Source organism: Nipponia nippon, unplaced genomic scaffold (assembly GCF_047370975.1).
Source record: "Nipponia nippon isolate SJK-2023a ecotype South Korea unplaced genomic scaffold, ASM4737097v1 scaffold_9, whole genome shotgun sequence".
Taxonomy (NCBI): Eukaryota; Metazoa; Chordata; class Aves; order Pelecaniformes; family Threskiornithidae; genus Nipponia; species Nipponia nippon.
In genome coordinates, this window is record NW_028262413.1 from 49,153,654 (window position 1) to 49,365,379 (window position 211,726).

General features: G+C 67.3%; 22 protein-coding genes, 2 long non-coding RNA genes and 1 pseudogene across 44 annotated transcripts; 11 read left to right on the plus strand and 14 right to left on the minus strand.

Moving 5' to 3' along the window:
* Positions 1–246: 246 nt before the first annotated feature.
* On the minus strand, positions 247–13,342 carry LOC148050340 (uncharacterized). The gene is made up of 4 exons (XR_015701477.1): positions 12,819–13,342; positions 8,919–9,103; positions 991–1,230; positions 247–488 (listed from the first exon to the last, which is right to left on the minus strand). It is a non-coding gene; the product is annotated as an uncharacterized LOC148050340 (long non-coding RNA).
* ANKRD34C (ankyrin repeat domain 34C) lies at positions 12,415–18,313 on the plus strand. 3 transcript variants are annotated; one of them, XM_087744602.1, is made up of 3 exons: positions 12,415–12,690; positions 13,595–13,732; positions 14,592–18,313. In XM_087744602.1, exon 3 carries the CDS (start codon positions 14,640–14,642, stop codon positions 16,233–16,235), a length of 1,596 nt encoding a protein of 531 aa, XP_087600728.1. In that variant the 5' UTR covers positions 12,415–12,690; positions 13,595–13,732; positions 14,592–14,639; the 3' UTR covers positions 16,236–18,313. The 3 variants fall into 3 exon arrangements, with proteins under 3 accessions (XP_087600728.1, XP_087600731.1, XP_087600729.1); XM_087744605.1 differs by lacking the exon at positions 13,595–13,732; XM_087744603.1 differs by lacking the exons at positions 12,415–12,690; positions 13,595–13,732 and adding an exon at positions 14,158–14,235.
* Positions 18,314–18,475: 162 nt separating this feature from the next.
* Positions 18,476–21,146, plus strand: TMED3 (transmembrane p24 trafficking protein 3). Its single transcript, XM_009470196.2, has 3 exons — positions 18,476–18,653; positions 19,120–19,368; positions 19,931–21,146. The coding sequence occupies exons 1-3, from the start codon at positions 18,489–18,491 to the stop codon at positions 20,165–20,167; spliced, it is 651 nt and encodes a 216-aa protein (XP_009468471.2). The 5' UTR covers positions 18,476–18,488; the 3' UTR covers positions 20,168–21,146.
* A 1,475-nt stretch (positions 21,147–22,621) lies between these two features.
* On the minus strand, positions 22,622–24,791 carry LOC104017188 (putative gonadotropin-releasing hormone II receptor). The gene is made up of 4 exons (XM_087744486.1): positions 24,752–24,791; positions 23,826–24,187; positions 23,256–23,460; positions 22,622–23,067 (listed from the first exon to the last, which is right to left on the minus strand). Exons 1-4 carry the CDS (start codon positions 24,789–24,791, stop codon positions 22,622–22,624), a joined length of 1,053 nt encoding a protein of 350 aa, XP_087600612.1.
* Positions 24,792–26,451: 1,660 nt separating this feature from the next.
* On the minus strand, positions 26,452–27,856 carry LOC104017187 (uncharacterized). Its single transcript, XM_009470194.2, has 2 exons — positions 26,945–27,856; positions 26,452–26,586 (listed from the first exon to the last, which is right to left on the minus strand). The coding sequence occupies exons 1-2, from the start codon at positions 27,854–27,856 to the stop codon at positions 26,524–26,526; spliced, it is 975 nt and encodes a 324-aa protein (XP_009468469.2). The 3' UTR covers positions 26,452–26,523.
* A 3,558-nt stretch (positions 27,857–31,414) lies between these two features.
* LOC148050341 (mesoderm posterior protein 1-like) lies at positions 31,415–32,225 on the plus strand. Its single transcript, XM_087744364.1, has 2 exons — positions 31,415–32,162; positions 32,212–32,225. The coding sequence occupies exons 1-2, from the start codon at positions 31,415–31,417 to the stop codon at positions 32,223–32,225; spliced, it is 762 nt and encodes a 253-aa protein (XP_087600490.1).
* Positions 32,226–32,249: 24 nt separating this feature from the next.
* LOC148050342 (uncharacterized) lies at positions 32,250–32,899 on the plus strand. The gene is made up of 2 exons (XR_015701478.1): positions 32,250–32,392; positions 32,680–32,899. It is a non-coding gene; the product is annotated as an uncharacterized LOC148050342 (long non-coding RNA).
* A 710-nt stretch (positions 32,900–33,609) lies between these two features.
* Positions 33,610–42,940, minus strand: ANPEP (alanyl aminopeptidase, membrane). Of its 2 annotated transcripts, none has more exons than XM_087743827.1 (21): positions 42,750–42,940; positions 38,965–39,975; positions 38,562–38,707; positions 38,339–38,475; positions 38,129–38,255; positions 37,858–38,012; positions 37,671–37,784; positions 37,375–37,518; positions 37,197–37,262; positions 36,982–37,047; positions 36,615–36,787; positions 36,449–36,525; positions 36,171–36,304; positions 36,005–36,060; positions 35,737–35,884; positions 35,481–35,572; positions 35,201–35,311; positions 34,942–35,109; positions 34,727–34,867; positions 34,455–34,536; positions 33,610–34,195 (listed from the first exon to the last, which is right to left on the minus strand). In XM_087743827.1, exons 2-21 carry the CDS (start codon positions 39,657–39,659, stop codon positions 34,037–34,039), a joined length of 2,991 nt encoding a protein of 996 aa, XP_087599953.1. In that variant the 5' UTR covers positions 39,660–39,975; positions 42,750–42,940; the 3' UTR covers positions 33,610–34,036. The 2 variants fall into 2 exon arrangements, with proteins under 2 accessions (XP_087599953.1, XP_087599954.1); XM_087743828.1 differs by lacking the exon at positions 42,750–42,940 and adding an exon at positions 41,935–42,000.
* Positions 42,941–44,932: 1,992 nt separating this feature from the next.
* Positions 44,933–53,700, minus strand: AP3S2 (adaptor related protein complex 3 subunit sigma 2). Its single transcript, XM_087744928.1, has 6 exons — positions 53,537–53,700; positions 53,113–53,204; positions 52,892–53,003; positions 51,147–51,218; positions 46,400–46,507; positions 44,933–45,832 (listed from the first exon to the last, which is right to left on the minus strand). Exons 1-6 carry the CDS (start codon positions 53,603–53,605, stop codon positions 45,704–45,706), a joined length of 582 nt encoding a protein of 193 aa, XP_087601054.1. The 5' UTR covers positions 53,606–53,700; the 3' UTR covers positions 44,933–45,703.
* A 4,816-nt stretch (positions 53,701–58,516) lies between these two features.
* Positions 58,517–92,812, plus strand: ZNF710 (zinc finger protein 710). Of its 2 annotated transcripts, none has more exons than XM_087744326.1 (5): positions 58,517–58,579; positions 85,989–87,444; positions 88,579–88,770; positions 89,252–89,426; positions 90,567–92,812. In XM_087744326.1, exons 2-5 carry the CDS (start codon positions 86,017–86,019, stop codon positions 90,737–90,739), a joined length of 1,968 nt encoding a protein of 655 aa, XP_087600452.1. In that variant the 5' UTR covers positions 58,517–58,579; positions 85,989–86,016; the 3' UTR covers positions 90,740–92,812. The 2 variants fall into 2 exon arrangements, with proteins under 2 accessions (XP_087600452.1, XP_087600451.1); XM_087744325.1 differs by lacking the exon at positions 58,517–58,579 and adding an exon at positions 76,781–76,885.
* Positions 92,813–93,021: 209 nt separating this feature from the next.
* Positions 93,022–97,655, minus strand: IDH2 (isocitrate dehydrogenase (NADP(+)) 2). Its single transcript, XM_087744327.1, has 11 exons — positions 97,497–97,655; positions 96,100–96,191; positions 95,567–95,732; positions 94,969–95,129; positions 94,736–94,879; positions 94,474–94,610; positions 94,182–94,333; positions 93,954–94,066; positions 93,765–93,862; positions 93,512–93,604; positions 93,022–93,224 (listed from the first exon to the last, which is right to left on the minus strand). The coding sequence occupies exons 1-11, from the start codon at positions 97,585–97,587 to the stop codon at positions 93,137–93,139; spliced, it is 1,335 nt and encodes a 444-aa protein (XP_087600453.1). The 5' UTR covers positions 97,588–97,655; the 3' UTR covers positions 93,022–93,136.
* A 6,481-nt stretch (positions 97,656–104,136) lies between these two features.
* Positions 104,137–113,706, plus strand: SEMA4B (semaphorin 4B). 3 transcript variants are annotated; one of them, XM_087743919.1, is made up of 15 exons: positions 104,137–104,247; positions 105,703–105,871; positions 108,506–108,666; positions 109,029–109,091; positions 109,202–109,300; positions 109,446–109,557; positions 109,712–109,828; positions 109,909–110,066; positions 110,552–110,733; positions 110,897–111,047; positions 111,189–111,399; positions 111,486–111,601; positions 111,726–111,889; positions 111,974–112,068; positions 112,236–113,706. In XM_087743919.1, the coding sequence occupies exons 2-15, from the start codon at positions 105,769–105,771 to the stop codon at positions 113,009–113,011; spliced, it is 2,508 nt and encodes an 835-aa protein (XP_087600045.1). In that variant the 5' UTR covers positions 104,137–104,247; positions 105,703–105,768; the 3' UTR covers positions 113,012–113,706. The 3 variants fall into 3 exon arrangements, with proteins under 3 accessions (XP_087600045.1, XP_087600046.1, XP_087600047.1); XM_087743920.1 differs by lacking the exon at positions 104,137–104,247 and adding an exon at positions 105,445–105,541; XM_087743921.1 differs by lacking the exon at positions 104,137–104,247 and adding an exon at positions 105,506–105,526.
* A 1,605-nt stretch (positions 113,707–115,311) lies between these two features.
* CIB1 (calcium and integrin binding 1) lies at positions 115,312–118,675 on the minus strand. Its single transcript, XM_087744801.1, has 7 exons — positions 118,571–118,675; positions 118,180–118,214; positions 117,493–117,595; positions 116,985–117,138; positions 116,582–116,700; positions 116,411–116,499; positions 115,312–116,161 (listed from the first exon to the last, which is right to left on the minus strand). Exons 1-7 carry the CDS (start codon positions 118,619–118,621, stop codon positions 116,140–116,142), a joined length of 573 nt encoding a protein of 190 aa, XP_087600927.1. The 5' UTR covers positions 118,622–118,675; the 3' UTR covers positions 115,312–116,139.
* Positions 118,676–118,717: 42 nt separating this feature from the next.
* GDPGP1 (GDP-D-glucose phosphorylase 1) lies at positions 118,718–119,960 on the plus strand. The gene has a single exon (XM_087744800.1). It carries the CDS (start codon positions 118,718–118,720, stop codon positions 119,819–119,821), a length of 1,104 nt encoding a protein of 367 aa, XP_087600926.1. The 3' UTR covers positions 119,822–119,960.
* Positions 119,961–120,478: 518 nt separating this feature from the next.
* On the plus strand, positions 120,479–133,100 carry TTLL13 (tubulin tyrosine ligase like 13). 2 transcript variants are annotated; one of them, XM_087744786.1, is made up of 14 exons: positions 120,479–122,091; positions 122,629–122,759; positions 124,442–124,598; positions 124,886–125,029; positions 126,141–126,226; positions 126,368–126,593; positions 127,129–127,313; positions 128,187–128,375; positions 128,848–129,028; positions 129,358–129,555; positions 131,188–131,557; positions 132,074–132,700; positions 132,782–132,892; positions 132,962–133,100. In XM_087744786.1, the coding sequence occupies exons 1-13, from the start codon at positions 122,071–122,073 to the stop codon at positions 132,865–132,867; spliced, it is 2,601 nt and encodes an 866-aa protein (XP_087600912.1). In that variant the 5' UTR covers positions 120,479–122,070; the 3' UTR covers positions 132,868–132,892; positions 132,962–133,100. The 2 variants fall into 2 exon arrangements, with proteins under 2 accessions (XP_087600912.1, XP_087600911.1); XM_087744785.1 differs by lacking the exon at positions 124,886–125,029 and having other exon boundaries at positions 131,188–132,700.
* On the plus strand, positions 132,883–134,981 carry HDDC3 (HD domain containing 3). The gene is made up of 4 exons (XM_087744802.1): positions 132,883–133,381; positions 134,045–134,100; positions 134,228–134,468; positions 134,715–134,981. Exons 1-4 carry the CDS (start codon positions 133,270–133,272, stop codon positions 134,843–134,845), a joined length of 540 nt encoding a protein of 179 aa, XP_087600928.1. The 5' UTR covers positions 132,883–133,269; the 3' UTR covers positions 134,846–134,981.
* VPS33B (VPS33B late endosome and lysosome associated) lies at positions 134,964–142,455 on the plus strand. Of its 8 annotated transcripts, none has more exons than XM_087744790.1 (23): positions 134,967–135,201; positions 135,370–135,450; positions 135,576–135,634; positions 135,842–135,891; positions 136,189–136,256; positions 136,488–136,533; positions 136,888–136,982; positions 137,402–137,506; positions 137,919–138,015; positions 138,237–138,314; positions 138,566–138,639; positions 139,067–139,153; positions 139,239–139,329; positions 139,577–139,651; positions 139,985–140,049; positions 140,142–140,196; positions 140,281–140,327; positions 140,622–140,754; positions 141,056–141,129; positions 141,572–141,673; positions 141,818–141,893; positions 141,966–142,082; positions 142,311–142,455. In XM_087744790.1, the coding sequence occupies exons 1-23, from the start codon at positions 134,980–134,982 to the stop codon at positions 142,388–142,390; spliced, it is 1,977 nt and encodes a 658-aa protein (XP_087600916.1). In that variant the 5' UTR covers positions 134,967–134,979; the 3' UTR covers positions 142,391–142,455. The 8 variants fall into 8 exon arrangements, 7 of the variants coding, with proteins under 7 accessions (XP_087600914.1, XP_087600916.1, XP_087600918.1 ...); XM_087744789.1 differs by having other exon boundaries at positions 134,968–135,201; positions 135,573–135,634; XM_087744794.1 differs by having other exon boundaries at positions 135,036–135,201; positions 135,573–135,634; positions 137,248–137,506.
* Positions 142,456–142,552: 97 nt separating this feature from the next.
* PRC1 (protein regulator of cytokinesis 1) lies at positions 142,553–150,165 on the plus strand. Of its 3 annotated transcripts, none has more exons than XM_087744795.1 (14): positions 142,553–142,939; positions 143,078–143,210; positions 143,625–143,747; positions 144,114–144,347; positions 144,430–144,600; positions 144,845–144,994; positions 145,261–145,408; positions 145,557–145,693; positions 145,985–146,080; positions 146,243–146,389; positions 146,808–146,918; positions 147,214–147,324; positions 147,781–147,966; positions 148,973–150,165. In XM_087744795.1, the coding sequence occupies exons 1-14, from the start codon at positions 142,929–142,931 to the stop codon at positions 149,048–149,050; spliced, it is 1,836 nt and encodes a 611-aa protein (XP_087600921.1). In that variant the 5' UTR covers positions 142,553–142,928; the 3' UTR covers positions 149,051–150,165. The 3 variants fall into 3 exon arrangements, with proteins under 3 accessions (XP_087600921.1, XP_087600923.1, XP_087600922.1); XM_087744797.1 differs by having other exon boundaries at positions 147,781–147,889; XM_087744796.1 differs by having other exon boundaries at positions 146,808–146,909.
* A 143-nt stretch (positions 150,166–150,308) lies between these two features.
* RCCD1 (RCC1 domain containing 1) lies at positions 150,309–157,797 on the minus strand. 2 transcript variants are annotated; one of them, XM_087744798.1, is made up of 7 exons: positions 157,624–157,797; positions 156,279–156,609; positions 151,745–151,866; positions 151,425–151,529; positions 151,175–151,290; positions 150,941–150,970; positions 150,309–150,686 (listed from the first exon to the last, which is right to left on the minus strand). In XM_087744798.1, exons 1-7 carry the CDS (start codon positions 157,778–157,780, stop codon positions 150,411–150,413), a joined length of 1,137 nt encoding a protein of 378 aa, XP_087600924.1. In that variant the 5' UTR covers positions 157,781–157,797; the 3' UTR covers positions 150,309–150,410. The 2 variants fall into 2 exon arrangements, with proteins under 2 accessions (XP_087600924.1, XP_087600925.1); XM_087744799.1 differs by having other exon boundaries at positions 151,138–151,290.
* Positions 157,798–157,873: 76 nt separating this feature from the next.
* Positions 157,874–164,984, minus strand: UNC45A (unc-45 myosin chaperone A). The gene is made up of 20 exons (XM_087744787.1): positions 164,930–164,984; positions 164,587–164,745; positions 163,802–163,838; positions 163,526–163,701; positions 163,333–163,425; positions 162,908–163,075; positions 162,601–162,769; positions 162,166–162,336; positions 161,864–162,035; positions 161,344–161,644; positions 161,100–161,194; positions 160,881–161,022; positions 160,565–160,705; positions 160,284–160,411; positions 159,988–160,054; positions 159,699–159,812; positions 159,079–159,194; positions 158,865–158,982; positions 158,604–158,759; positions 157,874–158,367 (listed from the first exon to the last, which is right to left on the minus strand). Exons 1-20 carry the CDS (start codon positions 164,939–164,941, stop codon positions 158,107–158,109), a joined length of 2,796 nt encoding a protein of 931 aa, XP_087600913.1. The 5' UTR covers positions 164,942–164,984; the 3' UTR covers positions 157,874–158,106.
* Positions 164,985–165,307: 323 nt separating this feature from the next.
* On the minus strand, positions 165,308–166,226 carry LOC148050344 (uncharacterized; annotated as a pseudogene).
* Positions 166,227–167,985: 1,759 nt separating this feature from the next.
* Positions 167,986–177,438, minus strand: MAN2A2 (mannosidase alpha class 2A member 2). 3 transcript variants are annotated; one of them, XM_087743708.1, is made up of 24 exons: positions 177,352–177,438; positions 176,675–176,829; positions 176,229–176,483; positions 175,933–176,077; positions 175,655–175,826; positions 175,167–175,294; positions 174,840–175,013; positions 174,306–174,492; positions 174,041–174,218; positions 173,652–173,854; positions 173,105–173,287; positions 172,797–172,911; positions 172,523–172,590; positions 172,179–172,344; positions 171,628–171,864; positions 171,398–171,520; positions 171,195–171,309; positions 170,966–171,099; positions 170,710–170,851; positions 170,288–170,421; positions 169,876–169,953; positions 169,348–169,536; positions 169,125–169,235; positions 167,986–168,689 (listed from the first exon to the last, which is right to left on the minus strand). In XM_087743708.1, exons 2-24 carry the CDS (start codon positions 176,804–176,806, stop codon positions 168,537–168,539), a joined length of 3,522 nt encoding a protein of 1,173 aa, XP_087599834.1. In that variant the 5' UTR covers positions 176,807–176,829; positions 177,352–177,438; the 3' UTR covers positions 167,986–168,536. The 3 variants fall into 3 exon arrangements, with proteins under 3 accessions (XP_087599834.1, XP_087599835.1, XP_087599836.1); XM_087743709.1 differs by lacking the exon at positions 177,352–177,438 and adding an exon at positions 177,076–177,196; XM_087743710.1 differs by lacking the exon at positions 169,876–169,953.
* Positions 177,439–177,748: 310 nt separating this feature from the next.
* On the minus strand, positions 177,749–184,425 carry FES (FES proto-oncogene, tyrosine kinase). The gene is made up of 19 exons (XM_087743840.1): positions 184,318–184,425; positions 183,276–183,527; positions 182,990–183,163; positions 182,820–182,916; positions 182,184–182,367; positions 181,729–181,866; positions 181,499–181,618; positions 181,294–181,416; positions 181,038–181,224; positions 180,863–180,940; positions 180,396–180,605; positions 179,943–180,065; positions 179,653–179,706; positions 179,394–179,512; positions 179,086–179,180; positions 178,856–178,979; positions 178,563–178,720; positions 178,223–178,345; positions 177,749–178,077 (listed from the first exon to the last, which is right to left on the minus strand). Exons 2-19 carry the CDS (start codon positions 183,498–183,500, stop codon positions 177,935–177,937), a joined length of 2,475 nt encoding a protein of 824 aa, XP_087599966.1. The 5' UTR covers positions 183,501–183,527; positions 184,318–184,425; the 3' UTR covers positions 177,749–177,934.
* A 2,600-nt stretch (positions 184,426–187,025) lies between these two features.
* Positions 187,026–203,711, minus strand: FURIN (furin, paired basic amino acid cleaving enzyme). 2 transcript variants are annotated; one of them, XM_087743625.1, is made up of 16 exons: positions 203,373–203,710; positions 200,781–201,165; positions 195,280–195,378; positions 194,427–194,522; positions 193,999–194,127; positions 193,662–193,738; positions 193,219–193,307; positions 192,804–192,976; positions 191,597–191,809; positions 191,175–191,275; positions 190,937–191,040; positions 190,641–190,758; positions 189,459–189,638; positions 189,231–189,355; positions 189,030–189,146; positions 187,026–188,945 (listed from the first exon to the last, which is right to left on the minus strand). In XM_087743625.1, the coding sequence occupies exons 2-16, from the start codon at positions 200,958–200,960 to the stop codon at positions 188,377–188,379; spliced, it is 2,370 nt and encodes a 789-aa protein (XP_087599751.1). In that variant the 5' UTR covers positions 200,961–201,165; positions 203,373–203,710; the 3' UTR covers positions 187,026–188,376. The 2 variants fall into 2 exon arrangements, with proteins under 2 accessions (XP_087599751.1, XP_087599752.1); XM_087743626.1 differs by lacking the exon at positions 193,999–194,127 and having other exon boundaries at positions 203,373–203,711.
* On the minus strand, positions 201,192–202,985 carry LOC148050345 (uncharacterized). Its single transcript, XM_087744379.1, has one exon. The coding sequence runs from the start codon at positions 202,983–202,985 to the stop codon at positions 201,729–201,731; it is 1,257 nt and encodes a 418-aa protein (XP_087600505.1). The 3' UTR covers positions 201,192–201,728.
* Positions 203,712–211,726: the final 8,015 nt, after the last annotated feature.

A 211,726-nucleotide genomic window follows, 5' to 3' on the forward strand; every position in this document is an offset into this window, starting at 1 on the left:
AGAGCCGCCCCCACAGGCACCGCGCAGAGGTAATTGCAGGTTATTACAAAGCTCTGTTGTTAAATACGGATCACTTCTCTTCCGACAAGCATTCTGTGTAATGCAAACTCAAATCATCTCCCTCCTCCACCAAGCACCTCTCCTCACCCGCCAGGAGCCGTGGCAAGTCACGGCGGTGGCAGAGGACGCGATGTGCATCGTGTCACAGCCATGGCAGAGGACGCGATGTGTGCTGGACACGTCACGGATGTGGCCGCCTCAAACCACAGAGCTATTTTCCAGACTCAGTACGTTTGTCCACGGGATCAGTTTGTGGGGCATCCTCAGGCAGGTGAAGGTTGCGCCTCTCCCACTGTGTATTTTCAGGAGGTAATTCTGCCCGCAGTCTTTACAAAGCTCTCCCTGCTGTATCGCCCCAGCTAAGTGACTACATCGGTATTTTATTGCCTTCTTGCAGAATCCCTGCTGCTTTCCATCTGACATTTACCCTGTGAAGTGCAGAGGTGAGGTGCTGCAGCAGCACCATCCCTTTCCCCAGCATCCACCCTCAGGTGCCCCTCGTGTCCCTGGCCGCAAGACATTTCATTACAGCTGCCCCAATAATTCTTTCATTTACATGATTTTTAGAAAAACTGGAAGTTAACCAAACGAACTGTGGCTCTGCCCCTGTTCCACACAGCACAGGCCGAAGCAATTGTCACTGTAATTACACACTCACAGTGATGAGGGAGGAAGGTCGGAGTCCTGGAAAGCCAAGGCCAAGGATGAGTCCGTATGTCCCATCCCCCTCGCTGGGTGCTCCCCCAGGCCCCCACCCACCTGGCCGGGACGTAGTGCCACGGCTGTCTTCTGCTCCCATGGACAGTCATTTTGAGGCAACAAGAGAAAATTTCATCCCAGATGGCCTCAACTTTGGCAGAGTCAGAAACCAGCTGCCCAGATCCCGGGGTTTGTCTCCAAAACAGCACGCTTTTGTGCTGACGGACTTACCGTGTGCGGTGGGTTGACCTTGGGTGGCTGCCAGATGCCCACCCAGCCACTCGCCCTCAGGTGCCTCCACCCTCGGGTGGGGTTCAGACACTCGGGTGGGAGAGATGCGCCATCTGCCCGGTCCCTTCGGCAGAGCAGCACCCCCGGCACCCAGTGCACGCGATGTTCAGAGCCCCCCGGAGCTGTCTGTCCCCAGCCCGGCGGCACACGGCGTCCAGAGAGCAGCGACGAGGACACGAGCTTGAAGAAAGAGAAACAGAAAGAAGAAATCCTTAGTAGTGATGCTTGTATGGTGTACGGCACAGAAGGACCCCAAAACCCTCCGAAATCATTAACTCTGCTCTGCAAGACCCCTCCAGCCCCAGCATGGCTGCTCTCCTTCGGCGGGGGTAACGGAGAGGCCCCGACCCGACAAGTGAGAGAGCTGAGGCAGGAGCACAGGACTGCTGGCTGCTCACCCTCCAGCACCGCTTCCCTGCCCATAAACGACCGCATTAACCCCCTTCCCCCTAACGGCCATCTGCCGCCCGTCTCCAGACAGTCATGGAAGTGAATGTTTCATCAGGCAGAACTGGTACGAGGGCAAAACAAAATTACTTTCTATACAAACGAGCTTAAATCAAGGTGATTTTTAGATGAAACTCTGTCTGCCATGATGGGTCTCAGCGCTACATGCATAAGGCAGGACTGCCAGAATGCCAGGGCCAGTGTTTACCCAACCCACCTGGAGAACAAAAAATGTCTGGAATGGGAATTCGGCAGAGGACACTGATGAAGTGTGGATGCCAGCTCACGGCCTCGGTCCCCGCAGACCAGAAAGCATGAGCATGGCGAATCGGACATGCATGCTCCATGCCATCCCCGGAGCAGGGCAGCCCCGCCATGCTGCCGGCTGCCACTCCGAGAAATAGGAAACTGGTCCAGGGGGAAAATCCTTCTGTATTTTGTGGTTCTGTAATAGTAAGTTAAAACAGGCTGGTTTAGCTCTGTAACCCATTGCTCCAGTGCAATAAGGTTTCTCCTTCAGGAGCACGGAAGCCCCAGTGCTGCCACGCAGAGGAGCGTCGGGAGCCACTGATGCCGGAGCCCATCTCCGGGCTCTCTCCCCAGCACAGCTAAGGCGCAGCCACCCCGGCGCTTGCGGGACCGTGCCATGCCTCACACACACATCGCCAAAAGTCACCCAGCAGCTCCTGTTTGCCAGGTCTCAAGGTGGCAAATGGGGCTGGGAGGGTGAGCTGCATCGTGTGTGCTTCCCACGGCAGGGCAGAGGGCGTGCAGGGAAGAGCCCCCCTTTGGCGTCACCAGGGGGTCTCCGGGAGCGCCCGTTCGCGGTGCAGGGGCCACCGACACTCGTAGCGCGGGTGGGCACCTGCAGACGCCGAGGCAGCGCCTGCCAGCTCGGGTCCCGCTGGTGCTCCCCGGGGAGAGCCGCGGTCCCCAGGCAGCCCTGCGCAGACTCCCAGCGCAGCGGCGGGGTCTCCTCGTTCCTTCTTAGACAGCGTTCCTGGGCGTCGCGGTATTTCACCCTTCGGTCTGAAGCTCCGCGCCTCTGCCAGTCCCAGGGACGAGGTGCTGACATTTTTGTTGTTCCACGCACTGTTAGGTTTGGAGATCCTTACGGTGCTAGAAGTGAAACGCAACCCAAAGAGCCTTGTAATGACTTCTCAAGACAAAATGAGTTTCTAAAATTAAACCAGCAAAATGAGAGAATGGAATATTTTTGCATTGATTTCTTTGCCATGAATATTTATAAAACTTAGTTTAACAATATTAAATAAAATTAAGAGCACTGGGTGAGAACTACTGCCTGCATCTCCGTCCCCATCACACCGCAAAGCACACGTGAAAAAACGCCTTAACGACGACCGCTCCTGAGACTGCGCACGCCCTGCGAGGATCGGAGCTGCAGCATTGATTCGAGGAGCTCGCAGCAGGGAACCCCCAGTCTAGAAACAGGTAACATCCCCAGAAAGACCCACAAAACCCCACGGAGTTTGTTGCCCACCGGGATGGCTCGCTCCCCAGAGAGGCCCTGGCACCCTGGGCACCCCAGCGCCTCGTCAGCCCCGGCGTGACCGCCCATCAACGCGCAGCCGCCTCGGGAAGTGACCGGCGGGCCCGTGCCCCTGCCTAACGCAGGCAGGGCGGGCAGCGAGGGACGGCGCATGGGGTCTGAGCTCCTGACACCGCTGCAGACGTGCCGCGTCGCAGACGTGGGGTGCCAGCGTCACCAGCCCCATCCCTTCCCCTGCTTGCGTTTGCACTCCCAGCTTCGCCTCTGCCCTTTCAACCCCTGTGCTCAGGCCAAGCGGCTTCGCTCTCCCATCCCAGATGCTGCCTGCACTCATCTTCATTGGCAAATAATCACTACAAATTGAATTGCCACTCAGCTCCTCCTACGCCTGCCTATTAACTCCTGGAGTTAGCAGGTTCGAACGCACCCGTGTGAAACTGCTCTCCATCACAAGCTTCAGCCCGTTTCCAAGCTCCGGCCCCAGGCTTGCCCCCGTGCTCCCAAACCCTGCTGCAGGGACCTGCCGGCTGCCCGGCCCCGGCAGACCCTGGCGGGGTTACAGCTTCGGGGAGCGGACGGCATTGCCGTGACAGCCCACGGCTTCGGAAGGACGCAGGACACCGTTCACCACAGGGGGATGGAGCAGCGCCGCTTCTCCCAGCTGCAACACGACTGTCCTCACCTTCCACCACCACCTCTCTCCTCCCGGCGTCCGTGGTTTTCCAGCCTGGCACTGAGCGCATTTCCCTGCCTTTCAGTCCAAAGGGCTTCTCTGCAGATCCTCTGGAGTTACAGCTGGCATGAAAAAGAAAACACCAACGTGGAGGTGCGAGAATGTAGAGATTACAAAGGAAAAAGGATGAAAAAGTGCAGGGAGAGGGATACATTGCCAAGGCAACCTCTCTGGCTGCGGGGATGAGAGATGGGGAGTGAGGCGAGGGGGGCAGAGGGAGCGGGGCCCTGGGGCCGCTGGCGCCCCGGGAAGCTGGGCCAGGCCCTGCACCGCTGGCACGGTCTCACCAGAGGAACCGCGGTTCCCCAGCACGCCGCTCCGTAAGGAGAGGAGAGGGTTTGCAAATGCTTTTCCAGCCGCTTTCAAAATACATTGCCACCCCACCTGTGGCCCACATGAGAGAGGAGAGAAGAGGGAAAAGGAAAGTTTGTCTGGAGGGGACCTTCACCTCGGGAGCCTGGGGCTCCGGTGATGGAGACAGCGGGGCCGGAAAGCCCAGGGCGAGGACAGGATGGAGACGAGCTGCCCCCAGCCCCTCTGCCCTCCGGGGCAGCTCCCAGCCCCGCTATGGGCGAGGGAGGAGGATTCCCAGCACAGCAGTGTCCCTGAGCCCATCAGCCCGTGTCCCGCCTGGTCCCCAGCCCGGCTCCCTGGAGCCAAATGGTCAGGACTCAAGAGATGAAAATCGCAGTTATCTGAGGGCCAGCACATTGAGTTAATTGTGCAAAATGTCAACCAGTAATTAGAAAATGAGAAGCACTCACTGTTCAGTGACACATAGCAGTGGCATTTCTATTTTCAGACCTTAACACAACTTATTAGAGTCAAAGTCTAATTAATGCACCACACTGTTGAGCAGAGGATGGAGAGTGACCCAGATCTCACCCATCTCCAAACGCTCCTCGCTTACAGGAAGGTTTTAAACTTTGTTCACACTTCAGACACGGATCAGGAGACGACGGGCACTGAAGTCCCCAGAGCAGGGCAAAGCGCTGGCGTTGTACAGGGGCTCGCTCCCAGGCTCGTTTGTGCTTCAATTACAAGTGGAAAATGAAGTAATGCCAGAGTCATCCTGCTGGGGAGGAGCTGGCAAAGCCAGGCCCAGGGATGCGCTGGCAAAGGGGAGCAAGTGGATTTCCACGTGTGGTCTCCCTCTCTGCAGCAGGGAGTGATGCCATGAAGCAGCTGGCCCCCGGCCAGGCTGTCCTCATGGCACATGGAGGCCACCAATGCCCCCGAGGTGCCCAAGTCTTGGCACGATCCCTTGCAGAGGATGCTGCACCCAGTTTCCCAGCCCTGGTCCCACTGAGCATCGCTCCCGCTGCAGTGTGGAGCTGAGCCGCCGACGGGATGGGCACAGCTAGGACAGCAGCAAAGCCCCGGTTCTCCTGTGTCCCCCCAGTGCAAATCACTGGGGGTGACAAATGCCCCCCCGACCTGCCCCAACCCTGGGGTGAACCCAGGCTGGCTTCGGCATAGCTGGAGATCCCCATCTCTGACACTCGGAGTCAAGCACCTGAACCCCCCCGAGGCCCCTTGGGCTGGCCCCAAAAATCACTGCCCCCAAGGGCGGCTGGTGGGATTTCGGCTGCTTCTGTGTTCGCCTGATGCTGGAGCTGTGAAAGCCTCCAGGCTCTGCACGGCTGGGCAGCGAATGCTGGCGCCCAGACGGGTCTAAGCCGCAGCCCCTGCCTGGGCTACACGGCTGAGAACCGGGGCGGCTCCAGGCACGGGGAGGGGGACAACAAGGCACAGCCACCCGCAAGGTCCACGGTGGCCGATGCAGCTGCAGAGCTGCCGATCCAACACGGGACGGCGGCAGGGAGGGCAGCCTCGAATCCAAGTTGAACAACACAGCAGTAACCGTGCACAGCAAATCCTTTACGCTTGTTCACCTACAAGACCCCATAGCATGCAAACGCCCATCACCGTGCCTTCGCCAGGAGCCAGAACTGGGAGAGCCTGGGTGCTGCGGGGACAGGCAGGGGGTCGGTGCAGGAGCAGCCCAGGGCTCTGCGCCGCCAGGGTCCCGCACCAGGGTGGGAGACATGTCCCAAGCCCCACAGCTCCCTCCTCCCTGGAGCAGCCCTGGCACGGAGAGCAGCTCCCAGCAGCGTGGTGAGCCCTGCTCCCCCGGTGAACCCCTGCTACCCCAAGCACCACATCCCAGGACCTCTCCCTGACAGCTCCGAAGTTCTCCAGCACTATTTTTACCCCGCGGTTGCTATAGAGACATCAGACCCACTCACCGTGATGCAGCCTCTTTCGGAAGCGCTGCATCACCAGCTGCCTCCAACAACGCACGGGGCTGGAGGCCACTGTTTTGGGCAGAGCCCCACCGTAGCTGGAGATAGCCCAGCCCTGCAGGACAGCCTGGCCTGGGAAGACGGAGGGGCCCGGCAGAGAGAGGGAGATGTGGCCGGGGGCAGGAGGACGGCAGCATTTCAGAGCCCCAGGAGCCCACCCCTGCAGCCCCTGACCCTGCCCTGCTGCTCTCTGTCCCCTGGGCAGGAGAGGCTCAGACCTGGGCTGCTTTTAAAAGCAAGAAGGGAAACGTTGAGGTTGTCTGACACAGCAAGGGTTTGGGAGGTCACAGAGCTGGAGACGAGAGGGCACCCGCACAGGATTCACCCCTTCTACCAGCAATACCCGCAGCCCTGCAGCACCCACAACATCCAGACCAGAAACAGAGAGGTAGCAGCTTTCTGAAGACACAAGCAGGGCTTGGTTATGGCCATGCTGGAGCAGGAGCGGGGCTGTGGGCCCCCGACACCCTCTCCAGCCCTGAAGAGCCCTGCCGGCTCCCCCTGCCCTGCCGAGGGGTGATGCCGCAGGACGCGGGAGCGAACGGCCGCCTGCTCCATCGCTCCTGGTGCTCCCAGGTCGAGGGCGAGCTGCTGCCTCCCCCAGCCTGGGCGAGATGCAGCAATGTCCCAGCAATGTCCCAGTGCCAGGGTTGAACTTCCCAGCACTTCCCTGGCACCACAGCCAGCCCGACCCTCTGGCCAAAGCCAGGCACAGGAGGGGACGTGGAGCAGCTGTACACAGCACTGCGTGGCCACACAAGGCGTCAGGGGCAGGGCTGTCGCTAGCAGAGGCCACCACAGATATCAGCTAATTGATCTCCATTACACCATGGGAAGCTGGTACTTGTTTGCTTAATTTTTCCAGCAGGAAAAATTAGGGTCAAAATTAAAGCAGATGCAAACCTGCACCAGGCTTTGGCCCTGCAGGGAAAATGTCCAGATGCCGCGGGAACGGCCGGTCCCCTCGCCCGTGAAAACCCCCGCGAGGAGCACAGCTGGGACCTGCTGGCCCCCAGGGGCTGCACCTCCCCAGGGAGCGCGGGCAGGGCTGAGGGCCTGACCCTGAACTTCACAGACCCATCATCAGTCCTAATTAGTAACAGACACCCGCAGCATCCTCCTGGAGCAGCAGAGCGGGGGACAAGCCCCCCGTGGGCCCGAAGCACAGACTGCTGCCAGTTATGAGCATGCCGAAGGGCTGGGACCCCCGGCTGCCCCGTGCTGGGCGTGCGGACCCCCCGTGCCCAGGGCAGCCCCGTGCCCCGCTGTGCCTGGTGGGTCAGGAGACACGGGCTGTGCCCCAGGCAGGGCGCAGGGTGGCACAGCGCTCGGGGCAGAGCTCGTGGTCCCCCCTGAAACACCAGCACTGAAAGCTCCCCCATCACCTGAGTTCATCCCTCCAGGGAGGCGTGTTTATAAAAAGAGGCTGTGCGTGGATGAGCTGGCAGAAATAGCTGCACGCAGCCCTCTCTGTGCAGTGCGAGAGATGATCACCAGCTGTTCTGCAAAACACCCAAAATAGAACCAGCGCCGCGCGGCCTCCGGGGAGATGGCCCCCACTCAGGTAAGGCAGGCAGAGCAGCGAGGCTGCGCTCGCGTCCCACCTGCGTCTGTGCCCCCGCTGCTCCCAGGGGAGTCTCAAGGCGGCCAGGGAGCCGGTGCGTCGGGAGAAGCACCTTCCCCAGGAGACAGACCAGGCTCCGACAAGCAGCGGGCTGATTTGCCACAGCTCCTCCTGGGGCTTTAGAAGCACGCAGAGCCACGATTGCCCCTTGCCATCCTGCCCCAAGCCTGCACCCACAGCCACAGCCTCCTGAGGCATCGCTACAGCCGCTGCCTGAATGTCCCTGGGGACCGCAGCTGCACCACGCGCAAACCAGACAGGCCCACGACGGTCCCAGCCAGCAGCTGAGCACAGCTCCCTCCTCCTTTGCGCTGGGCCAGGCTCTAATTATAACTTCAGAAAGCTGTAATGAAGGGATGAGAGCTGCCCGACAGCGTGTCTGTGGCAAGATATTGTTGGTGTGGCCCAATAAAGCATTTGACATCTCTGCTGTTCCCTTTGGTGTCACAGTCATGTCACCTCTGCCTCTCCCTGCCGAGGAGGAAGGCACCGTGGGGGAGAAGGAGCCCCTCTGCCGCGGTTCTGGGTACTGGTATCCCCCCTGCTGCGGCCCCGTGCACGCCGGCAGCACCGCCGGGTCGGTGCCCAGCCCTCCGCAGCCTGCCAGGGCTGTTCGGGCAGACCCAAGCAGGGCCCAGAGCACGCGTTGGATGGCACCCCAGGCACCTGCAAAACCACCTGCCCCGAGCTGGCTGGGTCTGGGCACCACCCGGGCACTGCTGCAGCACTGAGGATCGCGGCCAGGGCTCAGAGCCCTTGCACTGGAGCTGCAGCTTCTCCTCCCGCAGCAATCCCTGCCGGCCCCGTTGCCATGGCATCCTCAGGGATGGCACAGATGCTGGTGAGGAAGATGAGGAGGATGAAGGTAGGTGGACACATTGGCTCTGCATAGCCAGGACGGGGCTGGGGCAGATCTGGGGCCCCCTTGCAGCCAGCGGGGGCCATTCCCCTCCTGGGAGGTTCCAGCTCTCCGGGATAACTGGAAGCAGCGGCTCCTGCAGAGCCCTTTGCTCCCTGCCCTCGCCCGCAGTGGGAAGCCACACGAGGTGCTGAGCCGGCCTTGACAGCACAGGCATGGCCCTGCCCTGCCCGGGGCTCCGCCGCCGCCCCTCCGTCCAGCACGCCGGCTGGGGCGCTTTGCACTGGGTTACAAACAGCAAGTGAGCCGAGGGCTGCCGCCCCGGGTCGCCCCTGCCTCCGCCCCCTCACTCTCCTGCCTGATCATTTTTTGGAGGTCTCGGACCATACCGTTTGCACCTGTGCTGGCGGAGACTGAAGAGTGAGCCACACCGATGCTGGTCCTGCAGCAGAGGTGACGCAGAGATGCTCGGTCCAGGATAGCGGTGGTTAAAGCTGAGATGACACAGGTGACACTTTCCAGGCGTCTCTACACATCCCCTGGGTTCAGCCAAGCCCCTTCACATTCACTGCTCCTAGTAAACCAAGGAAGGAGCAGGGATGTTCAGCCCAAAGCTCCTATTTAACCCATCACCCAATTAAACAAAACCTCCCATTTTAGGTACATCTCATTCACAGCAACTGGACCTCACAGTCGGAGCCTGGCGAGCTGGCACGGGGCACGCAGTGCCCAGAGTCCCGGCACCTGGGCGGGAGCAGGACTGGGACCGGGGGCTGGCGGGTCAGGCAGGAGAGCTGCCTGCACCCCCCTGCCCCAGACCCCGTGAATCATCAGGGAGCGAAGCGCAGCCCGAGGAGCAGCGCAGACGTTACTCAGCAAATCGTTATGAATAACTAATAGCTCTGAAGAAACGCAACCTGCGATCATGTGCGAATAGGAAGGGGGCCCATCTCCATTAATCACTCATTATGAATTATTCAACAAAAGAGGAAGCAGAAGGCAAACACAGCAACGATTTGTGTAGAAAGCGGGTGGGTTATCGTCAGCGCTCAGCCCCCTCCCCAGCCGCCCCCAGGCCGCGGTCCCAGCAGCGCAGCCCTGGCAGGGCTCTCCCCAGACAGGGCAAGGGCAGCCCGCATCCAGCCCTGCCTGTGGAGCGAACCATGGGCAGCCCTGCCTGCGGGCAGCCCTGCCTGCGGGCAGCCCTACGTGGCAGCTCCTCTTTGGACAGGCAGGCGATGGGGAGCCAGCGTGGCCATGCTCGTCCCTCCCTCCCTGCTGGGAGTGGAGCTGGGGCATCTCCCACCCCACGGACACCTGGAAGCTGGTGAGGTCAGGCTGGTGGAGCAGGAAAGCAAACTCAGGTCTGAACACCTGCAAGGAACGGTTATCCCTGCTTTCCAGCCAGGACCAGCCCGGCAGCACCGCAGCCAGCTCGGCAGCGCGTGGGAGAGCCCGGCGCGGCAGCAGGGAGCCGGCCCGGGCTCCGGCACAGGGCCGATAACTAACGGGAACTGCAAAGTCAGCAGAAGAAGAAGGGTCCCTTGCAAGTGGGGGGGTGTCGGCTGCCCATCACTTGTTGCCAACGCTCTCCTAATTGAGAGGGGAGCTACCAGGAGGGGTCACGAGAGCCTGGGGAAGGTTGCATGTGACTCACGGTGTCTCGGTAGCCCTCTGCTTCCCGCCACGGCCGTCTCCCTCCATGCAGCAGGACACACTGCGCGCTGGGAACAAGCACCCCCCTCATTTTGAAACAGCCCCACCAAACCTTTCGGCGAAGCTGCTGGCAGATCTCCTGGCCTCCAGGACGCGGCCAGCCCCGGCGCTGCAGGGAGGACCCACGGCTGGGAGATGTGGCCCCTCCAGCCCAGGCCCCTGAGCATGGCCACCCACCCGAGGAGCTGGTTGCCACCTGCCTGGGGTCATTTTGTCATCTCGGATGCTGCAGCTTCTGTCCCCAATGACCCAACAGCAAGTCCCAAAGCAAAGGCAGGGCAGAGCAGACAGACTGCTTTTTGGTCCTTTCATGCCCCAGGACCTTCCCTCTTCCCCCTCAGCTCCCTCCCTCGCGGTGGCTGTCCCTCGGCTGTCCCTTGCCCGTCCCTCGGCCGCCCAGGCCCCGGGGCAGGCGCGTGAATCCCCCCTGAACCGGGCAGAAGCACAGCGGCTCCGTGCTGGGCTGCCGCGGCAGCTTTCTCTGGGGCTGGCGAATAAACCCCCACTCCCGGGCAGTCTGTGCTCATCCTGCCAAGGCAACTCCCCGGCTTCTAAATCTGTTTGGGGTTTTTTGGGGTTTTTTGTTGTTTTTTTTTAAGTAGAACTTTTCCACAAATAATCTGGTGTGCACGCATGCATCTGAAAATTAATGGACAAACACATGCATCTTCAGAGTTTATATGGCCAATTTAGCAGGCTACTGAGAAGTCTCTGCCTTACTGGACTTAGCAAAGAAGCTGCCATAAGGTCCGCCTAAATGCTTGCTAATGTTATAAGACCTACTTCATTTCTCTGCTAGCTCTGATTGTTATTATCACCTTTTACCAAAGAAGACTGCAATTTTCGATTATATTTAGTAATCACAAGACAAATTTCCCCTAATGTTAATCTAATCTAAGAGAGTGCTATGATAAATACCGTTACAGGCAGCAGTAGCCTGCTAAATTACAGAGCCATGGGTAACGTTGTGTTTGTTGTGCGTTTAGGACCGTGTCCCCCCCTTCCACCCCATGACCTGTTTCTGCTGCGACTGCTCCTGAAGAGCCAATCTTCTCAGCAGCCACGGAGTAAAACGGGCTGGAGTCTGCAGAAAAGCGGTTTTCTGCCCGGATGAGAGATTCGGGGACCAAAGCGGTCTGTGCAGGGGCAACAGAAGAGCGCTGGTCCTGGTAGCTTCCCAAGGACGCCGAGGGGGGCTTTGTGCCCCGGAGAGCAGCGGGCAGGGACGCTGCCTTGCCCCACGCAGCACAGAGCACGCTGATACCCGAGACAGGCGCTCAGCCCACGGGGGCACCGGCATCGGAGGGGACCTCAGGGGGTCTCCAGTCCGACCCCCTGCTCCCAGCGGGGTCAGACCAGTTTGCTCACGACTGGGTCCCACTGGATCTGGAAACCCTCCCCAGACGGAGAGAGCACAGCCTCTCTGGGGAGCCCGCACTGGGGCTGAGTCGTCCTCGCAGTGGCACCCGGGCACCACGACACCCCCAGGGCACAGGGCACCGCAGCACTGGCAGCACACACGTACCGGCACACGTGCCTGGGCACACGCGGGCACCAGGGAACACACGTGGCACAGCTCCACACCCCGCACGTGGGTGTGCAGACCCACGGGGACATGGGCACCCCCATGCAGATGCCCCCCTGCACGTGGACACGGCCTTGTACACGGGCACACGTGCAAATACAGGCGTGCAAGGACACACGGACATGGAGACACACACACAGGGGGATGCAGCCCCACAGAGGACACACACCCCCGGCACACCCCACAGACAGGCGCCCGGCACAGCCCCCCGCGCACACGCGGAGGCAGCTCTGCTCCTGTCACCCGCACGCAGGGGGACCCACACCTGGCACGCTGGCACGGGGACACCACACCTCCGAGGTGTGCACGCACACCCCCCCCGCACCCAGCGCCTGCACCCCCAAACTCACCCCCACGGACACCCCGCCCCCCCCCCGCACACAGACACCCACGCGCGGGTGGGCACGGGGTCTCCCACGCCTCCCCCTCCCGCACACATCCACACGCCCCCGCGGCGGGCAGGGACACGGACCCGCACCCCCCCGCACACGGACTCCCCCGCCCCGCCGCTCCCCGCACCCACCCGGGGGCGGACGCGCCGCCCCCCCGCGCAGCCCCGGCGCGGTGCGGTGCGGGCCGGGCAGCGCCGGCGGCGAGGCAGCCGCCCGGAGCGCACACGCGGGACCATGCGGGCAGAGGCGCCGGGGTAGCCCGGCACCGGGCACCGATACCGGCGCCGGAGCGGGACCCGGGACGCTCCCGCCCCCGGGGGCGGGGGGACGCCGACGCCAGGGCCCCCCCGTTCCCCCCCCCCCGGTGTCTCCGAGCGCCGGCCCCTGCGACCCCCGGCGGGCAGCGGGAAGGGACGAGGCTGGGACCCTCCGGCGGCACCGGGGACCGCGGCCGGCGGGGAGACGGAGGTGAGAGCCCTCGGGGGAGCAACTTTCCCAGGAGCCTGCCGGCTCCCCGAGGGAAGGGGCCGTGGGCGGCCCACGGACGCGGCTCCGGGGCGGGGGGCTGGGGGCGATGCCCCGGTGCGAGCACTTACGGCAGGTCCCGGGCCGCAGGATCCCGCGGGGCGCGGAGGGCTGGTGGGAAGGGGCGAGCAGCTTGTGCGCACCACGGGGGAGGCTCTCGGCGAGACCCGATGGGCCCCGGCTGCCGAGAGCTCCGGGCGAAGCGGGCAGGCTCCGGCGGGCCCCCGGCAGGCGGGGGTGCTGGGCACGGCCTGGGGAGCGGAGACCGCTGCTCACAGCCGGGCAGGCGGCAAAGGGCACTGGGAGCGGGGGGCAAGCAGGTGGCACGGCCCCTGGCCACCTCTGCTTCTGTGCCTCTGTGATGTTTCCATGGTGCTGGGCGTCTGCTGGTCCCTCCAGCACGGCTCTGAGTTGCTACCTCTGCGTTGTCCATGGAGCCCAGCAGGTCTCAGAGCTGCAGGGGACGGGTGGTGTTCCCCAAGGACACAGGCAGCAGGGCCACGGGGCACTCGGGCTGCGTATCCTGGCTGTGGGGCGATGCGCAGGAGCCTTACCTGGCTGAATTTCCCATAGCCAGCCCGTGCCAGGGAAGCACTTGCCAGCAGAGACGATGCCTGTCGATCCTCCTGAGCCAGTCCTGCTGCAGAGGCTGCTGTGAGTGGAAGCTGCTCTTACAGCCCTCTCCTGCACAAGTGGCTCACGCCACCATTAAGCAGCACGGGGTTACAGCCAGCCTGACCGCAGCTGCTTCACGTTTCCCTCGGCAGTGAGGGGGCAAAGAGCAGGGCTCCAGCCCGAGAAGCCGCGGGAGATGCTCACGCTGTCTCCGGTGGGCTCTGCGTTACAGCCCCAGAGATCTAGAAGACACGGTGGAAACCATCACAGCATCAGGACCGTTCTGATTTCTCCGGCACTTGGGGAAACGAGCTGCATCCAGGCAAATGTCAGCACAGCTACTGGGGAAGCAGAGCTGGAGAAGAGCAAGGCAAGATGAACCGAGACATATTGCCGGGGAGCAGCACGAGCAGAGCTGCTTCGCGAGGGGAGGCGTGCCGTAAGCTGAGGGCGACCACCGCACAGGCGGGGGCCAAGGCCTCATCAGCAGGGCAGGGACAGGTCGGGGACAGGTCCCATCACCAGCGATCATCAGGCCAAGGCAAGGTGCAAGTCAGGTCCCAGCTCAGCAAGGGAAGTCCAGCGAACAAGTCTGGTCTGGCAGGGGTGGATGGAGCCTCAGGCACCTCCGCAGCTCAAACTAGGACTGGGGGTCTGGGCCAGCGTTTAAATAGAGGCCCCAGCCCCGGGGCGGAGGGTGGGTGGGGGTCTCAGGTGAGGCTGGTCAGGGCAATTAAGGGCAATCAGTGCCCTCAGGGCCCTGGCAGCCAAGACCTCTGTCCAGAACAGAGGAAGGCCAGAGGCTCCATGGCCGATAGAGAAAAATACAGTACATCCTAAAGATGAGATGATTGAGGGGGGCAGTGCCACAAAGTAAACGCATGGCGCGGCTGTGAGAAGGCAGGGCTGAGGCGTCCCCCAAAGCTCGGCTCTTTCTCCCTGGAGATCCCTGAGGAGAGCAAGCCTTTCCTCCCGCGGCCGCTCCCCTGCCTGGCACCCCGGGCACCCCGCGGGCAGCAGGAGGCCCTGTGTGCGGGGGGCTGGGGTGCCGCACCCGGGCGGGGGGGGGCCTCTGGGGGGCCCCTAGTGCCACGGGGGGGGGACGTGGTCAGAGGGGCAGTGGGACGCGGAGCGGTGCCGAGAGCGTGGCACCCGCAGGAAGGCAGGGCAGAGGTGGGAGCCAGGGCTGGGGAGCAAGCCTCACCTCTGCTTCACGGTTCCTTCCACAGCTGCTGGCCGACGCTGTCCTTGCCCACCAGTGAGCAGCGGCCGGTGCCATGGATGAGGTGACGGAGCTGGAGGTGGGGGGGAACTCCCTCCTGAAGGCAGTGTGGCTCGGCCGGCTCCGACTGACCCGGCTGCTGCTGGAAGGGGGGGCTTACATCAACGAGAGCAACGAGAAAGGGGAGACCGCCCTGATGGTGGCCTGCATCACCAAGCACGTCGACCAGCAGAGCATTAACAAGGCCAAGATGGTGAAGTACCTGCTGGACAACAGAGCTGACCCCAACATCCAAGACAAGTCTGGGAAAACAGCCCTCATGCACGCCTGCATCCGCGGCGCCGGGGGGGACGTGGTGTCCCTGCTGCTGGAGAACGGGGCAGACCCCAGCCTGGAGGACCACTCGGGAGCGTCAGCTCTGGTCCACGCCATCAACGCCGATGACAAGGATGTGCTGCAGCACCTCCTGAACGCCTGCAAAGCCAAAGGGAAGGAGGTGATTATTATCACCATGGACAAATCGGCCTCTGGCACCAAGACCGCCAAGCAGTACCTGAACGTTCCCCCCTCGCTGGAGTTCAAGGAGAGGGCCCCCCCCGAGGTGTGCATGGCACCCTCCAGCGCCCACCTGAAAACTCCCGTCTCGACACCTTCCCCTGCTGAGAAGGAGAGCAGCATCCTCAGCCCTCACCCGTCGCACCCCGGGGACACCCCTTCTGCCAGGGCTGCTGACGAGCCCCCCTCCCCGGGCCGGCGAGCCAGTGCGGCCAGGAGGGCCCGCCTGCCCCAGTTGAAGCGGCTGCGGTCAGAGCCATGGGGTCTGGTCGCACCCTCGGTGCTGGCGGCCTCCGCACACCGCGACGACACGTGGGTCTGCGCGGACAACGAGGTGATCATGGGCATTGGCGACCTCTCGCTCTCCAAAAAGGCTACCCTCGCTCGGAGCGGCAGCAGCAAGAGCAAGGACCCCTCTCTCTTCCCCCCAGTAGACGAGCAGGCTCTGAGGATGCCGCCGGCCCCTGGGCCACTGGCAAGGAAAGCAGCCTACGAGAAGAGCCAGGCCGCCCACCAGCGCCTGCCCCGAAGGAGCACGGTCCCCGAAGAGCCGGAGAGCGTCGGCTCCGCTGCCGCCGGCTCAGCCGCGGCGATGGATGCACTGCACTGGCGGAGGCTGGGCGCCGAGCACTACGACTGCGACCCCCAGCTCTTGGGCATCCCCAGCCCGACCGAGGCAGGGAAGGTGCCGTCGGAGAGGAGGAAGCTCAGCGGGTCCCACCTGGCTTTGCTGGTCGGCTCACGGGAGTCCCTGGAGAGCATCGCCGGCACGTCACCTGGCCCCGTCCGGCGCCGACCCCCTGGTTTGCTGGAGAGGCGAGGGTCCGGGACCCTGCTGCTGGACCACATCTCCCACACAAGGCCGGGATATCTGCCCCCCCTGAACGTGAACCCCAACCCCCTCATCCCCGACATCGGCTCCAACAGCAAAACCTCCTCCCCGCTTGCTGCTGGCTTGAAGTCCCTGGTACCCATCGCTCCCAGCTCGCCCAGACGGGGAGACTTGAGGGCCAAAAGGAAGCTTCTCCGGAGACACTCCATGCAAGCGGAGCAGATGCGGCAGCTCTCCGATTTTGAGGAAATAGTGGCCCAATAGCCGCGTCACCATTTCTTTCCCAAGAAGGCTACCAAATCAGTGCTCTCCCTGCAGAAACGTGACAGTTCCCGCACCAAGCGGTCACCCAGCTCTGGGGAAACGCCGGCGGCTGCGGGGGTCAGACCTGTGCTCAGAGGGTGAATCAGGAGGCTCCTGCTCCGCTTGCCAGAGCTGTAGGAGAGCCCGGGCATCCCGCCCAAACGGCCAAAGTGTCTCCCCTGTACTCTTCATTCCCTTCTGGACTTTTCCCCAGGAGCGACTGCCTGAGGGATCCGATCCTAGACCACTTGAGATCATCAGGCTTCGCATGAAGGCTCCTGCCTGCAGTTCACTTATTCCTCACTCTTTATAATCCGTTTTTCTTCCACCCCGCTCGTTCTGACACAGAAACCCCTCTGGAGCCCCGCGCCAGGGAGCCGTGGGGCTGATGTCCTCGTGAAGTGCCTGCCAGGAAGGGAAGGAGCTTGGTGCTGCGCGAGGCTGGGAGAGCAGAAATACCCGTCCCGAGCACCTGAATGTATTGGTACCCTCGCTGTGCTGCAGAGGAACGTCCAAGCATGTGGTGGTCCAAGCACTTTGAAACTCCAGAAGCCGAGCTAACCCCGTTAACTGCTGCAACCCGGTGCCTTCAGTGGGCCTGGATTGGGACCGGGTTTGTCCCTGTCTCTGAAGCGACCGAGGTTCAGGGGCATTTCCCACCACGCCGAGTAACTCCAAGCACTGAATCCCTGGGCGAGGAGCGCTCCCAGCTCGTCTGCGTGGGAAGCTTCTGCCAACGATGGGGGAGCGAGGGTGCCCAGCTGCCAGGGATGGCACGCAGAGAGCATCAGGGGTTCGTCCCGGCCGGGGAGAGCTGCGGGCACAGCGCCGCAGCCAGGACCCTCTCGCCTGCTGACCCCGCTGCAACAACAGCCCTTTGGGGCCGAGGCAGAGCGGAGCGAGGGCGGGCGGCTGCGCGCAGGCAGGAGGAGAGGGCAGCCGCAGGATGGGTCTGCACAGCATCGGTGTCTGCACGGCACCATCCTGATGCAGCGTGAGTCCGAGCCAGAAAACACATCTGCATGGCTGGAGGTGGGGATGTGACTGCGATTCCTTCCCGGCGCACAGGGACCCGGGCACCCAGCCCTGCGGACGGGGCCGCGCAGCACCCAGCCACGGGACTGGGCCTGCACCAGCAGCATACGGCAGCTTTGCAGCGTCAGGGCAGCGAGACCGTGCACCGCCGGCCCCCTCCCCCCGCGTGGCCCCAGCCGGCGAGCGCTCCGGCTCTGCCGCCTGCCCCGCACCGCGTGCCGCTCGTCCGAGGCCCAGCGAGAACGGCTCCCGTGGGCGCGTTCAATGAGGTCTCGCGCGTCCTGGCGCCCGCTGCGCAGCCAGCGTCGCTTTGACAAGCGAGCGGAAGCAGTCTCACCCTGCCGGGGCTGGTGTCGGGTTCTGCCCTTGCCTCCATCAGCCCAGCACACGCTTCCATCCGTCCGTCTGTCCGTCCTTCCGAAGCGGCTGGCGAGGAGCCGCTTCCTCGCCCAGGGCATTAGCCATCTTTCCCCAGGCTGTTGCAAAACTTTGCACGGTTCCTGCACAAAGCAGCATCGCGGCTCGGTTTTAGCTGCCCAGGAACGTTCTCTGAAAGTGCATTCTAGATTTAAACATGCTATTTAGAGAAAGGTGGGGTTATATTTTTACAGCCTTAAAGTTTATACTCCCTGTAGGTCAAGTGTCTTATAGACTGAATTTCAGGCATATTTTCCCTATAACAGTGATGTTTGTCTTATATTTTAGTGTGGAATTTTAAATCCCGTAGTTCCCCTTTTCTGTTCATTTCTAAATATTCCAATATTTTGCATTTGTCTTTTTTTTGACGCCTTTAGCCAGCGGTCGGGGACGGGTGCCTGCAGAGCGCGGGTCACCCCTGGGCCGCTTCCCGCGTTCCCTGCGTTGGACCGGGGGATGCGAGCAGCGCTCTCCTACGGGAATATCTCACTGCCGTTATGGGCGCGGGCGCGTACCGGTGATGTCACGTAACGGCACGGACTTCTTGTATTATCGCTCCGTTAATAAAGAGCTCGGCCTCGGCCCGAGAGCCGCCGCCGGGTCCGCGGCTCCGGGCTGCTCGGCCGCGGCTGCCCGGGGGCGCGGCGGGGGGCGGGGAGGCTCCGCAGCGCCCGGGGCCGCCCCCGGCGGAAGCGCGGCCGGTGCCGGTGCGGGCGGGCGCCACGTCAGGGGGGGCGGGGCCGGGGCTCCGGAGGGGCCGGGATGCGGGCCGGGATGCGGGCCGGGATGCGGGCGCTGGCGCTGGCCCTGCTGCTGGGCGCGCTGTCCGCCGGCGGCACCGAGCTGACCTTCGAGCTGCCCGACAGCGCCAAGCAGTGCTTCCACCAGGAGCTGGAGCGCGGCCTCAAGTTCACGCTGGACTATCAGGTACTGCCCTGCCCGCACCCCTGCCCGCACCCCCTGCCCATGCTCCCCCACCCGTGCCTTGCCCGCGCCCCTGCCGTGCCCCGCGGGGCCCCCGGCAGGGCTGCGCCTCTCCCCCCGCGCTGCCCCGGCAGACGTCCCCAGCCCTGGCCCCCTGCCCCGCAGTGTCCGCCTCAGAGCCAGCGCTGGCATGTGCCCACAGGAGCCCCGGACCCAGCCGTCCCCCTGTCCGGGCACCCCACCCGAGCCCCGGGCACCCCACCCGAGCCGCAGGCACCATGGGGCACGGCCTCCCCCGGGGCTCCCCCAGCCCGGGCCCCCGTCCCAGGGCGGGCAGCCGTGGCACGGTGCCTGCTCTCCGAGGGCAGGGCTGTGCACGCAGGCATGGGGCCGAGCAGAGCTGCTCCCGCCGGGGCGGGAGGCTCTCGCCATGTGGTTCGGCAGGTGCTGCCCGCGTCTCCTCGCGCAGGTGATCACCGGGGGACACTACGACGTGGACTGCTACGTGGAGGACCCCAACGGCAGGACGATCTACAAGGAGACCAAGAAGCAGTACGACAGCTTCCCGCACCGCGCTGAAGTCAAGGGTGTCTACACCTTCTGCTTCAGCAATGAGTTCTCCACCTTCTCCCACAAAACCGTCTACTTCGACTTCCAGGTGGGCGACGAGCCACCGATCCTGCCCGACATGAGCAACCGCGTCACCGCCCTGACGCAGGTGAGTCGCTGCACGCTGCCGCAGGAGGGAGGTCCTGCCGCAGCTCCCGCTTGTGGCCAAACGGCCCCACGGGACGGCGGTTGGGGGCTTGTCCACCTTCCCCTCCACCAAATGCAGAAGTGCCAACCGCCAGCCAACCGCCCTGCCACGTGCAGGCCACATCCCCCTCCCAGCAGCGCGGGCAGAGAGGGATGGGGAGGGCTGCTCTGCGTCTGAACCTGCCCTGACCTGAGCACCCGGTTTCCATCCCGCGCAAGGGAAGTGCAGCAAACCTCTTCTGTCCCTTGGCGTGAGCCCGCAGGGATGGCTGTGCCCTGGGCTGGGACCCAGACCCTGCCCTTGGCCCCCAGCGCCTCGGCGGGTCTCTCAGTTGTGCCCCAGTGCTCGCAGCAGGCTCCCTCCAGCAGCCCGTCTCCAGCATTGCCCCTTTGAGCAGAGCCGCTCTTGGGTCGCTGCTGTCCTGCTCGCGGGTGTCCCAGCACAGTCCTCCACTCCCTCGGCCGGGAGCACCGGGCCCGAGCTGTGCTGCGTCAGCAGCAACGGAGCACGCTTGTCTCCCCAGATGGAGTCCGCCTGCGTCACCATCCACGAGGCTCTGAACACGGTGATCGACTCCCAGACTCACTACCGCCTGCGGGAAGCACAGGACCGGAGCAGAGCCGAAGACCTCAACGGCCGGGTCTCATACTGGTCGGTCGGGGAAACCGTCATCCTCTTTGTGGTCAGCATTGGGCAAGTGATGCTGCTCAAAAGCTTCTTCACCGAGAAGAGACCCAGCAGCGGCGGGGCCGGCACCTAGAGCCGCAGCCGTTCTGTGCCCAGACTGCGGCGGGGAGCGGGCAGGCAGCGTTCTCCCGGGTCACACTTTACCTCTGTTTCTCACAAGGTGCTGCCGTGGGGAGGTGGCTGGGGGGGGAGCAGGGGATGATGTGACGCTGCTGAGCCAGGTGGCAAGTGGTCACCCAAGCATGGGCATCCCCCGGCCAATCCCCCCAGCATCACCTCCCGCTTTGCCTTCGCCTGCCCTGCGGCCCCGTCCCCTCACCCGGCCGGTCTCTCCCCACTCACCGTCTCCACCGGGGAAGCGGGTGGGCACGCTGAGGTTTGGCCTCAACACTCTGGCCCCTTGTCTGACGCCCGGTGCACCTTCAGAGCCTGATGTGACTGCAAGGTGCAGCCCGGCATCCAGCAAGGCCGCGCACTGCCCAGAGGAGAGCTGCCCTGATGCCTGCAGGCAGAGGGGTGAGCGCAGCTCCCCTCTGTGCCCCAGGCAGGCAGGGTGCTCCCCGCAGCAGGGCCACAGCCGCAGCAGCCTCCCAGGAGCCGCTGGCTCAAAAACGGAGGCGAGGTTTCAGCAGGGGCTTTTTGCTTGGTGATTTCCTTTGCTTTGCAAGCCCCGTCCTCAGAGCGACGCATTTCCCAGGCCCTTCTCTGCTGCGGGAGCAAGCGGCATGCCCTGTACAAGGTGGTGTTTTCATACTTGCACGAGTCCACGGCTGGGCTGTGCCCGGTAGACAGCGGGAGCGGGCACCGCTCTGCCCCACCCGTGCCGAGGAAGCCCCATCCCTGCCCCAGCAGCAGCGAGGACACCCCGCGTCCCTGGGACTGTGGCCCCGTTCCCTGTAGCCCCACGAAGCAGAGACCCCGCAAGAGCCCTGGGGAGACCAGCGTGCCGGCCGCTGCCAGCCCTCGAGCAGGCGCGGGATGGCTCCTCCGGAGCCGGAGCAGCACCACTGGCGTTTTACTTTGCCACTTTGTAATAAACCCCTGTGACCGTGGTTCACGCTGCCGTTATTGGGCACTGCTCCTGGGATGGACAGCCAGGTACGGCTACGGCCATGGCCGAGCTGGCTGCCCCTGCCTGCGACAGGCCCTGCCTGTTCCTGCCTCGCCGAGCACTCGACCCCCCAGTGCTCTGCAGGCAGGCTCGGCACCCGCCAGGGTGATGCCAGTCTGCCCCCGGCCCTCGGCAGACCCCTGTCCAGGAGGAGATGTTTTGGTGCAGCCAGTTGCCGCAGCCCTCACCTCCTGCCTGCCCACAGCCCTGCCACGCACCGGCTGGGCGTGCTCCCGGCACAGGACCAGATGCCAGAGCCAGGGAGACCCCAGCAGCAGGAGCAGCGCTCCCGGCCGTCCCCCCGCTGACACGGCCAGCTCACGCACGGGGGCTCGCTGTCAGCAGGGGCTTCCCCGGGGCTACGGGCAAATCCCCAGGTCTGGGTCCTGCCTGGCAGCGGGGACCGAAGGGGGCGAGGGAGCCCAGCGACCCACTGCAGCAGTGGGGAGCCCCAGGCAGACCCTGCCTGGAGTCAGCCTCTTGCTTCAGTCCTGGCTCCAGCAAACCCCAGCTCTGCCAGTAACCCTGCCCTGAGGCCAGGGGGATGCCGGGCAGGTTCCCATGAGCCATCCCTCACCCCCGGCACGGCTCCCGGTGTCACAAGGAGGGCTCAGACCTGCTGCTCCGGGGCGCAGGGGGAGGTGAGGGGCCCGGGCACCCACAGCCCCTGCTCGAGGCCCGGGGCTGCAGCCCCCTCCCCGCCTCCCCAGCCTCTCCTGCCCCGCCGTCCGCGCCAGCTCCTGTGGCAGCACTGGCCTTGGGGCAGTTGCTGCGCAGCCGGGAGCAGCTGGGCCCCTGCACCTCGCAACGACCTTCGTCAGGAGCTGAGAGCTCCCGTTTCTAGCGGAGCTGCCAGCGGGTGCAAGGCTGCACGGTGCCCTGGGACTGCTGCCAGCTCAGCTCCACCAGCAGGGACCAGCCCCGCGCCCCACCGGGGCCAGGAGCCCGGCGGGGACCAACAGCCCCGGCAGCCGCTGCAGAGGCCAGCACCCAGCCCTGGCCGATGCGGGGGATGCCCTCGGAGCTGGGCCTCCCTGGGGGTCCCGGGACCACCCCACGGCAGGGACAGGAGCAGCCAGGACCGACTCCCACCCAGCCCGTCCCCAGCAGCGCTGGCTCTGGGGACACAGGCAGCACAGGAGGTGGCCGCAGGACACTTTATTGCTGTGCTGGGCTCTGCTCCAGCAGCTGTGCAGGGCTTGGCAGGCGCAGAGGGGAGAGGGGACCGGGGGGCACCCACACCAGCCCTGCAGCCCGCAGAGGCATTTTGGGGCGTGGGAAAAGAGCGGCAGCAACTCCATCCCCACCAGGTCTGTCCTGCCACCTCGCTGTCCTGCCACCGGTCCCCTCCTGCCCGCAGCCTCGGTGCCTGCTGAGCACCCCGGGGTGTCCCCGTGGGCGCAGGGCTGTGCCCGGTCACAGGGAGCTGCTCTGGCAGGAGCCGGCCCCAGCGGGCAGCCCCGGCTGGGCGGGCACCCGCCACCCCGGGACGCCCCGCTTGGGCGGCAGGGAGGAGGCCGAGCAGCGGAAGGAGCCGGTGGCCGGGGAGGGCGGCTGGGGCTCGGGGCCGTACCCGCAGGGGCAGCCCCAGCCCCTCTGGAAGGGGATGGTGAAGAGCCCGTAGGTGATGGGGTCCAGGCATGCATTGAAGAGGCCAAAGATGAAGAGGATGTGGGTGAGGGCCGGCGAGACCCTCTTCTCCATGGCCCGTGGGCAGAACCAGTACCACAGCCCCAGCAGGTAGTAGGGGGTCCAGCAGAGGATGAAGGAGGACACGATGACCAGGCTCATCTTCAGCATGCGCAGCCGTGCCCGTGGGATGTTGTTCCTGGAGCACCGCAGCGACACGTCCTGCGAGGAGACTGGGGGGGCACGGCCTGTGAGTGGGGGACGCTTAGCAGCCCAGCTGGGGCAGGGACCCTGTGCCCTGAGGGAGGGCTGGGGGTCCCCGCACAGCCCCAGCCAGGGCTCCCCCCTGCTTCCTCCATCCCAGGGTCCCTGCAAACCCCCCTGGCACGGGGACATGGCAGCCCAGTGCCCGGGCACTCACAGAGGCTGGAGCCCATGCGCCGGGAGATCTCCAGGAGGATGCGTGCGTAGCAGCAGACCATGATCAGCAGCGGCAGCAGGAAGAGGCAGGCAAAGCCGAGCATGTTGTAGAGGGTCTCGTGCCAGGGCTGGGGGAAGCTGCCCCGCGTGGTGCACTGGGTGAAGTTGTGCGGCGGGCGGAGGGTGACCGTGCGGAAGAGGAACAGCTGGAGGCAGAGCAGCAGTGGGATGGCAGCCCCCTCCCCGGCAGGACACCAGGGCCCCGAGCCTGGGACCACTGGAGCCACAGGGTCAGACCCTGCCCGCCTGTGGGAGTGGGACCCGGGGCACACAGCAGGAAGGGGGGCAGAGCTGGGTGGAGGGGGCACGCTGCCACAGCCCTGTCTTTGCTGCCCAGCTCGGCTGCCTCTGCTCCAGGCCCTCTCCATCCCCATCCCACAGGACTCACGGCAGCACCAGCCCTGGGACCAACCCCAGCCGGCGTAGCTGGGCACCCGGGGAGCCGGCACGGGGGCCGGGCGGGCATCTGCCATGGGGTACGGGGCCGGAGAGGAGCCCTGGGGACAGGTACCTGGGGCACCGAGAGTCCCGCACTGAGGAGCCAGGCGACGTAGAGCATGATGCGGTTCCTCCTCCGGGCACGGGCGATGGCCAGCGGGCGCAGGATGGCGGCCTGCCGGTCCAGGCTGATGACAACGGTGACGAAGGCAGAGGCGTACATGGCCAGCAGCCGGAGGTACATGAGGAGGCGGCAGGCCAGGTCGCCCGCCCGCCACTGCAGCGTGATGTTCCAGACGGCATCCAGCGGCATCACCGCCACCGTCACCAGCAGGTCGGCGGCGGCCAGGTGCAACAGCAGCAGGCGGATGTGGGAACGTTGTCCGCCCCGCCGGCCCCCCGCCACCCGCAGCACCGCCAGGTTACAGCCAGCAGAGAGGGCGAAGAGGGCGAAGGTGACGGCCACGCGGGCCTGGGCGGCGGGGGAGAAGGTGGGCAGCCGCAGGGGCTCCTCGCCTCCCTCAGCCTGGGGGCTCCAGGCACAGCCCCGCTCCGGGGGGAGCAGGCTGCTGGGGGGCTCCGCGCTGGCATTCCCCACTGCAGGCTCTGGGTGCGGATGGCCCCTTCCTGCCGCAACAGGCAGAGAGGCAGCAGCAGCCCACCCAGAGGGGGCCCGGCTCCCTGCCCGGGGCCACAGTGCCTGCACCACAACCCCAGCTCACTGCATTCCCATCTTCAGCTGCTCTGCATCCCCGCTGCCCCTCCAGAGCCCCCAGCAGCCCCCAGAGCCCCGCCACTCCCCGTAGTGCTACAGGGGGTCCCTGGCACCAAGCAAGGCAGAGGGAGACAGTCTCAGCTGAGCCCACCCCACCGCCTACCCCAGGCCGTTCCTGCTGCCCATCCATCCCCTCCCCGGAGCATCCCTCCTGGTCCTGCACGGGGACGGGGACCCTCCCAGCCCAGTGCCAGAGCCCCCGGGGGACACCCCCCCCTCACCTCCAGCCAGGGTGTCCTGTCCAGCACCGCCCAGCCGGGCCATGTCAGGGCCGCTGCTCACACGCTGCCGGGTCTCTGCGCTGAGGGCTCCTGCATCCGCGCCGTGCCCGGTGGCAGCGAGCCGGCGGGGCCAGGGAGAGAGGGGGAGTGGGGCAGGTACCGCCGGTGCCTACAGCCACCTCCGCGCCTGCTGCTGGGCCACACTCAGCAGGCGGCCGGCGGGATGCCCTTGGTAGCTCAGGTTGCTCCTTGACGTAGCCAGCCCGCTTGGAACAGCTTGGTCCGTCACCCCACGCCACCCACCCACCCACACGGACACGTAAGCGTGCACAGTGCTCACACACACTCACTCTCCAATGCACATCCCTGTTGATGCACATGCATGCACGCACACCTGCACATACAGCTCTGCTCTGAGATCTGAATCCCTCTACCCCCCACCCGCAGGCAGGCAGCTCTGCCCCCTCTGCCCGTCCCCGCTGCGCCAGCTCATCCCAAATCCCATCCTAACGGCGCAGGGCTGGCGTGGCCCCTGCTTGGCACCTCGGGCGGCTGCCTGCCCCAGGAAACCCCCCTGGCAGCGGGGCCAGGGAGCTGGGCAAGGAGCTGGGCAGAGGGAAATGCTGCCAGGGCTGGGTGTCGGGGTGCACAAAGGCTCCTCGCTTTGGGGTGCATCATTTGGGGGGTCCCAGAGACCCACAGGTCCCTTCTCCCAGCCCTGCCTCTGCCAGCTGCTTCCCCAGGCCGTGGCTGTCCCCATGGCCAGAGCGTGTCCCCAAGTCCCTTGAGCCCTGGCCGGGGGGAGCCACAGCCTGGGGGAGGGCAGGGGGGCTGCTTTGCATCTCAAAGGCTTCGCCCCCCTGGCAGAAGGAATTAACATTATTAGCAAGTCATTTCACAGATAAGTGGGGCTCATTAGCCCTGCAGACCCCCTGCCCCAGCGCCCCCGGAGTGGGTGGAGAAGGGCCCCCGGCGCATTAGCACCCGGCTGTCAGGCCCCACTGGGTCCCTGTAATGGGCTCTCCAGACCCCGGCCCCGCACCCCGCAGGGAGCCGCCGAGGGGGCTGGGGGCAGAGGGGCCCGTCTGCAGCCCCCCACACTCCCCCGGCCCCACACCCGAGCCTTTCCCCTGTTGCTGGACCCCAAATACCCACATTTAACCCTGCGCTGCGGGGGCACGCGGTGCTCAGCTCCCACCGAGCCCCGGGACCGGATCCGGGGGGTGCTGGTGACCCCCACCCCTCCCCGGCCGGGGGACAGACCCCAGGACAGGAGGTGTCTCTCCCAATAGCTCCCTGCAATCACTTTCCCAGATGCTGTCCAGCTGCCCTGCAGCTGTGTGCCGCGGTCCCCAGCCCCTGCAGCCCAGCAAGGCGGCGCTGGACCCGTGCCGGAGCCCCTGCCCACGCCCGGCGGGATGCCCACGGCCTGCCCTGCTGCAGAGCGGGGCTTCACCAGCTCAGCCATCCTCTCCCGGCCCCAGACCCACTCCCAGAGCTGACGCGGTGGCCTGGGCACGCCGCACCCCATCCCATGCCCAGCTCCTGCTGTGGGAACATCCACGCGGTGACACCCGCAGGGGCACAAGGGTTTATTTATGTACAGTCGCGGCCGCCCAGCGCGTCCAGGCTCACACAAGAGGCAGCTCGTTCCCCCCACCTCCCAGCTGTCCAGGGGGACACGCGTCCCCCGAGCTGCAGGCATCAGGATGGTGCGTCGTGGGGCTGCGTGGCACTGGGTGCTCCGGCACCGGGGAGCTGGGGGCTCGTCCGGGTCAGTCCTGGGGCTGTGGTGGGAGCAGAGCCTCCAAGAGAGAGAGCAGGTCTGCGGAGAGGTCCTGGGGGAGCAGAAGGTGGGTGAGACAGTGCCCGGCCAGGGCAGGGCTGGGGTCCCTGGGGGTGCAGGAACGGGGGCTGACAGAGCCCACCCGCCAGGAGGGCTCCCGGCCAGGGACAAGCAGGACCATGGCCTCAGGTCTGTCCCAGCTGATGGGACCCCAACAAACACGAGGGAGGGTGGCACCGGGGAGAGGAGCAGGCTGAGGGACCCACATGCACCCGCTGCAGGGAGGAGGGGGGACACCTCTCCCTTCCCGACCCCAGACAAGGCTGTTGGTACCCCAAAACCAGTCCCCGCACTGCCCCAAGCACTCCAGGGCCACCTGGGCTCACCCCGACCCCTGCCAGCGCACCTACCTCGGTGACTGTCCCTGCATCCACGAACTCCGGCAGCATCAGCCCCGCGTCCAGGAGGGGGTCACCAGGGAGGCCCGGGGGGGACCCTGCCCCTGCGCAGTGAGGAGGGGACAGCCACGAGGAGACGTTGGAGGCGACAGCCCCGTGCAGCTCCTCGGGGGTCCCCGTCGCAGGGATGTAGGGGGACGACCCCCAGGCCCCCGACCCCATGTCGGGAACCCCAAGCACCTCTGGGGGGGTTCCCGCAGCAGGGCCACAGGGGGGTGACCCCCAGGACCCCGTCCCCATGTCCGGAGCCCCGTGCAGCTCCAGGGGGGTCCCTGCCATGGGAGGTGACCCCCAGCCCACAGTGCCGGGGGGCGAAGCATCCCGCAGGGCCGGGGCCGGTGGGTACGGCTGGGGGTGCGGGGTCTGGCAGCACCCCAGGCCCTGGGGGCAGAGGGGGCAGTGGCGGGGGGCCGCCCCCCGCCGCCGGGCCAGCGCCTCCTCGCTGAGCCCCAGCAGGGCCGAGAGGTGGGCGATGTAGCGGATGGCGAGGCGCAGGGTCTCGATCTTGGTCAGGCTCTGCCCCGCGGGCGCCAGCGCGGGCGGCAGGTAGTGCCGCAGCCGCAGCAGTGCCTGCGCCAGCCGCCGCATCCGCAGCTTCTCCCGCTCGCTGGCGCTCTGCCGCGGGCCCCCCGGCCCCGGGCCCCGGATCCCCTTCCTGCCCCCGGGGCCGCCCCGCAGGCGGGGGGCAGCAGGACGGCGGCAGGGTGCCCGGGCAGCAGCGGGGGACGAGAGGCCGCAGGAGTCGGGTGAGGGTGCGGGTGAGCTGCTGCTGTAGCCCTCGGGGTCCGGGGGTCCGCGGCAACCCCAGTCCTGCAGCAGGGCCGTGGCGGGGAGCGGGAGGCCGGGGGCTGCCGAGCGGGCCATGGCTGCGGGGCCGTGTGCCGGTGTCCCCCGGCCGTCCCGGCTTTATCCCGGGCCAGAGGTGTGAAGTGGCACCTTCGTGGCCGGCATCAGCAGCACTTCAAAGGCCAGGGGGGGCCGAGGGCAGCCGGCTTTGAACAGGCAGGTGACGAATTTTACCCCAGCGGTGTGAGGCTGCTCTGTGCTGCCCACCCCCCCATCCCTCACCCCCCCGTCCCGAGGAGGGGGCTCGGGCCCCACGCGGGGGCTGCAGTGAGGCTGGCAGCGGGGCCTGCAGCGGGGTCCGCAGCGGGGACTGCTGTGGGGGTCTGCAGTGGGCTCTGCAGTGGGGGTCTGCAGCGAGGGTCTGCAGTGGGGGTCCGCAGTGGGGGTCTGCAGCGGGGGTCTGCAGCGGGGTCCGCAGTGGGGACTGCTGTGGGGGTCTGCAGTGGGCTCTGCAGCAGGTGTCTGCAGCGGGGGTCTGCAGTGGGGGTCCGCAGCGGGGGTCCGCAGTGGGGGTCTGCAGCGGGGTCCGCAGCGGGGGTCCGCAGCGGGGGTCTGCAGCGGGGTCTGCAGCGGGGGTCCGCAGCGGGGGTCCGCAGCGGGGCGCGAGCTGCAGCGGTGCCAGCCCTGGGTGCCCAGGTCCCCCCCCGCAGCGCGGCCCCAGCCGCGCATCCCCGTGGCTCTGCGGGACGCCGACCCCCGCGCCCCGGCCCGCCCTGCCCCGGCCGCTCGCCCGCCGCCCCCGCTAACGGCGGCTCACACGCAGCCCCCGAGGGGCCCGGCCGCCGGTGAGTCCCGGTGGGTGCCAGAGGGTCCCGGTGGGTGCCGGTGGGTCCCGGTGGGCGCCGGTGGGTGCCGGAGGGGCGGGCGGGGCGGGGCGGGGCTGGGAGGGGCCCCCCCGCCGCGTTCCCAGGCCCCGCAGGTGTCGGGGCCGGCGGGTGCGAAGGTTTCCAGGGAAACCGGGCCCCGCCGCGGGACGGAAAAGCCATCAGGGAGCGCGCGGGGGGCGGGCACCGGCCCCGGCCCCGCCACCGGCCCCGCCACCGGCCCCGCCACCGGCCCCGGCCCCGCCGTGCCTCGGGGTACGCGGCCCCCGCACGGCAGCGCGCAGCCCGGGGCTCGGCGGGGACCCCCACACCGGGTGTGCACAGCCCCGGGGGCGCGGCGGGGGGCGCGGGACCCCCACACCGGGTGTGCACAGCCCCGGGGGCGCGGCGGGGGGCGCGGGACCCCCGTACCGAGTGTGCACAGCCCTGGGGGTACAGCAGTGGGCACAGGAGCCCCATACTGGGTGTGCACGGGCTCCCCCAATATCGGGTATCAGCCACAGAGCTGGGCAGGGGGCACAGGGCCAGCTGTGGGGCATGGTGCTGGACACGGGGACAGCTGCGGGGCACAGGGCTGGGCACGGGGCCAGCTGTGGGGCACGGAGCCAGGCACGGGGCCAGCCGTGGGGCCCAGGGCCAGCTGTGGGGCATTGAGCTGGGCCAGGGCTAGCTGTGGGGCACGGAGCCAGGCATGGGGCCAGCCGTGGGGCCCAGGGCCAGCTGTGGGGCATGGCGCTGGGCACGGGGCCAGCTGCGGGGCATGGAGCCGGGCACGGGGCACAGCGCCAGCAGCGGGGTGCAGGGCCAGCCCTTCCCCAGCGAAGTGCTGGCGACACGATGGGTGAGCCAGCACCTCGTTGCTCACGGGCTCGTGTTTCCCAGCAGTCACATGAAGTTTGTTCAGTTTTCCTTGGCAATGCCGTGACACTGAGGTGACGTGAGAAATCCTGCTTATCGCTCACCTCTGCCCAAGCGCTCCAAGGTCCGAGGGTGCCGGTGCCAACCCGGACCTGCAGCGCCTCTCTGGGTGCGCAGTCGTCTGACGCCATCCCAGAGCCTGTCTCCGGGGCTGGGGGCTGCAGCGGGGGTCCGGCGGCGGCCTGGCCCCGGGAGCGTGGCAGGGTGCTCTGCAGGGTGCTCTGCACCCGACGGCGCAGCCTGGGGCACGGCCCCTTCCCCACGTGCCCCTCGGTGCTGCCCTGGCCCCGCTCCCCCCCATTCCCAGGCCCCCTCCTGGGTCTCATTAGCTGATGAGCTCCCGGGTAATGAGTTCTGCGGCCCCGCTGAGCTGCCGCTTCCCACCTCTCTCTCTGTTTAGACAAGTGCTGGAGCGCGGCTGGGCTGTGACAGCACTGGCCATGGGGTCAGAGCCCCCCCAGGGGAGAACCCGCAGCCCCTCACTCCTCGGGGGAGATGGAGTCGCCCCACATCCCTCCTGTCCACATTGATGGAGGGTGGGCACGGGGCCATGGGGTGGATGTGGCCAAGGGCACTGAGAGCGCTGCAGGGCCTCCTGACGGTGCCACTGGCCAACACTGGCCAAAGCCCTCCCCAGGCAGTGGGTGCCTGGCTCGGACCCATGCCCCGAGGAGCAGCCAGCCCTCCCGCTGCGGGGGTCCCGATGGGGACTGCTGGGGGCCCTCCCCAGGACCCCTTGCCGCCCACCTCGGACCCACTGTCCCTGCTCCGGCCCCTCTGGGGGGCAAGACGCCTGCATGGCTCCCGGCCCTGGCTGTGCACTCTTGTACCCCCAGCTGGGACGGGGACGGTGCCCGGAGGCTGTGCCCAGCCCAGGGGAGAGCGCCACAAAAGCATCCCGGCAAACGGCCCTGTGCACCCAGGAGCAGTGCCCACTCTGAGCTGGGCGAGCAGCTGCCTCCCCCTGCTCCTGCTTCCCCCAGCCCATGTGCACAGACAGGGTCCCCTGCCCTGGAGCCTCCTAAAGGGCTCAGCACCCCAGTACGGTGCTGCCCACTGCCTCCGGGACCCCGACCCCTGGCCTGGGGTTTGCACCAGCTGGGCAAGCAGCGCAGGGAGCCTCAGCTCCGTGCAGGTGGGCACAGCCCAATGGGTCCCCACAAACACACAGGCTGTGCTTCCAGCTTCTCCAGAGCATGCCAGGAGCTCAGAGAGCCGGGGCCGCATCCCACAGGGTTGGGGAGACCGAGGCAGCATGGCCGGGTGAAGGGACATCACCTGGGCAGGGAGCACCCTGGCTGCACCACCAGTGCACCAGCCTGGCTGCCACATCCCCGCATCCCCCTGCCCCTCCAGGCGGGTGGTTGGAGCTGGGAGCACAGTCAGGACCCCCGGCCTGGGGCTGGGAGCTGTGCAGAGGGCAGGGGAGGTGTGGGGACACTGCTGGGTGTCGGGGCTGGCTGCTCAGGGTCCCGGCACTGGAAGGTCAAGTCCCTGCTGCACCCCACGGTGCAGCCGGCCTGGCAGAGCTGCCGTGCAGGGTGGTGCGGGCTCTGGCAGGGCTGGTCGGCACGTTAGCATCTCTCATGGCCGTGTGAATTGGTCCCTGCACACTTCCCAGCACCGGGCAGTGCCAATTAAGGGCCGGAGGAGTCAGAACTGACACCTCTGCAAATGGGCTCGGCATTCCCAGGCTCCCAGCCGGCCCCAGCCTGGCTCTGTAGGTTTTGACACCTCCAGGCGGTCACAAAGGTGTTGCCTCGCACCCCAGCCCCGCATAAAGCCAGGGCTGCCTGAGCACCCCCAGATGCAGGCGGCAGAGCAGACCCCTGCCATGGCCGGACCCCCAGCCCCACTCCTGCCCCGGGGCCTCCAGCCCCCAGCGGGCCATGCCCTGCTCCGGGACCCGGCTGGGGCCCTCGCCAACGCCACCTCCCTGACCCCTTCTGCGAAGCCGCCCAGTGCGTCCCCGTGTCCCCCACGGGGCTGGCGGCTGGGGGTCAGGGGGCGGCAGGGCGGCAGGGGTGAGCCAGGGCGGTGCGGGGGGCCGGGGGGCCCGCGGCAGAGTGCCAGCGAGCGGGAGAAGCTGCGGATGCGGCGGCTGGCGCAGGCACTGCTGCGGCTGCGGCACTACCTGCCGCCCGCGCTGGCGCCCGCGGGGCAGAGCCTGACCAAGATCGAGACCCTGCGCCTCGCCATCCGCTACATCGCCCACCTCTCGGCCCTGCTGGGGCTCAGCGAGGAGGCGCTGGCCCGGCGGCGGGGGGCGGCCCCCCGCCACTGCCCCCTCTGCCCCCAGGGCCTGGGGTGCTGCCAGACCCCGCACCCCCAGCCGTACCCACCGGCCCCGGCCCTGCGGGATGCTTCGCCCCCCGGCACTGTGGGCTGGGGGTCACCTCCCATGGCAGGGACCCCCCTGGAGCTGCACGGGGCTCCGGACATGGGGACGGGGTCCTGGGGGTCACCCCCCTGTGGCCCTGCTGCGGGAACCCCCCCAGAGGTGCTTGGGGTTCCCGACATGGGGTCGGGGGCCTGGGGGTCGTCCCCCTACATCCCTGCGACGGGGACCCCCGAGGAGCTGTGCAGGACCCCTGGCTCTGTCTCAGGGTCCTGGTCATCACCGCCATGCAGCCTCGGAGCAGTGACCCCGCTGGAGCCCCCCCGGAGATGTGCGATGGCCACAGGCACTGGGATGGCTTCCTCCTGCTGCTTGGAGCCTGCAGCCCCCCGCCAGCCTCCCGGGGCAGGACTGACGGACAAAGGGCCCCCTGGGACCCCCGCGCGCGGCTCCCAGCTGCCTGCGCACTGCCAGGTATGCACAGCCCCCTCCCCAGCCCAGCCCCTGCTCCTGCACCCACCGCCCTCACGGGCCACGGGGTGGGGGAGAGCCCGAGGTCGGGCGGGAAGGGGACAGGGGGTCCTCGTGGGGTGCGAGCAGGGCTGCACCAGCAAAGCCACCTGCATGCCGTGGCCAGGGGGTCCACACGAGCTGGGGGGCACAGCGTGATGCGTGCTGAGCCGGAGAGCCAGCCCGGGTGCGGGGTGGGGGGCACAGTACCGCCCCACGGCCGCTCACCTGACACAGCTCTTTCTGCACAGCTCTGCAGCCCACCGGCCCCGGACGGGCTTGTCTCCCTGGCCCCCCGTGCAGCCCCCGTCCTGCCCAGCTGCACCCCAGCATGGCACTGGGGGTGGTGGAGCTGATCCTGTACCCCCGGCCGGAGAGGCAGCGCAGGGGATGGCAGCGTGGCCATGCCACAGAGCCGTGTGGGATGGACACCGTGACTGGTTCCTCATTAAAGCTGCCTGCATCGCTGCACCCCGACTCGTTACTGCGGGACCCCGCTTGCTGTGTCCCGGGCCTGGGGCACCCCCGAGGCTGGCACCCACACACAGCCAGGTGCTGCCTCTGGGCTGGGGGCTCGGTGCCCCCTCCCAGCCCACCCCGCAGCTCGGAGACGTCTCCAGAGCTGGGATGATGGAGGGACACACCACCCGGGGCACCCCAGCCCTGCTGACCGCTGGAAGGGCAGCTCCCACCCGCCCGTCGCGTCCTGACCCATCCCTGTGCTCAAACCATCTAGCTCTGTCTGGAGCTACCATACTGGGTAGCCCACGGTAGCCGTTCCCGAGGGGCCGGCTGCCAGCACGCCCTCCCGCCAGGGCAGCCCAGGGAAGCCGCGGCTGCCTCCTGCCCAGACCCCGCAGCGCCTGCCCTGGAGGGGGACCGTGCGGAGGCCCCCCAGCCCCAGAGGCAGCGGGCACAGCAGCCCCCTGGGCTGGGGCCCAGCAGGAGAGCTCACACACAGCCGTCAGACGGAGGGGCCGGGGGGCTGGCGTCGGCAAAGCCCCCAGAGCCACTTAGCACCAGGCTCCTAACGGCCCGGGGGGCTCTGCGTCCCCAGCCCCTGCCCCCTGCCCGCCACGGGGTCCCAGGCGCTTCCTGCCCGGGCCCCGGCGCAGCCCCCCATGCCGGCCCCAAGGAGCTGGCCCGCGCCCCGTTCCCCCCAGCATCCAGGGCCACCGGCGAAAGCTGACGTGCAAGCCTTTATTTACACCCCCCAGGTCTTGCACGAGCCTGGGGAGCCCCGCGCCGCCCCGGGCAGCCGAGGGCAGCAGGGCCCCCCCGCCAGCCCAAAGCCCCCCGTCCCCCCTGTGCTGCCCATCATACAGGCACCAGGCCCTGCCTGCAGGCAGCGGACCCTGCCCCTCACGAGCAGCGGTGAAGAACCCAGCCGGGCTGCCCAGCGAGACATGGGGGGCACCGGGAGGGAGCGTTTGGGGCCGGGGGCCGGAGAGGATGGAGTGAGCGGAGCTGGGGAGTGGGTGAGGGGCCCGCCCAGCCGCGGGGCGGTGGGCTCTGGGAGCTTCGGGCTTGGCCACCCCAGCCCATCCCGCACCAGCTGGCCCCACGGCCGGGCCAGGAGGAGGGTGAGCGGCAGCCAGGGCCGCGCGGTTAGCTGGCGGCGGTCTCGCCCTGGAACCAGGCTAGCACCGTCTTCTTGTTCTCCTTCACCCATTCGATGTTGGCACGGGTCCGCTCCAGTGCCTGCTCCAGCGCCCGCGTCCCCGACCCGAAGCCGATGTCCTGGTTGTCTGCCTTGAACTGCATCAGCTGCAGGGGAGAAGAGGGGCTGGAACAGGCGCGGAGCACCCCGACAGCCCCCAGCAGCACCCCAGCATCCCGGGACAGGGACAGCAGCTGCCCAGAGCCCTGGGCACATGAGGGACAGGGGCAGGAGCCCCATCTCCCCAGGGCTGCTGGCAAAGGGCAGGTTGCAAGGCGCCAGCAGTGCAGAGCCATGCCCCTGCTCCTGCCGGGGCTGGGGTCCCTGGTGCCCGGTCCCATGGACCCTGCCAGGGTCCAGCCTCACCTGCTCAAGTTCAAATTCCGTGGAAAACCTCTGGGTCACTGATAAAATCAGCCGGGAGAAGGAGAAGGAGCCGCCCCCATACCTGGGAGAGCAGAGGGACAGCTGAGCTGGGGGTCCCGGGCAGAGCAGCACCAGGAGCCGGGGCTGCCCTGACCCCACACAGCTGAGGGAAGGGACGGTACCACCCCCCCGAGGGGCACAGGTGGACGGGGGATGCTGCCTGCCCCAGCCGGCCCCCCACAGCCCCCCACAGCCCCCTGTGCGGTGCTCACTGGCCGAAGATTGTCCTCCAGTTGCCGCGGATGAAGTCCCAGGCCAGGGGCTGCCCCACCACGTTGCTGGCGATGCTGTTGATGGTGGCGGTGGCGTCCTGCTTTCGGATCTTGTTGGGGTCCAGGGTGTACTGCAGGTACCTGCGGGGGGACGCTGCTGGGTCAGGGGCCGGCAGGGGCAGTGCCGCGGCGCCCGCCAGGGACCCCGCACCCACCGGTTAAGGATCCAAGGGTGGGGGCTGCAGGAGAGGGCCGTGCGGAGCTTGTCAGCCTCGGACACGACGGTGGCCTCTTTGAACCGCTCCCAGATGAAGTCCCAGGCCTCCTCCCCGCCCGTGGCGACGATGCTGCAGTAGATGGCGGAGCGCAGGTTCGGGGGGATGCTGCGGGAGAGAAGAGCCATCTCAGCCAGGAGCCCCTTGTCATGCCCAGCCTGGCCGCCCACCCTGGCATCGGGGCACCCCGGGGACTCACGGGTTCTGGATGACGTTTTCCTTCCACTGGCGGAAGTATTTGGTGGCCAGCTCCTGGCACTCAGGGATGCCGTAGGAGCAGGCTGTGCTGATGGCATTGATCTCGTTGTACCTGGGGAGAGAGGGGCCACGTGGGGCTGGGGACGAGCACACGGCAGCCAGGCACCAGCCGGCTGGTGCCGGGCCACAGGCGGGGCTGAGCCCTCACCCTGGGGTGACCGTCCCCATGCGGTCGGGGAGACCCCAGGGGTCCAGCCTGGCCCCGGGGCCACTGCACTCACTGGTTCATCAGGCCACTGGGGATGGTGCCCCAGTTATTGGTGATGTTCTTGTAGTGGTTGAAGAGGGGCGTCACCTGTTTCTGTATGTATTTCTGGGGGGCAGGAGGATGGTCAGTGCCCAGCAGCACCGGCAGCAGCCCCCCGCCCAGCTCTGGGTGCAGACCCAGCCCCTCGCCCCCGATCCCCTGGCACGGGGCTCTGCCGAGCGGCGGGACCCGCTGCGGGGCCGGGGCTGGGGAGCGGTGGCACTGCTCACCGTCATCACCCCGAAGACCTCACTGCGATCAAACATCAGCTGGAAGTAATGGAGGTTGTTGAGCGCCGCCTCCCAGGGCATGTACGCCGTCTCCTTGCTCAGGAACCGCGTGGTGCGCAAGGCCACGGTCACATTGATGTACTTGGCCCTGCGAGGGGTGAGGGCGGCGTCAGGTCCCCGGCCCCGCAGCCGCTGCCCGCTCCCAGGGCGCTGACCCCGCTGGTCCCCCTCGCCCCGGCGGGCGCCTGGGGCAGCCGGCACGGCTCACCTGGCCAGGTTAAAGGCGTCATCGATGATCTGGGCACGGTTGATCACGGGGATGGCCTGGGAGAGGGCAGAGTCAGCATCTCAGGGCAGCCCTGAGTGGGGTGCGTGGGGTGCATGGGGCGGGCCCACCCGCAGCCCACACCCTGGCCCTGGCCGGCCCCGTGTACCTGGTGGTTGGTGGAGAGCTGGGTGAGGAGCTGCTCCCAGTTCTCCGGGTTGTAGTTGACGCGGAAGTACCCGCTGACGTTCAGGTTCAGCAGGAGCCAGCCGGGGCTGCTCACCTTGAAGTTGTTGTTGGTTTCTGGGAGGGGGAGAGGAGGGTCTGCCGGAGCCACCCCCCACCCGCGAGGGGGGCCAGGCTCAGCCCCCCGCACCCGTGCCTCCCTGGGGGACCCCAACCTCCACCAGGGCAGGGGAGGTGGCAGCGAGGCCGTGCGTGCCGTACCTGAGCTTGTGGTCAGCCAGTACCTGTCCCCAGAAGCCTTGTCCGTCATCCAGGTGATGGGGACGATCCAGGTGTAGCTGTGCCAGGGACAGGCAGGTGGTGGGACCATCCCTCGCCCCCCCGGCCCCCCGGCCCCTCCCCGCCGACAGCCCCCCACCCCGCTCACTTGAAGACGGAGGGTCTCTCCACCACAGAGCTGCGGTTCAGCAGGAAGTGGTTCTGGGTGACGGTGCCGTCCAGGGTGTTGACGGTCACCACAGGGAAGCCCATCTGCAGCGTCCATCTGTCCATGATGTTGCTGATGGAGCTGGGCAGCGAGACATTGCTCTCCACGACAGCCTGCAGGGAGGGCAGCACCGTGGGTCACCGGTGCCAGGGGGTCCCGGTGGGGCACAGGGCTCGGCCAGCGCCGCCCCTCTTGCCTAGCACGCAGCAGCTGTGTGGCTGGGACCCCGTCCTGCCAGCAGCCTCCCGGAGCCGGGGCAGCGGCGGGCAAGGGGCTGGGTCAGGGGGAGCAGCCAGCCCCCTCCTACCTCTTGCAAATGAGCCCAGAGGTCCGTGTAGACGGTGTTTCCATAGGCAAAGGTGTGGAGGTAGGACTGCGGGAGAGCACCAGGAGAGACGGGTGGGCAGAGGCAGGGGCAGGTCCGGGGTGCAGGACACCCACAGAGCACCCGGGGAGGCCCCTGCCACGGGCCACCCACCCCGCACCAGGGCTCGGTGCTTCCCAGCACCAGCAGAACCTCACCTGCAGCCCCTTCTTGAACACGTCCTCACTGATGAAGTCAGAGAGCATCCGCAGCACCGACGCTCCCTGCGGAGATGGCGGATGAGAGACTCCGGGTGCGTGAGGCACCCCACAGCCCACCCCGCCACCCCGGGACCCCCGCGTCCAGTCCCCGTGCGCCTGGGGCTTGCGCACCCACCTTGCTGTAGGCGATGCTGTCAAAGACCTCGCTGATCTGGGCTGGGGTGTTGATCTCGTCCTCGCGGAAGGTAAGCGGGTGGGAGGTGGTCAGGGCATCCGTCGCCATCACCGTATACACCTCATTCAGCACCATCAGGTCTTTCTGCGGGGGTGAGTGCCAGCACCTGCCTCAGCCCCACTTGCACCCTCCTGGCAGCGGGGGCAGCCCCTGGGGGTGCAGGGGTGGCGGGGGTGCCTGTACTCCCTGCCCGGACCCCCTGCCCACACCCCCTGCCTGCTGGCCCCAGCACTCACGATGTCCCAGGAGGGTTCTGCCGAGTCGGCGCCCAGGTACTCCACGTAGGAGGCGAAGCCCTCGTTCAGCCACAGGTCATTCCACCACCGCAGCGTCACCAGGTTCCCGAACCACTGCAGGGGGGCACAGTGCCCCGTCAGCTGGGCCCAGCCAGCCGGCGGGGCGGGCGGGGGGCCCGGCGGGTACCTGATGGGCCAGCTCGTGGGCGATGACGGTCACCACCCGCTCCTTGTTGCCAATGGAGGAGTAGGCATTGTCGAAGAGCAGAGAGTTCTCCCGGTAGGTCACCAGCCCCCAGTTCTCCATCGCGCCCGCGTTGAAGTCGGGGAGGCCGACCTGGTCTGGGGGATGAAGGGGACTCGTTGGCATGCCGCTGCCAGGGTGCCAGACTGCCTGCCCCCCCCCCCCCCACGGCCGGCAGCTCCTCCCGGGGACGCATCTGCCCTGCGGCACCCACCAGACTTGGGCAGCGGGTACGCCGTGTTGTAGTGCCTCTCGAAGAAGTTGAGGATGGGGCCGGTCACCTGGAGCGCGTAGTTGCCCTGGCCCTCGGCGATGGCCTTGGGGCGGCCCCAGATGCGGATCTGGAGGGGAGAGATGTGGGGCTCAGCCGCTGCCCGGGCTCAGAGCCCCGGGCGGGCAGGGGGGGCCCCCAGCCCCAGCCTACCAGCACGTTCTCTGAGTCGTTTTGCACATAGTCGAACTGGCTGACGATGAAGGCCAGCAGGTAGGTGGACATTTTGGGGGTGGTCTCAAACACGGTGACATTCCAGCTCTTCCCATCAATCTTCTGCTCCTGGGTGCCTGCGGGGAGTGGAGGGAGGAGGGTCACCCTGCTGCCCTGCCGGGCCTCCGGACCCCCCCGCCGGGGCCCCCCCCACCCCACTCACTCTCGACGGGCATGTTGGAAATGGCCCTGTGGTCGGAGGGGTGGATCAGCGTCACCGTGAAGTTGGCTTTCATGGCCGGCTCATCGAAGCAGGGGAAGGCTTTCCGTGCGTCCGCTGCCTGCATCTGCGTGGTGGCCACCACCTTCCTGCAAGTGAGTCCCGTCAGCGCCCGGGGGTCTCTGCAGGGGCCGGCACCCCCCCGGGTCCCTCCACTCACTCCGCGCCCTGCCTGCTCCCCAGTCCCCTCCTCGCTGGGGTGGCGTGCGGACAGAGGGGGGCACAGAGGCTCCCCCACACCCATCCCACCGTCCCAGTGGGAGAGGAGCCCCAAACCTGGCCCGTGCCCTCCACCATCCCCAGGCCAGCCCCGCGTCCCCCCCTTGGCCCCCTGCCCTCCACCTACTTGGCACCCAACTCATCCACATATTCGCTGCGGTAGAAGCCGGCCAGGTCGTCAGCCAGCTCCCCTGTGAAGATGCTGAAGAGCCGGTAGCGCTGGCCCTTCCTCAGCGGACGATTCAGCTGCACCACCAGGTACTGAGTGGTGGTCTCCAGCCAGGTGTCGGAGATGGCGGGCTGCTCCATGACACCATTCTCCGCCTCCAGCGAGACATGGAAGGACCCCTGCATGGTGTAGTTCAGCTTGTTGCTGTGGATGATGATGAGGTCGGTGTCTTGCATGCAAACGAAGACCACGCTGCTGTTGCCCTTGAAGAGGTACATGTTGTTGACATCGGGCGTCAGGAAGGGCTGCAGGGTCACCTCGTAGTAATCCGGCATCAGCGTCGTTGGCAGCCTCCACTGGTTCCAGGGTTTGCTGGGGTCGGCGGTGGAGGTGGCGGTGGTGGTGGGGGTGGTCGTGGTCGTGGCGGGGGTGGTCGTGGTCGTGGTCGTGGCATTAGGGGCAGCCGTGGCGGTGGGGGTGGCCGTGGTGGTGGGGGCGGCCGTGGTGGTGGTGTCGTCGGTGCCAGAACCTGTATGCTTGTTCTTCTCCTGGGCGTACACCACCGAGAGCGCGATGATGGTGGCCATGGCCCCCACGGCCAGCACAATGGCCACGATGCCCACGGTCCTGCTGATGAAGAAGCCCGCCGCCATGGTGGGGCTGCAGGAGCGGTGTTCGTGAAGCTGCCTGGCTGGCACGGCTTTTAGCCTCTCGCTCCCACGAGGTTTATTAGTCCAAGTTAATGGGTGAAGTATTAAATGACCATAAGGCTCGGGGCGGCGACGGCCCCCGGGGATGAGCTTTCCACCCGCCCGCCTCCCGGCCTTGCAGGAGCACTAACACCCAGTGCCGCTGCAGCAGGGGGTAAAACCAGCAGCTCGGGACTGCACCATCAGGGATGGGCAGCGTGGGAGCGGGCACGGGCTGCGGGCCAGACTCCTGGGGTACCTCCCGAGCGCCTGCCTGGCCCTGCAAAAGGAGGGACACAGCAGGTGGTCACAGCCGGCGGCCACGTCCCCGCCTTGCCGCAAGTACCTGAGTCCGGCCTCTGGCTCAGTGTCGCCCTGTTTGCCCTCGAGTGACAGGGCCTGCGCCGCCGCCGGCGGGTCCCGGCCGCCCCTCTGCCTGCCAGGGACCCGCTGCAGGGGCTGAGGGCACGGCGGGCGGGGGCCGGCGCCCGCAGCCTGGCAGGGGCACACCTCGCCGGGCTGCCCACGCACCAGGGGAATAGCGGGAGGGCGCGGGGTGCAGCCTCGGGGGGCCACGGTGGCACAGGTGGAGACGGGACCGTGCCGGGGAGGAACCCGCCCTGCCCACTGCCCTCTCAAAGTCCAGGGTTGTATCGCCCAGCTCACACCTGGAGGTCAAACTCCGGGCCTCATGAACCCAGCCCAAGTAGCCACGTGCCAGCTGCCGCCAGCCACAGGGCACCCAGCAGCCTGCACGAGCCACAGGCCGCACTCGGGCAAGATGGGGGTCTCAACCGGCACAGCGTGCGACTGGGAGATGGCGAGTCCTGCGGGCACAGCCTCGCCTGCGCCCCACGGCGCAGAGCCCCCAGCCGGGGCCTGGCTGGAGCCGAGCAAACACACCAGGGCTCGGCGTGCGGGCGTACGGGACGGGGGCTTCTCCGTGAGAGCTTTGCCCTGGCAGGGGAGAGCAGCCCGAGCCCCCCAGGCCATGCGGGTCAGCCCCGGGAGCTCTGCCAGAGGCTTCCCCGGGCTGGGGCGGCAGAGCAGGTGCGGCAGAAAGCCACGGAGCGAAGTCCCCGTGCTGGTCAGGGTGGGGCGGGGAGGCACCGCGTCTTGTCCTGGGAATAGAAACTCCTTTTCCCAAGATCTGATCTCCCCATGCGGTGACGTGGGCAGGTCCTGCCGGGAGCTGCAGCTCTGGGGCAAGGGGTGAATGCGGAAAGGGGCTGAGCGGTGTCCTCAGGGAACCGTGCCCTGTCCCCAACAGCACCCAGCTGCAGCGTCACCGCGCCTGGTGGAGCAGCCCCGGGATGCTGCGGCGTCCCTGGGCATCCCGGCCCTGAGGAGCCCGGCCGTCCCCACGGCCTGGCCGTCCCCACTGCGTGCGGGCCTGCAGCACAGGCACGCTCTGTCCCGGCCCCTGCCCTCGCTCTGGCCAAAGGCACAGGGTCTGGGGAACAGCATACGCCAAATCACGGCTGGGACCGAGGCCACAGCCAGCCGGGAGGGCACCGGGCACCCCGCACGCCCTCCGTCCCGCACCGACGGGCACGCTGCCCCTGCCCGGGGCTGGCCCTTCCCGCAGAGACCCCCTCGGGTGCGGGGCGCGGGCACTCACCCCGCTCGCCCCCGCACTGGCCCCCTCACGCGCGTCTCCCCGTTAACACCAGCCAGCGCCGCAGCCCCCCGCCGCTGCCTGCACCCCCGCACGTGCCCCGGCTCCCCCAGCCCCAGCGCGCGCGGGCTCCTGCTCCCCCGCCGCAAAGCCTCCTCCTCCGTGGAGCCCTCGCAGACGGCGCACACGCGTGTCCCACGTCGCACCCACATCCCACGTCCCACACGCGTGTCCCACATCCCACATGTGCGTCCCACGTCCCACGCACATCCCACGTCCCACGCGCGCGTCCCACGTCCCACCCGCAGCCACCCGGGGCCCAGACGTTGGGCATCACCCCCGTCGCGCACAGCTCCCCCGCGGCCGTGGCCCCGCGCACCCCGTGGCCTCCCACGCACCCCCATCCCACCGCCCTCCGCAACCTCATGCACCCCACGGGCCCCCCACGAGCGGGCTCTGTAACCCCCACGCACACGAACCCCGCGGCCCCGCCCCGGCCCTGCCCGCACCCACGCAGCCCCTGCCCCGCCCGGCCCCGGCCAACGCCGCCCAGGACGGGGACCCCCAGCACCCCTGGCTCTGCCCCCCGGGGCCTGGGCAGCGGCACCGCCCCCCACTCACCGTCCTGCGCTCAGCCGCGGGGAGCGAGGGGCAGCGGGGCTCCCGCCCGCCCCAGCCCCAGCCCCAGCCCCAGCCCCAGCCCCAGCCCCATCCAGGCGCCTGCCTGCGCCCTGCCTGCGCCCTGCCTGCGCCCGGCTCCCGGGCGTCCCGGCTCCGCTAGCGCAGCCGCCAGCAGCAGGAAAGTTTCCTCCTAAAGCTCCCGGGGAAGAAACCCGAGCCTCCTCGCCCCCTTAACCCCTGGGCTGCTGGGCGGCCCGGGGCCGGCGGGGCACGGCCCGGGCGGGGCGCGGGGCAGCGGCGGGCAGCGGGCGCGGAGCCCAGCCCGGGGGACCCCGGCCGCCGCAGGGGCCCCGGCGCAGCCGGCGCAGAGACGGGGCGAGGGGGCTCTGCGGGGGGAAGGCGCCTCCAGCCCCGGGCAGAGCGGGACCCCCGGGGCCGGGGGACCCCCGCGGCTGCGGGACCCCCCGCCGCCCCAGCTGGGAGGCGTCAGCCGGGGGGGGGTGCGCCGGAGGCCGCCCGCACGCAGCCCGGGGACCCTGCTGCCCGGGATGAACCGCACCCACCCACCCGGCCCCGACACCCCTGAGCCCCCCGGGATCCTGCTGGGGGTCCCCTCCCTCGCACCAGCCTGGGCCAGCAGGCTCATCCCGGGGGTGGCCGGAAAGGGGACAAACCATCGCCCAGCAGCGACCGAGCCGGGCTGCGCCCCCTCCCCGCAGCACCCGCAGCACCCAGGCACACCGGGAATGGTGTCCCCGCTTCGGGGGTGCCCCTCGCTCAGCCCCCCAGCCCAGCACCCTGTAGCCCAGACCCACCTGGCACCCCCTGCCCTGGCAGCGGTGGGTTCGGAGATGTCCCGATCCTCGTGGGCAACCTGTGGGGCTGCGGTCGGGGCACAGACGGGTTTGCCGGGTGTCTCAGCACCCCGAGACAGCCGGTCCCCAGGGTCTCCCCACTTGGGAAGTGACTCAGCACAGCCTGGGCACAGGGCCGGGGCGCTGGCTCGGCCGGTGCTTGGCAGGGTGAGAATAAACACTTGTCTACTGCACGGCAGGTACCTGCGGAGGGGCTGGGCAGGTGCCAGGCCGGCTCCCCTCTGCCTCGCTGCCCGGGAGAGGAGCCTGGAGTCAGGGGACACGCTCCGGCAAGCAAACCCCGGCTGAGCTCTGCAAAATCCAGCACCCGTCGGCACCAAAGCACAGCCTGGCTGGGGATGGGCGATGGGGACGGCAGCCAGGAGCCGGGAGGCAGCCCCAAGGCCCAGCCCCGAATCCCATCTCTGGACCACACAGGCAGCTCGGACAGGAGAGCACTGAGCCCCCGGGCAGCCCCTGCCCTCCACGTCCCTCACACGCTGCGTCCCCCCAGCTCGCCTGGGGTGCGGAGGGGTCTGGTGGCCTGGCCATGGCCCCCTGGGGCACACGGAGCCATTGCCAGAGCCAGCTGCCTGACAGCCCTGCCCTGGGCAGGAATGCTGCTGGTCCGCAGCAGGAGCCTTCAGGTCTCATCTTCAGCGTGGCCTCCTCCCTCTGCTCTGCCGGGTCACTCGGGGCTCCTGTCCCTGGGCAGGACCCCGGGGGTCCCTGGGCAACTGGCACGCCAGCCCCCAGGAGCCAGGGCTTGCAGGGCTGCCTCTGCCCCGGCCGGGTTGGGGCTGCTCCCGCACCAGCCCTCGGCCGCGGGCCTCGGCTGCAGCCCTCCTGGGGGGAAATGGGCGTCCAGGGGTTTGGCCTGGCTTATCCCCCCCTCCCTGCCCTCTTCCGCACCGGTGAGGGGAAGGGGAGCAGCCAGGAGCAGCAGAGGGACTCACCCTGCCCCAGCGCCGTCCTCGGCCTCCCGCAGACCCGTGGGGCCGAGGCGCCGGCAGGATGTGGGAAGGGGCAGCGAGGCCAGAGCCATTACCGGTGGTGGCTGTGCACAAACATCTCGCCGCAGAGGAAGCACATGTGGCTGGACACATCCTGCACCACGAAGCGCCACGCCACGGCGCGGGGCTGGACGCAGGCACGGCCCGTCGCAGCCGGGGCTGCCCGCCCCAGCCCGACCCCCCGGGCACCCCCGTGTCCCAGGCCCGGAGCAGAGCGGGACGCAGGCACTGCACTGAGTTCCTTGCCGCAGGTCAAGCCGGAGTTTTCCCCTCCGCCCATCCAAGTGCCTGCCGGACCCCGCGTCCCAGCCCCAGGACACAGCCCGGAGCACCGCTCACCTGCTTTCTCCACCGCGCTGCTCTGCCAGCCCAGAGGAGGAGGAAGAGGAGGGCTAGCAGAGAAGAGGAAGAAGCAGGTTGCCCGGCTCCTTGACCTCCACGAGCCACTAGCGGTGGCTCATGGCCAGCTGGGGAAGGGTTAAGCTGCAGGGAAGGGAGACGAAGGAAAATTCCTTCCACGCAGAGTCACGGTTTCCCTGCCAGGGGAAGTGGAAGCAGAGTCCGCGGGAGCGCAGCTGGCCCAGCCGCCGGAGGGAAGCAGAGGAAGGGGCCCCCGAGCCAGCCCGGAGGCTGGTGGCCAGATGGAGCCACGGCGCAGCCAGGGGCACGGGGCACCCGGCTTGAGGAGCCCCGCTGCTCTGGGACCTCGCTGCCGGGCCCGTCCCCTGCAGCCACGCTCACTCCGACCCCCAGGACCAGCCCCGCTCCCCGCAGGCCTCAGGGGGACACCGGCCCCAGCCCCGCAGCCTCCACATGCCCGCCGAGCCGCCCTGTCTGAGAGAGGACCGGGGATGCTCTGTGGCAGAGAGAATGCAGGAAAGCTGGCAGGAGGGCAGCGGGCACTGGCAGGCTGCAGACCCTGCCTCCAAAGGCCCAGAGCAGGGGACGCCGCTGTCACAGCCCACGCAGGGCCATCGCACTCCCCAGCCTGCTCTGGAGAGCAGGGCAGGGTGCAGCCAGGGACCCCGCCCCGGAGCACAGGCTGCAGCAACGCCAACCCCCCCCCCGGAGGGCCCCGGCCCCACTGCCTCCCCCCGGGGCCGCGCCAGCAGCACCCACGGCAGACACAGACAGGTTCACAGGGTGGTTTATTAGGACACAGGGACATGCTGCAGGAGGCCCCAGCCTGGCCTGGCCCCGACCCTGCGAGCTGGCTGCTCTTCTCCCCCGCAGCTTTCGGCACGGCGCCGGCAGAGGCAGTGGGCAGCTCCTTTCCCTCTCGCTGCTGGCGTCTCCCGGTCCGGCAGGTACCAACCACGCTGGCCCCAGCTCCAGAGCTCGCAGCAGCTCTGATGAGCAACCCCGACCAGGCTGGTACCAACCCCAGCCTGGGGTGCCAGATCCAGCAAGCAGGACCAGGGCGGGCATGGGGATGCCAGGCAGGGGACAGCCCAGCCCAGGGAGGATGGAGGAGACGACAACCTACGGCTCCTCCGGGAGCCATCAGCTACAGGTGCGTTTTTACAACAGGGAATTCCAAGAAGTGCTGGGAGAGGCAGGACCCAGCTCTTCCCCCCACAGGGAGCAAAGAGGCTGTGCACCCACGGGGAGGGAGGAGGGAGGGGAAGAAAGGCCACCCTTCTTGTTGGGAGAGCAGAACCGAGCCCAGGCCCGAGGTGACAGACAGGCGGACAGCACCACCCCACTCTCACTGAGCCCCATCACCGCTCCCTACGCTCTGCTGGCCAGCCCGGGCACCCCGGCAGCACACCGCGCCCACCGTGTGCCGCACGGGCAGAGACCCAGAAGGGGCAGGGGGAGCCCAGCGGAGCCCAGCTCCTCTCCCCAGCCAGTCCAGACCACGGCCCGCACGCGTGGGCAGCCCTCCCCGCCGCGGGACGCTCACATGAACTGCGACAGGTTGGGCACTTTGATGTTGATGTCTCCGATGTTGATGTTGCGAGGGATCTCTGGCAGGTTGATGTTCTTCACAGCCGAGACCGCGCGGGAAGGAGCAGCCGAGAGGCCTCCCTGCCGACGGGAAGGACCAGTGACCGCCGGCCTCTTGTCCCCGCAGCCCCCCTGCGAGGGGCTCCAGGCTGCTCCCGGCTCAGCCCCGTGCGTTGCCGCAGGAGCATCCCCGAACCGAGCCCTGCCCCATGCTGCCCTGCCTCCCCCGAGCCCCAGGGCCCAGGGGAGGTTTAGGTTGGACACCAGGAAAGGGTGGCGGAGCACTGGAACAGGCTCCCCAGGGAGGTGGTCAGGGCACCAAGCCTGACAATATTCAAGAAGCATTTGGACAACGCCCTCAGACATACGGCGTGAGTTTTGGGGTTGTCCTATGCAGGGACAGGAGTTGGACTTGATGATCCTTGTGGGTCCCTTCCAACTCGGGACATTCTGTGATTCACACATAGGCTCTGAAGCAGCAGGGAGCACGGCTGGGGAGGGATGCCCCCAGCCCTCTCCCCGAGGACTCAGGCAGGCAGAGACCGGGGACACTGGGGATACCCCTAGGCACCAGCTCCGGACCCCCCAGGCTGACCCCCTGGAGTACATCAGCCTCCCGCGGGGGAGAGCCGCAGCATCGCCACTCACCTCCGCCTTCTCCAGCTTGCTCTGGGCCTCCACCTGCGCCACGATCTCGTTCATGTTGGTCTCCAGCACCATGCCGCCTATCACCACCTCCTGCAAGATGTGGTGAACCTGCGAGGGAAGGGAAGGCTGTGAACCCAGCCCAGCTTACGGACTGGCCGGGAGTGGCGGCGACCACAGTGCCTGCAGGCTGGTGTGGAAGTGCGTCAGGGGCTAGCATTTCCCCAAGAGATGCAAATCCAGCCCCGTCCTCCCCTCGGCCTGCACAGCTCCGGCAGCCGGCTGCCCGGAGAGCAAGAGGTCAGCAGCCATGGTCCGCAGCACAGAGAGAGCCCAGCAGCCCCACGTATGCTTGTACCTCTGCTCCGGAGGCCTCCTACCACTGAGGCCGGAGGAAACGTCGCCCACCGGACCACCGGGCACCCGGCAGCCCCCAGAGAGGCCAGGTCGGACGCGGCTCGCTGGCACACCCTGCCATCTCAGACACCTCCTCTGAAGTTTGATCCCTCCCGGGCCGGGACCGGCTCACACCCGGGAACAGCTCCCTGCTTAAACGCGTGCTGGAGAGGAGCCCGCAGGGCAGCAGAGACCCCAGGGCCTCCCAGAGCCACCGGGCAGGACGCTTCTTCCCAGGACCAGTTTCTTCTACCCAGAAAGCCAGGCCAGAGCCCAACTTTGCTTCCTCTGAAGACGGGACTGTGACACACGCACAGAAAAAGCACAAAACTGCTAAAAGAGTCTGCTCCCTTCCCCAGGGTCTGCCCGGGTCCGAGGATGAAATGGAGCAGCCTCAAGGCAGTGAGCTGCTCCCTCCTGCCAGCCCCCGCCGGGGAGGGCCGGCGTACCCCGATACCCCGATACCCCGCAGCCACAGCAGGAGAAAGGGCCCATCGTGGTTTAAACCACAAAGGGCCCTGGGGCGGCTGCCGGGCCACGCCGGGCGCTGCGATGCACCTTCCGCTCCGCTGCCCCGCGCAGCCCAGCCCTCCCTGCTAAGTCAGCAGCTCCCAGCAACCACCCAGCACAGATAATGAATTTATGGGTCTCTGGTTACCTCAGGGAAATAGGCTTTTACTGGAAGATGGTTAAGTTATTATATCATTTTATGGCTTCATGAGGGCAGGCAGCAGTGGTGAGCACTGTGTGGCACATACTGCCAGGGCAATGCTGCGAAAAGTAAAGCAAGCTAGAGAACCTGCTAGCAGGGCGAAACCCAGGTTTGTGCAAACGGCGAGCCTGATGCCCCGCAGGGCTCCCCGCGGGTCCCGTCCTGCTCCGACAGCACCAGGAGCAGCAAGGTGTGCGGGATCAGCGCTGCCACGGGCGATACAGCACCTGCCCGGGACACCCGCAGCACGGGAACCGCTGTCCCTCAGCCCGGCCCGGCCCTGGCAAACACCGCGCCGCAGGGTGCTAGCAGCTCCCCGCGACGGGAGAGCATCTGGGCTGCAGGATACGTTGTTCCTTCAAGATCTGGCTTCAGCCCAAGTTGGACCAAAACCAACAGGGCAGAAATCCCAAGCAAGCTTTGTTTTCCAAACAGCCACAGCACTTCCTGAACAAACCGTGTCCTCTCCGGGACCTCGCAGCTGCTTAGCAAAACTCACGTTCTCCTCCAAGGTACGAAGCACAGCCCGGGGCTGGGCACAGCCTCCTCTCAGCCTCCCCACAGCTTCGTGGCTCCACCCTCCCCTTGCAAAAGAGGGATCCCTGCAGCTCTGAGGTTGCTACTTCCAAGGCTGACAGCCTAAAAGCACTGGTGCCCGAGAACCACAGACCCAACAGCCCCATCCAGCTGCCCGCTACAAGAGAGGGACCCGAAACCCGCAGCAGCTCTCATTCCACGGACCCTGTGCTGCCCACGGAGTGTAAGGTGTGTCTTAAGGCAATAACAGAAAATCACAGGAGCCGGACAAGGCTGCACCCAAACCCCAGCCAGAGCCTGCGGGGTTGGGGATGTTCACAGCCAAAGTCTCTGCTCGACAAATCAGCGCTTTCCCGTTGACGTTGGCCTCATTTCTCCTGTTCCAGTTGGGAGCTCACGAACTCTGCAATGCATCTGCCAGAGCGGAGGGTAGCACCGTGCCCCGCACGGCTCCTGGCAAACCGAGGTCCCGGGGGCAGGGCTCCGCGGGAGCGCTGGGGCACCATTGCAGCCACAGAAAGCCCTGCCCGGGCATCCGAGGGGCAAGACCCAGGGACCAGCAGGACACCCCCGCGTATTCCCAGCACCCCTCGCACCGCCCGTCTGTAACCAAGCTCCTGGAAGCATGGGCACTCAGCACAAACACATCTGAGAAACAAATACATGCCAAATATAGAAACAGAGATGAGGGACAACTGATAGTGGCCAAGGACTGAAGCCAAGGCTGGGAAGCAGTGGGACGGGAAGTAACCAAGCCTGACTGGTAGGAGAGCCGCGGGTGACCGAGCCCAGGGCCTCTCCTATCAGAAACCCCCTGCCCAACTCCCCTCTCCTTTGAACCCTTCGCGTGGCAGGAGAGTTCAGAGGAAGGGCAATCCCTGCTACTGCTGGCAGAACAGGTAAGCAAGAGGGTAATCTCTTCTGCCTGCGGGCTGTGGATTGAGCGTAAAGCTGCTGGGTCTTGGTCACACCACAAAATAAGTATTGGGCTCCGTACTGGGGCCAGTCCTGTTTAACATCTTTATCGATGATCTGGGCGAGGGGATGGAGGGCACCCTCAGTCAGTTTGCAGGCGACACCAAGCTGGGTGGGAGCGTTGATCTGCTGGGGGGCAGGGAGGCTCTGCAGAGGGCCCTGGCCAGGCTGGGGCGATGGGCCCAGGCACTGGGTGAGGGTCAGCAAGGCTCAGGGCCGGGTCCTGCACTGGGGGCACAGCAACCCCAGGCACCGCTGCAGGCGTGGGGAGGAGCGGCTGGGAGCTGCCCGGCGGGAAAGGGCCTCGGGGGGGGTGGTTGACAGCCGCTGAACATGAGCCAGCAGTGTGCCCAGGTGGCCCAGAGGGCCAACGGCACCCTGGCTTGTATCAGGAATAGTGTGGCCAGCAGGAGCAGGGCAGGGATCGTCCCCCTGTGCTGGGCACTGGTGAGGCCGCCCCTCGAATGCTGTGCTCAGCGCTGGGCCCCTCACCCCAAGGCGGCCATGGAGGGGCTGGAGCGTGGCCAGAGCAGGGCAGCGAGGCTGGGGCAGGGGCTGGAGCCCAAGGCTGGGGAGGAGCGGCTGGGGGAGCTGGGGGGGCTCAGCCTGGAGAAGAGGAGGCTGAGGGGAGCCCTCATCGCTCTCTGCAACTGCCTGAAAGGAGGCTGGAGCCGGGGGGGTCGGTCTCTTCTCCCCAGGAACAAGCGATGGGACGAGGGGGAACGGCCTCAAGCTGCGCCAGGGCAGGTTTGGGTTGGGTATTAGGGGAAATGTCTCCACCAAAAGGGCTGTCAGGCCCTGGCCCAGGCTGCCCGGGGCAGGGGCTGAGTCCCCATCCCTGGGGGTATTTAAAAGCTGGGGAGATGTGGTGCTTAGGGACATGGTTTAACGTGCTGAGTTAACAGTTGGACTCAATAATCTTAAGGGTCTTTTCCAACCCAAATGATTCCATGATTCTAAGTAACTGAGAGCGCTTCCTCCCCTAGATGTGGCCAGAGGTGATCTGGGTGGCTGCCATCACCTCTCCCGCAGGTACTCCTCCTTCCTTCCTTCTGAATTCCTCTTCTTTTGTTTGCTTTGATAAGAACACTTTTGCTGACGAGATAATCAACGTTGTAACATTTCTAAAATTTTACAGCCGGGCAAATTATGAAATCAGTCTTACTTCACCAGTTGCTAGTACATTCAGCTGATCCAGATCACCTTCCAAGAAGATTTGCTAACTCTGCCGAAGTTCATAAGTTGGAATCACCAACGGAAAGGGAACATTTTACAGCCTCATTGATTTTTTTTTCCACTCCTCTTTTTTCTTGGCGTGTTTTCTCTTCAACAAAACAAGAAACCCCTTATCAACAGCAACACAAGTCCAGCACAAGTCAGCTAAGTCCCTCCTTTCTCTAAACGTAGTCCCAGCTATTTTCAGCTCCATCTATGAGATAATCAAAGAGCACAGGTTTCCACCCAGAAACTCTGTCCAGCTAAAGAGAAAGCATTAAAGGCTGTGGCTCAAACAAACACTTTGTATTCCAAACACTCCCATTGTTCCTTATCTTTTTGTTCCTGCAGCTCTAGTCAAATGTTAACAAGACTCCCAATGGGTCCCACAGTACAGCAGAGGAGGCAAAACGCCCCTGCACAACGCCAGAGCCTGCCCAGCTCCATCGGCGCCAGCCCCTGCAGAAGACCAAGAGCGAAGCCTCAGCGTGGATCCCCGTCACTTGACCGCACGGTTACCCTGCGGCGGTGGCAATCACCAGCCTGCGCTCCCCCACTGCTGCACCGGGCAGAGAGCACAGCCCCGCCGCAGCAATGCAGCCGGCAGTGGGGCGAGCACCGGGAGCCGAAAGCCAGCTTAGCCACAGAGGACTCAGAGCAGAGCCCAGTAACTCGGATCTCTTGGAGGACACGATGTGAGCGGCTTAAGAAGACCCCACGCTGACAACTTCCCCACCCAGGATTTCAATCTCTCCCCAAAAAGTGATCCCTAACGTAGCAACAGCCTCTCCTGAAAGGCTCCAGGGCTCAAGGCTGGGCTGGCTCCTGCCTCTGGGGAGCGCAGGGCTCTGGGGCAGCCAGGCGCTGGGCAGAACGACGGCACTGGCCCGGAGCAGCACAGAGCCTACAACCCACCTTGTCCATGTGGAAGATGAGGTCCAGCTCACAGACGTTCTCAAAGCACTTGTCCAGCGTCTCCACAAACACCTGAGGTGGCAGGAAGGGAAGGTCAGTACAGGAGACCACCGCAGGACGCTTCCCGCACACAGCCCCAGGGCCTGCAGGCAAAAAAGCCGCAACCCCGACCAGAAACTCCTTGCGCCCCAGGGTGTCACCCTGAGCAGGGACAAAACCCTCTCAACAACCCCATTGCCCTTTGATGGTAGGAAAGTGCCTGTTCCCAGAGCAACCACGGGTGGGTCCGGCCCGGGGGCTGACCGGGACACCCCCCCCCCCCCCCCCCCAGCACCGTGGCAGCAGCCGGAGGCAGGGTGGGGTCGGGGGACTGCCACGTGGGCACCGGTGCCAGACCTCGCTATGCCACAGAAACCCGGTCGAGGAGCCCAGACCTGCCTAGGAGAGAGCTTGTCTTGGCAAGGGGCCCGCGGCTGGAACGAGAACCTGGCCCTGCTGGGCCGGTATGGCGGGTCCAGCCCCAGCAGCACCGAGGGCTCCTCCGCCAGCCCCGGCAGCGGTGTGTAACCACTCGCTGTCACCTTAAGCCGCTGCTGGTGCTGCCCACATGCCTGGAACCTCTCGTTGCAGGGATCTGATCAAGCCCCAGCTCAAGGGGCCTGGCACAAAGTCAAGGGCACCAAAACGCAGGACTCTGCCATTCTGGGGAGAATCCCAGGAGTTGAGGTCCTGATCCACTGCAGTGCTGCGACAGCGGCTGGTCACCGTGTCCGGGCAGGGCTGCAGCCCACCCGAACAGCCTGGAAGGGGCCGAGTTATGGGAACTGTGTGATCACAGGGCGGGTGACCCGAGGAGGGAAGGCGGCCTCCTGCCAGCTCCCGTGCCAACACTCTCACGCCTGCCATTAGCTGGATTTAGCAAAGGTCCCTTTACAAGTCCACAGTGTTTGAACACAGTTTTTAAACTGCACTTGTAGTTTTGGGCCCCTCACCCCACGAAGGCCACGGAGGGGCCGGAGCGTGGCCAGAGCAGGGCAGCGAGGCTGGGGCAGGGGCTGGAGCCCAAGGCCGGGGAGGAGCGGCTGGGGGAGCTGGGGGGGCTCAGCCTGGAGAAGAGGAGGCTGAGGGGAGCCCTCATCGCTCTCTGCCACTGCCTGAAAGGAGGCTGGAGCCGGGGGGGTCGGTCTCTTCTCCCCAGGAACAAGCGATGGGACGAGAGGGAACGGCCTCAAGCTGCGCCAGGGCAGGTTTGGGTTGGGTATTAGGAAAATGTCTCCACCGAAAGGGCTGTCAGGCCCTGGCCCAGGCTGCCCGGGGCAGGGGCCGAGTCCCCATCCCTGGGGGTATTTAAAAGCCGGGGAGATGTGGTGCTTGGGGACATGGTTTAGTGGTGGGCTTGGCAGTGCTGGGGTAACGGTTTGACTCGATGATTTTAAAGGGCTTTTCCTACCTAAAGGATTCCATGATTCTATTTTTTAAAGAAATTAATTCGGACTCACTTCCCCCCCCTGCTTCCACGCAGAGGAGCGTGCAGCAACCCCAACCCCCTGCAGCCCCCAAACAGCTTCTCAGTCGCTTCCAGAAGGGCCGGCACAGAGATGCCACAGACACCAAGCGCACCCAAAAGGCACCGGGGCCGGGCCGCCCGGCAAGGACCGTGCGTCGGGGGAAGGCACCGGCCGGCTGCCCGGGGCTGAGCAGAGCGGCCGTGCTCAGGCAGCGAACCTGAGGGCAGAGAGACCGACCTGGATGAGGTCCAGGATGCCCAGCTCGCTCTCCGAGGAGTCGACGCAGAAGACGAAGTAGAGCGTGGCGTAGTGGCGGTAGATCAGCTTGTAGTCCGAGCCGCCAAAGAGGCTGCGGAGACAGGAGGAGAGGCGAAGGGCTTCGGGGGGCCGCGCACAGGGCAGCCCCGGCGCTCCCCCAGCCGAGGGGAGCAGGAGGGCAGCAGGAGGGCCGCGGTTACCTGCCGCACTCCAGGAAATTGCAGATGTGGTCGTCCCGCTTCAGCACCAGGTGGAAAATCTCTCGGATGATCTGCTGCTGGGCCTCCTCCGCCTGCAAGGAGGCAAGGGCGAGCACCCATGGGCGCACGGCCTGGCGCACCCGCCTCCCCCGCGGCGAGGGGAGGGAGGCCCGAGCCGGCAGCTCCGGGTGACCGGCAGCTCCCCGGCCCCCCGCCAGCCCTGGCGCCGCGGGGGCAGCCGGCCGCGGGGCATCCCGGGGACCGGGCCGGGGGGGAGCCGGGCCGGGGCGCCGGGCCGGGGCGGGCAGGGCTCCCCAGCCCCGCAGCGATCGCGCCTGCCACCCGGGAGCCCCCCCGCCGAGCCCCCCCGGCCCCGCTCCGGGCTCACGGAGCCACCAGCCCGCCGGCGGCCCCGGCCCCGCACCAGGTGCTGGTAGAAGCGGACGAGCCGCGGCTTGCCGTGGTTGTTGAACACCAGGATGGCGTTGATCATCCCGGCGGCGGGGCGGGCCGGGCCGGGCCGGGCGCAGAAGCGGGGCCGCAGCGGCCGCAGCCTCCCCGCAGGAAACCCCTCGCCCGCCCCGGAAGCGCGGCGGCGGCGGCGGGGCGGTGCTCGGGACCGGGCCCCGGGGGGGGGGAGGTCGGGCGGCCCCGAGCCGCCGGGCCCGGCCTGGGCCCAACACGCAGCGCCGGGGCTCGGGGACCGGCCGGGGCTCGGGGACCGGGCCTGGGCGGGGGCTCAGAGCCCCCTCTCCGGCAGTGCCCGGGCGGAGGCGCAGCCGGGGGCTCCCCGGGACCGGGCTGCTGGAGACAGCGACAGCGGAGGGGGGGCAGCGACAGCCACCGGGGCAGAGCGGGGAGGGGGCAGCCGTTCCTCGCGGCCCGCGGCGGGGCGGGGCGGGGCAGGTCTGGAGCCGAGCCGGGCCGAGCCGCGCCGCCGCTGCCCGCCGCGGAACGCGCTGCCCGGGCCCGCACCGGCCCCGCCGCGCCGCCAGGGGTCGCACCAGCCCCGGAGCCACGGGAGCCGCGCGGTGCCGCGCCGCGGCGAGGCGAGCGGGGGGGGGCGTGGCCGCTCGGCGGCAGACCACGCCCTCTCTTAAAGCGCCAGCGCCCCTGCCCTGCCCAGAGGTCACCGGCGGGGGCTGAGGTGCTGGGAGAGGCCGGGGTCTGCTCCGGCCGCCCGCACCGCAGCCCCGCTGCCCGCTGCCCTCCTGCCCTGCTGCCTCCTGCCCACTGCCTGCTGCCCACTACCCCGCTGCCTGCTGCCCTGCTTCCCCACTGCCTGCTGCCTCCTGCCTGCTGCCCTCCTGCCTCCTGCCCGCTGCCTGCTGCCCACTACCCTGCTGCCTACTGCCCTGCTGCCCGCTGCCCGCTGCCCCCTGCCTGCTGCCTGCAGCCCCTGCCCCATCCCGAGCAGGAGCTGTCGGAGCGGAGAGGCCCCCCGGGCCACCGCGTGGGGACAGCCGGGCCGGGCCACCGAGCTCCTCGCAGGAGGCCGCTCAGCTGCCAGCCATTCCCGGTGCTCCCGCAGCCTGATGGCTCGCCCAAGCTCCCCAGGCCCCGGCCAGCCCCGCCGTCTGCGGTGCCCGGGGTGGTCCGGGGGGCTGTTCGGGGCCGCGGCTGCTCCCGCGGGCTCTCCTCCCGCCGGGCGAGCCCCCCGCTGCAGCATCGCCCGTCGGGGTTGCTCGGGGCGCTTACGGGGCTGCCCTCGCGCCGCCGCACGGAGCCGTTCGGTCCAGCCGCGGCGGCGGAGGAGGTGACACCGGAGAGCCCCCGGGAACGCTGCCGCTGCGTGGGCACCACCCGCGCACACGCCGTCGCCAGACCCCCGAATAACTCGAGCCGCTTAAGAGTTACTTTGAAGAGGAAAGGGAGAAGGCATCGCGTACCATTGCAGTTGCACCAGCTGCTTTTTAAGGACCAGGAAATCAAAAAGCAAGCCGCGAAGGGCGCGCGATCCCAGGTGGACGTAAAGAAATGGCAGAAGCAGGTGGGCTACAATCCAAAGACCACGGCGTGACTGAGTCACGAGCAGCAAGGGACGCCAAGGGCAACGAGGAAAGGATCCGGTGTGCTGTAGAGAAGTACTGGAAGGGAGGGGGAGACAGGGGGAAATAAAGATCCGTAACTTAATGGGGAAAGGGGGTGAAATAATCAAGGATACAGAGAAACCGGCTTTGCCCCAGCCTTCGTATGGAAAGGTCGGTTGTGAGCGGGGACGTAACGACATTAACAAAGGGAGGAGAGCGGCGGGGAGGAGAGCCAAGGAAGGGACGTGGAGGGGCACCCGGTCTGGAGAAGGGTGGCCCCAGCACCCGCTCTTAGAAGCTGGCAGGGAATCGTCCCTGAGGCCGTGCTGCCGTCCCACCCTGGCGCCCGCTCCCGGGGCGACGCCGATCACGGCACCAGCCCGTCACTGCACGTGCCCCGGGGGACGGGACGGCCATAAGGGATGGGACGGCGATAAGAAATGGGCCGTTAGGATGACACCAACGCAGCGGGGGCCCTTCCTCTGATGGCGGAGCGGTAAATGCCGCGTGCCTCGATCCCACCGAGGCTCTCAGCACGGCTCCTGCGAGGCCCTCGTCAGCAAACTAACGAACCGCGCCCCGCAGAGGAGCACCGGGGGATGGCTCAGCTGCGCCCCAGAAGCAGTGGGCGACAGGACGCGCCGATGGGCAGCGGCCGTGCCAGAGGAGGGCACTTCCACCGGCGATGGCTTCAGGTAGCCCACATTTCCCTGAGCATGGGGTCACCAAAATGGCGGGTGGCAGCAAGCTGGGAGGGACCTGAAGTGCTGGGCAGGACGAGCTCTGGGCTGAAAACCGTCTTGACAACCTAAAGATGTCGTCCAAAACCGACAAGCTGAGATCCCACGGAGAGAAGTGCGAGGAGCTGCTCCGCGGGAGGACTGAGAGATGCGAAGGGGCGAGCAGCTGCCGCAGAGCCGGGCTGCAGAGGCCCACGGTCCCCGGCTCCGGGAGCAGCCGCGGGGGCTGCTGCAGGAGAACGTGCCGCCTGGCGCCCCAAGCGTGGCCGTCGCTGGTCTGCTGGGCACGGGGCAGCCCCGGCCGCTGCCGGTGCCCAGTCTGGGACCCTGCGCTTCATCGGGGCCGGGAGCGACTGGGGGGATCCAGGAGGGAGCGAGGAGAATGACAAGAAGCCCCAGAACTCGGCCCGTAAGGACAGGAGAGGGGAAGCGCTTCAGGTGTCCACAAAAGCCGGCCGAGAGGAAACGTGGCGGCGGCCTGCTGCTGCGCGCGGGATGGCGGAGGTTGAGAAATCAAGAAATCGGCTCAGATGGCAGCAAGGAGACCTCATATTCCCAGCAGTTCTGGTCACGGATCCCACCCTGCCGGTGGCAGAACCTCCCTCGCTGGAGGCTGAAGGCTGCGTCCAGGCCCTGCTCCAGCGGCGGCCCCCAGAGGCGGCGACCCCGGGCCGCGGCCGGGCTGCGGGTGCCTCCAGGGATGGAGACCCCGGCACCCCGGGCCGGCAGCGGCCGCAGCGCCCGGTGGGGACGTCCCGCCGCCACGGCCTCCGGGAACCGCGGGAGGCACCGGCCTCCCCGGCCTCCGCTCAGGGACAGCGATTGGCTGGGCTTCGCCTCCACCACCTCTGATTGGCTGAGACCTCCGCAGTCCTCAACTGCGAGAGGCTGTGGGTGCTCCTGGCTCGGCATGCTGATTGGCTGAGGCGGCTGCAGCCTCGTGTCTCCACATCCTGATTGGCTGAAGTGGCTGCGGCCTCATGTCTCCACATCCTGATTGGCTGAGGCGGCTGCAGCCTCGCTCGTCCCGATTGGCCGAGGCTGCGGCAGGGCTGCTCCCCGGCTGGTGGGTTGGCTGGGGGCTGCTCCCCACCTCTGCCGCCCCGGCTCCCTCCGGCCATGGCCGCCCCACGCCAACGCCCCACGCCAACACCCCACGCCAACGCCCGGCGCTCCCGGCACACGCCGGGGCGCTGGGCAGGCTCTGGGCGCACGCCACGGCCGGGGCGCCTGCGGGGATTTCAGAGAGCGAATCTTCCTCCGCTGCGTTTCTGATCCTTTCATATTTGCAAATATTGGCGCAGGCAAACTCGGTCCTGGGCAGAGCTCCGGGGCGAGGCGGGATGGCGACGACGAGGAGGAAACGTCGGTGTCGGTGCCCGGTCGCGCCGGCCGGGGCCGGGCGCTGGGCATGCTCTGGCCTGGGCCGCGGCAGTATCGTGGCGGGGCCGCTCGGCCGGCCCTCCGACGCGCGCAGGGGGTGTAGGAAGCCACAAGCGCGGGCGCCGGCAGCGTAAAGGGATTGGCGGGATCAATTTTCACCCCAGAATACAAAACCCCCTGAAAACGAGAAGTGCGTCTGCCAGACAAAGGACTGCGTTTTTAGACAAACTCTTTGCTGTGATTAGCCTGTCCAGCTCCACCTGCTTCCATGGAGATGAGAATCTCCCAACGCACCAGCCGAATCCTGGCTGCCTTCTTCCACGAGGAGGAGACCCTCATCCTCCTCGCGGTGGGAGCCAGAGCTCCCGGCCCCCGTCCGCAGCTGTAAGACGCTTTGCCCTTACCACGCCGTGTCACGGTCCCCGGCCCCCGCCTCGGGGACCCACCGCCTTCTGCCACCGCAGCCCCATCCCGCCGTCCCTCTCCTCCGCCGCTGCCTGTGGTCTCCCTTGGGGGGGTCAACAGCACCCCCCCCACACCCCCCCAAGACCTTCAGATTTCTGGCTCATCCCAAATTCTGCTCGTCCCTTTCATTTTTGGGGAGCGGGGGGGGGCCCTTGCCATCCGCTGGGATCACACGACCCCTGCAAGGTTTCGGGGGCGCAGATGATCTATCCCACCACCGCGGAGGAGAGCGATGCCCAACAGCCAAGCGGGAAAACGGGGTCCCTACGGACACGGCTCCTCCGGGCCGCGCGTAACCCCCCCCCCGAGCCCCCCAAACTAAGCGGTACTCCTCCCCAGGGTGAAATAACGCCCGGGGTCGGGGGTCTCGGTTGAGCACCGTGGAGGAGATGCTGCGTGGGGACGGGGCGGGCGCGGGGTCGGGCTGGCCGCGACCGGTGGTCGCGGCCAGCCCGACCCCGCGCCCGCCCCGTCCCCACGCAGCGTGGGGGAGCCCCCACCAACCCCCCCATCCCTGTTACCATCAAACCAACCGCGCCCCGCAGCTTTGTTCCCCGCAAACCGGTACCGAGGGCGGACCCGGCTCCGGGGGCTGAGCGGGTTTGGGGGGGGGGGGGGGGGGGCGTGGGGGGATCTGGGTGCTCGGAAAACTTGGGTGGGGGGGGACGCGGGGGCACGGCGGGGAGATAAAGGGCGGCCGCCGGCGGCCGAGTTAGGAGGAGCTGTTTTGCATCCCTTCACGTCAGCCCTGCCTCATTCCCTCCTTCTTCCTTCCTGCGCACCCAGCGCCGGGCCCGGAGCCGCCGCCGCCGCCGCCGCCGCCCCGCGGAGCCTCCGCGGGAGCGCACGGTGAGTCCCCGCCGCCGGCCTCCCCCCCTCCCTCCCCCCTTCCCTCTACCGGAGGAGGCCCGCCGGTATGTCGCCGACATGTCGCCGTCTTTTTCACTTCCACCTTCCTTCCCCCCCCCCCCCCCCCCCGCCCGCGACCGAGACGGGAGCGATGGCGGCGGGAGGGACCGGGGGGGGCCGGTGGCGGCGGGGCCCGCTCCGCACGTGGGTCCGCCGCCCCCCGCCGATAAGTTTCCCTGTCGCCTCTCGCAAACTTTCTCCGATGAAGTTGCGGGGAGGGCGGCGCGGCCCCCGGCCGCGGGGTCGGTACCTGTTGAGGGAGGGAGCGCGGCGGCCCCGGAGGATGCATCAGCCCCCGGCCGGGCTCCGCGGCGCCGGAGCGGCTGGGAGGGGGGAGCCCGGGGGGGGCCCCGGGGAGCGGCTGGGAGGGGGAGCCCACGCAGGTAACACGCGCGGGTGGGGATGCCCGGGGGGGCGGAGGGCGGGTTGGGGGTCGGGGCGGTGGCCGAGCGGCGCCCCGGGGTGCCCCGACCCGCCGCATCCTCGCCCCGGGCCGGCGGGGTCCCGGCGCTGCCGGGGACCGGGAGCGGGGAGCGGGGTGAAGCCGGGGCCGCGCCCGGAGTTCGGGGCCAGTTTGCGGGTGGTGGGGCCCGGCCCGGCGGCGGCTGGCCCCGGCGTGCCCCCCGTGCCCCGGCCCCCGGGGGGAAGCGCCACGGGGGGCTGAAGTGAAACGGGGGGCACGGGGGCTCTGCGGGGCCCGTCCCGCAGGGGCAGCTCCCGCTCCCGCCCTCCGTCACGGAGGCGCCCCGCGATTTCCCGGTGCCGGGACCCCCCGGTGGCTCCGTGGTCTGGGGGCTCCGCGCCGCCGGCGGGCCGGGGGCTGCTTTGTCTTCGGCTTCCCCGCCAGGGCCAGCGGCTCCTCGGGACGCCCTGCTTCCGCAGCCCTTCCATAGCTCCCTGGTCATCAACAGGATGCGGTGGTTAAATTAGTTATAATTAATTAATTAGTCAATCATTAGGAGTTGCTTTGTAAGCAGCCTGTGTGGGCAGAGGAAGGGGAGCGATGGGAGCGGAAGGCGGCATCCCGGAGCCTGACCTCCCGCCGGTCCGGACCCGGCAGCACCGCGAACTCCGCCAGGCTCCCGCGCCCCCGGCCTCGGCTCGGTGGCTTCTCGCGTCGCCGGGCTGAGCAGCCTGGCGAAGCCGGGCCGTCGGCAGTGCCAGCAAACGGGGCTTCAGTCCGATCCGTGCAGGTCGGCCGCAGCCTTTGTCCGAAGGCGTCCCGGGTCGGAGGGGGACCCCGGCCCCCAGCTGTCCTGAGGAGCCGCAGCAGGGGCACTGTCTCAGCATCCCCTTTGGGGGTAACCGACCCCGGCGGTGGGGCGGGGGGCCGCGGCCGTGGCAGCACACGCCGCTTCAGCAGCAGGACGGCAGGGCTGTGAGCGGTCCCCCTGCTCCCACCCGGCGTGGCCGCTTCCCACCCGTGGGAGCCTGGCACCTCCGCACCGAGAGCCACCAAGGCAGAGCCCAGTTAAGGACCCGGCGGGCCGGGCCCCTCTTCTGCCAGTAGGCTGCCATTAATGCCCTCCTTGAATAGCGATCGCATTACATCCCTGCAAAATGGCAAATTAGATCACAGTAACTTCAGCTCTGCTACACACCCAGAAACGTCCCCAGCCTAAACTTGGGAGGTGACTCGGAGGATGGGACGCGGATACCTGCGGTGGAGGGAGCGGGAGCCTCTTCCACGGTGCCCAGGTAGCCTGTCTCCTCTTCCCTTTCACGTTGGCAGGGTTTGGTTTAATCTCTGAGAAAGTGTCTTGAGTTGGTTTTACTGGACCACAATGCGAGAAAGGTTTCTCATTTATAAACTAGTTTAGGGGACACGGTGTAGAGAGGGATGAGGGCAAACGTCGTCCTGCTCTACTGTACAGCTGGAAATGCTAAGGAATAGGCAAAACGGTGGGTTTGTACCGCAAAGAACGTGCCAGCACAAAATCCTGTGAGCGAAGTGTTGCCTACACCCCTTACGTTTATTTACGTTTATTCTTTGTTGAGAAGTAGGCTCCAATTCAGCATCTGCTGGAGCACGGTCTCCCCGATACCAGCGGAGCGGGCCGTGTCCGTGGGTGCCCTGCCGGGACCGGACCGGGGGCGAGGGCAGAGCTGTGAGCGCCGTCCCCGAGGCGCTGGCAGCGGGGGGTTCCTGCCGGTTTTCTTGCCGTGGCTCCCCCTTCCCTCCGCTGCCTGCCGCGGGCTTTGGTTTCCCTTGCCCCGGTACGTCTCCTCCTGCGAAGCGGCGAGCGCTGGCAGGCAGGAGCACAGCTCCTGGCCCCTGCCTGCAGAAGCCGCCCTGCCCGGCGTGGGCGCACCCGCACGGAGGGCAGCGCATGGGACGTCCCAGGTACCTGCTCGGGGCGTGCTTGCCGTGGAGGTGGCGCGGGTTGGACTGGCAGAACGTTACTGGGCGGCCGAGATGTGCCAGGAGCGCCGCGGTCCCGTCCTTTGTGCCTGCCTGCGGCCGGGAGCCCTCGGGATGAGTCGCGGTCCCTGCTGAGGTCCCCGAGCCTTCCCGCAGGGCTTGACCTTGGGGACAGAGGGCTGTGATCCGGCGATGAGTGTTTTCCCTTTGTCCCGCTGTCCCACGTTTTCCTTCTCCAGCCCCGTGCCCAGCTCTCCTCCTCCCTCGGTCCTCAGGAACAGCACCACGTCGCGGTGGCATTTGTGTTGGGAGACGGACCCAGCTCAGCCCGCCCGCTTCCAGGAAGGCTTTTTCCCTAAAAACCCAATTTCTGTCAAAAGCATGGTGCAGTGGAAAGCATGGAGTCGGTCAGGAACGGTGCTCTTGCTGGCGTGAGCTGGGGGGGGGTCCCCAGGTGACAACCTGGCAGGCCGCCGCTCTTCCTTGCCCGGGTTTCGACGGGGGAGCGGGGCTGGGAGAACAAGCACGTAACGCAGTTTCTGTCCCAAACTTTAAATTAAGGGGCAGGGGAAACATGATTTTGAATTTTCCTGATGGCGGTCATTACTCTCAACTGTCTGTCCATCATTTGGGTGACACTGAGGTATTTCTAACAGAAATAAATAGAAACAACGTGTAAGGACCCTGCCTAAAAGTCCCTTTGTAATGCACGTGGCTTCCGCGATGCCCTCATGCTATCGCCGTCCTCCCGTTTCTCTGAACGTTCGTACAATGTTCCCCGCAAAGTATCACAGGCCTCTTAGTAAAGGAGAAGTGACCGGGGGCGGGAGGGCTTCTTGTTTTTTCGATGCCAGGTCTCCTGGATCGCTGTGAACATTCTCAAGTGGGAAGAAAAGCCTCATCTCCCACCCTTCCTTCCTTCCTTCCTTCCTTCCTTCCTTCCTTCTCAGGCCACCTCTGATTTCACAGCAGGGAAACCAAGGGAGACAGGCAGGGTCCGGACTGCTCTTTTGTGTAGGGCGAGGAAAAACTTGTAGAAAGTTCACGTGAGACTTCGTAGGACTTGCTCCTGAGATAAAAAAGAGAGAAGTGGGCGATGGGGGAGCACCAGAGGCCGTGCAGGGCAGGCTGCTCCCTTAGAAGAAGGTGCGTCCTGCAGCCCTGGCGTCGGCCCAGGAGCCTCCAGGGGCATCAAATTTGTACAGATTTAAAAAAAAAGATAATGCTTCCTTTTTCGTTGGAAACAGATAATGTCCTCCCCAAAAGCTGGGGGGCTGAAAATGTGACGCTGGGTTTGTGCAGGTCTGTGGGAGAGAGATGGGGGATCGGGAGCCTGGGGGTCTCGCGCTCACAGGCGGCGAGCTGGAGGGACCGGTGGGCGTCCTGACCCGCTCGCCGGTCACCGGAGGAGTCCTGAGCGGGCAGGGTCCGGCCGACGCGGAGCGCGGGCTGCCTCAACGCACGGGACCTGTGCGATTTGTGGTGCGGTAGTGGATGAAGGAGGACGGGGCCATCGCTTGCTCAGGCTGCCAAGGGCGCAGGGGGGTCCCAGAGCCGCGGCTGGCAGGGAGCTGCTCGGCGAGGGGCGGCCGGCTGCCAGCACGGCACGGGGCGGTGGGGAGCAGAAGCGCTGGGGTTTCGCACCCGGCTCAGCAACGCACAGCTCACGGGGGAAGGGATGAGTGGGAAATCAGTGGAATCCTGGTTTACCCCCAAAAGTGATACTTGCTTTCCAGGAGTGGCTCAGAGGAGGGAAAGGGCAGCGTGGTGTGGGGTGCGGTGACGTTTTGTGTGGGTAGCTGAGCAGTAACCTGCAAAGGAGGAAAATTTGTAACTGTTCTTCACCTTACAAGGTTAAAAATGACCTGAATCAACCACAAATCGGACCTGAGCATTGCTGCCGGCAGCTCAGGTGAAGAGCTTTGGGATGCAGCTGCGACTGGAAGTGCTGATGGATGGGATGTACTGGGGGTCTAACACATGAGCTATGGAAAATGCTGGTGAGGACAGACGTGCAAGAAGACAAATTTTGGTGGAGAACATTTAATAACGGGAATCCTTACGGCTTTGGGACAGCAGCAGTTGCAGGTGGGTGGATGGTGGAGCAGGAGCAATGACCGGAGCAGGTTTGGTCTGCGCTGCCTGACCAGGAGCCCTGCCTAAGGTCGGAGCTGCTGAAGAGGAGCTGTGGGTGCTGGCACGAGGCCGGGCTTTCGGCGCTCAGAGGTGGCCCCGACGGGCTGAGGACCCCCCAGCCAAGGCTGGAGGGGCCAGGCAGAGAGCAGGTGGGGGCAGCACCAAAACCCACCCTCAGAGCAGGGGGCTGGAGAGGACTGGCAACGGGTTATCGGTGCCAAGCGCACGGCACAGCTCTGGCCCGAAAATGGCCTGAAAATGGCCTAAAAACGGCACTGCTCCACAGTTGGCACTGCTCCACAGTTCCCACTGCTGCGTGTGTGTGCGCGTGTGTGCGCACCTCGGAAGGGCCCACGGGCCGGGGTCTCGGTGCCGCGGTGCTGCCGCGGCACCTGGTGGATCCGCACCCGGCCGGGCGCTGGGCTTGGAGACTTCAGCACTGCGGCGAGAAAAGCAACTTCCAGTGCAGGGGTGTTTTAAATGGCTGCTGTGAGGCAGAGCAACTGAAATGAGCCAATTTAGTTAAAATCAAACCTCTGTTCCTCGCCCGTTTCCCCTTGCTCTTCGGCACATTCTGCGGGCCCCTGCGCCCTGACAAACGGCACGCGGCCCTCTTGCATGCAAAACCACGAGCATCTCCAGCGCGGGCTCCGAATGACAGACACAAAGAGGTTTTGACTAAGAGGGAAATATCAGTCAGGCCTTTAAAGGCTTTATCTCGGCATGTCAGTTTGGGGAAGAATGTGTTTTAACTAGGAAGCAGCACGTGGACGCGTTCATTGTTTTACTTCCACATCTTGTGTATGTGAGACCGTATTTCTGCATCGGCGTTGCAGACCCAGATGCACTTTGCTGGGCGGTGTGGGAGTCGCTGCAGTTAAAAAGGGGAATTTTGTGGGGATTGCAGGCTGAGGCCACAACCAGTTGGTGCAGAAATGAAATCTTTGCTGCTGGCTGTCCATCTGAAGCCTTTAACACCCTTCCCTACGAGGTGTTGCTGCTTCCCACTGACGCTCCCGGAGCTGGCGCCGCGGCAGGGCTGGGTTCGTTCCCTGGGTACGGCCAGGACCGGCCGGTGGCGGAGCTGGGCTTTGCTCCTGGCAGGCAGAAGCCACACAGGGCTGGAGCCCGAGTCCTGCCCGTGGTCATGGGTGAGCCAGCGAGGGAGAGGAGGGGGAGGAAGGACGGGCAGAGCTGCAGGAGGAAGAGCGCTCGCTGGCTGCCTCTAAATTTATCTTTCCTGTTTCTTGGTAGCAGCATTGTCTCGTGTCCGTGCTCCATGGTGCCGGGCCACTTCTCCCCTCTCTGCCCTTTCTCCTGACATCTCGTCGCTCGTCTGTTTTATCCTGGGTTTAACAAGCTCTCTGTCCTTTCCCTGCTTTTTCTTTCGATTTTTTAATTCTTTAAGTGCTCCCTGGTTGGTTTTCCCTTCCTTCACCCTCGGTCCGTTCTCGCACCCCTGCATTGAGGCCACTCTCCCGGGGCCCTTTCGGCGGGGCAGCCCTGCCTCCTGCTGCCGGGGGGGTTAGCTGCCGGGGCCGGGGCGTCTCAGTGCCTGTGGGCTCAGCGCTGCCAGGACTGGAAATAAAGGCGTGAGCTGGAGGACGGCGTTGGGATGTTTTCCCTTGGGGAGGCCTTTGGTTAACACTTAATGCGCTGCTCTCCCTCCCAGCGAGGCGATGGGTGCAGCCCTGTGACCTGCCGCCGCCTCAGCACTTTCTCTCTCCCCTTGCTGAGTTTCACGCCCTCGCCCCAGTGCCCCCGCTGCCCCCCAGTGCCCCCGCTGCCCCCCAATGCCGCTGCCCCCCAATGCCGCTGCCCCCCAGGGCCGACCACGGCTCCGGTTTTGATGCTCAGGACAGCCTGAGCGTCGATTTTGGCTGTAACGTGCCCCGCGGAGCGGAGCCGGCAGAGGAGGCAGGCGGGCGCCTGGCCGCGGGCAGCCCGGCTGTGCTCGCCCGGGACCCTGCTGGGGAGGTGCTGAGCGTGGCTGGGGAGACCAGCGATGTCCAGGGCTGGCCCGGCCAGCAGCTGCTTTGGCGCAGGGTCAGTTGCTGTGGTAAGGATGGGTGTTTGGGAGCTGGCTCCCCTTCCCAGCCAGGACACGTGCCCGCGGGGATGCGAGACTGTCCTTCCTCGCGGAGGACTCGCTCTCGAGTACCGACCCTTCAGCCATCGGAAACAAGGGCACTGTAAAACCTGAACTTCAATATCTCCCTACTCTGTGCCAATGGCAGTCTTTTTGGGGGGGGGGGGGGGGGGGTGCCTGAGAGTTACCATTCTCCGGCACTGATCGACCTGCCCCGCTCCCGTTGCCCCGTGGCTTTGCTGCAGAGGTGTCGGTATGTGCTCTCCGTGGCTGTTTGGCGCTCTCCGCGCGCGAGGCTCACCCTTCGGCCCTCGCTCGCTCTCCCCCGCGGCTGCTGCGGGCAGACCAGCTCGCTGCCGGCTGCTGCCGCTGTTCAGAGGAGCTGCAGACCCCGGGTTTGTAGGCACAGGTGCCCGCCAGAGAAAAACGACTTTCTAGAAGACAGAACTGTAGGCAGAACTGAAAGAGCCTTTTCTGTCACTGGGGCCAAGCCCCTTTGCTGGATTTCTTCTCGTCCTTCCCCGTTTTACGCCTTGGCCGTTCAGCAGCCGCTCGTGAAGCCCGTCAGGGTAATGGCAGAACTCGTCTGCAGAGAGCAAGCCTTGATTTATGGGGGCTTGAGTGGTTTGGTTTCATTTTATGATTATCAACAAGGGACACATATAAGCAAATTATTTCAACAGCTGAATATTCTGTATATTTATAGGACTTTCTTGCTGTAAGAAGAAAGAGTGCAAAATACAGCAATTATGCAGATGGTGATGAAAATGGGGACTGGGGTGGTTCAAGCAGACCCGAGCGGGAGCCGGCTCTTGGTGCTGCCAAAGCAAAGGCGAAATGCCTATAGACAAAGCCAGCCGTGTAGATACATTATGAAATATTTATTAAGATGAGTAAAAAGTACAAACATCCCCCCCCTCCTCAGTGTTTGTCCGCTGCATTTTCCCTTCTGGCAGCCGGTGAGCTCTTCCCGAGCGCATCCCGCCGGGCGGGTGTTTCCTTCCCTCCGGTGCCCGCAGCAGCTCCCTGCCCGGGTTTGCCCGACGTCCGCTCCGGTTGCGGGAGCGGGACGGCTGTGAGCTGCCGGACCCCGGGCATCGCGCGGGGCGAGCTCCAGGCGTGCGAGGCTGTGCCCGTGGCCGACGGTCCGGCCGGTGTGACACGCTCCGGACGGCGGTGCCAAGCTCTCCTTTGAACTCTGCTTAAAAAAATAAATAAATATGCAGTCTTGTGTAAAATCTCTGCCTCCACTCGGCATTAGGAGTGCTGGATGAACTCTCACAACATGATAACATATGCAAAAACGTAAGTGCAATAAGCAGAAATTTCTTTTTAACTTGGCCATGTCAACCCTACAGAAGAACACAACGTTCCTCCAGACCAGCAAGAGCCTTTGCTTCCCCCGCGAGAAAAGCAGCTGTGGTCCTCTGGCTGCCGTGGTTTTAAGACATCTGCCATGCAGAAAGGGCAATGCTTTTACGGTTTGCAGGCAGCCGGTGACAAGCACGTAAATCCCATCGCATGGGCTACGTGCACCGTCCTCGGCGAGAACGTGCAGACAACTGCACCCAGCACCCGTGTACCCGACCGCTGGAGGCGTCTCCTGGAGCTCCGGGAGAGCAGAGATGTCATGGGGACCGCTCTTCCCTCCGCTCGCAGATGCTCCCATCTGATGCGTTTCAGGACTCAGATTTCAAAATCTGAGTTTCTGCTCCCCTGAAGTCACCAGAAGCGTGGGGGACGGCAGGCGTGGAGTCCTTTACGCAGGGAGCCGTCTGCAGAGATCGCCCCGACAGGTTCCCCGCTGATGTGTCTGAAGTGGAATAAAAAGTAGCTCAGCTCAAAAAAAAACCAAAATCCCCAAACTTCACTCTCTCGTAGACTCTCAAATAGTCTGAAATTACATACGCAGCCTTTATTTTCTGAAGCACCCATCCTGTAGCTGCCGTACATTCATTATCCTTCGTCCGGGCAGAAGCAGTGCCGCCTTGAAGAGGTGTTTTCCATATCAGTCACTCTGGCTTCGCTGGCTCGGATTTTACCTGTCACTGTTTCCGACTTTTCATCTGTGTCAGCTTCGGCTCCGTGCCGGAGGATTTTTTCCTTTAATGACAAAGTTTGGTGTTTTGAAACAGGCTCTTTGTGCTCCCACGGCGCCGCTGCTTGGGGCTGGGGGATTCGGGACAAACCGCCGTCCCTGGCCCCCGGCAGGGCGTGCGGAGGGTGGGTCGTGGACGGGGCCGGTGTGCGTGCACGGGTGCTCGGAAACCGGTTTGCTGAGCTTTGAGAAACCAGAAGCGATGCAGGGCGTTAGCCGTATTCCCGACTGAACCCCTAACGCGCGCAGGCGCAGTCAGAGGCAGAAGCAGCCTCGCTGCGGCCGGGGACGCGGGTGGAGTCCTCGTGCAGCCGGATTGCCGGGGCGAGGTTTTGGCTACCGAAGCCCTCGGTGCTGGCAGCCAGTGGGCAGCTGCACCGTGACTGTTGTTTGTCACCGCATGCTCGCGGTCCCCATGGGTGGCCGTGTGGCAGCGGGTCCTGCCGGCGGGGACGGAGCTGGGCACCCCAGGGCTGGGGAAGGATCTCAGCCCGAGTCCCACGGCCGCCTGTCTCCAACTCCTGTTCACCTCTCGCCCTGAGTTTCCAGTTTGGGTGTCACTGGAGACCCTCTGCGGTGAGGGTCCCCGGAGCCACAGCTGCCAGGGTGGCTGTGTGTGTGTGCCCCCGGCTCCCCTCCCACCCCCCAGGGTTTGCACCCTGCGGAGCAATCCAGAGGAGGACTGGGCGGTCCAGAGAGGCGCCCCGGGGACAGGGCAGGGGAGCAGCACCCACAGCCTGCACGCAGCCCCAGCAATGGCCATGGGTCTCCCTGGCTGCTAGAGAGCGGCCGGAATGGGGGAGGAGAGCGGGCACGGCTGGTTTTGGTTCATCCCCTAAAACCTGGGGGAGACGAGGCACCCGTGGCTGGAGGGGCGGACGCTCCCGCCGCACCGGAGCAGGGCAGGCTGCCTGTGCCCCGCTGCCCGCGCCCTCGCTGCCCACGCCGAGGCCTCTCCCGAGGTGGTGCGGGGCAGAGCAGGGAATGCCCTGGAGCTGGGCAGAGCAGCCCACGTCCCCTGGGCTGCGTGGCCATTCCCTGTCCCACAAATCCGACTGCGTTGCGTGTGCCCCAGCAGCAGATGCCCCCCAGATGCCTGCGGGCTGGCCAGTACTGCCGGGGAATACCCTATTTTCCGTATCAGCCTTAGCACGATCGCTTCCTTGGGTCAGTCCTGAGCTGAGATTTCATAAAGTGCCACCGGCGGGGACCCTGTGCCTGGTGCCTCCCGCTCCACCCGGCCTGAACCCCGCTTTCCAAACGCTCATCTTTCTGAACTGCTCCTCAGAAAAGGATCTGAAACGTTTTTCACCTTGCGGACCTGAAAGTCACGTGGCGTTTGCAGCTGAGCAGTCAGTTTTGCTCACAGCACGTCCCGTAACGCTGTTATCAGAGAAATCAGAAGTGGGATGTTCCCGGGGTCCTGGGTCCCCAGCTCCAGCCCCTGCCCACCCGCTGCGGGAAAGCTGCGATCCTCCCGCCTCTTTTCACCCGTGGGCTACAGAAAAGCGCACTCGAGGTGTTTGCTATTTAATGGTTCTACCCCCACTGGTGTCACCTGTGAGTTCTGCAGGGGAGATTGCGTGTGGTGGTGTTCTCAGGGACATCCCGCTGGCTGCTGGCTGCGGCAGAGGGGTTGGGAGCAGTTTTCTGCGAAGCAGAACAGCCCGACCGTCTGAAGGCCATGGAGGAGACGCAGTGAAGTGTCCCCTCACCCAGCAGCTCCCTGAACCCTCCTCGGAGCAGCCTCCGTGCCGGCAACAGGAGTTGGCTCCGCTTTTCAATAACAGTGGGCTTCAGAAGCTCTGACAAGTTTTACACGTGAAAGGTTATCCGGTCGAGTATTAATTAACACGCTCAAATTAGACCCTCTCGGCTATGATTGTCATACTGCCCGGCCCAGCAGAGGTGCCGGTGGACGCGGTGAGCATCGCGGTGCGAAGCAGCCCCGGCTCCCCGCGTGCGTGGTGCAGCCGCCGGCGCCGCTGCCCCGTCCGGTGTCCATCCATGTGCTGCACAGTGGTGCGGCTCTGGCGGCGGAGCTTGGCCGATGCCCGGCCGCGGAGGAGGCTCCAGCCCCGGCAGGGCGCTGGGACCCCTTGCCTCCAGCACCGGGAGCGGCTGTTTGAGAAGCAGAGGAGTCTGGCGTGCCCGTACCGGCTGTTGTGCTGAGGTTCCTGTCCGTGCTCGCCCCGGGGCCGTCGGTCGCCCTCTCCCCCTTTTCCATGCCGCAGTGAGAGGGGTAACGTCTGCCTGGCCGCGGGGGCTCGGGAAGCGTTTCCCGGCCATGGCTCAGCACATGAGAAAATTGAACTTAGCAAAACCACGTGCAGTCCGGACCGTTCGCCTTCCTCCTTCAGCTCTGGTTGGAAATTTCTGGCTGCCGTGAATGGATCCGGGCAGCCCCGGGGCCCCCGTTTCCCCACTCTCACGGCAGCACAGAGCCCGGGGTGGGACGGGGGTGGCCGGGCCCAAGAGCTGCCGTCCTGCGGGCAGCACTGCCCGTGTGGGCAAGCTCCGCGCACGGGGAATATAAAAAATGCATTAAAATTGTTTCCAAAGATAAGGGCAGCAACAACGCCAAAAGTGAGGCTGTCCGACTGCTGCAGGGTCTCCCCTCCTGCTCCCCTTGGGGTGGCACGCACCTCACGTTTATAACATTTTGGTTGTTTTTCCCTTTTACAACCAGCCAGCTGGGTTACACATCCCAGAGTGCTTCAGCTCCTGCTTGTGCATCAGTTCCTTCGACCTCCAGCCACTTTTATTGCTCTGCTTTGAGCTCCCTGCAGTTTATGATTAACCGCTGGCACCGGGGGACGCCGAGCAGGAGCGATGCTGAGCGGCTGCTGTCCAGGCTCTGGCGCAGGAGCGTCGTCCGCTGCCCGCTGCGGGCTCTCGCCTGCGGCCCGGCTCTGCTTTGCCGTCAGCCGGCCTCGCAATTCTGGGTCTCGCCGGCTGCCCGCCGGAGCCCGGGGTGCTGCTGCCCCTTGCTCCGTCCCCCTCTGTCCCCGGGGTCCCCGCTGTCCTGGTGGGCTCCATCTTCAGTGTTGTCTTCTCGCTGCGTCTTCACTCTCCTTTTGTCCTGTGTCACCATGCCTCTCTCCTTGCTGCGCTTGTCGGTCTGTCTTCACGCGTGAGGGTCTGTTCACCCCCCCACCCCTGCTGACGATGCTGAACAGAACGGGACGGTGCTGGGGTTTGCAGACCCGCGGTAAAGCCCGCTCAGGCCTCTCCTGGCAGGGGCGACTGCTCTTGCTTTCGACTGCTGAGGGGTTTGGGGTTTGCAGGGCGAGGGGGGCTGCACCGGGCCCCCGCCACCCTTCGCCTCCCCGCGGAGCCGGCGCCCGCAGCGCCTGGCCCGGAATCAGGCCCCGGTTTTGCGCCTGGCACAAACATCCCTCATCGTCCTTCGCGAGGTTTGGGGTTTGACCTAAATCTCTGGCGCCAGTTGCCTTTCACGGCCACACTTGTTTCTGCAGATTTGTTTTCTCCGGGTATTTGCTCCGTGGTTTTTCCTAGGGACGGCGCAGTGGCTTTTCATCTGGGAGACCTGACGGCGAGGACAGGCCTTCCCAGAGCCGCTCTGTGCGGAACGGCATCTACTTTTCTTACATATCTGCATGTGTGATTACTGGGAGAGGTATTTTTAAAAGTAGCTCAGCGTCTCTTTCAGGGAGTTAGCAAAGAGCAGATTTATTTTCTGCTATGCTGAGAATTAACTCCCCTTTCTTCCTCTTCCCTCTGCCCCCGCTGGAAAGAGAGAGAATGCAGAAAAGAAGAAAGGATTTACATTGTGGTGGTGATTGGCACAGGCTGTGAATGAGAGGTCATTTCATCTGGCTGTTTCTTTTCAAGCGCTCTTTTTTTCATGCACACTGTATTCAGGCTGGGAGCATTCTTTCTTTTCAAAGCTCCTCTGTCTGTCTCTCTCTTCCCCCTCCTTTATTTTTCATCCCTTTTCTTTACTTTTGCTGTCTTTTCATTCTGTTTTTCTCCACCCCCTTGGGGCTCCATTTTTTCTTTCCTCTTTCCTCTATTCAGTTCCTTTTTTCTTCTGGCATCTTTTTTGAATAGCTCTTCTATTTTCGGAGAGGAAAGGGAGTATGTCGAAGAGAAGTCGTTGCAGCAAGGAGGAACTTGAAAGTCTTTCTTTCCCTGTTTATTTCACTTAAAAGCAAAAATTGTTTTCCAAGGGAGAGCGAGGTTTCTGTGCAGAGCCTTTGAAGCGAGGCTGGGACGGCGGCGGGGTGGGATTTCTCCCTGCTCCTCGCCACACTGCAAACACCGTCGGTCCCCAAATGCTGTCGAGCGCCCAGAGCCCCGTAACGCGCGGGGCGGTCTGCGGGTCCCTGCTTTCAGCTGGGGTCTGGGTGCTCCTGCTGCGAGGAGGGGGTCCAGGCAGGAGCAGCCCCTCTCCCTCGGCTCCGGCCACGCTTGCCCCACACCTTCGGACACCAGTTACTGGTATTTAATCGCTATTTCTGTCACCGGTGCTCCTGTGCGAGTGACCGGCAGCGTTTTAAGACATGACGTGAAAACAAGCTCTGAAAGCGAGATCCGAGAGCTCGCTGCCGCGGCGCATGTCCCTGCGCAGTGCTGGGGAGGAGGGAGGTGGATGGGGACGGAGAGGCCGCGTTTGCGTCATTTTGAAGGGGGAACTTTGTGCTTGCACAAGTCGCCCATGGGAAGGCGTGGGGTGTGCCGGAGCGCTGCGCCGGGGAGCGGTGCTGGGACCCCGGGGCGCGGGGTGGCCATTGGCCATGGAGAGTCGCTGCGCTCGGGCCTGGTGGATGCGGGGCTTCAGGGTGCCGGGGATCCGCGGGTTAGGGCCCTTCTGTGGCAGCGGAGCAGGGAGGGTCTCATATGAGTCCGTAAGGCCACAGCGATTCCCATCGGGTCTAAGGGAAGTGTCCTCACTCAGCAGGACGCGGCTGGTCCCCGAGCTGCCGCTCCCCATTCGCAGTTTGGGTGCCACCAGCAGCTCGCCATCACAGCGCTCCTAGCAGCTCCGTCATCTGGCTTCAAGAAGAGCTGCCTAGGCAGAAGGGCTGATAAATCAGGCTTAAAGCTTGATCAGTTTGGTCTTCTAAAGAAGAGACGTCGTTGTGCCAGGTAGCAAAGCGACAGGAGTTCCTCAGGGAAGGCAGCCGGGGGAGGACGAGAATGCCCTCCCCTCGCGCCCCCGGCCCAAGCGCTGCTGCGGCATCAGCCGTCGGCAGGGTTGGGGCGGCTTTGGCTGTTCAAGGGGCGAAGGTTTTGCCATCCCTTGGCAGAAGCGGAGCGCTGGCTCCAGCGTTTGCTTTGGCTCGGTCGGTCTGTGCACAGCAATTTTCTAAGGAGATTTCCCTGGTGCAGGGAAAACGCTTGTGGTAATGACCCTGCTCCGACGGGCTCCTCGCTGCACTGCGTTCCGCAAAACGGGGGTCCCCTGGCAGTGACCCACGCCAGCCCCTGCTCCCTCCTACCGTCCCCCAGGCCCCGGCAGAGCCTGTCCTCCCCGGGCAGCTCTCATCCATCCATCACCCCATGGCCAAACTGATGCAATTAGGACTCTGATTTTCAGAAAGCATCTTTTACCCATTAGTTTTAGTATCTCCTGGTTGCTTTGAAATAAAGTAGAAGTTGAGGGCTGAGCTAAGACGCACAAACGGGCGTTGGACTGGAGCCACCAGCTTTGATGTTGGCTGTGGTAGCGAGGGGCTGGAGGACAGGGCTCAGGGCCGGCTGGCGAGGCTTTGCCCGGCGCCCGCACCGGGTCCTGCTGCGGAAAGCCGAGAGCGCGGGCGTGTGCCCGGGGCTGCTCCTCTCCTGCTACAGCAGCGGTTCTGGGTGAACACCGTGCGAACAGAAAGCACGGCGAAGCGGGGACTCGCGGCGCTGCAGCCCCGACGGCAGGACGCGGGCAGGGAGCCCTGCCGCGGCTCAGGAGGGGCGTCTGGCTGCCCGATCCTGAACGTCTCGTCTTGTCGCGTGAGAGGAGAATTCTGCTGCCCCTTTGTCTGACGGGCTTTGGAGGGAGGCTGGAAGGGCCTTGCCAAGGCACGGTAACTTTATCGTCCTCTGGCGAAGGTGCACACTGGGGCTCAGGCACGGGCAGGGGTCCTGAGCCATGCGGGTGGGCGGCAGGAGGAGCGGGAGTGGAGCTGGTGGCACGGCGGTTAATGAAGTGGATTCTTTTTTTAAAGTGCAATTCAAATAATGGTAACCCCGAGATAGAGAAGACATTGGAGGAGATGAAAAGGGAGAGAGAAAGAAAGGAAGCAAAGGACAGAGGTTTGGAATAGAGAGGGAGATTAGGAGATAGATGAAAGAGAAAGGAGAAAGATAAGAGGGAGAGAGGGGACAGATCTCCGGAGCGAGATGGGCGTTGCCAGGGAAACGGGAAGAATGAGGGAGCGACGGAGGGATGGAGGAGCTGAGGATGCTGGGGGCGGGGAGCAACGGAGGGATGGAGGCTCGGAGGGATGGAGGCTTGGTCTCGGGTGGAGGAGGAAAGTGGATTCTCAACAGAAAGGGAAGCCAGGGGGGGATGTCCCAGGTTGGCGTGGGCACCCATCTGCTGGGAAGCCGCGACCGCATTCAGGATCGCGGCTCCGTCCCTCCGCGGTGAACGGCTGCGGCATCTGCTGCTGCTCCCAGGCTGACCCCTCTCACCCTGCGTTTCCATCAGCTGAAACGTTTCTTGCCCACCGCAGGGAGGCTTTCCTCAGAAGCAGGGCGCATGCTGCGCCCGTACCCAGTCAGACACGTGGATCTTCTTCTGGAGCGCTGGCGGGAGGTGGGAGAGGATCCGGCCTGGCAGGGAGAGCCCTTGCCTGTGCCTTGGCCTCAATATTTATATTCCACTTCCAGATGCAGCTGCTGCATTTCAGAGATAAAAAAAGGTCGTGTGGGACCGTGAGGCCAAGAGGGCAGAGCAGTGACCCGCTTGCAGGGGAGGACGGGCACCGAGGCACTGTGCACGCTGTGCCGGCGGGTGAGGGCAGCGCCAGAGCTCGGCCGGTGCCGCCTGCGCCGGTGCCAGCCCGGCTGCCACCTGTGCCCGCGCTGGGCCGGTGCTTGGTGGACAGGGGCAGCCGAGCGTCCCTCTGCTCGCCGGCGGCAGGACGGTGGCTGCCCAGCGCTGCCACCCTCCTGGCTCAGCAGAGCGGTGCCCGATTCCCGTCCCGTGGAGCGAAGGTTTCCGACCCGCGGAAATCGGGTGCCAGGTCGGGATAAATCCTGGTGTCGTTCGTTGCGGTCACAGGCGGCTCCCGCGGCCAGAGCCGGGGCTGCCGGGCAGAGCCCGTGGCGTGATGGGGCCGGAGCCGCCGCAGGCTCAACCGCCCCGTTCCCAGCAACAGCCCGGCCGCAGCAGCGGCTGCGCACGGGGCCGGGAAGAGAAACGAGGTGCTTGAAAGCCAAGTGCTGTGGATGTCATTTTAAAGCCCAGAGAGAGTTTTGTGCTCGGCTTCGGCTTTGGCTGGTTCCAGGAAGGTCCCGACGGGGCCGGCTGCGCCCGCGTCCCTGGGCTGGCGATGGGGCAGGGAACCAGGTGGCTTCGTGCTCCCTACACGTTTATTCTGCAGAAATGGTAATCTCCGGTTATTTAAAAAACATTCATTTTCCCTTTCAGTCAGAGTTTGCTTCAAAGAGGTAAATATTTACTTCTCACGGATGAATGTAGCGGTTGGGGTAAGACTCACTAAAAGAAACATCAACAGGGCGAGGGGCTGGGCTTCAGGTGACCCGAGGAAGCCGGTGCCGCTCCTTTCCCGAGGCGTCGCCTGTCACACGGACCCGAAGGCGCCGTTTTCCCCAGCTTGCTTTTCCACCGAGTCTTACTGAAACACGTTATGTATATCACGCTGCAAATTGTAGGTTATGTCCTTTTTTTTTTTGATACGAAAGCCCCCAAAGACGGTAATTGGTAATTCCTGCACGCAGACCCACTTCACGGGATACGCGTGATCTCACGTACGCCGTGCCTCGTCAGAAAGCGTGTCCGAGGCTGAAGGCAGCCGTTCTGCTTTCTGATCCACTTACCATAAGTAGGTTTATTTCTTTTTTCTAGAGAAGTCATTAACAAAAGTTTTCCTTAAAAAATGGAGTCAGGTAGTATCTAATGTGGAGCCACTGAATGAATTCAAAAATTGTTTCACCGATTTCTTTCAAAATGCGGAGTTTATTTGGCGGCGGCAGCCCCGCACCACGCCTCGCTTTCCCGTTTCTCAGAACTGCAGCTCACGATTTACATTCCAGTTTATCTGCGTGGGATGGCGGTTGCGAGGCCAGAAGCGGTGTTTTCGGTTCCGCCGCGCCCGGCGCGGAGCCGGGGTCAGGTGCGTGCGGCCCGCGGCCTGCAGCTCGCGGCCCTGACCAGCCCCGGCGATGGGGCTCGTGCAGCAAGACGGACGTTTGGGCCGGGGCGCAGCCGGTGTTGGGGCCCTCCCGCGGTGCCGGACGGAGCGTCCTGCGCGGGGAAGCCGCTGGGGCCCCGGCAGAGCACGGGAGACCCCGCTCATCCTTCCCTCGCTCAGCCCCAGCTCAGCGTCTGGGGAAACCGAGATGAACTCGTACATCCTCAGGCCCGGTACGGGACCAACGCTCTGGATCAGTTTTATGAATAATTTTAGTTGTTTGTTGGGATTTTCAGGGAAAACAATTTTTCTGTTTAGAATTTTTGTGGGTGCTTTGAGCAGCTTTATGTGAAAACTGCAAAAAAGATGAAAGCCTGATTTTTCCTTTATTAAATTTAAATGAAAGCTTCTTTTAAGAAAGGAAGAAAAATAAAATCAAAGGTATTCTCACAAATATTACAGATCTGTTGATCAGCCATTTTCTGTTAAAAACTACTGAAAAGTTTTAACGCCTCCTCCCCCTCCAAGATCACCCCCAGGTGCCCAACTTCACCCGGTCTCTTTACCCCCGATTTCTGCCGGGGCCCAGCCCCAGCGCCCCGGGAGCTTTGCACGGTGCCTCCGCCGCCGTGTCTGCCCCCCGCACCGGGAGCCGCGGGGCAGCTGCGACCCCCCGGCACCTGCGGCAGGGGGCTCTGCAGAGGGGGTCCTGCAGAGGGGTCCTGCAGCGGGGGTCCAGCAGCCGCCCAGCCCTGACAGCACCTTCCGCGGGGTGGGAGCCCACCAGAGTTAAGGTGCAGGGGGTGCAGCTGCCGGAGCTGAGGCGCAGGGGCGCGGGCTGGGCTCCCGCAGCCCCGGGGACTTGCCGCCGTGCAGGTTTAAAGCCGAGGAGCTTGGAGGGGGTTGCTCGCTGCCCGCCTGGGACAGCCTGATTGCATTGCTGAGGTTGCACCGTTGATTTGCTTTCAGCGGGGAACAAGTCCTAAAGGTCCTCGCGGATGGCTGTCGGGTTTGTCATGCAGCCTGTAACGCCGAGTGTGGGCGCGGAGGTGAGTTAGCTGAGATAAGGTGCTCTGGTACCAGCTGGGCCCTGGCACCTGCTCATGTGCCTGCACTTACCCTCTGATGAAGCAGAGATAACATGGGGCGGCAGCCGGCAAAGAGGAGGGCTCCTGCGTCCCTGGCAGAGGGGGGTCGCTGCTCCTGAGGAAGGCTGCGAAAGGTAAATCTCACAAATGCTTTGGATTTTGGATGCCCTTGGCTCCCTTTCCTGCAGGAAGGGCTGGGTGAAGTTTGGTGACTGCACCGCTCACCCTGCTGCCTCCGGGGCTGATGTAAAGAGCAGCGGAGAGAAGGGTGTTTGATCAGGAATGGAGCCTGATGGAAACCAGGGTCTTTGCAGTAGTTGGTAGCTCAGCAGAGAGCAGAGGCACGCAGCGAGGCCGTCGGGAGCTGCGGTCCCTTGCGGAGCTCCTCCAGTGGGGTTCAGCCAGGACAGCACTTTGTGGGAGCGGGTGGTCCTTTCACTCTGGTCCCCCCCCATCAGATCTAGGATGTTGCATGCAAACCTCGTATGCATGCACAGGTCAGGCTTTCATCAGCCAGGCATAATTCTTTTTGGCTGCTTAATTTAGGATTACCGAGAGTCTCGTTTCCAGAGCTGCTGCGCTGGCTTCTGCTGTGGCTCAGCCGCACCGGGCGCGGGTGGAGGGGCCGGGTGGGACGGTGGCACACGGCGGTGGAGCCGCTCAGGAGCAGCCGGGTGAAACCGAGGCGCTTAAAACAGCCAAGGGAAGGGAAAAGTGTCCAGAGGCGGACGGCTCTTAGTCTGGTGCAGTGGCTGGAAAATCTGGAATCCAGCAAGAAATGTGCTGGGGGATGAAGCGGCTGTTGGGCAAAACGCTGCCGCAGGAGGGGACCTGGCTGGTGTAAGAGGCCCCAGGTCAGCCTTAGGCGTTTGGGTGGTTAAGGATGAAGCAAGAGAGGTAAACAGAAGTAAAATGACATAAGGAAGTGAAAGCTATGTAAAAAAACTGGAGCGGGCAGGAACCCCAGGGATGTGCCAGGGCAGAGCCTGGCTCTTCCCAGCTGTGTTGAGAAAGACAGGAGGAGAAGAGAGATTGCAGCGAGGCAGAAACCTCCCAGGAGTGGGAGGAGAAATGCTGAAAGAAAACCGAATGTCAGAAACCCCGGAGGAGCAGGGACGGGAGCCGCTGCTGCCGGCCCCGGGTGCGTCCTTCCCACCAGCCTTGGAGAAGGGAGGCCGGCGGTGGCGGCCGGGGAGACGCGGGTGCGGGGGACCGGGAGCGTGGCACGTGCGGCTTTCGGCGGGGATGCCAACAAGCGCGTTTGTGTAACTCCACGTGCGGGGAAGGTGCAGGCGGGCAAGCGTCTCCATCGGCAAACGAGCCAGTGAGCACCCAAAGCTGAACTAAAGGTTTTGATTGAAGCCCAGAGGAGGGTTCAGTTCCCAGTGCGCGGGCAGGAACGGCTGAGTTTGATGGGCGAGAACCTGCCAGGTACAGCCACGGGAAGGATCTGGAGACTCGAGCCAGGGAGCAAGAGGAGTCGCTCTCGTGTGGCTACTGACATCAATCTTAAGATACGTTTAATTTATTTTCTGGTTTTCTGGTCTGAGAGGTGGGGCAGAGGGATGGGCTGACCACACAAAACATGGCTGGGAAAGGGGATTAGGGAAGCCGGTGCGGAGAGGCGTAAAGGTGACGGATGGAGCGGGCCCCCTGCCCAGCTGAAGGGCCCGTCCCCCCGGGCTGGGCCAGGAGGCCGAGGACGCCGCAGAAATGGTGCGGTACCGCAAAACCAGGAGGATTTGAAAAAATCAGTACCCGCAGCAGAGCTGGGACCCTGCCCGCAGCACTGCCGCGCACGTGCCCTCTCACAGTAACGCTCGCGACTCTTCCTCACGATGGGATCTCGGCGCCGTACGTGGTGAAATCGATACGGACTTTGCCCCCAGGGAACGGGCAGTCGCAGGGCAGGACGGGGAGGCTGGGGCGAGCAGAAGAGCGCAAAGACACAAGTGCCGTGCCATAGCTGCTCCATCGCTGCCGGTGAGGCTCAGGTGGGCTCTACAAAGAGATTTGAAAGAAATTGGTGTAGTAGCAGCAGATTTTTGCATAGAAGTTTTTCCCTGAAAAGTTGTGAATTTGTTGAAAAATGGGGTGATGATATTTGTCATTGCTGGTGCCGCCGTTTGTCAGCAACCAAGGAGAGATGGGATGAGAAAGGGCTTAAAAGACGAGCAGCTCGTGCCTGGCGCGGAGCCGAATGATGGGAGGGAGAAATAACAGGGTCAGAATGAGAAGTCGGCGACACAACCCCTGCACAAGCGTCTCCCATCCTTCCGACGGCAGCAGGATGCTGCCGGCCAGCACAGCACAGCGCTCCGCACCAAATCCAGCTGTGGAATGATTAATAGCTACTGAAAAGTTTGAGTTGTGGGTATGGAAAAGGGCGGCAGATCCTGGATTGCACAAGAAACTCGGGCGCAGATGGGGAGGCCAGTGAAGGAGCGTGTGGGATGGGGGGCATGGAGGCGGGAGGAGAGAAGACGTTTGCAGGACGGGGGTGGGGGGAGTTCAGTGTAAGGTTCAGCCTGGCATCGTTTGTTCTTCATGGGGTGGAAGATGGGAGAGAGGGGGGGTTTGCCCGGCTCCTCCGCTTGCCCTCAGCCTGCTGGCGGGCCTCTTGGGTCGCGTGCCCGTAGCCCACCTTCGCCCCCAGCCTGCGTGCCCCCGTCGGGCAGGGGAACGGGCACGGCCCGCTCGCTGGCCAGCGTTTATGTATGTATTAGGAGCGTTATCAAGGCAGCGTGGCCCTTTGTAACACTCCTAACAGTCGTCTTTTCCACAGAGGGATGGCGTTTACTTGTTAAAGCATCCTTACAGCTCCTGGAGACCCAGCCTGGTGCTGTGCCACCGGAGCAACGCTGGGACTGTTGCTTTGCCAGGACAGACTGGCAGAATCCTCTCCTGCCCGTGCCCTGCTGCCCGCGGGTCCCAGCGTGCCCACCCTGCTGCGGTGCTGCAGCTCCCGAGTCACCGGCCTCGGTGGGACGAGTCTGTAACAGCTCAGCCCATGGTACTTTGTCAGCACCAGGAGGGACAACGTATCTGTGCTTGTTTTGCTTCCCCTGCCCCTTCTGGTGCAGCCAAGGGGCCCGGGGCTGAGCAGGTGCTGCTGGGGCGAGTTCCCTCTGCCCGGGCGGGGGGACACGGCAGCGGGCCCCAGCCCTCGGCTCCCCCGGCAGCCCGCTCGCTGCCGGGCCGGGGCTGCGCGGGGATCCCTCCGGGACGTCTCGGGACGCTGAGATCTCTGGCTGGGGTTTGGGTTGAGGCGCTGCACGAGCGTCCCTCTGCCCAGCGCCTGGGTGCTCTGGGTGCCGCAGCCCCGGGCTCGCGTCGCCTTGCTTCACCCGGGAGCGATTGCTTCACCCGGGGCTGGCTGCGGCAGGTCTGTGCTCAGTCTGTGCTCAGACCTGAGGCCCCCCGAGGCCACTGCTTTGGCTTCTTGAGCAAGATTGGAAGCGGCTCCCTGGAGAGCAGAGGTTTAGGCAGCGCTCTGCACCCCGAGGGTGTCAGGGTGTTTCCTGGGGGAGCTGAAGTACGTGACCCAACCTTACTTGCCAGTGTGTTGGGAAACAGCATTTCCAGCCCACTCTGCAAGACCCGAGAAGGCAGAACAGGGAAGTGAGAGCGAGAAGTGAGAGAAAAGCATCCGTCCCGTTCCCCACTTCTCTCCCTGCGGTGTTTGTGCAGCTGCGGCAGTGGCTCTGCAAGCTGTTGTGGCCTTGCTCTCTTGAATAGCAAAGCTCCGTTTCTCATGTACCAGGGCTCACACGTTCGATAGAGAAATGTGCAAAGAGTGATTTGTGTAACACAAGGCTTTCATTTTCATACTGAGGGCCCGGAGGAGCGGAGCTCGTCCCCTTTCCCAGAGTGCCCTGGAGTAAGAATCCACCGTTTACTGTCTTTTAGGCATCTGGCTGAGGGTCGTTGTTCTTAAAACGTATCGGTGATGGGCTCGGGAGCGTATGCGAGTGTGTCATTTTTTCAGCTTCCTTGTCTTGTGGGGGCAGAGACCCAGAGCTGTGCCGGGGGTCCAGCTGACCCCTCCGCAGCGCTGGAGACGTGGGGAGAGTGGTTGGGTCCCATCTCGTGTCCCTTCTCCCCTCTCCCATCCCAGAGGCTGCCAGCTGGGCCGTCCCGGGCGCGCGTTGCCCTTGCACGGCGCCTACTGGCACCTGCCATGGGGAGCGGGATCCGGCGGTGCCCCCTGTCCCCAGCTGGGAGCTGGGGTACCAACACGCCGCTGCAGGAGGAGGTGTGTGGGTGCTGACCGTCCTGTGTAAGTGGCTGTGGAGAAACCCTTGGGAAAAGCGAGATCTTAACTGGGCTGGAAGAGAGATCCAGTGCACATGGAAACAGAAACTGTGCCCCAACAAAATCCAAGACCAAATCGGGCAGCCTTCCCTGCTTCCCAGCCTCCTCCAGCTCCTCTGGCCAGGGCAGAGCAGAGGGCCCTGGCTTCCCCGTCTGGGCTGAGACCCCGGGGCGCGGGCTCTTGATTCCAGCTTCCTCAGCTCCAGCAAGGATTACATTAGCAGATCCCCGAAGGCAGCGGCGCTGCCCGCACGCTCCTTCTGGGAAAGCGCTGCTCGCCTCCGGCCGCCCCGGAGCCCGGCTTTGCGCTGCCCATCGTCACCCAAGCCCCGGCTCGGGGCCCGCTTGGCACCCAGCTCGGGGCGCGGGGCTGGCCGGGCAGGGTGGGCGCTCGGCGGCCACGGACGGGCACGCCGCTGGGAACCGGAGCGGGGAAGTGGGAATCGCCCCAGTCCCCGCAGGCCGGCGGGGTGCTTGTGCGGGGGCCTCGTTGGGCTGCGTGCGCTGGCCGCCCCGCTGCCGCAGGGATGCTCCGGCGGGGCCCCCGGGAGGAGGAGGAGGAGGATGACAAGCCGCCCTCGCAGCGCAGCGGTGGGCGATGGTCGGGGGGTCCCGGCCGGCGAGGGGCGGCCCCGGGGCCCGTCTGTGCGCGCCGGCAGCCGCCTCCCCGGCTGCTCCCTCCTCTTCCTCTTCTTCTTCCTCCCCATCCTTCCTCCCACCCCTCCTCCTCCTCCCGCCGCCGCCCTCCCCCGCTCCTCGCTTTGTTTCGCTGCCTCCGCACTCCCCCCCCTCCTCCCCGTCCTCCTCCCCCTCCCCCCGTCCTCTTCCTCTTCCTCCTCCTCCTCCTCTCCATCTCCTCTCCACCCGGTTCCGCAGGGTTCCTCTCCCCGCCTCCGCCGGGGGGTGGAGGTTCTTCCCCCGCCCCGGGGCAGGCAGGGATGCCGGGGGCAGGCAGGGATGCCGGGGGCAGGCAGGGATGCCCGGCTGGGCCCTTCTCCCACTCGGGCGAGGAGGGTGCTGGGGGCCATGGCTGGAGGGTGTTGGAGCCGCTGGCAAAGGGCCTGGCTGCCGTGTCAGGGCAGAGGCGGTTGGAGCTCGGGGACAGCAGTGTCCCCACAGGCACCAGCGCCCCATTCCCCACCCCGAGCATCGCCTCCTCCCTGGCAGCGCTGGCAGGTCGCCTGCTTGGCCTCGGGCAGGGTGCTCTCGCCGGGTGCGTCAGACCCTGGGCTGAGGGTGCCTGACCCTATGGCCGGATCCAGCGCAGCAGGGGCTGCGCAACGGGAGGGGTGCTAAGGAAGGGCCTGGTACCCCGGGCACCGAGCCCGCGGGCAGCCCACCCCGCGCAGTCGGTGTCTGTCCCCCTTCTCTGGCTCTTCTGTTTCCACGCGGTTCTTTTCCCCTTCCCCATCGCTTCCCCTTCCCCAGAGGGACGTGAGCGCGGTGGCCTGGTGGGCACAGAGCTGCCCTGTGAGGCCGTGCTCATCAGGGCCAAGCAGGAACCAGCAAGAGCAGGCAGCTGCCCACGGCTTTGCCTGCAGTGGAAAGGCCGGCGTGCTCCGGCCAGCGCTCCTCGTCCCTGCAGCCCGTAACTGGCCTGGCTGGTGGGACGTGGCGCAGAGGCCCTGTGGGTGCCACGGTGAGAACCGTGGGGATGATAACCTGATAAAGCAGGGTTTCTCCGCTCAGAGGAGAATGGTTATTTAGCCCAGGATTGCCTCTCACGCCATGCAGGTGCTCCTGGGACTGCAACACAATCTGGTTTAGAGTTTATTCCTGTTTTACCTCCCCCACAGGATTTCTCTTTGTTGTAGCTGCAGAAATAATTATATTTAGGAGAACATTCTTCACCGCAGGAGGAAGCAGCGGCCTCCTTGCTTTCATCTGGTGGCGGCTCTCCAAGCGCCTCCCTGCCCGTCCCTGCTGGCCACCCCAGGGCTGCCGGGGGGAGGCCGCTGGGGGCCCTGCGCCACACCCCATCGGTGGGGGTCCTGGGCTGGCTCGGCCCCGGGGGAGTCGGGCATCGCTGCTGCAGGTGCTGCACCCCTCCAGGACCCTGCCCCGTCCCCTCTGGGGCGGGTACCGGGCTGGGGGCTGTCGGGCGCCCGGGCACGAGTGAGCCAAGCGTGGGCACGTTCTCAAAGTGTTGTTTTAATCCCTCACAAAACACAACACACAAACTGCCCTCCAGCTGCAGGGAGTGTTTTGGCAGCCCGTGCGTCTTTCCCCAGCCTAGCGGCGGGCTGCTCCGCTGGCAGACCTGCCTGCACCGTTACATCTCTCCGGCTTCTCATTTTGCTCTGTTTTGCTTTGTCTGATGCTCTCCCCGTTTCCCAGCCTGAAACAGCATCCGTGAGGCACGGCGGTGTCTGCCCCGCTCTCCTCGGCGCAGCAGCTCCTCCTTGCTTTGCTATCCCAGGTCGTTTATGGCAGCAATTCCTCAGGCTGCTGGCGAGGCAGGCGCGGGCTCCGTCTGCCTGGCGAGGAACGCCGGCTCTTCAGAAGGGCCTCGTCCCTCCCTGCGGCCATTCCCACACTGGTCATACCATTTCGGTGGGAATGCGCCCCGTGCTCTGCTCTCCAGGCTGGTGGGTCCCCGGGGACCACCAGGGCATGGGGAGCTCCTGGTTTGTCCCAGGCTCAGGAGTGGAGCTGCCATCCCCAGGGTGCTCCACGCCTGGCGCTGCCGCAGAACCGGCACCGGTGGCCTGGCCGCCGCCGGGTGCAGCCAGCGGCAACCACCTGTAGGCATGATGTGAACATGGGGTTTTCCGCTCATTTGTCTTTGGACTTTTCCTGCCGAAACTGCGGCCCTGTGAGTTTGCTGTGGTCCCACATACACCCAGTGGTGATACCGTGGCATCGCTGTGCTCTCCTGGTGTGCTCCCCTGTGCTTGCTTACTGCTCCTTGCTTCTCTGCCAAAGGTCATTTGTCCTTCTAGTCGAAGCTGGTTGGTGTCTACCTGACCTTCCAAGTCCGTATTTCCCGAACCGGCCGGCACCGTGCACTGCTCCCATGTGAGCTCCACCATTGCCTTTCCCCCAGCTGTCACCAGCGTTGGATGCAGCGAACAGCAGCGCTGGAGCAGCTCCTCTTGTGCCGCCTCTCCGGCGGGCTCTGGCACGCTCCTGCAGGTTGCCTGCCTGGGTGCTGGAGGCTCCGCGTCGCTCGCGGGTCCAGGCTGTTGCCTGGCGTCCTGGAGCCACGTCTGCGCCCTTGTCCCTCTCCTTGTGGTCTCCCTTCATTCCTATCAAGACGGCTTGCTTGGGGGATCTTGTGGTGCCGGCACACCCAGGCGGGCTTGTCCTGCCGGTGAGTCCCATGGCAATACGCTCATCCCTGTGCAAGTGAGCATCACCGTGAGTGCCATCCGTGAGCAGTTATCTGACTTTCTTCCTGGAAGCGGATGGAATAGTTAAATAGCACAAGGTCAAGACTGGAGTCCTGCAGGATCCTGTTGCGAGCCCTCCTGGAGGGCGGTGGGGATGCGTCTCTGGGTCCCCAGAATCTGAGTGGGGATAAAACAGTTGTGGTCCATTCGGGGAGTGCCCCAGGGTGGTATTGGTGTTGGGTCGTCCTGCTCTGACCCCATCCATGTCCTGTGCCTCTTCCCTGCGTAACTCGGGCACGCAGTGCCCGATGCCCAGTGCCGACGTGGGCACGAATGCTCAGGGGGCACCTTGGAGGGGGGGCAACAGGGGAGGGAGAGGACTCAAACCTTCGGAGCCCGAGGGGAACATTGGCTGCTGCTCCTCTGCGTTTGCCCCAGGGCCCTGCAGAACCACGGCTGTACAGGGATTGTAGCTGGAATAGAATATATAATAGAATATATTCTGTAATCATCTGGTCCAACTGCCTGACCAAGTTAAAGCATGTTATTAAGGGCATTGTCCAAAGGCCTCTTAAATACTGGCAGGTTGGGGCATCGACCACCTCTCACCCTCTTCTGAGAAGTGGCTTCGTAACTCCGTAAGCAGTCTGTGCAGGTCGGCAGTGCTGCAGGGGGAGGGAGGCAGGAAAAATGGAAGCAAACCACTTATAAAACCTGCAGAAATGCTGCTGGAAGCTGGCGTGCTTATTGCTGGGACAAAACGGTGCTGCTGAAAGGCATTCGTGAAAGCAAAGGGGAGAGGAGGTGCTTGCCATGGCGATGAGAGAGGGCTGCGAGACGAGAGGGATGGACCAGGCGGGAAAGGTGAAGCTGGAGCCCGGCTGTTGCGGAGCAGGGGAGGTTGGAGCAGTGAGGGGGCTCATGGGGCACCAGCACAGCCTGTGCCGGACCCAGAGCTGCCTCCTGTGCCGCGGTGGTGCTGGGACTCCCGTGGGTGAGCATGCCAAAGGCACCGGCACTGAGCTAAGCGGAGCCTCTGCCCTGCGCTTCACTTGGGCTCACAAGCCCGACAGTTTGACCACTTTCTAGATGTTCCCTGTGAGGAGGGTTTGGGCTCTGGTTCCTCGGGATCCCCGTGCCCTTCGCTGCTGCTTCTTGCTCCTCCAAGGAGCACAGAGCAGGGTGGCACGCTCGGCTTTCTTGACTGGTCCCCAAATGGCACAGGCACCTGTCCCCAGGAGTCGCTGCTGGGGAGCTCTGGGGCACGCGAGGAGCCAGACCTCAGCCTCGGGGTTCAATAGCCTGGCCAGAAAGGCCGACGGCAGACACAGGGCCAAGCTGCCCCTCTGCAGCCTGGCTCCTCGGTACCTCCTGCAGCTGAGACCCCCAGGGCTGCCCCGCTCCCACGTTCTGGGGCGTGTGGTGCTGGGGACCCGCACTGGCATCACCCCCGTCAGCCTGGGGTTTGCTGGGGACGGTGATCAGGAAAGGGGCAACGGCCGCAAGGAGTCCCTCGCGGAGTGGCGTCCCTGGCGGCTGCATGGTGGCAGGGGCACCTGGAGGGCTAACGGCTGTCTCTCTCCCTCCCCAGCCATGACAGCCTAGGCAGGCGGCAAGAGATGGATCGCTTCACCGAGTGCGGGACCCAGACGGACGCGGTGGTGGTGCTGTCCCTAGCGCAGGCTGCGGTTCTGGGCTTGGTGTCCGAGAATGAGCTTCTTGGGGCCACCATCAGCCCCACTGGCTTCTTCCCGGGGCTGGGAGGGGAGCTGCCAGATGACACCGCGGTGGAGCCCGGTGAGCCGGAGGGCGAGTGCCGGCTGGAGGGCGAGGGGCAGGCGCCGGGGGACGGGCAGGAGGAGGACGCCTTGGAGGCAGAGTCCTCCCTGGAGAAGCATGCCCGGAGGAGGAAGCGGCCTCCCGTGAGGCTGGTGCCCAAGGTCAAGTGCGAGGAGGCAGAGGATGAGGTGCTGTATGAAGCGTCCGTCCCGGGGGACGAGAAGGGTGAGCGGCAGCGCGGCCGCCCGCCCCCCCTCCAGGACCCCAGCCAGGAGCAGACGGTGCAGAGCAGTGCCATGAAGATGATCGACCTCGGCGCCTTCGGCAGGAAGCCCCGGCGCCTGCGGCACCTGCGCCGGCACGCGCGCCAGGAGCTGGAGGGCACCGACCGCCGCCTTGGGGATGCCGACCCGGCCGGCACGGCGGAGGGTGGCACCGTGGGCGCCCTGCGGACTGAGTGTGCCTTTGAGGCGGGTGCCCCGTCCCCTGGCGAGGTGGAGGCCCCCGCGCCGGCGTCCCCCGAGCAGGTGAAGAGCGAGCAGGGCTTCGCCTGGCAGGAGCCGGGGGAGCTGGAGGCGGAGGCGGCGGGTGCCACCAGCGAGCGCAACAAGAAGGCGCAGCTAGACCGGCTGGACATCAACGTGCAGATCGACGACTCCTACCTGGTGGAGGCGGGGGACCGCCAGAAGCGCTGGCAGTGCCGCATGTGCGAGAAGTCCTACACGTCCAAGTACAACCTGGTGACCCACATACTGGGCCACAACGGCATCAAGCCCCACTCCTGCCCGCACTGCAACAAGCTCTTCAAGCAGCCCAGCCACCTGCAGACCCACCTGCTGACCCACCAGGGCACGCGGCCCCACAAGTGCGAGGTGTGCAGCAAGGCCTTCACCCAGACCAGCCACCTGAAGCGGCACATGCTGCTGCACACCGACATCAAGCCCTACAGCTGCCGCTTCTGCGGCCGCGGCTTCGCCTACCCCAGCGAGCTGAAGGCGCACGAGGTGAAGCACGAGAGCGGCCGCTGCCACGTCTGCGTGGAGTGCGGGCTGGACTTCTCCACACTCACCCAGCTGAAGCGGCACCTCTCCACGCACCAGGGCCCCACGCTGTACCAGTGCCTGGAGTGCAGCAAGTCCTTCCACTACCGCAGCCAGCTGCAGAACCACATGCTGAAGCACCAGAACGTCCGGCCCTTCGTCTGCACCGAGTGCGGGATGGAGTTCAGCCAGATCCACCACCTCAAGCAGCACTCCCTCACGCACAAGGTAGGGGCCGCGGCACGGCGGGCACCCGAGGGGTGCTGCCCTGGCCATGCCTGAAGGAGATGTGCCGGCTCTGGATGTGGGTGCAGGGGGAGAGGGGTGTCCCCATGCCCCAGAGTCCTGTCCAGCCCTGGGAGATGGGTGGTGCGTGTGGGCAGAGGCACCCGTGGTTGGCATTCCTTAGGGGTCGTTAATTAGCAGTGAAAGGGCATTGTCATGGGCAGGGGCCCTGGGGCTGCCCAGCCTCCTTTCGTCCTGGGGGCTTCCATCCTCAGGGAGGGGGGTTCGGAGCTGCTGCGGGCGCTGCAGCAGGGTGACTGGGGGGGCCCTGCCGTGCGCTGCCGCAGCCCCTCCCAGCGGGCTGTGAGCGAGGGGTTTGCCCTTTTCCAGTGGCTCTTTCAAGGGGCAGCAATTGGCCTGAGCTGGAGAGCAGAGCTAGGTCTCCCAGCTGGGCTTACAGAGCCCGTCCGGCCACGCTCCCTGCAGCCCATCTCCTGCACGCTGCCGGGCTCAGGCAGGGCCCTCGGACGTACCCATGCCGGGTCGGCCGCCGTACGGCGGCTGCCCTCCCCAGCCAGCCCCTTCCCGTGGGTGCCGCTTTGCGGAGCTGCTCTCCCTCCAGCGGCACTGACCTAATACTGGGTTTCCCAAGTCCTGCAAATGCATTCCCAGTGCGGGTGAGAGGATGGTATCTGGGGGTGAGGCAGGAGGCAGGATCCTGCCCGCTGCAGGACCAGGCAGCGGCAGTTACCCCCCAGGGCAGTGTGGGGATGGCCCCAGGCTTTCGGTAGCGCCCGCTCTGCACTTGCAGAAGGGGCAGGGAGAGGGGAGCAGGAGATGCTCTGGGGAAGGTGCAGATGAGCTGATGAGGGTAAATCCCCCCCCCCAGTTCCTGCGGTCCAGCCCGCTGACAGTCCCCGAAGCTCAGTGTAGTGTGAGGAGCATGGGTCGCTGCTCTGCACCGTGCCTGGCCCTGCTCCTGTGCCCCCAGCTGCTGCGGGGTCTGTTCAGAGGCCGCCGAGCCGCCCTGGCAGCGCCGAGCACTGGCCCCCGCTGCCGCAGGCAGAGCCCTGCCTGCTGCCGCGCTGCCCGGGGCTGGGTTCTGCCCCCTGCCCACGGCTCTCGAACCCCTTGCAGGGCGTGAAGGAGTTCAAGTGCGAGGTGTGCGGGCGGGAGTTCACCCTGCAGGCCAACATGAAGCGGCACATGCTGATCCACACCAGCGTCCGTCCCTACCAGTGCCACATCTGCTTCAAGACGTTTGTGCAGAAGCAGACGCTCAAGACCCACATGATTGTGCACTCACCGGTGAAGCCATTCAAATGCAAGGTACCGGCGGGGGTCCGGGGGTTGGCACGCCCGTGTGCCGCACTCGGAGAAACCCGGCCAGGCTGGGTTGAGTCCTCAGTCACAAGCAGTTTTGTGATGCCTCCCTCTGTTCGCTCGGGCAAACAGCTCGTCCTGACGCGTCCGCTCAGAGCTGCGCAGCGGGGAGGGCACGGGCACCGCTAACGGAGAAGGACAATTAGTACCCCTCTCTGCCCAGCGCTAGATGTGCTGGAGCTCCCAGCAACACCAGCACAGCATCCCTGAGACCTCCCACCGCAGGGGGCGAGGCGAGGGGAGGAGGGAGGCGGCCCCGTTACTCTTAGGAGTTGGTGGGAGCAACGGGGGGGACCCCAGGAGTGGGGGTCTGAAAAGCACACGTCCCTGCGGCAGCACCGGCCGTCGCGGGCAAGCGCCTGCCGCTGTCCCCCTTTGCCGGGGGCGGTGGGAGCGCCCTCGCTGACCCCAGGAACGCTGCCCGCAGGTCTGCGGGAAGTCCTTCAACCGCATGTACAACCTGCTGGGCCACATGCACCTGCACGCCGGGAGCAAGCCCTTCAAGTGCCCCTACTGCTCCAGCAAGTTCAACCTGAAGGGCAACCTGAGCCGGCACATGAAGGTCAAGCACGGGGTGATGGACATCAGCCTGGACAGCCAAGGTAGGTGCAGGCTGTGGCCCGTCCCTGCCGCTGCCTATCGCTGCCTGGGTGCTGTGGTCTTCCCCGCTGCGGCCGCTCCTGGGAGCGCCCAGCTGTCGGCTGTTTGCTTCGGGAGCTGGGCTGTGCCGCGGCGGCTCCGGCGAGTGCCTTTCGGCGAGCTCGTGTCCTGCTGCCCGAGGGCTGCCCTCGTCCTGCCAGCAGTGCGTGGTGACACAGGCTGCCGCCCCAGCCTCCCCTCCGTCCTCAAGCACCTCTCCTCCCCCAAGGGCCATGGAAAGGTACCGAGCGGGAGCTGAGTGAGCTTAATAACCTTGGTACAAATTAAATAAATAAACTTCATAATAAATAAGTTAAAATAAATAGCTCCTCAAGAAGCCACTGAGGCTTCTGCATCTCTGGACAGGACAGTGCCCTCTGGTGACACTGTGATTTTGGGCAAAGGGTTTTGCAGGGCGGGAGGGGTAAATGCCGCTGTTCTTGCCCCGGCTGCCCCCTCTACGCCTGCCCAAAGGCACCCTGGGGGCACGGGAGATGCTCCTGCCGCAGGTTTCCGCACAGCATTGGTGCAGATGCTCCATCAGCAGTCTCGCAGCGGGACCACCTCTGCTTCGTACGGACAGAGCTGGAGATGAGCTCTGGCTGTTTCGTCCCCTCAGTTACCCAGCGGCTCAACGCCCACCTTGAGCGCGTCCTGGGGTGACCCAGCAGGATCCCCCATTCCTGCCCTTTTCCTCCTCGCCCCGGCCGAGCCTCAGCCGGTGCCCAGCACCGCGGCGCAGGCAGGGAGTGCGAGCACGGGGGCGGCGCTGGGAGGACGCCTTTCCTGCGCTGCCGTCCTCTCCTTGCCTCCCCCGGCCCCCGCGGTGGGACGGGTGCTGCAGACCCCCGCGTGTGGCACAGGCACCGGTTGGGGGTGAGCACGCACGTGCCAGCTCTTTGCTCTGGCAACCCGTCCCTGCTGTGGTGCATGGCCGGGGATCCTCTGAGCCGAGAGCCCCCCGCAAGTGGCCTGGCTCGAGCAGAGCCGTAGCTCCTGGGGGGCTTTGGGCTCTGAACCCGAGCTGCCCGGGGAGGGGGGGTGCTCTTGGCCCTGGACCTTCATGCAGGTCTGTCATCGGGTGTTCCTGTGCTGAATCCTAGATACCATGATGGACCTGGCCGGGGCTGACCATGCCGAGCTGGACGGGCAGCAGGAGATGGACGACTTCGAGGAGGAGAACTCTTACGGCTACGGGGGGGTAGGCAACCCTCCAGACGAGCACGCCCTGACCGAGCAGGCCATGAAGGAGATGGCGTACTACAACATGTTGTAGCCGCGGCTGGAGGAGGCTGCCGGGGACCTGTGTGGACTTTGTGTGGTAAGAGGAGCTGCTGCCGGCAGGCTGCGGCACCCAGCCAGACCTGCACCACCACCCCTGGAGATGGGGCCTCCAGCTGAGCTTGGTGAAGGAGAAAACAGGGATGTCCAAAAACCTTTGCTGGGGCGAAGGCAGGAGCGAAGCTGGAGGCGGCACAGGGCAGCGGTCGCTGCCTGCCACGGGCATGCCGAGCCGGCGCAGCGAGGGCTTGGCTACAAGCTGCTGCCAGACCCTTGCAGAGCCTCGGCGGAGGTCTCGCCATCGCTGGGGTCCTTCCCTCCTTCCCCACCACCCCGAGAGGGAGCGCCGAGCTGCACGCCGGCTGCCTGCAGCTCTCCTGCCCGGTGCTGACCTCCCTTCGCTCTGCTCCTGCCTCCCTGCCTGCCCCACCGCGCGGTGGCAAGCCAGGACCTTGCCTCTGCCTTCGCCCCTGCCTTCGCCCCTGCCTGTACTCCCGCGTCCAGCGTACTTGAAGCTGCGGGCAGGGGAAGGCACGTCCCAGAAGATGATGAGCATTACTAATTATTCTACCTCCTGGGTCCTCCCCCACGGCTGTGCCAGGGCTGCAGCCCAGCCACCCCCCAGCGCCCCGTGGGGCAGAAGCCCCTCTGCCTGCGGGAGGAGGTGGGTTTGCATTTCTTGCTCTTCCCCGTCTCCCGGACAGGCGAGAGCTGTCCCACTTGCTCTGGCACCGGCTGCGAGCTGGCACGGGCAAAGCTGCGGCAACCTACGTGAGGCCACGGGGCACATACAAAACAGAATATTTTCTTACAAACTAATGGCAAAGCTCAGAGGAAGCAGCAGCTCTGGGTATAGAGCAGCTGTAGCAAGCGGTGTATTTAAAGGAAGACAAACCCTGTTCAACTTGAGCAAATGATGGTATTTTGAAAGTAATTTATTTTTTTCAGATGTGCCGCGTGGTTGGATTTATCTTTTCACTGAGTTCAGTTTCCTTCAACCAATGTGCTTTGTAAACCTGTGTAACGTGTGTGGTCTGTGCACGGGCAGCGGCGGGGGCTGCAATGGTGCTCGGGGGGGCTGAGGACCAGAGGGGGTCCTGCCATCCGTGGGGCAGCCGAGCACCGGCAGGGCCACGCTAACGAACCGCAGCCACCCTCTGTGCTGCCGGCACCCCCTCCTCGCCCCGCTGAGCTGCTCCGGGGCTCAGGAAAAGTCTCTTGCTGAGGCGCTGTAGCCCTTTGGAGGCGGGTTTGCCTCCTACGCTCCCAGGCGCTGTGGCGCGGGGAGAAAGCAGCTGGGACCAGGAGCACCCTCCTGGCTTTCCGCCTTTCCTGCCATGGGGCAGGGGACCAGGCAGCACCGAGAGCATCGCTCCCCCAGCGGGGCCTGCACCAGGCACTGGTACCTCCTGGGTGGCTGCAGCCGCGGTGCTGGCACAGGGTCCGGGACCCCCGAGTGCACGGCAGGCAGCCGAGCAGGTGCAGGTCCCCCCGCGCTCCCTGGAGCAGGGCACCACCCGCCCCATCCCCGAGAGCCCCAGTCTGGCACTGGGGGTTGGCACCGCTCAGCCCCCCGGTTCCCAGGCCCCAGGACGGCAGGGTGGCTCCCAGCCTTGCCATCTCCTTTTCCCCCTCAACCTCCTCCAGCCTTGGGGCAGGATGGGGACGGCCACAGCACTGGCCAGCCCGGACCCCCTCCTGCAGCGCTGCCCCTCCGTGCTCCCCCACACGCTACCTCAGTCCAGTTACCAAAAAGCAGCAACGCGCGTCCCCTCATGCTGGGTGAGGACGGGCTGGCGAGGCTGAGCCCAGGGGGTCTTCGCTGCTGCCGGGAGGCAGCCCTGGCCGGCTGCGGCAGCGGGCTCTGCCCATGGGATGAGGCGGCGGGACCTCGTGCTGGTGGCGCAGCCAGTGCCAGCAGCCGCAGGGCTCCCTGGCCTCCCCCTCCTCGCGTACGCAGCGCGTTCAGCTGCCCCTTGTGCAAAGCCCTACTGTGTTTTGGTTATTTTTTTATCTCCTCGGTTTGAAGAGTTGTTTAGCAATAATTCTAATAAATGTGTATTCTTTAGCTGCTGGCTGCCTCCTGCGGCTGGCACCCGCCCCGTGCCCACGCCGCGAGAGCCGTGCCACCACCACGCGCTGTGGGCCGGTGAGGTGTTTAATGGCTGCTAGCACCGTGAGGTGGGAGGGTACAGGAATCGGTGCGGGACAGGCCCCCCGGACCCCCCCAGTCCTACACACCCCTGCTAAAAAGGCTTTAAAAACACTCGTAAGAAAACTGCTTATAAAAATTATTCAACTGTTCCTGAGCCGTGTCGGTGAGCTGAGGTGGCACTGGGTCCCCGTCCGTCCGGGTGGCAGCGGGGCCGGGGCTGGGTGGCCCCCCGCCCCGCTACTGCTTGCCCAGGGCCTTGTCCAGGTTGTTCTTGATGGCGTCCAGGAAGTCGGTGGTGTTCACAAAGTGCTCGTTCAGCTTCACGCTGGGGAGAGGGGCAGAGAGGGGCTGCAGGGGTCCCGCAGCCGGGGGTCCCTGCCCACCCTCCACCGCGGCCAGCCCAGCTGGGGGCAGAGCCGGGGCCGGCAGCGCAGCCCTGGGCGTGGGACGTGGCCCCTGCCCGGCCACAGGCACAGCCCGACCCCGCGAGCTGTAAATAGATGCCCTGAGTCCCCAGGGACTGTCCAGAGGCCAGCGGCCGTCCCACGCGGCCAGCCTGCCTTCGTGGCAGGCGGCTGCCCCACACCGCTCCGCCCTGTGAGCCACACGTACTTGGCGAGGCCGTGGATGCAGCCGGCGAGGTCCTTCGTCATCGTCCCGCTCTCCACCGTTTCGACGCAGACCTTCTCCAGTGTCTGAGCAAACCTGGGGACGGCAGCATCATTTGTGGCTCCAGCAAAGCCGGCACTGCACCAGCACCCCTGTGCTGCGGACCCCACCGCGGGTGGGACCGGGGTGGTTGGTGCCGGGGACAGCTGCTGGCAGTGTCCCCCACCCTGGGGTGCCCCCACCCCACCCCGCTCACTTCATCAGCTCCGGGTTACTGTCCAGCTTGCCCCGGTGCTCCAGGCCACGCGTCCAGGCGAAGATGCTGGCGATGGGGTTCGTGCTGGTGGGTCGCCCCTGCGCAGAGAGAGCGCTCAGCCACCCAGCGTGGGCAGCCCACCATGGGCAACTCGGTGCGGGCAGCTCACCGCGGGCAGAGCGCACCCACCTTCTGGTGCTCCCGGTAGTGGCGGGTGACGGTGCCATGGGCCGCCTCGGCCTCGATGGTCTTCCCATCCGGACACACCAGGACAGAAGTCATCAGCCCCAGGGAGCCAAAGCCTGCAGCGGGACGGGGGTCAGGGCAGCCCCAGCAGTGCGACTGCACACAGCCCACCCCATCCCACACCGCCCCACAGCACCCCAACCTGCCCCACAGCACCCCAACCTGCCCCACCTTGGGCCAGGATGTCTGACTGGACGTCCCCGTCGTAGTTCTTGCACGCCCAGACGAATCCGCCGGAGGACTTCAGCACCTGGGCGACCATGTCGTCGATGAGCCGGTGCTCGTACCAGATCTTCAGCTTGTCGAACTCCGTCTTGTAGTGCCTGGGAGCCCAGGGCGGGCATCAGCCGTGCCCGGCCGTGCCCACCGCAGGCCGGGTCCCACTGCTACCCTCGGGCAACGGCCCCCCAGGAGGGGCAGCCAGCCCCCCGCCCTAGCAGCCAGAGCTCCTCCAAGTCCGTACTTATCGAAGATCTCCTGGAAGATGTCTTTGAAGCGCCCGTCATAGGCCTTCAGGATGGTGTTCTTGGTGCTCATGTAGAGAGGCCACTTCTTCTGGATGGCGTACTGGAAGCAGCTGTGAGCGAAGCCCGAGATGGACTGCAAGGGAAGCGCATGGACCCCCGTGGGACCCCCGTCCCACCGGCCTGGCCGGGTCCACCACGGATGGCAGGGCGTGCCTCCCCACAGGGACCCCTCCTGCTGCCCCCAGCCCACCCCGTTACCTCGTCCGTGTTGTACATGCCCATGCCCACACCACCGCCGGGGAAGTTGTACACCTCCCACTCCTTCGTCCCGCTGCCGTCCTTCGGCGTGAAGACCATCTTGAACGTCCCGGACTTGCCCACCACGAAGTCGGTGGCTTTGTACTGCAAGGAGCAGGGCAGAGCATCGGGCAGGGTCCGGCAGGAGCTGCCAGACGGCTCTGCACCAGCGGCGGCCGCTGGACGGGGCTCACCTGGTCGCCGTGGGCATGCCTGCCGATGGTGATGGGCTTGGTCCAGCCAGGCACCAGGCGGGGGATGTTCTTGCAGATGATGGGCTCCCGGAAGACCGTTCCCCCCAGGATGTTTCGGATGGTGCCGTTGGGGCTCTTCCACATCTTCTTCAGCTTGAACTCTGGGGTGTGCAGGGGTGAGGCCCCTGAGGGATCCCCCCACCAGGCACAGCCCTGGCGGCCACCCCAACCCGGCGCCAGGCCCCTGCCAGCCCCCCCCCTGCTCCTCCGTGCCGTGGGCTGCTGCCAGAGCCCTGCTGTCGGGCCAGCCAAGGAGAGGGACAGCCGGCGTGGGCTCGTGACTGGCAGCGGGCAGAGGCCGGTCTGTCCCCAGCCCCATGCCCTCGGGGTCCCCGCAGCACCCGGCGGGCACAGTGCTAAGACCAGGGCCCCCAGCCCAGGCAGTGGTGCAGCCCCCGACCCACCAGAAACCTGAGCCGGTGGGGAAAGCGCTGGCTGACCCAGAGGGGCCGGGCACACACGGGGGGCTCAGCACCCCGCGGGGCTGCCGGCACCACCCCCGCTGCGGTGGGAGCTCAGCCCGTTGCCCCCTGCCCACCTTCCACCCTGGCTTCATCTGGCGTGATAGTGGCACACTTCACAGCCACGCTGTACTTCTGGGTGGCCAGCGCCGAGTCGATGGTGACCTGGTCGTCCGTCTTGTCCCGGTGAGGCAGGCCCAGGTCAAAATACTTCAGCTGGACGTCCACGTTGGGCAGGATGAGCTGGGGGTCCCAGGAGAGCATCAGAGCGGGGGGATGGTGCGGGGTGCCTGGGGAGCAGCACCGTGCACCGCGACACGCCCAGCCCCGGCCCCTACCCCAGCCCAGCCATGGCTGCCTGCCTGGGACGGTCCCCCCTGCCCGGGACGGTCCCCCCTCCCCAGGACCTCCTCGCTTCCAGGTCCCGCTAGAAGCTGCGCTGATCTCACCACCTGCTTCCTGCGGACGGACGGACGGAGGACAGGCAGACAGGGAGGGCAGCGTGCAGGGACTGCCTGTTCCCTGTACAACAGCCACCTGTTCCTCTGTACAGCACCCGCCAGCTCCGCTTGTGCGACACCCGCCTGTTCCCCAGGCAGGACCCCGTTACCTTCTCCTTGATGAAGGCCCAGATGATCCGCGTCATCTCGTCTCCGTCCATCTCCACCACCGGGTTGGCCACCTTGATCCGCTTGTCGGCATCTGGGGAGCGGCGGCAGGGTGTCAGGGGTGCGTGCCCAGCCCCGCCGGCACCGGCCCCACGGCTCTGCACCGCGGCGTGGGGCCAGGGGTTGTCCCATGGGGACTGCGAGGCCCTGTCCGGCAGGGTTCGGGTGCCACCCCTGCTCAGGGCCGGGTGCGGGTCAGGGTGCAAACCCCGCTTGGGTGCAGGTCGGGGCACAAACCCCACTGGGGTCTGGGCCGGTTCATGGCGCCAGCCCTGCTTGGGGCTGGGCTCGGGTGCAGGTCAGGGTGCAAAACCCCACGTGGGAGCGGGACTGGGAGCGGGTGCACACCCCTCTCGGGGCGGGACACGGGTGCGAGCTGGGCTGCAAAGCCCCACGTGAGACCAGGACCAGGACCGGGTGCAAACCCTCCGGAGCCAGACCCCGGTACAAGCCGGAGTGCAAAACCCTGCACAGGACTGGGACCAGGAGCAAACCCCTCTCGGGGCTGGACCCGGGTGCAAGCTGGGGTGCAAATCCCTGCATGGGACTTGGAGCGGGAGCAAACCCCTCTGGGTGCCAAGCCTGGCTGCAGGTTGGGCTACAAAACCCTGTGTGGGCCTGGGACCGGGGACCGGAGGCAAACCCTTCTGGGGGCCCAGCCTGGCTGCTCCTCAGGCTGCGAAACCCCACGCGGGACCGAGACCGGGTGCGAACCCCTCTCGGGGCGGGACCGGGGGACAAGCCGGGCTGCAAACCTCACGTGAGAGCGGGACCAGGAACAAACCCCTCTGGGGGCCAAACCTGGCTGCGGATCCGGCAGCGAAACCCTGCCCGGGGCCGGGAGCAGGAATAAATCCCTCCGGGATCAGACCGAGCACAAGCCGGGGTGTAAAACCCCCCGTGGGACCGGGAGCAGGAACAAACTCCTCCAGGGGCAGACCGAGCACAAGCCGGGGTGTAAAACCCCGCGTGGAAGCGGGCCCAGGAGCAAACCCTTCTGGGTGCCAAGCCTGGCTGCTGCCGGTCGCGCTGCAAAACCCCACGTGGAACCGAGACCGGGAGCAAACCCCTCCGGGACCGGACCCGGGTGCAAAACCCCGCGTGGGTCCGGGACCGGTGGCAAACACCACCCCCCCCGGGGCCGGCTGTAAGCGGGGGTATGGATCCAGTTGCAATCCCCCCCAAAAAAATCCGAGCCGGGCCAGCGTGCAAACCCCTCCGTGGGCCGGGACCGGTGCAAAGCCCCCCTCGGGGCGGGAGCAGCCGCCCTCTCCGTCCCCAAGGACACAAGGGCTTCCCCCCCCCGCCCCCCCCGCCCCCCGAGGTCCCCCCCACTCACAGTGCCGGCGTTGCCCCGCGGAGGCGGCGGGCAGGGGGCAGAGGGCCAGGCGGCTCAGCGCCGGGGCGGCGCGGAGGTAGCGGGCGGCCATGGCGGGGCGCGACGGGGCGGACGCGCGGGGGGGCGGCGGCGGAGCGGGGACGCGGTTTGCTCCGCCCCGGGGCGGTGCGGGGCCGGGCCCCCCCGTGGGGCCCCGGAGGGGCCCGCGCGGGGTCCCACGGGGGGGTCCCGGCCCGTGCCTTCATCCCCCCATCACTCCACGCACCCCATCTGCACAGCACCCACGGGAGACGATGCCCTCCCGGAAAGGCGGGGGACAAGAGAGGGGTGTCCCCCCCCCGCCCCGGGTGTGCGAGATGCCACTTGCTGCGTGCAACCGGTGCCAAAGCACAAGGTGACCGGCGAGCCCGGATCAGCTTTCACCCCGGGGTCCTTGGGACACGGCGAGAAGGGCGAGCGCGCGAGGCGTCGCGGCCTCCCGCCGCTGCGTGCGCGGTCCCCCCAACCCCGCCCAGGTCGTGCTCGGTGTGGGGTGCGAAGGGCAGGAGGGTTTGCGGTGGTCCCCGCTCCTAGCAAAGGGACGCAGCCCCCCTGCGCCCCGGGCACAGCTGGCTTGGGGACACGCTGCTCGCTGAGCCCGGGGCCCGGAGCCGTTTCCCTACATAGAAGCGAGCGATCCTAGACATTGCCAGCGCGTGACTCGGGGCAGCTGGGCCCAGCGGGACGGGCAGCTGCCGCCACCTCCTCAGGGGGCTTTCGCCTCGCCTGACCCCGGCGTGGGGAGGAAGGGGGGTGATGCACCCCAGGGGCACCCCGAGAACGTGCCGGGGAGCCAGGAGGTGTGCTGGGGCGGCCGGGAGGCTGCCTCGGCCCAGGAGGTTTGCTGTCCCTCTGCACGGGCCAAGCCGATGGCTTTTTTTAGCCACAGGGAATGGGCAGATCCTGCTATGGGAGAAAAAACAGTCCTGCTGGAGCTGCCGGCCCCGGGCAGCGGGGCTGGGGGAGGCAGGGCCGGGCGCACTGACGTCCGCTGGGCTTTAACAGTAACCAGAGCAGAAGCCTGCAGGGCTGCCAGCCGCGGGGGGGCTGGCACCCACTGCTCCGGGGCAGTGCTGGGGTCCCAGGTGTCCCCGCTCCCACAGCTCTCCCCGTGACGCCCCGTCCCGCAAGCGGCCCTGCAGCCTCACGGCCGGGGCTGCCCTGCGGCGGGGCGGTGGGCAGTGTTGCCCCCCCGGCGCAGGGCCCGGGGGCTGCCCAGCTGCACCCTGCCTCAGCGCTGCCCCCCCGGCTGCCCTCACCCCGTCCCCGCGGTCAGAGCCGCCCAGTGACCGCGGCTCTTGCAGGGACGAGGTCACGCCAGCGCGGCGGCGGCCGTCCCCTCACGGAGCGCAGGCTCCGCCGGCGCTGACGAGAGCAGCCATGTGGCACCGTCCCAGGGAAGGGCTGCCTTCAAACAAAGGAGTCCATCCCTGGCCGGGGCCCAATCCGCATGCCCCAGGCCGCTGCCAAAACAGCTTCCCCCGGGGCGCAGCTGGCCCCGGGAGGGTCCCCGGGGGCTGGCAGGGCCGGCTGCGGAGGGCTGGGGCCAGGCTCTGGGGAGCGACGTGTCCCGGGAGGGATCCGACTCCGGCAGCTCAGGGGCACGGAGAGTGCAGCCAGAGGAAGAGCAAGGACCTGGGGGGGGTCTGTCCACGCGTGCACTGCTGCCTGCAGCAGCCCCGCGTCCACCCGTGGGAGGGGGGCACCGAGGAGGCCAAAGGGAACTGCGTGGCCGGTGGGGCCGTGCACTGCGGTTCCTTGCGCGAGCGGTGCTGCCCCCAAACATGGGCCTCCCTCGCTGGCACCGCTCTGAGCCGCCGGCCTGCAGGCTGCGGGGCGGGGGCTGCGTCCCTCCTTCGGCAGCAGGCTGCCTCCCCCGAGGGCTGCGGGCAGCGGCGTGGGCCAGGGATGACACAGACCGTGAGGCAGGGGCACCGCCTCGACCAGCAACCCCGCACCGTGCCCCCTCCCCATGCCCCCCGGGCCCAGGGGTGCACAGAGCAGGCAGCTGCCTGCGGCAGAGCCTCTGCACATGCCAGCAGCATGGCCGGGCGCTGCCTGTGCTGCAGACGTCAGGCGGAGCAGCCGGGCTGCAGTGGGGCTCGGTGGCCCAGGCGGGCAGATGGCAGCGCTCAGGGACAGGAGGATGGAAACTGCACCGCCAGGCTGGAAGGACGGCCCCGGGAAAGGGGGTGCGGGGCCATGGCTGGCTGGCCCTGGGACCCCTGCCCGGGACCCCTGCCTGGCCCAGCGCCCGCAGGTCGGTGTCCACAGCGCTGGCTCTGGGGGAGGGCTGGCACTGCTGCCGCAGCTGTGCTGGCAGCTCTGCTCCGGGGCTGGGGGGTTCTGCCTGCTGGACCCCACACTGTCCTGCCCAGCCCACCCCCGCGGCACAGCCCGCTGCCCCTCTTGCGCCCAGGGCACAGCTGCCTCCCGCCCTGCCCACCCCGGGCTGGAGCGCGGGCCAGCCCCTGCCAGGGCCACCAGCTCCGGGGCTGGAGCACGGGCCAGCCCCTGCCAGGGCCACCGGCTCCGGGTGCCCGGCTCCTCCTGCACCCCAGGAGAGCAGCGCGTCCGCCCGGGCTCTCCGCAGACTCCTGGCCAGCAGCCTCCAGCTCGGAGCGTGTCACCGTGAGGACACCCGGAGCTGTGGGCTACCCCAAAACACACAGAGCTGTGCGTCACCGCGAGATGCCGGGAGCCATGAGTTACCCCAAAACGCCTGCAGCCGGGTGTCGCCGCGAGGAGCTCAGGGCGATGCCTGGAGCCACGTGCGCACGCGCTGGGCGTCCCCGCAGCCGCTGCGCGGACACCTCTGCTCCCGGGGCTGCCGCCCCGCTGCCCCGCAGCACCCCCCCACCCGGGAGGGGTCTCGGCAGCGCACACGCCGCTGCCCCCCGAAACCCCGCTCCCCACCGGCCCCACGCCGCTGCTGAGCCCTCGCTGTGCTGAGGGCAGCGGCCGGCCTCGCCTGGGGGGACCAGCGTCCTCCCGCGGGTGGGCCAGCACCGGCCCGGGGCCAGCACCCCCCGAGTGGGGGCAGCCCCGAGTGGGGGCAGCCGGGCCGGCCCCACGCCGGGACTCCCCGTCCCCTGAGGCTGAGCCCCCCCCCAGCTCCCGCACCCCAGAACCGGGACTGACCCCCCCGGGCCCGCAGCAGCCGCCCCCCCCCCCCGCTCCTGCCCCCCCGGCGGGCGGGACGCCCGGAGCGGTGCCGGTGCCGGTGCCGGTGCCGGCGGCGGCGGCGGCGGCGGCGGTGGCGGAGCGGCGGCCGGGCGGGGCGGCCCTTTGTTGCGAGCGGCGGGCGGAGCAGCCGGAGCCGCCCGGAGCCGCCCCGCTCCCCGCCGCGGGCGGGGACCCCGGAGCCGCCCCCGCTGCCGGCGGGTCCCGCCGCAGCCGCCGCCGAGCCGGTGAGCAGCGGGCGTGCGGGCCGGGGGGCGCAGCGGGCCCGGGGGGTGTGCAGGGGGTGTGCAAGGGGTGTGCAAGGGGTGGGCACGGGCGGCTGCGTGCGAGGGGGGCGTGTGTGTGTGCACGGGTCCTGCGAGGGGGCTTGTGCAGCCGTGCAGGGGTGCGCAGGGTGTGCATGGGTGCACAGGGGTTGTGCAGGGGGTGTGCAGGGGTGGACAGGGGTGTGCAGGGGGTGCACAGGGGTGGACAGGGGTGTGCAGTGGGTGTGCAGGGGTGCGCAGGGGTGCACAGGGGGTGTGTGTGCACAGAGGCTGTGCGAGGGTCTGTGTGTGCACGTGCATGGGGCTCCCCGAGGGACGTGGGCGCGGGGGGGGAGCGCAGGACTGGGGGTGCGTGTGTGTGCAAGTGTGAGTGTGTGAGTGTGCGTGTGAGTGTGTGCAAGTGTGAGTGTGAGAGTGTGCGTGTGAGTGTGTGAGTGTGCACGTGCAGGGTGCGGGCGCATTCGGGGGGGGCTGCGTGGATGGCAGCCCACCCGCAGCGTGGGGCTGTTCCCCCGCAGGGGTGTTTCCAGGTGTGTGCTTGCCATGCAGGGTGTGTACAGCCCGTAAGCCTCCCTGCGTGTGTTTACATGTGCCGGGTGTGCGTTACGCACGGCGCTTGGCCGAGGGTGCGGAAGTGCACGCGCGGTGCTCTGGCCGCGTCTTACGGCCTGCCCCTGAGGAGGCGTGCGTGCACGCTCAGCGACAGGTATGGGGCACGCGTGTGTGCGGCGTGCCCCGCGTGTCTGGGTGTGCCCTCGACGCTCGCAGGCTGCACGCGTGCTGCGTGGCCCAGGCGTGCGGCCGCTGTGCCCGACGATGGTGCTGGGTGCCAGAGCGGCCCTTGGGCCTGGGGACGCAGGGAGGGCTGGGGCCACACGGGCCGTGGGCTCTCCCCGCTTGTCCCCGCTGTCGGCTGCCACCAGTGCTGTGGCTGCTTTTGGGGTCCGGCACCCCCTCCCCTCCCAGGCAGCACCGCAGCGAGGGTACCACTGTGCTGAGGGCGAGCGGGGCCAAGGAGCCCCGCGCTGGTTTGGGCTCTGTGGGGCTGGGGATGGCTGGGAAGGGGTCCTGCATCCCTGAGCCAGGACCCCCCAGTTCCTGCACCCCAGGGGGCAGAAGTGCCTGAGCTCAGAGTCCCCCACGTCCCTGCCCTCTGGAGACTCGCTGTCTCCATTTTGTCAGTGCCAGGGGTGCTGACAGGCAACGGGGGCCCAGAGCGGCGCCCCGGGTGTCCTGCAGCCTCCCGGGCAGGTGGTGCGTGGGTGCAGCAGGCTCTGGCACTGAGGGGGAGCTGGACCGTGGGGATACCCCGTAGTCCTCAGAGCGGAGCCCGACATCGCGCAGGAGCGTGGGGGCGATGGGCCGGGTGCGTTTTGTGCGGTGCCTCGTGGGCTGGGTCCGGGGGCCCCCACAGTGCGCTCTGCCCGGGGTGAAGGGGATGCTGCAGGGCAGCGTGGGGCTGGAGGTGTGCTGCCATCGGACAGGCACCGGCGCCCTGGCTGAGGGAGCGGGGAGGTCTGGGTGGTAGGGTCAGAGCTGGCCGGGGGCCCCAGAGAGCAGAGCTGTGGCCCTGTGGGAGGCCCTCGGCTCAGGCAGGGTGGCACGGCCGGTGCCCACAGGACGGGGAGGATGCCCCGGGGTCCCTGGGCCCTGTGGGGAGCCCTGCAGTGCCCTGCCCGGCTGGCCATGCCCCGCGGGCCCTGCACCGGGGCCACCACCGGCTGGAGCCTCCGTCCCTGGGTCCCGAGCGGGGCCTCTCCCCGGGGGCCGCCGGCTCTGGGGTGCAGCGAAGCAGAGTCAGTGCGCCTGCGCCCCACTCCTCCCTGCCGCGCCGACCGCGGCTGGGCCATCAGAGGCCGCCCGGCTCCAGTGGGACGCGCGGCGTTCTCCGAGCTGCTGGTGATGAGCAGCTGGGTCTGGGAGCATCTGTGCGTGAATCAGCACAGCCTGGGAGCCTGCGCGGCTGCAGGTGTGCGTGCAAGCGCGCTCACGCTCTGCGTGTGTGCGCGGCCAAGAGGAGGCCGTGGGCGGGAGGGGGGCTCGGGGGGACAGCCTGGTGTTGTCTGGCAGCCTCCAGGAGAGCGCCGAGCCGGGGGCGTGCGCGCGAGCCCCAGGAGATGTGGGTCGGGAGGAAGAGCCCGGGCGCGTGGGCTGTGTGCGAGCCAGGTTCGGGTCTCTGAGCGGGAGACGAGCCTGTGCTCCTGCCTGCGCTGCTGCCTGTGCAGGCTGCAGAAGCAGGGCGTGAGCACGAGGCAGCGGCGGCAGCGGCAGCAGCAGCGGGACGCGTGCAGCCCCGTCCCTGCTGCTCGCAGGCAGCAGCACCCAGCTCCGCAGCCGTCTTCCCAGGCACCCGCCGCCCGCGGGAACAGGGTGGAGGGCGCTGGCGTGGGAATTTGGTGCAGAAACCACCACCCCGCCTGCCAGGTGACCCCAGGCCACAGGTTTTGGTGCTGCCCAGGCCCAGCACCCTGAGCAGTTTCCCCGCTGTTGCAGGCGGAGGGCAGGCTGGGACGGCAGCGGGGCCACTGCGCTCGTGCGTGCAGGTACCTGCAGACCCGCGCAGGGCACGCACACGCCGGCCCGGCCGGGCGCTGCGCCTGCGCGGGTGCGCAAGCAGGGCAGGGTGCTGCAGGGTGCCCCTGGCGCTGCCCCACGCTGGCAGGCTGCGTGGGCAGGCGGAGGAGATAAATGGGAGTTTGTCGTAAACAGGCCTGGCTGCCAGCAGCGGTGGGGAGCGCCTCGCAGCCCGCGCTTAAAGGCGCAGGCTCTGGCCTCGCTCCGCTGCCTGCTCGCTGCCCAGCCTGGGCCAGGGCGGCCTGCCCTCCCTGCCTGCCCTCCCTGCCTGCCCTTCCTGCCTGCCCCCAGAGCAGCTGCCCTCCCCACGGGGGTTCCCGTCGCTGTGTGCCGTCACACCGGGGTGCTGGCACCGCGCTCCCACCGCCACAAGCAGGCGATGGCCGCGTCCCCAGAGTCCCCCTGGGACCACCGGGGTGCTGTGGGGTGGAGGGGCCATGGCTGCGGGGGTGAGTGTCTGCTCCCACCCCACGCAGGGTGGCGTGCCTGGCTCCGTGACGCAGAGCCCTGTCCCGTCTGTGTGATTTCCCGGGCAAAGGGTGCTGATAGCAGGTGGGGTGGAGCCGGCGGGGCTGTCCCTGGCCCAGGAAGGGACGTCGGCCGCCGGCGAGCACAGCGGGAGCCGGAAAGGAGCTGAGCCGAGGAGGGAGGCAGGGGCACCACCGGCAGCCCCAGCCCCTGGGTGCCAGGTACGGCCCGGGGAGCGGGCACCATCCAGCAGTGCCGAGCGGGCAGAGCACGGCAGGGTAGGCGCAGCCGTCCCAGGAGCGTGGGGAGCGCTTCTCCAGGCGGGGGGCTCGCAGGGGGCCCTGCGGGCAGGGTGGCGATGGCCCGGGGCACGGGGGCCGGGGCTGGCGGAGCAAGACGGTGTGGATTTCTGCCCGGCACGGGGAGGGCATGGCAGGGCGGCCCCAGCCCCAGGAGAGCTGCCTGCTGCGAGGAGAGACCCTTTCCCCCCGTTACCATGGCAAAATAAGCAGCTGTCATTAATAACGCATTGCCATGGCAACCGCTGGACGAGCGGGCGGTTCTCTGGGGTCCGCATGTGCTCCTGCTGGGGGGCTGTGAGCTCTCCCTGCACCCTGGCCGGGGTGTGGAGCCCACCATGGGCCTGGGTCGCGGGCTAGCACTGCCTGCTCGATGGGAGCATGCCCATGCCACCCTGCAGCCCTGCCACGATCATGCTCATCCCAGATCCGCAGGGACAGGCCGTTGGGGCGGGCAGGGACCGTGTCCCGTGCCCCTGGGTGCTGCCCTGTGTGGACACTGGTGCCAGTGAGCTTTGCCCCATGGGGTGGGCTGGCCCGGGCATCCCACCGCCTGGCTGTGCCGTGTGCCCCGTGGCAGCCCATCGCTCCCCGAGGGAGGGCAGGGAGCGCCGGCTGTGCCAGGGCGGGGGCCGCAGCCCCTGGTAGAGCCCGCAGCCCGCTGCGCGCGGGGCGGACAGCCGGGGAAAGCCTCTGCAGGGAGCGGAGACAGGGCAAAGGTTGAGCAGCAGCGCTCACCGCACGGCCACGGGCTCTGGCAGCAGTCTTGGGGCCGAGCTGTGCCCCGGACGTACAGACATCCCTGGGACGGACATCCCTGGGACAGGCATCCCTGGGACAGACATCCCTGGGACAGGCATCCCCAGGCCAGCCTTTCCCGGGCCAGACGTCGCCGGGAGCCCAGGCCAGCCGGTTCTCCCTGCTGCAGGGAGAGAAGCGTGGGTGCGGGGGAGCCCGCGGCTGCTGCCGGTGCGGGGGACAAAGCCCCGTCCCCTCCGGTGGGGGAGCCGGCAGCACCGGGGCCGCGGAGCCCCGGGAGCGGGGCGGGGCGGGGGCGGGCCCGGCGGGGAACCGGCCGCCTCCTCTTCCGAGCCGTCCGCCCCGCCCGGGGCACCGGCGCGGCTCGGTACGGCTGGGCTGGGCTCGGTGCGGCTCGGCTCGGCTCGGCGCGGCTGGGCTCGGTGCGGCTGGGCTCCGCTCGGTACGGCTGGGCTCGGTGCGGCTGGGCTGGGCTGGGCTCCGCGCGTTGTCCCGCCGCCCCGTCCCGCCCCGTCCCGCCCCGGTGCCCCGGCGGGCGGGCAGCCCCGGGGCCGGGGCGGGCGGGGGCGGCGCCGGGGCCGAGCCGAGCCGCGCCGCTGAGCCCCTCTGTCCCCGCAGGTCTGCAGCGCCCGGGCGGCTTCGCGGGAGGCGGCGGAGGCCCGGCCCGGCCCGGCCCGGCCCGGGATGGCGGCGCGGCCGGCGCTGCCCGTCCTGGCGCACTCGGTGCTGGCGACGCTGCTGCTCTCGGCGGCGCAGGAGCCGGTCCCGCGGGTCAGCCTGCCCTACGGTGAGTGCCCGCCTGCCCTACGGTGAGTGCCCGCCCCCCGGGGCTCCGGCGGGTCCCCCCCCGGGGCGGCTGAGCATCCCCCCCCCAGCCCCCGGGACCCCCCCGCGCTCCCCACGCCGCGGGACGGGGCGGCCCCGCGTGGAACCGCCTTGGGACAGCCGGCGGTGCTGAGGCTGCACAACGCCCTCCCGGCCAGCCCGGGCTCGCGTCCCGCCGTGGGGCTGGGGCTGGGGCGGCCGCGCTCCCCGGGGACGCGGGGGGACGCAGCGGCAGGGGCGGGGGCCGAGCTGCTTGGACAGGGCAGAGCCCCGGGGCTGCACGCACGGCAGTCGGGGAGCAGAGGCATGCCTCCCTGCATCAGGACCCGCGCTGAGGGTGCGAGCGGGTCTGGGGCACCCAGGGGTGCTCGTGTCCCCGCACGCATGGCAGCGGTGGTAGCCACATCCAAGGCGAGCATGGGACGGGGTGAGCCGGCCGTGGGGCTCTGCCATGCGGCTTCATCCTCGTTAGGGCCCCCTCCCCTCTCAGCTGCGTCCCTGGGGCTCTGCGTAGCCCCTTGCTGTCCTGTGCCTGGCCTCGGGCTGCTCCCGGACCCGCTGCAGCCCCCATCAGCAGCGTGGCCCCAGCAGGGCTCGGGGCTGCGCTGGGGCAGGGCCGGGGAAGGACAGCCGGGAGGCTGCTCGGCCCTCGCAAGTGGGGGTCCTGGCCTGCAGACCCCTCTCACCCTGCAGAGAGCCCCCCGGCAGCTGGCCTGGGGTGGGCAGCAGGGCACGCTCCACCAGCAGCTCGGGCTCAGCACCGGCAGCTGCTGGGCCCAGCTCCATCGTCCGGCGCTGGGGCTGTGGTGTGGTGGGGGCCGCCCATGTGTGTCTGGGCTGGCTGCACTGCCAGGAGAAGATGGCTAAACCCCGTCCCATGCTGGCTGCCGGCTGGGCAGCCTGGGAGGGTGCAGTGGTTTGGGCCGGGCCGGCTCTGGCAGCGAGGCGCGGGCAGCTGGGAGCGCTCCCTGGCTCAGCACACTGCGGTTCTTTGGCGTGGACGTGGCCCTGCCACGTGCTCCCGTGACCACTGGCCACGGCTGTGGCGGCACCAGCAGATCTGGGTCCCACCGAGCTGGACAGGAGCCCCGGGAGCCAGCAGGACAGCCCAGCTCGGCGCCGTGCCATGCCGTGCCACACCACGTTGAGCCGCGCTGCCCGGCCCTGCCTGTACAGACCGGTTCAGCCGAGTTCTGCCCACCTGCAGAGGCTGCCTCGGCTGCAGGGGCTGCAGCTCACGGGCAGTACCCAGGGGGCCCGGCCCGGACCCCCAGCGCTGCCACGGGGAGCCGGGTGGGGGGCGCGGGCCGGCCGCTCTGCCGACAGCAGCATGTGCCCGTGGCTCCTGGGGAGCTGTGCGGGGCTTGCAGTTGGTGGGAGGGAGGAGCTGGCGAGCTGCTCCCCTGGAAGCGCTGGATGTGCCTCCAGCAGGTTTGTCTGGAAGAAGCAGGTCTTGTCCTAACAGGTCCCCTGGCAGCCGGCACAGGCTCCTGCAGCTCCCTGGGCTGGGTCAGCTCTGTGGGGCGCAGGGGTCCCCGCTGCCCCGCTGCTGCCTGTGCTGGGCTGTGCCCGCCGTGGGCAGCATCCCCCTGGTGCTGGGGCACAGGACCCCTCACAGGAGGATGCCCTGGGGTCCGGCATCCCTCCCTCTGCGCGGCTGCAGGAGAGCCAGGGCGGGTGCTGGGCCAGGGGCCAGCTGAGCCCCTGGGGACGGGGAAGATGCCACCCCATCCAGGTCTGGCAGCAGCCAGGGCTCGTTGAGTAACAGGGGAGAGGAGCAGAGTCCGGCCCCGCAGCACTGCCGGCACTGCCGGCACCGCAGCACTTCAAGCCCCCATGGTGGCTTGCACCGAGTGGGGGCTCACGGGAGCCCCAGGGCCATCCCAGCAGGGGTCCGGGAGCAGGCAGGGGGTCGGGGAAGGTCGGAGCATCCCCGGGGCGCGGGGGGTCAGGGGTGAGGGAGTTGGCAGCGTGAGTCAGCCCGACGTGTCCCGCTGACACAGCCCGGCCCATCTGATTCAGAGCGGCTGCGGGAGAGGAAGGGCTTCCGGGGACAGGCCACCCACGCGGGACGGGCGCACGGGCGCTCTGTGACTCAGCCGGCAGCCTCTGCCCCGGCGTCCGGCACGGGGTGGGCCGTGGGCCGGGGTGGGCAGCCAGTCCCGGCACCTGTCTCTCCCTGCCGCAAGCTCGGGGTCCCCGTGGGGCCGGGCTGGGCTGGGCCACCCGTGCCGCAGGGCTGAGCCCCGGGGACTGTGTGCGGCCGGATGAGCGCAGACCTGGCTGTGGTGCCCAGTGCGGGCAGGGCTGCTGCGGCGTGCCCTGGGGCCATCCCCGGGGCCAGGACAAGGCGGTGGCTCATGCTGGCAGCAGTGCGGAGGCTGCCCTCGGGTGATATCGCGGCCGTGCGCAGTTCACTGCGGTGCACTGCTGCGTGCGCCTGACCGCGTGGGGAGAGCCGGATCCGGCCCTGGCAGCTCCAAGCGGAGGGGCCGAGTGAGGGGCCAGGAGCGAGCCGTGGTGCGGGGTCCCAGGGGGCCAGGTGCTGCGGTGCGTGGGCTGCGTGAGGCTGATGCCCGTCGCTCTCCCTCCCCAGACTCAGCTGAGCGGGTGGTGCAGCGGTTCGAGGTGCCCGGCGTGTCCAACTACACGGCCCTGCTGCTGAGCCCGGATGGCGGCACCCTCTACCTGGGGGCACGTGAGCTGCTCCTCGCCGTCAACACCAGCCACCTCCAGCCCGGGGCGCCGACTCGCAGGGTGAGCCCACAGGCGGGGGCGAGCCCCCCGCGGGACCGCGGAGCCCCCGGGGCTGAGCTGGGGCTGGACTGCCCTCGGGAGGGAGGGGGGCACCGAGCCGGCTGTGGTGCAGAGGGTCCCCTCCCCGGCAGTGTTTGGGGTCTGTGCAAGCCGCCCCACCTTCGGGAGCCGGTCAGGATGGCGCAGAGGCAGCTGGCCCGGCCGTCCCGGGCAGCGGGGTGCTCAGCCCCCACCAACGGCTGCCTTGCCAGCACGATTGAGGTGGGGAGGACATTGATGCCGGGGGCGAGCTCTGCCAGCCAAAGCGGGGCGGTGTGTGGGGACGAGACGGGGGGCTCGCAGTGACTGTCCCCTCTCTGCAGCTGCCGTGGAGCGCGGATGAGGAGAAGAAGAGGCAGTGCGTGTTCAAGGGCAAGGACCCCCAGGTGAGCCCCGCTGGCAGCGGGCGTCTGGGGGCTGTGGCAGGAGCGGGCAGTGCCCTGTGCCGGGGTGCGTGCGGGCAGGAGGGCTGAGCCGGGTCCTCTCGCCCCTGCAGAGGGACTGTCACAACTACATCAAGATCCTGCTGCAGCTGAACAGCACCCACCTCTACACCTGCGGGACCTGCGCCTTCAGCCCGGCCTGCGCCTACATTGTGAGCACGGGGAGCGGGGCTGGGGGCCGTGGGTCCCGCTGGGGGTGCAGTCTCCCCCTCTGCTGTCGGCGCCCAGCAGCGGGGGTCCCGGGCGCTGGGGCGGGTGCTGGCGGTGCTGCCGGCTCACAGCCGGGTCCTGTTGCAGAACGTGCAGCGCTTCAGCCTGGAGCGGGAGAAGTCGGGGAAGGTGCTGCTGGAGGACGGGAAGGGACGCTGCCCTTTCGACCCCGAGTACCGGTCCACGGCCGTCATGGTCGGTAAGGCATGCCGCCCCGGGACCCTCGCCCTCTCTGCAGCGCCCGGCCGCTCGGCCAGGCTGAACCGGGCCCAGGCCAGCAGGGACCCTGGCAGGGGAGTGGGGCTGTGCCGCACGGCGCGTGCCGGGTCCCAGCGGGAGCGTCTCTTTGGCAGACGGCGAGCTCTATGCCGGGACTGTCAGCAACTTCCAGGGCAATGAGCCGACCATCTACCGCAGCCAGGAGAGCCGCATCGCCCTCAAGACGGAGAACTCCCTCAACTGGCTGCAAGGTGAGAGCCGGGGCCAGCACGGTGGGCTGGGGTCTCTATACCCCGCGGCGGGGTGATGCTGAGGGTGCCTGTGTCCCCAGACCCGGTCTTCGTGGGCTCAGCCTACCTGCTGGAGAGCCTGCCCGCCGGCAACCCCGAGGGCGACGACGACAAGGTCTACTTCTTCTTCAGCGAGACCGGCAAGGAGTTCGACTACTTTGAGAACACCATCGTCTCCCGCATCGCGCGCGTGTGCAAGGTGGGCGCGGGGCAGCGGCGGGGTGTGGGGAGGCCATGCCCAGGATGCCATTCACCGCTAGGGCGGGGGTGGGATGCGGGACCACCCTGCACATCTCCGTCCCCCGGTTCCTGGACACCCCAGGAGGGGACCAGCACCCATGGGAGACCCCTCCAGGGCAGTTATGGCTCTGTAGCGCCCGGCCCAGGGCTGCGGCTAGAGCCCACTGCTCCCGCCAGCCCCGTTGGTGGCAGTGACCCTTCCCCATCTTCTCTGCTCCCTCTCCAGAGGGGACACGAGCCCCGTCCTCCTCTTGGGTCATGTTTCCCTTACCCTGGGCACCTCAGACGCTGCTTTGCTTGTGCCTCCCCAACACCGGGGCTGCTCCCCTGGGGCCTCAGCACTGCTGCACGGACAGACAGACCCCTGCTCCGCTCGCCCAGCCCAGCGGGGCTCCCCGCTGCCGGGCGGCCGTGGCATCATGCCCTGACCGCTGTGCCTCGCAGGGGGACCAGGGCGGGGAGCGCGTGCTGCAGCGGCGATGGACAACCTTCCTGAAGGCGCAGCTGCTCTGCTCGCACCCCGAGGACGGCTTCCCCTTCAACGTGCTGCAGGACGTCTTCGTGCTCACCCCGGGGGAGCTGCGCTGGAGGGAGACGCTCTTCTACGGGGTCTTCACCTCGCAGTGGTGAGCGGCAGGCGGGGGAGCCGGGAGCACTGCCCGCAGCACCACGGCGTGGTCAGGGAGGTGCGGGTCAGCTCCGGCCACGCTTGGGTTCCTGGGGCAGCGCAGGAGGCTCAGCAGAGCCGGGGGGCCTGATCCTGCCATGGCCTTGCTTCTCCCCTGCCAGGAACAAGGGCGGCCTGGGCAGCTCGGCCGTGTGCGCCTTCCCCATGCGCAGCGTGCAGCGAGCCTTCAGTGGGCTCTACAAGGAGGTGAACCGTGAGACGCAGCAGTGGTACACGGACACCGGCCCTGTGCCGGAGCCCCGGCCGGGCACGGTACGTGCCTCCTCGGCACCTGCCTGGGTGCAGGATGGGGGGCAGCCCCTTGTGCTCTTCCGGTCCTGGTGGCCACCATGGCATGGCCACTTGCCTGCCTGCTGCCCCGTGCCCCAGCCAAGCCCCCTCCTCTCTTCCCAGTGCATCACCAGCCACACGCGGCACCTGAAGATCAACTCGTCCCTCCAGATGCCAGACCGGGTGCTGAACTTCATCAAGGACCACTTCCTGATGGACAGCCCCGTGCGCAGCCAGCCGCTGCTGCTGCAGAGCCGCGTGCGCTACCAGCAGATCGGCGTCCACCGTGCGCAGGGCCTCCACGGCACCTATGACGTCCTCTTCCTGGGCACAGGTGGGTGCAGCCGCGGGCTGCCGACGGGGCGGGTGCCGGCACGCCACGTGCCCCGGCCCCTCTCAGCACGGCCCTTGTGTTTGCAGACGACGGCCGGTTGCACAAGGCTGTGCACGTGAACCACGGGGTGCACATCATCGAGGAGATCCGCCTCTTCCCCGCCGGCCAGCCCGTTCTCCAGCTGCTGCTGGACCAGGAGCAGGCAGGAGCTGGGCACGGGCGTGGGGGGCTGCTGTGGGCTCAGCCTGCGTGGGGCAGGTCCTGACCCTGCTGCAGGGCTCCGGGGCTGGGGCTGCCTGCTGACCCCGCTGTGCCCCCTCCCGCAGGGCCTGGTCTACGCAGCCACCTACACGGCGGTGGCTCAGGTGCCCTTCGCCAACTGCAGCCTGTACCGCAGCTGCGGCGAGTGCGTGCTGGCACGGGACCCCTTCTGCGCGTGGAGCCGGGGCGCCTGCCGCAGGACCACCCTGCACCCCCCCGCACACCCCCAGTAAGTGCTGCACCCCCTCTCCATCCCCCTGCACCCCGCAGCACCCTGCAGCACCCTGCTGCCCTGACCCCTTTCTGTCCCCAGGCTCTGGGCCCAGGACATCGAGGATGCTAACACGGAGCGGCTCTGCCAGCTGGCCAACGCCTCCCAGCCTCGTCCCCGCGTCCTCCTGCCCCCAGGTGAGGTCCTGCAGGTTCTGCCCCTGGGGCTGGGGCCGCTGCCAGCCCAGGGTGTCCCGGGGGCTTCCGTGTGCCCCAGGCTCCCGCTCGGCACCCCAATCACCCTCGCACCTGCTGCCAGGGGTCCCACAGCCTCGCTGACGTCCCCACGGGTTCTCTCCCCGCAGCCTCGGGCGCCCCGTGCCAGCGGATCCAGCTGCCACCCAACGCGGTGCGGCCGCTGCCATGCCAGCTGCTCTCCAACCTGGCCTCGCGGCGCTGGCTGCACGACGGGGCGCCCGTCAACGCCTCCTACCTGGTGCTGCCCGACGGGGCCCTCATCCTGGTGGGCAGCCCCGAGCGGGCAGGCACCTACGAGTGCTGGTCGTTGGAGGAGGGCTTCCACAAGCTGATGGCCAGCTACTGTGTGAGCGTGCAGGAGCCAGCCCGTGGGCTGCCAGACCCCGGCAGGAAGGTGGTCGCCGGCCGGGACACCCTAGAGACCGTCAGCACGTCCCGGAGCACCTCAGTGGTGGGTAGCGCCGCAGCCCAGCTGGACGGCAAGACCTACTGGACCGAGTTCCTGGTGATGTGCGTGCTCTTCGCCACCGCTGTCCTTGTGCTGGCCCTCTTTCTCCTGCACCGGCACCGTGATGGCATGAAAGCCTTGCTGGAGCCCAGCGATCCTGGCCGGCACCAGAAGCCACCCCGCAAGCCGGTGGAGAGCCTGCCCCTGAACGGCAGCAGCCTGCCCAGCGCAGTGCCCGAGCACAAGGGCTACCAGGCCCTGCAGGACAACTACATCGTCAGCACCCCCATGCACGAGCCCCCAGGCCCCCCACGCGCCTTCTCCGAATCGGAGAAGAGGCCCCTCCATGTCCGGGACAGCTTCGTGGAGGTGTCTCCTGCCTGCCAAAGACCCCGGGTGCGCCTGGGCTCCGAGATCCAGGACTCGGTGGTGTGATGGGGATGAGCCGAGCCCTCGCCCATGACAGTCTCTGCTCTGCTGAGCCTCACTGGACCGCGGCGCCGCGGCTGGGGTCCGTGTTGTCTGTGTGTGCATGCCTGGAGCCCGCGCCCTGCCGCGGCACCCACCCAGCTGGTGGGGCCGGCCCCATGTCGCCCCATCGGGGCTTGGCTTCCCTGGGAGCTCCCTGGGCATCGCCTCGGCTGCTCTGGCCCTGCTCCTCAGGACGGTGCTGGCAGTGAGCGGTGCGAGGGTGCTGCGTGCCTTCCAGGGACATGTGGGACTTTTCCCCCAGCCTGGCGTCCCCACCGCAGGGATGGACACGGTGCCCGGCTCGGGCTGCTGGCATGACCCTGGTTCTGCTGGCTCCGCGGGGCCCCGGCCCCTCTATGCAGAGGGCAGGAGGGAGCAGCCATAGCCCCCTTGCGCCCCGACTCACTGTGACGTCCCGCTGCGGGACCCGGAGCCACGCGTGCAGCCAGGCGGTGCCGGCGCAGCGACCCCGTGGCATGTGCTGTGTGTCTGTGCTTGGTTCGTTTTTAATACGTTGAAAATGTGAATCGTGTCCCGGGGAGGAAGCGGGGTGTGGCGCTCGCCCCACGCTGGGCTGGGCAGCGACTTGCCCCCTGCGTCCCCGTGTGTGTGTGCAGAAACGTCTGTGGTTTTTATATAAAGTCCAGGTGTCTCCTTTGGATGTGTGTGTGCTGCTGCGGCAGGGCTGGGCGCCTTCCCGGGGCCGACCGTGGCCAGGACCATCCCAGCGGCTCCACAGAAAGGAACCTCTTGCCGCAGTCGAGGGAAAACCTGCCCGTGACCAGCTGCTCCTCGGTGGGGACAGACAGACGGATGGAGCAGGAGGGTTGTGCTGGCAGTTGCATCTCCTGCAGTCTGTGAAGTCCCCGTGTGCTTGGCCGAGCATTGGGGTGGGTGCCCTCGCAGTGAGGCTGCCCGGGGCTGGTGCCAGAGGGTCCCTGTGGCCCACTGTCGGGGTGCTGCGCAGCCACGGCGGCGCGCTCGGGCAGCACGCAGCTGTTTGGGGGCCGCGCGTGCTGCGGCGGGCAGTCTGGCGGGGGCAGAGTGCAGTGGCCCCCACGGTGGGGGGAGCTGCAGAGCGATGGGGTGATGCTGTCCCAGCACCACGAGATGTGGAGGTGACCAGGAGGGAGAAAACTGGGTGCCTGGGGCTGGGGCAGCCTCCGGCAGGAGAGGACCTGCGGCAGCCCCCTTCTCCAGGACCACAGTCTTGTGCTGCACGTGGGGCCCCGCTGCCAGCCCAGGGAGCAGGCAGGGCCTTCTCCCCATCCCGCACAGCTGCAGGCAGACCCCGGCCGCTTTGCCAGCAGGACCCGACTCCGTGACGGCTGACGGCCGGGACCTGCGGTGCGGCGCGTCTCGTGAGCCCTCGTGCCTGGGAAGCGCTGGCAGCGCGAGCGCGGGGCTGGGGGAAGCGGTGAACTCCACACCAAGCTGGCACGTCGGGGCAGGCTCCCCCCCGGGGACTGGCACTGCCTTGCTCCCGGCGGGACCAGCGCACCAAGCTTCCTGCCCAGCCTGTTCTGGGACATCAAAAAAGCCACCGGAGGCGTTGGCTGGTGCTGTGCCAGCAGACGCAGCCCCCGGCGCCGCAGGCCGCGGCGGGCAGATACCAGCAGCACTGCAGGGCACCAAGCTGGAAGGGCCAGCACCGCCGGCAGCAAGGAGCCGGTACGTGAGAAACGGCCACGCCGGCGCCCCGAGACAGCCGTCAGCCGCTCCACCCCGGTGCAGGCACTCCCATGGGGCGAACCGGACCCCAGGCCCAGGCACCGCACCACCCCGGCACATGGTGCCGCAGCCTGGACTTCGCCTTGCAGAGCGGCTCCGGCGAGGAGGTTTGCCGGCACGGTGCGAGCGCTGCTGGGGGCGGCCGGGGGCTCGCTGCGAAGCGCGGGCAGGGCCGTTGCCCGTGGCTGGCGGCGGGCCAGGGCGAGGCCTGATGGATGAACAGACACAAAGGGCTCCGGCGCTGCCCGCGGCAAAGGTAGCTGCTTGCCTGCCCTGGATTTCCCTTTGTGCCTCTTGCTCGGGAGCCGAGCTCTTTGTGCTGCTGAGAACAATCCCTGGTTTTGGAGGAGGGGAAGGCTGTCACCCAGCGGGACGCGGGACCCGTCCCCCGGCGCTGCGGCTGGTGTGCAGGCAGAGGGATCTGGCAGGAGGCTGCGTCCCCAGCACCCCTCGTGGCACCGGTCCCGCCGCGCTGCCGGAGCAGCCCCCTCCGCCGTCCCCGCGCCCGGACAAAGGCGGCACAGAGCAGAGGGTGAAACCAGAGCCCTTTATTTGTGTCCTCGAAGGAGCAGAGGGAGGAAGAGGCCAGGGCAGGCAGAGCAGCTGCTGAGCTTCAGCCAGAGGAGGGGGCAGAGAGGAAAAGAAGAGGAAAAGGAGCACAGGCCCCCGAGCGTCCCTGGGGTGAGGCGTCCTGCATCCCATGCAGCCGTGGGGGGACAGCTCTGCTGCCGGGACGGCACATCTGCAGCGCCACGTGCATTACTGCTCAGAGAAATGGATCCGTGTTTGGGTTATTGCTCAGAGGAACGGATCCGTGTTCGGGTTATTGCTTAGAGGAACGGATCCGTGTTCGGGTTATTGCTTAGAGGAACGGATCCGTCTTGCAGCAGGGAGGCCCCTGGGAAGACAGGAGAGCCGGGCAGGGGCTTGGCCGGGGGAGGCAGCTCCCTGCCCGCCAGTGGAAGGCACGAATGGGTACTGAAGGCAGAGAGGGGCTGCGCTCCTTCAGCGTGGCCCCCGCCCAGCAGCACCTCTGTGTGCCACCCCCACCCACAGAGCTGCCCTTGGTTTGCATAGGGAGTTAAACTCTGATCCTGGGAGAGCAGAGCGGCTGCAGGCAAGGCAGCTTCCCAGACCCCACCTCTGGGGCTGCAGAGACGCCTGCCATCTCGGCGCGACAGGGGAGCAGGAGGGTGTCCTGCCTAAGGCACTGTGTGGCACTGCCGGGCTGGTGAGGAGCTGGTGAGGAGCTGGTGAGGAGCAGGGGCCTCCGCTGCTCTGCTCGCTGAAAGAGGAAACGTCTGAGACCACGAAGAGCTGCAAGAGCCAGAGGAGCAGCTCTGCTGAGAGCCGCGGGGCTCTCACAGGACGATCTTGAAGGAGCTGTAAGAGACACGACAGGTTCTGCACCTCCCCGCTGGCTCACACGCAAATGGTTTGCAAGCGCCCGGTGCTACGGGGAGGCAGCGTTACCCTGTGCGGAGAGGCTCGCTGCAGAGCTAGCATGGGATGCAGTTCCCTCTGCTGTTACGAGACCAAGAGCTCTGCCCCAGCGCCAGCACAGCGATCAGGGTGGGCGAACCCCCCAGACAGGCCCCCCGGGACAAGCTGCGGCACTGGAGACCACCGTACCTGGCAAAGTCCGGGGAGCGGGAGACGACATGCTGGAACTCGGAGAGGTTGATGGTGCCGTCCTTGTCGATGTCGGACTCCTCCAGGATCTGGAGGGGAGAGAAAGGCGAGGGGTGAGCTCTGCGTGGCTGGGACCGTGCAGCAGCCCGTGCCCAGCCTGACAGGCCTCACATTTTGGATGAGTTGCTCCATCTCCGCGTTGCTCAACCGGGACTCCTCGCCTTGCCCCGTCAGACAGTCCACCAGTTTCTCCAGGTCCCTTCTGTCCAGAGTCCCATCATCATCAAAATCTTTGGGGAGAGGAAAGTTATGTTTCGGCAGGGCCGCAGCGACCCCCGAGTCAGGAGCACCCGTGCTTGGCGAGGAGTGACCCGAGGACAGAGCAGGCTCCACGCCGCACCTCTCGGTGCACGTCATCGTGCCAAACCAGCAGTTCCCACAGGGAGTTCCTAAAGCTGCCACCCCCACGGGTGCTCTGAGGGCGCTGCCAGCCCTCGCGAACAAGGATTCGTCCCTGCCCGCCCCCCCCCGAGGCGCGGGGGCCCCAGGATACAGCATCTGCCCCCAGCCTTACCGAAGATGCGGAAGGCATAGTGGGATTTGATCTCCGAGGTAGCGGAGTCGCTGAAGACACTCAGCATATCGAGGAAGTCTTCAAAGGACATGCTGTCATCCCCATCGTCCGAGGTAGAGAACACCCGGCAGATCCGGTGCTGGAAGGGGTTTGCCTGCCAACACAGCAGCAGCTCGGGGTAGGGCAGACACCGGCCGCAGGCTGGTGCCACCCCCCACGCAAGCGGGTACCCCACTCTGCCGCCAGTCCATCGCGCACGGCGCGACCGTCCCCGTCCTGTGCCTCCCCGGGACAGCGTCCCCGCGCAGCAGGGATCTCCGGGATCCTCCGCAGCACGGCCGGGACGAGGAAGTTGTTTGTTGGCAGGGCTGACGTGCGGTAAGCGAACCGCCTCCCCAGGTGACCGCTGGAGCAGCACGTCGAGGGCAGAGCACTGGCACCGTGAGGGCCGTGGTGGGTAAACAGGGCCCTGCCCAAACACACCCGGACCCAGGGAGCAGCACCGTACCCGCAGCTCGGGCAAGGTCAGGATCTGGCTCTTGGGAACCCGTGCGGAGCAGGCATTCTCCCTCTCCTCCTTTGGCAGCAGTTCACTGAACCTCTTGTAGGCACTTGAAGAGGCAAGAACAAGAGACGCTCTGTGGCGTGAGCAGCGCGGGAGGCAGCCCTCCGGGCACGGGCAGCGCAGGCGGCCCTGTGCAGAGGCGGACGGCCCGTTTCCCACAGCTCCCTGCCAGCCGCGCAGGGCCGGCCCGCGGCAGCAGCCTGCCACCGGCCGGGGTGGTCCCGCAGAGGCAGCACCCCCGCCCCTGCTCCCCGGACCCCGAGGGCTGGCAGCAGGGCACAGGAGCTGGCCCTGCTGCTTGCCCACCCAGGTGGCTGGGACTTCAGAAGGGGGAAGAGCCGGCCCCGCAGCCACAGCCCCGCAGCCATCGCCCGCTCCGCAGGGCGTCCCCGGCCAGGCCCTCGCCGCCGGCAGCACCCGCAGACCTTTGCACCCCGAAGCCTGGCCGGTGGGGAACGGCCCAGCCGGGGCTCGGCGCCTCCCGGCCCCTGCTTGGCGTGGAGCAGAAGGGAAGCCCCGCAGCGGGGTCGGGGTCCCCGCGGCAGAGCCAAACCCCCCGTGGGGAGCGGGCTGGCCCGGGGGGACGCGGGGCCGGGGGCAGCGCCCCGCTCCCTGCCCGGCGGTACTCACAGCAGGATCTCCTGCTTGCTCAGGAATGTCAGCTCCTGCGGGGAGAGCGCGGGTCAGCAGCGGCCCCGGGGCCGGGGGCCTTCACCTCGGGGCGCCCTCCAGCACCCCCCCCCCCCCGGGAGTCGCGGTCCCGGTGTCCCCTGCCACGGCCGAGCCTCCCCCACCCGCAGGACCTCCCGGTCCCCCCACCCCCCCCGGCCGAGCCCCCCCCACTCGCGGGACTCGGGGTCCCGGTCCCCCCCCCCGGCCGAGTCCCCCCCAACGCGGGACTCCCGGTCCCGGTGTCCGTCCCCCCCGCAGGACTCCCGGACCCGGTCCCCCCTCCCCGGCCGAGCCCCCCCCCACCCGCGGGACTCCTCCCCGGTCCCGGTCCCGGACCCCCGGCCCGCACCTGGTACTCGCCCAGCGCCTCCCGCGGCAGCAGGCTGGCCGAGCCCCCCATGGCGGCCCGCTCCGCTTCCGCCTCGCACGTCACTCAACCCGTTCCCACGGCAACGCCCCGCCCCGCGCAGCCCCGCCCCCGGCGGACACCGGCAGCATGGCGGCGGCGGCGGCGGCGGAGCCGGGCCCGCAGGACTTCGTCTACGGGGAGGAGGACTTCGTGCTGCAGGGAGCCGGCTGGGGCGACGAGCCGGGCTCCGCGCCCTCCCGCTTCGACCGGGCGCTGCTGGAGAGCTGGGACGACCGGATGGAGCGGGGCCTGTTCCGGTACCGGCTGGGGCCGCTGCCCACCCGCGTCCTGCCCGGGCCCATGCGCCTGGTGGCCCAGCTCAACGTCCAGCGCGGCACCGAGCGCCGCCCGCCGCAGCCCGTCCGCAGCCTCCGCCAGCCCTTCGACCCCGCCGCCTTCCACTTCGGCCGCCTGCGCCCCGCCGAGGGGCTGCTCCGCCTGCGCCGGGCGGGCCCGGGCCCGGGCCCCGCCGCGCCCCCCCACCTCCTGGTGGCCATCAACGCCAGCCCGCTGGAGCGGGGCCACGTCCTGCTGCTGCCCGAGCCGGGCCGGGGGCTGCCGCAGGCCCTCACCGCCCCGCTGCTCCGCGCCGCGCTGGAGGCCGCGCTGCTCAGCGCCAGCCCCGCCTTCCGCCTGGGCTTCAACGGCCTGGGCGGCCGCGCCTCCGTCAACCACCTCCACCTCCACGCCTTCTACCTGCGCCGCCCGCTGCTGCTGGAGGCGGCGCCCGCCCGGCCGCTGGGCCCGCGGGGCGGCCCGGGCCTGCTGCGGGGCGTCCCGGCCCCCGCCTTCCTCTTCTACGCCGCCGGCCCCGCCGAGCTGGAGCGGGTGGCCCGGGACGTCTGCCGGGCGGCGGAGCACCTGGCGGACAGCGGCCTGGCCTGCAACCTCTTCGCCACGCGGGGCGACCCGCCGGGGGGGGCGGCGGGCGGCGGCACCGGCACCGGGACCGGCAGCGGGCGGGGGCTGCGGGTGCTGCTGTGGGCGCGCAGGCCCAGCTTCGGGGCCGAGTCGGACGCCGCCTTCAGCGTGGCGCTCTGCGAGCTGGCCGGTTACCTGTCGCTGCCGGCGGCGCCGCTCTACCGGGACATCACGGAGGAGGAGGCCCTGCGCGTCATCCGTCAGCCCCTCCTGCCGGAGCCGGAGCTGCTGCGCCTCGGCGAGGACCTGGCGCGGCTGCTGGCGGGCTGACCGGGACCGGGGCCGGGACCGGGACCGGGGCCGCCTCCGCACCGGGGCCGGCGCCGCCCGCCAGGGGGCGCTGACCGGCGGAGGGGTGCGCGGCTGCTGGCCACGTGACCGCGCGGAGCCTCTGCGGCCCGCGGCTGCGGCCCGTCGCCATGGGAACGGGGCGGCCCCCGGCAGCGGGCGCCATGGCGGCGGGCGGCAGCGGGGCGGCGGGCCCGGCCCCGGGAGCCCCCCCCGGCGGGGAGGCGGCTGCCGCGGTGTCCCCAGGCCGGCCCGCTGCCCCCGGCGCCCCCCCCGGCCCCGAGCCGCGGAGGAGGCGGAGGAAGCGCAGGCGAGTGCGGTGGGCGGGAGGCGGCCGCGCAGGCCGCAGCCCCCCCCCCCGGCCCCCGGCGGGCCGTTGTGCCCGTGTGCCGCCGGGGAGTCTGTCCGCCTGTCTGTCTGTCTGTCTGTTGCTAGCGTGCGGCGGTACCGCCGCCCACACCGCCTCGCTCCTGTTCCCCCCGGGGCGGCGGGAGCGAGGGCCCAGCCCCGCACGGCCCCGCAGGTGATGCTCAGCCGGGCCCCCGCACTCCTCGGCCCCGGAGAGCCTTTCCAGGGACTTTCTGAATCCGAAAATAAATGCTCTTTCCCTTCAGTTGTCCCAATAATCCTAAGCATGACACGTCCGAGGCGGGCGCGGGCTCAGGACCCCGCTTTGCCGGGTGCCCGCGCCTTGCTGAGCCCCTGCCGCTCCAGCGCAGATCTGCCCCGTGGCTCTGCAGAGCCCCAGGTCTGTGCGGGAGCGCAGCTGCCTGCCTCCCTCCCGGCGGCGCCCGGGATGGGGCCCCGGTTCCTCGCTGAGCGCCCGTTCTGTCCTCTCTTTCCATTCCAGTGTTCCCTCCATCAACCTGACCAGCTGCAAGTACGAGAGCGGTGAGTCCGAGATGCTGCAGGGTGGCCTGTCGGATCAGCCCGCCGATGGCAAGCCCTCTGGGTGCCCGCTCAGCCGGGAGCAGCGCTGGTACCGAATTTCCACTGCGCAGTTCCTTTTGGCTTACGTATTTATCAGTTACAAGCCACTTGGGCCCCTGTGAAAAGAGTTTTTCACACTTTGGACTGAGGTGCCCTCTGGTTCAAAGAGACACGAAATGCGCAAGCCCTCGCCCCCACACGCCTGCGTTTGCCATGGACCTGCCAAAATCGGTGAGAAGGGCCCAGCGAGGGGCAGTCACAGTGCAAGACTGGTACCCGTGCCTGGGGAAGTGACGTGAGAGCTCTCGGCCATTTAACGTCTTTACATTAAAAGAAGAGGCAGGACCGGTACCCGGAACCTCTCCCTTTGCCGTCCGTCTCCAGTGACGTGCAGCAGGGAGCTGGCCCGCTCTCCCGTCTTGCTCTTCTTTGCTGCCACGAGCTGTATCTTAACAGATTCCTATCATTTGATGGGTGTTAGTAGCCAAATTGCTAACGACTGTTTTAGCAGTGCAACCACGTTTGTGTTGTTGAAGGTCACAGCCTGGCCAGCAGCGTGAGGAGCGCAGTTTTTACGTGGAGGGGCGGGCGCTGTTTCGCCTAGGGCTGTGCTCGGGCGGTTTGGTGAGGGGAGGCGGACGGGACCCGCCGCGGGAGGTGGCGCGGCAGCGCAGGCGCCACAGCCACCAGAACCGTTTTGCAAGGGGTTCCTAGCGTGCGTTGACCTTCGTCGCCTCCCCCCAGCCCTGCGAGAGGCCAAATTGAGAACTGGCGCTGACACAAACCATCCCAGCAGCGACCTTCTGCTCCACAGCTTGTGTGTCCTGCTGCCAAATAGCTTTTGATTTCGAAGATGAAACTCATACCTTCAGAAGACTTGCATCTGCCCGCGTGGTGTCAGACGCAGGGCGGGTTCAAGCCTGCTGTAGCTCAGGAGGTGCTCTGGGACCCCGACTGTGTGGAGTTACAGGGCTGGCAGCTCCCGTTGCACCTGCAGCCAGGGGCTGGGTGGGTTTAGCCGGGTAAAGCTCGCATTTCTGACGCCTCCTGAGGGGTCCCGCCAATACCTGGCATCTCTGAGAGTGGAACTGCAGCCTGGAGAGGTTCGTTCCACGCTCCGTCCCTGGTGACTTTGGGGATTTAACAGTCCCTGGTACTTATATCCTCTGCCCGGCCCCTTGTCATCTGCTTGCTTTGGTACAGTGCGGCGGGCAGCACAGTGCTGCGGGCTGAAAGAAGCGGGGGAAAACGAGGAGTGGACAGTGTACTGGACGGACTACTCGGTCTCTCTGGAGCGCGTCATGGAAATGAAGCGGTTTCAGGTAAATCCCCGCAGGTAAAGGCTGCCCAGCCGGAATTGCTGAGGAGGGAGGGTGAGACGGGGGCTGTTGGCGGAACGACGTGTTGCAGAATGAAACAGAAGTAGCACCCGTGCCCCCTCCTCTGCGTCGGTTCCCGAGGGCGCAGGTTCGCGGGCCTTTACTTCTGTTGCGTCTCTGGTACGGTGCCATCAGCAACACTTTGGCAGTCAGCAGCATGAACTGGAAGGCTGCCAGCCCCTTTAATGCAGCGTGAAATAAATGGTTCTTGATGACAAACGGCTCCCTTCCTGAAGCTGTGATATTCTAGGGAGGGAGAGCTTCAGGGCTGAGATGGAACAAGCAGATAAATCACACTGGTGAAGTGCAGATAAAGCAGTTGTGAGCGTAATCTTGTCCCTCAGCAGACGTTCAAGGCAACCGCAGGCCCAGCTTCCTGTTCTGCGTGCCCGTTTCTCCGCACGCGGGCTTTCCTCGGGTCTCCAGGAGGATCCCTGCTGGTCCTTCACTGATTCTGTTTTTCGTCTGCACCTCTTTCAGAAAATCAACCATTTCCCAGGCATGATAGAGATCTGCCGTAAGGACTTGTTGGCTCGCAACCTTAACCGCATGCTCAGGCTCTTCCCCAAGGAGTACAATATATTTCCCCGCACTTGGTGCCTGCCAGCTGAGTGAGTGACACGCATTAATGCAGCTGAGAACAGGGGTATGGCATTAGGAAGCGGGAGCCTCTGTGCTTGGCAGCCAGGGCTGGGATGGGGGGGCCTCTCCGAGAGCTCATGCCTTGGTCTGGGGCTGTGTAACCTTCCCTGGAACTGGACGGGGTGTCGAGAGACGTTTCTCGTTTCACACATCTTTAATTCCTGTTAGGCTGAATTAGCCCGTGGAACGGCGTCCTCTGCGATGTGCGCCTCGCTGCCGGGCAGACTGCGTGCCCAAGGGCTAAATCCGGGGAGAGGGACCCACCCGGAAAGCCAAAGGGCAGCGGGCGAGTGGGAAGCATAAATCTGTGTTTCGGTGGAAGGTCTCTCTGCAGCTCAGGGTGACAGGAGAGGCCACTGCAGAGCAGCGTGGCAGCCCCTTTCCCCACCGGCTGGGGCGTGCCCATCGCTCGCCCGGGAAGGGCACGGGATGGGGGCACGAGGCGGTCCCACCCCACCGGCTGCGATGGCTGTCTCGACAGCTGCAGTAGAGCACCCTGACGGCGGAGGGTAGCGGGAGAGTGCGGGTCACTATGCTAATACATATACAGGCAGACGTAAGCCATCAGCGAATTACTCAAGCTTTGGGGCAGAAGGCCTGGCTTCTCTGATCAGGTACAGGCAAGGAAGGACAGAAACGTAGCTGAAAGAGACCAAAGAGCACTGGAGGTTTGGGTGGTTGTAAGGAGACAGGATACCCATTCTGAGACAGATTTTATTCTCACCATTTCCTGAAGACCTCGACGTAGGGCTCCCGGCACCTGTTCTGTAGCTGAACTCTCCTCACGATTAGAATGATTTTCTTAATATCTGACCTACAGCATCTTTGCTGAAAGGTCAGCGCTTAGTACCTGTCCCGTTTGCACTGGCCTGGGAGAACAGCGGGTTGCTGCCTTTTGCTAATAGCGTGTCATGTCCAGGAGGGCTGTTGCCACGTGTCCTCTCAGTCTTCCCATTTCTGGAGAAAACGGACCTAATTCCCTCGTCTTTCTTTCCAGGCTGCATTTCCTGGACTGGGATTGCTCTTGGCACCGTTCTGGGGGATTTGTCCTGTTTGCTTCTCCCTTTCCCTAAATGTGGTGCCCACAAGGGAGACACTGCTTCTCCATCTGCAGCAAAATAACTGATTGGCGCATGGGCTTGGCTCTTCACAGCACCGTCCTCCCGCCGGAGCTGCTCGTGAAGATCAGCCGTGTAACGTGATAGGCGCGCTCAGCCCGCGAGCCTCTGCGCCCTGCTTCGAACGCTCTGGCCTCCTGCCTGCTGGCTGATGAGCTGGCATAAAAGGGGATGTAAAGACTTGTGACCTCCTCCTCCTTTGTAGCCAGGCCTTGTTTATTTTCTCCTGCTCTCTCTCTGGCAGCAGAGCCAAAATCTCACTGGCTCCTGTACGCGCAGTGGTGAGCACTTCCTACCAACCTGCCGGCAGAGGCGGAGATGCGTGCCAGTAAAGGTGGAACCAGGGGAGCTTTGTCAGGACACACACGGGCCAGTGTGTAACTCCTGTAGATCAGGAATAGGTGTGCTATTCCTCTGCTGCAGGAGTTTGGTCCGTACGGGCCCACGGCACCATAGTTTGAGTACCCAACTGTTACCAGAGAGTTCCGAGGCTGGTTTTTGCAGCTTGTAACAGTCACCCCTTCCTTGCACAGCTATGGAGATTTCCAGGCCTACAGACGTGCGAGGAAAACCAGGACATTCATCTGCAAGCCAGACAGCGGCTGCCAAGGGAGGGGTATCTTCATAACACGCAATCCGGAGGAGATCAAACACGGAGAGCATATGATCTGTCAGCAGTACATCTCTAAGGTAACGGGGACAGTCTCGAAATACAGGTGGAGGATTGCAGCCTCCTCGCTCTTCCAGCGTCCCGCATCCTCCTTGCGTCCGTCACCCTGCGTCTTCCTGGATCCGCCAGGGGCACCGGGGTGGCCGCAGCGCAGCAGAGGCATGGCGAAAGCTTGCCCTTCTCCCCACTGCTGAGCTGCTGAGGAGCGCCACAGTCAGTGCAGACAGAGCAGCCAGCCCCAAGGAGTCGGCGGCACACCTAGCAATGTTTCTTTATCTCATGCTTGCTCCTGCCTTTTTTCTCACAGCCTTTCCTTATTGATGGCTTTAAATTTGACATGCGTATCTATGTGCTGGTCACATCTTGTGACCCACTGAGGATTTTTGTCTACAAGGAGGGTCTGGCCCGGTTTGCCACCATGAGGTACATCGATCCCAGCAGCAGAAACCTGGTAAAAAAGGGAAGTTTCCAAAACACTCGCATAGTATCTGTAGGTCTTAGTCCCTCATTTGTCCTAGGGGCGTTCCGGACCTTGAAAAGACAGGGACTGGTGGGTTTCATGGGACCCAGCTTGCTTCCTTCCTGTACTCCCCTCCCTCTGTACCTCCTCCTCCTCACAGAAGGTATTTCAGGAATGTCTGAAGTAGATCTGCTCCCAGGCCCCACGTTTGGGCTTTTTACTGGTATTATCAGAGAATCATGGAGTTGTTTTGCTTGGAAGGAACCTTGGAAGGTCTCGAGTCCAACCTTCTGCTCAAAACTGGGTCAACAATAAATTCAGATCTGGTTTCGAGGGGTTTCACCCAGTCAGGTGTTGAAAACCTGCAAGAACGGAGACCCCACGGCGTTTCTGGGCAACGCTCCTATTGCCTCTTGCCTTTATGAGCGTTCTCAAGTCCGCACCGCTCCTTGTCTGCCCGTGCTTCGGGCGGAAAAGCGGGACCTGGGGATTATCTGGTGGTACTGGAGCAGCCTAGGAGAGACAGGGAGGGGAACTGGGAAAGCAAGGTGCTGAGTCTGGCCTTGCCCATCTCCAGACAGGGGTCTGTAACCTGCGAAATCCCAGCAGAAGATGGGCTGTAGTGCTGGATTGCTGTGCTACGGTCGTGGGCTGCCCGGAGGTACCCCGGGCTCCTGGCCCCTTGTCCCAGAGCTGCAGGGGTACATGCCCTCCCTCACTGATACGTGCGTGACTCGGAGAGCTCTTCTGCTTTGGGTGAACAAAGGGAGAGGAAGAATCTGCAGAAACTTGCTGCAGCTTCTGTCCTGAGGAGCCCCTTGTTTATCGGCGAGGCCACGGCTGGAATGGCATTTGTGGCGCTGACTCCTGTGCTCTCCCCCAGAGATGAGGGCAGAGGTGCGGAGAGGGTAGGGCGCTGTTAGCTCTAACTTCTGGCCAGAGAGGGAATCGCCAGCATGATTAACTCCTTGCTGCAAGCCACCGCCACAGAGAAGAGACAGCAGTGGGCGAAGCTGGTGGCTGGATTAGCGCTAGTGGGGCTGCTCCTATTTACGCTTCTGCGGTTAAAGCAAATGAAAGTCTCTTGCGGTTCCTCTCTCAGGATGACATCTGCATGCACTTGACCAATTACGCTATCAACAAACGTAATGAAAACTTCGTCCAGGATGACATGATGGGCAGTAAGAGGTATTGTCTGGCCCAGGTACCGCAATGCCCCGTGCACATCCTGCAGGAAAGCTGCACTGGGGACACTGGTTTGCTTCCACCTTTCTTGGGGCAAACATGGTATCGCAGGTCAGCTCTCATCCTCTCCTCTCCTCCACGCAGGAAACTGTCCACCCTGAATGCCTGGATGACGGATAACAGCTACAACACAACAAAACTCTGGGAAGATATTGAAGATATTATTATAAAGACTCTTATTTCAGCTCACCCTGTTGTGAAGCACAATTACCAAAGCTGCTTTCCGAACCACACGACTGGCTGCGCCTGCTTTGAGATTCTGGGGTTTGATATTTTGCTAGACAGAAAGTTGAAGCCGTGGCTGCTAGAGGTGAGGAAGGAGTCTCCTGCTGTGCCGAAGCAGCTCTGGAAGCAGCAGATAGCCAAGAGCTGCCTTGTCTGGGGGAGGCTCCAGACCGAGGGGTGGTGGGATGAACGGGACTCGTTTGATTGAAAAGTGCCGCCTCGTTCACAAAATTAAACAGGCTGTGGAGACAAGTAGCCAAGCAACCTGCTGCAGGCTGAGCGGGATCTAAGAGCCTGTTCCCTGTGCCCCTCTCTAACAGCAGGGAGGCTCCTGAGCCTCAGGACTCCTTGACCCGTAACAGCACCCTGAATTTATGATAGCTGCCCCCACCTGTAGCGCTGCAGGCTGTGGGATCTGAAGGACCTGCAGAGCGGATGGGCGTTACGCTGCAGGACAGAACCAGCCACTGCCTGCAGCCTCCTGCTTTCTGTCGCTGGTACAGGGAAGAACTTCCATGGAAAGTGTGCGGTGGGGCAGACTGGGGCCAGCGAGCTGGCTGCTGGCAGCGCTTTCTGGGAGCCGGGAGCCGCCAGGTCCGATTAGCTGCTTGCTTTGGCAGGTGAACCACTCGCCCAGCTTCACCACGGACTCTCGCCTAGACCGTGAGGTGAAGGATGCTCTTCTCTGCGATACCATCAACCTGATAAATGTGCACGCCTGTAACAAAAGGAAGGTGCTGGAGGAAGACAAACAGCGGGCCAAGGAACGGCTCCTCCAGGCCCATCAGGCTCTCCGTGCATCCAGGTTCTGCTCTTCCCCATCGTGCTGCAGGTCCCCAGGGGGAAAAGATGGGGCGTGGCGGAGCAGGATAAAACCAAGGCTGGCTGCCTCCAAATTAAAGCTCCCAGAGGCCGTGGCACTATACAGCCTCTGAGAAGAGATCTCCCAAGCCATCTGCATCCTGCAAGGAAGAGCCAGGGCTCATCTCTGGGCACTGGGAGATCCGAGACGCCCGGTGCTCTAGGCCCCGCACAGAGTCACCCCCATCGAGCTGTGCCTGCTTGTCACGTCCGACGGGCAGTGCCAGCATCCCTGGGCTCACAGTGACCCTCTCCAGAGCAGGGTTCCTTTCCCAGGGCTGAGGGTTTTCCCCTCCTTCTCTGTCTGCATGTCCTTTCATGAGGCCATGTTAGACGAGCCTGCTGCCCGGGCTGCCGCGCAGGGCGAGGCAGGAGCTCCCTCCAGCTCCCAGTTCAATTAGGAGACCCGAGAGAACTCCGGGCTGGAGACACGCTGAGCGTGTTAGCCCTGTCCTCTGCCTGCCCCTGCAGCCTCGGCTGCTCCGAGCTCCCTGCTGGCGAGGAAAGCTCCCAGCAGCACGCCGGGCGGCAGATAAGCCTCGGGTAGGCACGTTTTAACTGAACTTCTCTTGTAACTGGGTTAGTTGGGTGAAAAGGCTGAGGGGCAGGGCGTCAGCGGAGGGATCTGGGAATGCTTCACCAGCACCCTACAGGTAGAGGATGAAGAAGCACGGGTTGCGTTGGTTCCCTGCAGCGCACCCATGTGAAACAGCCTCCCAAACGGGGAAAGTGCTAGCCAGGCCCTCGTCCCTCAGCCAGCACGGCACCTGGAGCCTCCCATCGCAGCTCCCCGCCTGTGCTCTCTCCCGGTTTGCAGGCGCGAGGAGCTGGAGAGCAACCAGGCTGCCTGGCTGTCTCAGGCAGAGAAGTACGAGAACTCGCACCTGGGTGGTTACCGGCGCATTTATCCGGCGTGTGGAACAGAGAAGTACGAGCCATTTTTCAAGCAGAGCAGCTCCCTCTTCCAGGACACGGTGTCATCCAAAGCCCGAGAGGAGTGTGCCAGGTACGCTGCTCCTGCGGAGAGCCCACGCCTCACAGGGGTGGCGTAGAGACCACTTGCTTCTGATCCCTTTTGGGAGCAACTCTGCTGCTTAGCAGAGGTAAGTGAGCTGGTGGGAGCTGGAAGGGAAGGAGTCCGCATGTGCTATGGCACCATAGCAAAGCAGCTTCCCTTCGCGTGTCCCTTTGAGAAGCAAATGCAATATTGCATTGACTTTTGGACTGTGGAGGTGCCGTGTCACAAGTGCCCTCTGCCTTTCTAATTAGGCACAGCCTAATTCAAGGGCATTTCTTAGAGTGGTGAGGGTCTCTTTTAAAAGCACTCCTGGCCCATTTCTCGGCACGCTTCTGTTATGGTCTATTCACTGCAGAACTTCTGACTGCAGTAAAATATCCTCGGATTGAAGGCTTCGTAATGGCCTTCTGCTATTATGGCTCTTACCGAACCAGTGACTAAGACTGGTGTTCTACCGCAGGCAGCAACTGGAGGAAATCCGCCTGAAAAAAGAAAAGTTGGAAGCTATTACCAGGAAGAAGAAAACGGAGAGGAAAGACGACCTGCATGGAGAGTCAGCTGGGGACAGATCCCAGATCCATAATAAAACCACAGCTCCTGCAACCCGCCTCACCTATAGAAGCAGGACGTGGGATAGAAAGGTACCTTGCTCTCGTCAGTGGTTGTCCGTGGGGCTCCAAAGGCAATAACGTGGCTCCGGGAGCAGCGCTGGGCCGTGGGTGGCCCCCAAGGAGCAGGACTACGAGGCTGGACTCCCCTTCATCAAGTCCGGGGAGCCGACAGCTTGTGCTGGGCGGTTCTGGCAAGCGCCAGTGTTGTCCCTTCCCTGTTGCGGCTCCCACTGGGATCTTCGTCCCACTCCACCCCAAAGTCTGTAATTCTCCTTAGGGCTTGGAGCAGTCCGTGGCTTTCTCTCTTGCACGTTACTACAGCTTCAGCTCTGCTGTAACTCAGGTCTTTCTTTCCTAAGGCACAGCGCATGTGGTACGACTCTATGCAACCCCAGGATATTGTGGAAGCCGAGGAGAAGAAAAGAGTACATGCCCTTCTGCAGCGTGAGAACCTTATCCGAGGCCTGGGCATCATAGATCAGCTCTCCCAGCTGCTCCCCACAGCCGACAGACCAGCCGATACCCAGAGAGCCTGCACCGTTCTCTCCAAGAGCCAGGTAACTGAAGATTGCCCAGATCCATCCTTGCAGGCCGACATAGGAGACAGCCATTCGCGGGAGGATCGTGCGGAATGCATCGTGGGCACTGAGCGTCTCTGCTGCGGCTCGGTTAAATGAGATCCAACATAGTCTGGGTCCGTGGGTTTCCATACAGTTACCGACTTTGTCCCTTTCCAGACGGGCGTGCTGGGGCTGTGCCGACTGGCTGCAGAGAGCCCCTCAGCACCCTTCCCCAGGAGACCCTTCTGCCCGCTGTCCCAAAGAACAGCCCACACCGATGTTGCTGCTGTCCCCAGCACACAGCTTGGTGGGAGCTGCTGCTTCAGGGCAGTAGCGTGATTCTCCTAGCTGAACAGGATTCATTTTTTGGTAGGCTAGGAGCACTGACGTGCTGGGAGCGTGGTAAAGGAGCGCACAGCAAAGGGGGACTGAAGGGAAGCGTAGGGATGTCTAAAAAAGAAAGTCTTTAGGCAAATTCTGCACTGCAAGCAACGCCTCTCCCTAGGTATCTCGCCGTTCCCCAGGCAGGGCAGGCGAGGAGCCCCCCACAGGTTAGCCCATGTGCCCAGAGCCCCCTGGGGCTCAGCCCTCGGCCTGGGGCTCAGCCCTCGGCCTGGGGCTCCCCCTTTGGTCATCCTCGCCCTGCGAGAGCACGCTGCAGCGGGGACCGGGGCTGCTGCCCCGTCCCGGGCCCTCGAGGTGCACAGCTGGAGCAAGCTGGGCTTCGCAGAGGGTTGCGCCAGGGGACCGGGGTTTGGACCTAGAGTGAAAGGGGATCCGCGCGGTCGTCTCAAATTGAGTCTTGACTACCACGCTGATTCCCAAACCGGGCTACCACTGCTGCTGGTCTAAAGCCAGACGAGGAGGAAGCCTGCAGTCTGTTCTCCATGGGCTCCGTTAGGCTACAAGGGCTGCTCTGGAGCACTGACGGTGGCCATCCCCTGCTGTGTCAGGGAAGGGCTAGTTCTGGGCCCACAATTCATGAAAAGCTGCAAGGTCTGTTGCCTTCCAGTGATGCCCTCTGCTTCCAGAAAGGCCTCCTGCTCCCGGCTGGAAGGGTAACGCACCTCAGAAGGATGCTGACAAACTCAAGGCACCAGAGTTGCGGGAATTATTGAGGACCTAGGAGTCTTCTAGTACCTTACAAGAAATTGGAAATAGTCCATTTAATTTAACAAAAGAAGTCTAAGATGGGATTTGATCTGCAAGAACGGATGGTAGCGGCCTTTTCCTCTACCAGACAAAGCAGAACAGAACCTGAAACCGCAAACTCTGCCTAAAATCTGGATAATCTTTTCAGCAGCGAAGGATTATCCGGGGGTGGGTCAGATCCTTCATCGCTGCACTCCTCCCAGCCCCTCGGGTGTTTCTTCCCACAAACCCTGCTCCAGCTGAGCCCAGTGTTACGGGCGGAGGGCGGGAGTCTCGGCACTGCCGCAGGCAGATCAGGCAGGCAGCTGCCCTGACCCTGCAGATGATGTGATCTGGGACGGTGGCTGTGGCGTGCCTGGGGAGAAAGCGCAGGGCGATGCTTTAGCCTGCGCCTGTAGGTGACTAGAGAAGACTTTTCCTTCCCGTCTCTCGCCAAGGCCTCCGGAGCTAAGCTGCGGCTGCTTTCTCTCCTTCCAGCCGCAGTTTCTCTGGGATGCACTCGGGGGCCAGGAGGCCCACGGCTTAATGACGCTCGTCCCCTGCTCGCTCCGGGGAGGCCCGCTCCGGCCTCGGGGACGGCGGTTGGTACACAACCCCAGAGCCAACGCCGAGCTGCCGGCCGGCCCGGGCTGGGATCCTGCCGCCGCGGGCACCCTCTCGGTTCGAGGCCAGAGCATCCCTTACCGTGAGCAGCACAAGGCGCGGCGGGGCCTCCGGGCGCAGAACGCGGGCTGGCTGCGCAGCCAGGCAGCGGGGACGGCAGCGGTTCCCCAGCCCTGCGCCGAACCCACGGGGCTGCAGGCGAGCGGCCAGCGGCTCCCTGGTGCTGGAAGCAAGGCCGAAGGCTGTGAGTACGCGCTACCTTCCTTTGGCTCTGCAGGGAGGCGTAACTCAGCGAGCTGGCGGCGTGGGCAGGCGGCTGGGAGCTGTGGATGTTCCTGGGCTTGCTGGGGCAGGAGCGAGTGGGCTGGATGGAGCGCAGGGTCCCTGGGACTTCTCTGGGAACTGGTGACCGCTGGAAGCCTCTGCCCGAGGCCAGTAGCGTCCCATTTGCAGGGGCAAGGGAGAAAGCGGGTGGTTTCCCAGGACCGAGGGCTGATGTGCTGGGATGGGCGAGCGCGAGAAGCCCTGTACTCGAGCGTAGGGTCAGAAGCGCAGCGAATGGGACAGCCGAGGGGCGCGTCGGCTGCGGGGAGTACGGAGGAGATGCTCAGGCACGGCCCCCAGCCACGCTGCTGCCCGCTGCTGCCCGCGGACCCTCCTGCCAGCCCTGCCGCGGAGCAGCAGGCTGCCCACGCCTTCCCCGGCCCTGCAGCGGGCTGCGGTGCCCGCCTGCCCCCCACCTCTGCCTGCGCTCTTGCAGGGGAAGCCGGCAGGCCGTCCTTCCGCGCCAGCGGCCGTCACCCGGGGTCCCCAGCCAGCGCAGGGAAGGCCACAAGCGACGGCGCCTTCGGCCCTGCGGCGCTCCGGCAGCTCCCCACCGCCTGCGCCGCCCGCCTTCAGCATGCGGCCGCCTCGCGCCCCGCCATCGCCTCGCACGCTCGCGGCGTGACGGGCGCAGGTAACGCGGCAGCGGGGACGCGGCGCCCGGCTCTGCTCCCGGGGTGCTCGACGGAGGAGCGCGGCTGTGGGCCGGGGACGGTTCCCGCGCCCCGTGACCGGGGCCTGGGCCCCCGCACGGCTCCCGCCGCTCGCCCCCGGCGGCTTCACCTCTGCCAGGCCGCTGGGCGGCCGAGCGCCCGCTCCCGGCCCCGCGTCCCCCGAGCCCCTGCCCGGGGCCGGGACCCCCGCGGCGGCCGTCCCGCGCCTCCTCCGCCGGGCCCGCCCCGCCGCCGGCCCCGCCCGCCTTTCCCCGGTCCCCGGCCATGGCGGCGCTGCTGCGGCGCGGGCTGCGGGCGGCCGCGCTCCTGCCCGGGACCCCGCGGCGGGCGGCGGCGGCGTGGCCCGGGGACCCGGAGCCGCCGGACCCGGCGCTGGAGGAGGCCGAGAGGTGCGGGGCGGCCGGGGCCGGGGCCGGGGCCGGGGCCGGGGCCGGGGCCCGGGGCCGGGCCGCTCACGTCTCTCCCCGCAGGGCGCGGCGGCGGCGGGCGGCGGCGCGGCTGCAGCGGCTGCGGCGGGAGCTGGGCGGGGGGCGCGGAGCCCCGGAGCGCACGCTGAGCTGGCAGGCGATGGAGCAGATGCGGTGAGCGCCGGGGCCGGGGCGGGCCGGGCCCCGCTGGCCGGGCCCCGCTGACCGCGGCCGTGCCCGCAGGTTCCTGCGGCAGGAGCTGCCCGAGGAGTGGCCGCTGCAGCGCCTGGCCCAGGGCTTCGGCGTCAGCCCCGAGGTGGTGCGGAGGGTGCTGCGGGGCCGGGGCTGCCCCCCGCCGCGCCGCCGCCTGCGGCAGGACGAGAGGGCGCTGGGCGCCGCACCGGCCCCGGGCGCGGCCCCGGGCGGCCGCGAGGAGGTGCGCGCCCCCGACGGCACGCTGCTGTACCGGCTGCCGCGGGGCCGGGGCGGGCCGGGGCCCGGCGCGCAATAAAGGGCCGGGGGGAGCCCGCCTCCGCCGCGCTGCTTCCGCCATGGGCTCCGAGGCGGCGGCGCTGCTGCAGGCGGCGGAATTCGCGGCCGGGAAGCACAAGGGGCAGCGGCGGAAGGACCCCGAGGGCACCCCCTACATCAACCACCCCATCGGTGCGGACCCCGCCGGCACCGGCACCCGCTCCCGGGGGGCCCCCGGGACCCCCCTCCTGCCCCGGGAAGGAGCCCCCGGGATCCCCCTCCTGCCCCGGAGCGTTACCCAGCCCCGGGAAGGGGCCCCCGGGACCTCCCCCCCCCCCCCGCAGCGTTGCCCGGCCCCGGGACCCCGCTCCTGCACCCCGGTGCCCGGCCCCGGGAAGGAGCCCCCGGGACCCCCCTCCTGCCCCGGGAAGGAGCCCCCGGGATCCCCCTCCTGCCCCGGAGCGTTACCCAGCCCCGGGAAGGAGGCCCCAGGACCCCTCCCTCCTCCGACCCCGGGACCCCCCTCCTGCCCCAGAGCACTTCCCGGCCCCGGGACCCCTCTCCTGCCCCGGGAAGGAGCCCCCGGGACCCCCCTCCTGCCCCAGCCCCGCGGCTGGCTCCCCCCCTGCTGTTGCCCCGCCGCGGCCGGCACCCACCGGAGCTGCTGCCCGCCCCGGGGGGTGCCAGGCCCTGGGACCGTCCCGCCTGCCCCGGCCCCAGCCCTTCGCCCCGCAGGAGGTGCCCGCGGGGTCCCCCCTGCCCCGGGCGCTGCCCCGAGCGGGTCCCAGTCACCCCCGGTCGCCGCCGCCCCGCAGCTGCCCGCGCCCCTGCCCATTTCTCCGCTCTGCGTCGCAGGCGTAGCCAGGATCTTGGCCTGCGAGGCCGGCGTGACCGACATCGTCCTGCTGCAGGTAGCCCCCGGGCCTGCTGCAGGTAGCCCCCGGGCCTGCTGCAGGTAGCCCCCGGCCTGCTGCAGGTAGCCCCCGGCCTGCCCGCTGCGGCGGCCCCGGCCCCGGCCCCACCGTCCCGCTCCTGCAGGCCGCCCTCCTGCACGACACGGTGGAGGACACGGACACCAGCCCGGCGGAGCTGGAGGAGCGGTTCGGGGCGGAGGTGCGGGGCCTGGTGCAGGAGGTGACGGACGACAAGGCGCTGCCCAAGGCCGAGCGAAAGCGCCTGCAGGTGGAGCGCGCCCCCGGCAGCAGCCCGCGGGCCAAGCTGCTGCAGCTGGCCGACAAGCTGCACAACCTGCGGGACCTCCGCCGCTGCACCCCGGCAGGTACCGCGGGCGCCGGCAGCGCGGCAGGGCCGCCCCCGGGGCGCAGGCCGGTGCTGAGGGACCGACGGGCGCGGGGCGGCTGCGGGCCGGGCCCGGCGGGGGCCCCCCCGCCGGGGGGGGGGGGGGGGCGGCCGCTGGCACCGGGGGAGCCGGGCCCCGGGGGGGGCGGGGGGGGGCATCTCGGGTTCCCGTGCCCCCGCCGCTCCGCGCGGCCGGACGTGACGCAGGCCCCGCGTGTCCCCGCAGGGTGGTCGCCGCAGCGCGTGCAGGAGTACTTCCAGTGGGCGGCGCGGGTGGTGGCCGGGCTGCGCGGGACGAGCCCGCCGCTGGAGGCGGAGCTGCAGCGGCTCTTCGAGGAGCGCGGCCTGGAGCTCTGACCGCCGGGAGCAGCGGGCGGCGCCGGGGGGAGCGGCCGGGGCCGGGCGCCGCGGGGGGCGGGAGCCGCGGGCGGGGCGGGGCGCGGCGGCCAATAAACGTGCGCAGAGCTCAGCGTCCCGCCTTCCGCGTTGCTATGGCGCCGCGCACTTCCGGCGGGGGGGGGGGCGTGTGTGCGTGTGTACGTGTGTGTTCCGCCGCGGGGTTCCGGCGGCGCCGCGGCCGCGTTCGCGCGTTCCGGTGCGCCGCGCCGCTCCCCGCCATGGCCTTCGCCGGCCGCCGCGACGTGCCCGAGCCGCCCGACTTCGGGATCCTGAAGCGGCTGGCGCGGGATCAGCTCATCTACCTGCTGGAGCAGGTGCGGGCCGGGGCGGGGGCCGCCCGGGAGGGCGGCGGGCGGGGCGGGGGGGAGGCCGGGCCCGGGCTCCGGCGGGACGCCGCACCGGGGGGGGGGGGGTGTCCGGTACCGGCAGGGGAGGGGGATCGGCCCCGGTGGGAGCCGGCCCCACGGCCCGCCTGCCCGCAGCTCCCCGGGAAGAAGGACCTGTTCATCGAGGCCGACCTGATGAGCCCCCTGGACCGCATCGCCAGCGTCTCCATCCTGAAGGTACCGCGGGGGCTGGGGCGGGCGGCGGCCCGCGCTGCCCGCGCTGCCTGCCCTGCCCGCGCTGCCCGCCTGCCCCCGCTGCCTGCCCTGCCCGCCTGCCCACACCCGGCCTTTCCCCGCAGCAGCACGACGTGGACAAGCTGTACAAGGTGGAGAGCCGGCCGGCCCTCGGCGCCAGCGACCAGTGAGTCCCGCGGGGCCGCCCGTCTGGCCTCTGCCGCCGGCCCCGCAGCCCGGCCCGGCCCGGCCGGAGGGGCCCACGGAGCAGCCGGCCCCGCTGCCTCTGCCCGCTGCCAGCTCGGGTCGTGGCTCCGCCGGAGCGGGTGGGTGCCGGGGCAGAGCTGCTGAGGGGAAGGGGCCCTCTCACCCCTCCGTCGCTCTCCAATGGCAGGTTCTGCTTCCTCGTCCGGCCACGCATCAGGACGATGAGGTACATCGCTGGTGAGTGCGAGCGGCCGGGGCCGGGGCCGAGGCGCGGGCTGCAGCTGCCTCGTGGGCGCAGGCAGGCGTGGGCTGAGGCTCCGTGCCCTGGGCTGCCGGTGCCGAGTGGGCTCGAGAAGGGCTTTCGGCGAGTCCGCAGCCTCGGCGGATGGGCCCTGTGCCCAGGGATTTTCTCCCTGCCTGGGGTATTTGGGTCCTGCGAGATGCGGGACCCTGGACCTCCTCGGAGAAGAGGAGCTGTGCCGCCTCAGGGGGGTGGGCAGCATTTGCAGAGTCCGCGCGGTTTTTCGTCCCTAGACATCGTCAATGCTGACAAGATGTCGGGGAGGAGCAGGAAGTACAAGATTATCTTCAGCCCCCAAAAGGTCAGTCTGACCCTGCTCTGCTGCCAGCTACCCCATCGCTCTGTGCCTGCCCGGCCTTCGTGCCTTCCACCCCTTCTACAGATGCCAAAACTTCGTTTCGAACGCAGAAATGTTTAATTAAAACCAAACGTTGCCATGCCTGGGAATGAGCTGGTCCCCTCCATCGCCAGGTCTTTTCTGCGTGCTTGGAGCCCGTCTGGGCCCTGAGCCAGGTCTCTTCTTCTCTTCCAGTTTTACGCTTGCGAGATGGTGCTGGAGGAAGAGGGAGTCTTTGGTGGTGAGCGCGGCCGCGGTGCCTGCCCCTTTCCCTCACGAGGGCTGCCTTGCGGTAGCTCTGACACCGCAGAACTCCCGCTGAATCCCAGTACTGGGATCCCCGTGCTGGCAGGGTCGGGAGCGTGGGCAGGAACCACAGGTTGCCTCGAGCCCGGCCGCCCGCCTGCAGGCAGGCACGTGCGCGCCGCGGCGTCGGCGCCTTTCCTCTGGGAGGAGGGAGGGTCCTGCCACAAACCCCCGCGGAAAGGCCCCGTCTCTCTGCTCCCCACGCCCCTGTCTGCGGGGCTGGCCCGATTCTGGGGGCTGTTTCTGCCGAGGGCTGGGTAACTCTCACCTTCCCCTGTCCTGCACTCAGATGTCACCTGCGATGAATGGTCCTTCTACCTGCTCCCCCTGGACGAAGACATCATCAGCATGGAGCTGCCCGAGTTTTTTCGCGACTACTTCCTGGTCAGTGGGACGATGCTGCCGGGACGCTGCCCTGCGGGGCAGCAGCCTTTCCCTCGCTCGTCTGTTGGGCTTGGGACAGAAAAGCTTTGTCCAGAGAGCTGATCCGCGACGTCCTGCTCAGTCCCCTTGGCCCTTGCCGCAGGCCCTTGTCTGCTGTCACAGGGTGGCTTTTGCCGCCGGCGGCTGCTCTGACGGGCTGCGAGGCCTCTCCTCCTCCGCGCACGGCCCCCCTGTGCCGGCCCCTCCTCTGCTCCCCCCTGTGCAGCTTCAGGGCATCCCGGCACGTTCCTGTGCACGTTCCTCCTGGAAGCGCCAAGCCCGGGGCCCGCTCCATCCCCAGTCCATCTCCAGCCGAGCCCCCTGACGTGGCAGTCGTTTCCCACCCAGACTCGCTCCCCGACGTCTCGTGGTCCCTGCAGGAGGGAGATCACCGCTGGATCAACTCCGTCGCTCGAGCCCTGCAGTTACTGAACTCCCTGTATGGACCTTTCGGCAAGGCCTACGGGATTGGCAGGTGTGCCAAGGTACGGCCCGCGCTGCTGGGCTCGGCCAGTGCGTGGGGAAGCCTCTCTGGTCCCCGTAAGGGGTACGGCTCGCCAGGAATCAAACCCCATCAGCTGTGTGGCACTGCGTCGCCACGGAGGTGGCACCGCGCTGCTGCCTCTTCCCAGGCGGCTCTGGTGGAGCCACGGCAGTGTCTGCTGCTCGCTGGGGGGTTGCGGAGCACCCCGTGCCCTGGAGGGGGGAGCGCTTGTGCCCAGCCGCCGTCGGTGAGCCCCAGGCCCGCTGCAGCCGTTGTCCCCGTGGGCCACCCAGGCCCGTGTCCCGGCTGGTACGCCGCAGTGGCACGCGAGGGGCTGGCGCTGGCGCAGGCTGTGGCCCTTGGCGGGAGCTGGGGCTGCTCCCGGGGGCTCTGGCACGCTCTGTCCGTCACAGATGAGCTACGAGCTGTGGCGGGACCTGGAGGAGGAGAGCGAGGGCGACGGCCAGGGCAGGAAGCCTGAGATTGGCAACGTCTTCCTCATGGACAGAGGTAGGCTGGAGCGAGGGGGACAGCGGGCGAGGGCTGGCCGAGGAGGAGCAGTTGGGCCAGCAGCTCGCCCGGAGAAGGATCTCCCAGTGAGCGGGGCAGGGAGAGCCTGTGCTGGCGCCGGGAGCAGCCGGAGGCACGGGGCGGCTGACTGCGGCGGGCGAGGCTGGGCAGGCGAGGCGCGAGGAGCGGGAGGGCAGCCTGGGCACCGGCTCTCGTTGCAGACACGGACTACGTGACAGCACTGTGCTCCCAGGTGGTGTACGAGGGGCTGGTGGACGACACCTTCCGCATCAAGTGCGGTAGGTCGCCGGGGGAGGCGATGGGGTTTGAGACTGGCATCGTCAGACCCAGGGCCTGCGCGCTGCAGCCGTTCCCCGCGGGGACAGTCCTGGTGCGGGGTGCTGCTGGAGGCTGCCCGCGAGCACGGCCCTCGGTCTGACCGAGCGGCTGGATGGGCGTCGCCTGTCTCTGCTGCTTTTTGCAGCAGGGCCGACGCGTGCCGGGATGTTGCTAGTGCTGGGGCAAAGCAGCTCTTCATCCTTCTCTGCAGGGAGCGTGGATTTTGGGCCGGACGTCACCTCTTCTGACAAGAGCATTAAGGTGCTGCTCAATGCCCAGGACAAGGTGAGTCCTGCTCACATGCCCTGGGGGAAGCGGGTCCCCCCGCGCTGCGTGCTAGGTGGCAGCGGGAGGAGGCTGAGTGGGGCATTCCCTCCCCTCAGCCTGGGCAGGGGGTGGCCGGGTGCTGCTGGGCCTCAGAGCACAGGTTGGGATGGGTCAGGGCGCAGAGACCGGAGAAACACGGTCTGCAGGTGCAGCTCGGCTCCTGTAGCCGGCGGAGTCCCTGCAGGCAGGGGTGCGTCGTGCCGGCCAGTCGGAATTTTGGGGTACTGACCTCCCCGGCGGGGACACCACCTCATCTTGCTGCTGTTCAGGCTGCTGGCAAGCATCAGCTCCGGGCGCTGCGGGGCTGGGGGCTGTGGCTGGCCAGGCCCATGCTGGCACAGGGGGGCGTGGGGCCCGGCATCGACCGCTGCGGTGCTCTCTGCAGGTCTTCAGCCAGATTCGGAACGAGCACTTCTCCAGCGTGTTCGGCTTCTTGAGCCAGAAATCGCGGAACCTGCAGGCGCAGTACGACGTGAGTATCACCCCGGTGTGCGGGATGCCCGCGGTGCCGTCCCTCCACAGCTGAGTCACCGCCCCAGCTGCTCTTTCTTCTGCAGCGGCGCCGCGGCATGGACATCAAGCAGATGAAGAACTTTGTCTCCCAGGAACTGAAGGGACTAAAGCAAGAGCATCGCCTGCTGAGCCTGCGTAGGAGCCAGGGCTGGGACAGCGGGGAGGGAGAGGCCCTCGGGCGCTGCAGCGGGTGCCAGGGCTCCCGGGGAAAGCCGGGGGGTTGGAGGGCCCCGCTAGTCCCCAGGAGGGGCAGATGATCTGAGCCACGGGCAGCACAGCAGAGGTTGTCAGCTCACGCAAGTGTCCGTAGTGGGGCTGGCAGGACGAGCCAGATGCGGAGCCTGTTACTCCTCCAAAGTGGCCATCTCTCTTGGCTGTGCAGATATCGGTGCCTGCGAGTCCATCATGAAAAAGAAAACCAAGCAGGACTTCCAGGAGATGATCAAGGCTGAACACTGTGAGTGCCTTTCCCATCTGTTGCTGCCCCCATCCCAGTCCTCGCTCCCCTGCCCTCTGCTTCAGCTTGCCCCAGGCCTGGGCAGCCTCACACCCAGCTGCCCCCCGCGTGACCACAGTCCTTCCAGTTTGTGTTGGGAGGGTCCTGAGGCCCTAGATAGGGTCGAGCCGCATCCTCGGAGGGCTGGTGTGCGGTGGGGCAGGAGGCCCGGCGTCGCAAGCCTGCCCCGTTCCCTGGGGCTCAGGGAGGGGGGCTGAGCCCGGGCTCCAGCTCGGTTAGCTGGCGAGAGCCCTGTGGGTGGGCGAGGTGACGCTGCCTCTTCCCCTCCCATAGCTCTGCTGGAGGGCTTCGACATCCGCGAGAGCACCAGCTTCATAGAGGAGCACATTGACCGGCAGGTGAGACCGCGCCGAGCCGGAGGGCCGCGCTGCTGCGGCCGCCCCGTCCCGCTGCGGGGGCTGCCAGCGGCTCACCGCCCGCTCCCACCCAGGTGTCCCCCATCGAGAGCCTGCGCCTGATGTGCCTCCTCTCCATCACAGAGAACGGTGAGGTGCTGGCGGCGCCGGCAGGGAGGGGCGGCAGCGGGGCCCTCCGGCTTGGCGCAGAGCTCACCCCGGTGCTCCCCACAGGTCTCATCCCCAAAGACTACCGCTCCCTGAAAACCCAGTACCTGCAGGTGAGCGTCTCTGGGGGCTCGCAGCGGGGCAAGCGTTGCATCGGACTGGGCTTCCTCCCCCCCCCCCCGCTGCTGCTGGCCACGAGGCACCAGGCAGCGGCGCTCCCCAGGGACGCTCGGGCCGTCTCTGCAGGACAGCCCCGGGCTCCGCACAAGCCCTGAGCTCTGCCTGCCCCTGCCCTTTGCCTGCGGGGTTGCTCTAAGCAGCCTGTACCTCCCGTGGAGGTGGCACCCTGCCGCCTTCCCGTGCTCGCAGCTGGGGCTCCGCGCTGATGCGGCTGCCCCCTTCCCCAGAGCTACGGGCCTGAGCACTTGCTGACCTTCCACAACCTCAAACGCCTCGGGCTGCTGACTGAGCAGTCGGCTGGAGAGACCCTGACGGCTGTGGAGAGCAAAGTCAGCAAGCTGGTGACGGACCGCGCCGCAGGTGAGAGCCAGCCCTCGCTGGGCCGCGGGGAGCCCCGAGGCAGAGACCAGCCCCGTCGGGAGCCGCTGCCTGAGAGCTGGCGGGAAGCACATGGCAAACGCGGGCGCTGCGGGCACAGAGCACGTCCCCAGAGACGGTGCTACGGAGGGGGCAGCGGGCTCTGCCCACGGGGGCAGCGGGGCTGGCAGGCACCGCCGCAAGGTCCCTCCTAGAGCCAGGAGCTCTGCGCATCCCTCTGCCCAGCCTGCAGCTGTGCTTCATCCAGCGGCTCTGAGCTGTTTCGCCTTGTCTTGTTTTCCAGGAAAGATCACAGACGCGTTTAATTCTTTGGCCAGGAAGAGCAATTTTCGAGCCATAAGCAAGAAGCTGGGGTTGGTAAGTCCTCGTGGGGCTGCTGCCCTGCTGCTCTGCCCACGTCCCCACTGGTGCCAGAAGAGCTCTGGTCAGTCTGCGCCCGTTCCCGGGTCTGCAGGCTCAGCACCCCGCGACAGGCACTGCACAGACCCAGAGCTGCTGCTGCCGCTCCAGGCAGTGGAGGGGCTTCTCCCCTGGACAGGGAGTCACTGCAGGCTTCCAGCCTGCCCTGGGCCCCACCAGCGCGGTGGAGCAACGGGTACTCCATCCGTGCCGGGGCAGGGCTCACCTCGCCCCCCTGCAAACGCTGCGGCCCCTGGGGTCCTGGGGTGGTGGAGAAGGGACATTTCTGACCCTGGCCCTCCGATGCACAGCCTGCCCCAGCCGTGTGTTTGCTGGCCCTGGCCCCGGGGAAGCCCGGAGCGGGCTGGCCCCGTACCCGGAGCACCTCGTGTCTCTGCAGATCCCCCGGGTGGACGGAGAGTACGACCTGAAAATGCCTCGGGACATGGCTTATGTTTTCAGCGGAGCCTACGTCCCCCTGAGCTGCAAGATCATTGAGCAGGTGAGTCCGCCTGCCGCTGGGGAGCACCACGCGCAGCCCCCCGAGCCCCGGCCGCCTTCCAGGGGGGCCGGCGGGGGTCCCTCTGCCTGGGGCTGGCGCTGGCAGTGTCCCTGCGCCGAGCCTGACCCCCGCCCCGTCTCGCAGGTGCTGGAGCGCCGGGGCTGGCTGGGCCTGGAGGAGGTCGTACGGCTGCTCAACGGCAACGAGTTTTCCGTCTCAGGTAGCGCCAGCGCCGGGCTGGGGGCGGGTGGGCCTGGGGCCGGCGGGTCCGACAGCGCTCTGCCCCGTCCAGACAGCGCCGTGGAGGACAATCCCGCCTGGGAGTCCCAGCGCGTCGTCCTCGCCGTCTTCCTGGGGGGCTGCACCTTCTCCGAAATCGCTGCTCTCCGGTTCCTGGGGAAGGAGAGAGGTAGGCGCCGCGGCGGCGGGGGGCTGCCGCCGGCCGAGGGGCCGGGAGCGGGCGGGGGCTCGGGGCGCTCCCGTGGCCGTGGCGTGAGGCCGAGCAGGGGCCGTGCTCGGTGCCAGCGGGGGCCCAGGCCCCGGTGGAAGGGGGTGGCGAGGTCTGCGGCCGGGAGCGCCGGCTCTGCCCCCCGGCGCGGCCGGGGCTGGCGGGGCACTGGCGGGGCCTCTCCCCCAGGGTGCAAGTTCATCTTCCTGACCACCGCCATCACCAACAGCGCCCGGATGATGGAGGCCATGATCGAGGCCAAGGCCTGAGGCCAGGGGCTGGGGCTGGGGGGGGCTCCGCCGCCCCCCGCTGCCAATAAACCTCTCTGCTGGCACCGCTCCGGCTCGGCCTGGCGCTGTGGGGGCAGGGGCCGGGGTCCCGCCGCGGCCGGGGCCGGGGGAGGCGGCGGGGACCGGGGGGGGGGGGGGGGAAACGGGGCGGGAGGGAGCGCATGCGCAGTGGCGCTCGGGCACGGCCCCGGGTGGGTGTGGCTGCCGCGCGTGGTCACGTGGTCGCTGTCAAATGCTGAGCGCGCGCGAGTGCCGTTAGGCGTGACGACATGGGCGGTGCCGCTCCGGCTTGCGATTGGTTAGAAGCGCTGAAGGGTCTCGGCTGCTATTGGCTGGCGGCCGGCTTGGGGCGGGACCGGCCGCCGGGCAGAGAGGGCTGGCGGGGAGGGCGCGGCCCCGGCGGCGGTTGTGGGCGGGGCCCGCGGTGACGGCATCGCTGCCGGCAGCCAATGAGCGCGTCCGGGAGGCGAGTTTGAATCGGCGGAGCGAGCGGGGGACGCAGAGCGCAGCGGCCGCCATGAGGAAGAGGTGCGGGGCGGCGGGGGGGCACCGGGAGGGCGGCGGGGTCCCGGGCAGGGGGCACCGGGAGGGCGGCGGGGCCCCGGGCGGGGGGACCTGGGCCCCGTCCGGCGGCTGCTGACGGCCGGCGGGTCCCGCTGCCCGCAGTGAGGTGCTGGCGGCCGAGGCCGTGTCGTGCCTGAACCGAGCCATGGCGGCCCTGCGGGACATCTGGGAGGAGATCGGCATCCCCGAGGAGCAGCGTCTGGAGCGCACCGACGTCGTCAAGAAGCACATCAAGGTGAGGGGAAGGGGGGTGACCCCGGGGCGGGGGGGTTCCTGGGGCCGAGTGACCCCCGGGCCCGCTGCTGGGCTGCAGCCAGCGAGAGCCCCCCGGGGCCCGGGCAGCTCGGCCTCAGCTCGCCCAGACGCGCTCTCTGGGAGCCCCCGGGCCAGGCGGTGAGTGCGGGGCCGGCCGGCTCTAGAGGGAGCAGCCCGAGCTCCCAGCCCGGGTCGGGGGCACCCGGGACGTCGCTGCGGCTCTGCCCTCGCCCCATGCTGCCCACTCCCGCCGGGCACCCGCGCCGCCTGCCCCTGCCTCCGGCCCGTCCCTCGCCTGGCCCCCGGGGCAGCTCTCTGGCTGTGGCCCCACCGGCCTGCCCGCTCTCCGCCCCCGCGGCTTCACCCTGCCTCTCTCCCCACGCCTGTGCTGCAGAGCCTCCTGGACATGATGGTCGCGGAGGAGGAGAGCCTGAAGGAGCGCCTCTTGAAGAGCATTGCCTTATGTCGGAAGGAGCTGGATACCCTCTGCAGGGAGCTCCAGCTGGACCCCTTTGAGGTAAGGCATTGCTTTTCACTCCTAGGATCCTGTTGGCAACAGTCTTCTGCCGCCCGGCCTCTGCCCGGGTGTCTCAGTGAGGCTGGAGCTCGCAAGGCAGCGCCTGTTCAAAACCACTCTTCCTGGCACTTGGTAGAGGCGAAGGCTTTGTGGCTCCTCACAGGTCGGATGCTGGGAGATGGTAGCGAGGGGGCCGGGTGCCTTGCAGCATCTCATTTGGTGTGTTGCTGCTGCATTTGCACCTTCCTGGGAAACACCTTGCTCAGAACTAGGGCTTGCGTCCCAGCGCTTCGTTTAAGAAGCCTTAAAGACGTGAGTCAGGTCTGCGAGACTTGTGGAGGAGAGCTGATTTCTGGACTCTTCTAGGTAGAGGAAGAAAGCACCATTCTGCAGATGGAGAAGAATTTGCGCACCCGCGTGGAAGTGATGTTAAAGCAGAAAAGGGACAGGAAGCAGGAGCTGAAAACCCTGCAAGAACAAGATCGAGACTTGTGCGACATCCTCTGCACAGCCCCATTCTGCATCGACAGCAACGCCGTGCCCAGCCTGGAGGACCTGGACCGTTACCGGCGCCACTTGGCCTCCCTGACCGCCGAGAAGGTAAGCGGAGAGGGGGCAAGGATCTCGCCGAGGCCGGCACGCAAGGTGCTCGCTAGTTTCTAATGCCGGTCGTCACCTCCAGGAGCAAAGGCGAGAAGAGTTTGTCAGCAGCAAGCGGCAAATCATCCTGCTCATGGAGGAGCTGGACCACACTCCAGACACAAGCTTTGAGCGGGATGTGGTGTGCGAGGACGAGGAAGCCTTCTGTTTGTCCACGGACAACATCGCTGCCCTCCAGAACCTGCTGCAGCAGGTACGTTGGCGCACCGAGGCAGCGTTGCTTGCTGTGGAGGCTGTTGATGGGTCCTGGCAGCAGCTGGCACTGCGATGTAAAGAGCCACTGCTGGGTTTTCAGCAAGCCCGAGCGTTAGAGCATCCTTTCGGGGGCTTTTGCAAGGAGATCTTGGAAGACGAGCGAGTGGCTTTGCTAGCCGCAGTAGAGCACGCGGCCTGCGCGTGCCCTCGCTGGTGCTGACCCTGTGCCTTCCCTCCTGTAGCTGGAAGCCCGGCGATCCCTGAACGAAGCTGTGTGCACGGAGCTGCGCTCCAGAATCGTTGCGCTTTGGGAAAGGCTGCAGGTTCCTGTGGAGGAGAGAGAGTCTTCTGCGGTGCACGTGGCTGGGTCCAGAGCCAAAACCAGGAAAGCTGTAAGGACCACCCTGTGCCCTTGCGGGGGCTGGGGGGCAGCAGCTCGGGGTTTCACACTCCTGTTTGCTCAGCCGGAGTGGGGGAGCTGCTTGCAGCAGACAGGTGTGAGGTGAGCAGGCCAAACCTGCCCTCGCGGGTGGAGGAGCTGGGAGTTGGTGCTGGTGACTGCCTCATCTTGGAAAGTGGCTTATGCAGAAGATAAATCCTGTTCTGCTCTGTTTCTCACGCTGACTTCTCTGAATCTGTGCTCTGATCTTGTTGGCAGCTGCAGTTGGAAGTGGACCATCTGGAGGAGCTGAAGCTGCAGAACATGAAATCTGTGATTCAGGCAATCCGGGCAGAGCTGGCTGACTACTGGGACAAATGCTTCTACAGTCAGGAGCAGAGGGAGAGCTTCAGCCCTTATTACGATGGTGGGTGCTGGTTCTTCCACTCGCTGACTCCCCTGTGGGAGCTGTAGGCTGCCTGCTGGCAGGCCGGCTGCCGAGAAGGGCTGCCCTCGGCTCTCAAGGGTGTGGGGATCCCAGTTGCTTCCTGAACCTGCTGTTGTATCCTCTCCAGAGGACTATACGGAGACCCTGCTCGAGCTCCACGATGCTGAGGTGGTGAAGATGAAGAGCTACTATGAAACACACAAAGATCTGTTTGAGGCTGTCCAGAAATGGGAAGAGAACTGGAAGCTGTTCCTGGAGCTGGAGGTATTGTCCGGGCAGGAACGTGCTCTGCCTGGCTCAGCGCTAGGTCACCGGGCAGCGCACGCCTCCGCTCCCACGTGCAGAGTGCTGTTGGGCAAGGCCAGGAGGCACTAGGAAGCCTCAGTGGGTTGACGAGGGGATGGGGTGCTGTATCTAGAGCACTGGTATGGCCCGTGATGGGGGGCTGCGCGGCAGGGGTGGCTTCCTCCAGCATCTGTGTCCTGTGGGGTGTATGCTGGGCTGCGAGGCTGGGCAGGGTGCTTTGGTTCTCTCCTGACCTCCCTTCTGTACCAGAGGAAAGCAACTGACCCCAGTCGCTTCGCCAACCGTGGGGGGAATCTGCTGAAAGAAGAGAAGCAGCGAGCAAAGCTGCAGAAGACCCTTTCCAAGGTAGGTTCAGCCCTGGAGAAGAAGCCATAGTCCCAGACAGGCCTGCGTAGCGCTGGCCGAGGAGAAGCGCAGCAGTTAGGGCCAGCAAGGGCTGTCTCTGGGCATGGAGATGCCCAGGTTCGGGAGGGCAGCCCCTCTACTCTGCCCTTGTGTCCTCATCAGCTGCAGGAGGAGCTGGAGAGCAGGGTCCAGGCCTGGGAGCAGGAGTGCGAGGGGACCTTCCTGGTGAAGGGGCAGCAGTTCATGGAGTACGTGGCAGAGCAGTGGCAGCTGTACCGCCTGGAGAAAGAGAAGGAGAAACAGGAGCGGGTAAGCACGAAGCCCTGTGTGTGGCCTCCTGGCCTGGAGGAGCCTCTGCCGCCTTGAACGGCTGGGGTAGCTGCCGCAGCCGCTGCCCGGGGCTCGCTCTCTTCTCGCTCTCCGCCTGGACACGGCTCTGCAGACAGTCACTTTTCTTTGGCAGCGGGACTGGTGTCCATCGCTATCGGTGTCTGTGTGTGTTGAGCCCCTTTCCTGGCCTCAGCTGTGCCAGACCTGCAGCTTGGCTCTGGATACTTGTAAATCTCTGTTGAAATACCTGCTGCTTGCCTGTGCCGCAGACGTTGCCCGCTGTCAGATGCCTGCCCTTCCCCTGGCACTGCGTGGCAAAGCAGAGCTCCGCGGCTCTGTGCGGCCGGCTCTGCGCTGTTCCCCTGCTCGGGTTTGTAAGTGCAGATCTCTCTCGCAGCACCTGAAGAAAAGCCGCCAGATTGAGGCAGAGATGATGTACGGAAGCACCCCGCGGACACCCATCAAGCGGCGAGTGCTCGGCCCCCACACACCTGGCAAAGTAAGGAAGGTAAACTGTCTGCGCGAAGCAGCGTAGGTGTGCTGGGACCCCGCCGGGGGCTGAGCGCCGTCGCTCGGCTGGAGCTCTGCCTTGCCTTGGGCTGGCCTCGGTCCCGCGCAGAGATGCAGGGAGGGTTCAGGGTGCTGTGGCGGCATGATGGACGCAGGGAAAGGGCCCAGGCCACAGGCACCTCTGTTCTCCCTGGGGACAACCAAGCCCATTGCGCTGTGGTGCTCTGGAGGCAGAAGGCTCTGCAGCCGCCGGCTCCCTCCCCAGCTGACGTGTGCTCCACTTTTCCCCTCAGCTCAACGGCACGTCCATCTCCAGCGCCACACCCAACAGCACCGTTCGTTCAGCTTTTGGGGGAACCATCTACCACTCGCCAACATCTCGGTTGCCACCTTCCGGAGGGAAGGTAAGGAGCTTTCCCGGGAGTTGCTGGGTGGGCTGGGGAGGAGATGGGTGAGCTCCGACTGCTGTGTCGCATTGCATATCGCTGCCTCCCCTGCCAAGCTCCTGGAGTGCAAAAGCCCCTGTTTGTCCATAGCCTGCCGTGTTGGGCTGCCACGATCCTGGCAGGATATTTCTGGGACCTGGAGGATGAGGAGGAGGGTAGTAGCAGCATTCAGGCAGTCTTCCTCCAGCCCGGATTTCTAGCATGCCTCTGTGCTGAGCCTGCAGCTTGGGGGACCTTCAAAATCTGGGTGTGGTGCTGTGTGTTTCTGGGATTGGAATTGAGGCCTAGACCACGGAGGGCTCCTGGAGCTTGAAACTATTCTGGTACCACAGAGCGACAGGCAGTGAAGCTAGCGCGGCTCTCCTAGCTCTGCTTGATTCTTGTGCCCTGTCTAACTGTTGCTTCTTCCCATAGTTTGGCCAGGCTCGGACCCCCAGCCGCGTGGCTGCAAAGCCCCCCCGTCCTGGACACAGGGAGAGGAACAAGGAGAACGTGTCCCAGCTGAACGGAACCACCCTGAGCGGTGGGTGCACCCCCACAGCCCCTGCCCAGCGTAACCACAGCGTTAATTCTGTTGCCAGCACCTATTCTGAGTTTGCGGTAATTCACCTCTTCTAAACCCGCCTCCCCTCGCTGGGCAGCACAGGGGCTGTGCTCCCCCCCCTCCCAGAGCGCCCCATGGGGCTGCAGCTCCGCACAGCCCTCCCAGTGCCCCCGCGCAGAGCAGCTTGTTCTGCCAGCGCCCGTGGCAGCAGATCTGTGGGCTCTGCATTGAGAACTTAAAATTGAGGTTTGGTGGCTGAGGCCGAGCACTGCTCACGTCACGTAAAGGCCCTGAGCAGCCCAGGGGGGAGCAGGCACACACGCAAGACAAAGGCTGGTGGCGGGGGCACCTCCCAGCCCCGGGCAGGGCAAAGCCGTACGTGGCCCAGGCCCTCTGGAACAGCCCGCTGCAGGGATGCAGCCGCTCTCCCGAGGTGGGTCTGCTTATGGCTGCTTGAGCAAAGTCCCCCCCGTCCCTGAGGTCCGGGTCCCTTGATGCAGTGTGTCGCGGGGTGGCGACGCTCCCCCGCCTCTCCAGGGGCTGCAGCGGGGTGCCCTGGGCCGCAGGCAGCAGCAGCGCTCTCGCTGCCCAAACTCCATCAGGGGGAGAGGGAGGGTGCGGGTTTGCGATGGAGGCAGACTCCTGCTAGGTGTTCCCTTCCTCCAGCAGCCGGGCATGGCTGTCCCCGTCCTCCTGCTTCCCTTGGCTGAGGGGCAGCCTGTCTGCTTTCCGCTGACCTAGCAGAGTGATTCCCAGGACAGGCAGCCTGCCTGCTGCCAGCTGCAGGAGGGAGGGATGCAGTTCCCAGCCTGGGGCTGTTTGGGCAACAGCTACTCCTGCTTCTTGGAGGCTGATGGGCTCCGAGTTTTCTCAGCTACTCGCTGCTAAGGCTTTCCTGCCCTCTTCTGAAGCAAGACAGGGTGGGGAGCCCAAACAAACCAGCAGGAGCAGCTTCGCCTGCCTGGAGCCATTCCTGCTTTCCCACAAAGCCACGCAGCAAGGGCTCTGCGTAGCTCCCCGCTCTGTCCCCTCATCCCCATCTCCCGCTTCTTGTTTCCACAGCGCGAACTTTCAAAGGCTTCCAGGTCTGACAGTAGCTCCCGCGTCCTGAACTCCACCACCACCACCGCCTTCTGCTGAGGCGCTGCCTGCCAGCCTCCAGCCGCTCGTAGTCGTAGTGAGTCGCTGCTCCGGCAGAGGTTACGCGGCTCCCCCGCGCCCAAAGCCTCCCTGCAGGAGGGTTAGCTTTTACCTGGCTCCCAGGCCCTCCTGCGGCCAGCCTGGCGCTCTGCGGGGCGGGGGGTCCTGCCTGCCAGGGTAGGGTGTGAAAGGGGCACTTTTAAAAACTTGCTTTTATTTGGGGAATTCTTGCAAATGTTTGTGATTAAAGATTTGAGTACGCAGTCGCGTTAGGGTAGCGCAGCGGTGGGTGCTGGCTCCTGCCGCAGCCCGGCTGGGGCGAGTGTTGGTGCTCAGGCACGGGGCTCTGCCTCGCGGCGCATGCTCCGGGACAGACAGGACCTACTGGGGAGAGCTGGCTTCGCTGCCTTTCGTCATAGGCTTTTTCCCCCTCCATTTCTATAGCTGTTGTCCATCAGCATCTTCCTTTCTCCACATCCCAGCAGGCTCGTTTTAGTGGGGACTTGCTTTAGCCGAGGTTCCCTTAGCAGGCTTCGCTTGACCTGAGTGCCAGGATCCCCCCTGCTGCAGCGGGGCGCGGGGGCCAGGCTCTCGCCTCTCCCACACCGGCTGCGAGGCCGGGGGGCCCCGGGGGGGAGCAGGGCACTTTGCAGGAGCCAAGCCTGAGCAGGCCTCCTCCTGGAGCCCTGCTGCTCCATCCCCGCGCCGTGGAGGGGCAGAGCCTGGGGCAGGGAGCGCCTGAGCACGCATTACTAGCAAGAAAGCAAGCTACAGCGGGACAAGGCCTTCTTCCCTGCCGCTGGGAAGGGGGGGCAGCTTGTCCCCCCCAGGACCTGCTCCACACCGGCCAGTGCTGCCCGCTGCCCTCCCTCGCCCTTTGCTCCGGCAGAGGACAGCGCACCCAGCGCTTTGGCGGCGCGGCACGGCTCGGGGGGCCTGTTTGCACCTTTGTTAACGAAGTTCTGTACATATGTGTCTGTCCCTGATCATGACGAATTTGCACCTTGTTATCACTACAGTCCCCCACGTGCTGTTATTTATTCTCCAGGTTCTGTCCCCTTGCTCTGTAACTCTGTACATACTGTTCATGGGAATAATACGTATATGTGTACATAGCTGCTGCTGTTTGTGTGTCTGGGGGTGCAGCTGGGGGGAGGGGAGGAGGGTCAGGCATGGCTTTAAGCCGGGGCTGGCGCTGGAGGGGTCCGGGGAAGGTGGGACCGTCCTTTGTACGCGACACAAACCACCACTGCAGCCGTTACAGAAAAATAGATGTAATAAATGGCGTAGAGTCCTGCCCTTGTCATCTTTAGCACTCGTGCAGCTCCAGCCCCCGGGTGCAAGTTCAGTTCACGGTGGGCTAAACCTGGCCAGGCCCGGTCCTGGGGGGCAGAGGGGGGCCGGGGCCGGGGCCGGTCCTGGCAGCAGGCGGGCAGGGGCAGAGCCTGCCCGTGTCTTCCTTGCCGCAGGCAGCGGTGGAGGCTGTGGGGCCCTCAGGGCTCCAGCACGCAGACGTAGGTGGTCCAGGGCCCGCACACCACCTCCTCTGCCCGCAGCCCCTCGGCCACCAGGCCCTCGACGCGGCGTGGCTGGTCAGAGCTGGCGTTGTCCCCGTGTCCCAGCTGCCCGTATTTACCTGCAGACACAAGAGTCGTGCCACGATGTGGCTCTGCCCTCACAGGGCGACGGCTCCCCGGGGGGAGGGAGGAAACGTGAGAGCACCCCTGTACGAACGGCTCCAGCCAGGAGCCATGGAACTGCTCTGCTATGAAACCTCACAGTGATAAAATAAATCGTCGTGCAAGTAGCAGCAGGCAAGGGTAAGGGAGTAGAAAACGAAAGCTGCTGCTGGGGGGTGTTGTACCATCCCAGAGCCCAGGCATCACTTACCCCAGCCCCAGGTGTAGAGCTCGCCGCCTCCTGCAAACGGGACGGCACCCATCAGCCAGCGCCCGCACGGCAGCACAGGGGCTGCCGGCCTCTGGCCTCTGCCCGCCTGGGGCCCCGTCAGCCCCGGCCCCGCTCCTGGGCAGCACCAAAAGCAGGGGTGCTGCCTGCGGCCCCGCCGGCGAGAGCCGGGCACTCACGTGTGACGACAGCCGTGTGCCGGGACCCGCAGCTGACCTTGCTGACCTCCAGGTCCAGGGGCAGATCCAGCAGCGCCGGGAACGCCTGGATGGAAATGAAAGCCGCGTCCTCGGCGGCCAGCGGCGCCTGGTGGGGCCTCAGCTCGGCGTCCCCTGGGGAAGAGCCGACCCTCAGCTCCTGGGAGCGACCAGGCTCTGCCAGGCTCAAACCGCACCGGCCCCGCACCGAGCCGCCGGCGCTGCCTGCGGCTGTGCAGGGACCCAGCAGCGACCAGCAGCACCCTCACCTGCACCTGTGTCCTCGTCCTGTGCCCGCTCTTCTGCCAGCGCTTTGGAGGGCAGGGCCAGCTGGCCCGACTCGTTCCAGCCCCACACGTAGAGGTCTCCTGCCACTGCACGGGGGAGAGCGCGTCGGGGCGGCCCCAGAGCTCAGCCCTGAACCCTCGCCGGCATCAGCGGCAGCAGCTGGGGGCTCGGGGGGCTCCGGCACCAACCACACACGGCACAGCGCTGTGCACCGGGCTCCCCGGGACCAGGGACCTGGGGACTGGTCCTGCCGGGGCCTTACACTGCCACCCCAACCCCCCAACCCGGCATGGCCCCTCACCGCTAACGCTGGCCGAATGCCACCCGCCAGCTGCCACCGCCTGCATCGGCACACCGGCCAACGCCTCCACCAGCCGCGGCTGCGGCTCTGACTCCAGGCTCCCGTGGCCGAGCTGCCCATGCCTGCAGGGAGACACACACGGACAGACACCTCCCGCACCCCATCGCCAGTCTCCCTGGCAGCCCTCGCGCCTCCCTGCCCCGCCATGAGCCCGCGGTCCTGACCGAGCCCCTCCTGCCCGCTGCTGCCGCCGACCCGGCCCCCGGGACCCCCCGCCGGGGCTGCGTCCCGAGGCCTGGGGGAAGGCGGGTGCCTGCGCCTGGTGCCAGCCCGCGGGGGCCCGGTGCCGGCGGGCTGCGGCACGCCAGGCTGTAATTCAGTAGCAGCTGCGCAACAGGAGACAAGAGTCTGTGTTGTCGTGCAATCCCCGTGCAACGGCGCGGCAAATGACACAACTCGGAATTAATTCATGTGTTTGTTTATGAGTTAGTCCATGGATCAGCTCGTTGATTGCTGAGCCTATTTTTCTGGGCCGTGCTGAGCCAGCAATCAACAGCGCAGTGGCAGCAATCGGTTTGGCCCCAAGCCTGAAAGCAAAAGCAGGGATCCCACAAGGGGACAAGTTTGGGCTCATCGGGGGGTGGCACCAGCGCCACAGCCAGCATTTCACACGGCGGGCACAGAAAGGAGGGCAGGCCCGTGTGGGCTACGCGGGGCAGGACCCGGACCCACACACCGACATGTGCGAAACCCTCCCTGCGTGGGCGAGCGGTGCCTCCGCCGGTGCTGCCAGCAGTGCCGAGCACTAATGGGCCCGCGGCGCCTGGGAGAAGGCGAAGGCAATGAGGTGCACGCAGCTCCTGGCACCGTTCAGGCCGGCAGAGCCTGAGCCGCTGCAGGAATAACCACAGCTGAGGGGAAGCGCTGACTCCAGAAATAGGGAAAAGCTGAGCACTGGTGGAACGGCGCTGCCCAGCGGGACCAGAACCCTGACAGCCCAGTTACAGACTGGGGGGGGGGTTGTGGTGAGGAAGTGGAACATAACGCACCGGTGGCTTTAATTGTCAAAGCTGGTGCAAAGGCAGAAAGAGTTGGCTGTGGCTACAAAGGTAAAATAAACAGCTCAGCCGCACGTCGCAGATGACGGTAGCGTTGAGTCCTGGGGATCATCAAAGTGTCAGAACAGAACGCCAAAAACTGCTACTGCAGCGCCACTGGAAAGGCTTTTTGCTTTCCTTCCCGCGGACGTCTGCAGCAGCCCAAGGCAAAGGGGGGGCACCCGGCGGGGCTGCGAGCGGGGCCGGTCCCCGGCATGGCTGCAGGCCCTGCGCAGCGGCTCCAAGAGCCGATGGGCAGGGACGGGACCGCGGCAGCGGGGAAAGGGGCTCCGGGCGCTCCGGCCCAAGCAGGTGACGGCAGCTACAGCCTTAAGGCAGAGGCTGTGACGGCCTGAGCGGGGCCTGCGCCCGGCTGCTGTACAGAGGAGCTGCAACACTGCGGGACACGGCCCAGGGATGCGTTAGAGGATTCTCAGCCCTGTCACATAACCAAAGCTTAACCACGGCATTTAGCTTTTCCAAAAAAAAAAAAAAAAAAAAAAAAATTAATACTAAAATAGACATTCACAACTGTAGAAACCTTTCCTCTGAAGGGAAAGCAAGAAGGACGAGATAATGGAGCATCTGCAAATACAACAACTGCTGACATGACCTGAGCTGTATGTTTGCTATGAGGCGCAGCTGGCCAAGACCCCAGCCACCAAAGACCAGAGAACGGGGAACAAAACGCTCCCGAGGCGATCAGAGCCACCGGGGGAGGGCGACGGGCCCGGGCACGCAGCGCTGCTGGCTGCGCCCACCAGAATGCGCTGGGTTTGCCTTCCTAAGTAGCAAAGAGGAACACGTAATCCCTTCCACCCTACGGATATTAACGCCTAAGAGTTACTGTGGTCAGGACTAACACAGTGCAGATCTGTCTGCGGCGCTGGGGACGCACGGCCGCAACCCGACGGATTTACCGAGCGATGCCTCAGCTACGCCCAGAAACGAGCCCTGCAGTAACGGGGCTTTAGTGGCCCACGGCTCCCGGCGCACCTTTGCAGCCCTGGCACTGAGAGGCTGCATCGCCGCGTGCCGCGGCCCCAGCGGGGTTTAGCCCACAGTGCCGGAACTGATGGCGCCGGACGGGGCAGGAACCCGGTGCAGCCGCAGCTGCGGGGCTGCATACGAGCGACGCAGAGTGCGGCACGGGTAGGAACCGGCACCTTCTGTTGGCAAACGCGTAACCGCACCTCGGCCTCGGAGCAAAGGGAGAAGCAGGAATCCCTTGGCAGGCGCCGGGCAGTGGAAATCACGGGATCTGGGGGAGGGATGGCCTGGAGCTGCGCCCTCGGTCGTCTTCTGGGAGAACGTTACGGGACGTGGGGCAGCACGGGCGAAAGCAACCCCCGAACTAACAGAAAACTCCTGTAAGAGATGAAACTGAACGAAGCCTCTGGCTATTTATCGCACCCAAGTAGAGCTGCTGGCACGTGGAACAGGGCGTCGGGGGTTAGACGCTTTTCCCAAGCGTTTACTCCTCTCCTACGGGACTGCAGCAGCAGCATCTCGTACCGAAGCGTTAACAGACGGATGGCACCGACCTCCCTCTCGGAAACAAACAGGTCTTTGCTGGCGGCTTGGTGGGTTTGTGCTACGTTACAGAGGCGCAGGAACAGAGGGAGCTGAGCCTTGCACTGCTCTGAAGCAGCCGGGCGAAGGCCGAGGCAGGGCACAGCCACGGTGCCCGGCCACCAGGCACCCGTGGGAAGGAGAGCACCAACAGCCTCAGCCGGGGACCCGGCCGGCCGGGATGAAACATCCCGGCATCCCTGCAGCACCCAGGGAGAAGCTGAGACGGGAAAGCCGACAGCCTACCGAGCACGAGAGAATAAAAACCTTTTAACCGGGGACCGCGAGGGAACTGCCGATTGTACAGCCCTGGCGTGATGGGTTTATGGGGCAGTCCCCAAACCCTGCGGCTGTGTTACCCCGATACCACACCCTGCGGCTGTGTCCCTAGCGCTGCGAGGAGACCAGACCTCCGTCGCCCTGCACATGCAGCACCGGGTGCCCCAGGAGCAGTGCTGCAGGACCGGATGGGAGGGTTACACGTGCCCGGGTATCCTGCAAGCTGCAGCAGACGCAGCCAGAAGGGAGGGCAGGGACCTCAGTGGTCACGCAGAGAGACCCGAATGTCCTCGGAGGCCGCCCCAACGGGGCCACGAGCCAGAGGCCCCGCAGGAGCCGCGGCCCCAGCACCCATGGAGGAGACAGGGCTACCCGAGGACGCGCGGGGCCAGCGAGGGGGGACCCAGCGGGAAGGGGAGCGCAGGCGCGGGGGGCACACACGGCCGGGGGGTGAGCGCCCTTCAGGGAGGGTGCACCGGGCACATCAGCAACGCTGTACGAGGCCGAGATTGCTCAGTGACGGTGCGAGAAATGCCAGATTTGGGTATGAGTGGCAAAACTGGGACCAACAGGGAACAGTGTTGGGGACGACCCGCTGGCCCCTCCATTGCACCGCTGGCCCGAAGACGAGGTGTGGGAGAGCCCAGAGGGGTGGACCGGCACCCTAACGCCAAGGGATGTGGGAGGGTAAGGAGGGATGGGCTTGCGCCCCAATACCCCGTCCCTGCTGCACACCCCCCCCCCCCCCGGGCCCCCACAGCCCCCGCACCCGCCCCGAGCGCCGAGCAGCCTGGGCAGGGAGGGAAGGACAGACGGCACCCTGACCAGGCAGCGCAGGAGGGCGCAGGGAAAGGAGAAAGGGTGGCAGCTCCACAGCAGCTGTCTGCAATCAAGGTTACTTAAGAGTTAGTAACTGTAGCTAACTAATTACATGCAACACCTTAAAGAATAACAGGATCAGAAGTAATGAGCGCTCTGTTTACTAGCTAATTAGTTTACTGATCATGTAATCATTTTATTAGATTATTTCGCTGTGTTGACTAATCCATCAACGCTACAGAGACTTGAACCAGTTTGTTTTAAGCCTGCAAGCTAACGGGGGGCTCAGACCCTGAGGTGACCCCCTCTCACCCCCCCAGTCCCACCCCGTGTCCTCCCTGGTGTCCCCCTTGCACCCCCATCATCCTCTCTGCGTCCCCCCGGCACGCTCAGCACCCGTCCCCGTCCCCTCGCGTCCTTCATGCCATGCCCGCCGCCGCAGCCCTCCCGCCTTCCCTCCTAACCCCCGCCGACCCGCTGCCACCCTTCTCCCGCACCCCCTGCGCCCCTCCGGGACACCCGCCCTGCCCCTCGCACTCCTTCTGCGGGGCGGACGCCCTGCGCCTGCATCCTCCCCGCACCCCTCCCGCGGCCCCCTCCTGCACCCTGCAGCGCCGCACCGCTCCCGCACCCCCGTCCCCTCCCCGCACGGCTCCCGCACCCTGCAGCCCCGTCCCTTCCCGCACCCCTCACCTCCCGCACCACTCCCGCCCCCCACGCCCCCGTCCCCTCCCGCCCCCCGCGGCCCCGCACCGCGCCCCGCTCACCTCCCGCCGCCCCAGGCGTAGGTCTCCCCGGCGTCGCCCAGCGCCAGGACGTGTTCGTGGCCCAGGGCCAGCCCCCGGGCCCGCACCGCGGCGGGCAGCGCGGCGAAGAAGGGCGGCCGGGGGGTGGCGAAGCCGCCGGGCAGCAGCGGCAGCGGCGGGGGGCGGCGGGGCCCCGGCGGCAGGGCCCGGCTCCAGGCGGGCGCCCCCCGCCGCGCCCCCCGCAGCGCCGCCGCCCGCCGCCGCAGCAGCAGGTGGGTCTCGGAGGGCAGCGCCTCGGCCCAGCCCGGCAGCCGCCGCCGCAGCCCCGCGCTCCGCACCTCCAGCCCCGCGCCTGCCGCGGCGGGGCCGTCAGCCGGGGGGGGCCGGGGGCATCGCGGGGGACCGGACATCCCGAGGGGGGGAGGGGAGGCATCCCGGAGGCGGGGGGAACGGGGGCATCCCGGGGGAACCGGGGCTGAGGGGGGGAGAACGGGGGCATCCCAGGGGAACCGGCGCTGGGAGGGGGAACGGGGGAATCCCGGGGGAACCGGCACCGGGGAGGGGGGTAAACGGGGGCATCCCGGGGGACCGGTACCGTCGGGGGGGGGAGGCATCCCGGGGAAACCGGCGCTGGGAGGGGGAACGGGGGAATCCCGGGGGCACCGGGGCTGGGGGAGAACGGGGGCATCCCGGAGGGACCGGCGCTGGGAGGGGGAACGGGGGAATCCCGGGGGCACCGGGGCTGGGGGGGGGGAGGAGAACGGGGGCATCCCGGGGGGACCGTCACCGGGGAGGGGGGAAACGGGGGCATCCCGGGGGACCAGTACCGTCGGGGGGGAGGCATCCCGGGGGCGGGGGGAACGGGGGCATCCCGGGGGAACCGGGGCTGGGGGGGGAGAACGGGGGCATCCCGGGGGGACCGGCACCGGGGAGGGGGGGAAACGGGGGCATCCCGGGAGAGCCGGGGCTGGAGAGGACGGGGATAATCCCGGGGAGATCGACACCGGGGACGGCGACATCCCGGGGGGACCGGTACCGCCGCGGGGGGAACGGGGACATCCCGGGGAACCGACACCGGGGGCGAGGGAAACGGGAACATCCCGGGACCGGCGCTGGGGGGGAACGGGGACATCCCGGAGGGAGCGGCACCGGCCGGGGCGGGGGCATCCCGGGGCTGGCGGAGGGAACATCCCGGAGGGACCGGCCCTGGGAGGATCACAGGGACATCCCGGGGGCCCGGTACCGCGGGGGGGGGGGGAACAGGGGCCCGCCGTCCGAGGCAGCGCGGGGGGAACGGGGCACAGAACGGCAGCGGCGCCGGGGGGGGGGGGGGGCCGGGGGCGCGGGCACCGGCCCGGGCGCTCACCGGTCTCCACGACCACGTAGCTCCAGGCGGGCCAGACGCGGCGGATCCCCCCGGGGCCCGACTCCAGCCGCCGCGGCCCTGGGCCTGGCCCCGGTTCCCCCGCCGCCTCCTCGGGGCTGAAGCCGAAGAGCAGCCAGGCGCGGCGCGGCGCCGCCATGGCGGGGCGGGGCGGGGCGGGGCGGCCCCGGCGGGCGGAGGGACGGAGGGAGGGAGGGAGGGAGGGACGGACGGACGGACGGACGGAGGCGGGTCCGTGGTCCAAGAGCAGCTTTAGTGCGGTGTCACCGGGCGGGCCCGCCGCCCTCCCGGGCCCCGGGCCGGCCCTCCCGGTTAAGGCAGACGGTGGCAGAGGCAGCGGTGAGCCCCATCCTCCCCCTCGCCCCGGGGCCCCGGGCCGGTGCCGCCGAGCGCGGCGGTGGCCCCAGCCCCCGGGCAGCCGGGGCCCGGAGCAGCGAGCAGCGTGCGTGGGCACCCCGCGGGCCCTCACTCCTGGCCGGGGTTGGGCTTGATGAGGCCGTAGGCCACCGCCTGCGCCAGGCTCTCCGTGGCCGCCTGGGCCACCCGCGGCTTGTCCTTCTCCTTGGCGAGCACCGAGAGGATCTCCAGCATCTCGCTGGCGATGAGCTGCTCCGCCACCTCCCGCTCGGCCGCCATCATGTTCATCACCACCACGGCCCCGCGGTGCTGCAGCTCGGCGCTGGGGCTCAGCAGCAGGGCCTGCAGGATCTCCAGCCAGTGCACCGTCTGCGGGGGGAGCGGGGCCGCACTCAGCACTGCCCCCCGACAGAGGGGGGCCAGCTCCCCGCAGCCCCGATGGCTCCCCGACACCCCCAGCCCTGGCTCGGAGTCAGGCTGAGGTCAGGACAGGCTGCTCCGTCTCCTGGGGCTGGGACACAGCTCCAGGACACCAGGAGAGGGAATTTGGGACACTAGGTGCTGTCCCCGGGGGTCCCGGGTGCCCCCCGCTGCTGGGCACTCACCACCTGGGGGATCCGCTTGCAGATGGGGGGGTGCAGGGCGGTCAGCATGGCCAGGGTCCCCGAGGCTGCCCGCCGCAGCTTCTCGTCCTCCTCCCCGCTGTACAGCACCATCAGCTTCAGCCGGTCGCTGCCCTCGGCCAGGAACAGCTCCTGCACCTGCAGGGGAGGAGCGGGGTGGGTGGGGGCATGGGGGCTGGCAGCCCGGCGCAGAGCGCGGCGCAGCCCGGCGCAGAGCCCAGTGCGCCCCGGCCCGGCCCTCACCTCCTTGCTCATGGCCATGTTGCACATGCACTCCGTCGCAGCCAGCCGGATCAGCTCATGCTCCTCAAACATGTACCCCTCAATCATCGGCACGGCCTTCTCCTTCAGGATCTTCTGCCTGCGGCGGGGCGCGTGTGAGCAGCGTGCCCCCGGGCCAGGCCCCCCTCCTCCCCCCCGACCCGGTCCAGCTCCGCGCTGGCCCCACTGCCCCTACCGCAGCCTCTCGCTGATGCCAGCCAGGTTGGTTAACGCCATCAGCCCCTCGAAGTTCTCCAGGCCTGTGCGCTGAAGGTGCAGAAGGCTCACCAAGGGCCGGACCACCTCGTAGATCTGTGGAGACAGCAGCGCAGGGCTCGAGCCCTGAGCGAGGGGCAGGGACTCTGCACCCCGTGGAGCAGGGGGTGGAGGGAGCCCTGAGCCCAGCCTAAAGGCAGAGCTGCTCCCGTGGTCAGGCCTAAGCCATCGGGCCTTTGCGGGGAACAGCAAGGGTCTTGCCACCTCCTGCTCCCCAGGGAAGGGCAAACCCTTGCTGGCAGTTCCTGCGGTGCAGGATCATCAGTCCTGCGGCCTTCAGCTCCGGGGCTGCCGAGCCCCTTCCCGGCGGGCGAGGAGGAGCAGAAGCCCACCCTATCCCAGATGCCGCACAGAGGGACCCAGGCAGCTCCTGCCGGGGCAGCCCCTCCTCGCGCTGCTCAGCCCCATGCCTCCCCGGAGCAGACGTAGGCCTGGCTGTGGCAGCCCGGGCGTACACGGCAGGGCGAGCCCCTGCTGCAGCCCCGGCCCCGCTGCAGGGCCGCTGCTTGGCAGACCTGTCCCCGCAGCGGCGACGCTCACCCGCTCTCCGGGGAAGGCCATCTCCGGGTTGGAGGTGATGGTGATCTTTGCCAGGGCCTGAGCTGCCTTGGTCTGCCCCACCTCGGTGCCCTCCAGGGACAGCGGGATGAGAGCCTGCAGACGGAGACAGAGCAGCCAGGTCACCGCAGCCCCAGCTTCCCCGAGTCTCCTGTACGAGGGAGCCAGTGTGGTCCCCTGCCAAACCACAGCCGCCCCCCGCAGACCCAGCCCTCCCCAGAGCCCCGCCGCGAGGCGCGGGCCAGCGGCACGGCGAGGCCTGTCCCCTCACCTTGCCTCCTCCCTGCGCAACCACACCGCCCCGGTCCTCCGCCTCCTCCACCAGCGCCAGGAACACCCTACGGACAAAGCGGGAACAGCTGGAGGCAGGGACCTGCCACAGCGGGTCCCAACAGCACCCAGACACCTGCAGCGGGCCCAGGCTGTACCAGACTCCCGGACACCCCCTTTCTGCTCCTAGGAGCTTGCATTCACCACAGGCACGTCAGTTTGCCGGCAGGACACGGGCAGGCCGCTGGCAGCCTCAGAACCCAGCTCCCTCCCTGCCACCCCCCTGCACACCCATACCTGGAGATCAGCTCCCGGCAGGAGTTAGTGAGCGCCGGGTTCTCGCTCTTCACCATGCAGGCCAGAGCCGACACCACACCAGCTGTTAGCAGCTTCCGCACCCGGCGCTTCACAAACTCCGGCTTGTCCTGTCCCAGAGGCAGGTTCACCGCTTGGCCTCACCCCTGAAGGCCCCAAGGACGCCCTGTCCCCACCCAGGACCCCGGGCTTTGCTCACTCGCACGCTCTCCCCCAGGGCCAGGGCTCCCGGCAGCTCCTGCGAACGGCCGTGCCCTGCTCACCTTGGGGTGCTGCTCCGGAATGTGCTGCTTGGCGTACTTGGCCAGCTCCAGCATCTGGGGGTCCGGCTCCTCGTGGTCGTAGCTGTTGGTGCAGTTCACTAGCGTGGAGGCAACCGCATAGAGCACGCTCCTGTCCTCCGACTGCAGCGATAACAGGACACCCATCACATCCACAACAGAGAGGACGGGCCAGGGCTCGAGCCCACCCAGCACCGCTGGGCCCTTGCACACACCCCAGCCCCGCAGCGTGAGCCCCCAAAGCCCTCTGGCACGTTTCCCCGGTGCCAGGGCACCCACCGCAGCACTCGGCACCCACCTTGGCCAGCTGGAACATGGCCTGCATCGCTGCCTTGTCCTCCACAAACTCCTCCTTGACATCCGCATCGAAGGTGAGGTAGGCCAGGCCCTCCACCGCCCAGCGCCGCGTGCCCGCATCGATCGTCTCGTTGCAGAGCCACCTGGGAGATGGCCCCGTGAGCCCAGCTGCGGGGCACCCTGCCCGGCTCCCCCCCGCCCCTCGCCCGGCGGCACTCACTTGCGGCACTGCTTGGCCAATTTCATCGTGGAGCCCTCGGCAAACTGCTTCATGCTGAAGTCGGTGCCTCCAGCGGATCCCAGCTTGCAGAGCCCCTGCAGCCAGGAGCAGAGCGTCAGAGCCACGGTCACCCCAAGGTGCCTGTGAGAGCCCCCCGGCAGGGAAGGGACAGTGCTGCGGACCCATGGGCCCTGCAGCACCCAAGGGCTTGGCACAGCCGCTCCTCCCATCCTGCCACACTCACCACCAGTGCCCGGATGCGGATGCTGTCCCTCTCGCTGTGCTTATAGATCTCCTTGAGCAGGCTGACGCCGTTGGCGGTGATGAAGGAGGCACGCTTGGCCTTGTCGGCAGCGTGGATCAGCGCCTCCACCGCTACCAGCTGGTGGGCCTCGCAGACGGAGGCGCAGAGGGACAGCACGCTGTCCATGATCCCCTCCAGCTCCAGCACCCTGTTCCCAGCATCCGAGGGGCCCTGCAGCAGGCACGACACCGTCTGGATGGCCCGCAGCTTCCCAGCCAGCTCGTGCCCCTCGAACCAGCTCCTGCAGGAGAAGACCACCAGGAAGGGTAAGGCTGATCCCACCCACCGCCTGCAGCCCCGCTGCTGAACCCCAACACAGCAGGTCTCGGGGGGGTCTGCAATCGGCTTTTATCACGAAGAGCAAAAAGGTCTGGGGACAGGGGTGCTGCTGCTTCCCCAGAGGGCTGCCGGCTGCGTGCGACTGAACCCCCCCTCCGCCCCCAGGGACGCCCGGGCTCACCTCACGTAGTCCTCGCACAAGTGGTGGAAGTTCTCCCTCTCGGCATCGCATTTCAGGTCATCGTAAAGTTTGCTCAGCAGAACCGAGGCGCTCATCCGGCTGTTCTCCGTCACGGGCAGGCTGCCCGGGGCGCCGCACACTGTACTTCCTACCTCCAGGATCTTCTTCAGGCCTAGGAGAACGTGAGGTCAGGTGCCCCAGTGAGGAGCAAAACGGGGTGCGCAGGCAGAGCCGAGGCGCGTGGCACCCTGAGGCAGAGGGGTGCGATGCCCCAGCGGGACGCTGCAGGCTGTTCTGCTCACCCTGGTCGATCACCCAGAGGCTCATGCTGTTGTTGGTCTCCTTCGGTGACTTCCTGGGCACCACCTTGATGAGCAGGTTGAGGGCGTTGTCGCGGCCGTGCGCAGAGGCCCCTTCCAGTGCTAGCAGCTCCAGGAGGTGCTTGATCAGCAGTTTCAGGTCCTTGGAGGAATCTTCCAGAAGAGACAGTGCCCAGCAGTCAGTGCCCTGGGCACAGGCCTCATCCCTGCCGCGGTAAGGCTGGCAGAAGATGCTGCCATGACCAGGGGCTCCTGCCTCCCTGCTCAACCTCGTCATCAACCCTGGCCCAGAGCCCCAGCCCGGCGGCAGGGAGCACTGACAAGGCGGGCAGTGGGAGAAGAACCCGCTGCAGCTCAGCGCCTCCCCAGGGCGCTCTCCCCACCCCACGCCAGCCAGCCAGGGCAGCAGGCACTCACCCAGCACCACCGCATCCTCCTTGCCACGGAAATCCTTCTGCAGCCCCTCCTTCAGGGAATCGAACATCACGTGCAGGAGGTTGCAGGCAGCCAGGGAAACCTGCTCGTGCTCCACACCCAGCACCGCCGAGAGACGAGGGGCCCCCAGCTCCGCCAGGATGGCCATGGTCTGCAGGTACAAGCACAACTGTCTGCTGGAGGCTTTGGGGAAGTCTTAGTGCTTCCCAGCACCTTATCAGGATGGTTCCCTGTCACAACAAGGCTCTCACGAGCTCAGGCCTGGCAGGTGACAGCTCAGAGGACCTACCCGGGAGCGGTGCCCGGAGCAGAGCCCCACCAGGGTGCGCAGGGCCGCCAGCATCAGGTCAGCCTTGGCCGTGTCGAGCAGCTGCGTCAGCAGCCGCACGCCATCGCTTTGGAAGATTTTCTCTGCTCCGGCCTCCTCTCGCGCCAGCACAATCAGGTTCTGCGCAGCCTGGGAAAGGAGAGACACGTCTGGGGCACCTGCCCACCAGAACGCAGCCCAGCGTGCGCAGGGAACCTCCCCAGTGGGAGACGGCTGGGCAGCCGCAGGCCCCTGCCTTCCGCCCCCAACCTCCGGGGAACACGTTCTGCCGGCGGGAAGCCCAGGCTCGCCTGGGCAGCACTGCTCAGCCAGCACCGCCGACCTGGGATTACCATCCCTCCCCTCCCTGCCTTCCAGCCAAGCCCTCCGCTCCCCAAAGCTCAGACCTTTTGCTGCTTGTCCGCATCCTTTTCTTCAGGATCCAGCAAGATCTGGAACATCTGCTCTACCTTCGAGTCCGTACAGGACATAGTCTTCATCTGAGACAGAGCAGAAAGAGCAGCTCAGCCCTCACCACTCCCCTGAGCCCACAACGCCCAAAGGGGGCCACAGCAGCCCCCACGCCACCTCCCCGCTCACCTTCTCATGCATGGTGCTCCCCAGGGCACGCAAGGCCTCCTGGAAGGCCTTGTTCTTAGGCTCCAGGCTCACGCACCGCTGCAGGTCGCTGACGGCCTGGTCCAGGCGGCCCAGCTTCTGCAGTGCCTGGCTCCGGCGGAACAGCGCCTTCATGTCCCGGCCATCGGCTTCAATGGCTGCGGATGAGCAGGGGATCTATGGCAAAGCCCCTGGACCGCCCCGGTCTGCCCGGACAGGCCATGCACACAGGCCAGTCCCCTGCCAGCCACCACTGACCTTTAGATGCATCAGCCTCTGCCTTGGCGTAGTCCTCCTGCAGAGAGAGAGTCGGCGAGAGGGAAACGCCTGACGTGCTGCCCGTGCAGGCCTCGCTCAGCCCAGCCTGCTGCGGGCAGAGGCATCTCCCGCCGCTTTAGAGAGAAGAGCAGGGAAAGGACCGTGGGGTTTGAGGACGGGAACAGTGTCACTGAGGACGGTGAGCCAGCCCAGCAGGGCACCCCGGCCTTCCCAGAGCACAACCCTCACAGGGTCCCCGAGGAGCCCTAGGGCTCCCTGATGCTTTTCAAGCACTCCTGGGTTACCTGAACCCCTGAAGTTCCTTGTGCTCCCCCTTGCCTCAGAGACAGCTCCATGGTGGGAGATCAGAGATGCTGTGACCGCCTGGGGCACGGCCCCAGAGCATTCGCACAGCCCAGGCATGGATGGGAGCGCCCTGCCCTGGCCCCGACAGGAGCAGTGCGGGACAGCGGGCAGGGCCAGGAGAGAGGGCAAGCAGGGAAAACACCAGAGAGTGCCCTGCCTGGGGACAGACAGCACCCTGCCCGGGGACTGACGGACGGCACCCTGCCCGGGGACTGACGGACGGCACCCTGCCCGGGGACCGACCGACGGCACCCTGCCCGGGGACCGACCGACGGCGCCCTGCCCGGGGACCGACCGGGCCTGCCAGCGCAGGCGCGCAGCTGGCGAAGGCGCAGCCCCGGCAGGCCGGGGCCCAGCCCCAGCAGGCCGGGGCGGCCGGGCAGGTTGCCGCAGGCCCGGCGGCGCCGCCCCGCTCTCACCAGCTTCAGGTAGCAGGCGGCCCGGTTGCGGTGCAGCACGGCTCGCTCCGGCTCGGCGTCGCAGAGGCTCAGCGCCTGCGTGTAGGCGGCGAGGGCCGCGGCGTGGTCCCCCGCCTGGAAGAGCGCGTTGCCCCGCTCCCGCAGCTGCCCCGCCGTCACCTGCCGACGGGCACCGGCTGGGACACGGGCGCCGGGGGGGACCCGGGCCCGGCCCCGACCCCGCCACGGGCGGCTGCCCCGGGGATGGGCCCTGGGCACCGGCCCCCCGCCGCGCCGGGCCCATCCCCGGCAGCCGCCCGCCCGCCCTCCCCGGCCCCGGCCCGGCCCCGCCGGCCCCGCTCACCGCCTCCTCCATCGCGCCTCTCTCGCCGCGCCCGTGACGTCACCGCCGATCGCCCGGGGAACGCGGACGCCACCGCCCGTGTCACGTGACGGGGGCGGGGCGGCAGCCTCCAGCGCCCCCCCGCGGCCCGGCGGTCCCGGCACCGGCCACGTGCGACCTCGTGTGTGTCCCTGTCCCGCGTCGTCCCCCCCCCGTGTCCCCGCACCGTGTGTCCTCCCGTGCCTCCCCCGTCCCCCCCCCCGCCCCCGCCCCGGCCCCCCCTCAGCAGCCGCGGCCGGGGGCACCGGGGGGCGGCGGCGGGAGCCCCCCGGGGGCGCGGGCGCTGCGGGGGGGGCGGGAGCGGGGCTGGCGCCCTCCCGGGGGGCCGCAGGGCGGGCGGCGGGCGCGGGGCAGGAGGCGGGCGAGGCGGCAGCGCCGGGTCCGGTAGAAGTGGAGGAGGTCGAGGGCCATGAGGAGGAGGACGAGGAGCCCGTAGAGCCCCACGAAGGGCAGGGCCAGCGGGTTCCTGCGGGGGGGGCACCTCAGGAGGGGCAGCCGCGGCCCCCGCCGCCACCCCTGCGCCAGGCGGGGCCCAGCTTCGGGCCCCAGGGGTGATGCCGCGCCAGCCCCCGGGTCGTGCCGGGAGCCCGGAGCCCCCGCCGCCCCCTCCCGCCAGCCCCGAGCACCGGCCAGGCTGCCGCCCCGCTCACCGGAGGAGGCCCGGGCCGGCCAGGCTGGAGAGGTTCACCCCAGTGAGGGCCTCCAGGGCCAGCTGGGAGCAGCAGGACTTGAAGGCGCGCAGGCTGGAGCGGCAGCAGTAGCGGTGGCCAGCCGGGTCGGTCAGCCGCGGGCAGTAGAAGCCGGGGTGGTAGCGGCCGTCCGGGCCCGCGTAGCCCTCGCAGAGGTGCAGGTTCTGCACCGAGACTGCGGCGAGGAGCAGGCGCTTGGTGAGCACCGGGGCTCAGCCCCTGCCGCAGGGTGCTGCAGAGCCCGTGAACGGGGCACGCGCTGGGCTTCGCCCCGCATCGAGGCGAGTCGGCGTGCCGGCAGCCGGCGCAGTGCCGGTGGGACAGGCTGCCAGCTCCAGCGAGGCAGCCCTCGCAGGGACACCGTGGAGCGGAGCCTTCCTCAGCCCCGGCAGGGCTGGGCCAGGCTGGGCTGGGAGTGCGCCAGCGCCGCGGGGCCTCACTGCCCGGCACGGGAGCCCCCGGCTCAGCCCTCGGGCTGGGCTCAGGTGGCGGCTGGGCTCCAGCCCCACGGGCAGCGCCGGCTGCACACAGCCCCGCCCGGCACTGCCTGCTGGCGGCCCTGGCCCCATGTGTGCCGTGGCCTCCAGCGCTCGCCATCGCCCTGGCGAGGGCAAGCACGGGCAAGGAGCGTGATGGCGGCAGAGGGGAGGGGAAAGCCCCCGGGCCAGCCCCGATCTCCCCGTGCTGAACCCCCTCCCTGTTTGCCACCACCTCACAGGGACAGCGTTTCTCACCTCACAGACGTGCTGCAGCGGGACCGGCCCCGGCACCACCACGCCTGGGCCACCATCCCCAGCGCGGACCACCGCCTCCCGGCACAGAGCCCCCACCTTCCATCGGGGGCCACTGGGGAGCAGCCCCCAAGGGACGAGGCCCCAGCAGGGACAGGGAGGATGGGTTCAGGGAGCAGGAGGAGCGGGAGCGGGGCTGTACCTGTCCCAAGGAGGCCGGGGCACAGAGCCGTGGCAAGGAGCAGCCGGAGCAGGAGCCCACCCAGCATCTTCCCCGCCGACCCTGGGCAGAGGCAGCTCTGGCTCCGGCGGAGGCAGAAACCACAGCCCCTCCTGCTCCCGCCTGCATCACGGCCCATCAAGAGCTGCTTGGAGCCATTAGAGCCTCCTGCACTCGCTGCCCGCTCCGCAGGGACCGGGGCGGGAGGCGGAAGCATTGCTAATGAGCTTCTCGGGGGCCAGGCGTGGGACGGGAGGCACCTTCCCCAACCCCACAGTGGGGCACCGGCCACATCTCAGCCCTTCTGGGGATCCCGGCATGGCGGGCGAGGACCACGGGCCAGGCTGGGGCGCGGGGCGAGCGCCTTGCCCTGGGGCTGTGGGTGGGCGGGCTGTGCCGCAGCCCCTCGGCAGCCCAGCCCTGGCGGGCAGCGGGCCCTGTGCCAGCAGCCTGGCTCCCCGCCAGCTATGCCATTAGCCAGGCTCCGGCAGAGCTGCCGGTGGCAAGCTGTGCCAGCGCAGAGCTGTGGTCCCCTGCTCCCCGGCACAGCCCCGCAGCGCGCTCGCACCCCCAGCCGTGCAGCAGGCCTGGGGCGCTGCCCCGCTGCGCTGCCCTGTGCCGGGCCGTCCCTGGGGCAGCGTGAGGGGCCGAGCTGCGGGGCCGATCCATGCTGGCTCCATGCACTCTGCCTGTTCTCGGGGCTGTGGGCATGCGGGGCCGTGGCCGAGCCCGTGGGATGCAGGCTGTGCCGGAGGCTGTGCGGGAAACCGAGGCAAAGCTCAGCCAGCACCACCTCCTCGCCCGGCCCTCTCTGCTGGCACCCCTTCGCAGTAATTAGCCCCGGGGGGCCAGGGGAGCGCGGCACCCCCTGCGGTCCCCACAGCAACCGGGAGGATGCTTCTGGGGATGTGGCTTCCCGCAACCCCTGGGGCACTGCAGACCAGGCTGCTGTGCTCTCACCAAAAGGGGACTAAAGGCGCTGAATTTGGGAAAGGCCATTCCCACGCTTAACCCACGCATTGCTGCCTGCACAGGGAGCTGCCTAACTTTGGTCTGCACCCCATCCCCCTTGCTCCCGCCAGCACCCCACGCTGCCTGTTCCCAAACGTGGCTGGGCCTGGCCGTGCCACCGGCCTCTCACACGTGCCCGCGGCCCCACGCCTGGCTCAGCCCCGGGAGCAGCGGCAGGGCAGTGACCCCACAGAGCAGCACGCAGCACAGCCCCTGCAGCCCACCCAGCACACCCAGACAGGCCCTGGCCACAGCTCCGAGTCCACCTCCCTGCTGCCATGGGGTGCTGCCCCGTCTCCCCACGGAGCACCGTTCCACTCCCCCGCGCCACCAGTGCAAGAATGACAAACCAGACACAGACTGAGGCCCTTTGAAACAGCCTCGTGTTTCCTACAAGCTCCAGGCGAGCTCAGTCTCCAGTCCACAGCACCTCCCCAGCCAGCTGCCCCAACCCTGCCAGGCTCCTGGCAGCCCCCGTGCTGCCCCACGGGTCCAGGGGAGCCCAGCACGGGCCCCTGCCCCAAGACACCGGGGTGGGCACCCTCCCGGGAAGCCGTGCAAACGCAGCAGGGCAGCTGTGCCCACCCTGCCAGCAGCGACAGAGCCCGGCCCGCTGCCCCTGCCAGCCGTGCTCTGCTCAGAGCAGTGTCCGGCCCGTGGCCTCGATGGCCTGGCAGCATCCGGCAGCCTCTGCACAGCCCTGCCACAGCAGTTCGCTTCTGAAATCTATCTGAGAACAGAGAACTAATAAATTAGAAGGCAGCAGCCTTTGCAAGTCCGGCACCTCCTGCCCAGCGCCCGCCTGCCTGCCACAGGCTTGCTGGCCCAGCCTCTCCCAGGCCGTGCTGGTGCTGCTGGGCTCAGCGGCTGCTCCCACGCTGCCCAGCCAGTCTGCTCCTCTCCCGCTCCGGGAGACACTACCCCAGGCGGATGCGGAAGGTGGCAATTTCCATGGGGTCCAGGTGGATGTTGGTGCTGTTGGAAGCCATGCCCAGCGGGTACATCAAGGTCAGGGAGGTGGGCTGCAGGGAGCCCAGCTCCAGCCCCTGGAACAAGCCACCCAGGGCCAGCTAGGGAGAGAGGAGGGAGAAGGGCGGGTGGCCCAGGTGAGTGGGACGCGGTGCCTGGCAGCGCAGCACCATGCACGGGGCAGCCCCACACACGCTGTGCCAGCAGCCGGTTCGCAGGCCCCCCACGGCACCACGCTGACCCAGCCTAGCCCAGGCTCTGCCCTTCCTCGCTGGGGGCTGCAGGGCTCATGGAAGGCTCCAGACCCGCTTTGTGAGAAACCAACATCCTCCAGCTTTGCCTGGGTGAGGGCAGAGCAGGGCTGCGTGCTGCACCATGGGACTCTTGACCAGCCACCGATTCTGGGACCTGGGGGCCCCCTCCAGCCTCCATCCTGGCTTGGCACGAGCACAGGAATCAGGCGTGGAGCCAGACATGCCGGGGGCCCCAGCCTGGCTCTGACCCAGCGGTGCGTGGGGGCGGCAGCCCGCTCTTACCTTGCCCTGGCTGGTGGTGCAGTTAAATCCCAGGTTCTTGGCCTCCAGGCTGCAGTCAAAGCCTTTGCGGTGCAGGATCAGGGCTGCCTCGGCCGAGGGTAGCGAGTCATCCTGCCGGGAAGCCGGGGTGTGAGGTGCGATGCTGGGGACAGCGGGTGCAGGACCCCCCCAGAGTCCTGCTGCCCCCAGGCCATGCCCGGCCCGCTCACGGGGCGCAGCTCACCTCTGCCTGCAGCATCCGCAGGTTAAGGATGTGAAAGTCGCAGGGGAGGGTGGTGGAAAGGGGCACGAAGGAGCGCAGGGCTGGTGGGGTCGGCTTCTCCTGGGCCATGGGCATGACCAGGGCCTCGGCGTTCAGGTGCATGGAGGTGATGTGGCTCAGCAGGGAGGGGAAGCTGATCGGGCGGCCGTCCTGCACGGGCCAAAGAGCACACGGGTCAGCGCAGGCCAGGGCAGCGGCAGGGCCAGGCAGAGCCTGGACAGGGCCCGTGGGGCCTCCCGCCCCTTGCCGCCTCTCCAGCAGCGCTCGGAGAACAGGCACCTGCCAGCACAGGGCACCCAGAGCTGCGCCCACCCAGGCACGACCCCCCCCAGCGCCCAAACAGGGAGGGCGGCTGCCAGCCAGGCAGCCTGCATGGACCCCGGCTAGCCGACGGTCAGACTACGGGCTTGCTACGGGGCCTGGCTAGGCTAGTTGCTAGCAGCTAGTCCACGAGACAGGGAGAGACAGTGGGGCCAGGCCGGCCGTTACCTCTGGGCTGCCAGTCCTGGCGCCGGGGAAGCCCAAGGCTTTAAACATGGAGGCCAGTTTGGAAAAGAAGCTGGAGCTCTGAATGGGTGACATGGCGCACGCATAGAGAGCAGCGAGGGGATGGGACAAAAACACTGTGATTACAAGGGCAGCGTGGCTCTGCACCCCATCTGTGGGACAGACCCTGGTCCATGGTCCCAGTCTCCCCACACCCCCCTGCTCCAGGCCCGGCCCGGCCCTCTGCAGTGCCAGCGCGATGGTTGGGGGGGTCACGGGACAGCAGGGGAGGAGACCCTGCGCCCAGTCGCACACGTGGCTTTCTGCAGACGCCTCTGTCCCAAGGCAGGGCTGGGCTCTCTGGGCGAGCGGCACCGTGCCCAACCCCAGTCCCGTGGCCTCGCAGCCCACGCACCTTGTTGGCAGTGGCACGGCGCTCCAGGAGGAGGCGGAACCGGTTGCAGGTCCGCTTGTTGTCCTTCAGCCCTTGGCCCAGGCCCCGGTTGTCATCCTGCATGAGGCGCCGGTCCAGGATCACCTCCAGCTGGCCTGCAGAGAGCGGGTCCCAGCACCCCGGGCTTTAACGCGAGCCAGCCGCCCCACACGGCCCCTCGACCACCACGCGTGGAAACGCTCCCACAGGGCTGGGGGCGCCGGGGAGCCCCCCGAGGCAGCAGGACCAGGGCACCCTGCACCAGCCCGCAGCACCCTCCTCCCCAGCATCCCCCTGTGCCACCCTGCAGCACCCTCCTCCCCAGCACCACCGCAGAGGGCAGCCCGGGCGCTGCGGCAGGCCCCCCGAGGCACAGCCCCACGGCCCCGGCGGGGCCGGCTCACCGCTGCCGAGGCTGGAGACCCCCAGGGCCTGGGCTGTGTGCAGCGTCAGGCGGCTCTGCGTGTCCTGGATGTAGGCCATGGCAGGCATGGGGTAGAAGTTGGCCTGCAGTGGCAGCTTCCGCTGGTACCTGCGGGGCTGGATCTGCCGAGGGACAGAGGTCAGCGGCTGGAGGCGGCTCCCGCAGTGCCCAGTGCCGGGTGGCAGGGCACTGTCCCCCCGTGGGCAGCTGCTGTCCCTCCCCAGGCTGCCGGATACCTGGAAACCATTGAGGTCAGTGAAGAAGGTGTCGTCGCTCTCAATGTCAGTGCTGAAGCGCAGGGCCAGCTCCTTGTTGACATGGTCACGGATGTCCACCAGGCAAGACACATCCAGGGACAGGCCCTCCACCCCTGTGGGCAGGCAGTGAGGGGCTGGGCCCCATGGGCAGCATCGCCCAGCGCCCCCGGGCCAGCGACCTCCCTAGCACAGCCTCACGCTGTCTCACCTGGCACGTTGTAAAGCCGCACCACGGTCTGGACATGCTGGTAGTAGCTGGCGACCTCTGAGAAGAGGGGTCCCTCCGTCACCCGCACTACTGGGGGGTCCTTGGGGGCATAGGGCTGTGGGGGAAGGAGGGCTGCGCTGAGCTGGACTGCCACGTGGCCACGGGCACGGCTGCCAGCTGGCTCTCAGAGGCAGTCCCCGTACCTTGGCCTCGCCATCAGGCAGAAAGAGATAGGCTCCGCTTTTGTCCTTGGAGGTCCTGGTGCCGTAGATGAGGAACTCACTGCTCACCCTCTGCTCCCGCTCCTCCCCAGCTCGGCGGATGCTCTGCGGGGCGCAGGCCAGCACAGCGGTGAGCACGCCTTGCACGAGGCAGCGCTGTGCCCCCCTCCCCTCCTTCACCCCCACGCCACCCGTCAGAGCCCTGCACTCACCTGCAGCAGGCCTGAGCGTCCCGAGAAGCAGGCCTGCAGGTGCTGGTTCTCCAGGCAGAAGTCATCGGCCGTGGCCGGGAAGACGTGCACGGGTACGGCCTCCTGCTTGCGCATGGGCAAGTCCCGGCCGTGCAGGTACAGGCGCACGGAGGACTTCAGTGTGGTGTGGCCATCGAAGGACTTGTGCAGCTGCAGCACACGCAGCCCCAGCGCAGGCAGGCGAGCCAGGACAGACACCTGCGGGCAGCACGCAGGCCTGAGCCAGCCCCTCCGCAGGAGGGCAACCGGCACGTGGGGACTTCTGGCTGTCAGCAGGGCAAAGATGCCAGCTCGGCGCTTCTGGGACTTCTGCTGAGGGGGGACGTGCATGGGGGCCTGGGGGTTTGCGAGCAGCGGGAGCTTGTGTTGGGATGTGGGGACACTTGTTGCCACAGAGAAGGGCTCATGGGGTGTCCCTGCCGTGGGGGCAGTGCGTGAGGACGGGAGGCTGGCACGCACGAGCTGTGCGGGCCGAGGATGGCGGCGAGCAGCGGCACCGAGGCACCCCATACCTGGTAGACGTTGGGCACCATGTCGGTGGCGGAGCCCCAGTGCGCACTGAGCTGGGAAGGCAGGGGCTGCCCTTCCTCGGAGAACACACGCACGTGCGGGGAGTCCACCAGCACCGGCAAGACACTCAGGCGCTCCTGCTCCAGCGGGTTGAACACCACCAGGAACCTGCGGGTGGAGTCACGCAGAGATGGCCACCCCAGCCCCATGGCATCCCGGGTGCCCTGTGCCCCACACTACCCACGGGTCCCGTGCACCCACCCACTGCTTTACAGAGTCCCAGGTACCCCCCTCACCGCCCCGCCACGGCCCCACAAGCCCCGAGAGCAGGGCAGGCAGCCCCTACCGGGGCGAGGCGTCCAGTTTGACAACTGTTTTCTCCGGGAGTGAGTCCTGGTTGGGGCGCATGTCGTCCTGGGGAGAGGAGCAGTCAGAGCCGGGGTGCGCCCACCACCCCTGCCAGCTGAGCCCAGGGACGCAGGCACAGGCTGGGACCCTTTCCCCGGGCCCACACCCAGCACCAAGCGGGCAGGCGGGGCTCTGTTCCCTGGGTGCACAGGGACAGCTGCCCCAGCACGGGTGCTGGGGCGTGGGGAGCCAGGGGGCAGGGTGCTGCTCACCGTGCCAAGGAAGGGTGCAGCAGGGTCGTGGCGGTAGGCGTCCTTGTCCCCCAGCACGAGGTAATGCGCAGCATTGATGATGACACGCTTGAGGTTCGTGAGAGAGTGGAGCAGCCTGAGGCACGGGCAGAGTGAGCCACCCTGACCGTCCCCCCGTCCTGTCCCAGCGTCCCCCCAACACTCCCTACCTCCCCCCAGGAGAGGGGCCCCACAGAACCCCCACACCCAGCCACACTCCCAGCCCCGTGCCCACCAGCCCCTGTCCGAGACAGGCCCCTCAGGGCTGCACCCCGGCCCCCGGCACGCACCGGACTCCATAGTCAACCGCCACGGCCTCCTTGGCAGTACCGGTGATGGCGTCGTGGTGCTGGAAGAGGCCCAGGTTGCGGCGGGCGTTGCTCAGCAGGGCGTAGTCGGAGAGCGGGTACCTGCCGTCGACGCCGGCACGGCGGGCGTGGGCGAGTGCCAGGCTGTACAGGATCTCTGCCCCCCTGCGCAGGGACAGGGTCACGGAGGGTCCCTGCTCCGGCGCCCCACGCTCCGGGCCGAGCGGTGCCAGGACGGAGGGCAGCGGAGGAGCAGCCAGCCCAGCCTGCCCTCGTGCCAACAGTACCCAGCCCGCGCACTCTCCTCAGACAGGGGCCTGGCCTCGGGGAGGGCAGGCGGGGGGCACGCACTGCCCTGGGGCTGGGCAAGGCTTTGGCACTGCCTGGGCCATGCCTGGGCCACCCCCAGCACGTTGGCAGCTGGGTGCAGACCGGGGAACTGCCGGGGCTCCTGGGTGCTGCCTGGCCAACCCTTGCCCATGCCCCCTGCACACAACCCCTGCCCTGGGCCCAGCCCGATTCCCCTCACCGGAGGTGGGCCTCCAGCACCCGGTCCAGGCTCTTGTAGAAAGGCCGGGAGGTGTAGTAGCCTGTCCAGTAGTGATCCTCCCGGTCCGCGTAGGAGAAGAAATCCCCACTCAGCACTGGGAACCCAGGCGGCTTCATCCCCGGCACGATGCCCACCTTCTTGTACAGAGCGTCAAAGTAGTCAGAGAGCGTCCCAAACTGCGCCTGCAGGATGGCATGTACAGCCCTGAGCATGACGGGGAACCCCCGTGGCTCCCGGGGGCTCCCACCGCCCCTCCCGGCACTGCCCACCCTCCCACTGGGCTCTGCATGTGGCCTCCCCACAACCTCCACGTGTGGGGCCCTGCTCCCCCCGGCCCCTCGTGCTGCCCCAGACCTCCCTGCACATACCTGGACATGGAGGTTGGGCCGGGAGTTGAGGAAGTCGAAGATGCGCTGGTAGTTGAGGAACTGGGCATCCCACTCCTGTGGCTTGTCGTAGCGGAAATCGTCTCCCAGGGGCACCAGCAGCACCTTGCTGCGGTACAGCTTGGACTTCTTGCGGTACTGGTCCAGCAGGAGCTGGGCTCTGCCGTGGGGGGCCAGGGCGTGAGGCTGGCTCCCTGACAGGGCCGTGGGGCTCAGAGCCACTTGCCCCTGCCCCTGCAGCACTCACCGCTCCGCCACGTTGGCATCGGTGATGGCTCGGGGAGGCACCTTCCACGGGCAGTTGATCCGGCCACCTGGCAAGCGCTTGAAGTCGAACTGGCAGCAGATCTTGGGGTCTGGCCCACAGGTGTGGGGCACGTCGTAGCTGTAGAAGGGCATCATGTGGCAGAAGATGTCGGTGCTGGCGTCTGGGTCTGCGGGACCAAGGACAGATGAGCACCAGCAATGGCTCTCCCTTGCCTATCCCCAAGCAGGGGTGCCCACGGGCACATGGGCGTGGGGACAGCTGCTGGGGCAGAGCAGACCTGGCACACAGGCTCACCCGCTTGGAGCCCAGAGAGCACAGCAGCCTCCCCCGGCGCACTGGGCACAGAGGGGAGTCACCCTGGGGCTGTCCTGCAGGGCAAAACCGCTGCAGGGCAGAGCCATCACCCCCCGGCGCTCGGCCCGCTGTCCGCACAGGAAAGCGGCCGGCGGCTGTTCCCTGCTGCCACCCACCCCAGGGGCCCTCCCCGCAGTCACCTCCCCAGCAGCCCCTCACCCCACGTCTGTCTCCACATGAACTCCAGGTTCTGGGTGGCAGCAAAGTGCTTCTTGATGGCATAGTGCACGCGCTGGATGAGCATGCCCGTCAGGTTGGAGCGCTTCAGCAGGTAGGGCATGGTGGAGCTGTGCCCAAAGGGGTCGACAGCCCAGCCCGACCGGGGCGTCACGCCTGGGGGCACAGAGACCCGTCAGCCCCGCGCTGGGCCCGGCAGCACCTCCCGTGAGCAGGCTGCTGCCAGGGACGGGGGTGCCTGCTGGTGCATCGAGCAGGCCCCCAGCCAGCACCCTGCCCCTCCTGCCCGGCATCCCACCCAGTTCTCACCAATGTTCTTCTCCAGCCACTGGTGCCCCTCGATCAGCTGGTCGATCATGGCAAAGTAGTGGGAATTGGCCTCGTCGGGCATCACCCAGCCACCTGTCACCATCTCCAGCTGCCCGTTGCCAACCAGCCTGCAGGGGGGACACATGAGATGTGATCAGCTCTGGGCAGAGCCCTGTGGTGAGCTGTGTGTCTGTGGCAGAGCCTCACCCCATCTTGGAGCCACCTGGGTCCCACCCAGAGCCTCCGCAACCACCGGCTGCTGCACAGTGCCCACACTGTCCCCATGCGCGGCCCCGGACAGACATCCCTCCCCAGCACCATGCTGGCCAAGGCCCCGGCCAGAGACGCTGCCCTGCAGCCAGGGCAGCCTTCGTCTCCCCAGGGCCCTTCCCTCACGCACCCCATGCTCACAGCCAGCGCACCTCCCGCAGCACCCTGCCTCCGGGCAAGGACCGTGCCGGGCACCGGCGCCAGGCGGGCAGCCCTACCTCCGCACCGCAGCCCGCTTCTGGGCACTGATGTTGTCCCACCACTTGGAAAAGAAGGAGATCTCGGACCAGATGAAGCGCCGGCGCGGGTCCTCCTGCATCTTCAGCACCATGCTGTTGAGGATGTGCTGCGTCTGGTCATAGTAGTACTTGTCAAAGGTCTTGATCCAGCCTGCCAGCACACGTTGGGGGTCACTGCGTGGGGCCCAGCCCTTCCCCACCAGCACTGCGGGGCGGCTAGCCCAGCCCTCCCCTGCCCGCCTTCGCCCACTGCTCACCCGGGTCGTTGTGGGAGTGCGGCACCACAAACACCTGCAGGGGCTCAGTGTCCCACTCATTGGGCTCATAAGTGATATCGAAGCCCTGCTTCCACACGCCGCCGTCCTGGTTGTCAAAGGGCAGCAGCGAGTACACGGCCAGCATCTGCCAGGTGGGAGACAGGGCTCAGGGCAGACACCGGACTGAGAGACCCCCGAGAGAGTAGGGCCAGGACCCCACAGATGCCCTGGTACAGACCCCGTCGCGCTAGCAGAGATGGGCCCTGAGCTGCTGGGCCAAGATGCCAGCCCCTCACCTGCAGGTCTGGGCTCTGGCCCTTGCCCCCCAGGGCGAACTGGCAGTCCTGGGGGGAGACGGAGAGGAAGCTGGGGCGGCTCTCGGGGGGCAGCACCCAGGAGCCATTGGGCGTGTGGTGGGGCAGCGCCGGCTGCCCCTCCGCGTGGGCCGTCAGCTCCAGCACCGAGTCCTTGATGTGGCTGATGATCTCGTGGTTCTCCTCCAGCAGCTGCTCCAGCTGCTCAATGCGGTTCTGCAGCACCGAGATCTGGCTCTGGGGACACAGACGCCGCGGTGAGAGCCTCCGGTGCCCTTCACCAGGCGGGTCCCGTCCCCCACGTGCACTGACACCAGCAGGGAACAAGCCCCGGCCCAGGCAACTGACCGGCCTCAGGCTGTGCCGGCTGGCCACCGCTAGCCCTGGCCCGCTAGCCTGCTCTCCCAACCTGCAGCCCTGCGGCTCACCCTGGGGAAGTTGCCCCCGCTCTGGTGGCGCGTGGGGTCGTGCTGCACCCGGTCCAGCATCAAGTAGAGGGAGAAGACGGCCACGCAGAAGATGGCAGCTCCACACACTGTCACCTGCTTCTTCAGCTTCATCCCGGAGCGCCGCAGGGGCAGACCTGCAGCGGGGCAGAGGGAGCCGCTGGCCCCGCCAGCCCAGCCGCGGGGCCGGGAGAGGCGGCACCGGACGGGACGGGACGGCGCCTCCCGCCCTCGCCCTGGGCTGAGCCCGGCCCGGGGACCCGGGGACCGGGGGTCGGGCAGCCCGGCCCGGCGCTCCCCTGCCCTGCGCACCCCTTGCCCGCCGCCCCTCACCGCGGCCCCGCTCCTCCTCCTCCTCCTCCCCCCGCCCCCCCGCGCCCTACTTCGCTTAATCCGGCGCCGGGTATTTATAGCCCGGGCTGGAGCGGTGCCGGCGGGCGGCAAAGGCCCGGGGCGCCTGGGGCCCGGCCCGCTGCGGGGCCGGGGCCGGGCAGCGGCTGCCCGGGGCCTCCGTGCCGCGGCCCGGCGCGGGGAGCGGGCAGGGCCGGGGCCGGGGCCGGGGCCGGGGCCGGGGCCGGGGCCGGGGCCGGGGAGGGGCGGGCAGGGCCGGGGCCGCCCACCGCGGGAGGGCTGCGGGGGCGCGGCGGCTCCGCTCTTACCCTGGGCGGCTCCGCGGCCCGGCCCGGCTGCTCACATCGCCCGCCCCGGGCCCGCCGGCTGCCGCGGCCGGGATGGGCCAGGCCCCGCCCGCCGCCCCGCCCGCCCGGCCCCGGGGGCGGCCGCTGGGGCGGGACCGAGCCGGCCGCGACCCCCGAGCTCCCGGGGCCGAGCCGGCCCCACCGTAGCGCCGGGGACCGACCCGGCCGGGCCCCCCACGGCCCCGGGGCAGGCTCGGCCGCCCCCCCGTAGCCCCGGGGACACACCCGGGCACCCCCCCCCCCCAGCCCCGCGGCCGGTGCGCGTCCCGGTGCGCCCCGTCCCGGGCGGCCCCGCCGGTTCCCCGGGGCCTGCGCCCCCCGTGCCCCCACAGAGGCGGTGCTGCAGAGCTGCTTCGTTTATTACACGGGATCAAGGCGGGAGGGGGCCGCGGGCGCCGCGTCCCCGGGCCGGGCGGGAGCCCCTGCCCCGGGGCACAGCCGCGCCCCGCCGCCCGCAGCAGCCGCCCGAGGGACGGGCGCTGCCGGCGGGACGGACCCGGGGCGCACGGTGCTGTCCGGAGCGGGGCCGGCGGGCCGCTGCCCCTCACCGGTGCCTCTTGCGGATGGCGATGAGGTCCTGGTGGATGGTGCTGAAGCTGGGCCGCTTGCGGGGGTCGTACTCCCAGCACCGCTGCATCAGCCGGTACACCTCCTCGGGGCACTGCTCGGGGCGGTCCAGCCGCACGCCTGGCGGGCGGCAGGGATGGCGACCTGGCAGCCCGGGCCACCGGCCCCTCGCCCCCCGCAGCCCTGTCCTGCCTGTCCCGCGGGCACGGCTCCACGCCGCGCCCGCAGCGGCCCTGGAGACCCGGACCCCGGCCACGTCCCTTACCCTGCTCCACCGCCTCTCGCGTCTGCTGGTTGCTGAGGTTGGGGTAGGGGACGGCGCCCAGGCTGAAGGCTTCCCACAGCAGGATCCCAAAGCTCCAGACATCGCTCTCGGAGCTGTATCGGCCTGGGGACATGGGGCGGGACGGATGCTGGCGGCTGGGGACGCCCATGGCACCGCTGCCCTGGCCGTGCCCATGCTCACGAGGGCTGGGGTGCCCTGGCTCTCCCTGCCTCCCTCCCCAGGACCAGGCAGGCACGTGGGAGCAGGACGGTGTGCCCCAGGCTCCTAGCTCCCAGCTGTGTCGCGGGGCTGCCAGGCCATGCCCGGCTCCGTTCCATACCATAATTGAGTGCTTCGGGGGCGGTCCACTTGACAGGGATCTGCTTCATCCCCGCTGTGGAGGCGTAGACGCCATCCTCCCCCTCCCGCGACATCCCAAAGTCGCTGATCTTCAGGGCATTCTTCTCCGTCACCAGGCAGTTGCGAGCGGCCAGGTCCCTGGGACGGCCCAGAGCTGTCAGCCGCACGCCCAGCCGTCCCCAGAGGCCTCCGCCTGGCACTGGACAGGGGGCAGCAAGGACTCCGGGGTTCGCCCTGCCCTGCCCGGCACCCACCCACGCTGCTGGAGCCCACCTGTGGATGCAGTGCTTGCTCTCCAGGTACTCCATGCCGGCGGCAGCGTTCTCCGTCATCTTGATCAGCTCCTTCACCCGCAGGTGGGGCCCCTCGCTGCGCAGGAAGCTCAGGAAGTCCCCCCCTGCACCCAGGATTGCGGAGCTGGCGGGCGGCTGCCCTGGCATGCCGTGGCACAGGCACGCACCGGCTGCCCCGGCAGCGCGGGGCTGCCGGACGGGGCCGCTCACCCTGCACAAGCTCCATGACAATGTAAATGGGCTGCTTCTGGGTGCAGACGCCGATGAGCCGGACGATGTTCGGGTGATTGTACTGCTTGAGGATCCTGTGGGGACAAGGACGGGCGCCGTGAGCGCGCGGGGGCCCGGCTGCCCCAGGCGCAGGCCACCTCCATGGTGTCCCCAGGATGCTCTGCCCGGCCAGCCCAGGGACACAGCCCTCAGCACAAGGATGCTGCTGTAGTCCCAGCAAGGTTTGAACAGCCCCAAGTCCCAAGGACAGACAGACGGACCAGGACAAGGGTGATGGCCGCACAGACCTGGCTTCCTGCAGGAACTTGGCCTTGAGCTCGGGCGGGAGGGTTTCCCGGCAGGATTTCACAGCCACTGGGGTGTTGTCAGCACGCAGGCGGGCACTGAACACCTCCCCAAAGTTACCCTGCCGAGAGACATGGGTGCACTGGCCCAGCTTGCCGCGGCGTGGCCCTGGGGCAACCCCTGCCCTGCCACAGACCCCGTGGGACAGCCCTGCCCTCCCACAGACCCCGTGCAGGCAGGGACCAGAGCACCCCGACTCACCCGGCCAATGCGCTCCCCGAGCAGCACGTCCTCGTGGTTGAGCACCCATTTGTCCTGCAGCGAGCAGACACCCAAGGCGGTGAGCTGTCCCCCAGCCTGCCCCAGGCCCACGTCCCCCCGCCCCTGCAGCTCCCTCTCACGCAGCCCCCAGCTCCCCCCCAGGGCTGTCTCCACGTCTGGCTGGAGAAGCGTGCTTGGGGCGCCCAGCCCAGCCGTGGGCAGCAGAAGGGGCCAGGCAGGGCTGCCCCGTGCGTAGGGGACTTGTCCCCCTCCCCACTGCCTGCTGTCACCTTGGGCACGGCCCTGGCCAGGACAATCCCGCTCTTCCGTGTGATGGGCTGCTGGCTCTGCAGGAGGTGCTCGATGAGCAGCGGGATGGTGGGGAAGCCTTCGCCCTCCAGCCGGTACATGTTCTGTGGGGAGGAGAGGCTGAGGGGCTGCGCCTGCACGCACGCATAGGTGTGCTCACGAGGCTGGAGCGCACGGGCATGCGCGCATGGATGAGTGTGCATGCACGCACGTGGCGCAGGACGTGCATGCACGCTGGGCACGGCAAGCATGCCTAAGTGGGAGTTCACACGCAGGATGCAGGCTCACACCCCCACTCCACGCTTGGCCTGTGCAAGGACGGGTGCGCACAACTCGTACCATACACACACCTCTCGTGCACCCGCACCGGGGCCCCGTGGCTGCAGAGCCAGGGGCCGTGCCCGGGCTGTCTCTCCCCGCCTGTGGTCACTCACGTCGGCAGCCTGGATGATGAAGTGCCGGGGCTGCCCGTCCCACAGCACGCTGAGCACGTACTCCTGCTTGCCCTGGCTCTCCCGCACCAGAAAGTCCCCGCTGCAGCTCAGCAGCTCCTGCACCTCCGAGCGTGGGATGGCCCCGTGGTACCAGGCCTGCTGGCACAGCGGCTTCTGCACCTCTGGGATCAGCGGCACGGGGGGCGGCAGCTGGATGGAGACGGGTGAGCCCAGCCGTGCCCCGGGGTCGTGCCGGAGCGGGGGGGGGGGAGGGGGGGGGCAGCAGCAGTACCTGGAAGCTGTGCCTGGGGCAGGGCGCAGCAGGCAGGGGGAGCAGAGGCTGGAGGGGCTGGAGCACGGAGGGGAGGGGGCTGTGGGGCCGGAGAGGAGAGGGCAGGGGGTGCCGAGGGGCCAGGAGGCTCGGCAAGGCAGCCGGGCAGGAGGGCTGGAGGTGCCCAGGGACTCACCGAGTACTTGGGGCTGAAGATGCCTGAGATGTGGTTCTTGAGGGTCTCCAGTGCGGTGGCCCCACTCCGCTCCTGCTCCTGGGAGGAGGCATGAGCTGTGCGCTGGCCGGGGGGCAATCCCAGCCCCGCATGCCCCAGCCCTGCGGCTCCCGGAACGCTGCAGGGCAAGACTCACCACAGAGGAGACCGACTGCCGGTCCTCCTGCAGAGGCAGGGCAGGCAGGGGCTCCCCAGTGCCCAGCTCTGCCAGCTTCCCGGCCAGCAGGTCCCGCTGCGCCTGCAGCTTGGCCTGCGTGCAGAGGCAGCCCTCGAGCTGCTGCTGCGCCTCCTGCAGCCCCTGCCGCTTGCCCAGCAAGTGCACCCTGGGGACAGAACAGGGCGGTCAGACCCTGCCACCCCCGGTCCCTTGCCCCACGCCCACCACACCTCACCGCTCCCCGGGGCTCCGGCCCTGCTCCTCGCCCCGGATCTCCTCCTGCAGCTCCCGCACCCGCTGCTCTTTGCTGCCCACGGCCTCCGTGGCAGCCGCCAGCTCCTCCTCAACCGATGTCAGGCTGCAAGAGATACAGGTGCCGGACGGTGCCAAGCTGTGCTGCTGGCAGCAGCAGCCCCTGCCCGCGGCCCAGCCCCGCTCACGAGTGCTGGACGCTCTCGACGGTCAGTTCATTCAGCTGCAGCTCCCCCGGCGTCAGGCTCTCTGTCTCCTCCAGCAAGCTCTCATCAAAGGACACAGCTGGTGGCACCTCAGAGCCGTACCTGCAGGCACCCAGTGTGGCTCTGCTCCCACCTGCCCTGTGCCGGCCACTGGCACCTGTGATCAGCAGGGCCATGCCCGGCTGAGGGGCTGCAGCCCCATGGGGCTGTACCTGTGGCTCTGGATGAAGCTGCTGTACTCGGTGTCCGGGTCAATGGCCTGGATGGCACTGGCAATTTCCTGGTGCACGGCCAGCACGTCCTCCTGCACCAGGCTGCTGATGCTGTAGTACTCCCTGAGGATCTCCTTCCTGCAGGGACACGGGCACTGGAGGCTGCCAGGCTCCTGTGCCCCCCAGCCCAGGGCCCCTGCGGCCAGGCACCACCACCCCTGCCCCGGCCCTGCTGCCCAGGCTGGCTGGTCCCCGCGCCCCACTGGCTCGCGCCCTCAGTCCCCGCATCTCGCGTGGTGCTGCGGGGCATCACCATGACGGCTGCAGGCAATGGGGCAGGGAAGGTGCACGTGGCCGGCAGGACTCTGGCAGGAGGAGGGAGCACCGCCGGTTCTCAGGGGCCATGGGGGTGCCCAGGGACAGGCAGCGGGGCGCGGGGCAGCCAGGGCTCTTACAGGACAAGGACCATCTCCTGCTGCAGGCTGTAGAGGGACTGGTGGAGGCTGGGCAGCACACGCTGGTAGTGGTGGTGGTGGTGGAGTGTGGCCGCTTGCACGGCCAGCACATACTGGTTGTGCAGGGCGTACAGCTTCCAGAGGCTGCGCACGTACTTCTCCTTTGCCTTGTCTCGCTCCTTGTCTGGGGGAAGAGGCCATGGAAAACACCCACCGCCGCCACATTGCCGGTCCCAGCGCTGCGGCACGTCCGCCTGCGCAGCCAGCGAGGGGCACGGGCACCCAGCGGGGCTGGGGCAGGGGCCAGGGGGGTGATGGGGCAGGGACGGGGGTCCCAGGGCAGGCAGGGGGCTGGGGCCAGGGTGCTCACACCACACCTCCCCGTGCACAGGGATGCTCCCAACCCACAGCGCGGTGTCCCAAGGCCCATAACCCACGGGACATTTGCCCAGCTCCCCAGCGGCCAGGCTGGGTTCTCCCCGTGCTGCTGCCCCTGGCGCCCCTGCCTGGCCCAGGCTGCACTGTGGGTCCCACAGGCACGGGGTGCTCTGGCCATCCCCGATCCGCTGGGGCTGAGGCGAGCTGGGAGGGGACGCAGCGGGATGGGGCCGGGGTGGGGGCCAGGCTGGCAGGCACCTTTGCTGGCCTCCTGGTACTTGCGCTTGGCCTGGGCACTGTCGCGCGCCAGGCTGCGGTACTGCGCCTTCAGCTTCTCCATCTCCTGCTGCGTGGTCTGGGGAGGGAGACGCTGTCAGGGGAGCAGGGCTGGGCCGGGCCCCCTGCTCCCCCCACCGGGACCCGCGTACCCGGGCGTACTCCTGGCTGAGCTGCTGCCACCGCTCGCTGTACGCCTTGCGGAGCTGCTGCTTGTCGCGGATGAGCAGGCTCAGCTTGGCCAGCGGCCCTGCCGCCAGCTCCTCCGCATGCTGCCGCAGGATCTGGCTCAGCGTCTCCGTCCGGCTCGCCAGCACCCACCAGGACTGTGGGGACGGGCCGTCAGGGACGGCACAGGCATGGCCACCCTCTGGCACTGCACCGCACCGCACCGCACCAGGCTCTGCGGGGTGCGCTCCCGCACCGAGGCATCCCTACCTCCCCGATCTGGCTGCCCTGGTCGCCGGTGCGGAGCTGGCCGGGGGCCTCCTGCTTCTCCAGCTGGGAGAACATGTGGTGCAGCATCCCCGCGTACTCCCGGTCGCTCTTGGCGCGCTGTGACATCCATTTCTTCATCAGCTCCAGGAGGCGCAGCTCACTGTCCTGCAGCCGCAGCAGCGCGCTGTGCCCCTGCGGGCACCACAGCTCCGGCCCGAAGCCCATGGCACCGCCGTCCTGGGCAGGAGGAGGCTGCAGAGCAGCAGCAGAGCCTGAGCTGCGGCTGCCGCCCCATGCCCCACACTGCCCTCGGCGGTGGCCGGGGCCCTTTGCATCTCGCACCCTCCCACGCCATGGTCCCATCACCGGGACATGGAGCCCCGGTCGGGCGGCGGCGGGGCACAGAGTCCTCCCTGCCCCAGGCAATCTGCCTTGCAAAGCGCATTCAAAGCAGGCGGGAGGGCTGAGCGCGCCCCAAGCCCTGCGGCAGCGGGGGCCCGCGGGGACGGTGCCAGGGAGGAGGAAGTGTGGGGTGAACACCAGCAGCGTCACCCCTGCCATGCACACGGGGCTGCTCCCCGAGGGCAGCGCAGCCGTGCCCCCCGCCCTGGCCAGGGCACCGGCCCCACGCGGTCTGGCAGCTCCAGTCCTGTCCTGCCCGTCAGCACGGTCACCCCTGTGCCGCGGTGGGGGCAGCCAGGCATGCCGAGCTCTCGGGCGCCAGGGCACGGTGGGGAGCCGGCAGGAGGGGGACAGGGCCCCAAGCCCCAGAGGAAGGTGCCAAGCCTGGACGCGTCCCAGTTCCCAGGACTCCAGCATGGCCGTTGGGAGCCGAACTGGTCCCAGCCGTGGCCCCAGGGTGCCCTGTCCCGCAGCAAGGGTGCAGCAGGAGCAAGAGGGTGCTGGGGCACGTCTCTGTCCAGGGCAGGACGTCCCCTGGCACAGCCCTCGACCCCTCAGCGGGGTCCACTGAGATCCCCCCCAGCCCTGCCAAGGGGTCCCCTGTCCCTGCCGGCGCCCCGCTGGGCACGGCCCCTCCAACCTGCGTATGCCGCGAGGTCCCCGCCGTGGGGCTGGCGCTGGCGTCCTCCCAGGGTCGGGGCCGGCGCAGTCTGGACCTAGTGCAGCTCTGGCTCCTGGGGAGGAACAGGAAACCCGGTGCTGACCATACAGCCATTGCGAGATTTCCTGCGCTTCCTCCCCTCCCTGCCAGTCCCCGCACCCAGGCCGACACCGGCACGCAGCTCTGCCATAGCTGGGCAGCCCCCAGCCACACCGCCCCGCTCCCAGCTGCCTCGCACCAGGGCCTGGCGCCGGCAGGATCCAGCCCTGCAGGAGCCCAGGGCTCTTCCTCGCCCCCGCTGTGGTCCACAGCCCCTGCGGAACCTGAACTCAGCCCTGGCCCTGCAGGGGTTTCACCCAGCAAAGCCCCTTCGGCCGTGCCCGGTCCTGCCTGTCCCCCAGCCCCTCTCCGTGCCCCTGCTTCCCCGAGAGGCTGCAGGGACTGGGGGTGTACCCGGGGGTCCCCCCAGGGCTCTGTGCAGCCCTGCTGAAGGGGGGGCATCCCGTCACCACCCCTGAGGCTGGCCCTCGTAACCGTGAAAAGCCACAGGACAGAGCAGCCACTGCACGGGCACCCATGGAGCCATGCCCCAGCCCTCGGTGTCAGCCTGCGCCCACACAGCTGGTATCCCGCTCCCTGTGGCAGCCCCAGGCGCTCCCCCCCTCAAAGTGCTCCACTGGTGCCATGATGGGACCGATCAGCCCTGGCAGCCGCATCGCAAGGGCAGCCACCACCGCCTCCTGCCAGCACCACCGCACGTAGCCCCCAGCTTGGCTCGGCTCAGCCCGGCCACGTCCTGGTGGTTTGTGCTGAGCCCCCCCTCCTGTGCCCGGCAGGGAGGCCCCAGCCCCAGAGGGACGTCACGGTCACCCGCAGGACACAGCTGAGCCGAGTCCGCTGTTAGAGGAAGCTGGGGGAAAAAGCATGTCAGACGGGAGTTTTGCCGACTCGCCTTCCCGTGGCTGAGCGATGCCCAGCTGGTCACGCCAAGGAGCAGCACAAGGGCACGGCACGGCACGGCACGGCCAGGGCCTGCCACGGTGCCCCGGGCACAGACCCCAGGCAGCACTCCAGCGAGCGCGGGAGGTTTCTGTGCTGAGCAACGCAAATCCCCGCCCCGGGTGGGAGAAGCCCGGTTAATGCCCCATTTGCCGCCTGCCCAGTTGAGGAATAGTTTTATTTTCTGCCCAAGCATCCACATGCTCTGCTGGCTCCAGAGACGCTTGCAGTGCAGTCACAAGCTTAGCAAGTGTTTTGCAAGCCGGGCTGAGGGGCTGCTTCTCCCCACCCCCAGCATCCCTCCGGCAGGTCCTGGCACCTCCCAAGCAGTGCAGGCCCCCTCCCTGCCTGCACTGGGCTACACCAGGGACACCGGGCTTCTCTGGTGGGAGGCATCCGAGCCGGGGGGCTGGGGGGCTGCCCCCCACGGTGCCAGGCTGGTCAGGAATGTGCTGCAAGGCTCCGGGTGCAACAGCGAGCGCAGCAGCTCTCCTTCCCTGGGAGCCCTGACCGCTGCCTGCAGCAGGAAGGTTGCTGTGGGCCACAGCACAGCTCTCCCAGTTTCACATCCTCCATCTGCCCTCCCGCAGCCTGCAGAGCCCGGTGGGGCTGCAGCCCCTGCGTGCTCCCCGGTGGGAGCCGTCGCTGCAGCACCCGATGACTGCAACCCCCTGCAGCGCCCGGCTGCCCCCAGCCCGCGAGCTGCCAGCTCGGGCCCGCGCAGCCCTCAGCCGAGGGTGACGGGGACCTGTCCCCAGCCCGGCCTCATGAGAAAAGGAAGAGGCAGCTGAGAAGCGCCTGCAGTCGCCTGCGCACCAAGGGGAGCGCGCTCCAGACCACAGGAAGCCACCATGGCCACGGGTGCAGCGAGGCCGAGGGGCTCCGTAGAGAAGAGCTGCCTCTGCGAGCAAGCGCAGCCCCGGCAGACCCTCCTGGGGGGCCAGGACCCTGCGGGGGGCTCGGCGGGGCCGCGGCGGGCTCCGCCTGGGGCTTGGCCATGGTGCAAGCGGGTCCGGGGTCCAGCCTGGCCGCCCCTGCCCGGGGGCTGCCCCGTGGGCATCGTGCTCTGGCTGCAGGGTGGGGCGGGGCGCAGGGGCTGCAGCGTGCGAGCTCAGCCGGGCCCCAGGCTGCGGCGGAGGGGCTCAGCCCGCACGCTGTGGGAAAGGGGTGCAACTTCCCCCAAGCTTTTGCCCCCACCGCCCTCCACCCACCGCAGCCGGTTCCAGAATTAGCTCCCCTTGCAGTTCTGAAATTAGCTCCCCTCTCCGCCGGTTCCCGATAAGCAGCTGCTTCCCACTGCTCAGGTGAGGGGGCCGGTCCCTGTCTGGGTGCCAGGTCCCCACCGCATCCCCAAACGGCAGCCCCTGCCCAGCACCGGCTCCTGCCCGCAGCCCAGCCAGGGCGGCCCCTGGCTCCGGGGGTCTCTTTACCACCCAGGGGCTGCGGGGCACCCGGCGCTGCTGCAGGCCCCCGCAGCCACGCTAGGGCAGGCAGCACAGCAGCCAGGGCTCCCTGCCCGCAGAGCAGGCGCTGACCCCAGCGAGGTGCCCCCGCCCCAGCTGCGGGCACGGCTGTGGCTGCGGCGCAGGTCCAGGCACCCCACGGGCCCTGCACCCTCCCCGGGGCCAGGCTGCCCGTCCCGGCCAGGGCCACCCGCCGTCACGGCACACAGAGCACAGGCAGCGGAGCTGGTTTGCATAGTTCTGAACATTTAATAACTCAGTCTCTCTAGCGTTATATCCACATCCATTAAATTAAAAACAGGCTCAGGAGGCAGCTCCCGGCTGATTAAATTACAAGAAAAAATTACTGTGCACCAAAAAGTTATTATAGAAAAATAGTCCTGTGGCCCCCGGCTCCGCCCGTGGCGGGCCAGGGCTGGTGCTGGCACGGGGCGGGTGGGAGCCCATGCCATGGCCCCGGTGCGCGGTGGCGGACGGCAAAGGGGCTCGCAGCACCGGCCCCCAGCCCGCGGGGCAGGGGCAGCGAGGGCAGGCGGTGCCGGGAGGGGGCTCCGGCAGGGAGCAGAACGGATTGTCACCAAGTGGGGGCAAGGCACGTCGGGGGGTAGGGGCGCGCTGGGGCTGGGGGGACACCGGGCTCTGCCCAGCACAGGCAGGGTGCAGGCAGAACCGGGGTGGTGCAGGCACCGGCGCTGCCCGACTGCCCCGGCCAGCAGCGCGCACAGCCCTGCCCGGGGGCAAAACATGAGGGGGCCCGGGGCAGCGCCGCACAGCAGGGGCTGTGCGAGGGGGTCTCTGCCCACGCTGCGGGGCTGAGCCTTGGGCACAGGGGAAGGCGCTGCCCTGCCCCACGCTCTCCGGTGCAGGGGGGCTCCTGTCCGCACTTGCAGGCAGCCATGGCCGCGGTGGGACGGGCAGGCAGCAGGCAAGCAGGCAGCAGAGGCAGAGGCCTAGCCATTATTGCTGTTGAAGGGCACGGCTGGAGGCAGACAGGCCCTCAGGAGGTGGCGGGGAGCCGGGACGCAGCGGGCTGAGCCAGGGGCGCAGGCGGAGGCCCGGCGGGTGCCGAGGGCAGCAGGGGCAGGGGGACGCCGTGCCGTGGGCTGGGCTCAGCCCTGGTGGGATGGAGCGCGTCTCGGGTCAGGGCAGAGCCGCCCCTGCCCCGGCCAGCCCAGCCTGAGCAATGACAACCCGGGGACCCCAGACGCTGCCCACGCCGGGGGGCTCGTGTGACCCCCAGCAGCAGCCACCTGCCTGGGGCAGGGGACACGGCTGCCAGGGCACGGCCAGTGAGCGGCAGGGGCCCCGCTGCCATCAAACACCCCGGCGTGGGGTACAGGATGGATGCGGGGCCAAGAGAGATGGTGCAAGATTGGGACGGTGCCGAGCTGAGGATGGTGCCAGCAGGGCTGTGCCCGGCCGCCCCGGCAGGGGCCGAGGGACAGTGCTGGCAGGTGGGGAGCCCCGGGCTGCTGCAGTGCAGGAGGGGGACAGAGGCAGAGTCCGGGGCCCCTCGGCCTCGCCTGCCCCGGCCTCACGGTGCTGGGCAGGGAGGAGGGAGGGGCGGGAGGGCTCATCAAAGGGCACTTTGGTCTCTGATGAAGGCAGTCCTCTCGCTGTGGGCCTCGTCCTCCTCACCGTCCGACTCAGAGGGGCCCTCCTCCTGCCAGATGTCAGAGGGGAGCCCCTTGTAGGAGATGATCCCGCTGTCCAGGGCGTAGACCTTCACGCCCCGCAGGCTAAAGCCTGAGCGCGCCTGCAGCACCAGGAAGACTGCGATGAAGATGACAACGATGAGGACACAGCTCAGGCTGGCGACAAGGACAGGCAGGTTGCCTGGAGGGGGGGCCTCAGCCAGCCCCTCGCCGTCCGCCAGGGCAGGGGATGCGCGGCTGCTCTGCGTCTGGTGGGAGCAGGAGAGGTCCAGGCTGCTGAAGTGGGAGTGCGCGGGGCAGGTCAGGCACTGGTTTGGGCCGGGCCCCGCGCAGGTGGCGCAGGAGGGGTGGCAGGGCAGGCAGAGGTGGGGCGCGATGGGCTCCACGCTGTTCTCCAGGTTGTAGTGCGTGCTCTGGATGCCGGGCGCGAAGCCGGGAGGACAGCGCTTCAGGCAGCTCTTCTGGTGCAGGTAGTATCCCTCCTCGCAGACTGTGGGAGAGGCAGGGTCAGCGCAGCAGGGGGGAGGCCCTGCGCCCCGCGTCCCCGTGTCCCCCCTGCTGGCCCCACACTCACCCACGCAGGCCTGGCTGGAGGTCAGGGTCTTGCAGCCGCTGCTTTCCAGCTGGTTGGAGAGGCTGGGGGAGTCGGTGGCTGTCCCGTACAGCACCAGCGTGAACTTGGTCAGCGTGCCTGCAACAACATGGGGTGAGGACCACCGACGTGCCCTGGGCTCAGAGGGAGGCAGCGGTGAGGGCAATGCTGGCCCAGCCCTACCATAGTTGTTGGCATCGCTGGTGTTCTCGATCTCCAGCACCCACTCCCCAGAGGGGTCCTCATCCCACGAGTGCGTCGTCATGAAGGCCCAGTCATTGAAGCCGTCGGCCGAGAAGTCGTGGGGCCTGGGGAAAGCGGGGTGAGAGGTGGGTGCCAGCGTCCCGCACACCCACTCGTGCCAGCCTGGGCCTGGGGCCGCCCCGGGGCATCCTGCAGCCTGGCACCTACCTGGCGGCCAGGAGGGTGGAGCGGGTGCCCATGGGACTGATGAGGTGGATGGCCAGGTCCCCCCGCCGGTTGTAGGACAGCGTCAGCCTGGCCTGCGCGTGCTCCAGCCGGCTGATGTAGTTGGCTTTCCCCAGGCAGGAGTCCACCTTCCGCCTCACCTCCAGGCGCTTCCCGATGTCCCTGCCGAGGACAGGCAAGAGTGAGCCCAGTCCCAGCCCAAGGGCACGTCACAGGGTGCCCCGGCCCCGCTCCCCGCTGCAGGGATTCACGGCTGCTCCAGGAACCGTGCGCTGTGCCCCGGGTGGCTGGAACCTGAGGCAATCCTGCAATGGCTGGTGCCTCCCCTCCATCCCCGGATGGGGTGCAGGCAGCAGATGGCCCGGGCAGCGCCCAGCCTTGCCTGCACGGGCCTGCCCCAGGTCCCGGGTGCAGGGAGTTTGCTCTGCCGAGCACGCGCTTCCCGGTGCCACCTCCCCGGCCGCCGCTCTCTGCCAGCCCTGAATGGGCCCTTTCTTCGCCTGCCACAGGGCCGGCTCCACCCTGCACGGCACGGCCAGGGATGGGACAGGCACAGCCATCCCCATCCCACCGCTCATGTGCGGCTGTTCCCCCCCACAGCTGCCCGCGGCGCCGGCCCTGGTGCCAGCGCAGGATGCTGGTCACAAGGAGTGCCCGCTCTGGACGGGCAGGGCTGGGTCCCAGGGGACCGGGGCAGGGCAGCGGGCAGAGGCAGGGCCCAGCCTTGGCTTCCTCCATGGCCAGGCATGCTCCCCCCGCCCCGAGAGCGCCCCGGCCGCACACGAGACTCGTCACACGCTGTGCTGCGGCAGCGGCGGCCAAGCGGGAGTAAAAGGAGCTTCTGTCTGACCCCTGAAAAGCCCCTCTGTCTGGGGATGACTCGTGCTGGCTGCTCCCAAACCGCAGCGCCCCAGCCTGCCCGCACCCGCGCCGTGCCCGGCCCAGCCCTGGCAGGAGCCAGCAGGCTCAGCAGTTGATGGCGCCGGTGGAGCTGAAGGCAGCTTTCCCGGCTCTCCCCAAGCTCTCACAGGAGGATGGTCCAGGGTCTCGGGGGCAGCTCAGCCCCAGAGATCCTCCCCACTCCTCGCCCTGGACCCAGAGGTGCCCGGGCTCCTGTGCAGGGCAGACACTGGGCAATGCCCTCCTGGGCCCACCAGCCCTTACTTCGGCTCCGTGAGGACGTCGATGACACACTTCCTCTGAGGTCCCACCGTGGTCCAGTTCTTCGCCAGGCTCACCATGGCCCCGGCATCCAGCAGGCCATAGCCATAGGAGTGGCTGACTGTGGACAGAGAGGGGGTCAGTGCCGCTCCCGGGGGTCCCCAGCCACGCTGCACAGCTCATGGGGCCTCCTGCCTCCTTTGCCGCCGAGGGCTGCGGGGGTGCTCTGCCCCAGCATCCCCAGGCTAGCAGTGCTTGCAGGAACAGGAGACCCTGGTCCACCCCTGGCACCCCAGTACCTTTGCGGCCAACACCGTTGGTGACCCAGTCATTGGCGTTGAGGTGAGCCGGCTTCGACGTCTGTACCACCAGGTGCTGCATGTCCCGCCAGGTCAGGTTCTTGCTGCGGGGAGACACAGGGCTCAGACACCGGCGCCTGGCTCCTCTTGGCCCCAGGCGGGTCCGTGGCCAGGCACCGCTGCCTCGCGGGGCTTGCATGGCCGCCCCAGCCCAGCCCCGCTCTCTGCCTGCCCTTACTTGGCTTCCAGGGCGAGGGCGATGATGCCAGCGGCCAGGGGTGCCGAGGCTGATGTGCCTGTGTGCGATTCGGTGCACTTCTGTCTGAGGTCAGTTGTCACCTGCAGGGAGAAGTACCGGGCTAGGAGGTGCTGCAGGCACTGGCCAAGTCCAGGAGCCAGCTTGGGGGTTTGCGTCCCACGAGGGCCACAGGAGGCGAGGCAGAGCCACCGCTCCTGGGGCAGCTCATGAGATTCCCTCCAGAAGCCATTAACTCATGAGACAGAGCCCTGGGAGCAACCTGGAGGGTGGCAGCGTGGCCAGCCCTGCTCCCAGCACCACAGCCACTTGGCTCCCAGTGGGACGCCCGCAGTGGCCACAGCTCCCAGCACGTCCCACCCCCATGAGCCCCTGGTCTGCAGACACTGACAGCCCCAACTCACGATCTGCTTCTCGTTCTGGTTGCCGCTGCTGTAGGTGGTGGCGAGGGTGGAGGAGCAGGCCTCGCTGTACCAGGGCACGTTACCGTACTGCGTGGTGCTGCTGATGGACAGCGTGTAGATGCTGTTGGTGTAACCGTCACAGTTGCAGCTGTCGTGCTCACGGCCCCCGTTCCCTGACGCCCAGACGAAGATGGAGCCCAGCCCCCCTCGGCCCTAGCAACAGAGGCAGGGTGAGGGCCAGCACCGCCATTACCCGCGCTGCTGCAGGGCGGGAAGCCCCAGGCCGGAGCCAGGGACGAGGGGATGGTGCTGGCCCCAGGGCTCTTGCAGCCTGAGCGGGAAAGACTGAGCAGATGCAGCCGGGGCACCGGGGGAGAGCGGCACGCCACCGGTCAGCCCGCCGGCCCGGGCGCCCAGCACCCCCCCTCCCTCGCCACCGCCATGCCTACGGAGATGCCGAGGCAGCTCTGCAGAGGCTGCCCCAGCAGGTAAGGCACGGGCACCAGGAGGCCCTGCTGAAGGAAGGCTTCCAAGAATCAATGTCTTTTTCCGCTCGGAAATCACGCAGGCTGACTCTGCCTGTGTGGGATTTGCAGCTGCCTGGCAGCGCTGTGGGAGCTCAGCAGAGCAGTCCTGACCGGCTGCTCAGCACCCAAAAGCCACAGCTCCACTCACAGCACGTGTGACAGAGCTAGCGGGGCACAGCAGGGCGCGTTTGCCAGCACGCCCTGCACAGCAACACGTCTCTGCGCAGGGAATCCCAGGCAGAACGTGGGGCACAGCTGAACCGCGCAGGCTGCACCACGGCCGTGCCAAGGCACAGGCTGCACCGACAGCACACGGGGACAGCACGGGGAGGACAGGCGGAGGAGGCGAGGGCGAGCGGCTGGCATGAAACAAGGCAGGAACCACCACAGGGCTTCGGAGAGCCGGGAGAGACCATCCCAGCTGCGAGGGAGCCCTTCGAGCAGGGAGGACCGGGCTGCTCAGAAAGGCAAGATAAGCACCCTGCATGGGAGGAGCCCTGATTCAGAGCCATCACGCAGGAAGAACAGGAAAAACCAACAGAGCCTGCTCCTGGAGATGGGCTGGAAGACAGCTCATCACTGGAGGGCCGGGACAACCACCAGGGTGGGCAAAGCAAGGGAGACCTGGGGGAAGGGGCAGGAGCTCAGCTGGCGCTCCCCCGGCAAACTCTCCTGCTCACCTGGCTGACCCCTCGGAAGAAAGCCTCCTCTGCCAGCCGGGCCGGGCCATCCACAGTCTTGCCATCGTCCTCGGGGCCCCAGCTGGCACTGTAGATGTGGATGTGGTTGGGATTGAGGCCCAGGGAATGGGCCTCCACAGCATCAGTCACCTCCCCATCCAGCATGCGCACGCCTAGGGCCAGAGAGGAGACGTCACGGGCGACCGGATGGGGCAGGGCGGCCGCGCGCCGCAGAGCAGCGGTGCTGCTGGCGAGAGCCCTCCATCCGCTGCTGCCGCCCCATGCCACGGGCCATCACAGGGCTACCCCAGCCAGCAGCGCTGAGATCCCCAGCACAGCCCGCTCCTCCGGCCGTGAGGCACCCGCGGAGCCCAGCGCAGGCTTTGTTCTTGGTGCAGGGCAGGGTGGCACCCACCTCCGATCCTGGCGTTGTAAGCCACACCGACACCACAGATCCCGTTGTTTGCCACGGCAGCAACTTCCCCGGCGCAGCGCGTGCCGTGTCTGCAGTCGAAACAGAACCAAGCGTGCTCAGACGGGGCGCGAGAAGCATGGGGCTGGGCACCAGCCGCAGCTGGAAGGCCCAGCGCCCAGGCTGCCTCCCATCCCTCCCAAACCGGGCAGCCGACAAAGGCCCCACAGGGCTCTTCTGTCTACCCTCCTGCTCTGGGGCAGGGGGGACTGAACGGGCAGCCCCCAAGGATGCTGCTCACATCAGAAATGGAAGCAGGGGGTTTCCCGTAGGGCAGAAGTGTGCCATCACCCCTGCACCCTCCCGCAGCCCATGAGGGCTGGCGCTGCCACCAAGTCCCTGCCGCGGCTGGGCGCTGCCGCCCTCACCTCTGCCTCCTGCCTCACCTATTGTCATTCATCTGTGTGTAACGGGGCTGCGGGTCTGGGTCTTGGTCATTGACATCAAAGCTCGCCCCTGGATCCTGGAAGACAGATCTGGCAATTAGACTGTCCACCTTGCCTACCGAGCCCCACTGCCATGGGGCCACACCTGTGTGCCACATCCCCGAGGCCGAGCTGAGCGGGTGGGTAGGCTCCAGTCCCACCTCCACCCCTTTCCTCCATGTCACGCCACGGCAGGCACGAGCCCTGTGCCACGCAGCGCCGGGGCTGCACCGAGCAGATGCAGCCGCCCGGGCAGGCTCCTGTGGCACACTGCCCTGCGGCATCGCCCCACGCTTACATAGTTGCTCTCCAGGTCAGGGTGGTTCTTCTCAATGCCATCATCCAGGATGGAAACCACGATGCCCTTGCCCGTGTAGCCCTGCTCCCAGGCCTGACGCACATTCAGGTCCCGCTGGTTCGTGTTGTACTGCCGAGAGAAGCCCTGGCAATAGGAGCTGCGCCCAGTTGCTGGCACTGCAGCGGGGTGTGCCCGGACCCCTCCCAGGCCAGCTGTAAGGGCAGGCAAGAGGCAGCCTCCACCCTGCTCTGCTGTGGTGTGGGGACGAGGAAACCCTGGGAACCCAGGGACAGAGGGCTGGGCACAGCCACCCGAGGAGGGCCACTCTGAAAGTGGGACACAGCCTGTCTGTGTCCCCAGAACTTGCTGTCATGACTGCGCGGCTCCCCCCTTCGCCCGGCGGCGCACAGCCCCTGCCCGGCACTCACCAGGTACCACTGCTGCGGGAACTTGGGGTCCGTGGGCTCCATGAAAATGTCTCGCTTGGCCCTGCGCTTTGCCACCTGCTGCTCCAGCCACTGCACCTGGGGACAGAGAGGGCATGGGGCTCCCCCACTGCCCCTGCCTGCCCCCTCGGCAGCTCGCACCCATGCCAGCAGCTCCCCGGGGCCCCTGCCCCCCCGCCAGGAGCCTGCCCAGAGGGGCTCTCCCTGGGGAGCTCGCAGCCAGCCCTGGGCTGGCAGAGCATCTGACCCTGCCAGAGCTACCGCAGCACCCAGACCGTCCCTCCTGGCCTCCCCCGCTCAGCCATGCCAGGGCGGCAGCGCCAGGCGTCCCGCGACTGGCTCCGCTCCAGCGGAGCGTGCAGGTCAGAGCACAGAGCTCTGCCGAGCAGCAGGCTGCCGAGAGCCTGCCAGCCGCCGCGACGCGCTGCATGCCCCACTGTGCTGCCAGCGTGCCAGGCGCCTGGGCCAGAGCCAGGGGCCAGAGATCACGGCAGCCCTGCCACACCGCCGTGCTGGGATCTGGCACTGCCCGCACTGCCCTGCGCATCTTGCCCCATGTACAAGGACGGAGAGCCCTCCAGGGAGCCAAGGCTGCCCCGTGCCCTGGGATCACAGCAGCCCACAGGACGGTGACCCCAGCTCCGCCAACCCCCTGTCCTTGCCAGCCACGTGCTGGGCTCCCACCTGGCTCTGCCACAGGCCTCAGTGCCAGGGGATGGTTCAAGGCAGCTCAGCCCCATCCTGTGCCCAGTGCTGGCTCACATGCCAGTGTGAAGTGCCCAGAAGCAAAGCCAGGCCCCCGCCGATGGCAGGCAGGGCCTCCCCCTGCACGTACCTGTGGTTCCCTGGCCAAACGGCTGTGCCAGGGCTGGTGGGGTGAAAGGGAACGCTTCACCACACCGCTGTGCCGAAAATGGTAATAGTCGCCAAAGATCTGCAACAGAGAAATGAGCAGGATGGACATGAGAGCCCGGTCTCCCCAATTCCCTGTCCCCCCACCTGCAATCCCAAGCCACGGGCAGGCTGGGCCACCCACTCCGGAGCGGCTGCTGGCGCACGGTGCAGGACCTCCTGCAGAGGCTGCAGCAGCTGATGACAAGGCAGCTGGGGAGGCCCTGGGGCCACAGTGACGTGGCCTCTGCCCATCTCACCCTCCCACGGGTCCCCGCATGGCACTAAGTCCCTAATTGTCCAACAAAGCTGCTGCCCTGGCAGGGAGGCCCTAGGCAAGCAGCAGCAGAGGGACAGGCCTTTCAGAGCCAACCTGAGGAGGCAAAACTGCCGCTCTTCTCCCTGAGCCAACCAGCACCCCCTGCTACTGGGCTCGGGGGGGCTGGGGGGCTCCAGACCCCGCTCCCCAGGCAGCCCCAGCCAGGGCAGGGAGGGTCTGAGCCAGCCTCCGCTCCTCCGAACGGGCCCCTTGCAGAGCCCTTCTCCCCACGCAACACAGGCCAGCTCCCCACCGGAGCACCCACCCAGCGCCGGACTCTACCTCGGGGCACAGCCAGCTCCAGCAGAGCAAAGCGAGGGGGCACACCAACGCCCGACCCCAGGTGGGGGCGGCCACCAGCCAAGGAGCCGTGCTGCGCTGGCCGTGGCTCAGCTCCCACGCATGCGGGGACAGCCCAGCCGGGGCTGGGACAGGATGGGACTCCAGCGCAGCCCAGCTGGACCAGGAGGCCACGCAGCCGCCCAGCCGGTTATTTTTAAACCCCAAACCCTCTCCAGTGCTGTCATTTCCTTATCCCCTCCTGCACGTCCCAGAGGCTGGCCTGGCTGCGGTGGCCCCACCCCTGCTGCCCAGGGCCTCCCAGCCCAGCAGCCTGCTTGGACTGGGGAGAAGGGGGCCAAGCTCCCATCCTGCCCCACTGGGAGCCATGAAGCTTGCGCAGCAGCCGCAGACAGGATCCGGCTGCCCAGGCTGCGCCACCACCTGCAGAGCTGGGCTGCAAGGGCTGCGGGAACACGAGGGAGAGGACATCTCGTCCTCTGCCACCCCAGGCTGCCACAAAACAGTTTGGTTGCAGTTAACGAACCCCCTGCAAGCTCATCAGAGCTCTGCAGATGTGCCGCCATCCTGACCAGCCATGCAGCCAGCCGGAGCCGAGCAGGGGAGGAAAGGTGCACCCGGCTGATGGGCACCCTCAGCCCCGGGGCAGGAAATCCGGGCTGCGGCTCTCCAAGTCCTGCACTTCACCCTGAAGCCCCTCCGTGCTCCGCGGGGCGAGAGAAACGCACCCCAGCACCTAGAGCCGGGCCTGCACCACTCCTGCTGGGGGGAACCGCGTGCCGGCAGGCCAAGCCCCTGCCTGCTGATGGGAATTGCTCTGCTCCACAGGGCTGCCCCCGCGGCACAGACCCGCGCACCAGCTGCTCCATGGGCAGGAAAGGGAACGGACTCGACTCATGTCAGCCCAGCACCGGTGGCACAGGACAGCAAGAGCCAAACACCGGGGTCAGGGCTCGTGTCCACGGCTCCATCACCAGGGGAGTCTGGTGCTCACAGCACACCGGCACACATCAGTCCCCAGGGAAGGGGCAGGCAAAGCCCCTGGCTGCCAGCTCAGGACCGCGCTCCTCTCTGTGTGCGTTCCTAGGACCATGGTGGGGAGCAAGCTCACAGTGGGGGACAATGCAGCGTGCAAATCAACCCCACACGGCGCCAGCTGGTGTTATCCAGGGAAGCCACAGACCATGCCGGCTCCTGGAGACGTGGTGCTTGTGACGCGGGGCTGCGCTCCCTGGTGCCGGTGGCAGTTGGGCACTCCTCCTGCCCTGGGCCGGTGGAGGAAAGGCCAGGACTCAGCCTGCAGCTCTGCACCCCTTCCCTGTGGGGCACAGCCGGCTGCAGAGCTGCAGCCCTGCCTGTTAAGGCAGCATCGCACCCCCAGCACCACCAGAGTCACTGGGGACAGACCCGGGCCTGTTCCCCCCAGCACACCGCGTCCCCCCCAGTACAGCTTGGGATGCCCGGCAGCTCAGAGCATTTGGGGAGGTGTTGAGGTGAAAAGCCTCTGCACCGGGCTGGCAGAGGGGAAAGCGAGCTGCAGGCTCACTGCCCTCCTCCAGCACCCCCTCACCCCCTCTGGGGGTAAGGACAGAGCTCCGATTGTTCCTACAAGCAGATCGCGGCTCTGCCTGGTCATCCGACTGGATTAGGTCTGCACAGACACTGCGGTGGCAGCCAGGAGCCGGCCAGCCCACACGCTTCCATCCTAATCCTCACAGTCCCTGTCCTCAGCAAGGGCAGAGCCACCCCCCAGCCCCGTGCGTCCCTGGGGTGGTCAGCACTGACCCCCTGGAGAGCAGTGCCAGCTCACCGCTCCTGCCCCCGCCTCCTGCCACAGCTCGCAGCCAACTTGGCCAGCCCCAGGGCCAGTGGGCTGCCTGTGCCCGCGTCCCTGGGAGCAGGACAATGAGCCGGGTGGCAGCAGGGGCTAGCGGGGACCTGCAGCCCAGCGGTATGGGAGGTAAGAGCACTCCTCCCTGGGCTGGTGCTGCTGGGGCTGCTCATCCCCATTGTCCTGCCAGCACAGCCCAAGGCCGGCACCAGCAGCCAGGCCCTTCCCCAGTGCTCCCCACCCCCAGCTGGGGCAGGCAGGGCCTGTGCCCCCTCCTCTGCACCAGCCCCAGCAGCACAAACCACCGCACTCCCGCCTCACTGCGACATCCGTCTCTCTCCTCTGACCCTCACCCCCCGACACTGTCCTTTGGGTCCCCTTTGAGGCCACAGGCACCAGACGCGGGTCCTGGCACCCCTCTGCCGGAGGCACCGCTGGGCCAGGGGACTGCGTGCCCGCCCCAGCTCCGCAGGGAGCAGTGGAGCAGGGAGTACGCCAGGACAGCACGCCTCCGAGGACAGTGTCCAGACCCCACGCTGAGGCCAGGATCCTCTCAGATAAGGACCCTGGGGGCCTCTCACTGGGGCACTGCCAGAAGCACCCAGTCCCCCCCCTCCCAGGCTGGCTGCCGCATCCTGTCCCAGCGGCACACTCCCCCCAGGAACAGCAGCCCAGAAACCTCCCAGGAGGGAAAGCCCAGCTCCTTCCAGCCCTGCTCTTTCTACCGGGCCACCACGGCCCCTCTGCAGGAGTGGGCTGCCCAGGCCAGCCAAGCCTTGTCCCACAGCACAGACACCGGGACAGGCTCCAGAACGGGAGAAAACATGCCCAGACCAGCAGCTCCTGCTGCAGCCCAGGCTGCTGCAGCCTGCGGGGCTCTGCCTGCAGGTGCTGCCTCGCTGCTGCTCTGCCCGCAGCTCAGCGGGCTGGGAAAGCCGGGAGGTGCCAGCCTCCGGCCACAGAGCAAATGGCACAGGGAGAAGGTGGGCGCTGCCAGGCAGAGCTGGCACAGAACCTCCATGGCTCATGGGGAGGGACCCCAAACAGGCCTGGGCTCCCCACTGAGCCACGGGGCCCTGCATGGCAGCCCAGGCCTGACGGACACCCCCGGGCTGCTGCAGACATGGCTGCAGAGCCCAGTGCCCCTCGGCCCTGGCAGCTGGGCCTGGGACCCAGCACCGCAGTGTGGCGGGAAACGCTGCCGGCAGCCGGGAGCAGGCTAATGGCACCTCAGCCCCGTCCCCCACTCCCAGGGGTCTCGGCAGAGACCTGGCCCAGCGGGACGTGTCCTGGGCCACTCTCGCAGTCCCCGCTGCAGAGCGGCGGCCCTGGCCTGACACGTCCTTTGCCCTGACATTGGCTCTAAGACACTTCCACACAGACAGCACCTGTGCGAGGCTGCCCCGTTGTCCCCACAGCGCAGACGCCCTTGGTGGGGCCTGGCCCCGGCCCCCACAGATCTCCCTCCTCCAGCAAGAGTCCCAGTAGACTTGGGGCTCCCTGTCCCCAGAGCCCTGCATCCCCACCGCCCCGCGCACGGCTCCTTTCGGGCAGCAGGACAAGGCACCCGCCGGCTCCAGCAGCAGCCACCTTCCCCTCCCGCCCAGCAGCTGCTCACAGCGAGGTCCTGACACCGCAGCCATGAGTTGTGCAATTTCCTCTGGGATTTTGCCCCTCGCTTCCTTCCTGCGGAGCCAGCCCAGCCCGGCAGCAGTGCCCCACTCTCGGGGCGACAGACCCCCGGCCGTGTGGGCAGCCCAGCGGGGGCTGGCAGAGCCATGCGGGCTCTGCTCTGCCAGCGCCAGCCTCACCTCACCGGAGCAGGGCCAGTCCAGCTCCCGGTGCCTGCGCAGGGGCCTGGGGGCGTCCCTCTGGGCCAGCCCTGCTGCACCCGCTCCCGTGGGATCCCCTTGGCCCCCCCTTGGCCACGGCAGCCATGCTGGTGCCAGCTCCATCGGCAAAGCCCCCACCTGCTGCCAGCACCCTGCCCACAGCACAGGGCCAAGAAAAGCCCCACAGATAAGCCTGCGCCAAGAGCACGGAGCAGCTGGGATCGCGCTACAACAGTAGCGTCAAGCATTGCTGGTCTGCAAGAAACAGCCGGCCAACAGAGACATGTCCTGCCCGCAGCACCGCGCTGGTAGGGGGGAACCCAGCCATTGGCCCACCCAGCCCTGTGGCTCTTGGCCAAGGCCTGGCTTTCACACCGATGCCTCAGGAGCCAGACCCGCGAGCACCCTTCCTACCAACAAGCGCACGGCCCCCAGCCGGCCAGGGAAAACAGAGCCAGCAGCCTGGGGCACCAGGGAGCTGGGTCCTGCCAAGGCTGCTAGGAGGAGAGCACCGCAGAGCTCCTTGCGCTGGGGACAAGGCCAGGAACAGCTGGGACCATGGGGAACACAAGGGGCCCCGGTTCCTTCGCCGTCACCCCATTCTACCTGCTGCCAGGGGGTGACAGAGGTGCCAGCCCAGCGCAGCCGCAGGCGCTGCTCCATCCCTCCGCTGGCTGAGGGCAGAGAAAACCGAGAGCAGTGGGGACCTGCTGACACACCGTCTGTGAAGGGCAGCTTAGGGCCAAGGACACGCAGCTGCTGTCAGACTGCCTGCTCTGGGGACACCCAGGAGGTGCTGCTGCCACCCCGGCTGAGCCGAGGCCGTGCCTCGCTGGGAGCACTCCCCTCCTCCACCAATGCACAGCACTCCCAATTTTCTCACGCTGGGATGGGCATTTCCTCCTTCCCCCTCCAGCAGGCAGAGCGTGCCGTGCCGTGCCATGCCACCAGCCGGGGAGGCCCCGGCTCCATCCAGCTAATTACCACTCTTAAGTCGCTGCAGCGGATGCTGGAAGGCTGCAGTGAATGGGCACAAACACAGTGGCCCTGCTGCCAGAGCCGCCCCCAACCCAGCTCCAGGGCCAAGCCCAGCGCCCGCCCAGACTGCAGCAGAGCCGGCAGCGGACACAGCTTCTGCGGGGAGAGGGAAGCGGGGGACTTACCGGGCCCAGGTTGAGGAATCCATGCTTCCTGGCCAGCCTGTCAGCCTCCCGGGGCCCCGCGGGGACGAGCACAGCCCAGGTGTTGGTGTAAATACGCTGGGCCAGCACCTCCTGGGCCAGGAGAGCGAGGGCAACCACCAGAGTCCAGAGCAGGAGCAGCGAGCAGGGCCTCAGATCCATCAGAGTATCGGGGTTCCTCTAGCTGGGGAGCAGGAGGGTCCCGGGAGCGACGGGTCCAGCGGCCTCCCTGCGTCAGCACCCCGAGGCGCGCCGGCCTCTCTGCCCCGCTGGCCCCTGCTCAGCCCAAGAGAGCATGGGGACGAGCCTGTGACAGCCGGGCCGGAGGGCGGCAGCAGGAACAGACCGTCCGGGACAGCAGCACGATCTGCGGAGAGATGGAAGAGTGGTCAGGCCCCGGGGCGCCTCTCCTCAAACCCGGGGAGGGCAGGCTCCGCCGGACCAAGCCGCGGCTCCAGAACTGGGCAAGGGGGCCTCAGCACACAGCACCCGCTGTCTGCTGTGGCTCACGGACAGCCACGTGGGAGCTGGGGGCCCGAGGAGCCGCGGTGGACGCTGGCTCCACAGGGTGCCCTGGCACGGAGCCGCTGTTTACCTTGCCTATTGCCCAATGTGTACTTATGCTCTGCACTTACAAACATGGGAGACGAACCAGGAGGGGAGAAGGGCACCGAAGGCGGGGAGAGGCAAGGCAAGGGGAGCCATGCCTCCTGCCACCACGGTCTGCAGCGGACAGGAGCCGCTCCAACTGGGATGGGCCTATCTGGGCACAGAGCTGGGAGCAACTGGGATGGGAAGCCTGCGTCTCCAGGCCCAGGGGGAGACGAGAGGAGATGCACCCAGATGGTGTGCGAAGGATCCCAGCTGAAGGAGAGACTGGATGGAGGAAAGCCAGGGAGAGCAGAGCCCCGGGCCCCAGCACCTCCACATTCAGCGATCGACCAGGCAGGGCCTGGTAGCAGGGCTGAGCACCGTGCTGCCTGTCACCATCGGCAGCTCAGCTCTGCCCTTCCTCCGGAGCACAACATGGTGACACCGGTGTGACTCATCTCCAGAAGAGAGAGGCAACTGGCACAGGGACCAGGAAAAGGGGCACGCCATCACCTCCAGCACGCACCCAGGGACCTGCACGCAGGGATGCCTGGGGACAGCTCGCACCGTCTTGGAGGGCAAAGCCAAGAAGCTGGGAAGGCAGGTGGGGAGCAGAGCGGGGAACGACCCACCCAGCGCAAAGGAGCCCACAACACGACAGTGCCACTGTGAGCTCCACAGGGACCCTGAAATATCGGGTGACGTTTCAGAGACAGCGGGAAAGGTGAGAGCCGGCAGTGCCCAGAGGAGCCCCATCCTCCTCCGGCAAGCAGCGGCCCCAGCGAGCACGAAGCCTGCGGTGCTGCCAGGGGAGGAGAGCGGCTCCTGGCAGCCGCCTGAGACCCCGCTGCAGGCTGCGGCACAGACAGTGCTGCGATTCAGGCACGCCACGGCTCCCCCTCGGCGACCAGACCTCGGCCGGCTGCGGGCTCGGCCGCCCTGCCGAGGCGCCCAGAGCTGCGAGCACCCGCCAGAGGCTGGACTGGAGCCCTGGGTCCCAGATCGTGCCAGGGCCCAAATCACAGTTTCCAATGGGAAAGGCTCCCGGAGCCCCCAGGGAAGGGAAAAAGCTACCGTGAATGGAGAGAGCAGCAAGCACAGCACAAGGGGACACTGTCTGCCGCGGCCAGTCTCCGTGCCAGCACCTCGCCCCCTCCGCGGGTCCCCGAGCCGGGCAGTCTCCTCCACCTTGCTGGTCCCAGAGCCAGCAGCCACCCCGCTCCCCGCCGGCGGCCGCTCCACGCGGGGACAACGCTGCAACGGGCCCTCCACAGCCCCAGCACCCCACGCCTGCCGCCCCAGCACGGCCGGAGGGGCTGGCCCCCTCCCCGACAGACCCCGCTCCCGCCCGCGGACCTCGGGCCCCGTGCCCTGGGCGCAGGCGGAGGCGGGAGAAGCACCGGGGCAGCCGCGGGCCGGCGGGCACGGCGGGGCGCGAGCGGGGGCACCGGACCCTGCCAGCTCGCAGGCCGCGCTCTCTGCCCGGCGCCCCGAGCCCCCCCCGGGCGGCACACCGCCGGGCGGCAGCCCCCCGGGACCCTTCCCAGCACCGCTGGGCACCAGCGCTTCGCCGGGAGCGCAGCCCAGCGGCCACATGGCCGCGGCACGGCCGTCCCGAGGCCGCAGGGCGGCTCCAGCGGCGGAGCTACGGGCGGCCGGGCCGGGGCCGGCCCCAGGCCTGGCCCCCCTCCTCGCCCTTGGCCTCCCGCTCCGGCCGCCCCGCCACCGGCCCCGGCCCGCGCCCCCGCCGGGGCGGCCGCAGCCCCGCGCCCCCGGGTGCCGCCGGGCGGAGGGACCGTGCCCCGCAGGGGCGGCCCAGCCCGCGGCGCCGGGCAGCGCCCGCCCAGGGGCCACCGGGCCGCGCACGGCCCCGCCGGCGGCGCCGCCGCCGCCCGGGTCCCGCCCGGCCGGGGCCGCCCCAGCTGTCAAACCGCCGGCGCCGGCGGGTCGAGCCCGTCCCCGGCCGCGTCCCCGCGCCCTTACCGCGCGGCCTGCAGCTCCCGTCCCGCCGGCGGCCGGGCCCGTCTGTCGGCGGCGCCGCGTCACGCCGCGGGGCGCCCGGAGCGCCCGCCCCGGAGCCGGGCCCGGCCCAGGCAGGGGCGGCCGGGGCGGCCGGCGGGGCCGCTTGTTTACGCCGAGCAGCTGTCAGCGCCGCCCGCCGCCCCGCCCCGCCCCGCGCCCACCGGCCCCGCACCGGCCGACCGGCCCCGCACGGCTCGGCCCGGCGCCGCTCCGCTCCGCTCGGCCCGGCTCGGCTCGGCTCGGCACGGCGCGGCCCCGCCCGGCCCGGCTCGGCTCGGCCCGGCGCAGCCCGGCCCGGCACGGCCGCCGCTCCGCCGGGCGCCGCCGGATGCCGTCACCGCCGCCCGCCCCGCCCGCCCCGCCGCCGCACCGGCGCCGCCGAGCGCTCCGCGCCCCGCCGCAGCGCCCGGGCTCCTGCCCCGCGCTGGGCCCGGCTCCCCCCGGGCACCGCGAGAACCGGGGCCGTGCCCCTCGCCCCGGCCCGGGGAGAGCCGCCCTCCGCCGACACCGGGCACGGCCCGGCGCTCAGCACAGCCTCTCCCCCGTCCCGGCATGCGGCCACCGGGAGCTGCCCGTGCCCATCAGGAGCTGCCCGTGCCCACTCGGGGCTGCCCGTGCCCACCTGGGGCTGCCATGCCAACCGGGAGCTGCCCGTGCCCACCGGAGCTGCCCGTGCCCACCCGGGGCCGCCCGTGCCCATCAGGAGCTGCCCGTGCCCACTGGGAGCTGCCTGTGCCCACCGAGGCTGCCCGTGCCCATCTGGGGCTGCCCGTGCTCACCGAGGCTGCCTGTGCCCACCTGGGGACTGCCCGTGCCCACCAGGAGCTGCCCGTGCCCACCGGGAGCTGCCCGTGCCCACTGGGAGCTGCCTGTGCCCACCGGGAGCTGCCCATGCCAGCCCAAGCGGGAGACCTGGATCTGCCCCGTCAGAGCCCAGACCCGCCGTGGGCCGCGGGCACCGAGCCGGGGCGTGCGGGCACCCACAGGGAAGAGCACCCGAAGACGCCTCGTCTCGCGTCCCTGCGCGGCGGACAGTGGGTCGTTCTGCGACGCAGGGCTGGCGGGACACGAGCCCACCCAGCCCGGCCCGGCCCAGCCCTGGCAGCCCAGGAGCGGGGGGCTGCTCGACCAGGCCAAGCACCCGCCTTCCCGCCGAGTCCCTGTGGCGGGGGCTGCAGCCCCAGGCCAGCATGCAGCGGCCTGACAGGGAAGCTGTCTGGAAAGCAGAAACACAAGGAAAATCCATCAGCCCCGTTTCAGGTTTCAGGAGAGAGACTTCCACCGAGGAGAAAAGGTGAGAAGTGAATTGCGGCTCATCTCAGCTTCAGTCATTTGTAAAAAACAATACGCTCTTGTCCCCGCGTGCACGGGGCCACGTCAGGAGCAATGCAAAAGGCGGGTCAAGAGCAAAAAGCAAAAGCAGCAGAACCCAAACTGACCTGAATCCTCTGCACCTCGGAAGGGGTCTGAGCAGCCCCGGTAGGAGCGGGTCCTACAGCTCCTTACAGAGAAAAGGAAGACGCTCAGATATCATGATCGAGATCATGAAGCGTTAGCAATCGCACAGGAAACAGTCACCTTGGTAACTGAGATGCTGAGAACAGCCCAGAAAATCTGGCACAGGGCAGGTAGGTTTCTCTGTGAAACTGGGTTAGTTTTGCAGGGCAGACACCCGGCTGCAGCGTCGCCCGGGGGCAGCGGCTCCAGGCCGGGCTGACCCCAGCGTCCGGCCCCAAGAGCCGCCGGCGGGGACTGCCTGCCGTGGGGGCTGCGGTACCCTGGGGCCACGCTCCCACTGGGCAGCCCGGGGGGGCCCGGCACCCCATGGACGCGCGGCACTCACCCCCGCGCCGCTGCAGCCTGGTCAGGAGTCGTCCCTGGTGGCCGGCGAGCCCAGGCCGGCCCCGCAGCCCCTGGATGCGCAGCCGAGCCGGGAGTGCCCCATGGAGATATATGGGGGATACGTGCGCTGGGGGCAGGTCCTGAGCCGGACCCCGGCCCGGTGGTGGGAGGGAGGGCTGTAGGCGGGCTGCCTCCCCCTGCCCCCATGCCTTATCTTCAGGTGCCTCCTTTAGGCGCTGGCGGCCGTGCCCGGGTGGGTGACAAGCCGTTGCACCTGGCCCCTGTGACATGTCACGCTGCAGAGAGGAGCTGACAAAGGGCCCCTTGTCACCGCGGCTTATCTCGGCGCCGCAGGGCAGGCAGCACCTCCCTCTTACATAAACTATTGGCTTTGGACCCCCACGCTGACCCCGCGCCCCTGCCAAAGAAAACGCCTGTACCTGGGAGCATCTGGCTGTGGGACGAAGCCACGGACGTCAATGGGAACTGCTTTCCCGGACGGAGCGGAGAGCAGGGCCGCCAGGCTGGATCTGAACGGCTGCTGCTCCCCCACCCTTACGGGGCTGCTCGGCATCCCTCTCCTCGGCGGGGCAGCGAGGGGGCGAAGCAGCTACCGCAGCCGCCTCTGCCAGGACCATGAACCCTCCTCTTGGTCATTTAACTGGCTTGGGGGCCGTCGCTTGGAGGCATCGGCGTGCTCCAGGAGATGGCCAGGAGCGGGCTGCTCCGCGCCGTCGCACCAGCAGCGCTACTGTGAGCCAGCCAGCAGCTCCCCACGAGGTCTGCCCTGCCAGGCGACATCCCGCGGCATCCCCTGGAGCCCACGCTGTAGGCATGGGGGCCAAACTGCTCACCGGGGCCGGGGGAGACCCCCCCGTGCTCCTCCGCACCAAGCACACTATGTGGCGCGGCCCGGCAGCATGCAACAATCAATAGAAACCTACTTTCATGGAAAAATCAGGTCAATTTTTGGCTTTCGGGTTGCAGAGATTGCACAAGCTCCAACAGTGATGCAACTGCCCATCTGCCCAAGCTTTCCGGGAGGCAGAGCCGCGACGGGGCTGCACCCCTGCCCGCAGGCACCCCAGCCTGGGGGGAGCTCGGGGACACAGCAGGACCACGGCACAACCGTGCTGTGGCCGAAAGCAGAGCAGTGAGTGGGGAACCAGCAGAGGAAGGGCAGAGGGCCCTCACAAACAGCGGAGAAAACCGAATAACGGGCAGCGACGGCAGGCAGAGGGCATGCAGAGGGACCAAATCAGTAAGGAAATGTTTACCTGGAGCACAGCAACCCGCTCTGCCCCGCGTGCCCGTGCGGGCGCAGGGCAAGCCCGCGGCCCCTCTGCTGTGCTGCAGATGGGTTTCCCCAGCCCCCCACCGTGCCCTCTCCCAAAGCTCCCCTTTCCCTGGAGTCTCTCCGGCCCCTCTCCTCCCTCCGGCCCCCACTGGACCCTACCGACAGGCTCCTGGGAAGGCCCCGGTGCCCCTGGAGCTGGGACTGACGTGGCTCGGTCCCACCGGCTCGGGAGGCTCTATTCATAGCCACGCTCCCAGACACAACAGCTCACTGTGGTCACACGCAGGGGACTCAAGGCCCAGCCCGGACACCCTGACCTTGCCTTGCGGTACAGCTGCAGACACAAACAGCAGTGGCTCAGGGTGGATCTGTAACTTTATTTGCCGCTGACTGTGTCATCAGCAGCCGTAACGCTGCCAAGGTATCGACCCGCAGCCTGCCACAGCACTGCCCCTGCCCTGGGCTGCCGTGCGCTGCACCCCGCCATCGCCTGTCCCCCTACAACTGCAGCTGCGCGGGGACAGCCTTGCCTGGCCCGAGCGCTGGGCAGTGCCTGTGGCACTCGGGGGGCTCCACAGAAGTGACACGCACGGGAACACAAGTCCACGCGTGCAGGAAAAACAGGGGCGGAGAGCCCACCCGTGGCCCCTCAGCAAGAGCCCTGTTTGCCCGTGGGCTTTGGTGGGCGGCGGAGGGGGGTGCTTACGGATAGGGACACACAAATCCAGCCCAAAGCCTGGCAGGCACGGGTTTTCACCAGCAAGCTGACAGAGCACCGAGGAGCGGACCGGCCCATGCCGGGCGCTGGCTGTGCTCCGGGCTCGCTCCCGCCAGTGGCTGCCAGCCTCACGCGGCCTCATGCCACCCCGGGAACGGGGGGGCTCAGCCCCACGAAGTGCCCCCCGCCCCTGCCACAGCCCGGCTGCCGACTGCCAAGCGGCTGCAGGGCCGGCACGTCAGCAGCCGCTGCACTGGGGAGATGGGGCTGGGGCTGCCCTCAGCCGCACCAGCTCTTGGCAGCCCATCTGCCGCGTCCCCGGGGGATCCGGTACGGGCAGGTGCAGAGCCACGACACCCCTGCACACCCCGCACCGCAATGGGCACCACAGGGCCCTGCCTGGGGAGACCTCGGGGCCGGGTCCCCCCGCGGCTCCCGCGGCACCAGCTCGGGCAATGCCGGCGTTTGGTTTCTCCAGCTCGGCTGTGCCTGTCACGGGGACGTAGGGCAGCGAAGACACGTCGCAGGCTGCGGGCCGCTTCTCACCACGGCCTCCGACGCCTGCGGTCACAGAACTGCGCCAGGAAAGCATTTCCCTGTTTGCCGAGGTCTTTAGTTTTGCTTCACCTGAACGGGACGCTACGTGCTTTGTGTGCAGCTCCCAAGCTTCCCTTAAACTGGTGCGTCTAATTGTTTCACTGAATCATATATTGAAGCTCGCTCCTTGCCATGGTGGCACAAGACTCATTAGGTGGGAACACACTCCGATAACCCTCAGGATTAATATCTCATCAGATGACCAAACGCAGAGCAGGAGCTCTAATTGTCATCTGGGCGTAAAGGCCAGAAACACCCGAAGGAGCTCTTGCTTATTCGTGGGCAAGGCTGGGGAGGACCATCGGTTGCTATAGGATTATGAAGCTTTGCCTGGGCTGCGAAGGCAAACCACAAGCTACAGGGCACCAAGGGAGCCCCGCGGCGCTGGGGTCCCACCACACACCCGTCTCTCCTCCCTGCCCAGCTGCTGCTAGGACATGCTGAAGCTGGGGGGCCCTGGGGAGAGCCCATGGCTCTGCCTGGGGCTCGGCGGTGGAAACGGCGTTGTCCAGGACGGCCGGGCGCAGCCAGCAGCGCAGCGAGGGGCTGGGTCCACCCGCCCCCTGTGCCTGGGGCAGCCACCCCCCGCCTGCAGCCCGGCAGGATCGCGGTTACCCGACTGGATCTGCCCGGCCCTGGCCCGCAGAGGTGCCGGGGCGAGAGGAGTCCCCCAGGAGAGAGCCTGCCTTCGTGCCAGCCTCAGCACCTCTGCAGCCACCGCTGGGACCCTCCACCCCAGCGGAGGAAAAGAATTCCCTGCACCTCCTTTGGGATCGTGCTCCAGCACTGACCCACCAACTGGAAAAGTGTGCTTGCTTTGGGTTTTCCTGGCTGCCCGCCTCGGCTGGCCTCACCCCACGCGGCCTCTGCTGCACGGCCACGAGGGCACCTCTCCGGCGAGGGCAGGGCAGGCACCCAGCAGCGCAGGGCTAAAGCACGGCTCTGGCCCCTCTGCTTCCCAAATCCCCCTGGCGCAGGGTGCCGCAGGCCAATTCCTGCAAGCGGACTTCCCGGAAGATAAAACCTCTTCCTTTCTTTCGAGAAGGCAGCACAGGATGGCAGACGTGGCTGCGGTGGTTTGTGACACAGTTTTGCTCAACTTCAAGAGAAGTCTTATCTGCTGTGGTTGGATGCCAGAGCAGGGCAACTTGTGCAAGCCAATGGCTCCCAGCTCTGCCTTCGACTTTCCTCTGTGAAACCTCGCCCCCCTCAGAGGCTGACGTGTGCTGATGCGGGCAGCACCTGGCCGCTTACGGAAAACCCCTCACGCCTGCTATGAAGCAGCCATGGCCCCTTCCCGGCACACACGCCACCGCCATCACCTCACCGGCACCTCTGGAAAGCCCTGCCTCCTGGCACTGGCCGTCCCGAGGGCTGCGGTGGGACACGCGGCTGTGCAGGGGCCGCTGGTCCTCGCTGCCTGGGAGATGGCGAGCCAGGCGGCAGCGCTGGGGCTCGGTGGGGCTGGCGGGGCTCGGTGGGGCTGGCTGTCAGCAGGCAGGGCAGAAGGGCCAGGGCTCTCAGCTCTGGCTGGCGGAGGCAGCAACCACGACCGCCCACAGCTCTGCCCCGAGAGCAGTGGCGCAGGCAGCAGGAGCAGCACAGACCCACCTGCGGCTCTGCCACCGGGCCCCGCTGTGCACCAAGGGAGCAGCGGTTTTCCCAGGCTGTGCCAGGAGGAATTCGGCAACCCTGCCAAGCGCAGGATGTGTCCCACAGCCCGGCAAGGCCCCGTGGAGTTACGGTGATGGCGCCACCAAAACGCTGAGCACGGTGTCCAGGTGGCCGTACCAGCAGTGGCCGGCTCAGCCTCTGTGGTTTGTCACTTCCACCCCAGCCCTGCACGAAGAGGGAACCATAGAATCACAGAACCATTTAGGTTGGAAAATCCCTGTAAGATCATCGAGTCCAACCGTTACCCCAGCACTGCCAAGGCCACCACTAAACCACGTCCTCAAGCACCACATCTCCCCGGCTTTTTAATACCCCCAGGGATGGGGACTCAGCCCCTGCCCCGGGCAGCCTGGGCCAGGGCCTGACAGCCCTTTCGGTGGAGACATTTTCCCTAATACCCAACCCAAACCTGCCCTGGCGCAGCTTGAGGCCGTTCCCTCTCGTCCCATCGCTTGTTCCTGGGGAGAAGAGACCGACCCCCCCGGCTCCAGCCTCCTTTCAGGCAGTTGCAGAGAGCGATGAGGGCTCCCCTCAGCCTCCTCTTCTCCAGGCTGAGCCCCCCCAGCTCCCCCAGCCGCTCCTCCCCAGCCTTGGGCTCCAGCCCCTGCCCCAGCCTCGCTGCCCTGCTCTGGCCACGCTCCAGCCCCTCCATGGCCGCCTTGGGGTGAGGGGCCCAGCGCTGAGCACAGCATTCGAGGGGCGGCCTCCCCAGTGCCCAGCACAGGGGGACGATCCCTGCCCTGCTCCTGCTGGCCACACTATCCCTGATACAAGCCAGGGTGCCGTTGGCCCTCTGGGCCACCTGGGCACACTGCTGGCTCATGTTCAGTGGCTGTCGACCACCCCCCCCAGGCCCTTTCCCGCCGGGCAGCTCCCAGCCGCTCCTCCCCACGCCTGCAGCGGTGCCTGGGGTTGCTGTGCCCCCAGTGCAGGACCCGGCCCTGAGCCTTGCTGACCCTCACCCAGTGCCTGGGCCCATCGCTCCAGCCTGGCCAGGGCCCTCTGCAGAGCCTCCCTGCCCCCCAGCAGATCAACGCTCCCACCCAGCTTGGTGTCGCCTGCAAACTGACTGAGGGTGCCCTCCATCCCCTCGCCCAGATCATCGACAAAGATGTTAAACAGGACTGGCCCCAGTACGGAGCCCTGGGGACACCACTTGTGACTGGCCACCAACTGGATTTGACTCCATTCACCACCGCTCTCTGGGCCCGGCCATCCAGCCAGGTTTTTACCCAGTGAAGCACACGCCTGTCCAAGCCGTGAGCAGCCAGCTCCTCCAGGAGAATGCTGTGGGAAACAGTGTCAAAGGCTTTATTAAGGTCCAGGCAGACACCATCCACAGCCTTCCCTCACCACTGAGCAGTCACCTTGTCACAGAAGGTCAGGTTTGTCAAGCAGGACCTCCCTTCAATAAACCCACGCTGGCTGGGCCCGATCCCCTGGCTGTCCCCTATGCGCCGCGTGATGGCACTCGGGATGACCTGCTCCGTGACCTTCCCCGGCACCGAGGCCAGGCTGGCAGGCCTGTGGTTCCCTGGATCCTTCTTGTAGATGGGCGTCACATTTGCTAATTTCCAGGCAACTGGGACCTCCCCAGTTAGCCAGGACTGCTGGTAAATGATGGAGAGTGGCGTGGTGAGCGCCTCCGCCAGCTCCCTCAGTACCCCCGGGTGGATCCCATCTGGCCCCACAGACCTGTGTGTGTCTGTGAAGGGAGTCTCCTACGACAATGACCTGTCTTTGTTTCTTTATGGAACCAGTTATGACGCAGGGCGGAGGCCGACTTCACCTCGACGACACCTGCGCTGGATGAACCATCGCCCTCGTCGTGGCTCGGTTCCACGAGCAGAGCCCCACACCTGCTGCGCAGGGGCCCCCGGGGAGGCAGAGAAGACCCGCGGTGGCTCGGTCCCCTCCCGGCACGCAGCGCTGTGCCCCGCACACAGCGAGCACCCGGGGTAAACGCTTCCGCACCCAGGACGGCGGCAACGGGCGACGGCCGGGGCTCTAAAGCCAGCGCCCGCGGCCGCCGCGGCACCACCGGGAGGCCGGGCCGGAGCCAGGCTCCCTCGGCCGGCCAGCGGGAACCCGCCCCGGCGCTGCCCCGCCGCCCGAGGGGCCCCGGCGCGGCTGGCGTGCGGCGGCCCTGCCCTCCGGCCGCGGCCCTGCCGGCGCCCCGCTCGACGC

Bases quoted from the DNA above. Each gene is read 5' to 3' on its own strand.
- ANKRD34C (XM_087744602.1), top strand. From the start codon at position 14,640: ATGGATGAGGTGACGGAGCTGGAGGTGGGGGGGAACTCCCTCCTGAAG.
- TMED3 (XM_009470196.2), top strand. From the start codon at position 18,489: ATGCGGGCCGGGATGCGGGCCGGGATGCGGGCGCTGGCGCTGGCCCTG. The intron at 18,654-19,119 runs GTACTGCCCTGC...CTCCTCGCGCAG, and splicing joins AGTTCACGCTGGACTATCAG to GTGATCACCGGGGGACACTA. The intron at 19,369-19,930 runs GTGAGTCGCTGC...TTGTCTCCCCAG, and splicing joins GCGTCACCGCCCTGACGCAG to ATGGAGTCCGCCTGCGTCAC.
- LOC104017188 (XM_087744486.1), bottom strand. From the start codon at position 24,791: ATGGCCCGGCTGGGCGGTGCTGGACAGGACACCCTGGCTG. The intron at 24,188-24,751 runs GAGGTGAGGGGG...TCTTCGCCCTCT, and splicing joins TGGACAGGACACCCTGGCTG to CTGCTGGCTGTAACCTGGCG. The intron at 23,068-23,255 runs GTGAGTGCCCGG...GTGCCCCCCCAG, and splicing joins GCGCATGGGCTCCAGCCTCT to TCTCCTCGCAGGACGTGTCG.
- LOC104017187 (XM_009470194.2), bottom strand. From the start codon at position 27,856: ATGGCCCGCTCGGCAGCCCCCGGCCTCCCGCTCCCCGCCACGGCCCTG. The intron at 26,587-26,944 runs GTAGGTGCGCTG...CTGCTCCCCCAG, and splicing joins ATGCAGGGACAGTCACCGAG to GACCTCTCCGCAGACCTGCT.
- LOC148050341 (XM_087744364.1), top strand. From the start codon at position 31,415: ATGGCCGGACCCCCAGCCCCACTCCTGCCCCGGGGCCTCCAGCCCCCA.
- ANPEP (XM_087743827.1), bottom strand. From the start codon at position 39,659: ATGGCGGCGGGCTTCTTCATCAGCAGGACCGTGGGCATCGTGGCCATT. The intron at 35,573-35,736 runs GTGAGCAGTGCC...CCTGCCCCCCAG, and splicing joins AGGTCTTCGGGGTGATGACG to AAATACATACAGAAACAGGT. The intron at 35,312-35,480 runs GTGAGTGCAGTG...CTCTCTCCCCAG, and splicing joins CCCAGTGGCCTGATGAACCA to GTACAACGAGATCAATGCCA.
- AP3S2 (XM_087744928.1), bottom strand. From the start codon at position 53,605: ATGATCAACGCCATCCTGGTGTTCAACAACCACGGCAAGCCGCGGCTC. The intron at 51,219-52,891 runs GTCGGTCTCTCT...CTGCCACCTCAG, and splicing joins GCATCCTGGACCTCATCCAG to GTGTTTGTGGAGACGCTGGA. The intron at 46,508-51,146 runs GTGGGTTGTAGG...CTTCCCTCGCAG, and splicing joins TCATCTTCCACATGGACAAG to GTTCACCACATCTTGCAGGA.
- ZNF710 (XM_087744326.1), top strand. From the start codon at position 86,017: ATGGATCGCTTCACCGAGTGCGGGACCCAGACGGACGCGGTGGTGGTG. The intron at 87,445-88,578 runs GTAGGGGCCGCG...AACCCCTTGCAG, and splicing joins AGCACTCCCTCACGCACAAG to GGCGTGAAGGAGTTCAAGTG. The intron at 88,771-89,251 runs GTACCGGCGGGG...CGCTGCCCGCAG, and splicing joins TGAAGCCATTCAAATGCAAG to GTCTGCGGGAAGTCCTTCAA.
- IDH2 (XM_087744327.1), bottom strand. From the start codon at position 97,587: ATGGCCGCCCGCTACCTCCGCGCCGCCCCGGCGCTGAGCCGCCTGGCC. The intron at 94,880-94,968 runs GTGAGCCCCGTC...TGCTCCTTGCAG, and splicing joins GGCATGCCCACGGCGACCAG to TACAAAGCCACCGACTTCGT. The intron at 94,067-94,181 runs GTGGGGCAGGTT...GTCCCGCTGCAG, and splicing joins GTCAGACATCCTGGCCCAAG to GCTTTGGCTCCCTGGGGCTG.
- SEMA4B (XM_087743919.1), top strand. From the start codon at position 105,769: ATGGCGGCGCGGCCGGCGCTGCCCGTCCTGGCGCACTCGGTGCTGGCG. The intron at 108,667-109,028 runs GTGAGCCCACAG...CCCTCTCTGCAG, and splicing joins CCGGGGCGCCGACTCGCAGG to CTGCCGTGGAGCGCGGATGA. The intron at 110,734-110,896 runs GTGAGCGGCAGG...CTCCCCTGCCAG, and splicing joins GGGGTCTTCACCTCGCAGTG to GAACAAGGGCGGCCTGGGCA.
- CIB1 (XM_087744801.1), bottom strand. From the start codon at position 118,621: ATGGGGGGCTCGGCCAGCCTGCTGCCGCGGGAGGCGCTGGGCGAGTAC. The intron at 117,139-117,492 runs GTACGGTGCTGC...CTGTGTTGGCAG, and splicing joins TGACCTTGCCCGAGCTGCGG to GCAAACCCCTTCCAGCACCG. The intron at 116,162-116,410 runs GTACGGTGGTCT...TGTCTCTTACAG, and splicing joins CGCTCCCCGGACTTTGCCAG to CTCCTTCAAGATCGTCCTGT.
- GDPGP1 (XM_087744800.1), top strand. From the start codon at position 118,718: ATGGCGGCGGCGGCGGCGGCGGAGCCGGGCCCGCAGGACTTCGTCTAC.
- TTLL13 (XM_087744785.1), top strand. From the start codon at position 122,071: ATGGAAATGAAGCGGTTTCAG. The intron at 126,227-126,367 runs GTATTGTCTGGC...TCCTCCACGCAG, and splicing joins GACATGATGGGCAGTAAGAG to GAAACTGTCCACCCTGAATG. The intron at 126,594-127,128 runs GTGAGGAAGGAG...TTGCTTTGGCAG, and splicing joins TGAAGCCGTGGCTGCTAGAG to GTGAACCACTCGCCCAGCTT.
- HDDC3 (XM_087744802.1), top strand. From the start codon at position 133,270: ATGGGCTCCGAGGCGGCGGCGCTGCTGCAGGCGGCGGAATTCGCGGCC. The intron at 134,101-134,227 runs GTAGCCCCCGGG...CCGCTCCTGCAG, and splicing joins CCGACATCGTCCTGCTGCAG to GCCGCCCTCCTGCACGACAC. The intron at 134,469-134,714 runs GTACCGCGGGCG...GTGTCCCCGCAG, and splicing joins CCGCCGCTGCACCCCGGCAG to GGTGGTCGCCGCAGCGCGTG.
- VPS33B (XM_087744788.1), top strand. From the start codon at position 134,980: ATGGCGCCGCGCACTTCCGGCGGGGGGGGGGGCGTGTGTGCGTGTGTA. The intron at 139,154-139,238 runs GTGAGTATCACC...TTTCTTCTGCAG, and splicing joins ACCTGCAGGCGCAGTACGAC to CGGCGCCGCGGCATGGACAT. The intron at 139,652-139,984 runs GTGAGTGCCTTT...CCCCTCCCATAG, and splicing joins GATGATCAAGGCTGAACACT to CTCTGCTGGAGGGCTTCGAC.
- PRC1 (XM_087744795.1), top strand. The intron at 143,748-144,113 runs GTAAGGCATTGC...GGACTCTTCTAG, and splicing joins TCCAGCTGGACCCCTTTGAG to GTAGAGGAAGAAAGCACCAT. The intron at 144,601-144,844 runs GTACGTTGGCGC...TCCCTCCTGTAG, and splicing joins TCCAGAACCTGCTGCAGCAG to CTGGAAGCCCGGCGATCCCT.
- RCCD1 (XM_087744798.1), bottom strand. From the start codon at position 157,780: ATGGCGGCGCCGCGCCGCGCCTGGCTGCTCTTCGGCTTCAGCCCCGAG. The intron at 151,530-151,744 runs GTGAGGGGCCAT...TCCCCCGTGCAG, and splicing joins GCATTCGGCCAGCGTTAGCG to TGGCAGGAGACCTCTACGTG. The intron at 150,687-150,940 runs GTAAGTGATGCC...TTGTGTCTGCAG, and splicing joins GCTCTACACCTGGGGCTGGG to GTAAATACGGGCAGCTGGGA.
- UNC45A (XM_087744787.1), bottom strand. The intron at 160,706-160,880 runs GTGGGTGCCGAG...TTATCGCTGCAG, and splicing joins CCATGTTCCAGCTGGCCAAG to TCGGAGGACAGGAGCGTGCT. The intron at 160,412-160,564 runs GTGAGCAGGGCA...CCTCTGGGACAG, and splicing joins TTCCGGAGCAGCACCCCAAG to GACAAGCCGGAGTTTGTGAA.
- MAN2A2 (XM_087743708.1), bottom strand. From the start codon at position 176,806: ATGAAGCTGAAGAAGCAGGTGACAGTGTGTGGAGCTGCCATCTTCTGC. The intron at 171,100-171,194 runs GTGAGACAGCGT...GCCTGCCCACAG, and splicing joins GCGGCTTTACAACGTGCCAG to GGGTGGAGGGCCTGTCCCTG. The intron at 169,236-169,347 runs GTGAGCTGCGCC...GCTTCCCGGCAG, and splicing joins TGCGGATGCTGCAGGCAGAG to GATGACTCGCTACCCTCGGC.
- FES (XM_087743840.1), bottom strand. From the start codon at position 183,500: ATGGGCTTCGGGCCGGAGCTGTGGTGCCCGCAGGGGCACAGCGCGCTG. The intron at 181,225-181,293 runs GTGAGGTGTGGT...TTCTGTCCCCAG, and splicing joins GGCCGGAGCCCCGGGGAGCG to GGTGCACTTGCTGGGCAAGC. The intron at 180,606-180,862 runs GTGAGTCCCTGG...GTCTCCATCCAG, and splicing joins TCTTCAGCCCCAAGTACTCG to CTGCCGCCCCCCGTGCCGCT.
- FURIN (XM_087743625.1), bottom strand. From the start codon at position 200,960: ATGGATCTGAGGCCCTGCTCGCTGCTCCTGCTCTGGACTCTGGTGGTT. The intron at 194,128-194,426 runs GTGAGTGCCGGG...TTCTCTCGGCAG, and splicing joins TCCCGCAGCAGTGGTACCTG to TACAACACGAACCAGCGGGA. The intron at 193,739-193,998 runs GTAAGCGTGGGG...TCTGTCTTCCAG, and splicing joins CTGACCTGGAGAGCAACTAT to GATCCAGGGGCGAGCTTTGA.
- LOC148050345 (XM_087744379.1), bottom strand. From the start codon at position 202,985: ATGTGGCCGCTGGGCTGCGCTCCCGGCGAAGCGCTGGTGCCCAGCGGT.